The sequence below is a fragment of the Chlorocebus sabaeus genome, chromosome 21 (assembly GCF_047675955.1).
Source record: "Chlorocebus sabaeus isolate Y175 chromosome 21, mChlSab1.0.hap1, whole genome shotgun sequence".
In the NCBI taxonomy this organism is placed as follows: Eukaryota; Metazoa; Chordata; class Mammalia; order Primates; family Cercopithecidae; genus Chlorocebus; species Chlorocebus sabaeus.
The window spans coordinates 59,199,175-59,487,532 of NC_132924.1; the positions used below are offsets into that span (position 1 = coordinate 59,199,175).

The 288,358-nt window shown below is 35.8% G+C and overlaps 1 protein-coding gene and 1 long non-coding RNA gene across 2 annotated transcripts; one reads left to right on the plus strand and one right to left on the minus strand.

Moving 5' to 3' along the window:
• The first annotated feature begins 67,434 nt into the window (after positions 1 to 67,434).
• On the plus strand, positions 67,435 to 219,513 carry CALCR (calcitonin receptor). Its single transcript, XM_007982144.3, has 14 exons — positions 67,435 to 67,514; positions 67,700 to 67,916; positions 157,290 to 157,366; positions 164,656 to 164,809; positions 166,492 to 166,602; positions 171,541 to 171,653; positions 174,886 to 174,977; positions 182,749 to 182,875; positions 200,266 to 200,419; positions 205,767 to 205,827; positions 205,912 to 205,978; positions 207,813 to 208,031; positions 209,656 to 209,697; positions 217,414 to 219,513. The coding sequence occupies exons 2-14, from the start codon at positions 67,811 to 67,813 to the stop codon at positions 217,642 to 217,644; spliced, it is 1,554 nt and encodes a 517-aa protein (XP_007980335.3). The 5' UTR covers positions 67,435 to 67,514; positions 67,700 to 67,810; the 3' UTR covers positions 217,645 to 219,513.
• LOC103226546 (uncharacterized) lies at positions 94,970 to 121,203 on the minus strand. Its single transcript, XR_494894.3, has 3 exons — positions 121,074 to 121,203; positions 113,152 to 113,201; positions 94,970 to 96,797 (listed from the first exon to the last, which is right to left on the minus strand). It is a non-coding gene; the product is annotated as an uncharacterized lncRNA (long non-coding RNA).
• Positions 219,514 to 288,358: the final 68,845 nt, after the last annotated feature.

Sequence of the window (288,358 nt, forward strand, 5' to 3'; positions counted from 1 at the left end):
ACACTGAAACAAACATATAAATAATTACATTCTATGTAAATGGGATAACCATTCCAATTAAAAGAGCTTACTATACTGAATAACAAAACAATACCTAAATATATGCTATTTACAAAAAGCATCCTTGATAAAAAGACACAGATTAAATCAAATTAAAAGTGTAGAAAATATTCTCATGAAAACAGTAAGCATAAGAAAACTTGCATAGTTATACTAATGTCAGACAAAGAAGATTTCAAGACAAGAGTACTATTAGAAAGAAAAGAATATGTGTTATGGCAAAACAAACAAGTCATCAAGAAAACATAAAATCTCAAGCATGTATGGACTTAATTATTACACAGTTTCAAAAGACATCAATCAAATTTAACAAAACTAATGGAAAACAATAGATAAATCCATAATTGTAGTTGGAGATTTTATCAAACCTTTCTAAGTAACTATTAGAATAAGTAGACAAAAAGTCTGTGAAAATATAGATTTTAATTACACTATCAATCTGACCCAATTGATACACATAGGATATTACTTATAACTGCAGAATATACATGTTTTTGAAGTGACCTGAAACATTCGCTAAGACCACATCGTGGGTCTTAAACAAATTGCAATACATATCAAATAATTATAATCATTATAATCATACAGAATTATTCTTAGACTACAAAGATATCATGTAAGAAATTATATCTAGCAATATACTTCGCATATATAGAAATTATAGAAGCTTTAGTATATATAATAAATATATTTGAATAAATATAAAATAAATACATAAAACATAATAACTATATATGTATAAGTATAGAGAAATTATAAATATTTGGAAAATCTAGAAATTAAAGTATTCCCAAATAGCTCATAGTTCAAAGAAAATACACAGGAAAATTAGAGAATACATTGGGGTAAATAATAAAACCATAGTGCATAAAAATAAAGGATGCACTTATGCCAAAAGAAAAATTTTTATCTTGAAATGAAAGTTTTTTAAAAAGAATAAAAGTCTAAAATAATAACCTAAGAGTCCACTTGAACATATTAGAAAAAGAATAGCAAATTACATGCAAATAAGAAAAAATTAAAAATAAAAGTAGAAACCAGTGAAATAGACATTGAACAAAAATTTGATTTTTTTGACTTAGGATTGTCTTGGAGATGCGGGCTCTTTTTTGGTTCCATATGAACTTTAAAGCAGTTTTTTCCAATTCTGTGAAGAAGCTCATTGGTAGCTTGATGGGGATGGCATTGAATCTATAAATTACCTTGGGCAGTATGGCCATTTTCACGATATTGATTCTTACTGAAATAAATGTATATTCAAACTTCTGGCATTACTGAAAAAAAAGAAAAGTCCTACTTTTGCAGGATGCTTCTTGAAATATATCGATGCTGTCCTCAAAAAAAAAAAAAAAAAAAATTTGAGAAAATGCAGAGGTGAATAATTGATTTCTTGAAAAAGTTGATCTAGCTAAAATGATAAAAAATATAGAGGAAACACAAATTAACATCATAAATAAAGCATTTAAATGATAAGGTATGTTGTAACAAATAAATTTTATCATAAATGTTATTTTTGAACAATATAGATCTCCTAAAATTTAGATCATTATACAAGACCCGGCAAATGATCAATTTCAAAAATAATGTGTTAAATAAAAGAAGACAGACATGGAGGAATACTTATTCAATAATTCCATTTATAGGAAGTCCAAGAACAGATAAAATAAATAGTTACAGATATTAAAAAGTCATGGAAGCTATGATGGGGAGGAAAAGAAATTATTGAAAATGTGCATGAGGGAAATTTCTGGTGTGTTCGAAATGGTCTATATTTTGCTTTCTTTGGTGTTTAGACAGGGACTATACAATTGTTAACTGAACAATTAAGATGTGTATTTTATTTTATGTTACTTCTCAATTATTTTTTAAAAACTTGAAAACTTTCATTCTATACTTGGAAGAGAGGTTGAACCCTATCATTGTCTTATTTTGACATCTTCAATGACTTGATAGTCCTCTTTTTACTCAGCTTTCCCTCAGTCCACTGGCCCCATACATCTCTTGTGAGTGTTTTTCCCTCCTTGTAAACCTTTCTCAAGACTATTTGTACTTTCTAGAATAATACCCTCCTTAACCTATCCAAATTCTACTGATCCATCAAAGCCCGGTTCTAGTCTCCCCTGTCTCGCCCATCTACTCTTGTCATTATTAGTAGTAACATTAATATTATTATGAATAATAACTACCATTCATTGATGATAGTACATTCTGTACCCTGTATTGTTTCATATGTTTAATCACTTCTCATAAACACTCAATGAGATAGGTACTATCTCTTCTCTATTACAATAAACGAATACTCTAAAGCAATTTGCAAAACATTACAAAACTAAAAATAAACAGTTAACATTGACTATGAAAACTGTGCTTTTAAGCCCATATTACTACATTTAGTCTTATTCTTTCTTTTGGCCAGTACAACTAAACACTTTAATATATTCTTTTTTGTTGTTACTGCCTCTTAAAGATGAAAACCAGGTCTGTCATTTCTCCTACTCCTCCTAAAATTCTTAACATAATTGTACTCACACAGATAGGAAAATCGTTGTTGACTGACTGAAAATAAAGTTATTGTCTCCGTGTCTCTGCGTCTAGATCTTTGCCTAAGTAAATAAAGGAAACAGCCACATAAGTATGGCTAAAATAATGGGAGTTTTGTTAATTTATGACTAAATTGTTGCCAATACTATCACTTGTCTGACATGCCTGCATAGATTATACTGTAATAATGTTTACAGCAAATCTCTTAAACATTGGCATGAATACACATGTATGTTTATTGCAGCACTATTTACAATAGCAAAGACTTGGAACCAACCCAAATGCCCACCAATGACAGACTGGATAAAGATAATGTGGCACATATACACCATGGAATATTATGCAGCCATAAAAAAGGATGAGTTCATGTCCTTTGCAGGGACATGGATGAAGCTGGAAACCATCATTCTCAGCAAACTAACACAGGAACAGAAAACCAAACACTGCATGTTCTCACTCATAAGTGGGAGTTGAACAACGGACACAGGGAGGGAAACATTACACACCAGAACCTGTAGGCAGGTGAGGGGCTAGGGGAGAGACAGCATTAGGAGAAATACCTAATGTACATGACGGGTTGATGGGTGCAGTACAGCACCATGGCACATGTATACCTATGTAACAAACCGACACGTTCTATGTATCCCAGTTCATGTATCCCAGAACTTAAAGTGTAATAAATAAATAAATAATAAAAATAAAAATAAAACGTTGGCATGAATATAGAGACATAGCTATTATGTGTACAAATATTTAGTATTCAACAGATATATAATGAAAGCAATGTTAAGTCATTTGGATAAAAGCTTTTAATACAAAATTAAAGCTAGAAATGTTTTATTTTACCCCCTTGTATTTCTAAAAGACCAAATGACAAATGTTGCATGTTGTAATTTGAGTTGTCATTGTTAAATTTTGGAAATTTCCTGTCATCTTTTGTTTCTTTGATGAAAATATAAATATTATCCTTTTGAATATATCAAGATATTCTTATTTTATATCAGTGAATACTCATGTGAAAGTGTTCTCCACCCTTACCACTTCTCTTGCTCTTCTGAATATCACTGGTAATGACATTTATTTGTCTCCTTTGTCTTCTGACTTTTAACTAGAAATGACCATTAGTAGCTATGGCAAAATCTGGAGGGTAAGAACAGGGTAAAAAAATCAATGTATCTCTATCCTCCTCTTTCTACTTCTGGTGATTTCTCTGGCAGGGATCAGGTATCCTGCTGGTCCAAACTTACATCATACAGCTTCCCAACTGCCTCCACGATTGTAACTCCCATAGGAGGACCTACCTTCTGGTCTCTGTTAACACTACCTCTTTATCTCATCTCTCTAACTCTCATATACGGTGCTGTCCTGCTGTTGCTAAGCTGTAAGTTGTTTCACCTTCTGTTTTTTTTTATGCCTTAGCTGTTCTCTCTTTTAAAATAAAATAGACAGCAGTTTCCAGTAATTGCCCTCTGTATTAAATCTCCCCTCTTTGAAAGACCTGAAAAGGTATCTATTTTCTTCTTTGGACCTTGACTGATATACCCACTAACTATCCTCTTTTAAATTAATCAACTACTACAACCCAATGTTCATATGTTACAGTAATATACTTTCAAAAACTTCAAATCCAGGGGTAAAAACTTCTCAGAAAACAAATAAGAAACTTATGAAAATCCTTTTATTTTCTATCTTGCTCATTGAAGTTGTGTCATCAAGAAATGATGACAGCAATTAGTAGCACTATGGAAGTTTCATTGCTCCCTTTCTTATTGATAATATAAAACTGTAAGTCACACTGATGATCATGAACACTAATTTCTGCTTTGGTCAGTGCTTCCTCCTTATCTAAATTTCTAAGTCATGTTTCGATTTCTGATTGGATTTGTCAGGAAATCGAATTGGAATGCCTAGCATAAATTATCAATTAATTAGCAGTCAGTGGAAAACTTTCACTAAATAAAATGAAATAGACACATGTTCTCGCCTAAAGATGACAAGCATCTCAAGTAGCATTTCAAAAGAGGAGTAGTCATGCTTTTGAAAGATACAAAGACTAAGGCAACATATTTTATTCCTATGGATTTATTAGTGAATTAGCAAATTCTGCTAATTTATCTCATTTTTTTACATAATGAATATATAATATTAAAATTTAATGCCTCTCTAAAATACTGTGTAATTGTTCTGTCTTGAGATAAATCAGAACATACTCTGTTAAACCCATTGAAACTCAGGACTCAATAGGTTTACTCTAGAGCCTCACACCAAGATGAGCCCCCAAGCCCCTGACACAGTCATCTGAAACTGTATTAAGTGATGTAGACTGTGCCCCAGATATACATCTGGGAAACTCAAAATTAAAGCTTCCTATATCAGGAATAGCAAACTAAAATGTGTCCTTTGTTTCTACTGTCCTGATATGCATAAAGACAGGTATAACTTCATGCTCTACCTAAGCAGGCACATTCTTTGATAATCTGCCAATATTTTGCAGTGTTGTTAATCCAATATCAAATTAAATGTCTACAGAGTGGGTCAGTGGAAAAAAGGCCTGAATCCACTGCTGCTATCACTTACTGCCATCAATGTCCTCTACTAACACCACCAACAACAAAGAGTAGATAGTCTACTGTATATGTAAGTGATGATTTGGAAACAGGATTTAATGTCACTTAATGATGTGCAATCATGGGAGGCATGCTTCATCCTTTCAATTTTAACTTACTCATCTATAAAGCAAAGAGTCTATACAGCTGATCTCCAAGTCTCTTTTACCTCTAATATTCCTTGACTTGGAATCTCAATCTCCCTTCGTTTGGCAATATTGTCTCCTTCTTATCTTGGCTAGATGTGCAAGGGAACACAGGAAACAAGACTCCCAAAGAACTGTGATATGGATAAATAAAATTATAGAAAAGGTAGCACTCATATTATTTCATATTATTTTTTAAAAACCTATAGAAAAAATGCTAAACTATGTTAAAAAGCTACTGACCATCAACATGTAAGACTGAGTGATGTGAAAGTCAAAGTTGGATAGGTCAACTAGAGCAGAAATAAAAAGAAAGTACCAAGGAGAGAATAACCCATTAGAAGAAATCATAATTTTCTTGTGCATCCCCTAAAGTTCAAGGGACAGTAACCCCTAAGGTTCAAAGGACAGTAAAGTCACTCACTTCATATTCACTTTTCTGAGATAATTATAAATACATGCACATAAAACAATGATCTTTTAAACCAAAACTTAGAGTAGCACAGACAATGTGGGAACGCTCCCTTTCCAATTTGGTAAGTATATACCCTGAGCTAGGGAGCATTTTCTTTTTAGCCTAGAAGAAAGGAATTACTCGAGCATCTGACAGAGAGAATCTCTAAAAAAAAAAAAGTCTAACTTCTTTTTCTTGTTTTTCAATTTGCCTCACTCTCAGGTAACTGGAAGTCAACCAAAAGGAAAATCCATTCTGTGATGTCGTTTCATTTAAAAACAGAAAATAGTTTATGAAGTCAAGTAGGTATCTTTGTGCATTTTTACTCTATGAACAATTTATTCTTGAGTATTTGAGATGTAACCTGGGTGAAAGAAGACAATAGAATGTCTCTATTGTCACACAATAGAAACATATTTCTGCGTTTGGGGAAGAATTTGCTTTGCAGTAGTGAAGGAAAATTGAGTTGCTCAATATGGTTGTTAATGCATACGATCACAAGGAGTGTAATGAAAAAAATCAAATAGCTGCCCAATTTTCCAATATCACCTCACAGTTTAATTTGTAAAATCTTTTGTGTGTTTTCAGAACTGGTTGCCACAGAGTTTGAAGGTTTTATAACTCATCATAGGATAAGTTTTTTTGTGTACATAAAAGAACTCAGTGCTTTGATAATAAAATAGAGCTTCAAGGTTTCATTAGTAAACTGTGTGCCCTCACAGCATATGATCACAAAGACCATAGGAGCATTATATAGAATCATTTATGTTCTTCTCACCACAGACTCCCCTATCTCCTGACCAATCTGCCAACTCTGAATAAAGAAGGGAAAAAAACTCATCCTTTCAGAATCTGCTTCAGAAAGTTTAGACCACTAGATAGTCTTTTGGGATCAGGAATTATTAATTCTAGACACGATCATCAAAATAATAAAAATAGCAACAAAAGCATTAATAATAATAATGGTTGTTGTAATAGTGAATACTTATGTAAGGATTTATATACATTGCCTAATTTGATTTTCACAACCCTGCCAAAGTATGTGTTATTATGTTATGCATTTTATAAATGAAGAAGGCAACACTTGGAGAAGTTATATCAAACAGCTAATTAATGAAAGATTTGAGGTGTGTCTGCTCTATGATGGACCGCTTTCAGGAGCCAGCGGATTCTGCTTTTCTTCTTCCCATTTCTCACAACTGGACTCCCTCAATACCTATTCCTGGAGATCAAAAGTGGTAAAGCAGAAACTATCGTAAGCCATTTTTTAAATATAAAAAAATTATTTTAAAAAATAAACTTAATCAATTTATCACAGAGTGACCTGTCTTGAACTAGAAAGGAAAAAGTTCATTAAGAAATATCGAGGTATAGTTGCTAGTTTACTCCTTTCAGGTCTTATCCACTAGTATTGCTCGATATTTTATCAATTATATCTTCCTGAAAATTATTTCATATGCTTAATTTAATGTTGTCTCTTAGAGGAGAAGTTTCTAAGCCTATGCAGCAAATTCTTGATTGATGTTAGAATGGTTCACAGAGGATTTTGTGAGTGTTTGTGATGTTGAAACAATGCAGTATTTTCATTTTTTGTATAAGTAGTATTTAAACTTTAAGAGGTTGCAAGTTGTGTTGAGCACATATAAATAGAGATAAGCTGAATATATTAATAACTTAGTCAACACTTGTTTTAAAGTTCAACTGCAAGTTACCAACCCCCATAGTGATTGTTTTTTAAACAGCTTCATTGAGCTACGATTCACATATCACACAGTATACCCATTTGAAGTGTATAATTCAATGTTTTTAGTATATTCACTGGGCTGTGAAATGAGCATCTCAATTTATTTCCAAATGTTTTGTCTCTTCTAAAAGAAATGTCATGTCCCACAGTAAATATCCATTCCACTCCACCCCTCTCCTCAACCACCATCAGCCCTGAGAAACCACAAATCTGCTTCTGGTCTCTGAGTTTCCCTATACTAGGCATTTTATATAAATCTGACTATTTAGTCTATCCCTTTTTGTGACAAGCTTTTTTTTTCACTGAGAATATTGTTTTAAAGATCCAACCATCTTGTAACTTGTATCAGTATTTCATTTCTTTTCATTGCAGAATAATGTTCTATTTAATGCATATACAATACTGTATTTATCCATTCATCAGTTGATGAATATTTGGGTTGTTTTCACTCTTTGGCTATTATGAATAATGCTAATATGAACATTGTGCATTATGTGCAAGTGGACACAAAACTTTTATTTCTCTGAAGTAACTACCTAGGAGCAGAATTGCTGGGGTTTATGGTTTTTTATTTTTAACTTTTTGAGGAAGTGTCAAATTGATCTCCTCAGCAACTACCCCATTTTATATTCCACCAGCAATGGTTAAGGGTTGCAAATTATTCACATCCTGTCCAACAGTTATTATCTGTCTTTTTTATTGTAGATACCCTAGTGGGTGTAAGGTAGTATCACATTCTGTTTTTGATTTGCATTCCCCTAATGACTACTGATGCTGAGAATTTATTTTCATATGCTTAGTAGCCACTTCTTCTTCTTAGCAGCCACATCTTCTTTGGAGAAACGTCTATTCAAACCTTTTTTTTTTTTTTTTTTTTTTTTTTGAGACAGAGTTTCGCTTTTGTTGCTCAGGCTGGAGTGCAATGACGCGATCTCGGCTCACTGCAACCTCCGCCTCCTGGGTTCAAGTGATTCTCCTGCTTCAGCCTCCTGAGTAGCTGGGATTACAGGCGCCCGCCACCACGCCCAGCTAATTCTTTTATTTTTAGTAGAGACGGGGTTTCACTAGAGGCTGGTCTCGAAATTCTGACCTCAGGCAATCCACTCAACGTGGCCTCCCAAAGTGCTGGGATTATAGGCTTGAGTCAACGTACCCCGTCCCCTTTTCTGATTTTTAAAATTGTTACTGTTTTTTATTAAGGTAAAACTCATATAACATGAAATTAATCATTTTAAAGTGTACAACACAGTAAAATCATTTTAAAGCATTTAGTACATTCACAATGTAACACCACTATTTACCCTATCTAATTTCAAAATTACCTGTTGGTGCTCAATATAAATCATATAAATCATATAATCAATATAAATTATTTGTATGAAATCTAGACAAACTGTTAAAGTAGGTGCAAAGGCCCTAAGCACACAAAACACTCTTAACAGTCAGAGCAGTCCATGAGCTCAATTCCCAGTAGCTGGCCAAAAGCCTGTGATGAAAAGAGGCCCTTCTTGGGAATACACAAGATCTGAGCAACTCAAGGCTGCTGGGTTAACCCTTTCCCCTACAACCTGTATCGGGAATATATAAATAGCTCTTAAAACTCAATAATAAGGCAAACAAACCAATAGAAATGGTAGAAATATTTTTTTAAAAATTTCACTAAAGAAGATATATAAATGGCCAAAAAGCACTTAGAAAATATTCTCAACATCTTTCCTCATCAGGGAAATGAAAATTAAATAATGAGATACCATTAGACATAAGTATAATAGGATAGAATTAAGATTGCCAATACCACATGTTGGCTTCAATGTAGAGCAACTTGAAGTCTCATATATTGTTGGCAAGATTGAAATGGCACAGTCACTTTGGAAAATAAACATACACTTACCATAAAATTCAGCAATACCCAAGAAAATGAAAACACAGACTTATATTCAAATGTTCATAACAGCTTTACTTATAATAGCCCAAACTTGGAAACAATCCAAATTCCCTCAACAGGTGAATAGATTTACAAATTGTGGTGTATTTTTACAATGTAATACTACTTGGAAATGTAAAAGCATGAACTTCAAATACACACACTACTGATACATACGATCACATAAATATAGCTCAAAAATGTGATGCTAGCAAAAGAAGCCAGACATGACTGATGATTTATGGAATTCTGCAAAAAGAAAACTAGTTTGTAAAGTTGAAAGTCAGAGAAGTGACTGTCAAGGTCTACAGATGGGGGTAGGAGGAGGGTTGACTATAAAAATCACAGAAGAATTTGGGAGAGTGAAGAAAATGTTTGATCTTGATTAGGATAGTGGCTGCATATGTTTGTCAGAACTCATCAAACAGAACTATTAAAACAGGTGCATTTTTTATGTGAAAATTATCCCTCACAGAGGAAGATTTGTAAAAGGTGAAGCTGGGGGCACTGCATTAATACTCAACTGCATTTTATCACTTGTCTTCCAGTTATGTGAGTAAATAAAACTCCTTTCCCTTAAACCAATTTTCATTGATTTTTTTGTTACTTGCTTACAAAATCATCCATACTGATATAGCTCATAAATCATAAACCAGTTGATTATTTTATGTATAAAATTCATGTATTGTAAATAATTAGGTTATAAAACTAGTTTTCATATATTTTCATAGTTTCTACTATAGTTACCTTTTAATCTACATTTGAACATACATTTAGTTCCCTACCAAAAATCATACATGTCACTATTATGTTTTTCCCCAACAATGAAATTTAGACTAAACTAAAATCCATAGTTGACACATGATATATATGGAATTTGCTTTTAAGTAATTATTAAATTTTTCATCCAAATATACATACATACACAAATATATCATGAATTTTATGACATTTAGATCTGAAATTATTTAACATAGGTTAGATTAAAATATAAATATTTTAAAATATTTATTTTAAAAATTTCCAATATATAAGATATTTGGGGTAAATAAATGACAAATAGATGGACAGGCAGATATTTATAATAAGTTTATCCTATATTTGAGAAGTGCTGATTTATCATATTAGAAATTAGAAAAGTCATATTGATGGGTAACTAAATATCATTATAGTTATTTTTCCTTTCCTTGGCTGTTAGTAAGTGACAAAATGTAATTACTAAAGCTGTCTCACTTTTCATGCTTTTACGTATTCTTTTCTATCAATGGACAGCTTAAAGAAATATATAAAATGGACCATAAAACACAGATTGCATGACTATTCCAGAAATGATTAACACACAAAGGGTTTCCATTTATTTCTAAACTGTGCACTTTATCCTCCTGTCTTTCTCTGCATATTTTCCTAAAAAAAAAAAAAAAAAAAAAAAAAAAGTAGTCTGGGGGATAGTAAAAACGCTTCTGTTTTGTTATTTCTTTTGGATTGGATACCCACTTACATTTCAGCAATATGTTAAATCACTTTTCAGACTAATCTTAGAATCGCTTTCTGAAGTCACCCTATTTTTATCTGACCAATTTTGGGATCATTTTATGTCTTGAAACCAAAGTTGATTATTCTTTCTTTTTTATTAATGAATAAACTAAGCAGATACTCATGCCTGTCTAAACTAAGTTGCTGTATAGTCTTCTTGCATGATGCAATAATCATGATGTTGAGTTCTAATTCAGTTGATGAGGGTATTCGCATATTAATTTGCTTTTGCAGTACCTTTATGATAGTGCTGTCTACATAAATTCCATCTATGTAAAATAAATAAATGAATTGATTTTTCTCTGTGGCCTCATTCTTTCTTCAATAGGATAAGGAAGAAAATTTTGAAATATTCAGTAAAAACTTCTTCTGAAACATGCCAATCTTGCTAAATAAATATTTAATTAGTATTACAGAGAGACAATAGAAGACAGTGGTCAAAAGAATGGGTTCTGAATCAAACACTCTTGAGTTCAAAAAAATTTTTCAGTTAGTAGTAGTGCCACCACGGAGATATTTAATCCCTTTAAGCTTTAGTTTCCTAATCTATTAAACAAACAAATTAGGAAGGACAAAATTAAATTACAAATAAGAAAATAAAAATATACTTAGCAAAGTGAATGACACAAATAAATGTTCAATAACTTCTATTTTTAAAAATTGCTATTGTTATTTTTATCATTATTTTTGCCCGGTCCTAATAATAACAATTTTTTCATTATTTGCTAAACTATTGAAGTACAAAGATAAATGAAGGCATCAGAAATGGTCTTGTTCATTTCATAGTCTATCATTAGGAACAAGACATGCTAACAGATGGTTTAATACAGTGAGATGATCTCTATCATGATATGAAAAAATGTGCCGTGGTATTTCAAGGGAAGAAGACATTAAAGATTAGTTCTACCCCAGAGTGGGAGAAGGTAAAGGCTGACAGCTGCTGGAAAGATGACAAGAAAATCTTCACTTATGTTATGACATTTAGGCTTCCTCATAGACTACCTGTCTAGGTCTATTCAGTTGAGTCCTCCATTTTCCACAAGGACTATTTCAGACTTTATCCACCCCTCTTCACATTTATAATGCTCCCTCTCCTCCCCATATTCTTAACAGATGACAGTGTTTTTCAAACAAGTTTTGGAAGAAAAAGAAGTCATCAGACTGGAACTCTATTAATTTCATTTTTTCCTAATATGCAAACCTATTTGTACGAGATAGGTATACCCATTAATGTCCCTTTGTTCCTGTCATACTACAGGAACTTAAATCTCTGTGTGTACTTTGGATCTTATCTCCTTCACTTTCTCGGAAAACTTTGTTATTTCTTTCTCCTTCTCTCTTGTATATTTAACAACTTCTGAACTGATTCCTTCCAGTTGGCTTTTAAATATGTTGTCTCCCACAGAAAATAAAATAAAACAAACACTTTGATATGGTCTGGCTCTGTGTCCCCACCCAAATCTCATCTTGAATTGTAGTTCCCATAATCCCCATGTGTCATGAGAGCAACCTGGTAGGAGATAATTGAATCAAGATGGCAGTTTAGACCAGACTGTTCTCGTGATACTGAGTGAGTTCTCACAAGACGTGATGGTTTTATAAGGGCTTTCCCCTGTTGCTCCGCACTCATTCTCTCTCTTGCTGCCCTGCAAGGAGGTGCCTTTCACCATGATTATAAGTTTCCTGAGGCCTCCCCAGCTGTGCTGAACTGTGTCAATTAAACCTCTTTCCTTTATGAATTACCCAGTTTCAGGCAGTTCTTTACAGCAGTATGAGAACAGACTAATACACACCTCCAGCTACTTCCTTGTCTTCTCCTCTTGATAGGCAAACTTCTTTAGAGTTGTCTGTAGTTAAGTTCTTTGTTTTCATTTCCTCACCTTCACTCTTTATTTCATTCCAGTCTGGTTTCTGTCCACATCGCTTCAAGCAAACAACTTTTACTAAGGTAATCAGTAAACCCCATTTTACTAAGCCCCCTGCCAAAATATTTCTTACTTGACATCTCAGGAGCACCTGCTACATTGCTCATGTTCTTTTTCTTGAAATACTGTTCTCTTGACTCCCATGACACAACACAGTTTTTACCTATGCACTAATTGCTTGTTTCTCTTATGGGTTTCTTCGCTGCCACCTGGCTGTTAAAAATTAAGAATCTTAAAGTTCCGTTCTCGTCTCATGCCACATTCTTCATCAGTGATGTCATCTATGCTAAGGACTTTAATTATCACCAGCATGATATAAAATAAAAACAAAATTCTAAGCTCCCCAACCAAATTGAACAGGCCCCTCCTCTCAGCCAAAGGCATTCCTAAGTTAACCTGAAAAACTAGTTCAGGCCATGATGGGAAGAGAAGGTCAGACATGTCTCATTATATTCTACTGCCTTTGGAATTCAGGCACACTTGGCCATCATTTATCATGAAAACAGACTTTAAGGCTGACAAAGCAGACTCTTTACAGCATAACATACCAACATGACAGATAGCAGGCCCTAAATAGAAATGGTCCTTCAAAGCTGTATCTCCTGCTCCAGGAGAGAATTAACTAAGAGTCTGGCACCTTTTAAAGTCTGATAAGAACATTTACAATGTAGTCTCTCTGAAGCCTGCTACCTGGAGGACTCATCTGCATAATAAAAACCTTGGTCCCCACAAACCCTTATCTTAATTCAAGCATTTCCTCTTATTGATTTCAGGTCTTTCTATAAACTCTTTCAACTAATTGCCAATAAGGAAATCTTTGAATCCACCTATTACCTGGAAGCCTTCCACTTCAAGTTGTCCTGCCTTTATGGATTGAATCAGTATCCATCTTACATGTATTGACTGATGTCTTCTGTCTCCCTAAAACATATAAAATCAAGCTATAGCTCAGCCACCTTGGGGACGCATTCTCAGGATCTCCTGAGGCTGTGTCACAGGCAGGTCCCTAACCTTGGTGAAATGAACTTCTAAACTGATCGAGACTTCTCTCAGATATTTTTCGGTTTATAATACCAATGACTTATATCCAACTGCCAATTGATGGCTCCTAGTAAGTATCTCAAAGCACCTCAATCTCTACATATCTAAACCCAATTAATATTCTTCAACTCTTACAACTACCTAATAATTCACTTAGCTCAAGGTCTTCTGATGTGAAAAACTATGTATGGTGAAAAACCGAACACCTGTTTTAACTAATCTATCTCCTTTATCTGCCCATCTGTCACATAGTCATATCAATTTTAGCCCTGAATATCTCAGTTCTGTCTGTTTTTTTCTATTTCCATTTCCATAGCCATAGTCCAAGCTGCCACTGTCCCCCATTCCAATAACTGCAGTGTCCTCTGTATTAGTTTTCTACTACCAAGTAATAAATTGCCACAAACTTAGTGGCTTAAAACAACACCAATGTATTATATCACAGTTTTGAAAGTTAAAAGTCTTGCATGGAGCATCGCATAGCTAGATTCTCTACTCAGGGCATCACAAAGCTAAAACCAAGTTTTCATATAAACTGAGTTCTTATCAGTAGGCTCTGAAGAAAAATTCATTTGTAAGGTCAACCCTGCTGTTGGAAGAATTAATTTTCTTGCAGCTGTAGGACTGAGATCCCCATTTCCTTGCTGTCTGCCAGCCAGGAATTGCTCTCAGCTCCCAGAGGCTGCCTGCATTCCTTTCCATGTATCTCCCCTCATTTTCGAGCCATCATTGGTGCAACAAATCCTTCTTGTGCCTCAAATTTCTGACCTCCTCTTCTGTAATCTGCTAAAGTGGGGGTTCAACAATGAGAATATATGGGCACAGGGAGAGGAACATCACATACTGAGGTCTGTCGGTGGGTGGAGGGCAAGGAGAGGGATAGCATTAGGAGAAATACCTAATGAATGTAGATGATGGGTTGATGGGTGCAGCAAACCACTATGGCACATATATACCTATGTAACAAAGCTGCAAGTTCTGCACATGTGTCCCAGAACTTAAAGTATAGTTTAAAAAAAAAAGAAAAAATTCTCTACTGTTAAGTGGCTCACGTGATTAGATTAAATCGGGTCCACATACATTATCTGCCTATGTTTAATTAACAAAGTTACCACCTTAATCTCATCTGCAAATTATTTTCACAGAAGACCGAGATTAATATTTGATTGAACAACTGTGAAAAGGTGTGTGTACACCTGAGAAAAGGAGTGTTGGGGGCCATCTTAAAATTCTGCCTACCACAGTCTCTATGCTTATTCTTATCCCCTTCTACAGTTAATTCATGCTTCAGCCCAAGCAATCATCCCACACCCCATCCTGATACCGAACATACTCTCTGACTTTTTTGTGTCCGTATTAGACACAATGGAAAGTAAACATCTGAGTATTTGTATAATTTTGATCAAAGGAGCATAATACAATTTATATATATTTGGAAGATAATCATTTAGCATAAATGTTGTCAGTAAGGAAGAATGACATATCACCCAAATAAAACAGTCTCAAATACTCAAATATTAGGCTACTTTTATAATGACATAATAGTTCAATTATCTGAATTATTTGAGCATCTAATTTGAGCATCTAAACTGACAATTCTGGAGGTCACCTTGAAGCACAGTTTGTGTAGACAACCCGGTGAAAATTGAATCAAACCCTGGTGGAATAATGATAACAGTAAATCAAACAAAGAGAGGGTTGGGGTTTTGTAAAAATATGCAAGTTCAAATATGCATACTTAGAACTCTGTTATACTAAAGATCTATTTCTTCTCCCACTGACACAGTTGTCCATGTCAGTGTAAGTAAATTATGTTTTCATATTTTTATTGGTTAAACCACTAACCAATTGGTACACTACAAAGATAGCTTTCTAGAGGAGGAAGTTTCCTTCCTTGGGAGAAAAATGAATTGAAATGGGATGGTTGTGTTGTAGACAGCTAAAAACTCTACAGAACCATTCTATTTAATTATTATGATGACCAATGAGGATATAACTATTTAGCATATGGGCTAGAGAAGATATTGTCAAGAGAAGTCATGAAGGTACAGATGTGCAGAGGATGGGAGAAATAGCAAAAAGCTTGGGATACAATAGAAGAAAGCATGAAAATTGGGAGGCTAGAAAGCCAGACATAAAGTGTGTGGTGAAGAATCTTATTTTCCTGAAATACTGTAAAGGGTTTGGTACAAGCTGAAACTCATGGGCAGGAAGGTAATGACTTTAAGAATTGCCTGTCTTCCAGCATCCTATGGCATCCCTGGGGAGAGGGTACAGTCGGACATGCCATGTGGCTGTGCTTCAGCAGAGAAACCACACCACCCATTCCCTGCTCATTTTCAAAATGACCTTTATTTTTCATGAAGCAACCTTGAGCTAGTCTTCGTAGGGTTATGGGCTTAAATAAACTGCTTTGCTGTCAAAAAGTCTGAGCTTAAGTGGCAGCTGCTCAAAAGGGTACTAAGAAAGCCAGATGCCATTCACCTGAAGATATTGTCTGTCTCTCCTATTTAATGTAGGAGACCTTAGTTGGGCAACCTAGAAAAATTATCAGACATTATTTATTAGAGAAATTCTAACTGAATTTCTCTAGGCCATGCTAACAGGATTGCACTTTGTTCTCCATGGAGGGGGAACCATGGGAGGTTTCCAAACAGGAGACAGACATGATCAGTGTTTAAAATCATGACCAGCAACAATATGGGGGATAGAGTTGGTAAAAGAATACTCAGAAAAAGGTGGAAAGACCATTAATAAAGCTATATAATAGACCATGCTATGCAAAGTAGGCAAGTGTTCTGGAAGAAGAGGAATAGGTTTTAGCAACATTCTGGAAATCTGAGAAAACTTCAACTCAATCACCTTGATTTTCATTAAGCTATCACTCAGTCATTCAATAGGTATCTCATTATACACTCTTTTTGGAATTATATTTGAAGTTTTTTTCCTAGGATATTGTCATCATCAAAGACCCCAGTAATCTGGAATTCTTCCACTCTTAATTTATTAGATATCAGCCTCATCATGAAATATAAATACAGTAGAGGTTTGGTCTCATACAAAATCAACACCTAACCAAAATATATACAAGGTAAAGCATTCTGAAAACTATAAAGTATTAAAAAATTGTAACAAATTTCTGATGCTTAATATTCCCTAGGGGTGATTCAACTCCACTCCCATCTGGTCACTGGACCTTGCACATCCTAGGGAATAAGATTAGTCTACTCAGGGTCTTTTGACTTTCTTGAGTACCAAGATGGTTTTTGAGGTAGCTCAGTATTTTTATTTGAGTGATACTCTAATCAGAAGTCTTACCCTTTGTTCACTTCCGTTTTCTCAGTAACAAGGATCTTACCACTCTTTCAGATCTATTGGCAGTCTCTCGTGCACCTGGTAGAATTACAGAAACATTTGATTCAATTCAAATAATTTTTACTAAGATTCTATTACCTATGCAGCATGAGAGTTGACATCATAAGAGAAGTCAATACTGAGTAAGCAATTGTCACAATCTTCAAGTAATCCATAATCCAGTAGGTGGGATAAACATATAATCAATTAAAACATATTATTGAAACTGAAATATATGTTATCAGCAGTACATATAATATGGCATAGCATATGTGCCCCATAGGGCACAGAACTGGTATCAAATTGTTACTCTATAGTAATTTTCCAAGAAGCCTTGCTAAAAATTGATATCTGGATTTGTTTTCAAAGGCAACTTATATTGAAATGAAAGAAATGGAAGTAAACAGCTTAAGATTAGTTATTCCTAACATTATCAAAAGCCAAAATTTCCAAATATTTCTATTTAAGAGTACTTAGACTTTAATTATACATTGATTGGAAAACTCAGAATGACAAAATCTTTTCTGAACTTAAAAGCATTAAAAATTAATTATTTTAATTTTGCTGATCGTAGAAGCATTAACCTTTATTTGAAAAATTGAAGTGCATACATATGAACCACTTTTAGTCTCTAGAAAATATTTGATATTTATAAGAATTTACAGTGTCTTTATAACCGCAACAACTCTATGGGTTCTCAAAGGTTTGAAGTACATAATTTGAGAGTCACTGGGCAAAGTGACCCACAGCTCAGAAAAGAAATAAGCACAATTTGGATCTCTGGGGCATTGAGAAAGAATTAGAAAGTGTGTGGGCAGCTAGACTGGAACTGAGAAAAATGGTAAGTGTTTTAGGATCAGTAGGTCTGGGTAGGTGCTCAATACAATGTTAAAATTAGTTGAGATGCTAGTGATTTTCTATTTATATTAGTGATTCTTCTCTTTGCATGAGAAATCAAAACTCAGAGAAGTTAAAATAACAGTTATCGGGCCGGGCGCAGTGGCTCAAGTCTGTAATCCCAGCACTTTGGGAGGCCGAAACGGGTGGATCACGAGGTCAGGAGATCGAGACCATCCTGGCTAACACGGTGAAACCCCGTCTCTACTAAAAAATACAAAAAACTAACCGGGTGAGGTGGCAGGCGCCTGTAGTCCCAGCTACTCGGGAGGCTGAGGCAGGAGAATGGCGTGAACCCGGGAGGCGGAGCTTGCAGTGAGCTGAGATCCGGCCACTGCACTCCAGCCTGGGCCTCAGAGCGAGACTCTGTCTCAAATAAAATAAAATAAAATAAAATAAAATAAAATAAAATAAAATAAAAAAATAAGAGTTACCAAGCAATATAACCAAAAGTATGACCCAGGTATCTTAAAGTTTAATACATTGCTTTATCCAATCCATTAAATTAAAGGAACTCTCACTAAAAAGATTTTTTATAGTGCAGTTTTTTCTAATACATATATGAAAATTTTAATTGGTGATTTATTGAATAAACTAAAGGTAAGTTTTGAGGTTGATTGTACAGAAAAGAAGACAAATTATAAAAAACATAAAGCCTATATTGATTGTAATTTATATACAGATAAGTTCGATTTGAAACTTAAAAATACAAATTGAAATATTTTCCTTTCCAAGACTTGGAGCCCAAATAAAAAACAAGCAAATTAAAACTTGTTTTATTCAATACGTATTTATGTTTGTAACTCATTGATCATTCTAGGTCAGAATAATTATACAGAAGAAGAACTATTGGTCAATACAGGACAGGCACTTCATCCTTATTCCAACAATAATTACTTGGCTTCATTTCCTAAAGTCTTAGATGAGGAGTTAGTTTCCTTTCTTTTGTTCTGGCTATCAATGAGATTGTCATTTGCTTCTGCTAAACTCTGATTAAAACTAATAATCACTTAAGTATGATTATTTAGCCTAGATTTGATCAAAGCACCTGTCACTACCAGTAAAATAATGTAAAACATGTACTATATGTATATTATATTTATCCTCGAATGTATGTGTGGTTAAAACAAGGAAAGTCCTACTCTGCATCTCTTTAAGATTACTCACATTCTTTTACAAAAAGAACCGATGCTGCATTTTGTTACTAAGAGGCTTGTGGTTCAAAAACTCATGAGGGATAAGGCTTTTGCACCATGCAAAAATGGACATTGGAAATGAGGACCCTGCATACACAAGTCATGGGTCACAACAACATTGAGATAAGACCCTCCCTACCTAGTCCATCAGAAATTGTAACTGTTTAGTTGAGATTACAAAAATAAATATTTAAAGTATATTAAAGGTAGAACATATAATTGAAACAGGGAAACAGAAAAAAAGTAACAAAAGTTAAAAATATAATGTAAAGTTAAACCACCAATAGATACAACTGAAATAAGACTTACTAAATTGGAAGCTAAATAGTAAATTAGTCACAAAAATAGAAAGGAAGGATTAAGAAATATGGAATACATTTTTAAAACCATTATAAGTTAATAGGCATTCCAGAGAGAAGAAGACGTGAAGAAACAATACTGGAAAAGAGTAACTGAGAATTTCCAGAATTTATAAAAGCCATGAGTACTCAGAATCAGCTTCAGAAATCATGAACAGGTTCTGAACAGAATAAATTGTAGTTAATCTAAATATAGTAAATCTACAATATAGTTAATATTACAATATAGTAAAAAAAACACACACACACACACACACACATTATACAGAATGCTGAAGAAGAGATCTTAAAAGCAACCAGAGCCATACTGCCTAAAGAAAATAACAGTCAACCTAAAATCCTATATTGACCTAACTTACCATTCAATGTGACAAGAAAATAATAACAAAGTAAGAGATTATAATAATAATAAACCCTCACTGAAAGAACTACTAGAAGATACAACTCAGAAAAAAAAATACATGTAAATTCAAAGGAGGTAAGGATAAAAATGATTATATAAAATAATAAGAAAAATATTTAATAATTTGGGGATACAAAACACAAGTTTTAAAAAGTCGAGACCTAACTTCTAGTACCTATAAAGGGTAATTTTGGTTGCACACTAATTTCCCACAGTTAACAATGATAAAAATTGTACAATTGAAAAAATATTTAAAGACACTGGAAAGTATCCAAAAGTAGACAGAAGTTGGGGGAGCATTTAATCTAAAAAACCTGCAACTGGAAGACATAGAAATGTTGAGTTTGGAAATAGCTGACTCAAGACGTTGCCAGTGCCAGTGGCTAGAGCTATGGAAAATGGCAGTGGGAAAAATATTCACAGTCCTACCATCTAAAAGTTTCAAAAATTAGAGTTTGGATCTGAGAAAAAAGCTGGGAATATAAGGGAGAAGTTGTGGCAGTGCAAGAAACAAAAGGAAAAAAAAAAAAAGAGCTACCAAAATTCAGAGTATAAACTGCTCAACTCACTGCTGACAACTACATAGTAAATGTATGAGGGAGCTCCCAGTGAATAAAAAGAAAAGGCTAACAGAGACCACGAGGAAATCTACTTTTGAAAGATAGAGTAATATGGAACCAGATCTGTCAGTTGAATGCTTTTCTTGGCTGAGTGCCAGGTTCAAGAAACTCAACCAACTCCAAGCAAAACAAATATAAAAAATAACTCTTCTAGACACATCAAACTAAAATTGCTGAAAGTCAAAGATAAACAGAAAATGTGAAAAGCAGCTAGAGAAAAATGGCACGTGATATACAGAATAACAATGATTAAATAACAGATGACTTCTTATCAGAAATTCTGCAAGCCAGAAAGCAAGAAATGACATATTTATAAGGCTAAAAGAAAAAAAAATTGTCAACTAAGAATTCTACATCCAGTGAAGAAAACTCCAAAGATGAAAGTGAAATGAATAAATTTTTATATAAACAAAAACTGAGAAATTATATTGTCCAAAGATCTGCACTACAAGAAATGTTGAAAACAATACTCTAGAGGGAAATTTCAATCTACAGGAAGAAATACACAACAATAAAAAATGGCAGAGGTATAAATATATGTAAGTAAAGATATAGAAGATTGGACTGACATTAATTACATAAACCTAATTGCCAATTATACCAGCACTACATTCAACAACTGAAGAAGCATATGCTTTTCAAGTGATCATAAAAGGTACATGAAGATAGAACATAGGATGGAGAATGAAATAAATCTTAAAAATTTAGAAAGATTGAAATTTTACATATGTTATGTAATCAAAAGGGAATTTAATTACAAAGAGCAAAAATAATACATCTAGCAATGACCCATATATCTGGGAATTAAACAACTTACATTTAAATAACTCATGGGCCAAAGAAAAATCACCAAAGAAATATGGAAAATATTTTGAACTAATGATAATAAGCAAAAGACATCAACATTTTCTGTATGCAATTAAAGCAAAATTTAGAAGGAAATTTTAGTTTTTAAGTGCTAATATAGAAAAAGAATTTCTAAAATCAATGATCTAATTGTCTCCATTAGAAACTAGAAAAAGAACAGCTAATTACACTCAAAGCAAACAAAAAGAAGGAAATACTACATATAAAGGCAGAAATCAATGAAAATGGAATCCAACCACTAACAAATGTAAACCTATGAAACTAAAGTCTGTTTTTTTAAAAGACCAATAAAATAAAAAATCTTTAGTAAGACCGGTCAAAAAACAAACAAAAAAACCCCACAAATTATCAGTATGAGGCATGAAAAATGAAAATAATTACAGATCTTACAGAAATTATAAACAGCTTAATGCCATAATTTATAAAACTTAGATTAAATTAACAAATCCATTGAAAGGCCCAAATTACCAAGGCTCACTAAAAAATAATGCATAACCTGAACAAATCTCTACCTATAAGAGAATGGATCCACACTTGAAAATCTTCTTACAAAAATCCTTCAGGCCCAAATAGCTTCATTGGTTAATTATAGAATATACTTAAGAAAGAAAAAACAGTCTTGCATACAATCTACCAGAAACAAGCATCAACTTATTTTATGAGGCCGGCCTTGCTGTGATATCAAAAATCAGACAAACACATCACAGTAAAAGAGAACTAAAGAACAGTATTACTCAAAAATACACAAGTGAAAAAATAAACATGAGATATAAAGGTTCTTGAGAAAATATACCATCAGACACACAGCCAGTGTATTAGTCAGGGGTCTCCAGAGGGACAGAACTAATAGGATAGATGATTATATGAATTGGAGTTTATTAAGGAGTATTGAGTCACACAGTCACAAGGTGAAGTCTCACAGTAGACAGTCTGCAAGATGAGGAACAAGAAAACCAGTCCAAGACCCAAAACCTCAAAAGTAGGGAAGTGAACAGTGCAGCATTCAGTCTGTGGCCAAAGACCCAAGAGCCTCTGGCAAACCACTGATGGAAGTCTAAGAGTCCAAAAGCTGAAGAACTTGGAGTCTGATGTTTGAGGGCAGGACGCAGCCAGCATGGGAGAAAGATGAAAGCCAGAAGATTCAGCAAGTCCACTCTTTCCAACTTCTGCTGCTTTCCAACTTCTGCTGCTTTATTCTAGCTGTGCATATTAGATGGTGCCCACCCAGATTGAGGGTGGGTCTGCCTCTCCCAGTCCACTGACTCAAATGTTAATCTCCTTTGGCAACACCCAGGAATGATACGTTGCCTCCTTCAATCCAACCAAGTTGGCACTCAGTATTAACCAGCACAGTTAGCTTGGATTAAAAGGATCAGAGAGAAGGTGACAAAGAAGGTTGCTGGATGTACATTATACTTTTGAAAGCAAGCATGTTGATAAAATCACTCAAGCATATGCACATATTATCTTTCATGAAAAAAAAAAAAAAAAAAAAAAAAAGGAAAGATGACTAAAAGAGAATGAAACCAAGAGCAGAAAGATCATAGCCAAGACCTTCCAGGGCTCAGATGAGAGTTCAAGGACAGAGAAAAGAGCCATAAAAGATTATCCTCAAGCTTTGAAACCTAATCAAGAAATTCAGGTTAAATTCAGCCTGGCTAAATTTCAGAATTGCTTTGGACCAGTTATTCCTTTTTACCATTCATTGTTACCTTTTTTGAATTGAAATGCCTATAACTATTAGCCAATGCTTGTTCTACCCTTGTGTGAAGGAAGTACTGAGGTCATATAAATTGTCTCTTCAGTTTCACAGATCCATAGGTAAAGAGTAATTGTGCCCTAGAAGTTGCACTTAATGAATTATACCCAGGAACATTATCAGTATGTGATTTTGATGATTTAAATGTTTGGAATCCAAACTCTGGCTAATGAGATTTAAATGAGAACCTGGATTTGAGCCAATGCAGTAATGTGGTACATAAGACCCTGGAAATGCTTGGGAGGGAGAGAATGGGATGTCCATTTGGCAGACACTTGAATCTTTGAAGGCCAAATAGCAGACTGTGGTAGGAAGGCTTCTAAGATAGCCCCCAAGAATTACCATCTCCTTCATGCACACCCTGCATAATTCCTGGGACCTTTAGTATGTTATATTTTATTTCAGTGGTTAGGATCTGTTGTAGGCAGAGTTGACCATAAGAAGATTATCCAAGTGGGTCTTATCCAATTGCATGAGCCTTTAAAAGTAGAGAATTTTTCCCAGCTGGTCATAGATGCAATCAGATTTCTAGGGTATAAAAAGAATTTGACATGTTATTGCTAGCTTGAAGATTGAGGGGACTATGTGTAAAGAAATGAGTGTGGTTCCTAATTGCTGAAACCATCCCCACACTGACAGTCAGCAAGGAAAAAAGGATCTCAATCTTATAAATGTAAGGAACAAAATTCTTCTAACAACCTGAAAGAAATCTGAAGCAGATTTTTCTTCAGAGCCTTTCAACAAGAACTTAGATAGTTAATTTCTTACAAAAAGACAAAGAAAATTCAATGAAGGAAATATTTTCAAGAAATTGTATTAAGTTTCTATATATTAAACATAAACCTCAACTTTTAACTCACACTATGCTCAAGAGGTTAATTTAAAATTGTTAATTAACCTAAATGTAAAAGCTAATACTAAAATACTTTTAGAAGAAAACAAAGAAAAAAATATCCATGGCCTTGGGATGGATAAAGAATTCTTTTTTTTTTTTTTTTTTTTTTTTTTTGAGACGGAGTCTTGCTCTGTCGCCCGGGCTGGAGTGCAGTGGCCGGATCTCAGCTCACTGCAAGCTCCACCTCCCGGGTTTACGCCATTCTCCTGCCTCAGCCTCCCGAGTAGCGGGGACTACAGGCGCCCGCCACTTCGCCTGGCTAGTTTTTTGTGTTTTTAGTAGAGATGGGGTTTCACCGTGTTAGCCAGGATGGTCTCGATCTCCTGACCTCGTGATCCGCCCATCTCGGCCTCCCAAAGTGCTGGGATTACAGGCTTGAGCCACCGCGCCCGGATAAAGAATTCTTAGGTAGATTATGAAAAGCACAAACCACAAAGAAAAATGACAAACTGGATTTAACCAAAATTAACTTCTACTCCTGAAAGACACCATTAAGAAAATGAAAAGGCAGCCACAGACTAGAAGAAAACATTCTCAATATATATATTGAACAATAACTTGAATCCAGAAGATATAAAGAATTACTTAAACTCAATACTAAGAAAGCAAACCGGATGCCCAGTTTACCTTGATGTGATTCTTATACATTGTATACCTGTTATCTAAATATCCCATGCACCCTATAAATATATATACCTGCTAAGTACCCACAAAAGTTAAAAATGAAAAAAAAATAAAATAAAATAAAACAAAATAAAATTGGACAAAAGATTTAAACTGACACTTTACAAAGGAAAACATATAACTAGGAAGTACATAAAATATGTTCAATATCATTATTCATCAGGAGTTTGCAAATTAATACTAAAATGAGATACTTCTACTCATTAGCAGAATGGCTGAAAGGAGACACAGGAATATTTTGGGGTAAAGGAAATGTTCTGTATTATAATTCTGGTGATTGTTACACAGTATTTCTATATTGATCAAAACTCATCTAACTCTACTTTTAAAACGGATGCATTTACTATAGATATAATTCAATAATATAAATAAAAATAAAATATAACAAACAAAATAATTAGCATATAACATATAATAATTTAATACAGTAAAAGAATTAATAAAATTTAAAGACAAAAGGGCATACGGAATTATATTTAGTTCAGAGTCAAATATTTAAACACATTTGAGGTTATTAACATGCCTTACCTGAAGTGATACAAGATAGAAATGGAGGTGATGAGGAAGTAGGAGAAGAGGAAAATTGTCTATGATATGATACAATTATATGCAAAATTATTAATATGTGTATATGGGTGGGTGAATGCCCAAGAATTGCATTGAAAGATGAACTGAAACGATAGTGGCAGTTACTTAAGAATGGTGAAATTACAGGAGATCTTAATTTTAATATATGTTTATGTATCATTTAACTATTTTAATGGAGAGATGTATTATTTATTTAATACTGAATAAAATAAAGCTGTTTTCCTGTAAGAAAAATAAATTTTAATTACACTTGTTTAAAAAATAACATACAATAAAGCACACACAAATAAAATAACTTTGATATCAGAAATAACAAGGTAATATTGGAGAATTAGGGTGATTAAGGTTGGGGGAGACATATTCTTCAAATCAAAGAAAGAAGGTTGTGCAACCAAAGATAAAAAATTAGCAAATAATAGCAACAAAAAATTTTAAAAAAAAACCCAGTAGCAAATAAGCATAGGGAAACACACTGGTAATAATATAAATGTAAATTAAACCACAATAAAATACCATCTAATTCTCCTAGACTGCCAAATAAAATAAAGTCGAATAATACTAAGTGTCGATGATATTGTGGAATAATACAAACTGTCTTATAAATGAATAGAGGAAGTGTAAATTGAAGAATGACTTGGGGATATCTGATAAATTTGAAGACACTTTTAAAATCTACTGTTAGGGACTCTTTCACACATTGCACAAGAAGGCATGTACACAAATGTTCATTGCAGCACTATTTGTAATAGAAACAAATTATAAACAACCTAAATGCTCTTCACGACGAATAAATAATTTCCACTACACTCATCTATTTCATAGTTGTATCAACATAGATAGATCTCACATAGATAGATCTCACAAAATTTAAATTAAATGAAAATCAACTTGAAGGAAACAATGAGTATAAGACCATTTATTATAAAACAGGCAGGATAAAAACTTTCATGGCAAGTTAAATACCAAATTCTGGAGAATGATTGAAAAAGGATAAATAGAAATGTGGATCAGGATGACACATGTAGGGATTTCCAGCAATGATTTCGTCCGAAAACTAACAAGGATCAAAGCAATATGACAAAATGTTATGATCGACAAACCTGAGGGAAGAATGTATGTGGCGATAGATATATAGATGATAGATAGATAGATAGATAGATAGATAGATAGATAGATAATAGATGAATGTAGCACAAATTTTTCATAATGTAAAAATAAAGATGAATTTTTATGCAAATATATTTTCCTGACTTCTACTAATAATACTTTTTTAATAGAAAAGTATCTAAAATTATCTGGTACATATTGAGTAATAAAGCCTCACCTTATTTTACTGATTGAGAATAATCTACTACTAAGCTGTCAAAGTTCTATTTGGGGTAATTTGTTTGATCAAATTTTCATGAGGAACAGAAATTTTAGACTGGATCTATACCCAAGAATTGATCAAACGGTGGAACAAGTCATGCTAACTCTCTTAAAGATCAATACAGATCACTACAACATTGATTGGTTTACAAGGTCAGATATGGATTGTGACACTGTAGGAAATCATTGGCTGTACCTAATTCTATAGCCGGTATGTAGAAGTGCCCCAGGGAAAGTGAAACAGCAAAAGCTTTCCAATGTATCAGATGAATTAAATTAATTTAGAATCCTACCTTTCAACTTTGCTTTGGTTATTAGTTCTCAACTTTACTTCCTGGAAAAGGGCTCAGAAATGACTACATTATTTCTGAAGATTTCCTCTATCCATTTTCCGAAGAGCTGTTTTCAATATTTTGACAATACAATAGTGGGGCTAGGGCTCCCCCTATGTCAAATTAAAAGTCAGAATGTAAAATCCAGAGAAGGAAAACTGGTGAACTCAGATTGCTGCATGAGAAGAGACAAGATTGTAATATATTGAAATTTGTTGAAATTTTATAAATTGTAGTATTATCTAATATACATCTTCCTGAAATGTGAAATAATGAATGGATGCCTTTAAATACCCTGTGGCATATGAAGTGTTGATTTATTTTCATATGATTATGATTCGTTACTAGAGTTGGAACCCATCAAAAGTATAATTGTGTTATACTAACGGGAAGACTCTGCATTTGTGGGCATTTAAAATGCAGTAGGCAAATGTATTATTCAGGTGTCTTTTATTATCTTTAAGCCAGTTTCCACATTGACACATGGAATTGTGGGATGTAGTCATTGGTAGTCAGCTAAGAAGAGTGAAATAACATAATCTGGGTACTCAATGTAGCCGAATTCTGAATATTCAGCAAAGCAAATAACTCTAATCATCTGCTTACAAGTAATGCCATTGGACTCATGTAGAGTTATACATAATATCTGCTGCTAGATACAAAGTGTTGGAGGAAGCCCTCAGAATTAGGAAGGCAAAATTATATTTGAAAACTTTTTATTTTTCCCAAGTAAGGGAAAGATGCCAAATATCTCTATAGAACTCTCAGCATCTAAGCCACGACACAGCAGTGTGGGAGAGGCGATCTGATGACGCTTGCAAGGGAAAAGATATAGATCACATTATTCATGGGTACCACCTGCTGGTAGGCATGCGGCATTGCTACACAGAGAAGGGCACAGAGGGGAAATACACAAAGAAACAGAAAAGCCAGAGTACATGGAATAGAGAAATACCTTATTTAGAAATGAGTGAGTGAAAACGAGTAGACTCGAGAGCAAGCTGATGTCAACACCTCATTCTTTCAAGAACTTTGCTAACACATTTCTTATTTTGATTTTGAAATGTCTATGGTAGTAGTGATATGAAACAATTAGCTCCACTTTTTAAGTCTGAAGGAAAAATAATTGCACATAAATCCAACCTTTATAAGCAGAAGAGGTACAATTTTGCCCCCACCCAGGCGGAAATTTGGCATTGTCTGGAGACATTTTTAGTTGTCACAGCTGGGGAAGTGCTACTGACATCTAGTGGGTAGAGACCAGGGGTGCTGCTAAACACCCTACAGTGTACAGCACAGCCTTCATAATGAAGTATAGTACAGCCCAAAATGAAAACGGTGTCAAACCTGAGAAATCCTGACCTAAAGGAAACAATTCAAAGCTAAAAATACACAATACTAAAGTTAAGCCACAACACTTATACCTTCTGGCACTTATTTATTTGATAAAGGGTTATGCAATGCTTACTATATGTTCATCGCTCTACTAAGAGCTTTAAAAACATTAACACATTTGATTCTCATAACAGCCCTAAGAGGTCTATATTATTAATAGGCCCATTTTTAAAATGGAGAACAAAGAGGCTAAATAGCTTAGCCAAGATGTCACAACTAGCAAGTGTAGAAGCTATAATTTGAACCCGGGGAAACTAGCTCCATGGTTTATTCCGTAAACTATGAAACTATACAATTTGCCTTTTAGTAGCTATATTCTTTTAATCCAGGGAAATATCCAAAAGTAGGATTGAAATTTCAGTAATTTTCTTGACCACACTGGGGTCTTCTGCCAGAAATCCAGGAAGTCAACATATTGCCGGTCACTGCTTGCCTTGGCCTCCCTGTTTCAAGTGGCTAGATTAGTGTAGTGGGGAAAAATAAACCTCAGTTTTGGAACTCAAATGATTTGAGTACAAACTCTATCCTTCCCCTTCAACTCTGTGGTTTTCACCAACTTTTTGAGCTTCAGTTTGCTTCTTGTAAAATAGTTATTAGAACTTATAGACTTGTTACAAGGAATGAAAATAAGGCACGAGTCATGCCTAGCACATAGAAGGCATTAAAAGCCATAATAGCCAATAAAAATGGCCACCATTATTATTATATTTTATAGACTGGAATTTCTTACCAATATCCAACTGGGTCCACTTTCCCTTTTCCTTGTATTTCTCTACCTCACTGCCCACTGAAGTCTGAATAGCTAGCTCTAGAAAGATCCTTCCCCTTCCAGTCTGCCCCAGTAAATGAAATGCCTTCTTCCATTTGTCTATGAAATCAGTAAAATCACTAGACTAGTATATATAGAAATGCATCTTTTTGTGGTTGTGGTTTGGGCCTCTTGAAAAGATATTTTCCTATTCTTCTTGTTGCTATGTTGATGCCTTTATCTTATCAGTTCACATGTAAATTCCTGTCTTCCTGTCTCCTACATTAAGCTTTTATCTAAAGCAAGACAATTTCTTGGTCTCAGTTAGAATAACATTGTAAATGATTTGATTTGTGTTTTACAACATCAAATTTAGCTCATTAGATTGCCAATAGTAGAAGACCAACTCATGTTAGCTTGGAAAGAAAAGTGGATTATGTATTAATTCACACCAATGGGAAGTTTGGAAATACAGTCAGGCTCTGGGGTTTCAAGCATGGTTAGATAGAGGACATTGTCTTTCTAGTCACCTCTTAGAAACCTCTGTCCCCTGTGGCTTTCTTTTTGACTACTTCAGAATAGACAAGATGATCAGTGGTTACCCCAGCAAATCCAAACACCTGTGTCACCCTTACTCAGCTCTTCTTTATATATATATATATATATATATCATGGCACCTAAAATGGCTAGATTAATAAAGGAAAATCTACAATACAGAGACCAAGATTATAAAGAGGGTCTTCTGTAACGTAGCCCAGGATGGACTAGGAGCCATTCTTTTAACATAAGAGGACACAAGAGAACAGCTTCTTATAGGAACATAAATTTGTAAATGCTATATTACCAGCTCTAATACTCAACATAGCGAACTTATAAATATTATAGAATAAATTTAAAAATTAATAAAAATCATCTTTTGCAATAATAAAAGAACACTGGTTTTTCAGATTCTCTACTCCAAGATAATGCCATCCTTGGAGCTTCTGCTCCTCCCTATTTTACTTTCAAGATCCTACTCCTGTATTCAATAACAGAAGTGACTAACAATGGCTAACAACCCAGAAGAGAAGATTGACTTTCCTAGGGACTGGCAGAAAGAAAGGGTGGGATGAAGGGAGTATAGAACTAAGAATTGAAGCCCCAGGACAAAAAACATGAGAACAAGTGGAATGAATGAGAGAAACCAGTCATTTATCCATCACCTTGTGGACTATGTGTGTGTTGGAATATAACATTTGAACCTGAATTCAAAGACTACTTGGACATTCTAAGGATTCCTTGTGTGTGCTTAGCCAAGAGTAAGTAAAATGGTTTTGTGGTGGACTTGACCATACTGCCTTCTATAATTAGGGAACATAGAGCTAGGGTGACACATTCATTTGAAAAAGTTTATTGAAAACTTTCTATATGCTACAATCTGTGTCATTATCTCTAACATGTTCCCTGACAGAAGATAGTGATAGGTTCTGTTACAGTAAAATGAACAAAATTGTATGGGAATAAAGAAAGAGAGGATGAGACAGCAGAGAGAAATGTCTTAGTTACAGATCCTGGACAAGAAGAGAAAGGCAATTGGAAAGGAAAATACATGGGCCTTGTCTTTTAGGAGCTGGGAAACTGGGAAGACATTAAAGTAAGAACTTAAGCCATTGGAAATAAGAATTTGTTATAAACAGATGTTCAATATCTAAGAACAAAACAGAGGCCTGGATATTAGAACTATGGAACCAGAGTCAAATCAAATTGACTTGATCTTTAGTATTCCAGGCAAATATCTGTACTTCCTGAAATCTCTTTCCAGATAAGATTAGGCAGGTCTCAGAACCAAGAGGTGGGGAATGGGTTCATAGGGCATGATGGTACCAGATGCAGGAGGAATACAATTGTAGAATTACTAGGCAGATTTTTATGACTGAAGAGTAAATAAGTATATACTCATCTGGGTTCTTCTTCTCTGATCCTCTCTATCTAGGGTATCAGTAATTTTTCAATATTGGCACTAGTGAGCATAGGGCTGAAATGAATAAAATTTTTAAACAAATTCCTTTTTTCCTTAGAACATCACTTCTAAAGTGTTTCAATGGAATTAATACAAATGGCAGAGGATATATAGATGCCCTTTGTTGGTTCTGGTGGCCAAGCCCAAAGCAGCTCTTCTTAGCCATGAGAAATTTGTATCCCAGCTATTTGTTTGTTTATATTTTCCCTGTATCATTATTAAAATGTTTACCCCAAAACATCTTACTAACAGATAATACGAAATGTATGGTTTATTAAGCAGCTTTGGGTGCCAAGGAAACTGGCTCAATTTGAAAAGCTCCGTTTTAGAGCAAGAGAAAATCATGATTTGATCTCCAAGGAATTGGTGCAATGGCTAAAGCTGGATAAAATTACTCCATTATTCTCCCTCTCACCCCTCCTCCTCCACATCCTATGAGCATTCTGACTATTTTTTGGAAATTCACGTCATGTAAACATGTCCAATGGAGTGGACATTGATTCCACTACTTTAAACTGGTTGCTTCTCAACAGGCTTTTGAATCTATCCTGAAAAATTAGAAAACTTTTTCTCTTAGAGTCATTTTGCAAATTTAAAGTATAATTTCCAGTTTTTTTAAAAACAACTTTCTTATATTTTTTGAAAGACATGCAGTTCTCTTCAGATAAATTTGAGGAAGCTTTTGAGGGAAAAATGTCAAATTTGTTCTTGCCAATTATTAATTCACAGAATTGACTTCCATCTTGTACGCCAGACTATGTAAGAAGGACTGTGACACATACCGACTAATTAAGGAACCCTGCCTTCAAACTCTGAATACGCCAAAATGCTTGGCTTTTACTGTCATGTTTATAATCAAGATTCCTTAAAGTCAACAGATGAGAACCATTTTGACAGATGCCGGACTTTGTTGTAAATAATGTTGAATGGAACATTCTCTCAAGGTTTTCCTACCTTTTGCAAAATCTGACCTTCACTTTCTTGACTCTTCCAAATTGGAGACTAAGATATAACAATGGATCCTAAATAATTCCCATAAATGGAAGTTTTGAACAATTATGAAAATATGTTATGCATGTAGCCATACTCTTAGCAGCTTACTGATTTCACTTATGAAATTTCTTTCTCTGAGCAAAGATTAATGGAGTTGGTATGATGGACTCCTTTAATAATGCAATCATTTTATTACAAGCCCTGGTCATGAGAAACACTAGGGCATGAGATTCATAATATGACGAACTTCTCAAGGATAGTCGAGGCATTTCTCTTCTCATATTTGCTTTAGAAATATAGACCCTTCTGTTACAGAGCCACGAAAAGCAAGGATGAAAATTTTAATTTCAAATCTCAAAAAAAAAAAAAAAGAAAAAAAGATATTTGCATTGCCAATTGTTTTTCAATTCTTATTTTCTTAAAGAATTCTGTTAAGCTCAACACAAAATGGAGATGCAGGAGAAGTTGTAGCAGTAGAGGCTAAGGCCAGCTTTAACTCTGAAGTTTTACTTTAGCTATAAGTGTTCTGCCACCTACTCTTTCATTCCAGTGGTAGAAGCATATGGTGCTCCTGTGGCCTGGTACCAGATACTCAAGCCTGCTATCATTAAAGTGTTATTTCATAACTAACTTTGGCATTTTGTATATTTAATTAAACAACATTTTAAGAGGTATTGTATGACCTGTTAAGGAACTCTGGATTTATGTCATGTAGGTTTAAGTCTAGCTCTGTCACTTACTACCTGTATGTGTTCCAGTAAATTACTAAATAACTTCCCTTCTATTTCTTGACCTGTAGAGTAAGTATATTAACTTTTTTTACTAATAGAAAATTGTGATTATAAAATTAAATAATGCTTGTGGAGCATTGGTAATAGCAACTGCCATTTCATAAGAAAATATTAGTTTTACATAAATATCTCACATTTCATTGTAATTTATTCTTACTTTTATGTCACTTGAGTCTGGGGGAAATATTTTATTTTCCCGACTAAGTTTGTTTATTCTCTTTAACTTATATTGACAGTCCTTTTTACTTTTTATTAAAATAAGTTAATATGTTTGGCAGAATGACAAAATCAAGAATCGCGACTGCTAAGATTCTTATGAAAGCATAAAACACATTTAATAGGCAAAGGTCTCTTTATCCCTTTATCCCACACAGAGACATCTTTGTTTTTTGTTTTCATTTGCATTTGATTTTTTTGTTTTAATTAAATAGTACAACTGTAAATTGGGGTTAATCCAATAACTACAATTTGAATAGCTGTAATTGTCCTTTCTTTAGTGAGCCTACCTAAAATCTCAGTGGACCTTCATCAGCAGAGTCATTGTGTATTATTGTACCAGTTGTGCTGTACATTATGTCAAGGGAGTTATTCATATTGTAATCTAAGTGAATGGCACCCCTGGAATAGTGCAGTGCACAACCTGTGAAGCTGTACATGACAAGTTTAACACACCCATAAACATTTATACAACTTCTTGTCCTTCTGACATGGGGATGAAAGTAGTTTTGATAGAGAAGTCTTACTAACTGAATGTTCTTTTGTATACACCAGAGATATTTTCTTTTCCTTCTTTAAGTTAATAAGTAAAACAAAATATTTTATTTTAAAAAAATTTACAAATACATAATAGTTGTACATATTTATAGAGTACATGTGATATCTTGACACAGGTGTATAATGTGTAATGATAAAATCTGGGAAATTGGAATATCATTACCTCAAACATTTATCATACTTTGTGTTGGGAACATTGCAAATCTACTCTTCTAAGTACTTTGAAATATACAATAAATTATTGTTAACTATAGTTGCCTTATTGTGCTATGGAGCTTATAATAAGTAGGATGTTCTTAACAGACATTAACTTCTGTAGGAATGGCATGAGGAGACTCCTAGAAATTACAGTAAAGAGTTCCGACCCTCAGAAGCCACTTAAAGGCCTAATCATGTGACTCTTTGAAATAGCCATTTCTCTGTTTTGATTTAGGGAAAAAATACTTTGAAGGGTTGCAATTGCTGATGCTTTATTTTCTTTGCACCATTATAAGACTTATGAATACATGCTTTAGAATTAGATTTTTTCCAGAGTTTTTTTATTATGAAAAAATACACTTTGCAAATAGAAGAAAATATCAATAAACACATTGATTCAGGTTATTGAGCTTTCAGAAACATGAAATAAACTGTTCATACAAAGGAATAAGTATATGTTTGTGAATAACTTCCATTTTTATAGCCATCATACATCCAAATATTGTCAATTTGACTTTGTTAATCCTAAAAAATAAAGTTGATCTTTTTTTTTTACTTTTCAAAGGCAGAAATCAATAAGTTCTTTGAAACTAATAAGAACAAAGATAGACTGTACCAGAATCTCTGGAACACAGCTAAGGCTGTATTAAGAGGGAAATTTATAGCAGTAAATGCAGACATTAAAAAGATAGAAAAGTCTCAAGTTAACAACCTAACATCACATCTAGTTCTCTGAAAAAAAAAAACTGGGGAACCAAAAGCAAACAGCAAAGCCAGCAGAAGACAAGAAACAACGAAAATCAGAGCTGAACCAAAGGAGACAGACACAAAAAGGCTATTCAAAAGTTCAACGAATCCAGGAGCTTTTATTCGTTTTGTTTGAAATAAATAAAATAAAATAAAATAGATAGACCACTAACCAGACTAATAAAGAAAAAAGGGGGTTATTACCACTGACCTCACACTGGTCATTCAACTTCAGAAGTAGAAGATCAAGGGGATTGTTAAAGTAAAAAATAGTATTTTCTCAGTTACCTACAGTCCTATTACATGGCACAGTAGACTAGAAGTTAGAAGTCAGAAGACCCAGCTCTGGTCTTGGCACTGCCCATAGAGAGCTGTATTTGTTTAAATGAGCCACTTTCTCTTTAAAATAGTTTCTTCCTCTAATAAAATATTATTTTCTGAACAAAAATATAAGTTTTGCTCACCTCACTCATTTGTTCTATAGATAAATTAGATGTTTTGGGAGCACACTATAAATTGTTACATACAATGCCATTACAACATAAGTTATTATGGAATATGGTTAAGTGCAGGCTCTCATGTCTTTTTCATATAGCTACTTCCTAGCTATATGACCTAAGCCAAATTTTTTAACTTCTCTAACATTTAATTTCCTCCCTGTAAAAGGTTTTTTAAAAGTTTAATAATAGAACTGACTTTCTAGAATTTTTGTTCACTGTATATGAGATAGCACTTGTATTGTTTGAGTTTCCTCAAAGACAGACCTTGAGAGCATTCAAGTGCAAGTAACTCAATGGGAGGTAGGGAAGAGAGGCACAGAATGGAAAGAAGCAATAAAAGGTGCATTAACAGGCAAATTGCCACCCTGGGTTACTGGAGCATACTTCCGAGGAGCTCTAAGAAGTGCCATAGAAATTATATCTCAGGGGTGTGTGTATGTGTGTGTGTGTGTGTGTGTGTGTGTGTGTGTGAAAGAGAGAGAAAGTGTGTGTGTGTGTGTGTGTGTGCGCGCGCGCGCGCGCGTATTTGCTTCATTTGGACAATTTCTATTAACCATCTTCAAGTTCATTAATACTCTCATTTCTCATGTTCAGTCAAACCATCATTGAGTTCTTATTTCTGATATTACATTTTTCACTTCTAGAATTTCCACCTGATTCTTTCTTATAGTTTAAATTTTTTTGCTGAAATCCACCGTCTGTTCTCTACTTGTTCTGGTTACCATTGAGGCACAATAAATTACTCACATGCTTAGCAGTTGAAAATAGCCATTCTATTGCTCATGATTTTGTGGTAATTCAAGAAAGACTCAAATTTTGTTGTCTTTCATGTTGTTGCAATAAGGTGTCAACTGGGGCTGCAGTCATCTGAAGGCTTAACTTATCTGAACATCAAGTTGTCTCAACCTGTAGTAGACAATTGATGCTGGCTGTCACCTGGAAACTCAGCTAGGGCTATTGGTCCATGTATCTACATATGTCCTCTCCAGGATGGCAATCTGAAAGGAGTCAAACTTCTTATCTGACATCTGGCTTCACTCAGAGGAAACATCCCAACAAGACAAGAAAAAAAACCTACATCATCTCTTTAAATAAAGGCCCAGAAGTCATATAGGATCACAGATAAAAGTCATATTAGATTGCAGATAAAAGTCTGTCTATATTTAAGGGGAAGTAAAATAGATATCACCTCTCAACAAAGAGTGTCAAGGAATTGGAGGACTATGTTTCCAAATAACCATACCACATTTAACTTCAAATTATGTAATATATTTATGATAGTTCCTGTAAAGACCTTTTCAGCTAATTCCAACATCTGTGTTTTCTGTAAGTCTGCTTCCACTAACTCTTTCTTCTCTGAATATGGGTGATTTATCCTGCCTCTTTATATACTCTGCAATTACCTACAAAATGACAAATACTGTGTCTAAAAGAACAGCGGGGATTAAATTAATGTAGATAAAATTACCCTATGAAATAACATGCTTCTTCCTCAGACCACTAGGTTGGGCTGCTGAGTGAGTATTACCTAGAGTTGTATAATCTATCTTGGCTTTATTGAATCTTTGGTTGCATCCAATTCCTCACTGGATTTACTATTTTGGTGGTGAGAATAGGTCTTTCCTGAATACAGAAAGATGTCTGAGATCTCTTTCTACCAGTCAACTAGCAACTTTATGGATCAGTTTTCTTTGGAGGGCTTTCTTTGCTTTATAACTCTCTACCCTTCTTCCTAGGCCCTAGTTTTCCAAGTCTAAACTTGTTTTCCAAGATAAATTTGGTGAAGGTTGTATCCACATCAAGGTGATCTCTCTGAGCTCTCCTGCTTCACCCTCAGCCTACAGCTGCTGACTGCCTTGCACTTAATGAGGGCTCTGTACAGCTTGGGGGTGTTCCCCATAATTTTATTTACCTCTACCTATCCTTTACAAAGTGCTGCTGTACATTCAGTGGAATTTCCACAAAATAGAACTTTTTGGCTGCGTGTACTTGCTCTGTGACTAGGATTATCAGGAATCTAGTCATTCATTGTCCTCTAGGTATAGCCATTCAAAGTTTGTTAAAAGGTTGCAACTTTCTCCTTGTCCCCATCTATTGAAAGGTTTTTCCCTTCTTCCATCATGCCCCATGATGACAGTAGGAATAGGTATCTTCTCTCCTAAAAAGGGCTAATTCCTTTTAGGAATTTAGCTTGCTTGGATTCCTTTACATTGTCAGTTCTTTGAAGAGTTTCTGAAAGACTATAATTTTATAGTAGCTTATATGACCTATTTTTGTTGTTAGGATTGGAGATGGCCTTTTTCAATGCTCTATATCAGGAACTGATTTTGAATGAAAAACAGCTCCCTGCTAGTATAGCATGACCTTACTCCACAATGCTGAGAGTCTACAATGAAGTGGTTCTGTTGAGGTTCTCTAGAGACTTTATACATTACATAATTTGACAACATATCCCTGGCACAAGGCCATGAATGTCTACTTTTTGTCATCCTAAATGAATGTGAACTGCTTCTAATCTCCTTTTCAGATGAGAATTGAAAGAAACACTCATGTCATATCAATAGCCTCATGCCATGTGCCAGAAACTATATCATGTGTTCTAGTAAAGATATCATATATGACACAGAGGTTGTAACTGGAGCTACCACTTTTTAAAATTTTTAGAAGTGCACTATTACCCACTATAGTACATCTTGTTTTTGCAGGGGCAATATCAACATTCTTTAGTTTTTGAATGTAACCATTCAATCTCTACCATTCTACCTATGATGCTTCTGATGTGCTATCTTGCATGGTGTGATGAAGCTTAAGGGGCTTTCTGATGGCCTTTCCCACTATAATGGCTATTATTCCAAAGGTCAAGGAATCAATACGTGAGTTCCATCACTTGCTAAATACATCCAACCTTTTAAGCACGTAGGTATTAAAGAAATAAGTGCATTAATCCATAGACCCACTGAATCCACTGTCAGCTGGGCTTGACCATGTGACTTTATTTTGCACCTGGCTTCAGTACACCTTCATGCTAACAAGAAGGTTATCATATCATTGATGTGTCAGAGATAATCTCCAGACAATGTGAATTGGTTACCTACTTCAGTACAACAACTTATTCCAAAATATTAGCCATTTTAAATAATGAACATTTGTTATCTCACATAACTTCTGATAGTCAGAAATCCAGAAGCAGCTTCACTATTTGATTCTGAAATAGGGCCTCTTTGAGGTTTCAGCCAAAGTGTTGGTTGGGATAGAGTCATTTGAAGTTATGATTGAGGCAGGTAATCTGCTTCCATGGTGGCTGACTAACATCGCTGTTGGTAGGAGGCCACAGTTCCTTGCCACATAGACTTCTCTACAGAGTTACTTGAGCATTCACACAACATAGCAGCTAGCTTCCTATAGAACAAGTGACCCAAAGGAGACAGCAAGGAGTAACCCATGATGTCTGTTAATCCCAAACATAAATTATCATTTCCACCGTATTCTGTTGATTAGAAACAAGTTACTAAGACTCAGTGAATTAAAGCAGGAAATTTTTCCTGAAACAGAGGATAACTAATAATGGTGAACACAGTTAATGATGATTACAGCTCTTAAGAATTAAAGCCTAGCCCTGAAGGAAGCAGGGCCTAAGAGTTTTGCCACAACAATAGATTGGTGGATTAATGACAGAAAGTAAGAGTCCTGTGGGGCTGGTCTTGAGAGAAAAGGGGTGATACGGCGTAAACTTGGAGGTCACAGGGCCTGAGGGTAAAACATTAGACTTTGGGGTTTCCCTATCCCTTTGTCACCTTTACCAGTGAGTCGAGAAGGCCTGATCCAACACCTATAGATTGATCACCATGCTAGAACTCACTTCATATTTCCCGTATGATTAGCCACATTATCTATTCACATCACCAGTTTGTAGGGCCCTTCATCCACAGCTGCCTGCACTTTTCCTATAGAAGAAGCAATGCTTAAAACCCTGAAACCTCTTCTGAGATCTCCATGAATATATCCATTTTCTATCACCAAGTGTGAATCCTTGATACCTGTAAAGGAAGTGATAGTGAGGAAAGAAAGAGCTCCCAGCCATTGCTCTTGGAAAGGATCAGGCAGTGATTAAAAATCGTCCCTCTTATTCACTACCCTACCGTTTATTGGTTACCCTGCTGTTAACCAAAACTGGTTAACGAAATTATCCATTTCCCCTGTCACACTAGATATTTGAAAATGTATTATATTGAAGAAATAAGTGTGTTAAGCTTCTAATAACTCCATTCATTTTTATCAGTACCAGTAGAATATCTTTCAAATGAAATGTGAAGGGAAGATCCAGAACTTCTGTGATCATTAGAGATTTCATTACAATTTCCATGAGATTGACATTGCTAATCCTAGTGCCTTGTTCATTCAAATAAAAGTAATTATAATCCCATATTAATCACCTTTTTGAATTTATAATCTCAGAGGGAAAACTATTTTTTTCAACATATAGGGCTATAATTTTATGCATTTTTAGAGAATTTCTAAGTTAGTGAATCACTTCAAATTTTACATGGAAGTTTTGATTTTCAACCAAGATCCAAAAAAGACGGAAAATATTTTTTTCAAGAAATCATCATTAACAATGTTGCCAAATTACATCAACATACCTGGCACTGAGTTTCTGTGTGAATAGATGGATATTACCAGTCTGCACATTCCCATGGAAATAATCAAACTTCCGTGAAATATTGCAAGCTTCTTGGAATGTTATTTAAAGACCTGAAATGCCCAGGGAAGATATTCCTCTAATAAAAGCAGAGTAAACTTTTAAAGACAGAGTAATGGGACCAGGCAGAAAACTGACTCTATTTCTGAACTTACCTCAGAGTTTTCAGATTTTATCTAAACAAAAATTTCCTACTAAGAGAAAGTTTCTTTCTGAGAAAGTAAAATTCATATCAATCCCAACTCTCCCTGTTACTCTTCAGACTATTATTTGATTTTTCAATATTATTCATCACATTTAGAGGTGGTATTCTGTGTCTTAGTTCACGACATATGGCACAGAAAGAAGAGATATTGAAAGTATGGATATTAGATATTCACAACAGAAAATTTTCCCTCATATATCATTAAATTCACCTTGTATTTACATTTCATTAATAAGACCTCTCTTTTCTTTTTGTTTCCTGCAAGCCTTCCAGAGAGTATAAGTGTTTAGAAAGGTAATTCGGTGACATGTGTCTAAAATTGGCTTTAGAGCCCCTGCTGACAGTATAGTGAATATTCTCTGCATGAGTCAACATACTTTTCAAAAAGTGAGAGTGAAAGTATAAGAACAGAAGATGCTGAAAATATATGGTAAATAACATAGCCTCTGCTCCAACCAATCAGAATGGATATTATGACTAATAAGAACACTGTCCACAATTAGTGCATCTTTATCTGTGCCGAATGCAGACTATACAACCTGAAGATGAAGATCACCAGGACAGATTTTAGAATGTAGGAATAACGATGAAGACATGTTTGTATGTCTTTAAACATAACAGAAAAGTTGGCATAATGTAAAATTTTAAAGTATGGTAACTGATTTTACCATCCTCATCGACTCCTGCCCCCGACACACACACACACACACAAATGAAAATGAAAACAGAGAAACAATCTTAAACTATCAAGATATATGACTTTATTTGAATGTAGAAAGCTGTTATATAAATGCTAACATGGAAAATAGATGCCATTTTTATTTTTCTTTAAATTTATATTAAAATATTTTATTTTATATGCAGTGCATACATGAATGAATTCATGCCCCACATCAGTAATCATTTCTCTATCAGATAACAGAATTTGCATAAAGACGAGTTTCATGTGAAAACTGTTTTTGGTATATTGTTAGCAATAGATAATTTGGTGAAGTCTCCAACTATGCAAAGGAGCCACCCATGATGAAAGGGGCTGATTAATGCCCCCTGACAGTGCATGGGATGCTGAGCAATTCTAAGAAACTGTCCAAATTTCAAAAAAAAAAAAAAAACAAAAAAACATAGGGTGACCATGGAGGAGGAAGATATATTTTGAAGTTATTTCAGAAGGGTAAATGCCCTAAGCTTTCTTTTGTGTCCTCAAAATAAAAAGAATTCTATAGAATGTTTAAAGCTTTCATTACATAAAAACAAGATTGCAAAGGAAAAATGGACAAGACATGAAAATAATCACTCAGTGAACCACTGACAGTTTAAATTCTTGTTTGAGAAAGTAGAAAACTTTTTTGACTGTCTGTCACTCCTGGTCACTCTTTAGATGCCTACAAGAGAATGTGTTTCATCTAAAACAAACTTTCTCTTTCTGAGATCCTAAACAACACTTTTGTAACCAATAGGCTTTTAGGAGACTGAGGAGTATGTATTCTGAATAATGGCATATTTTCTTTTCCCCTTATTGTTAACTTTGACAACACTCTTTGGTGTATCAGACTCTAGATAGGAAATTAATATTTACAACTCTCTTGCTACGTAGATGTGCTCCTATCCATAAAGATGGCAATTTCCTTGAGTTGAGTCATTGAACCTTTTGTAAAGCATAACATTTATGAAATTATATTTTTATACATGACTACTTTTTTCAAGTATTTTTCATCAAAATTCATTTTTAAAAATATATTTTTTCCACCATGGCCCAGTAAACATATTCATATGCTTACATATATATGTAATTGAAATGAAGACCTTTACTATGCAATGAAGACTGATATCCTCTATTCTGATATAGTTGGGTCACTCTTAACCTGCTATATTTTGTGTTTTAATCATAATTGCTTGTCTAGACCTATTAAATCAGTATCACAACCCATTTATAAGTTGTATTTTTCAATCTGGGGAACACCACTGTAAATATCTCAAAATATTATTCTCTGATCCAAATGGGAAGAAATTCAAGAAATCGGGCTTTCTCTTAGAGATAATAAGTTCTCTACAAACAAACAAACTAACAAACAAATCCTCCTTCCTCTGGAAGACTAAGACAAGTGAGGTAGGAAACTGTTTCAGGCATAAGGATCTGTCTTACTAAATGCCTTTAAACAATTGCTAAAGCTTGATGGTAAAAGCCCAAAATCTCACAACATTGTGGGAAATCTACAGTAATATGTTTGAATTCACCCTGTAGTCCCCCCTTATTTCTTCCAGAGATGGAGTTATGCATTAAATGTGGAAGCACCAAAGGAGCCAGTTGTCTCTTTGTTTGGAATAAGGTCATGAGGGAGACCAACAGGGCATCTTAAGGACTGTGAGATGTCAGTGTGAACCTGATATTGCAACATTATTTTCAGCATAGTGATAGTATATCAATGTCAAATAGGGTGGATATTATGATAGATGGCTAATGAAGGCAAATGCCCCACAAAATGGTCCCGTAGTTCTATAAGCCTACCAGGATATATTTAGTATCTTTATTACAAAAAAAGTTTTGAGGCATTTTCCTAGTGCCTACAATTAGTTAGCATTTATTTCATTTAAATTTGCATTTGCTTTTTAAAAATATTCTGCAGTTTTCTTAAACCACAAGTTCCCAGGCATGCTTCTTCTATTTTAATCATATATATATGATATACATATATATATTCTTTTTAATTATACATTAAAGTGCATGGCCCCTCAAGCTTGTCAAAAGAAAAAACTTACACAGCAGACGATGTTATTGTTCTCTTACTAAACAAGGGCAACAAAACAGCATGACTAGAAGATTTTCCCTCATATAAAATATTTTTTCCAGGAAAATATTTGTAGAGTTAGTGTAAGAACCTAGTGGCATGCCTTACTTGATAAGAGTCCATTATCTGGCATTATTCATTATCTCTGACTATGGATTATATTCTAGCAAAAAGGTGGTAAAGAAATCACTTTTTAGGACCACATTATTTTATTCAGGCTTTTGAAGTGTCTATATATATTGAAGAGAGAGCTTAGGATCCCCAAAGGTTTAATGCACCCATATTAAATAAAGAAGAGAGTCTCTTTTTCCCAGTCAACCTAACATGGGAATAAAAAAGACCAAGAGACAAGAAAAAAAAAAAAAAAAAAAGCAGGCTACACTAAATTTAATACAAACATGTCCAGTTATTCCAAACAAGTACATTTGATACACCCTAAAATTCTAATCAACTGAAAACATTTACACAAACACCAGTCATCTTATTGCATGAAGTTTTATGTTCTCTTTGGCACAAAACAGGAAAGTATAAAAAAAAGACATACATAAAGATAGGGTATAAATGTACCCTCACTTCTCAACAAGATGCAAAAAAAAAAAAAAAAAGAAAAGCTCATTTTGCTGTTTTCTAAAGAATTGTAAAAGACTACTTCAGCTGGAAGTATGATTTATTTGTGACTAAAATTTTGTGTTCATGTGTTCAATAGAGTATAATTTGCTCAAATCTGCCCACAGCACATTTTCAATAATTACTTATTCAACAAGTAACATGATATTTATCTTATATCCTCTCATATTCAAATGTTTATTAGATATTTAAATAAAAGCTACTTGATAGTCTAATAATATTGGGTTTGTTTAGGTATATAAGTATTGCTTCTAGCAGCAAATACTTATGTAGAATTAATCTGAATAGGAAAAATATGTATTTGATGTTAATGGAACTCTAAATATGTATTCTATTGTAATGTGTGTATGTGTATGCTTATGGTGACACTATTATTTTTCTTTTTAGCATAAATAAGCAATATTTAGTTAAATATAGCATTAGCAATTATAATATTGCTGAAGTTAAATCTTCACAATAGTAATATTGAGAGTCTTAAAATTAGCTAGATATTGAAAAAAAAACTTAATTACTTTAGTCTTAAAAGAGACTCTACATAATTTCTCACAAAGACACTTCAAGTCATGTGTGACTTGGTTCCAAATACTATAGGTCTATATTATTAATCTTTGACTGCTAGACTAAAAATGAGGATTAAAAGCCTTCCAACTAAAAATCTTTATCTTTAATCATTAGCAAATATTTGCGTTACAAGTTTGTTAGAAAACCTGACTTTGCTCTTTGTTGTTACAACAGTTTTTTTTTTTTTTAATTTAACTATGGAATTTCTGCTCACTTTCATAGACTATATAAACCATACTGTTTTAGTGTCATGAGAAGACATCCACTGAGTGGACAGGAAGCATTAATAAAAACATGTCATTTGCTGGGAGAAAGTTTTTGCAAACTATGCATCTGACAAAGGTCTAATATCCAACATTTATAAGGAACTTAAACAAATATTCAAGTGAACAATAACCCCATTAAAAAGCAGGAAAAAGGACATGAATAGACACTTTTCAAAAGATGGCATACATGTGGCCAACAATCGTTTGAGAGAAAGCTCAACATCACTGATAATTAGAGAAATGCAAATCAAAACCACAATGAGATACGATCTCACCAGTCAGAATAGCTATTAATTAAAAAGTCATAAAGCAACAGATGCTGTTGAGGTTGCAGAGAAAAAGGAACGCTTAAACACAGTTGGTGGGAGTGTAAATTAGTTCAACCATTGTGGAAGACAGAAATACCATTTGACCCAGTAATCCTATTACTGAGTATATATGCAAAGCAATATAAATTGTTCTATCATAAAGTCACATGCACATGTATGTTCACTGCAGTGTTTTTTACAATACCAAACACATAGAATCAACCTAAATGTCCATCAATGACAGACTGGATAAAGAAAATGTGGTACATATATACCATGGGTTACTATGCAGTCATAAAAAAGGAAGAGGTTATGTCCTTTGCAGGAACATGGATGGAGCTGGAGGACATTATCGTTAGCAAACTAATACAGGAACAGAAAACCAAATACCACATGTTCTCACTTATGAGTAGAAGCTAAATGATGAGAACACATGGACACATAGAGGGGAACAACACATACTGGGACCCATCAGAGGGTTATGGCTCATTGGAATCATTAACATAATATGTCACAGTTGTGGTGAGAATAATTCCTTTGTAGTGATACCAAAAAAATCTATGTTCGTTCTGTACAAAATAGCGTGGGCTAAACACACATACGCACACACGTATGCAAAGGCACTCTGTTGCTGAGTGAAACTTTTTAGGCAGGGCCAAACAGAATAAGAAGAAATGTTAAAGAATAAACCTTTGAATTTTAATTCCACTATAAGGAAAAAAGAGTGATCCATTTGTGAGCCAATAATTAAGAAAAGTAAGTTGCCTTTTTCAGTGGAAATAAACATTTTCTTGATAATTAAAGGGGTTTAATTGCATTAATTGGTCTATAGTTCTATCCATTTCAGTGTATAATGCTGTTTGATGAGTGCAATTGGACAAAAAGAAGAAGTATTTAAGGTAGGGAATAAAAGAAATGGCAAATCATTGACTTGGTATGGCCTTAGATAGCATAAATTAATGTTTTCTCTGGACCATTTGTGGAAGCTCCTAGTGGGTTTATAAAAGATTTGAGGGTGGCACAGCTTTTAAATACATCCACAAATTCTTTGATACCCTTTCTTTGAAGTGGCAATGTTTTATTTCCTGCCTCTTAAGTATGGGCTGGATTTAACGACTCACTTCTAAAGAATAGTGTGTGGCAGAAGTGAGAGTTATGGCATACAAGATTAGGACATAAAAGATATTTCGCCTTTCTCCTTGGTTTGTCCTCTTGGATTGCAGTCTCCCAAGGAAGCAGCTGCAATGTCATAAGGACACTCAAGGAGCTCCACAGAGAAGTCCATTGGAAGAACTGGGGCTTCCAGACAACAACCTTGTGAGTGAGCCATCATGGAAGCAAATTCTCCAATCCAATCAAACCTTCCAACAATTGGAGCATCAGTTGACACCTTATGGACCACCTCATGAGAAACTCAGAACCAGAACCACCCAGAATAGCCATTTCTAGATAATAAACATTTGTTGTTTTAAGTTGCTAAGTTTTGGGGTAATGTGTTACCCTGTAATAGATAGTAAGAACACAGGAGCTTAACGGCTTGTAGCATTAATACCAGATGTACAAAACAGAGTGCTGAAAGTTCCCAAGAAAAGCACTCCAATGGTGCACGGAGGACTTAACTGATGTCTGCAGACATCTTCCCTCGAAAGGAACAGCCTCACCCTTAGCTGATCATAGACCTGACATTTCACTCCATTTAATCAAGAGAAGAAAGAACAAAATTAGTACAATTTTGGTCTATGGAGAAAGAAACTAAAACTCCTTCCTTCAACTCCTCTCCCTCTTACTATACCTCAAGGAGGAACAAGAATCTGGTGAAAAACATTCTAACACCAAGGAAGAGCATGTACTATATTGAATTTCTTGGGGAGGAGCTATGGGTTAACAAGTCTAGTCACATTTAGCAACTCTCATGAAACCTAGATGGTGAAGACTCTGAGGTTCCCACTATAAAGTAAGTCTATACAATCTTCTCTCTTTCTACTTTTTTCCTCTTCTATCCACAAGTCTGCTAGAAAAGTCCAGAATTTGTTTTTTTCTCAAAAAAACACTGGCTGTTTCTTTCTTCTCTTCTCCTTCCTGGGAGCTAGGACTAGACTTTTGGAGCATACAACTTAATACAGTTCCATTTTGGGCAATAGAGGCAAATTCTCTCTCTCTCTCTCTCTCTCTCTCTCTCTCTCTCTCTCTCTCTCTCTGTCTCTCAGGTAGATAGTTAGACAAATAGATAGATCTGTATCTATATCTGTATCTCTGTCTCTCTCTCAGATAGATAGAGATAGATACAGATAAATAGATCTCTCTCTCTCTCTCTCTCTCTCTCCCCCTCTCTCTCTCTCTCTCCCTCTCTCTCTCCCCCCCCCCCTTCTTTTACCACTTTTCTCAAACATCAGCACAGATGTCGCTATCCTGCCATGCATGGTTTAGATTCTAGATTCATATAGGGGTCTTGAAGGGAAGTAGCCTACCAAATATAGAGAAAGAGAGCCTTTCCTTGAAGACCAATCTACCTACTAGAGCTTTATACTGGGTTCCAGAGCAAAAATTCAACCCCAAAATGAAATGTCCTTTGCCTTCTTTGTGCTTCTTCGTGTGTGTGTGTGCATGTGTGTATGTATGTGTGTATGTGTGTGTGTATGTGTTTGGAGCGTTTAGGAAAAGAGGGCAACTGGGATAAAACAGTATTCAGATGTTAGTTCTGAGTGCCCACTGTTTATTTTTTGTTCTTTTTAATATTCAATTATTACATGAAATATGGGAATTGTCTGCTTGCATTAATTGGTTAACAAAACTATTAAATAGATACAATGGCATCAGCCTAGGCTATCTGACTGCCAAGTTGTCAGTCAAGCCAATGCTCTGTAAAATGCGAGGGAATGCAAAATTATTCCAAGCAATAGTTGGGTGCTCCAATAGCAGGCAAAATTCCATAGTATCAGGCTCAAAGTAAGGCACATTTGAAGTATCAATTTAACATCCTTTGCCCTGGTTTTGTAGTCTCTGTACCAAACTCCCATTATTTAAGAAGGCAGTTTTGCCTGAGTATGAACTGTGGAATTGAATCATAGCTGATATACTGTGAAATAATTTAACCACCATGAGAAGGAAGAACTAAAAATTTCCAAGAGTTATTGTCATAACAGATTAACAAAGTCTTCTATTTGGTGTGAAAAGAACCTTACAAAGCAAAACTTTAGTTAGTCTAAAAAGGTAAATATTATATATTAAAAACATGCATTGAGTTCTGGTATACACCAAATTTATCATATGATTATCTTAATTTTTCTTCAAAAATGCCTGTGAGGGCAGTGCTATTATCATCTCTATTTTACAGATAGAGAAACTGAGACTTAAGGAATTTAAATGTGTTGTTCATGATCATACAAAGAGTCAGGAGGCAAATACAGGTAGGCTGGCCTCACAATGTCTATTTGTAACCACCTCACTGTAGTATCCCTAACAGGAAAGGACCCTGAAAATACTGAAGTATTAACAAATACCATCATATTCTGATACAGGATTATGAGCTCTCTCACTCATATAAATATGTGAACCCTGATTATTGCAAAGGTGAAAAATGAAAAATATTTACCTGTTATGTCTTTTCCTGGCTATCACTGTCAGCCTAGTAATATTACAGTTTCTGTCTTTCTTCATAGCGTCCCCCCCCCGCCCCACCGCTTTCTTTCTCTTCATTATTTCTCTCTCTCTCTCTCTCTCTCTCTCTCTCTCTCTCTCATTTGAATATCCCAGGAATTTCCAATTCTATCTCTCTGACTTATATCTGGGTATCTAGAAGATATTCTTTGTGTAGCTCAAAATTGCCACCTTCTTCCACACTCTAAACACAGCCTAATCAGTTCCGGCTCACTGTACCAAACCGCGCCTAGCATCCTAAAGAAAAATCTATAGGCTGCTCCCTTGCTGTTGCCCAGTGAAGCCATTGTAAAATGTTCTTCTGTTACCTGCATCATTGAACAGATGGCTTTCCTATCCACTTCAACTCTCCTGATGCTGAATCCACAGAGAACACTGCTCTGAGTCCTCAGCTTTGTACAGGAATATTAGCGACACCTGCTGTTTGACTCTTTTATCTCCCCCTCACTTGAGAACTCTGGCATTGAGCCTAAGGGAGCTGAGCTGGACAATCTGAGTATTAGTTTACCATGACTAAACGAAAGTGTGCTCTCCTCATTACACAAATAAAATGTCATGAAGACATTTCTACCCCCGGTCCTTTTGCTAACCAGGGTGAATTGAGCAGGACTAGCTGTCAGCCCCAAAACCTGCCTTTGTTTTCTCTCCGTCAGGCTCCAATGGCTCCTCATAAAAATGGCCACCGGCAGCTCCACTAGTCAGCTTTCAAAACATGACCAGATGAATCTGAATCTACAAGATACAGGGTTTGGGCATCATTTTAGCATTCTGTATACATTGGCAGAAACCCATCATCACTTAGCATTAGGATATCCAACATATTAAAACCTACTCAAACAAGTATCTTTTTTTTTTTTTTTTTTTTTTTTTTAGATGGAGTCTTGCTCTTGTTGCCCAGGCTGGAGTGCAATGGCACGATCTCGGCTCACTGCATCACTGCAACCTCTGCCTCCAGGTTCAAGCGACTCTCCTGCCTTACCCTCCCAAGTAGCTGGGATTACAGGTGCTTGCCACCATACCCAACTAACTTTTGTATTTTTAGTAGAGACGGGGGTTTCACCACGTTGGCCAGGCTGGTCTCGAACTCCTGACCTCAGGTGATACACCCGCCTCAGCCTCCCACAGTTCTGGGATTACAGGGATGAGCCACTGAGCCCGGCCTAAGTATGAATTTTTGAAATTCATGCTCTAGCTGGAACTTAAATAGTTTGTGAAAACATTGGTAAGTACTTTATTTATGATTAAACTAGAAACTCAACAATTCTATGTAACTTTCCTTAGATTTTGGAAAACTTCCAATTTCAATGCACTATCAATATGTTATAAAAATATATTTAAGTATATCTGCATGTCAATTGAGGTATAAAAGCATGTCTAATAATAGAGGCAGAATTGATAAGGTCCTGATAAGTTCTTGGTTCAAAAAAAAAAAAAAAAAGCCACTAGAATAAACGTTTGTTATGAAAATTAAGGTAACAATTAGGCTTAATTTTGCAGGGCAAGCTCTTGTGACAATGGTGTAAAATAACCTTTTGTGAATCTCCAGGCTGTCTTTTCTGAGATCCATTGTAGGTAAAGCTCATCATAGAAGAATGGACAAAAAGCCTAAGAAACCTAACAACTTTTGGGAAAAAGCTTGAGAGTCTAACCTCTGCTTTCCAAAGCTCTAAATTAAGGAAACATTGTAGAACAGACTGATTTGCCCTCTCTAAGGTCTACTGGCAGGAGTGGATTCTAAGATTGGAACCATGATCTCTTGATGCCAGTGTCAGGTCTTGATCTACTAACTTAGACATGCCCCTAGGTACAAGCATGCACATTGCAATGAGATGTGACAGGCAATAGGAGTTTCCTTCATACATCATTTATGAAGACCCCACTCAGTTTCCAGAAAATCTCCCAGAGAGTCATTACATAGACATTTTACCTGCTCTGAAGACAATTATAGTGATAGTTGGGATAGGATAATATTGGACATCTAAATTTTCATGTGGTATCCTGGTTAACTTTCTCAGCAACCCAATGAAGTAGACATGTTCTTTATAATTTTTCAGATGAGGAAAACTAGGCTGAAAGAAATTAACCTACTTATCCATAGTCACAGGAGTAAATGATAAAGCTGAGATTTGGACCTGTATCTGCCTGATACGAAATTTCATACTTCTTCAGAGTTTGAGAGGTTGGAAATGAGATCACAAATTTTAAAACACATTCAGATGAACCTCTGTAGAGTGAAGACTGAGAACTTTGCAACTGAAGAGATCAGAAATTGATAATGGCAGGAGATTAGAAAATAGATAATGAAAATCCAGAGGAAAAAGGCAGCAGTTGTCATGAAAGTCAGCAGAGGTGGGTCAAGTACCAGTTATTAAAAGCACAGGGATGGGTCTGTGTGAGAGAAGGTGGAGTATGTAATCAGGAAAACTTCATCACTACACAATATATCATGTAATAAAAATGCACTTGTACCCCCTAAATCTATTTTAAAAATTAAATATTTAAAAAAGAAAAAATCAATAAAGGCAGTCAGACTTCACAGATGGTTTCATAAGTTAATAGTGAGATTTCAAAGAGGAATTAATTTTCTTGACGTCTGACATCAAAAGAGTTAGAGATTTCTTACCACATGACATTTAATAAATGCCCTATTTTCTGAATTAAATGGCTTTATAGATTATATTACAGTGAGTTTCTGCCATTGGGAAACCAGAATATATATTATTTTATAAATTTAAATCTAAAAGGATGAGTTGGAAAAGAGAATGTTATAAATTTCCATCACTGGACTTAGATATTAAACTAGTAAGTTTTAAAATATTTTCTATTAAAACAACATTGTGACATTGTACTGACCGTAATAGGATAGCTTACTGTCTTCCCCCAAATCTGTTCTCTTCATTCACCACCATAACAAAACCCAATTTTATTTGGGTGAAGGATACTAGCTAAAAGACTACATTTCACAGATTTTCTTGTGTAAAGGTACAGCTTCAGTCAATGAGATGTGAGTGGAAAACTTGTGTAAGATTTCTAAGAAAGCATAGGTTGCCTCTGAAAACTCTAAAGATGACAGAGCAGCAAGATAAAGGGAGATGGCATCTCTGATAACCCTGGAGCCAACAACACCGAGGACTGCCTATCTCTGGACTTCCCTAGGAGTGAGTAAAGACTTTCCTTGTGTGTTAACACATCACTTTGGATTTTCCCATTTTATTTGGTCAAATCTGACCCTACCTCTAGGAGTAAAGACTTTCCTTGTGTGTTAACCTTTTACTTTGGGTTTTCCCATTTTATTTAGTCAAATCTGATCCTAACCAATACAGGACTACTTGGATTGAATGATCATTGCTTTAAATGTTAGATAATCTTAAATTAAAATAGATGTAAATTTATCTATTTATCAAAAATAATCCAAATAATTCAAAATTTATACATGAAGTTTTAGCTAAGTTAGGTCCATAAGTATCAAATATGATAATTATTTGAACATTGATTTAGGAGGAATTAGTCAGAGTTAGATGGTAACAGGTAAAAATTGTCTTGAATTTTTCCCACATTTCTAGTATTTCACAGAGAGTAGGCAACTAAGACAACAAAGTTGTTGAACAATTTCCATACATAATTAATATTCTATAATAAAAAGGAAAATGTTAAAATGCAACAGAAAGGCAGAAATTGATTTTAATCTCCCATTTCACTGAAATATATATACTTTTCTACTGTTACATTATTAAAGAAAATGTGCTATTTAAAAGTAACATGATTCTTACGTATAAATCTTATGATAATCTAATACACATAAAATTAGTAATAAAAGAAATAACAGATTGTGGAAGGGTCATGCTAGAAGGTCTTCCCAAAATTTTGCTATAATTTGGCTTCCTTACCTACCCAGGTAACTATAGGCCAATAAAAGACATTGGGAAATTGATCACAGAACTGGGGGCTTCCAGAAGTAAGAAAGAAAGGAAGGGCCATGAAACAGTACTAAGTACGGTTAGTACCTTTAGTTACAATACTAAGAAACAGTACTAAGTACTGTTAGCACCACGCATCCTTTAAAAATCTTCTGTTAATTGAAAAATTTTTAGAAAAATAATAATTAATGAGAGATAAAATGTCAATAATCAAGCCAAATTTCTGTCAGGGAATGAAAAGAAAAACTTCAAAAAGCAATTTTCTAGCTTCAAAAAGAAAAATACATTTAAGGTATCATACTAATCAGAAAGTTTTACATATATGCTCATTTTATCTTGTTTTATGCTTTATTATTGAATAATTTAGCTAACTCCACAGCCTCAGTCATCACTTACTTACAAAGGAATCGCAAATGTCCATCTCTTGGCCTCACTTCTGCCCTGAATTCTAGACCTGAATGCTGTTATCCTCACATGAATGTCAAATCAGCATGAATAACCCAAAGACATCAAACATGAAAAATAAATAGCTGTATCTTCTCCTTACCTGTTCCTAATTCACATGCTCTCTACCTTGGTAATGTCATTACCTTTAATACCCATTCTCTCTCTCTCTCTCTCTCTCTCTCTCTCTCTCTCTCTGTCTGTCTTTCTCCTGGTCATCACCAAATGGACTTACTTCTGCAAGTTTCCTTTTATGTATACCCTCTTTTTCATTATCTTTGCTAATGATTTACATCAGCCATCCTGACTCCTGTCTCTCACCCTGACCATTGGATATCCTTATAAAGGTCTTCATCCTTTTCATCCTTCCCATTTACTTTCCCTTCTACTGATGATGATTTGTTTTAAAAAACCCAGATCTGACCATACTTAACTCCTTCCTTAAAAACCTTCGATGAAAATCTGTCCCTAACCACCTTTATATTTTCACCTCTGGTCATTTATTTCCCATAAAGTTGTATTCTGGCAAGATGAAGCAATTCACATTTCTTCAAACAAGGTATGCACTTTGTGCCTGGATGACTTTCCTGGTGCTCTTTCCTCTGCATGAAATGCCTTCTCTACTTCTCTCTCTGCCTGTTTACATTACCTGTATGTGTACATCTGTGTTACCTGCTGTGTCCTTCCTATCAGAATGAATTCTCTCTCTCCTTGGTGCTCTTAAAGCATTTGTAATACACCTCTATTAAAACGTGTATCTACTGTATGGTACTTACATTTCTAATCCTCATTCTATCACTAGTCTGTGAGTTCTTAGACCATATTTTATCCATTTTTATATCTTCAGCATATAACACTCTGCCTTGTACAAAGTAAATGCTTGCTTTTTGAGAATTGACGTAAAATGTACTGTCACATTATCCAAATAAAGGTTGTTTCTTGTTTTATGTATTTTTCTTTTTCCTTAAAAAGTTATCCATTGCTTTAGTTTTATTCTCAAAAGATAATGACTTAAAATGAGTAGGAAATCAAACTTGGAAGATATTCGCACTAGTGTTTACACAACACATTTTAAGTGCACCATAATGCTTAATAATCACCCTAATTATTTATTAAAATTTAATTTTTTTCCAGTTAATTAAACTTGCATTTGGTAAAGCTGTCCAATTTTGGCAGATGAGCAGCTTTCTTATGATTATGTATGTTGCTAGAGGCTGACTGGATACAATTTTACAGCGCTAAAGGTTTTGAAATTTCTCTTCTTACTTAAATACACGGCAACATTACTTCTTTAATATAGAAAGGTTCAATCTATTGTGAGATAACCTATTGTCTCTAAGGAGAAAATCTTAAATAATTTAGAGAGTTGTTTTTTTTTCTTATATATCTATATGCTTATAGGTTACAAATACCCGTTTTTAAAAAGCTTAAATATTAAAGGCTTTTGGTCTTCCTAAATAATTTATCTTACTATGAGTAAATGATCTAGATTTTATGCCAACAAAAAGTAGAAAGCTCTTAGTACTTCAAACTTTCTCATCTCAGAAATGTACCAATTCTCACACAGTCTGTTACTTTTCTAAGACACACTTGCCTTCTTTTCTGGTTTTGGATGCAGGTGCTCTTTCTGTAGTGCACAGGCAGAGGCAGACAAGTTTTACAGATATGCAGAGTCTCAGGAACTGCTGATATGATTCCGGAGGTTCAATCACAAAAAATATCACACCACAATAGGAGTCAACCTTCTCCACATACCATTCTGTAAGGAGCTTCCTCTGGACATCCAAATTGGAATGGCTTTGAAACTTGACTACAGTTCTTTTTTTATTTTTAAGGGAACCCATAATCATCTCTCTTTAAACTGTTTAAATTATTTAATTATGGAAGTTTTAAACATACCAAAGAAATAGAGAAATAACAGGCTTCCACATGTCCATCACTAATATTTAATAGGCACTAATATTTTGCCACAATTTACTTCAGAATTTTTAAAGAAATAAATCTGTGTCATTTTAAGTCTCACTCCCCATCCTTTCTTCCTCTTTCTTATCCAAGTAATAATATACAAAATAGTATTAAGTCTTATTTTTGATGCATCCAAATGTAATACAAATTCATAAAAACCATTTTGTTCAAACTAGCAACCTGACAATTACAAAAAAGAATGGATTAATTGAAAATTTGTGAAACCATAGTCTCAATTCCAGAGCATGAGTTGGCAAACTTTTTCTGTAAAAGATGAGATAGCGAATATTTGAGGTCTCTGTTGCAACTACTCAACACTGCTTTCACACTACGAAAGCAATGTGAAATTGCTTTCCTGCTGCTGGAAATGTGGTTTCAGTAACTGGAATTCTATCTTTGTTCATGAGGACATAGGCTTCACCCAAAAACTGGAGGACCAGTGAGCTGGAAGGAATCCAGGTTTTCAGGGACTCAGTAGAGATAGATCCTATTAGCCATATTATCCTTCAAATATCTACCTCCATCAACTTTTTGAAAAGAGAAATAAACTTCCATATTATTAAACTATGAGGGGCTTTTTAGTTCCTCTGTTACTGTCAATCATACCTAATTCATACTGACATAACTCTTAGGCCTCACTCAATAGGCAATAGGCAAATGGTCAGGTCCACCCAACATCAATATTCTGGTCTAGTGGAATCTCCTCCCTCCTCATCCACATTCTGCATTGCTCACTTGTGTTCATCATGAGATCTTTTGGGGAATTAACTATTATTTACTTACATTAGGAAGGTTATACAAAATGTAAAGAAGCATCAATCTTCTGTCTACAATTGTCCAAAGTATAAACCTAAAATACTATACAGAGACTTTATCTCATGCATTCCCCTAATTCTAGTTGAAAAGTTCAATGTGCTTTGTTCTAAATGCTGATGCCTATTACTCTGGAGAATGTATTCTCTTTAGCTATACTGCCAAAAGTTGTCTCTACACAGGTGCCACCACAATAGCAGTTTCAATTGTTATTTGTGCTGCTATAGTTGCAGCTAGAAGTAAATAGATTTCAGACTGGGAAATATCTGAAAAGAGTTACCCCAGTGCATGGAAACCAAGTATTCTATATTTCTTTGAATTTCTTATCTTATATGCCCTTAGATATAACATCTTGGGTTTGAAGTAATTTATTTCATACTATTTTTATGTATAGCACTTTTATTAATTAGATTCTAGATGATGAATAGAAAAGGTAAGTTGTAAAATAAATTACAATCTCAATTTAAATATTATTTAAAATAAGAGAAAGAGAAGCAGATATAAATAATGTTTCTAACATGAAAAAATTACCAGGAAGAGCCAGAATGTTGATGTTGCTTATCTCTAAGTTATGAGTGATTTCTTTCTTTCTTTTTATTTTCTAAATATTCTACAACAAACATTACTTTTGAGAGCAGAAAAAAAATGTATAACTCAAGTTCCTGAAACACTTGATTAAATAAAGAAAACACATATGAGAATAAAAAGTATTAGGAAAATCGACATGGTGTTGAAATTAAAAGTAAATTATAGACCAAAAGTTCTTATTTATCTGTGCTCAAAGAAGCCAACAAACGCATAGCTATTCCAAAGAGCAAATGACCCAATGATCCATTTTGCTTTGGTTGGTTCTGAAACACCTGTGTAATTAACCTTCCAGTAATTTCCTCTCTGAACCTTTAAACCTCATTTGCCTCCTCTGTAAAAGTGTACCCATCCCTCAGAGCTGCTGAGAAGACCGAAAATTGATGTGAAAGCACCTCAATTTCAATTTCTAGCAGATGAATAATCAGTTCATTTTATTGTAATAGCAGATGTTCAATCAATTCATGAAATGCTATGTGAGTGCACATTTGTGGGCATCAATATTGTGTGGAAAACAAAGATGAATGAAAAAGCCACCCTGCGTGTAAGGACCTCGCAATTGAGTTTGAGTGATAAGACACATACTCAAATAGTTACAATGCAATGTTCCTCGTGAGAGAGGAAAAAAGAACAAGAATGTTCAGAGGCAAGATAGAAAGGTTTTACAAGGCAGAGCAGTCTAGTGTAAAGATGTAAAGAAACATTCTGTTACAGAAAGTGATAATTCTGAATTCCAGAGTTGGCTGTCCCACCAACTATGTGACCCAGGACAGGTTTGCAAACCTTCTCTGAGTTTCAGATTTATCATTTTTCCAATTAAGAGGATTTTCCCAGATATCTAAGATAACTTCTGTTTTTATAACAAACACTGACATAATACTTGGTACACAAACTGTTCTAACTTCTTCATAGGTACAGCTATAAATAAAGATTGAATGTATATGTGTGTGTGTGTACACATATGCTTACATGTGTATAGCATCTATTATAAGAATCTGTGTATATTTATTCCTCATATCAACTATATGATACAAAACAATTATTATCATTTCTAACTTTTAGCCAAGAAATTGAAGCACATAGAGATAAAGTTCTCCAAAATCTCACAACTAGAATTCAGACCCAAGCAGTCAGTACTATTTGATTGGACCCTTGAAAGATTTTTAGTATTTCACAGAACAAATAGAGGAAAGAGTGCTTTCCATAACGGAAGCTCACCATGAGCAAAGGCACAGAAGTAGGTGAGCAAGAGAGCTTTAAAGAGACAGCACATGATCCTGGAAAGAGTAAACTCTAAATATAGGAGTTTGAATCCTTATTTATTTTGTGACTGTAATAAAATTACTTAAGTACTCTAAGCTTTAATTGTCTATAAAGTAAGGATAACAACATGATCCTTGCTAGGTTGAAAACCAAATAAGACACTGCATGAAAATGCTAAACACAGCATCTAGCACATGGTAGGCACCTCATAAAGTAAAGTAATTTCTACTAATGGGGGAAAAACCTAGTTTGGACAAAACATAAGTTAGGATAAAGAGAAAACTGGGCAGAAACTAGCTACAGAGATTGTTAGAATACATCTTGGGAAGGTCTTGAATGCCTGGCCAGCAAGTTTGGATTTTCTATGGAGTCACTGAAAGTTTTCAAGGATGGGATTTTGTATGGCTTTTTTTAATTTCCTGAGCACTCACTTGGTGAGCAGGAGGAAGATGGAACTGTGGGAGGATCACAGGCAATATAAAAATGTAGGGAAAGTCACCCACATTCATTTACAAAGACACTGTCTCTGACCTTCCAGTTTATGATTGCTGAAATTTCTGTATAGAAAAAATACATTATTAAATTCTAGAAGTATCAATTTCTAAAAGACTGAAATTACATAAAGAAATCTTAAAATAGGATAGTGATTGAACTGCCTTTATTCATTTTACCATCAAAGGTCAATATGAAATCTATGACTTCTCATTCTGAGCAAATGAGAATGTGTCCAGAAAAGAAAGAAAGAAAGCATAAACTAAATCAAAAGAAAAATGTCCAAATTCACGCTTGTTGGACACTTACAAGTTAAGAATGGTAAGCTGGGAGCAATGGCTCATGCCTGTAATTCTAGTAATCGGGGAGGCCAAGGCAGGTGGATCCCTTGGGATTACTTGTTCCAGATCAGTCTAGGCAAAATGGTGAAACCTCGTCTCTGCTAAAAAAACAAAACACACACACACACACACACAAATTATCCTGGCATAATGGCATGCTCCTGTAATCCCAGCTACTCCAGAGGCTGAGGTGGAAGGATCTCTTAAGCCCAGGAGGCTGAGGCTGCAGTGAGCTAAAATGGCACCACTGCACTCCAGCCTGGGTGACACAGTGAGACCCTATCTCCAAAAAAAAAAAGTGAATATGGAATTAGGCAATTTCACCAATAAATAATCATCATTTATTGATAGGACTTGTTTAAACTTTGCTTAGAGCTTCACATACTTTATTTCATTTAATCCCCATAGCATACTCGTGTGTGTGTGTGTGTGTGTGTGTGTGTGTGTTTAGATTGAGTCTCATTCTGTCACCCAGGCTTGAGTGCAGTGATATGAACATGACTCATTGCAGCCTTGACTTCCTGGGCTCAGGTGATACTCACAGCTGATAATTTTTCACCCCCTTGGAGACAGAGTCCCACTCTGCTGCCCAGGCTGGAGTGCCATGACACAATCTCAGCTCACTACAACCTCCGCCTTCCCAGGCTCAAGTGATCCTCCTGTCTCAGCCTCTTGAGTAGCTGGGATTACAGGCATGCTCCACTACACCCAGTTACTTTTTGTCTTTTTAGTAGAGACGGGGTTTCACCATTTTGGCCAGGCTGGTCTCGAACTCCTGACCCAGATCATCCACTCGCCTTGGGCACACAAAATGCTGGGATTACAGGCATAAGCCACCACACCCGGCCCTACCTCAGAATTTTTAGCAATATGTTTTTAGAGGAGAAAACTGAGGCTCAGAGACAAACAATTTGCCAAAGTATAGAAAGATGGGAGATGACTTAAAGCAGGATTGAAAACCCATCTGCTCTATTATTTAGTGGAAATTGGTAATACCACTATTACTACCACTAATGCCACAACTACCACTTCTACCCACATCTCAAGAATCACTGCCACCATCACAACCATTAGCACTACCACCATTAATTTATGATTAGTACAACCACCATCTCCAACACTATTACCCCTACCACGACCATCAACATGACCACCACCAGCACAATCAAATTACCACAAACATCAATACTACCACCTGCAGCTTCATCACTATCACTGTCACCACCATTGCTTCCATTATGTCTATTACCACCACTGTCATCATCCCACCAACAGCAATACCAGAACAACCGCACAACCACCACCGTCACTATCTTACTAGGAACAATCAACATCAAATCATCACTACTTCCATTACCGGTACTGCCAATGCTGCCACCACCACAACCATCTCCACTGCCACCATTGCACCACCACCATCACCATAACTAACACCACAACCACCATCACCACCACACCACTTCTTCCATTACTACTACCACCACCATCAGCATTACCACCTGTGCACCAGTACCGCCAATCTCACCACTAATGCCAGCCATCTCCACCACCAATACTCCCTTCTGTCTCTCAGGGATACTAGTTCTTTTAAAATCAAATCCCCTTCCAGGAAAAACAAAACACACCCATAAAATCCCCCACAAATTAATTTATTTCCCAACCTCCCCAATCACAAGGGGCATGTCCTCCTCAACAGCACCTCTCTCCTAGGGCAGCTGCCCTCCATATTCCCAGTACAGATAGTTGAGAAGATATTTTGGAGAGAAAGAAAACCAGAATTAGTCCTACTTTCCATGGTCATGCAGTAATGTATTTTATATACTAAAGTATATTTCCAAATTTTAAAAGAATAAAGTGTATAAGATGATATGCATATTTGTGGAAAATGATTCCAAAGCCTTGCTACTTAAAAGAAGACCAATGAACATTTCATCAGCATGACAGCTCATTAGAAATGCGGAATCTCAGGCCCCACTCTTGACCTGAAAGTCAGAATCTGCATTTTAGCAAGATCCCCAGGTCATTTGCAGCACATTAAAACATCACCCTAAATCCCTTAAACAAATCTATCACTCTGCACATCACAGTGGGTAATTTCGGTTTGGCCATTTTTATGAAGATTTCAACTCAAACTCATAATAAAGATAAAAATATTTCCTGTTAAATAATATTTTAATATAGAGCTGCTTTCAAAAAGCTGGAATCTAGGTGGCTCATCACTGAGTAATAAGAAAGAAACAGGTATTTTTTAGAAGGGTGAAGGCAGGCTGCGTCAAGTACAAGGAGAGATTTTGAGTATATGGGAAAAGAATACCAGAAAGGGTTAAATGACAAGGTAAAATATGAAGAGACATTTGAAAGAAACAATAACAGAGAGAAAACATTCTTTAAATAGAGCAGGAATACAGAGGACATGGGAAAATGCTGCCCCCCTTTGAAGTAGAAAAGAGAAAGCTGGTAAAAGCTGAAGCTAAAGTGATAGAGGCAGTTACTGAGCTTCTGAAGATGTGATTTTCACTTCCTTCCCCACAATATATATTGTAATCTGTAATCAATTTAGTACTTTGTAATCAACATTTAAGAATGACAACCTCAGTGACTAGGGGAGTTTAAGAATCACCCCAGAGATAAAATACTGCATCTCTTCCAGTTCCTTTCTCCTCTCCAGTCCTTCCCACGTTCCTGGTCATTTCTTTCTCTTTATGGTGAAAAATTCCTTTTCTCTTTTCAGTTTCTATCTTTGAAATATTTGTGCATCCTCATTGTCTTCTTTTCTGAGTAACATATGTAATTAAACTCAATTTCTGAATTATTTATAAATGCCTTTCATGGGCCTATTCTTCTATGATTCTAAATAAGATTTTTGAAAATTAGAGAAGCCTACAAAAAGTAGAGCAGCTCATCTGATTTTGTAACCTTTGAGGGTTTAAACTTAATCACTCTGTTCTCTCTTTCCTTCTTCTCCTGCCAGTCAGGACTGGTGTTGATGGGACAGCAGATCCCAAATTCTACAGTATTTTCATATGTTTTCAGCCTCCAATTTAGCAATTGGGTTGTTACACTTCCTGTTTTTATTTTGCCTTAAAGGTATCTTTTCTCAGTGTTTTGTACTGATTTCATTTTCTTTTCTATGCTTTAAACGCCCCAGCCATGCAAATTGTCACCCAAATAACATTTCTGTTTGAACTATGGAGTGGAAAGAATCTGTGATAAATGTTTAAATGTAATATCCAAAGAAAAGTTGAGTGGACAACATATTCCACTGTTACACAATTTCATTCACATATATTTACTATGTAATTTTAAATGTCACCTCTTAGAGTAAAAAAGGAAAAGTCCATTTCTGGAGCATGTATAGCTCTGTGTTCCTAACACTCACTCACACCAGAATCTGTTAGTGCTGGTGTATTAGATTTCAGAGAGACGATAACTAGTAAAAGCAAATATCTTCCCGGCAGAATTAATCCCCTCCGTTTTCAGCTCCCAGGGCACTGGGAAATACTTCTGCTGCAGATGTTTGAATTTTATTTATTAATTGTTTAAATGGCTTGCCTCCTTCATTAGCCTATACTCAGGTGAAAAGATAAAACTCTCTGTTATTCAGATGGCTAGGTGTTTAGTTTGTGACTGAATTGGAAATTACTTGTTTGAAAGATTTTTGTTTGGTTGTCATTTAAAAATATGTGTCTACGTATAGAATTGCCTAGTAAAATAATCTTATGCCTGGCTATTTTTTACCTATAAGTAGACTTACATCTGTGCTGAGTAATAACTGAACAAGGATTAGTTGGATATGTATTAATATATATGTTAGACTGCCTGTGTTAGAATATTGAATACTTTGTCAAATCATTTATTGTGTTGTCTTTGCATCTGTACAATGCAAATAATTGTGCGTACCTCATAGAAGTAAAATAAGAAAATGCATTAAGATGCTTAATAAAATGCTCAGCACATAGTAGAAGTTCAGTAAGGCAAAATTAATACAACTGTTGATTTTTAATCAGAAAACAGAAAAGTAAGAATTGTAGGCTTTAAAGACAAGTTTTGTTTTAGTTCTGAAGGAAGTTCCATATTTCTTTGCATTTTAGCACGTTGCAAACAAAACCTGAGACAATCTAAGCTAAAAAGTTAGTGCTATGTGAGGGTTCTTTCCTAATTTAACTTTATATAGCCCAACATGTAAGTACAGAAAATTATCATTACCTATCTCATGCCTCTCATCTCCTAGATCCCTGAGTGTCAACTAAATAGGAATAAATTACAAAGAGCCTTTTACAAAGACACACATGTGTGCGCGCGCACACACACACACACTATCACAATCCCAAAAGAGTAGATTCCTGACCCAAATGTTATTTATTTTTATTTAAAGGGAGGTGAAGCAACACGTTATGATAATTTTACTAGGGAACTCATGATGACTGGCTTCTCATTTACATCTCAGCTCAAAGAGAGCTTTTCCTGGCCATCCTAGAATAGCATTACCCCATGCCTGCCTCTCAGTCTTCTGTCAATGATCTTTTAACATTGTCAGTATCTGAAATTAACAATTTATTTCTTATTTTGTTTATTACCTATCTCCCTCTTCCCACTAGAATATAAGCTTTGGGGGCCTCAATTTTTCTTTATTTGTTGAATGAATGAATGAATGAATATCTGCATACATTTGCTTCTGCAGTATTTTTTCTGGCTCCTGGGTTTCCCTTTAGAATTTTCTTTAAAATATAGGAAATGGATATTTCTGAACTTCATCAGAGATGCATCTATTAGTTTCCACTGCTGCTTTATGGTGTTAAGTCCCCGCCATCTCCTCCCACTCTGAGTTATTTACACATTAAGTTAACAGTTAACCCAACTGAAGTTTATGTAAGTACGATCTGGAAAGACACTTCCTAGTTCAAGTGGAATTTGTTTTTTCCCTGCCAAAAGACATGGTCTGTAGAGAAACACAACTGTGTCGCACCTTTGGAAAGATGAAGACAGAAGAGAGACTTACAAGTACCCCAGCTCCTATTTCTGCAAGAGAGGTGGAAAATCGAAGCAGGACACTTCCTGCAAGAGAGCATGATTTATCAGATTGAAATTTAAATTGTTTTCCAAGGAAAACGTTTGTTTTTCACTAAGGCAAATTACTATTCGCCCTGTCATGGTGAGACCTGTAAATCTAGGTAGAGTAATTATATAAAGAATAATTACCAGCTGTTGTCTATTTGGAAGGAGGCTACAAGAGGAAGAAACAAATGTTCTTGAATAGACTGTGGGTTTCTTGAGGGTAGGAGCTGCATATTGTGCTTTTTGGGTCCCCTGTAAGTGGCTAGCCAAGTGTGTTCTGACATTATGTGGTGTTAAATATGTACTAAATTACCAACACATAAGCATAATGGATTGAGCTGGATTTCAACGTAAGGAAAACTTTGCTGATAGGGAGCTATTCAAGTTAACCACTGGGTTCCTGAGAGAGCCCAGAAATGTTTCTTCTAAATTCCTGTTAAAAAGAGAATAAACTCTATTTAATCTTATAACAATTTTTTTCCAAGAAGAACTAAATGACTTTCTTCAGTGTCTACAAAGTGTGACCTCCCTCACATTAACCATATTTAACAGGAACAGGTATTAATAGAGTTAGTCTTTAATAATGGGCAATCTTCCCTCCTTTTACTGAAATTCAAACTTTCATGATTTTTAAGGAAAGGTCGCCGAATTCTTGAACCGTAAGTGTCCAGAAAGTGGTATGTATGGTTCAAACTCTGGCAAACTTTGTCTGGAAAGACAGTTGGGAGGTCAGATAACCCTTTGTTAGTGGCAGGACTTCACACCCTCAGCAATGAGGATGGAGGGTTTCAGAATTGAAGTGGAGTTTGCATTGAAAAGTCTGTAGACAAGATACACAGAATACTTCTCCCTAAATTAGTAATTGTCCAGTGGGGAAATTTTCTAAAGAGGAAGAGGGACAGAGATAAAGGGGCAAAGTCTCATAAAGACAGGGAATTTTAAAATAAACAATCAAGAAAAGTACCAGGAATGTGTGACTGCCACATTTTAAGATGTTTATTTTCTGAATGCCCCTTTGATGGACTAATTTCATTTGAAAGCTTATTTGAAAATATAAGGTATTCTACTTGAAGAATAGCTTATTCTAACCAAGTGTCTTAAGGTATTTTTGTGATCCACAGAAAGAAATATATTTTACTTTGCAATTTAATATACACACACACACACACACACAGAGAGAGAGAGAGAGAGAGAGAGAGAGAGACTTAAGTTTCAAGAAACTACTCTTGTGCTTTAAAATGGCAATGAACTCTGATATTTTCTATCCTATTCCACTTCATTTTTTAAATGTTCCTTATGCCCACTAACTTGATTTCAAGATCCAGTAATGGGTCCCCTAACATTTTCAAAACAATGCCAATTTCTCTTATCAGACCACCCCATGTTAACATCCATCCTCCAAAAACTTACCACACTGTGTCCATGTAGAAAATATTGCAATAATATTAAGAAAGCAGTAGAGTTAAATTTCTGTGAAATCCAAGTGTTTCCAACAGGTACATAACCCCTTTGGTGTTCAATAAATATCTGTTACTGACAAAGTCAATTTAATCTTCTTAGGGGACCAGAGAGCTTCATCTTGCTTCTGCTGTGTCACCTTCCCTGAAATAGTCTGCCTACAGGTAACTCACATTGTTTCCCCCAATATTATATCAAACACAGTTTACACTTTAATCAGCTGAGGTTGCTTATGCTTAGACCACACACAGTTTAAAGTTTTATAATACACCATGCCATTTTTCTCAATAACTTTTAGATTTTGCTTTGTTTAGATTATGGTTAAGGGCTGGTATCCCACATATGTTCATTAGATTTATAGAATCAAGCCCATCCTGCTTTCAGAATACTGGCTGTCAATATCAGGCAGGCTGCCCTAGGATTTAACCTCCAGCAGAAAAATCTTCTTGTACTTGTTCTATCACACAATGCTGAGGGCGGCAACACTTTCTACTTGGCAATCGTCTCCCTGAATCATTGTTATTTCAGCGACTTGGGCTACAACCCGAGAAATTCTCAGTGTTTGGCCCCCAGCAATTGACCAAAGGAGACTCTCAAACAACTTTAGTATTTCTCTGCTGTTTGCACCAAAAGAAGGTAATTAATATTCCAAAAGAGAATTCTCACAGGAGGTCATGGTCAAGTGTTGACTGGTCAGGAGCAGCTGGAAAGCAGGGAGCTATTGAACCCAAGACAGATAGATAGTATAGAGTGAAGATTTGTATCTAAATTCTGAATTCAGAAGGGTTTCTTATACAGGCTTTGTTTAAGTTACTGTGTGTGTGTGTGTGTGTGTGTGTGTGTGTGTGTGTGTGTTCCTTTGAAAGCCTCCTTGTCTCCCAGTTGCCCAGCCTCCTTTCCTAGTCACATTTCTTACTGCTAACAACATCATTCCCACTTATCCTGGGAATGAAGGTACTGTACAATCTTCCTCTGCAGTGAGTCCGTGCCTTAGGGTTTGAATGCACAGTGAGTCACACACAGCCCTCTGGGTCACCAGACAGGAGATGGCAGGGAAGGGGGGAGCATATAGAGGAGGGAGCCTGGAAAAATAAAATCCCTGGAATGTTGGGTATGAGAGCTGATCTCATCCTGGAGTCTGTCCTCCACTGGATCTCCTGCCTCAACCACACAAATTAGGGGTCCCTGTTGTCTCTCTGGGGTGGGGCATGAGGATTCAAAATAAACAGGAGCATGCAAAATAAAACGGGCACATCTTTTGCCTACAGTCACTGATGTTTCCATGGAAGAGCTCCAAGGATGGTCGGGTGAGGGCTGCAGTTCCATTCACAGGACACCTCCTTCTCTGTCACCTGGTGGTGTCCCGTGTGCTTATGAGAACCTAAGACCACCAGGGAAAGTGTGCTGTTCCCGTCTGACTTCCTTCCCCTCCTATTAAATTATTGCTATTATTTATTTTGCCAAGGAGACAGTGTTTAGTAACCTCGACGGTGCACAGCCACCTTGTGGTCCCGGGACGCACCGGATGCTGCTTTCTTAGTCCAACACCGCCTAAACAGAGTTAGGAAAAAAGTGTTGACTCCTGCCTTGCTCCACCCAGTTGTGGGCTAAAAGAGGTTGAGGGTGACTCGTCCTTGGAATCAACTTGCCTGCCTCCCAGAGCGCTCCTGCCAGCCTCCGCTGCGCCCCGCCTGGAATTGGATTGTCCCGGACTCCTGCTGACATCGAGGGTTTTAGGGGGAAAGAAGAGGAGTCGCAGTGTCCGACACCAAGTCAGGCACCCCATATCCCCGTCTTCCCTCGCCGTCCTCTCTGTTTTCATTCACCCTAAAACACTGTGCCCACCAGTAGTCCCCTGCACGGAGAGCACTCTTTCTCCAAATCCAAGTTGTGCCCCCAACCTACAGTCGCCCAACTCCGGACGCTCTCCCAGGGTTTGCGTGACCCCCAAGGTGTCTCTTCTCATCTCCTTCCTCTCAGCTCTTTTTTCCTTTTAGCACCCCAGCTCTTAGCCAGCCGTCTTCCCACGCCCTCATCTCACTTTCACTACCTAGCCCACTACCGACCCTTCCTCCACAGGCTCCCCAGTGCTATCCCCGGAGTGGCGGCTGAAGAAGCCAGGGTCACACTGTCTCTGGGGTAAGGTTCTTGTGGAAACTCACATCCTCCGGGGAGGGGACAGGGCTCCCAGAAAGCTGTCTCCCAGCCCAGGCTGTCGCCCCCCTCTCCCTCCCTACTCAAGGTCTAACTCGGGTCCCTCGCCTGCTTCCTGTGTTTACGCGGCGCTTTAGTCTCCCGGACTCGCAGAGTGAGCTCCAGCCCCGACTGGAGCTAGGCAGCAGCTGCGAGCGCAACCCCACTCGCGGGCTGGGGCGACGGGGGCTGGCGGGAGGCGCACGGAGCTCACCAGCTCTCCCCTCCCTCTCCTGGGACTGGAGGGGGCTGACTGGGGCGGCGGGGTCCGGGAGTGGCGGGGCTGGCTCTCATCAATTCTGCTGCCACCTAGTCTGCCGCCTGTCGGGAGGCGGGCGGGGGTGGGGCGGGAGCGCAGGCGAGGATTGAGACTCTTAAGTCAGGAGAAGTTTGCGCACAGCTTCACAGCTGGGCGAGCGCAGGAAGGCGCTGACAAGGTGAGCCTCCCGGACTTTGGGAAGGGAGAAAGCAAGCCTGGGGAAAGAACAGTTGTCTTTTAGCTGATAATACAACCTAGACTTGGGTCTGAACCATCTAAGACAGATTTAAAGTGTCAAAAAACCAGGAGAGGGGCGGAGAGGGAGGACAGAGACTAACGCAGTTTACTCTCACGTCAAACTAGGAAAGCCAGCCCCCCAGTCTCTGGGTGGGCTGCGCCGCGCGACTGGCGGCCTTCCCGGGTTGGAGAGGTGGGCACGTCCGCACCTCACCCTGCGGCTGACATCTTCTGCCCATGAGACGGGCACTGAAGCTTGGACTCCTGAATCCCCGGAGCCACACCTGCGAACGCCCTTCGCTTCTATTGAGCTGTGCCTGGCCGCCCAGTGACAGAATTCCAGGTAAGGAGGGTCTGGAAATGAGCGGGACTTAAGGATCTGGGGTGTCCAAGGGATGTTTAACAGTGCAGGGGCGATAGGCACCTTGCTTTTTAATTATAGAACTGCGGTTTGATTGTGGTGCTTGAGGTTCTCATGTAGGGTCAGCTAGGTCTCAGACGCTTTACTTTACCCTTAATAAAGAAAAAAGAACAATAGGTGTCCTGGGAAGAGCCAACAACTTATAGTTTCGTATTGAAGAATCTTTTGATTTCTTGTGACTTTTACTATGTTGTTAATATCAATTTTCCCTCAAAAGTTTTATTCTCCAACTTACTGGGTAGGAAAACTACGGGGGATAAAGTTGTGAATTTTTCCAAAGGGTGTTTATTAACTGACAAACAGATAATACCGGCATCTATAAGATGTGTCGTGGTGGTTCTGGATACTGGAAGTGAGCACAGTAGTGAATGGAGTTGCTTGTTAGGTCATGTTTTACAGAGAATTATTTTCCAACAATCATTTATGCATAGCAGCCATTCTTCACACCTATTAGGAAAAATATGTTGTGTGCATAGTTTCCAAAAGAGTACTATTTTTCATGATACTCTTCCCAAGTCTGGGTGAAAGACATCAAGAAAAGCTGTGACAAATTAATTCCTTTTCTCAAAACATTCATTGTCCTTGAGGTCCAAGCCAAAAATCAACAATACAATTGAGATTAGTAAACTACCATACCGACTTTATTTAGCAAATCTACCTAAGCAAAGTTTTATATGAAAGCTTTAACCTAATATTATGTGATATTTGCAAGAAGAGAAGGCAGTGTTCCACTTGCTGATCTTCAGGAGACCCTATTTCCTGGCTGTGGTTAACCAGAATCAAGTTATCTGTGTAAGGCTATTTGTTTAAATTATTCGGTGATTGAAAGTGAAATGTTCAAAATAAGTCAAAGTTTTACAAAGTAGTTCTTAAAGCTAATCTTTAAATTATAGAGTGTCCGAGTTTAAGTCTGTATTAAATGATCATAGAAAGCAAATATTTTGTGTATTTTGACCAGTTGGCTTACCATTAAGGACAAAGTAGGAATGCTTTTAGTGTTATGGAATTTATAAAGTGTAATTTCTAATAGCATATTGCTAGCCTATGAGTTCAGTAGTAAAAGAACTCAGCTTTAAAAAGTTGAGATTGCTGGTTATACACTAGTATTATAAGAGAAACTAAGGTGATTAGATTTGTAAAACTTTTACAGTTTAAGTTGATATTCTCAGTGGGAACTCATTTCTACTCAATATTTCAACATAGCTCAAAACATCCATTAGCCGGGATTTGTTCTGGTTGAATGCCTCTAACCTGTAGCTTATTCTATGAACTATAGCCCAAGAATAATATCTGGTCGTATTATAAAATGTTCTAAGTTTATTCACTGACTACATCAACACAATAAGTAAACAAGTAATCTTCATTATAACTAGTTTATAAGAACATATAAATAATCTTGGAGTTGTTTTGTTTCATGATTCTCAAAGTTAAAAAGAAATAGCTGATATAAATACAGCTTCTGTTTCTCATTTTGAAACCGGAGGTAATGATTGATGGTGGATGGAGAGCATTTGCTCTAATCAGTTAAAGAAAGGGAGCTAACTATTAGTTTAGTTGTGCCATGGCAATTCTGTTCTTGATGAACCTCTCAGACTCTGTCAATGTTAACATGAATGAAAATAATATCTATTGTCAGTTTTTATTAGAGTCCAAGTGAGATGGAAATAGGAGACGGGTAACGTTTTCAATGATAATCTAAACCAGTATTCTCAACTCAGGCTGCAAATTAGGGTTAATAGGAGAACTTTCAAAAAATACGGATGCCCAACCTTACCCCAATTCAATTAAATCAGAGTATCTGTGGAAAGGGTCTGCAATTTGATGTATTTCTTTAGGTGATTGTAGTACGCAACCAGGACTGAGAGCCTCTGACCAAGAGGATTTCCACCAGACTTGGTAGAACTCACTGATGTTGGAGGCTCTTGATAAAAATAAATGCTGTTTGTTATATTGCTGGTTAAATAGTTTTTTCTTTTTAAAAAAGAAACATGTATGTATAAACATATATATATATGTATAACTTGATCTTACAATTAGAAGAAAAATATTTTAATATTTGATGTTAGATATTTAGACCATAACAGCTTCTCGGAAAAACATTTTTTATCCAGAAAACAAGCTATTGAGTTTGAAGTTGATCTGCCCAACCAGAAAATGCTTTAGTAAATGAACTCTAGCTTTGAGAGATGTTGAAAATAATACTTGATGAAACATACAATTTCATCTCCTTTTGCTTAAGACCTGTATGATGTGTAAGGTACAAATACATACCCTTTCAAAAGGGAAGAAAGAGAAAAATAGCATCATTCCCCTTGGCACACTAACTACCATATACCCGGTGCTAATGATAATCTAGTACTTTTATAAAAATTATGTTTTAAACTAAGAGTAGCCTTGTGAGTTACAAGCTATTATTATGATTTTATGTTTGAGGAAACTGAGGACCCATTAGGTTAATGAACTTGCTCAAAGCCACGAACCAAGTAAATTAAAAATATATTTGAACCCAGGTCTTTTTAAGTTCAATGATGGATTACATTACATATTTATATACATATTTGTATTTTTTACAACTTAACAGCAGCATTTATTTAAAGATAATATAAGTTAAGAGTACAAATTCTGTCACAGCTCTGCTTGAGTTTGACTTCTGGCTCCATAACTTTCTATCTGTGTGATTTGGGCACATAATGTAACATCTCCGTGCCTCAATTTTCTTTGTAGAATAAGAATTAAATAAGTTATTATTTGTGAAGTATTTGGGTAGGTGTCTGGTGCATGGTAAGTTCTATGTAAGTGTTATATTTTTTATAATGTCATTCATTCAAAAAAATTTTGATTGTTATATGCCGAGCATTGCACTGAGTCTGAAGAGACATAGACAAATAAGTCATATCCCCATCCTCAAGGATGTCGTGTCTGGTAGAGAATGAGAAATACATAAGTAATCATCCCAATCAGGTATGGATCTTTCACTTAATTAAAAGCATCATTTATGTGACAATTATGTGCTTTTCAATGTGAATGTGATCTTCTAGAGCTTCATATAATGAGTGTTATAAAACCAAGTGATAAGATTTTGTGTTTTCATAATGATACTAACTTGTTTTCAATTCTAGTATCAAAACACAGAAAATCATATTAACATATGTTTCTGGCTTCCCTTATATGTTTAGAAAACCAGCAATATGGAGAGGTTTGAGGTCTTTAAATTTTTATGTTAAAAGTGAATCATGAAGATAGAACACTGGAGAAGAATCAGTAGAAAAAATGTTATCAGTATCTGTTGCTCAATACTTCTAACAGTAATTTTCTTGAATTGGCTTTTCAAAAACAGTGTTGTCTGATTAGAATGTAGTTTTGTTTTGGTTTTTAAGAAAAAAAATGTTTCAGGGAAGAAAGAGTGGATCACAGAATACAGAAAAATATCCCTAATACAAGTTGGCAAGGCAACATGTATCTCAGTGAAGCTGGCGGCACTTCCTAGCCTATGCCTGCAGCTCTGCACAGCTGCCTGGTACCTCCGGGGTACCAGGGGATACCTGAGGTATAAGATTCTGTCTTTGTTAAAAATTAAAGTCTTGCTTTATTTGAAAAAATAGCATATAAATTGGTATTCTTTGTACCAGAATAACACATATAATCTAAACCCAAGGAGTTATTTCTCAAAGAAATAAAGTACCTGATTCAGTGAAATATTTGACTATTCCATTTCACTAAAATTTAAACTATGTTTAACTATTTCAGTAAAATTTATGTCTTTCCTCTCTCTTATCAAGTCTCAGGCTACTTCCAGATTTTCCCATGGATGCTACCTATTTCTTCCTCTAAGTATCACTGTCACACCTCTAGTTTAAGTTTTTGTTATCATTAATAAAATACTTATTCTCCTGATATTCAGTCACATTTTCTTTTTGCTGAATTCAGTATTATACAACATGGTTAGACTTGCTTTCTAATCTCTAATTTTGTCCCCTTCTGTCCATAATTGTTCAGTGATTGTCCAAGGACGGCAAGACTTAGAACTCCTCTTCAGCCCAGTATTTAAGATGTTTCATGGTATAATCCTAGCTTAGCTTTCCTATCCAAGTCAGGTAGAAAACCTCAACAGCTCCTTAATTTTAGTTCTGAAGCTGTAGTTACACTAGAAAAACTGATTCCTGATTTGGAGTCCATTCTTCACTTTCAACCCTGTGCCCTTGCGTGTCAACCTCAGTCTATATTCTTCTGCCTCAAAATTGATGTGTGTGTGTGTGTGTGTGTGTGTCCCTTTACATCAATGGTTCCATTGCAGAGCTGCTTTTCTTTGGTTTTCATGTCTCGCTGCAACCCTAGTCTCACTCCCTGCCCTTTATTTGTCCGGTAGTTCAGAATTCATCATTTCAAATCTTACCTTCTTCCATCCTTAAAATGTATTAATCATTCTCCCGTAACACATCTAACAAATTTCCATCTGAATAGCTTTGCTCATATTTTAAAACTCAATACATATGCACTAAGTGCCTATTATGTCCTAGTCAGGAGATATTGTGACAGATTACAGATCCTGCTTTCATGGGGACTGGAAGAGACAGACAAACCAACAAACATTATACAGCCCTGTAGTATGTATTCCAGTAGAGAAATGCCATGAGGGTGTCTAACCGGACACCTAACCCGAGCATCAGGGAAATTTTATAGGGAGGTTACCCTAAAGGGGATATGATTCAGCATTGAAATGACAGAACAGAATGAGCTAGATAAGGAGGGGAAAAAATGAAGTGTTACAGCCAGGACACTAGATTGTGGCTTCAAACAACATGGTGACTTGGGGAAACCACAGGTATTTTGGTTGCCCCAGCAGGGTCTAAAGGACACAGATTATACACAAGGAAGCTTGCATGCCTACCATACTAAAGGGTTTGCATTTTATCGGGAAGATAGTAGATAGGGGTCCTTGAAGGAGTTAATATAGGTTTCTGAAATAATCAGATTTGCCATTTTGGTAGATCACTCTGGTGGAAAAATAAGAGGCATATTAGATTGAAAAAAGGAAGGATACAGATTAACTGGACACCTGCAGTCTTGCTGCAGTGACAGAGGGAAGAATCAATTAGGCCTCCTTGTTGGAGATAGAAAAGGGGAAAAAAATCAGGAAATTATTTTAAAGGTAGATTTTGTAGGATTTGGTGAACTATGGAAATTAGAGGTGAGATGAAAGAGAAAAATTGTATAATGAATTCCAGGCCTCTTTCATAGATAATAAGAGAGATGTAATGTCATTCACCAAGTCGGGACGAGGAGTATTTTGGAGAGGGAAGATAAATAGTTGAATTTGGAGGAAAAGAAATAATGTCTTTGGCTTATCCATGTGATAATGTTAAGTAGAAGTAGATATAGAAATTAGTGCCTCAAGAGAGAATTTCATTCTAGAAATATAAATTTAAGAGACATAGTGAATCTACTTCAGCTGACAGCATAGGAATAAAGCATATTATCTCTGGAGAAGTAAAAACAGGGAATAAGGAAAGAAAATATACAGGAAAAAAAAAGGTAGAAAATTAAAAGAAAAGTAAAACATCCTGGAAAACACAAATATTCAAAGGGAAATGGGAAACAATCCTGTAAAGAAAGACAGAGGTGAAAGACTACAGGAGAGAGAGAGAGAGACAGGAGGGAGAGAGAGAGAGAGAGAGAGAGAGAGAGAGAGAGAGAGAGAGAGAGAGAGAGAGAGAGAGAGAGAATGTAATTTTATGGAAGTCAGGGAGGAGAAAGCGAGCACTCATGCAGGATGTTACCAGTAGATCATCAAGTGGGACAAGGACTGAGAGCTCACAATTGGATTTAATTGAGAGCAATTTTAATCGTGAGTTGGGTGGGGGTCGAGAAATAAATGTGAAGTGAGGAAATGGAGACACTGATTGTACACAATAATTTCAATCAGTTTGAGACGCCTGCCTTACTTTACTTTCCCTTTTTGAAAGGTGCAGTCTCCTAAAGCTTAACTTACATGCTGCTTCCTTCTTTTTAGCCTTTCCTGGACAGCGTTTAATTTCCCCAACCAAGATGTCATGTTATATCATGATTGATATCTCTTGTTTTAGAGTTTCCAGAGGTCCTGTGCATGTGAGCTGTGTGTTTGTGTATGTATGAATATATAGGTATATATTAAATACTTATGTATTATGTAAAGTATTCTTCTCTGTTGCTATGCATTCATTGAAATAATTTTCTCTATCTCTATTGGGGAAAAAAATGAGTTTCTAAGCCCCTGCCCTCAAGAATAATGATCTGGAAATTCTAGCATTTATGCATATACCAAATATTTCCCAGACTGTTTGTGTATTTAAAAGTTGCATAGAGCAGTCATAAAAAAAGGATGAGTTCATATCCTTTGCAGGGACATGGATGAAGCTGGAAACCTTCATTCTCAGCAAACTATCACAAGGACAGAAAACCAAACACGGCAAGTTCTCACTCATAGGTGGGAATTGAACAATGAGAACACTTGGACACAGAGCGGGGAACATCACACACCTGGGCCTGCCCGGGGACTGAGGGTTGAGGGAGGAATAGCATCAGAAGACATACCTCATGTAAATGATGAGTTGATGGGTGCAGGAAACCAGCACGGCAAATGTATACCTATGTAACAAACCTGCATGTTGTGCACATGTACCCTAGAACTTAAAGTATAATTAAAAAAGAAAAACCTTTTTATAAAAAAAAGTTGCATCGATAAATTTTTTAGGACAAATATAGCAATTTTTGAATCACAAATTATACCATTTTATACTTGTTTTATGGTGGTTTAATCTCCCTTTTGTATTGTAGATAGCTACCTGCTAATTTTTCTTATTTCTCTACCAGATTACAAAGGACAGAGTTATCATTTATTTCTTTGTCCCAGCACATCCAGGAGACTGTCTCTTCTCTTAGAGAAATGAATTAAAACTTCCCTAAATGTGTCCAGAAATAGAGTTTTTTTTTTCTCCTGCAGTGATTCTTGCCACACTGAGGCTTAAAGTTTTCTTGTTTTAAGGTATCAACTAGCTGTTTCCCCAGAGCTTTAAGCTATTTTTCTGTAGTACTTCCTCCAAACCAATAATTCATTCATATTCTTAACATCCATTCTTCTATTTTGGGTTTGAGTTGGTTTTCTTTAGTGAGCATTTAAAACATAGCACGCATATTCAGAACATAGCATTCAGTTTAATCATGCAGAACTGTTACAGCCCTCTGCTCTCTTAATCATGAAGTCATGCCTCTATTTCTCCTCTGCTTCTAGGACTAGGCTGGAGCTACTTAGGTGGTATTTATGCCTCTTATAGGCAAGAAAAAAAAAACCCAAAAAACATTTTTCCTTCTCATTTTCCCAATGTGGATCCAAGACCTGAAAGCAATTAATCCTAAATTGTTTGAGTAGCTAATTTCTTCTCTAGTGAGGTGTTCATAAAGTCAACACAGGTAACAAGGGAAAAAGAAGGAATCAAGTTTACAAATAATAGTAATTTTTAAAGAAAGCATTGCTTTTTAAGATTTCTTCTCTAGTGAGGTGTTCATAAAGTCAACACAGGCAACAAGGGAAAAAGAAAGGAAAATTGTACTGCTGTCAAATTTAAATTTTAAATTGACTTGACTCATCCATTAATTAATCCAACTTCCAGCTTAATTATTTGTTTCTAACCTTAAGTCTGACTGACAGAATTCTTTCAAGTATAAGGATGTATCATAGAAAACATTGGTGTTTATGGACATTGGAATGGAATCTCTTTAGCCCAAGATTCACAGAAGTTCATGGCACAGGGTACATAGCAATGCAAATTGCTTTAGCACCTTCTTCCCTGGGCCTACTACAGGACTGAAAGGACAGAATGATATTAGACCACTTTTTCATTACTAACATCACATAGACTGCAAAGGTGGCACTAAAGCAAAATCCCAGCAAAGTGGTGAATGATCCTTGCTCGAGGGCCAATTTAGAAAAAATTAAGAATTTAATGGGTTGCTTCTTTTCCCATTCAAAATGAAAACGATTGTATTGCATCCCATGAGGAAAATACATATTCTTCAAATTAGATGTGTTATTTTAGTGAATACAAGGTCAATGAGAAACTTAGCATTTCTTCTCAGCTACTGAAATATTAATATCTGGGCATATTTGAAGAGTAGCAACGTGGAGTCCACAAATATCAAAACTGGAAGCTATGGTCTGCATTTTAATTTGTTAAAGAGGCATTTCTAGCATTTGAAGTAATGCCATATATCTTCTTGATAACTAATATTTTACCCTTATTATTATTCAGGAGCCCAATGCATTCATTAAAGAGGAGACCATGGCAGAGATGACGTATTTTCCAACCAGGAGGTAATACTTCTGCCATGAGAACTCCAGCCTTCTGACTCCACATCTAGTGGTCTCCTTAAAGGAACTACAAAGCTGCAGGGAGCCATAAGTGAATGCAGAAAAATATGTGCATTAATGTACTTATAGATGACCTCAAAGACAGTTAAACATATGAATAAGAGTGGCTCTGCATTACATTGTATAAGAGGCAGAACTTGTCTCTCGTGTCCCCTCCCCTTCTCCTAGTTTGTCCCGCACCTACCATTTTATATAGCATTCTCATTTATTCTAGAAGTTGGCCTTCCCAAGGAAAAGCCTCATTGTTTGAATCGTTCCACAATATCTCTCTCAACCCCCCATTGCCCCTACTTCAAAATTAATTACTTTTATTTTGCCCTATTCCTACAACGCCTGCTTTCTGCAAAGTAGGACATAGTGAAGTAAACACTGACTACCTTCAGAAAAAAAAAAAAAAATGGCTGTGCAGTGGCCCACTCCTGTAATCCCAGCACTTTGGGAGGCTGAGGCAGGTGGATTGCCTGAGGTCAGGAGTTCGAGACCAGCCTGGCCAACATAGTGAAACCCCGTCTCTACTAAAAATACAAAAAATTAGCTAGGGGTGGTGGTGTGTGCCTGTAATCCCAGCTACTTGGGAGGCTGAGGCAGGATAATTGCTTGAACCTGGGAGGTGGAAGTTGCAGTGAGCCAAGATAGTGCCATTGCACTCCAGCCTGGGCAACAAGAGCAAATCTCCATCTCAAAAAAAAAAAAAAAAGTGTATTAGCAATATTAATGATATGTTCTTTGATCAAATGTGTTTGAGTCTTTATTCCTAAACTTGAAGAAGCTTTATACTAAACTTTAGCATGTTAAAAGTTTAATATCCACTGCCTCTAAGGTAGGCAGACCACTGTCATCTATCACTTGGACTACTCCAGCAACCTTCCATCTGACCTGCTCGCCAGCATTGTGCCCTCCCCACACATTCACCACTTAGTACCTAAAGTACTCTCTTTCTGGTAGATTCTCGGAAATTAAATGATAGTGTTGACACTGATTGGAATATAATCTAAACAGACACCTGTGTGAAACTTTGATCAATCCCTGATTCCCAGAAATGCATAATTTCTACTTTCTAAAAAAAAGTAAGTTGTGAAAACTTTCTAGAAAACTCAGATATGAAATAGACATTGAAATATTTCAATAATAGCAATAATGGTAATAATAGCTAACACAGAGTACTTACTATGAGCCAGTAATTTTCTATGCCTTTTATCGATTTTAATGTATTTTAATTTCACAGCCACCCTCTGAGGTAGGTACTATTGCATGCTTTTACTCATAAGGAAACTGAAGAACAGAGAGGTAAGTAACCTACGGAAGAACACACAACTAATAAGATGGATTCGGAAATGAACCAAGGAGGTCTGACTCCAGTATGTAAGTAGATCAGAAAAGGGAAGTGTGCTCATTATAAATGCATGACAGCCAAAGCTCTGTTGTTAGGATATAAAATGTTTTTCACTTTTGCATTTTGTGTGCCTTTGAGCAGCAGATCCATGGATAGAAAGTCAAGAGAATTAAATAGTGATTTTTCTTATTTATTCTAAATATTAACCTCTGCAGCTGTCATGGGATATACTCAGGCTTATAATATTCCACTCTGCATTGTGGTTTACACAAAAGGGAAATTGTGCTTTGCCAGGTTGGCATCCCATTCATAAAAATTAGAGTCAAATGCAAAAACCTAATCTGCTTTACTGTTTTAAAGGTGCAATTTCTACTAACAAAATACAAAATACAACTCTTAGCAAAACATGGCTTTAAATAGAATTTCAAAACTATACTTTGATTACTTACATGAAAATTAGTCAGAAACCCATGGTATGTGTGGTTTTAATGATGTGAAGAGAAAAAGAGTGGTCTAAAAATGGCAAGAAAAAAATACATTGAATTTTAATTAGGCTAAAAATAGTCAAGTTTCCTATTCACTCACTTGGAAATGATAAACTTTCCAAGATCTATTTTGGAGCATGGCGACTCTTTTCCATGTGTTCGAAATGGTCTCATTTCCCTATATGATGACTACCTTGGCAGTCTGTGTACTTGTGCAATGGGAGGGATCTGTTCTGATACTCAAAGGAAACTTTGTGTGTACTTCCATGTTCAGGCTACACAGCCTTTTGCAAGTGACTTTTATTTACTATCTCTGGTATTTTTAAATTTATTTACCATATTTGAGGTTATTTTCTTTTCTAATTTAATTTTAGCTCTTTTGTTTACTGTTTTTAAATTTTTCATACGTTCTATATTTGCACATGCTTTAGTCTAAAGCTCTTTCCCTTTCATTGCTCCAGCTCATTTTAAGAATAATAAAAGAAAGAATATTGATCTCAAACCTTAACTGCTTACATTAGATTATCCAATTTCCCCATGAATTAGAAAATTGTTAGGATATTCTTTATTGAAGAACCAAGATTAGAGTAATACAGGCTGATTTTATCTGTTTGTTTTATTCCATTACTGTCCAGAATCTTCCAACAGGCCAGATTTTGCCCCACATTAAATAAAAGGGAGGTTTGGGTTCCAGATATAACCGCAGTGATGACTAGTGGGCAATAGGTGTGGGAGATAAATGCACCATGGTTGACTCCTAGAATTGTCCAGGACACCTGAAAATATTAGCTTATGCAGGAGAGAAAGCAAGTATATCTGGTCTTACCATCATTCATATCCAAGCTGAAGGTGTTTTTAAAATTATAATGTCTTCATTTTTTTTTTGTTGCTGTTGTTCCTTTTTATAATACTTGTAAGTAGAGCTTCAGAATAGATATTGGTCAGTCTTTAAGTGAAAATCATGTGTATGTTTTGCTTTTAACACTATTATCAGGCTTTTAATACATGCCAAGTTATGTACAAACATGCATTACCTCATTTAGGCTCCACAGCAACTCTGAAAACTAGGTACTTTATCTCAATTTTACAGAATATGAAGACTGAAAATCAAAGAAGCTAAATAAATTAATAATCGTATGAAATAAGAATAAAAATAATAATTACTAATAATAGTGTTAAGTTAAATTTAAAACTAACATTTATCGAGGGCTTAATATAAAGATTCTTGGATGAATCATTCCATTTAATTTTCATAATAATCATATTATTATGAGACTTACCTGATTTATTGCTATATCCATTTTAACTCCAGGAGATGATGAGGCTTAGAGACATAAAGATCATACAAGCAGAAGCAGAGGTAGGATTTAAACCTAAAATACCTAACTACAGAGCTCACGGTCTGAATCGCAGTCCTATACTCCTACTAAAGACAGAGCACACATTCTTACTCAGGGCCTGTTTGCTGAACAGCCTGTGATTTTTCAGGGTCTCACACAGTTTTTAATCTAAAACAGTGGTTCTCAAATGTGGTCTAATGATCCATGCTGATCCATGACAGGGTTTCGAGATTTCACTGTCTGGCAGCAAAATAAAAAGATAGAAGATAATTTTAAGAGATTTTCTTACCATTAAGTATGTTCAATTTAAAGAATCACACTTGGTTCTGGGATTATATCCTTTCTTTTCTGGATCAAAAATATCCCTTCCTTTTATCTAATGACGGTGATAGTTGATGATAGTATAGTTTTAAACTTTTTTAATTAAAAATTATAACTTTCTTAACCATATGTCCCCTGCCTCACACTGTGGACAACAGAGAAGGAATTGTATTTATTTATTTGGCAAATTTAAAAATCTAGGCTCTTTTGAAAAAGCAAAAGTGCTATTAAGGAATGAAGGGTGGTACCCAAAGCAACCTCTGTAAGAGTGTCCAAGATTAAGCCTTATGCTAGTCAGTACCATTTTATGGTTTTTAAGGAATTTTCAGTGATGCAGGTTACACTTGAAAGAAAATGATGTTATTAGTGTATAAACATATTTTTACAGAATAGCACTGTTCAAATACAAAACACTTAAGTTTTGGCTGAGTCATGTGCCTGCAACCTACTAAGTGCTTTCACATTCAGCATTTCATTGGAGCTGCACCCAACATTCCGTGACACAGTGCTACTGTAACAGAAAGGAAATGCAACAGGACATACTTCTTATTAGTATTATTCAACCTCTCTTAGCCTCAGTTTCCTTTTAGGAATGAATTGTTTCTATCTTAAAGGATTATTTCATGGATTTTAAATAATGTAGGAAAACTTTGGTCATGGCACAAGGCTTATAGCAGTCAATAACTGCTATCTATTGTTGCAACTATTATGATCCTCATTTTACAAGTGAGAAAACTACAACTCAGATTAAAGCATGAGTTAAAGTAGTTCATCTGGTTAAGTGATGAAGTTGGAGCTTGAGACAAATTCTATCTGCATCCCCCAAGTTTCTTTTGGTTATCACTCACCCACAGTTCTATATGAATCCCAAACGTTCTCTTCACTATCCCACACAACAATTTTAGTAATGGTTAGAAGCTGAGAAATGCCACTGATCTAAATGTGCCTCCACCATTCTGTAGATATGTGTCTTTGATGTCTTTGTCCACTTGGTCACAGCAAATAAACTTTTCAGTAGAAAAATCAAATAAAATTTAAAATGATTCATTGTACATATCAATACAATAAAAGTTGCATTAGAACAAATAGAGGTATAAATTAAAATTGTAAAGCTTTTCAGATGATCTGAAAAGTAGGATCCTACAGTGCATAAAGGAGGCTGTGGCTGAAGGTCACCAGTTTAAGGGAAGATAAAATTTGAAGGTGGACCAATAATTTTTATATCTATAAAAGATACCTTAATGTATAATAGGTACATACCAGCAGATATATTTTTCAAAATTGTTAGATACCAATAGTCAGTGTGCTTATTTATGTTTATTTTGTTTTTGGTTTAAATTACCTGGAGAGTGACATCATCTCTCTAGGGTAGAACATTGTTTTAATTGTCAATGGAAAATTAGAAAAAGTGGACATGTCACTGATTCCTTAGTTAAAAACTTTATTTTCATCATAATTCTAAAGAATAAAGAGTTTCTGTCTTTTTAAAGAGAAAGCAGAAGTATGACATAGTTCAGTTCTCAGAGGGAGAAAATGAGGAAGGAAAAACAATCTCTTTTCCTTTCTTTCAGAGGGCTTTTTTTTATCTTACTGTAACATACTTATTAGGGTCCCATCTCTTGTTTTGAGCTCATCAGAGATTTGGATTTAAATAGTTGTTTCTAATATATTCAGAGACAAGTAAATACTGAATATACGTGGTGTTGTGAGAATGAGCATCATAAACTTAAAGGATTTAACAGTTATTAAGTTTCATACCTTACTGTTATTTAGGGTGCAAATTTGCAGCAGAGAGATTGTTACATGTTTTGTCAGCCACCAGACAGAAAGGATAACAAAGCCCCGATCTCCAAAGGGAAGTTGAGTTATAAGAGACTGGAATACCAGTGAGAAGTATGAGAGAGTGGGTGGGAGATAATGTTTGAGAATCTCTTTTGCTGCCCCCAATTTATGAAAATGGCTTGAAAATATTTACAGTAAAAGACCGAAATATTTCCTCAAAGATTAGCTTTGCTCCATTAAAAGTAATGAGTAGAAATATTAAAAAAAAAAAAAAAGTTTTAAGTACCTGAGTATCTTGCCAGCAAATTAACACCACTGTTAAAAGTGAGGAGAGACACAGCTTTCATCATTGGGACTGCAGGTTTATTTCAGGTAATGGAAATATTTTGGATGAAATAAGAGATTGACTAATGACACAAATAAATCATTCTGCTAAGCTACAAAAGGTCAAAGGTCTTTGTACATAACCCAGGAGGGTGTGAAAGGCACTTTTTAATAGGCAAGCTGTAGAAAACCAGATTGGCCTGGTTCTGCCCAACAGCAATCATGTAAACTGATTTGTTGCATCTTAGGGACTGATGGAAGGGAGTGGAAAAGTTTTGATTCCTCAGTATCTAATTAAGCAGGGCTGTCCTTTGGACAGCCTGGTTTCTGTGCATGAATCTGGGTAAGAAAGAGGTGTGGTAGAAGCTTGCCTAATGTGCCTACTAATTTTTAAAGTTACAATTTGCTGCCAGTCTTACCATATTTTCTCAAATAATTTTTCCCACTTCCCTTTTATCCTCATGACATGGAAGTTGATGACAGAGACAAGGATTTTTTGTTATTTGACAGATTTTTAAACCTTCCATGTCATCCCAACACACTGCTCTCCTTGCTGCACTCAAGTGGTGGTTTTCTCACTTTAATCAGCAATGGAATCACCCGAAGAGCTTCTCAAAACAGATTGCTGGCCCCACTCCCAGAGTTTCTGATTCAGTCTAAGGTGAGGCCCAAGGATTTGCATTTCTAGTAAGTTCTCAGGTCATTTTGATGCTGTTGGTCAACATATCAAACTCACATTCCTTCCTAGGGATTTCATTTGACATACTCTCTTCCCCATCCTTTCCACAGTTCAAGGGGTTTTGAGTGAAGCATTTCAAATTCTTTGCTTCATCACTACCCATGTTTCTAGTATTTTCTTTTCTTCCAGTAATTTCTTTCCAATATTCCAAATTTATATGAGAAAGAACTGTATAAATAAGGGAAAAAAAGTTGCTTTTTTTCATTCCAGTTAAATGATGATAAATACAATAAAAAGAGTCTTTATTTAAACGACTATCAAGAACAGCAAGACATGTGAAACCTACCTTTTTCCTCTCAATATCTCTACTGATTCTTTGAGAGATACAGAGAAATAATGAAGCTCTATTTTCTTCAAATGGCATTCTTCTAACTCACTAAAGGTACAAGTTCCAGGAAATATTTTTTTCTTTCTAAAACAAATAGCAGAGTAAATAATGTCATTTTAAATAGTATAAATAAATAAACATTATCAAACCATGGTATACAAAGAAATAAGGATTCTACCAATATGACTGCTTTGAAAGCTACTACTACTGGAAAAATAATTTTATAAAGCACAAGAATTATTGTATTTCTTTCTGAAAATTGGATACAGGGCAGTAGGTAGAAGGGTATTTATATTTTTGTTTTATATTGTTTTCTGTATTCGTGATTAATTTCATCAATAAGAATTTTTAAGAAACAGCAAAAAAATAGGTGTTAAAAAAGACTATGAGATTTAAGTTTGTTTATTCAACTCACCTAAATTGAGTGCCTAGTCTGAGCTAAGTATTATTTTAGGCAATTATAATAAAGACAAGGTGACATTTCCCTGAAAGCCTCTAAAGCACAAACTAGGTAATAAGCAAATAAACAAATATAACTAAAAGATTAAAAGGAGTTAGGGTCTTGCTTTTTCAAGGGTCAAAACATACCATGAAGCTGAAATAGCTAAAGTACTACAGTACTGACACAGAAACGGATAAATAGATTAAGGAAACAAAATAAAGAGTCTAGGAACATATCAGAATTCAGTATATGATAACATTGGCATTTTAAATCAGTGTCAAAATGACAGAAAATTCAAAATATCTACCTTCTATCATACTCAGAAACAAATATTGATATACTAGGAGAAATACAAGATGATATATTTGTTATAATCTAGGTGTTATAATCATAAACATAACACAAAACTCAAAAGCCAAAAGATAAAGAGAGAATGAAAGACTTGACTATATCTAAATATAAAATTTCTATATGGTGATAATTTCTGAAAATAGTAATACGCCAACTAACAGCATAGAAAAAGTATTCACAATGTATAGAACAAATAATATTCATTGAACACATATTCTGTACCAAGCACCATTCTAAAAATTTACAATCACCGTGTTATTTTTAAGACTTAAGAAAAAAACTACCATTTTTTCTTGCATATGTTAATTAGCTTGATTTAGCCATTCCACAATGTATACATGTATCAAAACATAAAGTTGCATACCATAAATATATATATAATATTAATTTGTCAATTTAAAAATTTTTTTAAAGAGATAAAAACTATCAGATGTGTACTCTTATTATCCTCGTTTTATACATAAGCAGTCTGAGAATTGGAGACATTTGGTAAAGTGCCAGTCATCTAGCAAGAAAGAGGCAAAACTGGGATTCAAATTCAGATCTCTCTGATTCCAAAGTTATTAAACACAGAGGTAAACAGAGTTTCTATAAGTTCAAAATAAAAAGGACAAAAAGTAGGAAGTCATAGAAGTTAAATCAAATGGCCAAGGTAGTTATGATAAGACATTTAGCCTCACTAATAATCAAAGAGAAGCTGAAAATTTAGTATTGCTTGTGAAAATTACAAATCTTAAATGCTTCGGCCCAGCATTTCTACATATTTTCTACCCTACAGAAATGCGAGTCTTTCTGTACTTATCTTTAGGTGCATCTAGAATGTTCTTTGCAGTATCATTTGTAGTATTTCAAAAATGGATATTGCCTAAATGCCAATCAATAGGGAAATACTCAAATGTATTATGTCATATACCTATTTTTAAAGAATGAGGCAGATCTATATGTACTGACATGAAAATATGGTCATCATATATAAGTAAAAAGAAAGTTTCAGGACAATATATAGAGAGAGACAAAAAAGATCCTGTTGTATAAAATTATACATTCTACACATGCCTATGTGCACAGAAAAATATTTAGAATGGTAAACCTCAAATTGTTAACTGTTTCTGTTTCTGAGGAGTTATGTGGGAGATGTAGAATGGGTATGAGGGAAAACTTTTACACATAAAATAAATTACAAAACAAAAGTTATCTCCAGTTCAGATTTCATAATTTAAAATACATATTTTGTTAAAGGTAATCAGAAAAAAATATATAATGGAAAATATTTTAAAACAAATTTTAATGAAAAAGTGAAAGACATTTAAAGACATTTGAACTCAAACACTGTAGACCAGTTGTTCTTGAACAGGATCTCAGAATATTGGGAAAATACTTCTCACTTATATCTGACTCAAGAGTATCAGTGCCCTTTAGTGTCAGGCTTTGCTTTCATGCCAATATCAGGCCACTGACAATAAGGTCCATCCAAATTCCATTTGTTTTCTTTCTGCATCCCTACTCTACTGTTTTTAAGCAAACACTTGCCCCGGGGAAAAAAATTCAAGTATCCCCAAGTATCTTGATGACTTAAAGATAACCTTAATGGATTCAGAAATAATTCCATGGCCATGTTCATTTAGGAACTCTTTGCAGGATGCCGTGTTTGGTTAAGGGAAGCCACACAGTGTGAAATATCTGTCCCGAGCAATTGCTATTTGAGTCACCTCGGTATTACAGAAGAGCTTTACTCTTTTCATTATTGTTCTAAAAGACCTCAGTTAACATGAATGTTTTCATTACAATAAAAATAGAGCAGAAAAACTTGTTCATTCATAAATGCAATAAATATCTGTCCACTGATTATCCCAAGTATAGTTTCCTTCCTATCAAGTTCTTGTTTATTAAGACCTGTTTTTAAAAATATGATTTCAGAATATATGTTAACTTTATGTTTCCACGTGTTTTAATAAACATATGATAAACTCAGTGCTGTGCTTAATCTATGCCACTTTGAATAATTGCTGGACTGTACCAATAAACTATTTACCAAGTTTGGAATTCAATGTTTCCTATTTGATAAATGTTTGAAAGGGTAAATCCTTTCAAAACAACTGGAAGGTAGACATCATTCAAAATGCTTAGTTTTTTTTGTTGTTGTTGTGTTGTTTTGTTTTGTTTTGTTTTGTTTCCTTCTCCATAAGTGACTTTTTGCAGTTTAATCCACTATCAAATTCATTTGGGCTGCTAACCCTAGTCCTTTCCTGTCTATTCCAGATGACCCCAGGAGTATGCAGGCTTGTTATTTCTTCCCTATAGCTAGTTTGAAAGTAATAAGTCAGCCTTTTTCTAGCATACCCATAGTCCCTCAGGACTCTGCATTAACTGTACCCACACTGTTTCAAGCACAGAAATGATAGGGCATTGCTGAAGCATGATCAGATAAAAGTCCCCTTTCAGCTACCAAACCCTGACCTCCTTTTATTCATCCAAGGAGTTCTCCAGTGCTGTGCAGAGGACTGACACATGAGTAGTATGTCTATTTGACATCCCCTGTCATCTGGCTGGGACCTGCCTACGCAGAAGTTCCCAGCAGCCCTCAAACCCAAGGGAGATGGAACCTAACAATTCCCTGTAACCAGCACCGCCAGTCCCCTCAGTGTAGCAGTTCAGTACACAGACTCTGGAGTCAGAGATTCTAAGATCAAGTCTTGGTCTTGCTAGTTACTGCAAACATGGCCTGCAAAAAAAACAATTTGATTTTCTCATGCTTTAATTTTCTCACATAATCAATAGGGACAATCCTAGCTCTCAGAGTTACTGTGTCAATAAAGACTGAATGAGTAAGGTTCTCAGCACATGATTAGTGCAGAATAAGTGCTCATATAATGATATTGTGTACTTTCTAAAATGACATGTACATATAATATATATATGGCCTGGCAATTTGAACATCTATCATCTTTACCTTCAGAATTCTGCATTTATCCTATCCTGGAAAATGGGACTTCCCTTTGGAACACAGTGCTTAGATTAAACTGGAAATAAGCCTGCTAATGGGTCTTAAACTTTCTGCTCTTCCTAGTGTGCTATTGCTGGACTCTGTATTGCTATAGTCCTTTCTCATCCCTCCCTTCCGTAGGTTTAGCTACCTTGTTCTCACAACCAGAAAGGGTTGTGATCAGTATAAATCCCTTGTTGGAAATGAATTATGACAGTGTTAACTTTGAGGTGTTAATCATTGAGGTGTTAATCATTGAGTGTTAATCATTGAGGTCACTCATGCTGTCTAGCTTCTATCTTCTTTGATCTCTTTCCTTTCTTCAAAGAAAGTTTGCATATGTAAGATGATTCTTATTCTATAAGAAATAGAAACAGATATATTCTAGTAACTGTTGAAAACCTTACTTGCCAAATTCTAGGAAACAGAATTTCATGAGAAATAAATATATTGTCTAACACATGACTTGTAATAGAAATGATGTTTCCAGCAAAACATATTTTATACACTAATTTTCATGATAACAACTTCTCATATAAAAAAATAAAGACAAAAGCAGTCTTGTAGTAATTTGACAAACCCATGTGAAATGTCACAGCAAAGCAAAAAGTGGAGTACATATAGCAATGGAAGGTTTAATCTCTGACCCTGACAAGTTTAACAGTTAAAGTTTAAATCCAAATTTCTTAAACAAACTTACAAAAGCAGAAATGACAAGTAGGTTTCTTTTCATTGTCTACTCTAGATCTCTGCTTTGAGAAGGATGCTGAGGTCACATTTAAGTGCAGTGGGATTTAGTGGCATGTTAGAAGACAGTATCTATCATGGCAATAGAGTGGGATGTGATAGGATTTGTATCATGTAGTTACCATCCCTGCTTGCTTTTGGTACTCAAATACGATATAAATTTGTGGAGAGGGAGAAGACACTAACATTTGGTGGAAGAGTACAGAAGATTAGTCTGAACCAAGTGCTTTTCAAAGCACTTCAAATGTACTAACTCATGGAATCATCATAATAAACACTATAAATATATGCTGTTATTAGCCCCATTTTCCAAATGAGGACATTGAGGCACAGAAAACATCAGTAGCTTGCCCAAGTGATACAGTTAATAATGATAATGAGCAGAGCTTATTGACAGAGCTATCAGGAAATCTGACCCCACTCTGTGTCTTTACCACTTGTATTAATCTGCCTCCAAAGTTTGTTGTGCCAAAAAAAAAAAAAGGGTAAGTTTTCATTAACATATTTCTACGGCATGCGTTTTGTAAACCTAGCACCACAGAATGCTCATGTAACAGGGATCTTGCTCATTATCTGGACCAAACTTCCGTCTGTTAAGGGATCCTATCCTTAATACCCAGTACCTCCTCAGGATCTCCCGGCTCTTCCCTTGTTGAGCAGCTCTGGAAACTCTTTGACATATTGAACCAAAATCTCCCTCCCTCTGGTTCGCACCTTTGATGGAGCAACACAAACCAATCTACACTGTCTTCCACAGGATGACAATCTACATCTTGTCAGTAAAATATCTCCACCATGGGTGAAATTTGATGAGAAAGGAAGTAGCAGATTTTTTAAATAGCCCATAATTAAATAAAAGCTCATTTTATTTGAAAACTTTTTCCCTCTAAAATAACATGATGTATTTCGAAAGGAGAAGGTGTGAGTTCAGGTGTCCATTATGTAGCCAGACAGATGGATATGTTGTTGTTTTACCATTGCCATAGAAACAAGTGCTAGGTTTATCTCATCCAGTGAGGAAGAATTTATTGGGTCTTTCCCAAAAGCTGTGACATGTGCTACACTGAATATGGTCCACCATGTCCATCTGGACAAAATAAATCCCCTTTTTACTGGGGAGGAGTGCTACATAGGGAAGAGGGGAACTCTACTTGAGCATTTCTTCCTATGAGCTCTGTCAATTTCTTGTTATTTGAGATTCACAAATTATCTTTAATATAACAATCTATTAATGTGCTATACTCATGTTTGGAGATAATGCTAATTATCAAAGAAATTAGGCATCTAGTTCTATCCTCTAGAGAACATTGGAAAAGGCCGAAGAGGAATAATTAGAGAGATGTGGTTTAATATAAAGGTTTTATATCAAACCTGATTCAGCCATACTCCTGGCCGTGAAAGTGGCTTTGTAAAGATGGTGCTGAATAAAATATAGCCAATCAATGGGTTCATAAAGATCAGTCCTTGACCTTAGTTTTAGTTGAAATCATATTCGTAGGCCCATTCATTTGTATACCAATGAAGCTGAATCTTAGCTTTAAATGACTTAACATAAGACCTGAAACAGTGTGGCCTGGGAAAGGGCATCACATAAACTATCAGGACACCCAAGTTCCATCTCCAGCTCTGCCAACAGGTTTTGTGACTTTGCTAAGCTCATAATATTTACTGAGCAACTGTTTGGCTTTGAGAACTTTAGTTGGGCATTTTACCTTATTTAATTTTCATAGCCACTTTGTAAGTTAGGTAACCCATTTACCTTGTACAGATGAGAAAATTTAGTCTGAGGGGCTAATTAACAATGCCCAAGATCACTCAACTGATAAATGGCAACGCTAGAATGTGATGACTCAAGCTTTTCTGTGCATTAAACTATTTCTATCCCTTCACTTCCTGAGTTTTAGTGTACATCTTCATAGCCACAAGGTCGACATGCTCTGCACATTCTTTGCCACTTTGACATTCTTTGATTTCAGGGTAAATATTTCAATATAATGTCCTGTTCTTTTTATTATGGTTATCCATTTCACTGCTGACAGACCTTTTTCTTAAGTTGTGTCATCTATATTGAAAATTTATCTCAATCATATTTACCAAACTATGAAATCTCTACTTAGATAGACTTAACACACTATATCATCAGGATGTAATTTCACATTTGTGAGATCTGTAAAATAAAGCAAAATACTGCAGAATTTGACTCCTACAGTCCAAAACTACAGATACCTTTGCTGGCAGTAGAGGTCACTGGCACCTTCCATTCTCTCCACGCAGGAGATGTTCCCCACAAAGGTCAGAGGGTGGTAGACCAGAAGCTCCTACAAGATTTTACCGAACTCCTCTTTACTTTTGCTGTCACTTTTGACTTAGTGCCTACAAATAAAGTTATTACCGTATTTGTGGAAATGGAACCCAAAACAACTGGCACTAAAAAACCCATGAAGAAGTTGTTGTTATGGTTGTTTGAACATTTAGGAATTGATAATGAGCATATGAATCATGTCAGCAAAAAGTCCTCAGTAATAAATAGGGGCATCGCTTGTTAAATGAGTTGGGAAAGTTTTACCTGCGTACATCCAGAGCTTCATCCCTAACAAAGGCTCTTAGAACCCTCCCTGATGAAGTACTCATTTCAAGGTCTTGAGCGCATTTCTTAGGAGTTGACAAGTTCTCCATTAGGTGGCGCAGTGTTAACACTCTGTTAATGACTTTTTGCCTTTTTAAAAAAGAATTTTCTTTAACTTGTTTGAAAATCTCAGGACAGACATGCTTTTATACATGGTGTTTTCACATACACTCAGCATATTTACTCCATTTGTAGAAATATATTTTGAAATTAAGTAATTTGCAAGTTTTTATATCTTGTTTTGTGTTGGTTTGCTAATTTTAGACTCATTCATAATGCCTTCTTCCTTCAAATATTTAAATTATACATGTCTAATTATTTTTTCTTTCTCAGAGATAAGTAGAAGCACATATAAATTTAAAATATACCTTTAAATATTACAGATGTTTTTAGTAAACTTCTTGGAAGTGAAAATTTGTAGAAACAAGAATATCTGTGTTGGATTGCTAGAAGCTGGTATCACAGGTGCACTATTTGCAGTTGAACCATAGTAGTAGCTAAGTAAACAACAAGAAGGTCACATGTACAAATTATGCAGATGATTCAGACAAAAACATCAATGCATTTTAGTTATTCGAATATATCAAGTAGGCGTTTTGTCATTGCATTCAGATATTGTTCTTGTCTGATACCCTTTAGCAATTGTCACAAAACTCACTCACTCTCTCGTGTGTGTGTGTGTGTGTGTGTGTGTGTGTGTTTCGCCCAAATGGAAATGCTTGGTTGTAATTATCGTGAATTCTAAAAATACTAAAGCAGCCAACATTGACCAAATTGACAAGACAATTTTCTTTCCCTTTTTTTTTCCCCCCCGAGACGGAGTTTTACTCTTGTTGCCCAGGCTGGAGTGCAATGGCATGATCTCTGCTCACTGCAACCTCTGCTTCCTGGGTTCAAGCGATTGTCCTGCCTCAGCCTCCTGAGTAGCTGGGATTACAGGCATGTGCCACCACACCTGGCTAATTTTTTGTATTTTTAGTAGAGACGGGGTTTCACCATGTTTACCAGGCAGGTCTCGAACTCCTGACCTCAGGTGATCTACCTGCCTCGGCCTCCCAACTTGCTGGGATTACAGGAGTGAGCCACCATGCCCAGCCTAAATTGACAATTTTCTTCACTAATTTTTCTTTAAAGGGAAAACAAAACGATATACATAGAATATGTAGTAAATGCCATCTAACCAAGTCATTATTTTAAAAAATAAAGCTGATTAAATATTCTATTCTAAATTTAAAAAGATTCCACCTCATATTTTGACATATTGTTGTATTTAGTTAAGGTGCAACAAATGATGAACTCTATCATTTATGTTCTGAAGCAAATTATTGCATTTAATTATATTGCCAGTCTGATCTCTTCAGAAGATGAGATTTTTAGTGATTGAAACTGAATTGCCTATTTGTGCTGTTTAAAGCACTACTCTATCGGCAGCATGCGGTCATTTTGGATAGGTTAGCTCCTGGATAGCATCTCTTGAATGCACTTATTATGGTAATGTTTTAACACTGTTCATGGTGTTTACGTTTCAGTTAGGTTACAAAGACACACAGCTGCCCCGTTGGCTTTGCATTTTCCATTAATTTTATTTAATAAGGTCTTCGTCAAGCCCTAACCCCTAATAGAGGAGGCTTATCTAGTTGGACTGCTTGAATGAATTTTAAAATCAAGGTCTCAATGTTTTTAATTTGATGTTTTCATTTTTGATACCTTAACCACAAATCCTAACCTAAAATTATTCTCCTAGGAAACTTTCTGTGGAAAATCATGATTAACTTCCTCTCTTAGTCTCCAGGGCAATTGTCTTTATGTTATTTAACAACAACTTCCTAAGCTGGGTATTTTAAATGGTTTACAAATTTAGAATGCTCAGGAAACTGGAAAATTCAGTAGTTGAGAGGACCTCATTCTCCCTTTTCTATCAGATATCCCTTTTTTTCTCTCTACCTTCCCTAGTTGAGAAAAGGGAATAGACTTGAGAACTAAGATAATCATTTGAAAAATATGTTGTTGCCCTTAGTTATTAAAAAAAAAAAAAAACAGGTCTAAGAATACTTCCTCGTCATTCAGATTTTAAGATTCCATCTGAATAAAGAGTTCAGCAGCTAAAATAATAAATGGTGATTATCCAACCCCTCCACTGTAAACATGAGAACATGAAGTCACAAAAAGCTAAATGATCAACTAGACATCCTTCTTTGAATAATTGGCAGAAACTTAACAGTTAGAAATTCTATATCTTTTTTTGTCATGTTGTAACTATATTTCCATTTCCCTTCCCAAAAATAAAGAAATAACTTAAATCCAACATAATACCTTTTTCCTTGAAAATTTTTATAATCACAGCATTACAATTCTCGGGGAAAAAAAGAAAAAAAAAACTGTATAAAAATTTAAACCTTAATAAAAGTCCCAGGGAATAAAACTTTAAATTCATAAACACACACACACACACAATTCTTCTGGATTGAATTATTACAAATATTATCAACTCACAATTGGCCAAGACAACGTAACTACATTATGAATTCTAATAATTCCTAAATATTTAAAGTAAAACTTTTTTACAAATGCTTCTCTTAATGAGATCAGTGAAGTATTTTGTTTTGGGTTTTTCTTTTCCTGTTTTTCTTTATTTTAACTAGTTCATGTATTCATGCTCAAATATTATATTTTGCTAGAAGTACATAAACATTACCCTCACTTCTATTCATAATTTTGTTTTTTCTGACCTCAGTGCTGAAAAACATGTTTATATTAAAAGTAGGTGAAATTGGAGTTGTATTATAGTTATTTCCCTCGGTTCTATAAATTCCTCCCTAGTTATATGTCAGAAATCACATGATGATTGATCATTAAGAATTATGTGTAATCATTTTTCAGCTTAACAACTTATTTAGATCCTCCTATAATTTTGTTGAAAGCAAAGAACTGGAAACCACCAGACTTGCAAAAAGCTTTGTTAACCGGTCATTAGAGTCGTTCACTTTGCCAACAAGCCCTAGTGTTTGGAGCCAAGAGGTTCTTTATCTCCCAAAAAGATGCTCTATCCAAGATGACTGAGAGGTGGGCTTTTGTGTTTTGTTTGTTCTTTTGTAAAGTGGGAGAAGGGTGTTTATGAACAGGAGTTAGAGAAAAGAGAGCTCCTCATACCTCAGACAAGTTGTAAGACAGATCAGTCTTAGGAAAGATAATATACAGAGATTGAGAACCCAATAACTGAAACTCAAAACTACTCATATGCCCTCCCCCTTAGAAAGAATTTCCATAGACAGGGTTATGTGTGTGCCTATTTGAAAACCACTGTCTTAGGGAAGTCTCATGGAAGCAATGTTCTGAAGCATGAGCAGTGTGGCCTTGAAATAAACATCTGTTCTCATGCTTAAGCAATCAGGACAGTCCCATAAGCTCCTTTTTTAGGGGCAAACTACCCCCCGTACAATGTTCTGAGGCCTTTGATGAGATGGCACACCTGAAAGTCCATGATAGCGAGGTCAAGTGGATTCAGAAACAGCCCATTAAGTTACTGGGACCAATTACTTGCTTTGAATACTCCGGTGTGACTTTCCAAGTGTGAGGAAACATAATTGCATGGGATTATCTATTGCTGTGATTGAGCTGGGAGCACCTGCATTCTAATTCAAACTCCACATGGTTGACCTGTGTGGACTTCTAGTAGATCACCCATATCTCTGCTTTCCTGACCATAAAACAGAGGAGCAAATTAAGTATGGCCTGCTTCAAATTCTTTGTTGAATGAGTATTAGGACAAATGTGGTTTTCATGGACAAAGCCACCTACAAAAATTATTCGAATTAAATAGTATGCTTCTAATTTTTAAGGCATTGGAAATTTTAAGTAACAAAAAAGTAAATTTGTTAGCGGGATAATAAATGATATTTTGAATGCAATTTACTTAGCACTTTTCATGTATTTGTTTATATATCCCCCAATGTTTTCTGCATTCAGAAATTAGAAATCAATAAACTGCAGTGCTATCTATAGCATTATGTATAACATAAACTATAAAGGGGACTGCGATCTATAAATTAACATAATGTTTTTTGTGACCCTAACTACCAGCTAAAATATGCAATCTCTAGCTTTCATCCAGATCTGCCAAGAGTAGAGTTCCCATAAGTCAGATAACAGGTTCTAAGAGGTCTGTACCATGAGATCAAGCGTCTTTTCCCTTGTTTTTTGGAATTTGCTAGAGTCAGGTGAGAGAATTTCTATCTCCATTCTGCACTTTCATCTCAGGTGCCTTCTGAGAGCTTGTCCCTTCATATACTCACATATCTCCTTTACCCAACTATGGGAGGATATAGATGAGAATGAAGGCATACATAGCAGTTTATCTTGAGGAAGAGAACCCAAGTCTGCATCCAGTTTCTCCTCCAATCTAATAATATTCTTTGAATTAGAAGTCATGCAGGGTGTGGTGGCTCACGCCTGTAATCCCAACACTTTGGGAGGCCAAGGCAGGTGGATCACCTGAGCCTAGGAGTTCAAGACCAGCCTGGGCAACATGGCAAAACCCCATCTCTACCAAAAAAAAAAAAAAATACGAAAATTATCCAAGTGTGGTCATGCATGCCTGTTATCCCAAGCTACTCAGGAGGCTGAGGTGGGAGGATCACTTGAGCCAAAAGGTCAAGGCTGCAGTGAGCTGTGATCGCACCACTGCACTCCACCTTATCTCGAAAAAAAAAAAAAAAAATTGACACTCACTTATGGGCCCAGCTTCAGGACAAATGTTGGGAAGCCACCATTTCAGGCTCTGAGGCCAGACAGTCTGGGTTTGACTTCCAGCTACTGCCACTTAAATACTGTGTGGCTTTAAATAAATTATTTACCCTTTATGTAAATCAGTTCCTCAGTGAGGATCATAATAATAGCATCTTTGTCACAGTTCTCTTTAAGATAAAGGATAATCAGTCACATAAAAATAGTATAACCATATAAATTGTCATTCAAACTGGTACACTTTTGTGAGTGAACAGGGATGTTATTAAAAATTACCTCAGGACAACAGGTGTGAGCCACTACTTTATTGGGAAATACAGGGTGTAGGGGTTTGCTCTGTAATAAAACACCTGGCATGATACCTGGACCTTGCATGATACCTGGACCTTGTTAGAGTTAATGGGCTACTCACATCCTATTAATAAAATATTGATATTGCCTATGGGATTACGGAAAAAAAATTCTTAGAATATGGCATTCTCTTTCATATCAGCATTTTCTGAATTTGTTAATTTGCAGCAGTATTTTGTGTGTGTGTGTGTGTGTGTGTTTTTTTAGTAAGGGGAGAGAGTGTGCTCAAATGTATACATGTAGGGGAGCTTCTTATGACTGTTTCATTTGTTTTGCCCCTACTCTAATCCCTAATTAGGCTTAGTTGCTAGAGAAAAGCTCACTTTGTCCAAGAGAAACCCAAGCATGGAGTGTAGTAGTAAGGATATTCCTTGCTTTTGCTCCAATCTCCACCCTTGTCAGATGATGAAAAAGGGGTGATATGAGGTCAATCCCGTGGTAGTTGCAGGACTAAAGTTTAACTTCAGGAAGTTGACAGCTATTTTTTGTTTAGATTTTAAAAATTTTAATACTGTGTCAAAAATCCAGCAAAAATAATCGGTAATTCAGAAGTCCCATGAAGTAATCTCTATACTTCTTGCCAGCATAGGGTCTTTTTAAAACATGTTCTCAGGGTCCTGGCTAGCCTAGCATCAGCTGCCCCAAAGATGGGACTTCCATCATTTTTTGGCAAAACATCATCAAAGTCTAGCAGGCAAGGTCGTTTGACCTGGATCTTTTAATTCAACATAATCCTAATATGAGGACATACCACGTTAAATTTCTGTTAAATGCAACTTCTTAACCAAAATTCACTTTGTTTGATTCTGTCTATCTACAGGCAGAAATTACATTGGATAGTTTAAATTCTTTTAATATTTATTTCCCTTCTAAGTCTAAATTTAACAAAACCAGCACTCTACAGCCAGAGGACAGGATTTTTAATCTATGTAACCTGAAAAGCAACAGCATACATGAAAGTCATATTTTATCCAGGAGCCAACTAAGTTCCTTTATTCCTGATAATAATATCAACTGGAACAGCATTTGTGTAAGGCCTCTGTGTTTACAAGGTAGGCTGAGAGACATATCACATGAGTACCTTATCCTTTCCATCCCACCAACTTAACCTGCAGCAGGCCCAACCTTATCCGTGAAGCAGCCTGAAGAAAAAGTCCAAGCAATAGTACCACAGAGCATGTTTTCTGCCCTTCTCCGCAGTCTAGGGAAAGTGTGGGACAGCTCCAGAAAAGATGAGTTCATATTCAGCCTGGGAAAGCTGCACAACGGCCTTTCCTGCTGCTCAGCATGAAATGAGCCATGAGCAGCATGAAATCACTGACCACAGGTGTAGAGATTCGCAGTGACATAAATATCTTTGCTGTTGAGCAGTTGGAGGAAAGCTGTGGGAAGATTTGCCACAAGCTCCTCCTGGCCAAATCTGCCTTTATAAAGGAATCGTCATTTAGGTCACACTGTTGCTGAGAAGCTTGTTGAGTCCCATTCCAACTTCCAATTAAAAGACCTACGAAGAATTAGAAAAACATGTAGATGAGTCTATATCTCAGACTATTCAAAGGAGAAAAGCAAAATACCATACAGTGCAAAACTAAAATATTTTATGTGTGAAAAAAACCTTCATAAACAAAATTTACAAAGAAAAATAAAGGCAAAATCCCAATCTATATAATAGACAAGTTATTAAAAATACATCCATGATGTTTTAAAATTCTTTCAAAAATGACAAACTAATATGAAAATATGCAAAGAAAATAGAAAGCAAATACCAAAGGGAGAAAGTCTTAACAAAATACATGAAAAATGTTCAAATTTACTAACGATGAGAGATGTAAACGAATGTAGCTAGTACAATATTTGCCTACAAACTGGAAGACTTCTTAAAAAATTGTGAACACCCAGCCTTAGCTAGCATATGGAGACTCTAGCCCACCTGATTTTTAATTTTTTAACCCTTCTTCCATTTTATTAATATTTGGTATCAGAAGAAATTTCATTTTTATTTTATTCATTAATTTTTTCATTATTTGTTTTAGTTTCTTATCAATGTAAGCAAGATATAGTTTTTTTAAACAAAATTAGAAATTACTATATTTTAATGGAAGAGTGTATTCCAACTACGTTTATTGTCATAATTGTCATGATTGGTCTTAAGTTATGCTGTAAATTTTTCAATTTCTATTCTGCTTTTTTATTTTGTTTGTATGTTAAGCAGTTTATGTCTTGTTTACTTTTAATTTCTACTAAAATATAAAAAACAGAAGTACCGTAGCAATTATTATCACATATAAATATACCCTAACTACTAATTATAATAATTACTGAGACCAGTAATGGAAGAAACAATACAACTAAGCAATAATTTAAAATATTAAATATGATAGTTTTAACAATTTGATAGACTAATGTGTCATTGTTAAAATTTTGGTTTTAAAAAAATTGGGCCTGGAAAAAAATCTAATTGGAAAAAAATCTTAGCCAAAAAAACTAGTTATAGTATGATCCCAAATGCACAATAACTGTACGTTCTCAGGTGTGTGTGTATATATGTATAATCATTGGCCGCACAATGACATTTAAGTCAAATATAGACTGCATAAACAACAGTGGTCCCATAAGATTATAATGGAGCTGAAGAATTCTTATCATCTAGTGATGCCATTGCCATGCTCACATTGTAGCCTTACTTTCCATGCTTGTGGTGATGCTGGTGTAAATGAACCTACTGCACTACCAGTTGTATAAAAGTGTAACATACAGGCCAGGCACAGTGACTCATGCTTGTAATCCCAGCACTTTGGGAGGCCGAGGTGGGCAGATCACTTGAGATCAGGAGATTGAGACCAGCCTGACCAGCACGGTGAAACCCGGTCTCTACTAAAAATACAAAAATTAGCCAGTTGCCATAGTGGGCACCTGTAATCCCAGCTGCTCAGGAGGCTGAGGCATGCAAATCACTTGAATCTGGGAGGTGGAGGTTGCACTGAGCAGAGACCGTGCGACTGCACACCAGCCTGGTGTGTCTAACTATAGCCCTATATACAACTATAATACAACTATAACTGTAGCCCCAGAGCAAGACCCTATCTTAAAACAAAAAACAAAAACAAAAAACAAACAAAAAGTATAGCATATACAATTATGTGCATTACATAATATATAATAATAAACGAATATGTTGATGGTTTATATATTAATATACCATACCTTTTACCATTATTTTAGAATGTACTCCTTCTACTTACTTTAAAAAAAAAAAAGTCAGTGAACTGCAAAACCATCTCAGGCAGGTCCTCTAGGAGGTATTCCAGAGACAACATTGTTGTCACTGGAGATGACAACTCCATGTGTCTTATTGCCCCGACGACTTTCTAGTGGTATAAGATACGAAGGTAGAAAACAGTGTATTGATGATCCTGACCCTGTGGGTTTAGGCTAATGTGTGTGTTTGTGTCTTAGTTTTTAACAAAAATGTTTAAAAAGAAAAAAATTAATTAAAAATATTATAAAATAAAGAAATAAAACATTTTTGTACATATGTACAATTTGTGTTTTAAGCCGTGTTGTTACAAAAGAGCCAAAAACTTCAAAAGATTTAAAAGTTCATAAATTTTAAAAGTTACAGTAAGTTAAATATAAATTATTGGAGAAAGAAAAATATTTTTTCATAAGTTTTGTGTAGGCTAAGTGTACAGTGTTTATAAAGTCTACATCGTGTGCAGTAATGTCCTAGGCTTTCACATTCACTCACCACTCACTCATTGACTCACCCAGAGCAACTTCCTGTCCTGTAAGCTCCGTTTATAAGTGCCCTGCACAGGTACGCCATTTTAAAAATCTTTCAGACTGTGTTTCCGCTGTATTTTTTCTACACTGTGATATGTTTAGATACACAAACACTTGCGATCATCTTACAGTTGTCTAGAGTACCCATTATAGTAACATGCTATACAGGTTTGTATCCTAGGAGCAATAGGCTATCCTGTCCAACCAAGGTGTATAGTAAGCTATACCACCTAGGTTTGTGTAAGTACACTGTATGATATTTGCACAATGACAAAATCGCCCAAGGATGCATTTCTCAGAACTTGTCTTTGTCGTTAAGCAACATATCACTGTATAGATTTGCATTCGTAGAAAAACAGACTGACAGGTAAACATCAAAATGGCAGCAAAGATTATCACTCATTTATTAGTTTTTGGTGATTTTTTTCTCTATGTATTTTTTTCTGATTTTCCAAATTTTATGTAATCAGCCATACTGTGTTTATGTCCAAAAAATACCAGCTACTAATGTGAATTTTAACATAATGCTCATCAAAGAGTTTCTCAGAAAGTAAAAACATCACAAATTTGTCTAATGCCCTATAGCAGACTATAGGGATTATTTAGAAGTCTGGAGATCCAGTTTACTGTGGATAACCATAGACCAAACTCTTTAAGAAGGGTGAATACTTCCAGCCATATAGCTCTTGAAATCTGCATGTGGACAAACGGATAGGATGGAACTTGAATTGCACTCAGCAGCTTTCTTTGTATGTTAGCACATAAGTCACAATCTTGTGCTGTCCTCTAGCCCTATCATATACCAAAAGAACATAAAACACCTCAGCAGCTGATTTTTTTCAATAATAAAAGTATTCAATATATTTTTCTGAAGTCAATATTTATTGTAAATACAGAAGTGAATGTATCTTTCCCCAGTTTCTAGCACTTAACTTCAATTATGTTGCTCTTTTACCGTAAAAATAAAGGCCGGCGCCGTGGCTCACTCCTGGAATCCCAGCGCTTTGGGAGGCCGAGCCAGGCGGATCACCAGGTCAAGAGAGAGAGACCAACATAGTGAAACCGCATCTCTACTAAAAATACAAAAAAAAAAAAATAGCCGGGTGTGATAGTGGGCACCTGTAATCCCAGCTACTCGGGAGGTTGAAGCGGGAGAATCGTTTGAACCCAGGAGGCGGAGGTTGCAGTGAGCCGAAATCGCGCCACTGCACTCCAGCCTGGCGACAGAACGAGACTCCGTCTCAAATAATAATAAGTTTGGTGTTTCATTTACAAAGTCATAATTTGACTTTGACACTTTGAGATTTATAATCCAATTTGTATGTCTTGTTCAGCCCAGTGGAGTGAATTTGCATGGCAATCATATTTTACAAAGTATAAACCAAAACATATCTGAATTTGTTCAGTCTTTATAAGGCTGTAGTTAGTTCTAATGCCAAATCACTCGTTTGTCATTTTTCTTAATGAAATTGAATTTTTTGCTATTAATATTGAACTGTTTTCTACTGAATCCTGATTATGAGTGGGCAAAGAAAGATGCTGAATTAACTTGATTTATAGAGAAATGTTTATATACTCCCATTCTCTGTTTATACCACTTAAATATAATAAAGATGTATATATTTTTCCTTAGAGCTATCATAAAGTTTGAGCATATTTTAAAATTAGGACAGTTAGAGATAAAACAAATACAAATTATTAAAAGGAATAAGAAAAGATAAAGTTTGTTAGCCATTTAAAATATCCTGATTACCATGGGGCATTAAATTTGTCTTGATTTTTGCTGTAAGTAAATGCAAATAAAGAAACACAGGGAGTTACATAAAGATCAAAATAGTTGGAAATTTTATCAATAAATGTAAACATTTTATTGGATCTCAATTCAAACAGAATTTTATTACATGGTACCATGTATTTAAAATGTTGAACATCAGCACAAAATAGTTTCAACTGCAATTTTAACAAAAACAGAAAGACTGTATTCAAATGGGCCAATGTATTTACCTGCCATCCATACAAAAGAGTAGTATCCTACCCATTGACTGCTGTCTTCCTACTTAGTATACCCATGCAACCCTTTCACAGGCACTGAAAACTCACCAGGTCCAATATTGAATTACCTGCTTTTCAAGTCCTGCTGAATTAATCGGAGTTTTTGATTGCACATAAAAATTAATTCGCAGTCATCAGGGCAACAAGTATTTTGTTGGAAGAATCCTAGGGTTGCGGACTTTCCGAATCTGAAAGCAGCTACTCTCTTTCTTCTCTCCATAGTTCCCTCAAGGGAATGGAACTAGGCATTGAAAGCCTAGTAGGAAACCAGGAAGCACTTTCTTATTCTCATCTCTGCTGCTGTATGCTCCTCTGCCTCATTTCATTGTAGACCTGGAATGTCTTCAGCAGTGGACAGCGGCCCCACAAATCCTTACTTTGACGTGGGTTCTTCAGTTCAGGTCATACAAAGGTGTGAACTGCTTCTCTTTCCTACTCTCTAGAATTACATCAGAGGGAAGTTTCTTTTACTTCTTGGAGCACACCATGCTCTTTCCATCACAGCCTTTGCCATAGAATGTTCTGCCTTTCCCCATTCAGCAACCACCTTTTACATATGGAAAAACCAAGCCTTTCAGAGGTGTTAAGTAACTTGCACAAGAACACACAATAAATATTCGAGCTGGGATATAACCCTAGGTGATATATGCCTGATTCCAGGGATGTATACCATCTAGAAACGACTCTTTGGCTGTAATTGACCAAAGAATACATTGTCAGAGACTCATAAGGAGAGTCACTGATTTCAGAGGAACACTTCTTTACAGAGCCATGCATTCATCAACCAAGAATGATTTAGGTTTCTCAGTATTACTAGAACACTGGGCTGAGTAATTGGTAACTAAATAGATATATAATACTAGATCCTAAAAGTCCGTGATTGAAATGGCAGAACTGAGATAATCATAATACACCTACTCTAAATGGCAACCAAGATTTTGAATACATAAAACATGATATATTTGCCAAACAAGTGATATAGTCAATAAATGTAGATCATCATAGGCTACGAAATTCACAAGACACTTCAGAGGAGAGATGGGCCTTTGATTTAGTGATTGGGATTTCATAAATCCATACCCCAGGGATTTTAATGGACTTTATATATAGAAAGAACGACAATGAGAAGAAAACTGCCTGGGGAGCTATTGTAACATATCAACATGTTACAACGTCACATACTGAATAAAGCATATAAGATCTCTGAGTTTAGATTCTTCTAAGAGTTGAGAAATACAAAATCTGGAAGAAGAATAGAGTGAAAATGTTTCATCTGAGACTCTTAAACTCTAGAGGAGTCTGTTTCAGAATATAACACCATCTGCATACATCAGTGTCACCTAGAGTTTGTTAAAATATGGATTCTAGATCCTCCTCAGTTGTATTCAACTAATATCTCAGGGGATTGGTCTCAGGAATCCACTGTTTAAATAATCATCTAAGCAGATTATTTTATTTTGACAACCTCTATTCCAAAGGGTGCATGTACAATCTCTAGGAGGCACAGCACACATGAAAAGGTTCGTGAAGTCTTGAGCATGTACACCTATCTGTCTAGAGAAAGGTCAGTGACTCTCATCAGATGCACAAAAGGGATCTGCAATCCAAAAAAACAAAAAACAACAACAACAACAACAAAAACAACAGGTTAAGTATCACCAGAATATAGGAAAGAAGGCCAAGGTATTTTAAATATTGAGAAACAGAATGGTTTCAATATTAAGGGAATAAACATTACCTAGCCCAGGATAGAAGCCCTAAACTGAGGGAAGATCTCAGCATACAATGATGTTAAAAAGATGTTAATTCCAAAAACTAAAAATAAGTATTTACTATCTCCACTGAAAGTGGAAGAAGAATAACTTTCATAAAACTATAGCAGAAGAAACTGAGACAGGAAATAAATACTTCTTCACACTAAAAATGCTGGGAATACCCCAGAGGGTAGGAATAAACTAGACAATCATCTATCCAGGAAGTCAGACACACGAAAAGATATGTTATCCAGGCCTGTTTGCTTTTTCAGTAGAACCATACTATGCATTTCTTGGCTATTTTTGTAATTGTAATAACCACAAAGGTCCCAATAAAGAAAAAGACCTTATGATATTTAAGGTATTTTGAGTGCATAACTTTATTAACAATTTAAGTTAGTCCCTTATTATATTTTCTATGTTCTTCATTAATTTTCCATTATTATAGCAAAATGATCACTAAAATGAAATTTAGTGATTTCTTTTAAAATGCACATGTTGAGCACATGATTTGGCTAATTTTCTACTAGAAAAATATGATAAATGTTTTATTTAATAATACCCATTTTAATAAACTAAGTTTACATTTATGAATGGGATACCATAAAATACATTGTCTTGGGACCCGAATAAAATGATCTCATATAAAATAGTCAATTTCATTGATTTGGTCAGGAAAATACAAACCTCTCAAATATGTTGTTTTACTTTTCATAAGAGATTAAAATGTTGACTTTTCATCCAGATGGTTTATATATATGTATGTATGTGTGTGTGTGTATGCACATATATAATCAAAACAAGGATAAGAAGTTTGTAAAATGTGTTTCATGGAAAGCACTGTAACAAGCTGGTTAAGTAATTGACATAAAATTATTTTTGTTATTTTTTGAAATAAAATTGCAAGAAATGATTAAATAAGCTAATTGCTAAAGGCTAAATTTAAAATAATCATAGCTATAAAAAAACTGTAAATTGAAGAGTTGAAAATGTATACTATAGAACTAAACTAATAAAAGCATTATCTAATGCAACATAGTGAAAGAAAAATAACATCAGGAGACATCAGTTCTGTTCCCATTTCAGCCACCAATATTTGTCTTAATCTGTTCTGATATACTGCAGTTCCATGAGGTAACCTAGCAAATGATACCTTCATTACCCAAAATATTAAACTATATTCTTCTCATCTGAAGTACTAAATTCACATTAGAAGATGGTGGCAATGAGAGAATTTCACTATAACCTAAAACTTGGAACACTATGTAAGATAAAACAACTTTATTACTTCACTAAACAATTTAATAAATGTTTATGAATGCTTATTTAAAATGAGGAAAGTTGTCTCACAACTTTTTCTTAACATTAGTTTTTTTTTTCTTTTTTACTTTTTGATTGCATCGAATTTCAAGCTTAGAAAAAAGTCACGAGAATAGTAACAAAAAATCCTATATGTTCTTTATCCAGATTTTCCAATCCATTTTCTTTATAATCTTTAACATTTATATTTTTTCTAAATCACTTAATGGTAAGTTGGAAATATTGTGCTACTTTACCCTAAAATATTTTGTGTATATTTTCTAAGAACAAGTGTATTCTCTTAGATAACTGCAGCTGAGTTCTCAAAATCAGGAAATTTAACAGTGATATAATACCATAATTTAATTCACAATTCATACTTAAATTCCACCACGAATGTCTTATGTCAAGAATGATCCAAAAGAAAAAAAAGTCAAGAATAGTAAAAATAAACTCCATGAGAATATACAAAAAAATTCAGAAGTTACTAAACATATAAGAGAAACAAAATGGTTTACTCTTGGGGGGAAAAGAAAAAGATGATGCAGTCCACTTTTCTCTATAATTCTTAGAGATTTTATTCTTTACATAAAATCAAAATAATTCAGAGTTTTCTGCAGAGTCTCTGTTTTTTCTTTCCAAAATTAGTCAATAGGACACATTAACGTTTCTTAAACAGAAGTGAATGGCACTATGAGACAGATTTCTCTAAGCGGATCATTAGAGCACAAACACAATTAATGGCTAGGGCTACTGGCAAAGTATGCCACTCACTTCCATGAAATAGTGTGTGTCTGTCTAGGGGCAAGAGGCATTTAGCACAGAAAACAGCTATCAGGATTTATTTCCCACTTTAAAAAGTGCTCTTACACTTGCTGCACACACAACTTAAAATCAATGACTGGAAGCAAGAAAGAACTGGACAGCTTCACCAGTTAAGTTACTCCTTTTCCTCAAAGGCAGTAGCAAAATATTAACCTGAATGCATTATCTACACTAGCATGGACATACATACAGATAGCAGCATTAAATAAATACATAAAATTATTCAATGTGATACAGGTTAAGAAGGCTGAGATTTGAGTGGATGCAAAAAACTATTTCAAATATATTTTTAAACTGAAAATTCTGTTTTTAACCAGAGAACTTTACATATTATAGCATTAGCAAGAGAGTTCGGCTTTGTTTGGTAATTCCAAAGGTCCCAAAATATGGCTTAGTCTGCATCTAACTTCATAATGTGGTCACAGAAGTCGTCACCGTCTCTTAGGCCAAGGACACATCCATAAAGAGCATACACAGCCCTTGGTGAATAAGTTGAGGTTATTTGTTTCTGGTTTTAAATATGAAATTATTTCAGTTTTGACAGTCTGTTGTAATTTTCTGTATAACTCAAGTGAAAACTACTGGACCAAGGAGAGATGCCCTGTGGTCTCTATGAAAACATTATTTACTCATACATTCAAAAACTGTGAGTTTATTCATAGAAGTAGTAGTGTCATAACAATCACTATGTGTGTCCATTTTCAGTTCATAAGACTTTAGCATACATAATGTTATGTCATCCTCATACTTAACTGATGAAAGGTGTGCTTAAGTGCTAAAGAATAAAAAGTTAAGACGGGCCCATGTACTTAAGAAATTTAAACTTCCATGGAGAAATACCCAGCTAGGTGTAATTATTTTAGTGGGAAGAATAATATTTGCCCTTCAGCTTGTTTAGGATATATTATCCCATAGATTTCAGTTGTGTAATTACCTATGTCTCATATAAGCTATGTCTTATTATTACAGGAAATGTTGATTGGACTTGGAGAACTAGAGCATAAGTATAAAACGAAAAATCGTAGGTCAGCAAGATTCAATAATAGTGAGTTTTACTTTCATTTCTGAGTATTCAAGTGAAAAATTATGGAAAGATTACAAACAGCCATGAAACAATTTGTAAATAATGTTGAGAGGCACTATAGTTTACTGAGCTGGGAAGATTAGCATCACAGCTTAATTACTGACTGATTTAATGATCTTGGGCAAGTTTTTAATTCTCTAAACCTTAGTTTTCTCATCTGTAAGATGAAGGCAAGAATCAGTCTCTCTACTGGATTCTATATAGATTGAACGCTCTATATAAAACACCTAGTATAATTCAATAAATGTTCTCTTTTGTATTTGAATAATTCCATACTGGATTTTCTATGTATTTCTAAACACTGTAGGCTCTCTGGACTTGTATTAGAATAAATATTTCTTGTAACAGCTGTGTGTTTCTTCAGTAAAGCCTTGTGCTGCAATGATTTGACTGGAAAATGAAGGAGGAAGAGAAAAATGTAATGAAACTCCAGTTTCAGAAGAATATTTTGTCTTCAGTTCTATAATCCTGTTATGTATGAGTTTAATACTCCCTCATTATCACTATTAGATAATGAAAACCCTTCCTAAGCATGGCCTCTTTTGAAATTGTAATTAGTAAAAGTGGAATTTTGTTGGAAAGGGTACTAACATAGTTGAGATAATGTCTACTTGCGTTGATATCTTTATTCAAAAGAGTGACAATTATTTTTGAAGGAGTCAAGCTTAACATCTTGAGCAATTCTGTGCACTTGTGACCAGAGAGACCACATCTTAAGAGGCAGCATTGTGTACAGGGAAATGAGTGAGCTCTGGAGCAGGCTCTCCTACTTTATAAATCTCAGCTCATCCATTTACTTTCTGTGTGATTTTGGATTTACTCCTTAATCATACTCAGCTTTACTTTCTACTCTTTAAACTGGAGATAAAAATATGTACTTGTTAGGGCTATTGTAAATATCAGACCGTTATGCAGTCGTCAAACACTTGATACATGGATACTAAATCATGTTTCTTAGCTTTATATTTAGCTATTTGTATTCAGAACTTTATGACATTGACAAAACCTTTATAGTCATATTTCTACTTTAGATCATTCTTTTTATAGTGGTATTTTCAAAATTATGCTTATGTTAGATAAACACATTGATCCTTTATTAACCAATGGTGGTCTATTTGTTTTCTACTTTAAAATGTGGGATGGAGAGATGGTCTCTAGAGCAATGAGAGTGTCTGTACTACTGCTAAACATTACGAAGGTAAAAGCAGGCTACTACCAAACCCGTGAGCAGTGACCTCCAGATTTATTTCCCAAAGATAAAATATTTATAGTAGAAGAAAATGGAGTAATTTTTTAATTTTATTTTTTTAATTTACTGGGAAAGGAAAAAAAAAAGTCTCTAAAACATTGATACTTTATAGGTTTTAGATCTACTTACCTACAAAGTTTTATGAGCTAAGAACCCCATCTGTATACTTCCTTCGAATCAGAGCAAATCCAGCCTTTCAGAGTGCTTCCACACCTAAACCTTCCAGTACCTGTCTAAGCATCTAACAATGCCCCCACTTTTTTAAAAAAAAAAATATTTCCTTCAACCTCTTCTCCCATTGGAACCTTATCTCAATGCTTCATTAACACAGAAACCAATAGCAGTTTAGTGCTTCATCCCTCCTATTGGTCTTTGCACTTCAACAGAAGTCAAAGGCTGATAATTACGTTGAAAGTACGAAGCGTAATTTGTAAAAAAGTGTCAGGCTTCTGGAGGAAAGAGTTCTAGAACATTTTGCGAAAATAAAATCATACTGGACGATTGGTACCAAGCCATTTTTGGGGCATTTTAGCCAATACAGAAAAAAATGAAAGTGTCTATCAGACATGTTTTTGGCTTATTCAAAATAAAAACCACATTGAGTCCCAAGAAAAAGGGAGTACAGTTAGTCCTCGCCTAATATTGTCAATAGGTTCTTGGTAACTGTGACTTTAAGCAAAATGATGTATAACGAAGCCATTATTACGTATTTCAAATGTAATAATAAAATGAAGTTGAACAAAACTATGTTATTAGAGTACTTTTCAATTTAGGTTACCAATTTCATTGAATAAACAAGGATAAAAATGAGGAAATTGGCTTCACTTTTATCCTCTAAAATGTTAGTCCCCAGGTTATTTTTAGGGAATTACCCTCTTTAATCCCTCAGATGTGTTTCTAGGTATTTTCCCACTTCATACTTGTCACAATCCTGGAAGGCAAATACTATTATCACCTTCATTTTGTGAAAGCTCATGAAAGAAAAGTAGTTAGGGTTGAGTAAGTAATTTTTTTTTTTTTTTTTTTTTTTTTTTTTGCTTTGGACATGAGGAATCAAGGCTATTGTATGATGTAGATTTGTATTGAATTCCTGTGGAAGTGCTCTTAGGTCTTTTGGCAAAGGATCACACCTGCCATTTGTATTGTAAAGAATTGCATCCATAGGCCACAATCTGTCCACTCTTCCAAAACCTAACCAGATGGGCTGTTAGTAAGTCTGTCCCAGTTTAGGGAACCATTCCAGTGTCTGATATAAAGTGCTTTAATAATTTTGTTTCATGTATATCAGCCGTTGACTGAGCTTTTGGCACACTATGAAGAGCAATTATGTAGCTTTCTCATCACTCTCATTATCTATCTGTAAAGAACGCCGTCAATAAATTACATTCCCTGCTGGTTGGGGTCTTTTTTAACCTAACCTCCTGAACTTTACTCTACTCTGCCTAAGGCAAAAAGAGGAGCAGCAAACATCAGCACAAATATCAGGAGGACTTATAAAGTAGTGATAGAAGAGAGTAGAAAAGACTGAATGACTGGCAAGAGTTCCCTCCCTGTCTTCAGCACTGTTACACTCTTGGAGCTAAACCTTTCAACACCAGATATACTCTCCTTGAGGCTTGTGAAGATAGATTTTTATCATAGAGGTTGCACTTGCCTTTAGACAGACTTCATCATCTTTTGCAGTCTCTCTCCCAAAATTAAAAAGGAGGGAACTTTTGAAGCAGTGAAAACTGATTTATTTTACCACTACTTTCTTTTATTCATGTCATATAGTTATGACAATTATTTCTTCATGGCTATCAAGAGATAGTACTTTAGGGTATTTGATAGTGTTTATACTACCAAAACACATATTAATCTTGCATTATAGTTGTTTTTTAAAATATTAGAAAGAATGACATTTTTAACTTTGAGTATATGTTAATCATATTAATGATCATTGTTAATTTATTTATCCAGTTATATGTACTAAGTATTCTTCAGATCAATGAATTTATAAAAACCTTTATGATAATTCATTGAGGATGACTTCATCATATTAAAATTTTAGTCGCTGCACATTGAATTTTGATTAAGATTTAGTTAACCCAATCTTTGGGTTGTTTCAAGTATTCTAAGCTAGAGGACTTTTCTTTTGCTTGTTTTTTAAGCTTCCATTACAAGTTGTGTTCACAGTTGGCATTGTTGACATGAAAACTAGTATAAGGATGAACACAGTTAAAGAAATCAAGAGAAATCAAGGGTTAGAGAATGTAAATATAATTGTAAGATCACATATATCCATATTCCCATGGAATTGTGAAATTGCTTTGAGGAGTATATAAAAATAAATTCAAGCAAAAGAAACTTATTCCATGTTAGCACTCTAGATTGACAATTTGCTGATTTCTCCATCTTCCAGTATGGCGTGTGATTTTCTGCTCTGTTTCATAATATGTAAAGTTAATGTGTGATGGAAGGGTACGTTTCTGAAGTCACAGGGCATGGAGGATGGACATATGAGAAACCAAAGGTAGTAATTTAGTATCTCAAATCCCTGCCAATATGCAGACTTTAGTAACAACTCAGCCCAGGTTCCTACTCAATAATTTCCATTCCTCCATTGCCTAAAGCAAATTCTTCTCCACAGAGTGAAGGCACATGTAGTATCCATATAGTGTTATGTTGAGAAATTCTTAATTAAATTACATTAATTCTAATGAATTCAAAATAAAGACATAAAAAAAGAATTTAACATCCTGTTTATGGTCAAATAATGTTTTATAATTTAAATATAATGTAAACTATAATAATAATTTAACTTGTACATTCCATTATAATCTCTGTGGAGAGCCTTTTCCCCAGGCACCTCCCAAATAACTTACAACAAAGATTCTCAAATTTTTGTTTACATGGGAAACATCTGGAAGGCTTATCAAAATGCTGATTGCTAGGCCTCACTACTAAAGTTTCTGGTTCAGTGGGTCTGGAGTGAGGCGAAAGAATTTGCATTTCTGACAAGCTCTCCAGTGATGTCTGTGCTGCTAGTCCAGGGACTACACTTGAAGAACCAGTAGCTTAAAGGGCCCTCCATCCTGCTAGGATTGGATTTTCCAACAACCAGCCATTCTGAAAGTTTAAAAATGAGCAGAGAATTTATATAAGGATGTAATGAGACTGGAGTGTTGACAGGAAATGCTTTGAATGGCATTTAATATTACTGTTTGTTTCCAGAGACTTGAAAGTTCTTTTCATGGATAGTGCTGCTCTCCTCACTCAAAGGATTTAACCACCAGCATCTGTGTGACTAATTGCCATCTGTGCTCTCTGAAATCTTGCTAATAGAAGAGCATGTCAAAGATCTCTAATGAATTTTAAAATGTACCACTTGTAGATGATTTGAGATTATTTTTGTGTAAAGGAAATTATAGGCCTCCTGTCTAATATATTAATCAAAAAAATTGAGTGTTATGATTGAGTGATGTGGCATTAAAGTTAGATTAAAGGTGGAAATAGTCACATAATCAATGTGACTTGTAGCATGTAAAACAAAACAAGATAAACAAACAACAAAAACTGGTCCGCCTGCTCAGTACCCAAATAATCTATTAATGGTAGTTGAGAAAGGACTAGGCAGTCTGAATATTTTGATTTATAAATCAAATAAATTGTGATCTATAAATAAAAAAAAAAATCACAACTTCTTTTTTTTTTTTTATTTTGAGACAGAGTCTTGCTCTGTCGCCCAGGCTGGAGTGCAGTGGCCAGATCTCAGCTCACTGCAAGCTCCGCCTCCCGGGTTCACACCATTCTCCTGCCTCAGCCTCCCGAGTAGCTGGGACTACAGGCGTCCGCCACGTCGCCCTGCTAGCTTTTTGTATTTTTTAGTAGAGACGGGGTTTCGCCGTGTTAGCCAGGATGGTCTCGATCTCCTGACCTCGTGATCCACCCGTCTCGGCCTCCCAAAGTGCTGAGATTACAGGCTTGAGCCACCGCGCCTGGCCAAATCACAACTTCTGACACTGACTTTCTGTGATGATCACTTAACTTCTAAAACACACTTTTCTCATTTCCACAATAAGGGATAATCATGTTGACCTGCCCCATAATTAAGTGAGAATAGGAATAATTGAAAGGAGCTCTTTTTAGAACTTGATTTTTAAAAATAATAGTGGAAATACCTTTTAGTATATATTTGTTCAATTTGTTTAACCAATTTACCTGAGAGATCATGCTATGAAACTGGAGTACAACAAAGAGCAATGAAAACAAGAGCTGTGCTTTATGTATAGAAATGTAGAAATAGTGGTATTTGTAAGGCTTTTGCTATTACAGAGAGAATGTAAATTGGATTGTTACTCTAAACACAGACTTAAATTTTGCCTTCACATATATTAACATTCGTTTGATTTTCCAATGACTGTTCTAAGTATTTTAGAGTGGTAACCACTGACTTCATCCAAACGTTTGTCATCTTTTCCTTTATTTATTTCTTCATTGAGCAAATGCTAGTATCTGGTGTTCTTTTAAACTGTGCCTTGACTCAATATTTTAATCAAAGTTGTATATCTCAGATACAAGATGTCCAAATATGAAATTAGAAGAAATAAAGACACATGAAAAGTTACCTGACGTCTATAGGATGCGTGATTTAAAAATAAATGAAAAATAATAATAATAAATATGTAGTTCTTGTGGTTCTTCAAATGGTTGCTTTGCAACTACATGAAGTGTATATGTATTAGTCTATTCTTACATTGCAGTAAAGAAATAACTGAGATTGAGTAATTCATAAAGAAAAGAGGTTTAATTAACTCATGGTTCTGCAGGCTATACAAGAAGCATGGTGACTCCTGCTTCTGGGAAAGCCTCAGGAAGTTTCCAAGCATGGCAGAAAGCAAAGGGGGAGCAGGTATCTTACATGGTGGGAGCAGGAACAAGAGGGAGAGAGTGGGGAGGTGCTGCACACTTTTAAACAACCAGATCTCACGAGAACTCATCACTATCACTAGAACAGCACCAAGAGGATGGTGCTAAGCCAGTCATGAGAAATCTACACCCATGATCCAATCATCTCCCACTAGGCCTCACCTTCAGCATTGGGGATTACAGTTCAACATAAGATTTGAGTGCAGACAAATATACAAACTATATCAACATCTTTATTATATCTTTATCATATGTCCAGATGTCATTCATTCATCCATGCATGCATGCAATATGCATTCATATAAACTCATTTTCAAAAAATCATATGCCTACAGTTGTACAGCACAGCATTACTACAGAAGAAATTGAAGACCAAGATTTCTTACAGAAATAAGCTAAATTCCTTTCTCACAAAATTTTTGATAAAGTTGGTTAAATACTATCAGTATCAGGCTAAATTAGCAACTTGAATGGGAGTAAATCAGATGCCTTAATCAGGTCAAGTATCTTGTGGTCAAATAGAATATTAGTATTATGGAACTTAAACTTTAGGAAATTATAGTATGACTTTTCTTTTGTGTTTAACTTATTCTTTAAAGGCTACATGATGAATAACATATACTGCCAATTATCTGTCAAAGTCCTTTAAGATTATATTACATTTTTAAATAAAATCTATTTTGATAATTAGACAATGATGATTTAGGGCTTATTTATACTATACCATAAAATTTTAAATTTCTCAGAAATATTCCAAGAACTTATTGAGCATATACTTTGTGCAGACATTGTTCTTGGTGCTGGTAATGCATAAGTGAGTGTAGTACAGCAATGGGCCTGAAAGTGTTCAGGCAGCAACAATCTTTGTTAGAAGTGTACGAAATTTATTGAAACCTGGACTTACCTTTTGAACTAATCAAAGGTACCAGAACATTTTCTGAGCAGTTTTAGACTCTGAGGAAAAGATACGAATATTTCAGAGCTGTAGATAATGATATCTTATATTCTGAAACCTCAAATAAACCATTAGATTACTATGCTTCTTGAATATACTTACCAATTAAATTTTTTGAGGCAAAAAATAACAAAAGTGTTCATCCTTGTTATTAAAACTGAACAAGTCTGTGTCTTCCAAACATGCTACGGCTTTAATCATTTTAACTCTGAAGATAACATTTTCTTTCCCACTAAATCAAACTTACATAATGGAGCACAGAATTCTGCCCTGATGAAATGGGCCTCCATTGAATAAAGTGCTTCTGTAGTTTATGTTAATCTTTTATAATAGATGTGGACTACTGTTTTGTTTTAGAAGCTTATATGCAGGGCTATCCCTAGACAGCATTTTGAAGTGGGCAAAATTTATGTTGATTGTGCTCTTTCTAGAACCAGTCAGTTATTTGCTAAAGACGGCTGCTAATTTTTAATTTGTCATCTTTACTCAGAGGTCCTAAAGCAAACTGAAATTTAAAAATTATTACTCAAAAATCACAAAACTAGTACAAAATAATTTAAGCAATTAAATTTCAAGCATTATTTTTATAAGTTTGTAGCATTTATAGTATGGAAGTGATTAAAGTTTAAAACTGTACTAAGCCTTTTGGGACAACTTGCATATAGAAATATAGTCGACATTCAGATATACCATTTAAATATAAATTTGTGCTTTTCAGTGAATAACATATAATATGTATTAACACATAAAAAGTTATATGTCATATATACATTTGTATAAATATGTTTACATGTTTATTTTAGTATAATGATATGTACATATTTCATAAACATAAATATACTATATATATGCAATTCCCTGAAATTCTTCCATTTGCCAAGACACCTATTAGAAAGATGAGAGAAAAAAGTAGATATGTTATTGGGTGAATCTGAAGTTCTATTAAAAACTTTAAAGTTACTTTTCATATATAAACATACCTTATAAAGAAAAATACATTTCATAATACAAATCCAAATTTGAGAGAAAGAGATCAGGTATGAAGAAAAAAATAGACTTTTCCCCAAAAACTGTTTTACTTTATAGTTTTATGTTCTTTGGAACAATTTGGTTCACTTTATATTATGATATAACTAACTTAATGCCATGTATTCATGGAATGGAGTGACTCAAAGCTAGAATTTTGTTATTTTTAATTGGTCACAATCTTATGTTGTCACACATAGAGTCTTTCTCCTTTAAAAGAAATTGTTGAAGTCATAAGTAACTATGTTGTTGAATAAACTTCTAAAATTTTTGTAGTTAAAGGAATGAATTAACATATTGGACTATCTATTGAATAAACACAGGATGTCTTTTATCTCTTCTTGCAACAATTTACTGTTTAAATGTTTTGACTTGCCTTAATGGAATAAAATTTCATAAATTATTACTTTACATTATTTCATATTCTCTAGAATATCTCAAAAGTCTTATTAACATTCTTTAAGACCACACTTAAATAAGTAATCCATATACAATTCTATATGAATCATAATATACATTATAAATTGCAATCTATATTTTTTCCTTTATCTTATCTCTGAGTCAGTATTGGTAATTCTCTGCCTTTTTCCCCTTCTTTGCTATACTGTTTGAGTCAGTATGGGTAATTCTCTGCCTTTTCCCCCTTCTTTGATATACTGAGTCAGTATTGGTAATTCTCTGCCTTTTACCCCCTTCTTTGCTATCCTGTTCTAGAGAGAATGTTGGCCACTTATCTCCAAAGGACAAGTAACAGTGTGATGTATTGGTGAGACAAAAGAATAAATGCCAAAGGAAACGGTATCTCATCCATGCTGTGTTACTGTTCAGTAGTGTCATCTTGGAGAAAATCACTTTATCACTTAGGGTCCAAGTTTCCTCACTTAAACAAACATACGAACAAACAAAAGTGATCCAGTTCACAAAGATGGACTCTAAAGCCCCTTTCTGTATCTTACTGCCCATGAATCATTTTGAAATAGTGGTTTCTAATCTTTATGTTGACTTCCCATTAGAACAGTTTATTGAGAAGTCTTGCAATATCCATTGATTCCAATCACATCTCATCTGTTCCTATTTACTATTTTGCATCTCATGACTTTATAAAAATTAAATGTCTACAAGTGACAGTGAAAGCAAAAAGGTTAATAGCAAAGGCTAATAGTGCTCATGTGTTCCACTAGAATTAAACACTGATTCCCATGCCTCCTCCCCACAAAAGAGATTTTTTTTCCAAGGTCAGTAACTTTTAAATTAACTTAATGTAAAACAAATCTCTTAACTGCATAAAGAACATTAACTGAAGAAAAATATTTGAAGCCGTTATTGAAATATGTTACATTCAAGGCAATCACAATTTAAGAATTAATTCTGCCTGACTATTGTCAATCTGGCTTCTAACTGACTGTCAAACTTTTAAATTGACAAATTTACTGACTTAAATCTCTAGACTAACTCTCCATCCTTGATCTCAGTAAATGTATGAACTGTAGTACTGTTAGCCAGACAGAATACATTGTCCTCTGACAAAGTAGGTTTGAATTGAGTTCAAGGCCCCTTTGCTATGTTCAACATACACACCATGACCTGCTCTGCTTCATATTCTGCTCTATTCCTTAACCTCAACAGTTCTCTGCCATGATGAGATAAGTATTTCATGCTGTTAGTTTGAACATTGTACTGAGAAATCCAACCAGGTCACTTCTGAGATAGCCTTCAAGCCCCTAGTAGCCTAGCAAGTTCTGTTACACAAAAGCCAGACTCTGCTAAAAAAAATTCTTTTTAATAATTGGATAAAAGTATAGCAGGGATCTAGTATTAAAAGGTAATGTTTCCTAACTTTTTTTTGCATTTGTCAAGTGGAAAGATAGGAATGTATAGAACTGAGGGGAGATAGGAATGTTTAAGTGACTTCTAAAATATTATTATGAAAAAGAAACTATTATCATTTTTTATTTCCCTGAGTCTAGGAAAAGAAAAAATTTTAAACCTCAAAATTTGGAATTAATGTTTTGACCATAAGACTTTCCCTGCAAGAATAATTCTAATTATGAAGTATTTTGTATGAATTAGATATTTTCTAAGCATATTGCAGGCATAGATTCTTTAATATTCCAAACAACACAATAAGGTAAGTATTTATATAAGCCCTTTATTTTTAAAGATGAAGATACTGATGCTTAGAGGTTATGTGACTTGCCCTAAAATCTTTAGTTTTGTATTAGAAACCAATAGGGACACAACATTTACTTTATAGTGTGCTTTGTGATAAGTATCTTTGGGATTAATTTTCTGGGAAAGGTTGTGGAGTCTCATTATCTACTTGAGACAAAGGATTATAGATACAGATATTTATAAAAATTACACACATATACACATATGTACATTATTTTCATTTTTATCTGTGAGAATGATTACATATGTGAGCCCTCTGTGGGAAGAGAACATAATAAGCATGGAACAACTTGGAATTATATTTGCTTAGTTACTATTAGAAAGCGTTTTTCTCCTCAAGCAGAAATTAAGCTAATAAATAAAATATATGAGATATAAGAATACTGTTACAATTTGAATATAACTTGGAAAAGAAAATCAGAAATGTGTGTTTTAAAAAACCAAATAGTAAATAAATTGACCAAAACATTGGAGGCATTTGGGGGTGGTGAGACTCTAGCCAACTTTTTATTTCTTTATATATTTTTCATTTTACTTAATGAGTAACATTACTACTAGTGTGATGAAACATATTCAAGGATGAAAGTAGGAAATGTAATTATATAGTGTTATAGTCAGAGTCTTAGAGTTATAAATACATTATCTGTAATAATTTCTATGAAGTATGAGCATCCATTAGAGAAACTATTAGGCAGTAATAAGCACATTTGTTAGATTTTGGATCTTAGAAAATCAATGAATTCGAAAGGAAACTTACCTCATTATCAAAATATTAGATATTGGAATTAGATATCAAATGAATAATATAAAAATATTAGAAGTTTCTTTATATTGACCTGAATTTTATTTCAATAGCATGGTTTGTGCTTATAAAAATAGAAAAAAAGTCCTGGACTTAAAAAAGCAATCTAAGGTGATATTTGGCTTATTTACTAGTACTTCTGAAGTGCTACTTTATTCATAGCATAATAAGAACTTATTTGAAGCTTACAGAGATCAATAGAATATGAGTTCTTTTCTCAAAGAACTCTCAGACTAGGTAAAGACATTAGACATATACCTAAATAAAAGTCAGAAGAAATCATTGATTCATTCTGCAAGCAGTACTGAATAGCTAGTAGATGACAGGAATACACTAGCAAATAAGACACAGTCTCTGCCTGCAATAACCTCACAGTCCAGGAGAGGAACTAAATAAGAAATGTAGTGATTACAAGAACAATGTATATATGGATTCATTCTTTTATCCCTAGTCTATTTCAAGGCTTTTATTAAGCACCTTCTGTGTTTCTACCAAAAAACAGGGAGGAGACCGTGAGGGGTACAGAAGCATGTCAAAATCAAGTCCTTATGGAAAGGTATAATATGCAATCCAGAATGAAGTAGGCAACTGTTTATACTTGAAACTATTGGAGAGAAAATTCAAAGCAATTTTTCTAGGTTCTAAGTGGTAAAGAGGGAAACAAATTAGCACCCTGATTAATCCAGGAACACATTCATAGATGAAGTGTTCTTGAGTATTCATTTTAACAAATAAATTTTAATTTACCATATTCTATTCTATTTCAAAGTGATCAGTATTGCTTCAAATGCTAATTTAAAACATTAACTTTAATAATGTAGTAGTAGAATCATCTCAATTTTCTTCACCTATTTTCAACAAACTGAAAAAAGCAGAAAGTAATAAGCTAACTAAAAATAAATTGATTGTGCTTCATTCCTTGATTTTTTTTCCAAAAGGTTTGCCGGTGGCATATCAGAACATGACTTTAAAAAATCATTAACTTAAATACTTGTCTTTTTTCTTAATCATATATATCTTCATACTAACATGAGAGGAACTGTACAAAACAAGAGAGCATGATGGAATTGAAGGAAGCCTGGAGCACAGATGGCATGCTGGGCTTTTCCTGACTATGCCTTGAACTGGCTTTGTGATCTCGTAAAGACTACTCAGCTCTGTTTGACTCAATTCACTTAGATTCAAAATGGGAAGATTTGAAGGAAATTGTAGAAATAATTTTACCCTGCAAGTCTGAAATACTTCATTTTTATAAGGCAAATTCTTGACACCTAAAAATTTACATGAAAAGGATATGGTAGGTAGATGGATAGACAGGTAAGTAGGTGAACATACCTATGTGCAAGTACACTCAGCCCCCAGTTCTGAAAGCCCTTGAAGGACCCAGAGGGCCAAAAACGAAGGAGAGAGAGATATGCTTCCTGTCCACGGAGTATCCAAAGCAAACAATCACATAATATTCAATTCAGTTAATGATGATAAATCTTGACTAGAAAAGAGAAATAGTTTCAAATATCTTACAAATTGATAAGTCGGTATCAGCGTTGAGATATTTAAAGCTATTTTCTTTATATCTTTGCTAGATATATCACCTAAAAAATTGGATAGTTTTTAAGTTGATAAACTTAAAAATGGCTTTTTCCATGATATGAGTGATGTGCCTCATGCTGTGTTTAAAAAAATAAATAAATAAATCCCTGCTCAGACACACATGCAAACATACACAAATTGTTTCATTTACATATTTATAATTATGGAAGTTATCTTTGAACTATTGTTCAAAAAATAAAACAAAATATTGGGGAAAGGGAAACAATTCACTGAAGTTAAGAGCATTCAGAAATTTGTTGATAATTTTTTGATTTCTCCAAAATGATACTATAAAGCAAGAGTTTGACCACATAACAAAAGTTAGCAATCAAAATGTTGTATCTCTTGGGATTTTGATAAAGAGAAAGAATTATTTAATTCTTAATGCAGATTTGAATTATTTAATAAAGTATTTAATAGATATGTAATGGAATAGAATAGTATTAATAGATATGTAATAGGTATCGCAATATCTGTGCATCTTCATATCATGATTCTGCACAGTTCTGAATGAGAAAGAGTCCCCAGGAATGAATTATATGGATTCAAAAAGAGTGGTTTGGAATTATGTGGCTATGAAAAGAATACTTTAGAAAAATAAAATCTAGAATATAGGATGAAAATTAAAGGGATCTTATAGCCCTGTAATGTTTATCAGCAGCAGATTCTCCCCCTAGCTTCCTGAATTAGAAGATGTACTTTCTTGGTACATTTATTTTTTGTGGTTAAGGAAAAATATATATTTGGGAAATATGAATGTACTCACTTTAATATATGGCTAATTCCTTTGTATCTATAAAAATGAGGTTGTTCCTACTTGCCAGTAGGATCTGGACAGTATACTATTTCTCGTGCATAGAAGAGGTGGCCAATTGCTACTATACCAGACATATCTTCCTACCAAGTGCCTTTGTATCCACTGACTTCTGTGGCCTGGGCCACTGAACAGAGGTACGGTTCACCTAGGCTGGCCCCAACTTTAGCCTTACTGGCAACAAATCAATCAATTGGAATTCAGACGTACTAGAACTTATAGTCCCTAGAGCTATTTACTAAATAAGATCTTAATGTGACAAATTGTTGAAATTTTTTTTTTTTAAATAACATTAGATGTACCTGGTGAAGGGTTTGGACCTTTCACTGGCTGTGAAACATAGGGAAGGAAATGTGTCACCTACACAGGAAGCCAACACCAAATATTTTATAGCCATGGTTTCCTAATAAAACCCCTAATTTGCAGGAAGTCATGGTGACCTTTCTCGAATTGCACGTATTTGTTGCTAATGGTCTCCAACACCATTTAAAGTGTCCCTATAAAAAGTATAAATCTAAAAATACGCACCAAAATTTTGTCCTTGTTTCTTTACGTTCAATAGAACTCAAAGTAAAAGAGTTCATCAAAAAATTGGCCCCACTTTCAGGTAGGAAGTGCATCACATAGCATTTAAAATAAATAAAAATCAGGCAATTTCTATAGAAGAAACCTGCATTTTTTGTCAGAATATTTGTAGCTATAGTTAGCTCTCTCCAAGGTAAATAAGCTAATTTTTGTAGAGTTGATGTTTTTCTCTTTTTTATAGCTATACATGGAATTATTATGAATTAAGTAGGGTGGGAGGAATGCTATATCTTTGCAAGAAATAAAATAAATTTTCTAAATTCAGCAACATTTACTTATACAAATAAAAACAGCACAATAAGGAACAATGAGGACTGTAAAAAATAGTCAACAATGCTTCTTCTGATGCAACAAATGGAAAATATTCCATTTACTCTCTCAATGATTAAATCATGGTATAAGTGAAATGTAGGGAAAATAGTTAAGTAAAATGCTACACATATTGTTTACATATTTCCTGTCAAGAAAGTAAAAACTAACTAATTGAACGAAGTCCTCATACACCAGTAATCTCGTTCCCCACCATCAGGTTGAATGGCATTTACTTCCTCCTTGTGAACTCATTTGGCAATTCCGATTCAGGGTCTATCTTCATCTCACTTTCCTTTATTAATATCTACCAGCTATTTTCCATCTTTTTTTGCATATTCCATTATTTCTGCTTGAGAAACTGAAAGTAATATTTGCAACTCTGATATTTTTCAACAAATGAGACATAGTTGCTTCTTCTTCAAAAATAACAGTAATTTATTCTGTATTTATGAACACAGTTTGAAAAATGTTTATATTTGAAGATAAACTGTATCAGTTTATTTTCATACTGCCATAAAGAACTTCCCAAGACTAGGTAATTTATAAAGGAAAGAGGTTTAATTGACTCACCATTCCACATGGCTAGGGAGGCTGCAGGAAACCTACAATCATAGTCAAAGGTAAAGGGGAAGCAAGGAACTTCTTCACGTGGCAGCAGGAGAGAGAAGGGTGAGCGAGTCCAGGGGAACTGCCCTTTAAACGTCAGCTCTCATGAGACTTATTCACTGTCACGAGTATAGCATGTGAAAAATCGCCCCCATGATTTAATCACCTCCCACCAGGTCTCTCCCTTAACCTGGGGATAATAACTCAAAATGAGATTTGGGTGGGACACAGAGCCTAACCATATCACAGACTATATTGTAACAGAATGGAATTTGAAAATGTCTTTCAAAAGTATTTTAATAATAATATAAATAATGATAATGCTCAACATATTTATTAAATACTGTGTGCTGAGGACTGTTAAACATTTTATATGTATTAATCTACCTAATTCCCCAACTTCCCTATAATATAAAGACGGACTATCATTTACCTCATTGTACAAATGAGTAAATTGAGGCTAAGAGTGGTTAAGTAACTTTCCTAGGGTCACCCTACTAATAAATGAGAGAGCCTGTATGTAAATTTAGATAGTTGAATCCTAGAATCACTACTCTATAAAATTATTTTAATTAAACTATCATATTGATGCTACATATCAGTTTTCATTTAAGTTATGTTAAGCTAACTAGATAATTACGGCAATATAAGGAATTCTAGATATATGACAAACAAATTTATAGAATTTAAATTCACACAACAAAAAAAAAAAAACAGGAGAAAACATTAGTATGTATGAGTGAAGACTGAACATCTTTAAAGTCTATAAGTTTAAAAAAGCCTTCATGTAAAAACTCTTAAAAAATAGAAGATTATATACAGTGGTGTTAATAAGCATAATTCACAACTCAGCATGGCTTAAGCTTTTTATTACATAATTAACATGATCATTATGTAAGAGTTGAATAATACAAAAGATTTAGATAAAAATTTTTTTCTCTCAATCGTACAACTCAACTCCTCAGAGGAACACACATTAAATTGTTTCTTTTTTATCATTACAGATATATTTTGGTAAATATAAATGTATGTCTATTAGAAACACAAATTGCATAAAACTATAAATGTTAATATATACTTTATTTTTAACTTAACAATGCCCCTTGAAGGTCTTTCCGTATTATCCCATAGAGATTGATCTCATTCTTAATAGTTATATAATATTCTATTTCATTTATGAAAAAATCAGTATTCTAGATTGTTTCTAGTTTTTTGCTGTTTATGAAACTGCTGCAATAAACATCTCTGTATACTCTCCACATCCTGGTATAGTTCTAGTAAATTTATAGGAATGGTTGGGTTTCATTATTTTGTAGATATTGCCCTTCAAAAAGATTGTATCTCTATGTTCCCACCAGTAATACAGAAGTGCATTTTTCTTCATATAAACACCAATGTTGGACAGTAGAAGACAGTTTAGTCTTTGCTAAGCTAACAGGTGGGAAAACTCATGACATTAATTTGCACATATGTAAATATGAATAGAATTATTTATGATAAAGTATTTGTGAGTAGAGTTTTCTCATATTTGAATAGGTCATTTGTATTTTTTGTTGTTCATTTTTATTGAGTTTTCATCTTATTGATTTGTTACTTGTTTTTATACGGACTTTAGACCTACTTTCTGTCACATATGTTGTAAATGTTTTTCCCAGTTCTTGAATTTTTTTATGTTTTGGAGCGTGTGTGTGTGTGTGTGTGGTGGGTGGGAGGGGGGGTCTTGTAAATAAATTTTAAATTCCTATCTTGCCCGAATTATCAATTTTGGCTTTTATGCCTTCTAAATGTGATGTCACCCGTGGAAGTTCTTTTTCTATTCTGTGATTACAAAAATACATATATTTTTATCTACTATTCTGAATGTTTCATGTTTTTACATTTACTTGTTTTATCCATCTGAAATTTATTTAGAAGTAGGGACTGAAGAAGAAACCCATTTTTTCCCCAAAGGCTTTGCTGTTGTTCCAGGACCATTTATTAAATAACCCATCTTGTCCCTACCAATATAAAATGTCACCTTTCCCTATAATAAATTCCTAAGGGGAGTTGTACTTATTTCTGGATTTTCTATTTAGTTATATTGAACTAATCTCTTTCAAAGTTCTCCTTCCGTCAATGTTTCACTCAATGAGATTTCTTTATCTTGGATTGAAAAGGTATCCTCATTACAACCATGAGATAGAAAGAAATCCTAAGAGGTCACTGTCTTCACAGTAACTAAACACAAAGAAGTTCAGTGTGTTTTGTTTCATTTTTAATATTTCAGATCCTTAAAGTTTTGATAGCTTGAATGTAAGAATAATTAAAGTTTTGTTTTTCTTTCCATATAGTTCGCCTGCTTTTAGTTTTCAGTTATGTAATCTTCAAGAACTCTAAGCAGATAGCAGCACTGTTATGGATTGTAATGCTATATTTAAAAGGCCTTTTGCAAAAATAGGCATAGTAATAATTTATGGAAACAAATCATTGCTAGTTTATAATGTATGATTATTTAATCTTTCCAACTATGTGAAGAAGCATTATTAATATCATCTACATTTATAGGGAGAAATTCTGTCTCAGAAATGCAAGTCATTAGCACAAGGCCATATGGCTAGCAAATTAGAAAGAAAAAAAATCTCAAATCAAACTCTGATTTTTTTATAGTAATCCAAAGTTCTTTCCACTACTTCAGATTTCCTGAGGTTAGAAGCATTTTTAAAGTTTGGGCTTTGTGCCTGGCACTGTGATAGGTATTGAGTGGTAAAAACATCTTCTGTTCTCACTCCCTATGTTAAGATGGAATTACTTCTGAAGTCCATAATAGACTAGGCAGAAGCAAAACTGTGAAATTAGTGGTTAATGATGACATCCTCCTTGCAACCTTATGAACCCTGCTTTTCAATGCCCAGCCATTTTATACTCTCATGGTTCTAATGTGCAAAAAGCCACTCCAATGTCCTAACCAAGTCTGTCTTCCTTCGACTTACTCTTATGCGCTAAACCATAATTTCTTTTCACTTTTAACACTATAAATTTACAGCTCTGGATCTTAAAGTGGTCTCCTAAAAACCCATGATAATTTAAGAGTGATGCAACATCATCCTCTCTTCTGGGCCATTTATACTTTATGGAGGACTTTTGATACTCTATTATTACTTTCTAATTATTAAAGAAATATATAGATCATTTTGGAAAATAAGTAGCATTATGGGAAAACTTCATCCATCATCTTATATTTAGAGATAATCTTTATGTATGTACATGTAACATACTTTTTGACTCTCTTTGACGTGCATGTATTTATTCTTTGAAGGGTTCTACTGACCATAATGGCTGATAGTCTCCTTTTTGTTTTTTATTTTAGGATATGTTTACAATATCTTTCCATGATACTGAATTCTCTTCCAACATAATTGCTGCATAGCAATCCACAATGTGTCCATCTCCTTGTTGTGAGACATTAGGCTGTTTTCATTGTTTGGTGTAATGATACTAGCCCCAAGGTTAGTATCCTTGCAGCAAAATCTTTATCCATATATGATTATTTCCTTAGAATAAATTCTGAACAGTGAATTCATGAATCAATGTGAACACAAAATTTTGAAGCTTTGTGAAATAACTTAGCCTAAAGAAACAACTTCCTAGTGGGGCATTCTAGGACATTCTAGTGGGTGCACCATAGTTTCTTGGATCACATCACAACAATCATCCAACTATGCCATCTATTTATGCCAACTATTTGCTTACAAGTTTGGAATTATCATGGTTTTGAAGAGCCAAATTAAAACCATTTTATATGTGTAATAGAGGGTGATGCTCAACCTTTTACATTTTTCGAAGAAAATTTTAAGGTGAGACTTGTAAAAGAAAGGATAGGACTCTGGGATATGGTCACACTGATTTTGAATAATAATGGAAATTATACACACACATTATTTTATGTATCACTATAAAGAAAATAAAGTTCAATTATACTATGACTCAATGCTTTCTTATTTTTTTAATTTTTATTTTATTATTATTGAAAGAATTATTTTAGATCCATTTATAGATAGATTTTTATAATATATCAGTCTTGTGGAAACATTGAAATAAAAATAAAGAGATAAAAGCAAAATTGCTTAATGCACCCTAAAACTTCACATTCAGATATTGACATTTCTTAAATCACTTTTTGACTCAAAATTGTCCATGTCCAAATTTTTCTACTCAGCTTTGAATTCTGAAGCTCATTCTACAAATTTGAATGTACATTGGTAAGAAAGGACAGACAGCTTTGTCGTGACTGCCTTCTGACTGACAGCAATTATAAGATCCAAATCTACTTTTGAGATACTCAGTTGTGAAAAATGTGCAAATGGTGTATATGTACATATTTCATTAGAATCAATCAAACAAGAGTGTAGCAAAGAAAACATATATATAAGCAGATATATTTGAGAAACATAAACACCAAAATAATAACAGCTAAAGTAATACTATTCATAATAATCACAATGATATATTTTATTTGTGCCACTGATCGTTACTAATCAGATGAGATTTTCCAAGCATGCATGCATTTTTGGTCAAAATAGAAGGTCCCTGCTTTGACACACCTCCTTTGCTATAAACACACCGAGTCAGGGAGATAGTAACAGATGATGGCTAGCAATTCATCTCCCAAAGGGTAATAACTTCATGCTGTTTGCTTCAGAACTCCTACAAATTTTCTGCTAATAAGTATTTTTTCCAAGCACAAGAATTCATATGTTAGAAGTTTTTTTAGTCTTCCTTATAGCCATTCTTGAGAATGGCTTGAAAGAAAGTGATTTACCATTATAAAAATCATGAATTGATCAGTGTAATTCAATTTGTCAAAATGTATTTATCCAGAAGGTATGAAGAAAAAGGATTTTCTACTGATGTCAGAAACACTTGAAGATGTGTTTGAATCCAGAAGAAAAACATGTTCATGTTTTTAGAAAGGACATAGGTGTTGCTGGAATCCACATGGCCTTGGAATATAATTGAGTGGTACAGTTTTAAGTTGCATGCGCATGAGATTACCTTTTCCATTAGATTTCTAAAAGTATTTCTGAATAACCTAGATTCACTACTTATTTGCTCTGCTACCATTCTTAATGGCTCATAATGCAGTGGCAAGCTATTGTCTCTGAATAATAGAACTTTTAGGATTATCTATTGGTTAATTGGCTGCATTCTTAGAGAAAGAGAAAATAAAATTTATTGGGAAACTGATGCAGTACCTTTAAAATATGCACATGAAATCAAGTACCGCAAATCAGAACATTCTTAATGTTTTCAATAAGTAATTATTTTGAGCACATTAGTACATTCACAGACATGATGCTGAATATAAGAAATTAAATTACTTTAGATTTGGTATCAGTAATAGAGTGGTGTCAACTTTAGTGAGCTGCCATAATTCAGATTAGATTCTTATGTTAATAATATTGTATTATTATATTGAAAGTTTTAATAGTTTCTGATAATTTTATATTATATTCATAACAACAAATTATTTATCTTGAAGTATTGAAGCACTAACTGGAATTCCTCAGCATGGATCCTCTTCATACTTAGAGCTCAATATGAGCCCTTTACAAAAGTATTATAGCTACAAATGTTTAAAAGACTGTAAATATGTGGCCAACCTCAGATTCAAAGGTGTCAATTATTACACATTATATGGTATTTTTTTCTTTTCTGCTATAGCATATAGTAACCAAAATTGCACATGCAAAAATAAATTATTTTATATTTCTTTGATGGTAAGGTTACCTCTTAATTGAGAATAGGAGTTATATTCAGGCTATTTCAGTACGTAGACTAAAAATTCACCATCTTAGCCCACCTTGTCCTTTGCTTTGTGCAGAGTATAGTAAGTGCTCTGAGGGTGAATGAAATTGTGATAAGCAAAGTTCTAATGACTGATTCAAACATAGAATGTCACCCCCTGTGTCCAGCCTGTGATTTGAGGGAAAATGCTGCACTACAAGTGTTTGTCTATCAGATCTCCAAAGCACATTGACCAAAAGATTTGAAGCATTCTTCATGGTTGTTCAATGCGGCGACCGTGACATGAAAGAGTTTTGGAATATTGTAGCATGAGAAGGGAGGAGAGGGGATTTTAATTTCCTTCCTCCACTTCTGTGTGGGTGAAAACCATTCCATAATTACCTTTTGTTTTGAATGTTTATGGTTATCTTCTGTGTCTTTTCCTGCTCTAAGCCCTTATGTCAGCAAAGAAAAGGGAAGAGAGGAATAAGCCATTCTACTTTCTGGTTACCCTCATAACACCAAGTGTAAGTCTATTTCTTACTAAAGTTGCAAAAGACAGAAAACCAAACACCGCATGTTTTCACTCATAGGTGGGAACTGAACAATGAGATCACTTGGACTCGGGAAGGGGAACATCACACACCAGGGCCTATCATGGGGAGGGGGGAGGGGGGAGGGATTGCGTTGGGAGTTATATCTGATGTAAATGACGAGTTAATGGGTGCTGACGAGTTGATGGGTGCAGCACACCAACATGGCACAAGTATACATATGTAACAAACCTGCACGTTATGCACATGTACCCTAGAACTCAAAGTATAATAATAATTTAAAAAAAAAAAGTTGCAAAAGAAAATTGTAGCCACAAACTTCCAGAAACGGCCCTCAGGATGTCAAAAAATGGAGAAACATCTATAAATTCCTCTAGGCCTATATTTGGTTTTAAATTACGACTTTTACAAATAAGGAAAGGCTAATTTGCTATGTTTATTTCCTTTGTTGGTAAATACGGAGTATGTTAAAGATATCTGGTGAGACCTAATGACTTCAAAATTAGACTTGAAGGGGGTCTCAAGCACATCATAGAGGCTGCACAATGAGGCAAAGAAAATGGTTTTCAACTGGCAAGATTTGGGTTGTAGTTTTTACTTTAGCACTTATTAATTGGATAAAAATGCAGATTCCTTGGTCTCCTTGTCTTATATCTAGCCTGTATAGATGGTAAACCACGAGCAAGTTCTTTCTATTTTCTTGAGAAGGAGTCTCACTCTGTTGCCCAGGCTGGAGAGCAGTGGCACGATCTCGGCTCACTAAAACCTCCGCCTCCTGGGTTCAAGATATTCTCCTGCCTCAACCTTCCCAGTAACTGGGATTACAAGTGCGTGCCACCACGCCAGGTGAATTTTTTGTATTTTTAGTAGAAATAGGGTTTCACCATGTTGTCCAGGCTGCTGTTGAACTCCTGACCTCAAGTGATCCATCTGCCTCGGCCTCCCAAAGTGCTGGATTAGAGGCATGAGCCATTTGCTGCCTCTATTAAGGGTTGTTGTGAAGTATAAGATCATGTATGTGGAAGTCAACTGCAAATTATGACATGGTATAAGATTCAAAGATTCAGAACGATGCACTCACAAGGATACTAATCTTCATACAAATTCTGCTCAGACCTTTCTGGTCTCTTGGCTTGGTCCATCTACTCTTGCTATGTAAGGAGACTGACACTGATACAAACAAACAGGCTACTAACTCTGCAGAAATATTAGGCCTTTAAAGTTAAAATTTCATTGTAACATATAATAACCAAGAAGATTTTCACCCTTCCTCTTACATAAAGTGTTAACAGTTTATGCTCATTATGTGGAAGGTGGACGTAACTCCTATAAAATAGGTCCCCTTTGTCTCGCCACAACTGGAACTTACTAAACTTACTAATTCTTTTATTAGGTGAGTATCACAGCATAAACAAATAATCCAGTCAGCAAACTGGAGAAGATTAGATCTATAGGAAGTCAATCTCATTTTCTCTGTTTTCAAGGCAAATGAAATCTCTTGTACTTTATTTTCAATGACTAAGACAGTAAGCTAGTTTTGTGGGTAGAGGTCAAGTGCAATTTGATAAGGATCTTAGTCTCAAAACATATTAAAGATCAGGATATCATATAAAAGATTAGGATGAAGTTTCTTGAGCTGTTATAAAAACTAGAGGATGTCAAGTTTCAAAGGACCTTAGATATCAGCTAATAAAACTTTTTCATTTTATGGATGGGAAACTAGAGTGATATATTGATTGGCCTAAGATGATATGGATACAGTGAGCAGTAAAAGCAGGACAAGATTGTGGGTCAATGTGACTTGAATATTATTTGCAATTGCAGTAATTGTATACAGTCTTTAAGTTTCATTCTAATTTTAGTTATAAATGTTGTTTCATAGGTGCTTAGGGCATTCCCTAAAACTCTTTCCCCATCTCCTCAGGATGCAGAGCTGGTTCCATATATGGATGATATACTCAAAGGAAGCTTTCAATAGAGAGGGTAAAGAAGAGAGATGGGATTTCATCATTTCTTTAATCTGAAAGCTGTTTGTTCATTTGCATTCAGGATATCTAGGGCAACATGCCTTAATGTGATGCTCCCAGGACATAGCACATCAATTACTCCTTCTTCTCTTCTTAATATCTTTGTGCCTCATTTTTTATCTGTAACATGGGGTGACAACAGTACCTACCCTATCCATTATGGTGAGAATTAAATGAGATGACATATGTAAAGCATTTTGAAAATTATTGATACATAGTGCTAATAATATTAGCTCTTATTATTGCTATTGTTATTTTTATTTACTAAACCCTATCATCAGTGTTGGTGAGATGCAGTTTTTAATCTATGAAGGCTAGTAACAGGGCACAGGAAAAAAAATCTGGCCAAATAGCCTCAATATAATAGTCAAGATTACTCAAAAAGACCAGTTTCAGAGCTGAATAATTTTAAGATTCTATTGAAGATTATTCCTTATAATTATAATGAGAAAAGGTGGTGTAGAGGATAGTACATGTATGAACAGAACAATTTTTTTTTTAATTTTAGAGGTTAAAATTTGGTCATGAAAGAAAAAATGTTCACCAGGTATGTGCAAAAACAACCCCGTAAATGTTTGACTCTCTCCTAAGAATCTTGTTGTACAAGAAGATAAAGGTTATTATCTTCATTCTATAAGCTTTTAAAGACTTTCTACCTGTCTGATTCTTGACTCTCCCTCTGGCTTATTAGGCCTTCTCGAGGCTACTTTCTTAAACTACAGTTTATGCTGAAGGAGAAAAGGAGCAGGCCTAGGTCACAATAAAATAAATATCTATATTTTTTTGGAAATGAAATAAATATTTATATATTTATTTGTAAGTGAAGTAAATATCTATATATTTATTTGTAAATGAAATAAATATGTTTATTTGTAAGTAAAAACAAGTATCTATTTATTTGTAAATTAAAACAAATAACTACATATTAAATACTTACTGCATGTCAACTGTTTTATGGACCTAACCTCCTTGAAGATCACATTAACACTGCAAGAGAGGCATTAAAATCTCCATTTTTCAAATGAGAAAATGGAGTCTCAAAACATTCACTTTCCCAGGGTCACACAACTTGTAAAGACCATAGCAGGAACTCAGCGGTAGCTTACTTGCTCGACGATGCCATCTGCAAAGTTTAAGTGGTTTTATTGAAAAACCAACCTTCTAGAAAACATTACCTTTTATAATACATACAGAAACATTAAGAATGAAACATGGGACCACAACTCAAATAAATGAAAATATAAAAAGGGAAGAAATCGCTTTTTAAACCAGCTATTCTATGAGAAAGCAGTGGTTCTATACTGTAGTATTTAATAAGGTATCCTAGTAAATAAACCTATATATACTTCTTTTAATAGCAGATGTTATTAGAAAGATGTTTTTCATTTAAAACATTTATTACGTAAATGATCTTCCTTTAAAATAATTTTTTTCACATTCTATGTGGAACATTTGGGGCTGCCAATTGTCATTTGGGATTACTCATAGGTACCCCCAATTTCCTTTGAAGCCAGTATTACGTTAAGACCATGATAGAAGTGCACTGAGAGACAAAGCAGTCAGGATTCACACGGAAGTGGCATTTCCAGGCTTTCTAGAGTGTAGAACAGTGTGGAGACAGCAGCTCTGTGTCTGTATTTGGGCAATGGACATGTATTAGGAGAATGTTAACAGTTATTCCTAGCCTTCATGGGGTCTCTGGTTTACCTTAAATATTTTGTTTTGTTATATAACAGGCTTTACTGTCTTACTAATCAGATGCCAGCTCCTAAATACAATAATCATTTGTTAGAAGGAAAACAGTTATCATAAGTTATGTCAGTATTGCTGCTTATCAAGGAAAAAATTTTCTGAGTGCTATTTAGAAGCATAAAATTTTCCTTGGAATTGTATGATACCCTTGCATGTGTAAGGGGCAGATGCAGCCAAATTGCACGGCGCTCTTCAAGAACTGCTGAAGAGCATCTTCCACTCTGCAAGAGAAATTGCTTTTTAATTAGCCTTTTCAGATTGTCTGTACAAGCCATAATAATTCATTTCATCAAAAAAATATAATTATCTTAAATATTTTAGGATACTCAGCTGGATTTAATTAAGCAAGAGGGTGTCCCCGTGTTTATACTCTTCAAATGGTTGCTGATTCCATGTAAACTTTATAAAAGTCTCTTCTTATGTGTATTTTTAAGGCCCTGAATTACTTTTATTACAAATTGTGATGTCATAAAAGAAAAGAAAGCCTTTTCTAAAAGAAGAGGCCAGTCTAAGGCACTGGGAAAATGAAACCATGAGCTGTACAGTCAGAAAGACTTGGGTTTGAATTTAGATTCTACCTCTTGCTCAATGAAAGACCATGGGTAAGTCTCTTAATCTCTCTGGGATGCACTTGAGTTGCTTCCTCAATAAAATGAAGATACGATGTACCATATAGGGCTGCTATGTAAAGTAAATAGCATGATGATGCCTGGTCACACCAGGTCTCAAACGTTTTGAGGTCCTTTCTGTAATAGTCACAAAGCATACTCTGCCAGACATGTAGTAAGAAGATTGAACATTATTCTGCCTACCTTTCAACCACCACTGAAGAGGCCGTAGTTAATGGGAACTGCATTTTAGCTGGGACTTAGTTGGCTCCTAAGGAAAAGCATTAAGCTTGGCTGGTTCTAAGTGAAAACAGTATTCCAGCTGGAGGACATTAAAACAGGGCAGATTTATGGCTGGATTTAACTGTAGGATCTGATAGTGACCTCCACCTCTCTACATTTACTTGTATGCCAGTAGTGCATGCCTACCCAGAAAACAAGATTCTTTCTTTTGCTGGGTCCAATCTGCTGTTAAGCCCATCCAATGCATTATTATTTCAGATATAGGACTTTTTTATTCCTAGAATTTCCATTTGTTTTTTTATTAAATTTTTAAAATCTCTCCTGAAATTCCCTGCCACCTCATCCACAATGGCCATCATTCACCAAGGTTTAATCCACTGTATTCATCATTTTCTATAATTATTTAATGTATGTTTAATAACTGTTTTAAAGTGTTGGTCTGAAAAGTCCAACAACTGCATTGTCTATGAATATACTATTTTTTTTCCTCTTCAAAAGGAATTACGTTTTCCTACTTTTCACATATCTAGTAATTTTTTACTGTGGATGAGTCTCACCTCTGAGCATAAACCAAAATGTTCAATAAATTGTTGATAAAGTGATTGTTATAAAACTCCATGTAAGCCTAGATTTAGAACTCTCAACAATAGGAGGTTTGTCTTAAACTCTCCCACATATTAATTTACTAAATTATATATTACTTAATTGTTTTTAAGGAATTTAGATTAAATCTTGAGTAGTTATAAAAATATATATAGGACATAAAAATAATTGTATAATGAACACCCATATACTAGTTTAGGAAGATCTTTAGCAGTACCCGTGATTCCTTCTCCAACCTCATCCACCATCCACTCCTTCCCACTCAGAGGTAACTTACTTGTTATTCTAGAATTTTTAGTTACTGTGTTTATGATTTATTTTCTTAATTACATATGTTTATGTCCCTGTGCTATATAGATATGGCATATGTGTGTGTATGTGTGTGTGTGTGTGTATAGAGAGAGAGAAAGACAGAAGTTTTTTTCACTGTGCAAGTTTTTACACTTCTCTTTCTGCTCTCAATTCAAGGTCACCTTCTCTATGAAGTCTTCCCAAATCACCCAGGCCCCATTCCCTAACTAGCTTTCCTTCCAGGCTTGCTGTTCCCCAACCCATTCTTCAAATAGAATCTCATCACTCTCCTAAATAATTTTTGTTTGTTTGTTTGTGTTTGTTTGTGTCTGTAGAGACAGGGTCTCGCTCTGTTGTCCAAGCTGGATGGAGTGGCAGTGGTGCTATCATAGCTCACTGCAGCTTTGAACTCCTGGGCTCAAGAAATCCTCCCGCCTTGGCCTCTCCAGTAGCTGGGACTACAGACACGTGCCATTACACCTAGCTAATTTTTAAAAGCTTTTATTTTATAGAGACAGTGTCTCTTTATGTTGCCCAGACTGGTCTCCAACTCCTAGCCTCAAGCAATTCTCCCACTTTAGCCTCCCAAAGCATTGGGATTATAAGCTTGAGCCACCTCACCCCACCCTCTTTAGAGACCCCTCATCTCTTTTTGTCCAGGCTTAGAAGCAAAGAATTTGGGGGATATACATGTGCAAGCTGTAGTGCTATTTGTAGTTTTAAATGTTCTCAAGTAACTAAAACTCCTTTGGGAAAGCTTTGCTACTCACTGATGGGTGCCTCCCTGGCCCACCAGATCAGATAGAAGTCTTCACGGGGCTGCCACAGAGAGACTTGGAGACTTTCTGACCTCCAGTGAAAGATGAACCCAGCCTCAACATTAATGAGGGACCTTTCCCCCATGGACATTGGACGGGTCCTAAGGAGCTCCTGATGTTACTCTGAACCAGAAAAACATGGAGTGGAGAAATGCCGGCCTACTCTGATTTTTAATAACAGCTTTTAGGAGGAGAAGTCATAGTTTTATATAATCAATGTAAATAATTATTGAGTACCCACCACCCTACTCTGAGTTCCGCTTTGATCAATGAAATAATAAATAAATGTCCTTGCTCATGACAAAGAAATTTATACAAGAAAAAAAATCTCAAAAGTCTTTAGTAAGAGTTGTTTATTCTTTATAAAGATATAGATCACTCCAAATCGTCTCTGAAAAATTAAAAAAATATTAAAAGCGTTATAAATATAATGCCCAAATAACTTGATTGGAGGGAAGCTTTAAGTCAAACAAATGATGTAAGTAAACGATATTTTATGTGTTAATCCTATACATATCCACTTTTTGGGATTCAACTTAAATATTACTAATTTTACTATAGGAATTTTTCAGTGCAGTATTTAGACTTTCATGATATAATATTGTCATATATATATAATTTATTTGATTCTAAGTTTGTAGTCAGGGACACAGTCTACAAATGCAACATTATTCCTGGAATAAATAAGATTAACTTGAGTGAATGATTTTATTGAGTAAATAAACTGGAAACTTCTATATTTGGCAGAAAGTTAATCTCCACATATGTGAGTATTCTAAACCTCGCTTTGCCCAAAGATTTTGAAAGAAAATAAAGCTAGTTTCTGCTTTGAAAGCAGTTGACCTCTAGAGTGTTAGATTGATTCTAAATTGGATTTTTTTTTGCTGAGTTGTCTTAAAAGTTTTTTCATTTTGTTTTGTTTTTGTCCTATGTACTAAAGGGTCCAAAAGGATTTCAGGCTTCTCTTCATTTATATCATTTGACTTAGGAAGCCTGTTAGTTCTTAAATGTCCTATTAGGATGTTCTCCTTTCCAGATAATGTATTTCTAATACTTGAATTTTAGAGTTGCCTGCAACTCTAGGAGAAGATGGCTCCTTAAATTAGATTTTCAGTAGTGTGAAAGGTAAGACTTCATCATTTCCTGTCTAAAACCCAGTATTGTTGGGGGCAATTTAAAGAAATTTAGAGAAAAGAATTTTGCCTGGGAATCTTATGGGATTCCTCTCTGCTATGCTTTTATCTGAGCCAATATGGCACCACGGTGTCTTGCTCTACTCAAATTCAAGAGGAGGGAACATACACCCCACCTCTCAATGAAAGAGTATCCACTTCCTCTTATAGGCAAATCACATGAGATGAGATAGAATAGCTGGGAATTTAGTTTTAGTGAGGGAGTAGGAAAGAGAAACCCAAATTCTCAATTTTTAACACAGTGCTGTAGAAATTACTCCTCTGAAATCAGGGAGACATTATTGCAGGGGTACATTACTGCATGTACCTAGGGTTACGAGGTACATGGACAGTAAGATCTTACAGACCAGGTACTAAGTTCCAAATCTTCCACTTTCTTGTCTGCAAACCTGCTTTTCTTTGAGGGTTGTTGAGAGTTAATTTAGGTAACGAAAGTAAAGGCCTTAGGCACCACTCTAGGCACACAGCTATTATAACAAACAGATCACTACATGGATTTGCTGGAAAATTAGCTCTCTACCTGTAATGCCTTGACTAATCTTCATTTCAAACAGGGTTAGTTAAAAATAATTCAATGACCCTACCCACTAGACCATTCAAATACTTTTTAAATTCGTAACTATGCTTATTTATTTGCTACATGAGAGTTCAACAATGTTAATAGAAGCAGAATTAGAATTAAGGCTTAAAATCACTAAAACTGCATATAAAAGTAATTCTATTTAATGGTTTGATTGAATTTTGCTAAAATTTAAAAAAAAGATTGTTTAAAAAAAAAAAGGTCCATCTTCCTTTGTGAGTCCACATGATCTCTGATAGCCACAGTTTTGAGAGTGTAGTATGCCTAACTGGAAAATGTACTACTTTCTGCTTTGATTCTTTTTCCCCTTCTCCTGACTAAGCACATTGAGCATTTTGTTTGTTTGTTTGTTTGTTTTTTCTTTTTGGCAAAATATCCAATATATACATTAGAATTATCTTATGTCAACATTTGTGAGGTAAGTGTACATTTATTTTTCTTTGGCAAATGGCAATATACTTGTGAATTGTATTTAGTGCATATGCTTTCATAAGATTCTCCGAGTATATCTTATGAAATATCATAAAATGGTTCTGGAACTTGTATGTTAATCAGAGATTCTAGGTTTCAGCAAATTGGGTATATTAATTCTTAAAATGAAAATCCAAGAAAGGTTGTCTTCTTCATCTTGGTCCATGTGAACAATTTTTTCTTGTTTTTTTTGGTTTTGTTTTGTTTTTTGTTTTTTGTTTTTTTTGAGATGGAGTCTTGCTCTGTTGCCCAGGCTGGAATGGAATGGCACCATCTCAGCTCACTGCAAGCTCTGCCTCCCGGATTCATGCCATTCTCCTGCCTCAGCCTCCCAAGTAGTTGGGACTACAGGCACCCGCCACCATGCCCGGCTAAATTTTTTTTTTTTTTTTTTTAGTAGAGACGGGATTTCACCGTGTTAGCCAGGATGGTCTCAATCTCCTGACCTCGATCTGCCTACCTCAGCCTCCCAAAGTGCTGGGATTACAAGCGTGAGCCACCGCGCCCAACCTTCTTTTTTTTTTTTTTTTTAAACGCAGACTTCATCAGCTTGATTTTAGTTCTGCACAAACAATGGTGGAGGGAAAGGTTTCTTTGGTTTCTTCTGCTTTTCTTAGTCACTTTCTTTCCCTGGGACCTGATTCAACATCTAGGCTGTCTTGAAAACCCTACACTGAGGGCCCCTCGTGGCAGCACCCCTGTTCTTTTCAGTCCTGGCTCTTTACCCTCCTCGCTGCTCATTGCCCTAACAGCTGGCTCTCCCTTTGAAGTACTTTTCCTAACCTAATGTTTTCTCCATCGGGTATTAACTGACATATAACACTTGACTTGTCCCCCCTACCCCACCTCTTTTTAACCACTTTCTCATCTTATTAGTCTATTTACTTGTGTGTGTGTGTGTGTGTGTGTGTGTGTGTGTGTGTGTGTTCAACAAGGAAGTATTCTGTGCCTCCTTATTACATTAAGCCTGCTTACACTTCACTGACCCTAAATTAATTCTAATTTGGCCCTTTGGGACTTTATTCTTTCCTGATGTATTAGTCCATTCTCACACTGCTAATGAAGACATACCTGAGACTGGGTAATTTATAAGGAAAAAGATGTTTAATGGACTCACAGTTCCACATGTCTGGGAAGGCCTCACAATCATGGTGAAGCAGGAGCAAAGGCACGTCTTACATGGTGGCAGGCAAGAGAGCATGTGCAGGGTAACTGCCCTTTATAAAACCATCAGATCTCATGTGACTTATTCACTATTATGAGAACAGCATGAGAAAAACCCACCCACATGATTCAGTTACCTTTCACTGGCTCCTTCTCATAACAGGTGAGGATTGTGGGAACTACAATTCAAGATGAGATTTAGGTGGGGACACAATCAAACCATATCACCTGATAATTAGTCAGCTTCTTGGAGGAGAAGCTCATGCACAGGAGAATAAGCGAGGAAGCAGAGAATCTCCTGGTCTTATGCCCCACAACCACCAAGTGAAGCCAAAAAAAAAAAAAAAATCACAATCAACAACTGTTTGACCAAATAATTCAACAAACGATTGAGCCATCTAGATATTTGGTAGCGTGTTGTAACAGCAACAGAATCCTGTTTGTTTTCTACAGGGCCATTTAGCAATTTTCTTCTGTAGTGAGGAAATTGTTGCTTTTGTTTGTTTGAAGGACATTAAGGAAATACACTAAGTAACATTAAACACTACCTCTGTGACTGCTCTTAAAGTCACTGTGAGTTGGTTATGAGGCCTTAAGTGTGTAACTGAGAAACACACCTGCAGGAGAATATGGATGAGAAACCGTGAAATTTGTCTTTAATGAAAACAATTTCAAGTCCTAAACTTATGAACCTCCCCCAAAATCCTAATCCTCCTTCCATGTACCCTATCTCAGCCAATCCCATCTGCATCAGTCATATTATAAAAGCCAGAAACCTGATGAAGCAGCACAATTTTCTGGAGTAAATAACTGGGGTTTGTCATCTCATACTAAGAAAACTAAGGACGCAGACACACACACAGAGTGAGTTTAGGAGTGGTAGTTTAATAGGCAAAAGAAAGAGAAGGAACAACTTTCTGTGTTCTGAGAGACAGGGGCACCTGAGTAGGACATTTGGCCTGAGGCAGAGTGCGCCGGATTTTAGAGACAGACTTGAGAAGGCAATGTCTGATTTACATAGGGCCAAAAGATGGGTTGGACCAGGTGTGATGTTTACATAATGTGTGGGGCCCCTAATCTTATTATGCAAATAGGGTCTTTGCCTAGCTGGGTCCTTGTTACCTGACCCTTTCTGTACATGGGGCTGGCAAAGAGAAGGGAAGGTGGATCCGCCATTTTGAACATACTTAGTCCCAGGTGACCTTTTAACCTGTACAAACTTCTAACTAGAATGGATGGTAAAAAGAAGTGTGTGCGCATTATTTTGCCTCCTATTTTGCATGAGAGAGGTTCTCTTTTTATCCTATTTTATAGACATGGCTTATCTACTTCTCTCTTGATTTAGTCTTTATAATGGATTATAGTGAAGATAAGAAGTTTGGCAAAGTTCCCTGAAGGAAGGAGACAAGGGAGAAGACGGAGGAGAAGGACATAGTGAAATGTTCACAGAAGACCATCCAGCACATACCTGATTCCCATTGCTGTGTACACACTTTGTAAATTTGGACAAGTTCTTTCTCCTCCCTGAGCCTTGGTTTCTTCATTTTCAGATGAGGGTTTCATATTAGATAATCTCTAATGTCTGATTGTCTGACTCAAACATCTTTCATGTCTAAACTTTCCTGAATCTATCACACTAATTCAGAGCCTCCTAAATGTCCCAAATTAAAGTACAACTATTTTCACAACCAGTGTATCAAACTCTTCCTGCTTTGACAAAAACAGATGCAACTAGATGTGCCAACTGATTCTTTGAAAAGGAAACTCAAACTATTTTTGGGGGGGAGTTCTGCAAAGAACACTGTGGTGACTGACTTTTTGTAGGTTTTTGTTTTTTCACTTAGCTATATCTAGTCTTATCTAGACATCATTGAAAATATGCCTGAATTACAGGCCTTTTTCAGGTGTTCTTGAAATTACTAAGAACTGGTACCTTCCTTGACACTTCTTTTTATTAAATAGTGTGGGTGGTGGGACTATATCAGGAGTGGCAGATATAAATTTCCATAGGGGCCCCACTGTTTATACTATAAAAGCTCTTTTTGCAGCAGCATCTTCAGAGAGGAGGTGAGATACCTCATGGAAATATTGCTGCACCCGTAAGATTCTTACATAAGTCTTGTGTGGATGCCTTTGCTTTAGAAGGAACTTGGAATTGTCAGTCACAATTATTACCAGAGTGAGTAGATAACACTAACTCAGAGTGTTATATAACTCAGAGAGAATACCAGAAAAGATTAACTGGACAGATTTTACCTCATTCTTATGGCATGAAGTTATTTCATTTCAGGAAACTTAAATTCTTTGTTGTACTAAATTAAAAAACAATACAGTTTTGCCTAGGGGGAAAAGGAAAGAAAAGGAATAGCAGTTGAGGATATTGAACGTTTTGAACACTTATCTCTCTTAGGTCTTAAAAACTTATGGATCGTGGTGGACATATTTACCAGTACTATTTGAGTGTCTGCCCAAGATGGCAGATCACAGGTTTTACATACGGTGGGAGAAAGAAAAAGACGCTGTTGCGCAGAGGAAATAATACATGGTTAAAGAATTTCTACTGGAATGCATTCAGCACCAAATATTGCTGAAGTTAGATATTGAAACTACCTCATGGTCTATTACTTTGCAGTCAGGGGTTTCCTTATTTCCAGCACAGAAATAACTATTTTTAGCTACACTTAAACAATATTACAATGATAGTGTTTTTAGGGAAGGCAAGTGTGAAATGTAAGATAGAATTTGTTGTTGTTGTTGTCGTTCCTGTTCGGGGGGAATTTCCAAATAAGTCAAACAACAATAAGAATTAAAATGGGAAATGTGGGCAGTTTTCTATAATATCGTTGAATGCTTTCTGCCTTTGTTTGTATGTTGTTGGAAGCTGTTTTTATGGGTGTATTATGACTATTCTTCATTGGCCACTGAGATTAATTTCCCTTTATAGTTTTGTAATTACATTTGTGAAATACATTTTTTAACACCTAATCACCACCAGGGCACTCTTAAGAGATGTAATTAGAAAGTCCATCAGACATTCTGTCTTCAGTGTATTGCTAATTAGTGCTAATTCATTTTTTTTATTGCAACTTGCTGTTGGTATCATGAATGAAACCTTCATTATAGAGAATAGTTCTCATTGAAATGGCGTTCCCATTGGTTTAAGAGCCTTCTTTTAATTTGAGGATTGTTCCTTATTGGGGATTATTGTCAAACGTTTTTAAAAAGTATATTTCCAGTTATCTAAAGACAGATTGAAAGCAGACCCAAGCAATTAGGTGAGACAAGTATAACTTCCCGCCTTCTCCTACTATTTTCTTACTCTGTACTCCAAAGCTACACCACTGGGAACATTCCTATCAGCAACAGTGCATAAAACACAGAACAAGAACAAGATAGCTCATTTCCTTTGTTCATTTTTTTCAAAAGCAATTCCTGTATATTGCAAAAATTAGAAAATGCAGACAAGCAAAATCAAATCAAATCAAATAAATCACTTTCAATCCCACCATCTGGAGAGGTTCCAGTACCATCTTTGTCACCTTGCTATGGAAACTTGTGCAGTTTTCCTCTGTGTTGTGTGTGTGTGTGCGTGTGTGTATGTTTCTAATTATTTGCTTTCTCCTTCCTCAGAAAAAGCATATATATTCATGATATGTTAACTTTGGCCTTAATGTTGTAACTTGCTTAGGGCAATAGGGTGTGAGTAGTTGTGTCTTGCCTCATCTGAGCAAAGTGCCGCTCCCCTGGCAGGACCATCTTCTGCCCTGAGAACAGCATATTCCAGGCGAGTGCTGCTCCATCAGCCCTGCTCACAGAGAGAAAATCATGTGGAGCAGTTCCACAGCGGGTGCTTCAGCTGCCCCACTGTTACCATGTAATTTGAGGAAAAGAAAAAATCAGTTCTTTTTAAAAACTGAGATTTGGAGGTTATTTGTTACATAGCAAATCTAGTATTTTACCTAGTCTCTCTAAGACTCAGTTTCATGGCTGCAAAATTACAGTAACAATAAGAGTATCTACATGTGAAGGCTATTGAAAATATTAAAGGAGGTAATGCATGTATACTCATAGTGGCTGCTGCATAATATTATATTCTTCAAGCCTTTTTCTGTTCACATATAAAATATAATTATAAAAATAAGATTACATCGTACATTCAGTTTGTAGTCCCTTTTTAAAGTAATAACATACCAAAAACATCTATCTAGATAATTAAATATTCTAGTACACAATTTTTAATGGCTGCAGAGTATTCCATTAGTATAGGTGTGCCAAAGATTAACAAATTCATTATTTTGGACATTTAGATTATTTTCATATTCCACCACAGTAGACAAAGTTATGATGGACATTCCTACAATCAAATCTGGACCAATTTATAATATCAAGAGGAAAAAAACCTTAGTCAAAGAGTCTGGATGTTTTAAGAATTTTGGCATGTAGAGTTGTTTATAGCTTACAAACTTACAATGTTAATACAGCAAACCTTAGCTAGAAGATAGTTACATAATCTTTGAGGGTAGATCAATTAAAGAGAAAAATCATGGACAACTTATTTTCAAACTTCATTATTTTCAATGTGCGTGTTTATTTAAATACGTATGTTTCTAGAATCAGTGTGAAATACGGAAAGAAAATAGATTTTTGAAGTAAGAACTATTTTCAAGTTCTGTCTCTGACGCTTATTGACTGTGAGATCTTAATCAAGTTACTTAACCTCTGTGAACCTCTATTTCCTTATTTATAAAGTGGAGATTTAAATTCCAATTTGCATTTCATATGAGGATAATGTAATGTGTATACATTGTCTAGCTCCTATATGCATTCAGCTCATTTTAGTTCCTTCCTTCCTTTCCCACTAGTTATCCCCTACTCCTAACCCCTCCTCAAAAAAGGAGTCCATTTTAATGTTTTAATTTGACCAAAGACTACCATATATTCTTGTGTATCAGCCAACAAGGATAACAGATAGAGTTTCTTGATAAACATTAGGTTTCATCTATATCTCTCCAAAGAATATCAGAACTTTCTCTGAGAACAGAGACCAAGGGAGGAGCCCTGTTGCCTGTCACCCATCCGGCAGCAGTTAGTTCAGGACCCAGAACCTGCACATTAGCAACAGCAGAGAAGCAGTGAACTTCATTTAGAGTCTACTGGCACTTGGAGAAGCTATGCTAGTCAGGGTTCCTTTAGGGAAAGCCACAGATCCTGTTCAGATTAATTTAGTCAACTCAGTTATTCCAGTTCAGCTCACTGACTTTGCATAAGTTCTGGTTTAGTTCTACACTGCTTCCTTTAACTCCCATTACTGAATGTGTACCACCACCAGAGAGAGGTGAGGAGATACAAGATGTCATAGAAATATGAGTCAGCTATCAGCAAAATATGAATCATATTACCTATGGATCTAAGTCAAGTAGACATCTCTAGACACATTCTGAAATAACTGAACTTCTCAGTTATTATTCTGTCTGCATCCCCAAACAAAATCACATTAGTTAAGATTAATTCTTTGGTATTCCTCATTAAGTTTGTGGAGTTGATTAAACCTTGTTTTATAGGCTGTAATTTTTTATATACTTAATTTTTAAAAAGTGAACTGGTGATTTGATCATTGTACCTCATAAATTTATAAAATTTAATGTGTCAATTTTTTAAAAGTGAACTGTCAAGGTGAGTCATATGCAAGTTTCTCACAAGGACTACGCTTTCTTGAATAAAGCCGGATGTTCAGTTCACCTGAAAAATTAAATTGTCACATTGAAGTTGACTTTAACATCATCATTTTAGATAAAGGCAGTCAGATCAGATCACTGACTATAAGATCTTAGGGTCATGGTGTGAAACAACTGCTATGATGAAAACTATTTGTATATCGTTGTTGACATTTAGAGATCCAACTTGGTTGGCCATCGCTTGTATCATTAATCTCACTTAATTGCTCTGTTTTTCAAGGGAATCTAGCTAATTTTATAGAACCTTTTGAACTACTTACACAGCCGTGAAGAAAGGATAATTTCCAAAGGCACTCAAATTTCAGGGAAATGGATTCTTAAATAATTCAATAGGAAGAAAAGGAAAGTTTGTAATGATTAAATTACATTTGATGATGCTTTTCTTTATTAGTAAATATATGCACTGAAATTGGAAATGCAGGAGCAAGCTTGTCTCTTATAAGGTTCTAGATGAAATATCTTTGTATGAAATCCCATAAGTGGTGAGAGGATTGGGACACATGTGCGTTAAGGGGGTGCATGAGGGTAGCTCCCATTCAAGCTTTCTCTGCAATACAGAAAGACTCCGTAAGAGCAAGTACTGGATCTGGATTCAGTAAATATTTGATAAGTGAATCTATAAACACAATAAGTGCTCTGCTTCATTCTACCCCACCTCCACTTCTACAAGCACAAACATACAAAGATAAATGTATGTACAATGCATAGCAAGGTTATGGGGGAGAGGCAGAAAATCAAGAACCCCAGATTGGTTTATAGCTAGTGAGTATTGGTACAATAGGGCCTGTGGCTAACAGCCTGCAATTGTTCTAATTGGTGGATGTTGCAGAGGCAACAATTGTTAAATACGTTGAGTAACACCCCAGATATCCTTTTATTTAACCTCATTTTATTCAAGTCTAAGCACATTCTTTCTTAAAACAGTCTTGATATCAGAACCAAACAGAATTTCTAAAGGTGATTAAGAGAAATTAAACCGGGCAAGTGGATGAACTATTGTTATGGCTATTTCCACCCCAACTAGACTAAGCTTTAGAACTTCACTGCAGAATATTGAAGCCAACTAGGAAAAATCTTTGATGCGAGACAGAGTAGTAATTTAGAACATGAACTAGGTTGGACTCCGTGACAGAGTTTTAATTAGAGCTCTTCCACTAACTTTCAAACAGATTTAAAATAAATGATTCACTAGGTTTTCTTTTGCTCATCTATAGTGTGAGAAGTTTGGGATATTTGAATTCTAAGATCCCTTCCAATTTCATCATTTAATAAAATCAGGTGTACTTTATTCTGATAGAGGATTTTTTCAACTGTGTGTATGTAAGGACAAAATGATATTTTGTATAAGGACTATATCTTAATCCCACCATTTTAAATTCCTGTTCATATTTATAGAATGGTTTCATATGTGTGTGGCATTGACTTCTACATAAATATTTTAAAACTTGGCTTAAAAGAGTTTATAACTTGTGCCAACCAATTTAGTTCCATTCAGGAAGCCTCCTGTGTAAGATATAATAGAAGCGTAATCCATCAGAATTTGTGAAAGTGGACTTTCAAAACGAAGCACCAACATATTTAACCAATCATATATTTACCAGAGTTTCAATTAACCAAACAAGTCGTGGCAAAGTCCTGCAATTTCTTTTCCAATATAATAAAGAAATGCTGATAAGTCTGCAACATTTACCTTTTACTGCAACTTTTTCTGCTAATCAAGATTTTTATTCAGGAAAATACTTTTCATTCAGGAAATCAGTGGAAGTCAATTATTACCCAGACTTGGTCATCCATTCTTTGAACGTTCATTGCACATTAATGTTGGTAAATGTAATTAGAAATAGCAGCTAATTTAAATGAATTTATTTAGAGGATCCATGGTTGCAGGATTTTGCAGAACTTTTAATATCCTAACATACTTGCGAATTTCCAGAGAAAAGCACATGGTATTTCACATTTCACACCTTTCACAAACTTTGTTCCAGTGGACTACTCATTCCTCTTTTTGTTATTAATGAGTGTTTGCAGAGATCATATTTTGTAAAACCAATGTGAAAATGCTGTTTTAGTGTATGTTCTATTACAGTGTCAAGTAGAGTCAATATTTATCTACACATTGCTACGTTGTCTCTGTCTTCCAAATACATGTTTTGTATTTTAATGATGGTTGCATTAGAGCCTATCCTGGAGTGAAAAAGACCTTTAATTATAATTCAGTGTTATAAGTAGTGAAATGCATGCCCAGAAAGATATAGTAACATGCTTAAGAGTCATGTGGTGAGTTTGAAATTGTTCTGGGATTACAATATGTATCTCTTATTCCTTTACCCACTATTTTTTTTCCATTATGCCATATTGACTTTTCTTCTAATATTTGCCATAGTTGATCTTAACAGAAGTTGAAAAGTTACAAAGAAACCATGAACATGCTAATTACAATCAGTTTCTCCAAGTAGAAGACCCTTCTGATAATTCAATTTCCATTTGTCCAAAACTGAGTTTACTTTATTCTCTCATATATGACAGTCTATATGTAGTGACTAAGAACACAAATTTTGGAATAAAGCCACTCAGGGTTTCTTCAGTATGCTTAGTGATTCCAGTATCTTCATGCTGATCCTTTAGATTAGATTATTTTTCTCCCAATCTCTCACATATTGAAGTTCAGCTTTACCTTAAGAAAGCATTGAAACACATCTAATAAGTACATGATGTATTTTTAGTTAAATTGATTTGAACCAAACAGTTTCTATCTTGCCTTTATCATGGCTGTTATTGAGTTCCGATACTAGCAAGTATACATGAGGTTATAATGTCCTTTTCTTAAATTAGTTTTAATTAGACAAATCGTATCTAATTATCCATTAATAATAGCCATTCGAGTAACGGCACAATTCTGAACTGCACATAATTCTGAACCATTTCTCTAAGATCTCCTTGTTTATTAATGTTGCCTGACCAACTACTTAGATGTCATGTATCTGTTCATTCAATAAATACTTATTGAGCACTTACTATGTGCAAGGCTTTGTGTAGAGTCTTGTATTAACTACTCTGTTACACAGGATGTGGTACTCAAATTCAAAGTAAACTAATTATTTTTGAAAACTTCCACCAAACCAGTATACATCATTGCTTCATTTTACATCTTATATCATTGTTATGTTTCCCACTAGCAAGTATAATTAAAGTTACTTAAGGAGATGGGTCTTAGAGTAGAAATGCCGACAAAAATGTGACCAGTAACTTTTCAAAATTTGTCAAGTAGTTTATACCATTTCCACCAGGATTAGGTTAGCATCTTGGAGTAGAAATGTGCTTTCTAGCCATTTCCCCTTAATAGCTAGAAATATATATCCATGCTGGATTATTCCTACCAGGGATTTCTGGACTGTGGGCTTTTTGTCTTTGAACTTCTGGCAGTGATAATAAAAACATTATCTATGTGCTTAAAAATAACAGTGAAAATAACATATGAGTTGATAAACAGATATAACAGAGATCAAGAGTAATTTGAGACTGGGTTCTCCATGGAAACTTTGAAAAGATATGAAGGGCATGGCTATTAGATCTTCTTTTCATTTATACCCTCAAAAAACATGTATTAAACAAGTATGATATGGAAAGCCCTGGGCTGGTTGAAGTCAGGGATATTGTTAAGACAGAAATAGCTTGGTGGTTGGAGAGACCACTCTGAGGGCACAGGACTAGGAGTCAGAACACCTGATTTGTCCACTCAATAACTTCATGACTGGAAACTAACCTAATCTGCTAATCTCCTTGAGCTTTGAGTTGCTCATCCATAAGCTAAGTGTAAAAGGAGAATCTACAACGTTTTGTCTTAAGAACTAAATCAAAGAACATGTATGTAATAATATAGCCTGGTACTGAAAACACAGTAACTATTAAATGCCAATTAGATGATGTATACACAAAATGCAAGATACAAAGTTGTTAAGTTTATAAGAGCTCAGTATGCTCAATAAGAGCTAAATTAGCATGACTGATGTAAAAATACATAGCTGAGTCAGGTCATTGACATGAGTAAAAGAAAAAGTCTTATTTCTTTCAATATGACATCATTTTTATTCTATTTCCCCTATCATCTGAATTATTTCTCTGACATTGTGTGTCATGCTGTTTACCCAAAACAGTTCGCCAATGCAGAAAGTGCCAAGTCTTTCTACCAGCTATACTTGGAGCCTGAATTTAGATAGACATTTTAAACTCATGAGGAGGAGTAGGAAGGCACTCTGTTTTGCTTAATGTGGCAACATAAATTGGGTTTATGGCCATATTATGCCTTGGCAAGTTAGTTCCTGTAATGATGAAGAATGATTTTCAAGTAGGTTATATAATCAAGGAGTCGTCCAACAGAAGGCTTTGCTATGACAACAAACCAGCCTATCCTGTGGTTTCACAAAGTTCATTTACTTATTCACTTAGACTGCAGCTACAGAAACATATTAAATAGAATTATCTAGAAAGAAATGCCAAATTTTATATTTGAAAAAGATTCTAGGCCTTGGGTTTCAACAACTCATAGCTGTTTTGAGACAAGCCATGTTCCTTTTCACTACTCTTTGCCCACATTCCTCATCCTACTCCTTGTTCTCATAGTCAAGATATTGGTGGAAAGGTTCTTGACAAATACTGCTCCAAGGGAGTAATCGCCTATGAGATGCCCGTTATAGTACTGGGCGTACCAAGGCTAGAGAATGTTGAAGACCTCAGGAATTCCTCTTTTGCTTCATGAATGGGAAAGAGAGAAAATTATAAGTAAAAGGGCAGCTTGTTCTCATGATTTGCAGGCTTAATCAACTAGAGTGGTTTAGAAATTGCCATTGAGCTAAAAGAGCATTTTCCAAAGTATACTCTATAGATGGGTTATTAATTGTTATCACACCATAAAAGTGTTTCATGGTCAATCAGGTTTGGGAAATGAAGAGTTAACATCAAAGGGGTCTTTTTTGTACAGAAAAATTAGAGTCTTTAAAGTGCTAATGTCTGCAGTAAATCTCTGAGAGAAGAATAGGAAAGACTTAATTTCCTAAACTTATTCGGCCTTGGAAAGTTTATTTTGTGCTGCTTCTCATGGGATTGCTGCTCTTCTATGGAACATGCTTTTGGAAATGTCAATCTATGAGAATACACACATTATTTTCAGACATTGACATTTTGTACTCTTCCCACAAAAAATAAAGATAATTTCACTTTACTTTTCAAGTAAATTTGTTCCCCGTACATGAAGACATTCTGTTCAATCATATTATCATTGATTTACTGATTTTGATTTTATTTATTCACAGAAGAAATGATTTCCACTGATCCACCCACTTTTGCCATCCTAGGATGAAATTTTCTGGAGAGAAGATTAGTGGCAAGTGTCGATTTATGGATACAAACCAGTGTGGATTCGGTTGTCCCACCAGTAACTGAACCTCTGACAATAGCTTTTTCATTTGCACGTTCTAAATCAGCCATGACAATGAGATGTTTAGGCTCCACATTGACCTGGTTTAGGCTTCACATTGACTCTACCAGGATGGGGCTCCTGTCAGGGTTTTTGTTTGAAAAAAAGTGGTTAAAAGACATGTTGGAAATCATTACTCTAAGGAGCCAGATTACTGAGACAGGTCTTGTATACTTCTCCTATTCAAGGAGGGCATGGCTAAGTAGTCATTCTATAGATAAGAAACTGGCATAAAAGTGAAGTTCTTTGTTCAAAAATAACAATAATAATAATAAAGGGAGAAGCAGAAATTAGAATTTTTTTGGCTCCACGATTAGGGCACTTTAAGTAAAGGTCAATGCTTCCTGTCTTACTAAATTATCAGATTGACATTCCTTAGGTTCTGTCCCTAAATTATCCCTTAAACCAAGCAGCCAACATCTACTGAGCATTTACTATGTTCCAGGCTCTTCTCTAGGTTCTTGGGTTGCAAGAGTGAACAAAATCCTTGCTATGGAGATGGTAATTCATCAAGAAGCAAGTAAATAAATAATCTTATGTCAAAGTTAAACTTTGTTCTGATTTTCTTTGAGTGATCTTCCTGGTGTACCAGATGATTTTCTGGTTGCAGGTCTTCTGTATCACCTGTTTCCATTCCAATTTGAAAGTTCTCAAGGTGCATTTCATACCAACTAACTGCTGTTTGGTAATATTGTCCTTTCTAGCTGGGTCCAGTTTCACTCTCTAAGGCTCAGGTCAGGGCTATTTTCCTGAAGGTCACTGAACTGTGAACACAACCAATATCACCGTGAATCTTGCCTGTTTTAAATCGCACACTAAATCAATCTCTAGATTCCACCCTCCAGTCTATCCATCCTTTCATTCTGTCTTTTAATCATCTCTTCAACTAAGCCATCGGCCTCTGTCAGTTCATCCTGGATTCCCCACGGTCGTCACTCTCATTAACACTCTCTCCCATTCTTTTCTTCCTTCTAATAATCTCAGGAAAGGGAAATTATCTCATTCTTCAGCCTGATTCTACTCTTCTTTCCCTGCTTTTCTCTCTGAAACTGATAAAGCACCTCCTTTCTTCACAACTCTACCTGTATATGTTTTTTTCTCCCCTCCTCAGGAATCACCATAATGTGCTTTTTTTCAAAAAACTATATGTACAAGGCATTGTTTAACCCAGGACAACTGCAGTGCAAGTTTTCCGACTAGAGGCAGGCTTGGTGAGCAGAGATCTACTATAATTTGTGCATGAGGCATTTGTTATAGTTCCAAATAATGCAAGTCTTTAAAATTAAGACCTCTTCAATTAATAGGCAAAACAAAAGACATTGTTTCTTATCTAAATCTCCTCTGTTGTTTCTGAATATTCACTCTCAGATCTGTTTTCATGCTATTTTTGTTCTTATAAGCTGCTTGTGATACATTTGTAAATGTCGCATGTGGGGCTTTAAGACCATGGGGGTCCCCTTTCCTACAACAAGATGACTGTGCAGCTCATTCACCTTAAAGTGATAAGTCTCCCATTGCCTCCAGTGCTCCTCATTTTAATAACACTGTTGAGTCAAACAGCAACTTCTACATTACAAAATATCAAATACATGACATGGATAGTACCATGTACTATCAATTAGCCATCTAATCACCCATATTCACCTTCATAAAGAAGCTGGCTTCTCACCATATTAGCTCTCACGTTTGGAATTAATGAGGAGGATCATGTCAAGAGAAGATTTGGTTTTTCATTCTGGCACCACCCATGGTGTTCTAAGTATCCTTCTTCTCTCAGAGGCTAAATTACAGGACAATCATGCCTTTAGGAATTTAATGTGTGTCAATGATTTCTTTGTACTTTGTAAGATGCAGGATATAGACAAGGAAAACTGTGTCAGTTTCACAAGTATGTATACATCTCAAAAGCTCTACTTTTCACACCAGGAAATAAGCCTCACCCAATATATGGAAGTAGTAATTTTCCCAATCAACAAGAAAGACACAAATCAAAAGTTTGCCTCCTCCACCTACTTTCCTCTCCTGAATTTCTTATCTGGCCTTTTATTTTCCTCTCCTGAATTTCTTATCTGTCCTTTTACCAAGCCACAAATCTAAGAGACAATTTTAATTTTTCTCTATTTCTCTTCATGATCACACTGGTGCTTGTTACTATAACGGGGTCCTGTATTGTACTCCTCGCCAATGGTTCTTTGCACTTACTTAAAGTTTGTAGGGAATTGCTAAAGAAGAGTAAAATTGCACTCATTTTAATATGGAATACCAGTTGGAGTGATTACGACTTGAAGCAGGGAAACTGGGCTAGAGGCTGTTGCCAGGGAACTGAAGAGAAAGATGGTGACCTGCACTAAAGCAGTAGATAGGATGGACATGTTTGAAAAGATCCCAAAATGCAGATGGAATCAGAGAGTCCTAGAGATTAGAAGCTTGGAATGAAGAAGTGAGTAGAATTGAGAAGGATCGCTACTTTCTTATTCATACAATTCATGGATAATTGTGTAAGACACTGATATGAGAAATGCAAGAAAATGGACAGAGAAATTAATAAATTTAGATTTGCCAATGTGGTGGTGTGGTGAGGATACAGTTGTAAAAAATCAGAATTCCATGTTTTAGTTAACTCATTAGATCACAAGCCACCATCATTATCAGTAATAATAAACATCAATAATAATAAACCTAAACAAAAATAAACAATTTTGTGATGTGCCAGAGATGCATAGCTATCTAAAAAATAATTCTTATCTGAAAGGGTTTAGCATTAGGTAAGGTTGTTAAGATGTGTATATATGTAGATGAAAATACATAGAAATACACAGAATGCCAAATGGGTAGTTTGGGTAATACATTTCCTAAGCACTCAAAACCTACCTTTTCAGCCGTATTTCCACTCCCTAAGAGGCTTTATGCTCCAGCTAACTTAAACTATTATATTCATTATTCTTTAGTTATCCTAAGTTTTCCTAGATCCATATGTTGTTTTTATTTGCTTTCTCTGACTAGGAGGTCTTTGCTTTTCAAGACCCTATTCAAGTTTTCAAATTTTATCTCAAAATATAATACCCTCCCTGATCTCCCAATCAAAAATTATGTAACCCTCTTATAAGGCCCTACATTTTTGCAATTTCATTGAACATTTTATCCAGTCTGCATTTGAGTTATTTTGCAACATCTTATATCGTGTATGCCCTTCCCCACTCAGATGCTCAACTTCTTATACTGGAACCATATCTCATCCAGCTCATATTTAAATTTCATGTAGTGCCTCAGCACTTAATGCATGTGTGTATATGCTTCTAATTTATTGAGTGAACTTGAAATAAATCAGAAACAATGAATAATGATCAACATATAAAATGACATTTGAAAATTATAATTTACATTCTCAATTTCCTGTTATACCAATATGTAAATTGAATAGAATTTACTCTTTTGGTGATAAGTATAATAGGCATACATTGTAGACAGTAATTTATATCTGGTAAAATCTGTAAATACATTTTTAACTATTCTTTGATTTTTTTAAATATGTGAGTATATATTTCATTTATTTTAATTTTTTTCTTTTTAAAAAATAAGATTTTTACACCTATTGACCTGTCCTCTAAGTTTCCTCCCTTCACACCACCCACCAACAGGGCTTGCTGTGTGTTGTTCCCCTCTCTGTGTTCATGTGTTCTCATTGTTCAACTCCCACTTATGAACGAGAATATGTGGTGTTTGGTTTTCTGTTCCTGTGTTAGTTTGCTGAGGATGATGACTTTCAGCTTCATCCTTTGCAGGGATATGAGCTCATTCCTTTTTATGGCTGCATAGTATTCCATGGTATATATGTACCACATTTTCTTTATACAGTTTGTCTTTGATGGGCATTTTGGTTGGTTCCATGACATTGTTATTGTAAATAGTGCTGCAGTAAACATACATGTGCATGTGTCTTCATAGTTGAATGATTTGTATTCCTTTGGATATATACCCAGTAATGGGATTGCTGGGTCAAATGGTATTTCTGGTTCTAGATCCTTGAGGAATCACCATGCTATCTTCTACAATGGTTGAGCTAATTTACATTCCCACCAACAGTGTAAAAGCATTCCTATTTCTCCACAGCCTCTAGCATCTATGGTTTCTTGACTTTTTAATAATCACCATTCTGACTGGTGTGACATGCATGGTATCTTATTGTGGTTTTGATTTGCATTTCCATAAGGATCAGCGATGTTGAGCTTTTTTTCATATGTTTGTTGACTGTGTAAATGTCTTCTTTTGAGAAGTGTCCAGATCTTTTGCCCACTTTTTGATGGGGTGGTTTGTTTTCTTCTTGTAAATTTGTTTAAATTCCTTGTAAATTTTGGATATTAGACCTTTGTCAGGTAGATTGCAAAAATTTTCTCCCATTCTGTAGATTGCTGGTTCACTCTGATGATAGTTTCTTTTGCTGTGTGGAAGTTCTTTAGTTTAATTAGCTCCCATTTATCTATTTTGGCTTTTGTTGCAATTGCTTTTGGCATTTTTGTCATGAAGTCTTTGCCAGTGCCTATGTCCTGAATGGTATTACCTAGATTTTCTTCTAGAGTTTTTATGGTTTGGGGTTTTTATTTAAGAATTTAATCTATCTTGAGTTAATTTTTGTATAAGGTGTAAGGAAGAGGTTCATTTTTAGTTTTCTGCATATGGCTACTACTTTTCCCAACACTATTTATTGAATAGGAAATCCTTTCCCCATTGCTTGTTTTTGTCAAGTTTGCTGAAGATCAGATAGTTGTAGATGTGTGGTGTTATTTTTGGTCTCTGTTTATTTAGGTCTCTGTTCTGTTCCATTCCATTGGTCTATATGTCTGTTTTGGTACCAGTGCCATGCTGTTTTGGTTACTGTAGCTTTGTAGTATAGTTTGAAGTCAGGTAGTGTGATGCCTCCAGCTTTGTTCTTTTTGCTTAGGATTATCTTGGCTATATGGGTTCTTTCTTGATTCCATATGAAATTTAAAGTAGTTTTTTCTAATTCTATGAAAAATGTCAGTGGTAGTTTGATGGGAATAGCATAGAATCTATAAATTACTTTGAGCAGTATGGCCATTTTCATGATATTGATTCTTCCTATCCATGAGGATGGAATATTTTTCCATTTGTTTGTGTAATCTCTTATTTCCTTGAGCAGTGATTTGTAGTTCTCCTTGAAGAGGTCCTTCATATCCCTCATTAGCTGTATTCCTGGGTGTTTTATTCTCTTTGTAATGATTGTGAATTGGCTCTCTGCTTGTCTATTGTTGGATTAAAGGAATGCTTGCAATTTTCGCACATTGGTTATGTATCCTGAGACTTTGCTGAAGTTACTTATCAGCTTAAGGAGTTTTGGGGCTGAGATGATGGGGTATTCTAAATATAAAATGTCTGCAAACACAGACAATTTGACTTCCTCTATTCCTATTTGAATACCCTTCATTTATTTATCTTGCCTGATTTTTGCCCTGGCCAGAACTTCCAATACCATGTTGAACAGGAGCAGTGAGAGAGGGTATTCTTGTCTATGTTGGTTTTCAAAGGGAATGCTTTCAGTTTTCCCCATTCAATATGATATTGGCTGTGGGTTTGTCATAAATAACTTATTTTGAGATATGTTCCATCAGTACCTAGTCTATTGAGAGTTTTTAACATGAAGGTATGTTGACTTTTATCAAAGGCCTTTTCTGCATCTATTGAGATAATCATGTGGTTTTTGTCTTTGGTTCTGTTTATGTGATGGATTACATTTATTAATTTGCATATGTTGAACCAGACTTGCATCTCAGGATGAAGCCAACTTGATCATGGTAGATATGTTTTTTGATGTCCTGCTGGGTTCAGTTTGCCAATATTTTATTGAGGATTTTCACATCAATGCTCTTCAGGGATATTGGTCTGAAGTTTTCTTCTTTTGTTGTGTCTCTGCCCGGATTTGGTATCAGGATGATGCTGGCTTCATAAAATGAGCTAGAAAGGAGTCCCTCATTTTCAATTCTTTGGAATAGTTTCAGAAGAAATGGTACCAACTCTTCTTTGTATCTCTTGTAGAATTCAGCTGTGGATCCATTTGGTCCTGGGCATTTTTTGGTTCATAGGCCATTAATTACTGCCTCAATTTCAGAACTTGCTACTGTACTATTCAGGGCTTCAGCTTCTTCCTAGTTTAGTCTTGGGAGGGTACCAGGAATTTTTCCATTTCTTCTAGATTTTCTAGTTTATTTGTGTAGAGGTTTTTATAGTATTCTCTGATGGTAGTTTGTATTTCTGTGGCGTCAGTGGTGATACTCCCTTTTTCATATTTTATTGTATCTATTTGAATCTTCTCTCTTTCCTTCTTTATTAGTCTAGCTAGTGGTCTATCTATTTTGTTAATTTTTTCAAAAAACCAGCTCCTGGTTTCATTGATTTTTTGGAGGGTTGTTTGAGTTTCTATGTCCATCAATTCTGCTCTGCTCTTCATTATTTCTTGTTTTCTGCTAGCTTTTGGATTAGTTTGCTTTTGCCTCTCTAGCTCTTTTAATTGTGATGTTAGGGTGTCGATTTGAGATCTTTGCAACTTTGTGATGTGTGCATTTAGTACTATAAATTTCCCTCTTAACACTGCTTTAGCTGTGTCACAGAGATTCTGGTACATTGTCTCTTTATTCTCATCGGTTTCCAAGAACTTCTTGATTTCTGCCTGAATTCCTTTATTTACCCAGGAGTCACTTGGAAGCAGGTTGTTCAATTTCCATGTAATTGTGTGGTTTTGAATGTGTTTCTTAATCCTGAGGTCTAATTTGATTGCATTGTGGTCTGAGAGACTGTTTGTTATGATTTTAGTTCTTTTGCATTTGCTGAGGAGTATTTTACTTCCAATTATGTGGTTGATTTTAGAACTAGTTCCATGTGGCACTGAGAAGAATGTATATTCTGTTGATTTGGGTTGGAGAATTCTGTAGATGTCTATTAGGTCCACTTGATACAGAGGTGAATTAAAGCCTTGAATATCCTTGCTAATTTTCTGTCTCATTGATCTCTCTAATATTGATAGTAGAGTGTTAAAGTCTCCCACTATTATTGTGTGAGAGTCTAAGTGTCTTTGTAGGTCTCTGATAACTTGTTTTATGAATCTGGGTGTTCCTGTATTGGGTGAATATATTTATTTGGAGGAGTTAGCTCTTGTTGAATTATTCCCTTTACCGTTATGTAAGGCCCTTCCTTCTTTGTCTCTTTTTTTTTTTTCTTTTTCTTTTTTTTTTTTTTATCTTGTTGGTTTAAAGTCTGTTTTTCAGAGACTAGGATTGTAACCCCTGCTTTTTTTGTTTGTTTGTTTGTTTTGTTTTGTTTTGTTTTCCATTTGCTGGGTAGATTTTCCTCCATCCCTTTACTTTGAACCTATGTGTGTCTTTGCACATGAAATGGATCTCCTGAATATAGCACATCAATGGGTCTTGATTTTTTACCCAATTTGCCAGTCTGTGTCTTTTAATTGGGGCATTTAGCCCATTTACATTTAAGGTTAGCATTCTTATGTGTGAATTTGATCCATCATCATGATGCTATCTGGTTATTTTGCACAACAGTTGATGCAGTTTCTTCATAGTGCCGTTGGTCTTTATATTTTGGTGTGTTTTTGCAGTGGCTGGTACTGGTTTTTCCTTTCCATATTTAGTGCTTCTTTCAGGAGCTTTTGCAAGGCAAGACTAGTGGTAATAAAATCTCTCAGCATTTGCTTGCCTGGAAACGATTTTATATCTCCTTCGCTTATGAAGCTTAGTTTGACCGAATGTTAAATTCTGAGTTGAAAATTCTTTTATTTAAGAATGTTGAAATTGGCCCCCAATCTCCTCTGGCTTGCAGAGTTTCTGTGGAGAGGTCTGCTGTTAGTCTGATGGGCTTTGCTTTGTAGGTTACTTTGCCTTTCTCTCTGGCTGCCCTTAATATTTTTTCATTCATTTCGACCTTGGAGAATCTGATGATTATGTGTCTTGGAGTTGATCTTCTCATGAAATATCTTAGTGGTGTTCTCTGTATTTCCTGAATTTGCATGTTGGCCAGTCTTGCTAGGTTGAGGAAGTTCTCCTGGATAAAGGATAGGTAAATTCTATAGGTAATACAATGGATGTAGTACCAGAGGAAATTATCAGTTAAGATGCAATCATAACCACTCACCCCTAGTCGGAATGTAGATTTCACACAAATCCCACTGATGAAAAGAAATATATGTATATTTCAAATATTTAACCCTTTGTTATCTTTTCTTGCATAAAATTATCTGCAGAGCCATGAAAAACTGTTTGATATTTGTGACTAAGCAGACTGTTTGGGTGATTATGCTCTTGAGTATGAATGGTGAGTTGTTAAATGAAATACTCAATCATTGCTATGGAAGAAATTTGTTCTTACTAGCAACTTGAAGCTTAAAGAAACATTTATAGGAAAGAAAATTACTCAAAGCTTTAAATAAGGCTACTTTTAGAGTTGACCTTAGACTACCTAGAGGGCATGATGATTAATCTTTCGCAAATTATAGATTTTATTTGTTTATGTCCAGTGAGGTGACTTCTTGGTAGATGTCTTCATTGCAATTTTCAGCAGCTGTATTGATGACACTTGTTAATTGAAGTTGACGTGATTTGCTCTTGCTCTCTTGGAATGTCTTTATTTCTGTCCTAATATGCAAAGGCAGTTCCAGAATTTCTTAATAGGAGGGTCTCAAGTATAACAATCTGGTTGACAGGAAAAGCAATGGAATCTTCACTGCATTTGCATCACAAGCATACTGTTCTTTCCTACATGTGTTTTTTAGGGTGTCTTGGGACTTCGATCCTCTTTAAGTAGAAAAAAATGAAAATGAAATGCCATAGCCAATATTAGAGATATATTAATTTTAGTCTTTGTTGCTTTTATATTTTTCTAGGACAAAGAGATCTTCAAAAACCAAAAATGAGGTTCGCATTTACATGCCGGTGCTTCGCACTGTTTCTGCTTCTAAATGTAAGTAAAACAAAATTATTCAAAGCCATGCTAATGAAGAATGTTGAATAAGGAGGAATGTTCTGAGTGTGATTGAATAAGTATTTGCAAGGGTAGGCATTGGTCTCCAGAAGCCAAAACTAAGTTCCTCAAAAACATTATTTTGCTTAATATTTTGTTAACAAATCTCTCCTCTGAACGGTCTCTAATTTAAATTAGTGTTTATAGTCTACCCAGAAATTTGAGCTTTGTTTATAAGACTTTAGCATTAATTTGAGACATCTCCATATTATCTTAGAAATTAACCTAGATGGTAAATAATATTCTCAGGTAAAATGTTTTCATGTTGATAAAACTATGTTTTGAATCATAGTTCAAAACTATGATTTGAATGATAGTTTCTGGGCTGTTCAATCCTTTTAAAACATCTGGGCTGTTCAATCCTTTTAAAACATCTGAACTCTTTCAGTCTGGCATTTGATTTCAAATGTATTTTTCATCAAAAACTGACTACAGAATCTTCAAGTCTTTATATACCACTATTATTCTATAATTCTTTCTCCAACCTTTTAAATTATGTTTATGTAATTGTATTTTGTTTTATTCCTAAAAGATTTAGCAAGTAATCGGAAATACAATCATCTTAGAAAATACTATCAATGCCTATTATTTGTGTCAACATTGTTAACCCACCATCACATCAGCTTCAATAGCACATGAAAGGGAGATGAGTAAATTTTACATAAATCAATGTGGAGCTGCCTTGCTTCTTATCCTTTCTATCACATCAGAGTAACATTTGCTAATGAATTACAGCTGGCTACAAAGATCACTCAATATCTCATACTGTCATACTGACCCACAAAAAGCTTGCATAGGGTTCCAGGATTTCCATTGTTTATTAATGTGTAGTATAGGCCTACAAGTCTGTCTAAACTGTTTGTCTTTATATTATTCAAGAAAAAATATTACTACTATTTCATAAATGTTAATTTAGTTTGTAAGGCAATTTTTATTTTGTAATACTGTACATCAAATAAATGGTTTAGGGGAATGACTATTAATGCAACCCTTTTGCACCTATTTGGACAATGAGTATAACTTATTTTATTATCAGGTTGTCTTATCATTTTATCCTATTAAATATTTCTTTAGATAAATTACAGTATAGTTTTCTAAAAGTAATTAGCATTTGGAAATGCAGGTTTCTTTATGTCATTGGAAATATAATAAAAACACTAAACAACACTACTGTGGAAACTAATAGAATATTTTAATTTGTCTGTAAATATCCAGGCCTTATGTGGTCTTCTATGGATACAAAAATATTGCTATATATTATTGATACTGTTATTTTTCATAGCTCAAATGAAATCCTAAGTGATCTAGTATATGTGAATGTTTTTGAATAATCATGTTTCATAAATCAAATAATTATATTGAACATGACAGAAGAAAAACTAAAGAACTAAATACTAACAAAATTGTTTGAAGATTATCTAATTGCCTTTTTTATTACAAAGACTTTAGAAAATTTGTAGTGTGTTAAAAAAGTAAAGCAGGTCATTTTTATTCAAAACTTTTAGCTAATGTAGTCTATAATTTAAATATTGAAAAAAATGCACATCTTTGCATGAGCCATGGACAGAAACATTTTATGGCTTGTGGGCACCTCTTGACCAGCAAGCATAACTGAACAGGGCATTTAAATGGGTTTGTGCTCTCTTTGCTGTGACAGAGAGAAATTTGCTTCTCTCTCTGTATTTGGATTATATATTTGATTTGGAGGATTTGTCCATAAAACAAAATTTGATATGTCCATTTTCTTCAAAACATTTATTATGTGCACATTGACACTTCCCAGAGAAAAAAAAATTTAATGACAATGTTCCTAACTCATCCAAAATATTACTTTTTAGACAATAGATTGTTGTGAAAATACACTAACTATCAAACTCTATCGATTTGATTTCCATATAGTTTTTAAAGTATCAGTTTGAGTCACCACCTTCAACTAACCTCTTTCCATTAGCCATAACCACCCACTCAATTCCTCTCCCTCCTGTGAGGTATATAGTAAGCTTAGAACAGTGGTTGGTATACAGTGAACTCTCAGAAAAAGATGCTAGTGATGATGCGGATGACCACAATGCCAATGGCAATAATGAAGACATAAAAAATTAGGTTCTTCAGAGCAGGTGTTATTGTTATGTGTTTACTTAGCTATGTTCACCTATTTGCTTTGAATTTATGATATATGCAGTTTTGTTGTTTATATAATGTAAGTAGAATTACACAGTACACCAGCCAGGCGTCTGATCCTACCCAGGAAAACCAGGACTAACACTTTTACAACAGTGTGCTTTGTCCTTTCTTATTTTGAAACGTATAAGTAACTGAAAAGCAAAAATAATTATATACATTATCAACATTAAGGATGGTGACATGAAAATCCCATTGGTTACATCAGTTTGTAGATTCTAGGTTTATATTCTTTTTAGAGCAGTTATGCCTGTGGCAATCAACAGGAAGCTCTCCCTTCAGCACAGTAGCTTGGGTCCATACACTCAGTGGGCTTGAACTATTGCAGAGATGGACCATTTCTCAAGGTTCCATGAAGAACAGCTCTGTAACTGTCTCTCTACTACTAGAAACTGTAACCCAAAAGCAACCTGACTGTCCTACATCACAGTAGGAATTGCATAAGCATATGACCATTTCAAATCAGATAGCTTTCTTGTGGACTCCATGATTAGTGTGGATAAAATCTAGAATGTAAGCTCCATGAGAGCAGGTGACTTGCCAGTTTTGTTCACTGCTGAATTTGCAGAACCTAGAAGAGTGCCTGACATGTGAGAGGCACTCAAAGTATTTGTTGACTGAAAAAAACAATGATGCTTGGGCTGCTGACTACTGCTGTTGGTGGCAGCTTGGTGGTCGTATTTGTGGCGCCATTTACTTGAACCTTTAGGAGTGACATCACATATACGGCAGCTAAACTGTTACATGGGACAACAAGAGGTTTGTTTGTTTGTTTGTTGAAAAATAATGTAAGATGGTTTATATGCAAAACTTTGAAAACTGATGTTTTTTTTTCAGAAAAACAATATGCCCTTAATATTTCATTTATATCTGGATGTGATCATATAATCATATATTTATTTAACCCCCTGAAATAAGTAGTACAGACTTAACACTTATAATAAGTAGGATATTTTAAGTCTCTTACATTGCTTGGTAGTTTCATCCAATCATTACTGGTTTTATTTTGTCTCTGTATTGCTGAAAATAATACCACCTTCCCAGCAATTCTTATTTGTATAAAATTATCAGCAAAAGTTTAACATTTAATAAACTTCATGAAATTTGTATATGTGTTATTTTTAAGCTTATATGTATATGTATTATATATATATAATCATACATATGCATATATTTATATGTTTATATCTATCTATCTATCTATCTATCTATCTATCTATCCAGTCAGCCCTCTGTATCCATGAGTTGTACATCCATAGATTGAACCAATCTCAGATAGAAAATATTCAGGAAAAAAATGTATTGAAAACATACAGACTATTTTTCTTTTTATTGTTTCCTAAATAATACAGTATACCAACTATTTACATCACATTTATATTGTACTAGGTATAAATAATCTAGAGATGATTTAAATAATACAGGAGGATGTACATAGGTTATATGCAAATACTACACCATTTTATATGAAGGACCTAAGCATCCTCAGATTTTGGTGTCCACAGGAGGTCCTGCAACCAATCCCCTGAGTATACAAAGGGATGACTGTATACATAAACAGAATGTGCCAATGAGTATGTTATTTTAGGAAGAAGACCACTGAGACATTCATCTACTGCTGGGAAAATTCCATCTTCAGCGCTCAAATATGAACCAGACCAGGAACTGATGCCGATTATTACCGCTCATCTGACAACAGAGGTTCTAATTTTTCATTCCTTCAGTGTTGAAACAATCTCTACTGAACCAGCTTCAAACAAATTCACTGGAGTTTGTTTCAATATTGCAAGAATGATAAGATGGAAGCTACCTTCATCAGCATGAATTATAACTACTCATATACAGATTGTCATATTTCCACTGTTACTGATGTTAAAACTGCATTAAAGCAAATAAAAATGTAATTGAAAATACAAGCGTAGGGTTTTCTACTTGATATCCTTGGACATACTATTTGCCTATGGTTTCCATGAATTTCCAACTAAAGCAGGAAAATCTCTTACTTGGTTGTCAGCCATTTAAAAAGAGAATTCAGAATGTTACTTTTGGGAAGAAAGCCAGCTTTAAACAAAATAGTTCTTAGTGTTTAGCATATCTAATACAAGTGACAGATAAGATTTATATATGACATAATATTCCATCTTTGAATTCAATTTGAAGATGGTGAGAAAATGGTCCAGAAATTAATAATATATCAAATGATCATTCTCATATTAACTGAAGATTTCAGGGCCACAAAAGAAGAATCTAAAACACATGTATAAACTGAACCAATAATTAATATCTCTATTGTGAAGGCATCATGATCCATCCTTGCTTTGATGGTTACTGATATGTAATTTAATTTTTAAAACGTATATATTCATACAAATGTTCAGTAATAGACTAAAAAAGAAACCTCAACATAGAATCCCTTCAAATTACCTTTTTTAAAAAAAAAATTTTGCAAATCATGTTCCAATTCCATTAGGAATATCTAAGAATTTTATGACTGATGATTCTTTATTGTTCATAACTTAAGGTATCAGAAATGCATTTTATAGTGTTGGTCTGTCTTGCCAGACAGTAAGCTCTATGAGAGCATGATCCACACTTATTTTATTCAACACTGTATCCTCAGTATCTGGCACAATGTTGGGCTCATCAAGTTTGATCAATATTTGCTGACTGATCTGAAGGCCAGTGGGGAAAGTGCCATATATCAAAAGGAATTGTGTTCAGCTGCATTGGTAAAGGATTTGCACAGTTTTAATCATTTTTGTGGGTTCATTACTTTCTCTTGTGACATAAATTCAAGAGACATTAAAATTAGAAATAAACAAAATGTTTAAATAGTAGTGTCAACTTTATTCACAATTGGTGTCCATTTGAAGTTATCACATAATGTTATAATAATATTAAGTATTCACCATCTTCTCTTTGCAAGCTATTTCCACTGGGATGGCTTGCTACCATCTCCAAATCTAACCCAAAATAGGACTTACTTACTAAGGGGAAGAAGCCCCCCTAAAAATGTTTTTCTTTCCCAGCGTCTCCCCTTTCTTGGGAACTATATTTTTCCCCAAATATCTAGGCTAAATACCTGGACTATTTGACTATTACTGTTTCCCATTCCTTGTATTCAAATATGCCTTCATGTTTTTATTCTTGAGAAAGTGCTAAGAGTGGTACTTTCTTGTTCCAGCCAGGCCTTCAACTTCCTGCTGCCCCCACCCCATCCTGCACCTGTAACCTGTGGACATCTGATGCCTGCTGCATGAATTTTACTAAAAATTCTCCTTTCACAACCTTCACTGATCAAAAATCTATAAAACATCTTTATCATATTACATTATGTTATATACCATGTTTTAACAATATTAGCTAAAATGTTTTGAACCTTTCGTGTCCCTCACACTTTGTGTTTATTTTCTTGTTCATCCTCACAACATCATAGATGATAAATATTATTCTTTCTGCTCTTCTTATTTTACATTTCCTAGGTTGAGGAAACAGATCTAGTGAGAGGTTGCTAATCTGCTCAAAGTGACAAAACAAGTCTTAACTTTTTTTGCTATCTGAAGATTCAGATAATGCAGAGTCTTGAAAGCAAAGTCCTGACCTTCTTACCCTCAAATATACTCCCCTTCAGGCAAGATGATTTTCTCACAGTGGTTCATGCATGTCATTTCCAACCTCCTGACTTTTGTGGGAAAGGTCCCTCCATCCCAAAAAGCTTCTCAGCCCACCTTGTGCCTATGCAGAAACTACATACACTCAAGGTTCAATTCAAATTCTACCTTGTATCTGTAGCCATCCTGAATGTTTGTGCTCCCTACTCTCTCCAAACTCTGAATTTTGATTGGATTGTGTGCTGGACAGCTTAGCAGTTAGTGATGTGCTGTCATGTAGGACATACACACCGACATGCATGGAAAACAGTGAGGATTCACCATGAAGAGCCAGGAATATACATGTCAACTTAATAAGGATGAGTTTTGTTTAGAAACTAGCACATATAGAAGAGTACATAACACCACTTCTGCCATCAGTACAACTGGAGAAACTTCATTCTTACAACTGAAGTTTCAACAGGTATGATAGAAATTAAACAGCATTCCTAAATTCAGAAAAAGGAAAGTCAGTGCAGGCTGATGTTTTTAGGTTTCTCAAAAAAAAAAAAAGAAAAAAGAAAAAAGAAAAAATCTCTATGTAGAACATGGATATTAAAAAGTCGCAGATTCCAACACCACTAAAAACATTGGTCATAGCCACAAAAGAAATTGAAATCTGTATAAACACAAGTTAGAAAGAGCAATGTGACAGAGTGATCTTTTCAAACACCCACATTACCTTTGAAAAAGAGAGACTTGTGATAGTGATGATTAACTGAAACTGAAAAAAAACTATTGTCAATCTGTACCAAAATGCAAATGTGCTGAGATAAATATCTAAGAAATACATCGATTTTTCATTAGTGAAAATAAATTGCCCTGTACAGGTCATCTGCTGTTGAAACCAATTTAAGGAAATTATGGTCAATTATGAGGAGCATAAAACATATTTTGTTTGTTCCATGGAATAGATGGGATAAATTTCTAGCAGTGTACACAGCACCAATAAAATTTAGCTGAAATAATCAAATAAAAAAGCTTATTTATTGAACTATGTCTATTTTTTAATAACATGATTCATGATTCTTTAGAGTAAGGCAAAGTTGATTTAATATTTTATTTTTTGGAAATTAGATTATTTGTTTTGTTTACTTCTAAACTTTAGAATCATAATACAGTTAAAACAATCCTAGCTGATAAAGAGGTGTATGAGTGTGTGTAGGTGTTATCCATTTTCAATAGTAAATGCAAATATAAAATGTGCAGGTAGAATTTGTAGATGAAATGTAAAAACATTTTTAGTTATATATAGGAAAAAAAATTGTACGTAGAGACCATGAATAAATATTGCTTAGAGAGCAAAAACAAATATTTTCAAATTTTTTCGCTGTCTCATTTGTTTGTGCTCACCCATTCCTCCTGTCTATAAGTAACTGATTTTTCTTTTTAATACAGCACCCAATCCCAATTCTTCCTGCCTTTTCAAATCAAACCTATCCAACAATAGAGCCCGAGCCATTTCTTTACATCGTAGGACGAAAGAAGATGATGGATGCACAGTACAAATGCTATGACCGGATGCAGCAGTTACCCCCATACCAAGGAGAAGGTAAAGAGAAGGATATATATGAACGTATGTTTGAAACAACATTAAAGACATTTTCTTTTGTGGTTAAATATGTGTTGAATAACTTTAATTTAATATGCCAGCAGTTTTCACACTGTGGTATGTTTGTGTATTTCACGCAATGCATATGCCTAATTTCTTTGCCCAAGTTCATCTGACTGCAATTTGACTAACATCTGCCCTCATGATAAAATGACTGCAATAATTCCGTATTCACACCTGGCGAGCAGGAACAATACAGGACCGAGTGGGGAAGGGGATGTAGAAAATGACAGGAAAGGGATTTGGAAAATAATGGGCAGAGAATTTGACTGAGGTGGATGCTATCAAACCCTATCTTGCTTGGATTCAGTAGGTAGTATCTTCCCTTTAACTGTCAACTGGTTGGCAACCCATACTATTCTCCCACACTTTCTGGCCCCACTTTCCAGGAGAATTACAAGATGATACCTGCTAGCCAGACATTGCTTATCTACCAGCTTCTCCAGAATGGTTGTATGTGACTGCCCAGATATTTTCCGGTCTAAATATATTCTATTAGCTGTAGAGGATCCATAGAAAGCAAAAGGGGAGATGTGATGGGCAAGCTCATTGCAACATCCCTTTAAATTTTCCTATTTGTCCCCTGAGGCATTTGAAAAGATTTAATAAGATCTTTTACAATCTCATATATATTTGAGACAGGGTCTCCCTCTCTCACCCAGAACGATCCTCCCACTTTAGCCTCCTGAGCAATTGGGACTACAGGTGCATACCACCATGCCTGGCAAATTTTTGTATTTTTTTGTAGAGCATGTATTTTTTTTGTAGAGCATGTTGTCCATGCTGGTCTCCAACTCCTGGGCTCAAGAAAGCCTCCCAAAGTGCTAGGATTACAGGTGTGAGACACTGTGTCTGGTCTACTACCAGGTACATTTTAAGACAAGCCAACTTGGTAGGAAAAAAATGGTTAAATATACTCTGTTACTGCACATTCTTTGCTTTCAAATAGTTCAAGTTTTAGTTTGTAGTTCTTATTTTTAGCATTTTCCTTTAAACAAAAACATCAAGTCAACTGAAAGGCAGATACATGTTATTCTTCTGTCTGCAGTAATTTCAGTGTTTATCAAGAACTGAACAGGCATTAGATATAACTCTGACCGAAGGAGAAACAATTTCATTGAAGCCAATGAGACAATAAAAACACAGTACTGATATTTTCGGGGGTTTTCTGAGAACTCTTTTCATTTTTTAAATAATTTTTGAGAGCTTTCTTGAAAGCCTGAATCTGATTCTTTTGAATACATACCTTTATAGACGTAAATCTTCATGGTTTTGGGTAGGTTTTTGTTTGTTTGTTTGTTTTGTTTTGTTTTGTTTTGTTTTTGAGAGAGAGAGGGTCTTGCAGTCTTTGGGGCATTTGCTTTTTTGATAAGCTCAACTTTGGAACCTTTTACAAAGTAGAAATAGAGCCCTGCTTGTCATCCAATGAGATAATTTAGTCACACATATGCTAAGGCTATTTGAAACTGTATTTCCAAAATCAATGACTTTGGCTCGTTTGAAAAGTATGTGGTTATGACTGGTGTAGTGAGCCCAGCTACATGTAATACTGTCTTGAGATCAATCTTCTCATTTAGTTAAATCCACAAGGCTTCAATATTAATTTCCTTCTAAATGGCCAGGTCCATATTGCAATCGCACCTGGGATGGATGGCTGTGCTGGGATGACACACCGGCTGGAGTACTGTCCTATCAGTTCTGCCCAGATTATTTTCCAGATTTTGACCCATCAGGTAGAGTGCTTATTTTCATTTTATGCTCTTGCTATGAAGCTTTTAGAGTTTTCATGGTTTTGAGAAGAAAATCCGATACAAAATGTACCTACCTAATCATACTCCACATTTCAGCAGCTTCTGAAGCGTTTCCTTAATTGAAATACTGCTTAGTTGTACAAATATTACAAGCTATCCTTTTTTTAAGGCATATTGCTGGTCAGTTATATGTGTTGGTATTAAATTCTGGTTTATAAACATAGCTTTTCTAAAACTCTGTGAATAGTTTTATTTAAATGTGAGTTTTAACATTTTTCAATTGTCTCACTGAAAAGGGGGTAGAAATCTTAATTATGAAGCAGACCCAGATGCTGAAACTAAATGGATTAGCTATGGGCACAACATATAGGTTGTTAATGGGTGAAATTTGTTCCTGAGAGTAAAGTGAGCCTGAGCCTACAGAGGTTAAGTGGCTTTAGAATCCCAATTAAAGAAGAAAAATGAATCTACCCCTGAAACAATGTTTGAAAAATGCTTTTTGTGCTTCCTTCAAGAGTAAAAGATCTAATTTGTCCCTGAAAACAAAATTTCACCTCAGTAAGGCAGAGATAATGGAAGTGGGATTGCAGAGGACCTCTTTTAAAACCAGTGCAGGCTAGCCACTTCTGGGAATTCCCATTGTGATGGAAAAGTTGGGATGTGAAGAAAGAAAGGGCTTTGTGCTGTGCGCTAAATCGGCTACATTCCTGGAATCGCTAACTAAATGCTATTTGATGATAATCCTTCAGGACCTTATTGACTCTTCCCAATGAATGATGCTTCATTATCTTTATTTGACAACTACATTAGAAGTAACTTGATTGGCACAAAGAGCTGTTGTGCAGTTGAGGATACTAGGCCAGTTCCAAAGTAACAATGCGGCTCTTGCCAAAGTAGATATAAATATTGACTACAAGGCAAGATTTTGATCAACAAATCAGAGATTTCCAGGCATCGATCCATCTTTTCAGCCTGGTTCTTATACAGAAACCTCTCAGCTGCAGGACAAATTCACTTTAAAATGTGTCTGAAATATATACATGTATTCCAAACTTAAATTATAAATACACACACACACACACACAACACATTAATGAAATGCCAGAGGTTTCACTTTGGAAAAAGTCCTTGGTAAAAGACAGATAGTGAAAGAACTGTATTGAAATTCAAAAGAGGCTGACATTCTGAAGGAATATGCTGGAATGTAAAAAGCAAAATTTAACAAGAAAGCATTTACAGCCCCACACTTGAAGCCAAACAAACAACTTTAATGGCACAGAGCCAAGATGGTCCAAATATGGTTTGGGACAGTGATTCTCAACCCAGATACCCTTTCACAAAATGAAAAAAAAATGGTGAGCTTTTAAAAAATGCAGATGCCTGACCCTGTCCAGATCAATAGAATTTGAATCTCTAGGGACAGGACCTCAGAATCTTCAAGTAGTTCCCCCATGTGAATCTGGAGTAAGAGAAGCACATTGTACTTTTCACAGGTCAGTCCACACATAGAGTATTTTAGAGAGAAATATCAATCATCAAAGCACATGTGGAGAGTCTCCAGGCTGTGAGTGGACAAGCTGTGGGGAGTGAGTAATGGAGGATGTTTGGTTTGTAAAGGGAAGACCCAGAGTAAACATAATCCTTTCTTCAAATATTGAAAGACTCATCAGGTGAAGGAGAACAAATTCTTGATAGTTGTAACAGTTAAAACCAAGAAATGACTCGATCCAGACTTAAATTAAAACAAAACAAGAAATACCGTTTCCTATAGCCTCGTTCATGAGTGGAATGACCTTTAAGAGTAGCATCTCTCTGCACACAATATATTTTCCCATATCCGGCTACATAACTTCATTGAAACCAAATTATATTCATTTTATTTAAAAAAAACTACTTTCGGCAATCTGATAAATATAAAATGTGGCCACTTTTAAAAATCGCAAGTAAACTTGGAAGGGTTGGTCATTGACAAATAGCGTTAGCAAAATAATTGACAAATTTTCAACATCAATTTTTTGTGCTGATCAGTGCTAATCCTTTTTCACATGTTGTTAATGTCCAATAGAGATGCTTTAAATAGGGTTTGTCTGCTGGCTATCTCAGTAAATTTACAGTTTTAAGTTTTCTTATTTAACTTTGTAACGGATTTACATGAAGCAGTAATGATTCTAATAGGTTGCTTGAAAACATCTTTTGCTTGAAAAAATATTTTTTCATACATTTTAAATAAAAATTAAACATACAAATAACTCTATAACCTGCAGTTTAAATCTTGCATTTAGTAAAATAATACCTGTTTCAGTCATACAATAAAAAATGATGCATTACACCTAAAAACTGCCATGGAAAAAGGATTTTTGCACTAGTTCTTAGCATATTGAGTAACCAAACCTACTAGTAGAAAATTGTTTTAAATATTATCAGATCTCAGTGATTTTTCAGCCAAATAGGGTTCCCTTTTTTTCAGTATGTTTTTTCCTTAGCCTTTAAAACAATAGCAATATTCTTCAAATATTACCATATGATTCTGACTTCCACATCCTGTGCTAAAAAAGAAAATAACCATCTATAAAAGCATTATCTATAGGTACAGCAATGCTATGCCTCTGTTAACATAGGAAAATGCTTCAAAAATATTTTCCCTGAGAAATTATCAAAGATTAAAATTTTGTGAAGATTCCAAATACACTTGCAAAATCTCCCGGCATATTATACCAATCTAGGCTTGCTATTTGATCTCTCAGACAATAAACACATCACATAGGTGCTTTGAAGAACTAGAGAATATCTGAATAATTGAGATTAAATTTGGCAAGTACATTCATTTTAATATTTGCTTGTTCATTATTTCTATGTTAATTAATTCAACCTGATTTTTTCTTTCAGTTGCTTGGCCAATTCAGAGGTTAGAATTTAAATATTATCTTGTAGCCAACAACATTATCTAAAATTCTTTAGGTCACTGGAATGGAATATAGATAACCTTGATCATTTATGAGATTTCACCTTCTAGAGTCCCAGTACCAAATTAAAATATTGTTGACCTGTATTATAATACAATCCAGCTAAATTCTAATTTTAGTTAAGTGCCACTTTAGTTGTTTGCTAACAATATACTAGTTTCACAGTGTGTTTATCCTGCTGATAATAATGTCTTGATAAATATTATCTCACCATTCTGACCACTCTTTACTCCCAATATATATTGTGATTTCCCAGCCTCATGCACTTAACCCAGAGTCTCAGATATATACTCAGTTAATAATTTAAGCAACATACAGAACAAAGAAGTTTTCTTATTTATTTCTAAGATAGAGCACTTGATATAGGGTCTGGTAATGGTAAGTTATCAAATATTATTTTAAAAAATTATGAAAATTGCTATCATGGCCTAATATTTTAGTATGAATTTCAGCAAAGATATTATGAGTCATCCCCATGGGAACTTATCATTTCTATCAAATTTGGAACTTTACTTTGTACTGATACATATACACTGGCTAAAAAATTAAAATTCAAAAAGCACCAAGGCTTTATCATATTGTAACCAGCACTGAATATATCACACAAAAATAATTGAAAAAATAATAAGCCTGATGGGAACCAGCAGACACCACAAAGCAAGCACTTGGAAGGTTCTTTCTCAGGCCCCAAACAAAATCTTCTTGTCCTTTTCCTCCAAAATATTTTAGTGTAAGCGGAACTCTTAACCTCAGTGAGCAACCCCAGAATCATTGACCTGCTGGTTGGAGGGACAGTAAGATGCCAGGCTTTCCTCCTCTTTGCTAAGCATCAATTTAAAAAAAAAAAAGTGGGGGGCCAAACCAGTGTTATCTTTTATTTCTATGCCAAATCCAATTTCCAGGTGCCATTTACATCGTCTTATTTTCTCACCTACATCTGCATCTTAACAATAAGGGCTTGCCTGTTTTGTTTCCTCTGATCAGTTGGCACATTGCCACAGAAATAAGTGGCTTAATTAGTGCTTAATAGCTCTGCAATAGATTTGGAATGAAGTAGACTCGGATTTGATGCCTGACCTTACTAGATGCTAGTTATGGAAGGGAAATTTATTTATATATAAAATAGGGAGAACAATATTCACTTCAAAGACTCATTATTAACGTTAAAGAAGATAATTCTACAAAGCGCTGAGCGGTGCCTGGCCCCCACATAGCGAAGGTGGAGATCTTTAATATGTCAGTCCAGCTGAGTTAGGAATTTCATTAACTAGCATCTATGAGATACTTTAAAAAGTAAACAGTAAAGGCTAAAGCCTGGATCCCTATATATTTTCTGTGGGGTGAAGAGAGATGATTCAAATGAAATCTCTTGAGAGGCAGAAAAATGACCTCTTGATATATCCCTTAGTTTTGGACTTCTTTGTTCTATTGGATTTAACCATATGGGACTGGGAAGATTTGACCATTTGATCCAAAAATTACTGTTTCATACAGTTAATCTAATGAAAAAACATTGCAAGTAAATAAAGAAAGGTATGTTCTTGTTCTTCTCCAATAGTTTCCATCTACAATCAAAAGTTTAATGTCTGTTAAAAAATTACGAGGGAGAGGATAGGTAGCACTTTGGAGTCTGACCCATATCCATGTCTTTGGGTCTAAGTCCTGGTTCAGTCTCAGTGGCTTTTCAAGCCCATGACTCCTCTCACTGTCGGCTTTGAATTTGTAAAATGAAGATGACAATGCCTACTTCACATGGCTTTGCTAAAGTTAAAACGAGACAATGCATATTAATACACTTTGTATAATACATGATTTGTGATAGTCTCTATTGACATATTCACATTCAAGTTCTATAAAGTGATTAATATGTTGGAATGGCTTTTAAGCTTTAATTTATTATTTTTCCTTCTTGGGATTTTGAGATATTTGTGTAATAATTGTTATGTTTCATTAACAGAAAAGGTTACAAAATATTGTGATGAAAACGGCGTTTGGTTTAAACATCCTGAAAACAATCGAACCTGGTCCAACTATACTATGTGCAATGCTTTCACTCCTGAGAAGCTGAAGGTAGGGTCTTTTTCACATTTCAGTATTGAGTGAGAATGTCATTATTTGTACAAGGAAATGGACATATAACTGTAAAATATCTGCTACCGAGAAACCAACAGATTTTGTGGAAAGAAATCATATGATAACTGGTAAGTTCTAGGAATCTCTAGAGCAGCATTAGAGAAAATGACATTTCACTTCTTGGTTGGCACTCAGAGTCAAGAGTCAATTGAAGTTCCATGAGCATACAGAATCAGTCCATTTATGGCAGGGGGATAAGTGTCCATAGAGCAGATGAACGGATTCCCAATGATGCCAAAATTAGGCAACATTTCAAGGGACTCTCTAACATCTCACTTTTCCTGGAAGAGTTTCAGAACTACAGATTTTTCCACAAGTCACAAGATAGCATGCTTTCCCTGTGTTGGCCATGACCTTAGTTTTACAATAAGGCACAGAAAGAACTCCTAAAGTGGGGCATCTCATCAGTCCGCTAATACGGGTATGGCTGCTTAGATTATTTTCATTGGAAGTTCATTCTTATTTGTTAGTATTTGCATTTTACTGTCTGTTAAATATTTTGAATATTATCTCTGCTTAGAAATATTCATCTAAGCAAATGGTGGGGGAACAGATGCTCTTTCTTCCTCAGATGCATCAAAAATCTGAAAAGTTCATTAAGCCTACAACCAGCCTCCTCACCACACAGAACTGGGAGTTACAGTTGGTCAATGTTTAGCTGTGCAGGGCGTCTCTAAGCAACCCTGCTAACTCTAACATAAACCTATCATTTCCGTCAAAGATAGGCCTGAATACTAAATAATTATTCAGTTGAAAGCTAAAAGCACACTAATGCCGTTGTTTGTTGTTGAGATGCTTTCAGGGTGTAGAAAAGTTTTCTTTTATTAAAAACAAAACAAATAACAACAACAAACAAGATGAACATATAGCTTAGAGACCAATTGAATAGGAGGGACACCTCATCACAAGCACAGGCTAAGGCACCACGGTCAGTTGTCTCTTTACAAATGGTTTAGTCACCCTGAGAATCAGATGCATGTCTACACCCTAATAGAGAGCTGTTAATAAAGTCTGATTAATAAGCTATGTCACGGAGTAGTGAATTTTCTGAATGAGTGCTGATTATGATGCTACAGAAACAAATTTTACTGACGTTAACTGGATTGTTGTAAGTGTGCAAGTCCAAATCATTCTTAGTGTTGTCTTTGGACTTCTCACGTACACTGGCCACATCTGAAAAGGAAATAATTTAAAGAAGAAATGCTCCTCTCTAGGCACCTAGTATAATGATTAAAATGCTTTCCACAAATCTTCCATATAAATATCGTCACATTAAAATTTGAAGGAACCAACCTAGAATTCATTTAAAAAAAAAAAAAAACTCAACCTTGAGAATGACACAAGGATGGCAACTAAATTATGAGTTGTTGATTTAATCTTACGTATTTAGACAACTCTATTTCAGAAGAACAAATGTTTTTAAAAGGAGTATTCTGGAAGCAACTGAAAAGAATATGAATTAAGTTATATAAATTTTTCTTAGAAATAAAGTATGCAAAGATTTCTTAAAAGACTGACAGAAGAGGAGGTGCAGATATATATCCAAATTAATTAAGGGGCAAGAGTGTTCTACGTAGTAAACTATTTAGAAGGAAAAACTTTTAGAAAATGCCTCTCCTGATACTGTCTACAAGTGAAGTTAGAAAAATAGCTAGAAAATGAATTCCTGGGAGAAAAGATAGGAGGTGAATGTTTGTGTGTGTGTGTGTGTGTGTGTGTGTAAGATTCCTAAATCCCTCCCAAGAAAGCTATCTGAAGATTTTATCAGCTCCAATTATAAACCTACTATTCTAACTTTATTAACATTTCCTGTAAGAGTAAAATGTGCTATTAAGAGAGTGGTATCAACAATGAAAATGCCCCAAAAATATGGAATGCCTAGTCAAATGATGCAACAGGCACAACTTAGGAGAAGCTAATTAGTCCATTTTGAAATTCTAAGGTCTAGAAAAGGAATGTTCATTTCAGGACAGCAATAATGCACATAACCAAGAAAGGGCTCTGAACAGTTTGGGTGCATTTTAGCTGAATTAGTGCTTCAATCCCAGACTCTTCCTGAGGAAATTGACAAAAATCAAAATGTTCAAGGCTATATAAATCCCACATTTATTCCAGGAAATCAAAGAACTTCATAGAGGTTATTAATTCTATCTACACTACATTTGCATTCATACCAAGACCCAACAAACTGTAGAAGGAACTTAAAACCAAAAGTCAAGAGATTAAGGTACAACTACAAAATAATATACAAATTATGCTCCACCAAGAAAAACAAGTGAAAACAAAATCCCTAGTTACAATAGATTCAAGTCTACTTCAATTACAGTTGATGAAACTGGCTGAATAGTACAAAATGCAAAAGCTAGTGTCAAAATAGAGTGAATGAGAGAGAGAGAGACCAGAAACATAGAAACAGACAAAGAGAAACAGAGAGACAGAGAAGACAGAGAGAGAATGGGTGACTAGATCAATTGCTGTTTTCTCTGTGATAAAATTATATTATAAGGAAAGGAAAGATTGTGATGACTAGGAAAAAAAAGATGCTATGACATTATGCATTTCATGAGAGGGACATTCTTCCAAGTCAACATAACATTATGGGAGAATAAATAAAATTAACCATGATTATGAAAAAAACAATTATCAAATGGCTGCCAAGGGGAAAGTTTGCAGCTTCAACCAACTAAATACTAATGATATCATTTTAAACAAAGGCATAGCAACCCGCCACCATACTCTCCTCACCCTCTGTATATGCTGAGAGTCAGGACAGCTTGGAAAGTTGATTGCTATTTTGCCAGGTCTGTGGTATAGAATTACGTATCCACTGTCTAAAAGATTCCAGAAGTTTAAAACTACTGGGATTGCTTACTGGGCTTAGGGATGATAATTTTTAATGAATTTAAAGCTACTTCTGAAATATATTTTTTGAATGAGGAACTTCATCTCAAGGAACTTTATTCTTTGAAATTGACAATTTATTTTCATACCATGAGTAAAGATAAAAAAATAATTTCATTGTCTGAAATATTTGTTATAATTGTAGCAGTTTTTTAAAAGGAGGAAAACATTTGTTGATTTACATATATTTAGAAAAAGGAATGATTTTCTCTCCGATGAATCATTCATTCATTTTGTGTTTGTTTGTTTTTACTTTTTGTTGTTCCAGAATGCGTATGTTCTGTACTATTTGGCTATCGTGGGTCATTCTTTGTCAATTTTCACCTTAGTGATTTCCCTGGGGATTTTCGTGTTTTTCAAGTAAGTACACTTACAGCATCTGCTCTTTATTTCCTCCTTTAAGTTATTGAAATAAATGGTGAATTCTGCAAGAGTGGAGGTGTGGAAGGGTCTTCAGCAAATTACAAGCGACATGCAATGTTAGGAGTCATGAAGTAGCAAGAAAAATGAAATTAATTTAAATATGCTTTTAATCCTATCTTTGGGGAGAAGGGGATAAATTTATATTATTTTCAAAAGCACTATGACTTGAGGCTTCCTAAAGTAAGACAGTCCTGTGAGCCCATAAGTACACTGTTGTAACGTGATAAAGGTTCCATTTACCATGGGTAAGTTACCATTAAGGGTAAAGGAGAGGATTCTCCACCTTCTTTTACTCCCACTCTAATTTTCGGCGACCATAGCCACAAATCCACATATACCCTGCCTAATTATTTCTTGCTAGCATATGTAAGACTAAGGAATAAACAAGCACATCAGAGCATGTTTCTACAAAACCTAATTTAATATGCTTGTCTTTAGGTTTTATGGTGCACAATTATGCTAGAAAGCAAAATATGAGAAAACACACAAGGAAAACTTGAATACTTTAAATTATCTTGTCAACTTACATGAATATAAAATAGGATCTTTACAGGTAATGGTACATTTAAGTTAGAAACTGTTATGTATGCTTTCATCACAACAAACTTTAGTGAAAATAAAGCACTCATAACATTGTCCTAGGCTGGCTTTCTGAAGTATATTCTCAAATGTAGATTCAGAGTAAGCCACATGTGTATTTTTCTCTAGACACACCACGGTTCAGTAAATATGTTCGAAACTGAAGTAAATTAGATAAAAATGAAATAATATATGTAAGGTGTCTGGATTCATGTCTGACACATAAGTGAAATATGTGTTTGATATCGTTATTATTATTATTGGTCATAATAGTCATGGTGGTATCATAGAAATCATAAAGAAGAGCCCTTTTGCAGACTCAGATGACAATCATCCACACTTTAAAAATGTGGTATGTGATTAAATGTACAGTGATTCACATATAGAATGAGGGGGGAGAAGAATATATATGTATTTATCACCCCTGAACTATATACTTAAAATGGCAAAGATGGTAAATTATACATCTATACTTTACCTCAAAAATAAATTTAAAACATAGAACAATAGAATCTTGATTTGATTTTTGTTAAAACATTGTCAGGATAGTACTAAGGAAAATTAAACCAAGGGGAAAATAATCACCTGTAAATACATCCTTAGTACAATTACTATTTTTTCCTTCATCATTTTTCAATCTTTGTCTGTATCTTAGTCAAGATTCTTATATTGACTAAGCAATAGAAGTGAATAGCAATTTTTAACTGGATAGCAAATGATAACATAAGCAAACAGACAATGAGCTCCTTCCATAAATGGTTTAACAGGAGAAAGACTGATAAACAAAGCAAAATGACATGAATTATTAATTACTCAAATTAGAATGGAAGAATATTTTCGATGATCAGAATACAGTATTCACACAACGTGATTAATCTTGGAATGTCTTCATTTTTCAATTGCACTTCATTATGGCAAATAAACATATCATCATGGTTCTCAAACAAATTTTATTTTAAAATATGCCACTAAAGCATATTTTTTAAGTTTTTTAAATATAATCATAAAAAAATTGAAAGAAAAATTTCCCAAATTTGTAATCATGCAACTAATTGTAGTTAGGACTTTAAAGGTAATAATGTCAAAGGCATTATAGATCTTAATTCCTTTTTTCTCCAGTAACTTAAATAAGTGAGGAGACGTGAAAGCCAAATCAGCAAATAAATTAAGAATTTTTTTTCAATGATCATTTCTATATTAAGCTACTGGAGATGAGTATGTTAAAGTGCAGCACATGGGCAAAGTAGAATATTTCTCAACTCCAGTTAGTCCCAAAGCAAAATGATGCTGATCAAACCCTTGCGAGAGTGTGAGGACAGATTGTCTAGAAAGCACCCAACTTTGCCCTACTGTCTCTCAGTTCTAAGAACCAACTAAACAGCAACTTAAATCTGAGGAAGAAAAACAAGTCTTATTGATGTATCATCTGAGCCTAATAATGAGAAGAAATGAACTGAAATAGCTAGTTCTTCAGAGCAGACACAACAAGAAACAAATGACATACCAAAAGCACATATGTTGAGATGCCAAATATTCAAACCAAAAAAAGCTATATAAAATTTTTATACTTGTTTTCAACCATATCTTAAACCTTACCCAAACTAAAAATATAAAGGACTTCTGTTTTCTTAAAATTTAAGTTCGATCCTGACCCTTTAATATTTTTTATATTTGAATTTCAGAAACATTAAAAGTGATTGTGGAAGTGAAAATAATACTGATATATCACTGGAATTTATTTGTGGATTAGCAAACTTTTTCCAGAATTTATTTTCAAATACTCTACATCATCTTTAAGATCTTCACTGCACATTACAATAGAAAGTTTCATAATTTATGCACTTAAATGGCATCATCTGTGTGCAACCTGAGCAAAAAATATCATCACTCCCTTGCTTAATTCTATATTCCCAGGGTTGAGTAATTTTGCAGACTCCAAACAGTTTTATAAAACTTTCAGGAAACCAGAGTGAAAAGTTACCCAGCTCCAATTCTGAGAGCTGATGCCCCATTCATAATCATTCCATTGAAATCTCACTGTAAAGCCCTCAGAACTCCTCAAATGCACCTTATGAAAAGGAGGAACCCTGCAGCTGTCCTCCTCAAATGAGCAGGCCTAGGAGGCCTGCAGAGAAATTTAAAGTCGCTGACCATACAAGAGGCTTTGGAACTGCCAATACCTCACTAAAATCTTGGGATATTACTCAGAATTAGTTTATTAAAGTATGCCTTTAATCTTAATGTAATTTTATTCTGAGCATGCAGGGGAAGGTAAAAGGCAGAACTACGTAAACTTAAAGCAAATAGAAATCATGCTCCTTGTGCTGTTGGAAAATTAATGTATAAATGTATATAAAGCCTTCATTTTAATAGAAGAAAATTGATCTTTTATACCTTCTTCCTAGAGAAAGAGAAAATGTAGAAAAAAACGGTTTCTCGGGTTTAATTCATAGAAAAGTCAGCATTAAAAATCTTAACTGTTCAAAGGTTTAAATAATATTCAAGATGATATGCAGGTCATTTCTGGTACACCAGTTAAAGATAGAAGACAGGATTATTAGGATGGTATTTAGTTTAAAATCTTCACAGAAAAAATTGGAATGATAATATGGAAAGGGATTAAATATAAACATCCAATTAGTTCAGCAAGATCTCTTACTGCTGGATTCCAATAGTAAGTGTCAACAAGAGAGCTAAAATGAAGATGCCCTTAGGGAAGACTGGTTTGGGAAAGACACATAAATGGACATTTATTTGAGATTGGTTCTTGACCATTTTCAGCAAATTTCCAATAAATTCACTTATCTATAAATTTCAATTACAATTTATCAATTTGCTTTTCTGTGGAATAATCCTAAATATGTAAGCCTCTCATTGTATTACCTCATGAAAAGCATAACAGGCCATTCATTAGCATTTATTTTGACTGATTGTTATCCATGTCTTTCTGATTGGTATTTTAAATATTATTCTTGCCTGAAAGTTGATAGAAATATAGGTTGGAAAACAGGCAGTCTCTTCATTTTATTGTCTACATGACATTACATTGGCCACATTAACCAAAAGCATATATAGGTAATCATGGAGGTCAACAAAAGTGGCTTCCAGTGGGACATACTGAGGGAAGACTGATTCCTCTGCTACTTACTATTCCCTTTGTTCTATGTCACCTCTACATATTGGGTGAGTATATGAATCTTTATCTTGTGTAGTATTCACCATTATACATCTCTGGCAGCCTTCCTGTTGCTCCAAGGAAACCATGAAATCTATGGTATCAAAGATGGCCTCCTTTCTTCCAACTCACCACTGGCAGGACAGACAACAAAGATAACTGTTGATCATACCACGGCATATTCTTCACCCATAGAATAGTGGTAATAGGAAAAGCAAGAATTTTGATTGAAATAATTTATTAACGATAAGGATTTTGTGCTAAATCAAAAAGCATAAAGTCTCTTGTCAAATAGTGAAGATATATAATATATTGTATTTGAATTTTCCCAGGAGTTTTAATGCAATCCACTTCACTTCATTTTCTCTTTTCTTTTCAGTTCTCATGTTATCATGAATAACATATGATCCTTAGGTAAATGAAAATGAAAAGTTACACTAGAAGATATGACTTTGGCTTGTACCAGTTACAGAAATTATCCCTAATTCATATTTTCCCATGCACCAGGAACTTCACAACAACTTTTACTTGTTTTTTTTTTTTTTGCTACTTTCTTCGTTTGCTTTGAATGTGACTATAATCACACGGTCTTATATATGAGATATATAAGAGAAAATACTGCTGTTCCTCACACTGTGATAGCAAACTCATTTACACAATCGGCAAAACTCAAGACCAATATCAAATGCCATCTCATACAACTACAAGCTCCCAAAAAGTACACACTCACACACACGGGGTACTAATAGCTTGAAACAAATGTGAAAGATTTACACCAGATAAACTATAACTATGCAAATGACTTTTTGCTTTAGCCTTAAAATGTGACATCTTGAGATTCATACTCAAGTAAATCATTATCTCTTCCTCACATTTGAATGACACCTTGATTGGTAGATTATGTTGTAGAAGTAGATTATGTTGTCTCAACCTCCTACTACTGGAGAATTTGTGGTACTTATGGTTTCCCGTCACTCAAATAATAAGCAATGTTCTGTCCATCTAAATGTCTGGATTTTTTTAATCAAGGGAATAGAATATAGTAAGTGTCAAGTTGGTGCTATTTCTACCTAAGACATCTCAGATCTGACCAAAAAATGTTGTCAGCTTCTCTCATCTTCATTTAAGTGACATATTTGTACTGAGGATTTTTAATGTTAAGTTTAATTAATTCTCTCTAGCATCCCACCCCTCTTCTTCAGAACAATTATCACAATAAAAGTAAATAAAAAATGGCATAGTATATAAGGGCCCTAAAGGCAAGAGTGCCTGTTTGTCCTCCATTATATTCCTGATATCTACCAGGTCTGGATCATAATGAGTGCACAATCATATATTTTGGATTATTGAATGAATTTTGAAAAATTTGCAGTACCTTCGACTCACTTCAAAAAGATGACTGTAAATGTTTTCAAGTTAGTATCATAAAAATTTTAAAACTCCATGAGCAAAAATTATATTAAAACTTTCAAAAAACAGAAACTCAAGTATTAGTCATACTTCTCCTTTGGAGACTAGCAGTTTATCTAGTTTTAAACTATCATTTTCTCTGTGTTTCCAATGAAAAAAAATGTATGTTTTTATATAGAGAGATACAGTACTCTTTATATATACTGTACCTATCTATATACAATATACTGTTTGTATGTATATATGCTATATGATATATTTATTTTTAACTAGTGTTGAACAACAGGATAATGTTCCATATTAGCTAGTTAATATGAAACTGAAGAATCTGGCAAATATTCAGTATGGTATGAAGTATAAAGTAGGAAATCATCTAACATTTAATGGAATTCATTGGTGTACTAGAAAATTGCTTAGTGGTCACAGCTCAAAACAGAACATATTTCTTAAATATATTTTTAAATTTTAAAAAAATGAAGCTTAAGCCCAGTGATGTGTCAGACAGTGTTCTAGGTGTATAAAATAAATTCCTTTAGCACTTTCATTTTAGTGGGAGGAAAGGAGAGAATAACAGGCAATAAATAAACATATACTGCGTCAGGAGGTGATAAGTGTTAAGAAGAAATGTAAAGCAGGCACACAAGAGAGTAAGCTGGAGGTGGAGGAAGTATATTTTATTCAGGGTGGCTTGAGTTTATACAGGAGAATGAAGTTAATGAAGTCATTTAAGGTAATGTACAACAGCTGATTATTGAGCTCTCCCCAGTCAAAAGAAAACCAGGTGTAAGAATATCATCGCTGTATGATACATTCGTTCATACTCCTTAGTTCTAGATAATGTCAATTATCATTGGCCTAAGCCAGGCTGAATTAAACAATGAATTCCATAATTAACCGCCAGTGAGAATTATAAATTGCTCTTGTGACTATGAAAGATGGCAGGTCACAGATTCGACTGTGCTGATTGCAGCAGTCACAAGATGGAAGTTTATGCAGTATAAACGATCATGAGGTTTCACATAAGTGATATTTTTGTTTAAATTTAATTTTGCAACCTACTTTTAGTGCTTTATAAAACCAGTTGGGTTTGATTTATTTAACAGACTTCCATACTGCTGAATAGAGTAGTCCATAGAAGTGTGTGTGTAAGAGAATGCTCTTTCCTAAATCCTGTCTTTATCAGAGCCTGCCTCATGGATGTAAATTCTACATCCTATCCCTGTTCAACAAGTTAAATTTTTTAAAATATTATTTATTAATGAGTTATTGTTTATCCTTCCCAAAAAGTTGAAAACTGTAGCTATAATAGTTAAAATATGCTCTAACAGCTGCCTTTATTACTTAAATTTGCTTTTTGCTACGGATAATTGACAACTATTTTTCCTTTGAATTGGAAATATAGGAAGGCATTGTAAGTAAACCCAGACCATTTTTGTATTTCATTTTTCCTCAGAATTTTCTTTTCAAAATTCTTCATTTCTAACTTTATTCCATAAAGATATTTTTAGGAATAGTTAGTGTTATGAGTCATTGGCATCATTAACTGCATGTTTTAAGCTTTCACATGGCAAATGATGTTATGCTAATATTTTTTGCCTTATCAAATATGATAAATATAAGATTTTCATTTGTCTAGGATAATCACTGCAATTCTGTTATAGTCATGATGTAGGCTCTCTTCATTACATCAAAAAAAAAATGAAAATAGGGTATTCAAATTAATGTTTGTTTATGTGAACATTCACACCAACACATATGTACAAGTTTATGAACTGGAGGAGAAAAGAATAAAAGCCCAACAAATGGCTTAATACCCAAAAGGTGGGGAATGACTCTGCCAAGAAACAGCAGCACTTAGACAGCTTTCATTGGATCCAAATCACAATATGCCTCATAATGACATTTCATTTGCACCTATTAAGAATTCTCTGCCTGTGTCTGAGCTCCACCATCAGGAGGGTTGGAAAAGAGGAACTACAGTGATGATTCTAGTCGGAATATAAGATATAAGAAGATAGCAACAGAAATAATGGAAGAGGAGGATGCCAGGAGATGTGAAGTGTGTGTATGCAGTGACTCAAGGACATAGATTCGGTACCTTGTCACAGGCAGCCTTGGTTCTGACTTCATGCTCTGTGACCCCACTGGCCACATATTTTCTTCCTGGTTGCAACAATGAATAGTAGGCTTTTCATTTGAAGCACACTGCAAACCCTAATAGTTTCTAATCTAAGAGTCCTTCTGTTAACTAATTTTACAGCATTTGTTATAATTAAAAGAGATTTTATCACTCATTCTTTCAGTTATTGTATGAAGTCACTCTGAGGACTGAAAACTATGAGCTGCTATGATTGAAAACATCTTTTTAAAAATCAGGCAGAAAAGTAGTAATACATCTGAAAAAGGAGACCAGCCTTACTTTTTTCTCTATGCTCTTTCATCTTTTTTTTAAAGAAAATATGAAAAATATTACCAAAATGTTTTTTTCCCAGGTACTCTAACATTTTGGCACTGGTCAATGCTTTATGTTACTTTTTCTTCCAGGAGCCTTGGCTGCCAAAGGGTAACCCTGCACAAGAACATGTTTCTTACTTACATTCTGAATTCTATGATTATCATCATCCACCTGGTTGAAGTAGTACCCAATGGAGAGCTCGTGCGAAGGGACCCGGTAAGTACTGCATAGTTTTGTTTTTACTTTTATTTTAAAGGATATAGTACCTGTAAATAGTGAACGCGGTGTTCATGTTGGACTTAAGCAGTTGTGTACATATGTAATCATATTTGCTTCCACAGTTGAGTTTTGCATTTTGTGAGGCATGTCATTTCTATGTAGTTTCTGGAAGAAATTATTACAAGCTATACTAAAGAACTGAAAATAACTGAATCATAAGCAGATAAGAATCATACAACAAACCATAAATTTTTTTTTTTTTTTTTTTTTTTTTTTTTTTTAGACAGAGTCTCACTCTGTCACCTAGGCTGGAGTGCAGTGGTGGGATCTTGGCTCACTGCAAACTCTGCCTCCCAGGTTCAAGCAATTCTTCTGCCTCAGCCTCCTGAGTGGCTGGGATTACAGGCATGCGACACCATGCCGGCTAATTTTTTTGTATTTTTAGTAGAGACGGGGTTTCACCATATTGGCCAGGCTGGTCTTGAACTCCTGACCTCGTGATCTTCCCGCCTTGGCCTCCCAAAGTGCTGGGATTACAGGCATGAGCCACTGCACCCAGCCCAAACCATGCATTTCTAAGACTGACCAATAATTTATTAATATCTATGACAAATATATTGAGCACGTCTTGTGAACATAGATGATACTAGGTACACTCAGGCAGTGCTTCCCAGTCATCCTAGTGTGCCACAAGTGATTACAGGTTTGCCTAGATATTGATCCCCTCTTCATTCTCATGCTAAGCTGGGCTTGGCCCAGTCATCTCCACTATGAGTAGCTATTCCCTTATGCTAATGAACCATACAAATATGATCACGTTTTGTGTCATTATGCTCTGAAAAAGGTTTATAATGACACAAGAAATCCAAAAGTTAGGGCAATAGGACATAACATCTCTGAAACTCATGCCCACATGCACAATTGCAACAAGCAAATATGGTGACTGTCCTCTTTCTATTTGAGTACTACAGAGAACAGGAGAGCTGAAATCATTTAGCTCCATTACTCAGAACCATTCTGGATTTCTTCTACCAGAATTGTCCTGAGAGTTGTTCAGAATAACTGGTATTTGTCATCAGTCTTCTCTCTTTATACCCAAGATAGTGTTTTTCACAGTGATTTCCAATCCTGGCTGCACTTCAGAATCAATGGGGGAGATTTCGTAAATATGAAATAGCTACTGTCCCCGTGATACTAGAGAGTCAGTAGGTATGAGGTGGAGCCGAGGAATATACCCTGGATATTTCTTCTGTGCTGCCAAGTTGGGAAATCATCAGCTAACTACTGAATGAAGCAAATAAACTGTCAGGGAAGGACAGAGGAGGAGCACCTTGAGGCTCTGCTTTTTCACTGATATCAGTCCCTGGTATTACAAATTAACAAAAACCAGAACTAAAAGGGATTTTGGAGGTTGTTTATCCCTGACTCCTCATTTTACAGATCAGAAACTTGATGACAAAAAGGCAAAGCGATTTTCCTCAAATCATATAACTGATTGGAGTGGGGAGCGGGCACTCAAATTAAGGTCTCCTTACTCTCAGTTTTTGTTCTTTCCTTTGCATCATCAGATGTATCTCTGTAAATCAGTGAGGGCTTATTTATACCAAACTGCTTGATTAGGTTTCCAAATATACCAGATTAATTTTTAAAAAATCAAATCACTTTGGTGCTGTGATACCAAGTAACCATTTACTTTACAGAAATTTTTGTTTATCAATCCAGTGTTTAAATAATTTACAATTACAGCTTCTATTATTTAATAGCTATTTTGCCCTCAGTAAATATTTTCATCCCAAAAAATCTCCAAGTGCTTCTCTGCTGTCTCCTTTGCAAACCTGCTTTCCTTAATTTTAACAACAAATATTTTCCTTACTTGTTAATGAACTGCACTTTAATTGAATGATTCAAAACAGTTTAATGATGTAACTGTTTATTAGATTGAGTATGAAATTACCAATATTTGATAATTTTTGTTCTGCAAAATTGATGAATCCATATGTTTTATCCTAATGCAAATGGGGAGACAATACGCTGGAATCTAGTGACAGTGGGGACTATTACCACCCCAGGCCCGAATGGACAAATGGAGGGAAAGGTATATGAACCTGAAGATAGAAAGGTGGTGTGGTAAAGGAGGCCCTACAGAAACTGAGGACTTCTGTCTTAGGACACAGCCAGCCTGTGGCAACTCCACAAAAGGAAGTGGAGAAATAAATATCCCTTGTTCACTCACTCTCATCTTCCAGTCTCTACTGAGGGTCCCCATAGCTGAGCTCATCCAGAAACCAGAGGGCAAGGCAGCCCTGCTGGAGATGTACAGATTTATTTCTGTGGGCCCAGGGTAGTGGGAGCAGGATAGAAAGTGCATCTGGAAGCACAGATAGAAGCTACCTAGCTCGCAGTGAAGGGCCAAGGGATATTTTCATTTTTGTTTCTCTGCTTAACTGTGTTATGCAAGCATCTGTAGATAGCCTCATCTTTCAAAACTGGCATTTGACAATTCTGCCAACCCAATAACTAAAATGTGTGAAATCTGCCCAGAGCATGTATCCTGTGTAACAGTGGCATGGCATGGGAAAGCAGCTTAATTTAGCTTCTAATGGCTCCACAGTGTTAATAATTTTTGCAGTATGAATATATGCAGAGAGACATTATAATCTATCTTTCAAAACCATGGCATCTGTTATCAGAGACAAAGTCCCATCTTACCTGCAGAATAATGTGACCAAATGTGTTTATCTTGATGAATTTTCCTTTTTAATGTCAATTGATTTAATCTGTGCAATATCCCAGCAACGGGTGGAATTATCCCCATTTTTAAAGCTGAGGAAACTGAGGCTTGGTGAGAGCAAGTGTCCCTCGAACCATGAGTACTTAAGGATGGGATTCAAACCCAGACCTATCTCACACAGGAGCCAACCTCTCTCTTCTTTACCACTTGGTGCTCTTGATTGTCTTTATTTATTGCCCTAGAAAGATATGTTCTTAATGAAATGGGCTCAGCCATTCCAAAATGATGGCTGCCTGTAACTAGACATGCCCGCTACAGTTAATTAGGGAAGCGGACCCCCACTGAGATGAAAACAGAGGTAGAAGCAATTAACTAAGAATCTCTCTGCAGAGAACAGTCACATCGTGGCTCTCCATTTCCCATTAAGAGTGGAAACTGTAGGAAAGTTACTCTCTGTAGGGAGTAGGCCAAGAAATGAGGCTTCAGTTTTTGAATAATCAACCACATTGATCTGGGAGCATGCTCAGTCACATTGCGAAGTATCATAAATTCTTGAATAGACTCTTTCTCCTCTTCTTTTGGGAGTCTCACACCCATGTCTCCCTGTCTCCCACCTATAAATGTAAAAGAGACTTCCTATCCACTGCAAGATCTTGTTCAACCTATCTTCCTGTAATAGTCAAAATTCAGGATTTTTCTGAGCTTGCTACTAAATTATAGAAACCATGTAGCTTTATGCATCAAGTGAGAATAATAAAAACTGCTCTAGTCACTTCCCAGTGGTTGTCCTGGAGCCTAAAGAAGCATAAAGCTTTTCAAAACCCCCAAGGGCCTAATATTGCAAGTGATTGCTCACAAGGTTGCTGTCAACTCTCTCCTTATGACTAACTCCCTAGGTCTCTGTCCTTGACTTTTCCAACAAATCTGTTACTCTATTAATTGCTCTTGGCAGTCTCATTCATTGTCATTGCTAGATGTTTCCACTTTCATAGGCCTTTTAGGGGTGGACCTGCCCAGGGACTCTGCCAGCCACAGCACATAGGCTGTCCCCCAGCCACCACTAAGTCAAACCACATATGCCCTGCAACTCCTCTGTTGTCTAGTAACCTTTAATAAACCCCATAAGCAGGTGTCTAGGGACCTGGCTCTGCCACTATGCACCTGATTTCCTAGGAGAATATGAGTGTGAGATTCAGGAAGCCAGAGAAATTAACAGGAAACTTTCCTCTGAGTATGGAGGAGTGAGATTGATTCACCCAAACACATTAGGCATTCTTAAAGTAAGTTTGAAAGAAAGGAAAGCAGCTTATCTTTATGGCATGAGTAGCACCTGGTTCTTCCAATCAGTGTATTTTTAACCTAACAGACTTGATGTTTTTAGCTATGCAAGAATGAACTTCCTAAGAAAAAATGATAAAACATTTTAAAAATAGAATTTTATCCAATCAGTCAAATACTTATTGACCACCAAAAATGTAATCCCTCGCAATGAGCCAAGTCTAACATGGAAATAGCTTTGTGAGTTTTGCAACCACACATATGGGGTTTGGTCACATTTTTATCTATTTCAAACTGTATTTTTTCCACAGAAAACAAAGAGGCAAAAAATTTAGACATTTTTCTCTATATGCCTAAAAGAGTCCATTTCCCTCTGAAGTTAGACAAAATGAAAACAAGCCACCAATAACAAGCCATTTACAATGATCAATGGGACAATATCATATGTGAGAACACACTGTGCCTCTTGCATATTTTCAAATGTCTGTTTCTTCCGTAAGAGAAAATCTGGAAACATACATCCCTCCTCAAATACATATAAATAGCATAGACTAAAACAAGATAACTACAATGACAAAACTTAATTCATGTCTGTAAATTGTGAAGCATACACTTCACCCAGAGGAAATAAAGTAGGCTATTTGTTTTTAGTACTTTCTCAGTGTTAAAATAACACAGTCATTGTTTTCCAATGAGAGTGCTGTTAGATCTCTTATCTAACCCTCCCTATACAAGCAACATGGGGTTGCTGTCTCTAGGCATGGGAAAGTCAGTTTAAGAAAGGGAAGGAGGCCGGGCGCGGTGGCTCAAGCCTGTAATCCCAGCACTTTGGGAGGCCGAGACGGGTGGATTACGAGGTCAGGAGATCGAGACCATCCTGGCTAACACGGTGAAACCCCGTCTCTACTAAAAAATACAAAAAACTAGCCGGGCGAGGTGGCGGGCAACTGTAGTCCCAGCTACTCGGGAGGCTGAGGCAGGAGAATGGCCTAAACCTGGGAGGCGGAGCTTGCAGTGAGCTGAGATCTGGCCACTGCACTCCAACCTGGGCGACACAGCGAGACTCCGTCTCAAAAAAAAAAAAAAAAAAAAAGAAAGGGAAGGAAATAATTCTCAAGGAGACATGTTTTATACATTATTCATCCTAAAAACTGGTTATGTGCCACCACCAAGAGAGACACACATGGTGAAATTTGTATTGTATTTCACCTTGAAAATGCACATTCTGCCATAAATGCATTCATAGAAGTCCAATTTCTTGAGTATCTTTTCCCATCCAAAAGATTATTAAAGTAGATTACAGTTGAAACTGTAAATTCAGGTATCATGAAAGCAGTTTTCCCCATTGTAATAGATTTCATTATAAAGGGGATAAAAAAGAACTAGAAAAGATTTCACTGCTATTTTCAAGACCCATCTTTTCTAGGAATAGAATTCTTCACTTCTAAAGATATAGGAAAAAGAGTATCCAAAGGCTGAGAATCATGTCATGAACATTACTAAGTCATGTGCAGAATCATATATTTAAAATTACTTGAAATAAATTATTTTAAATACTGATTTTTTCTTGAAAAACTGACACTCCAGAATACACTAGATTAAGGTCCTCCCTAGCCAAGAAAAGTAGAGACAAGGAGGAGAAGAAGAAGAAGAAGAAGAAGAAGAAGAAGAAGAAGAAGAAGAAGAAGAAGAAGAAGAAGAAGAAGAAGAAGAGAGAAGGGAGAAGGGAGAAGGGAGAAGGGAGAAGGGAGGAAGGAGAAGGGAGGAAGGAAGAAAGAAAAGCAGCCAAAAAAATTGGGGAAAGAGAAGTTATTGGACATTGTCAATCTACAAATATTTATTGAAATTGAAACTAACATGAGAATGACAACCACAGTCATAAATTTAAAAAAAGTGTATCTATCAGCATGTCATCTGTCAGTATTCAGGCATATGTTTTCTTCAAAAAAAAAAAAAAATACGAAATTTTTAAAGACACTTTGTTCTTAAGCAAACTGAAGACAGACAGAGGGGTGGGTTTTTTGTGTGTGTTTATTGTTGTTGTTGTTGTTTGCTTGTTTTCATTTTGGACCAATTCAAGGTCACTGAATCAGCAATCATTTTCCTCGCCAATGCCCATGGGAATATATTAAAAAGTTATTTTTTGAAGAGGAAGGCTGCCTCATCCCAAATATTGTCACACTATTTCTATGAGTTTTTTGTTGTTGTTGTTGTTGTTATTTTGTTGAGGGTAAGGAAAACACACACACACACACACACACGCACACACAATGCCCTGTCCTCACTGTCAGTGGAGAATCCCTGTGGATCTGTGGTCCTTTTCCCATTTAATAGTTTCTTCCCTGGGTAGTTTTTGGGAAGTTATATTATCTCCTGAACGGCCAAGGGTGAGAATCTTATTCCTTCCACGTTCTTTTTTTTAAAAAAGTTAAACTCAGAATAACTCATGGCATAAAGAAGGGCTGAATACATCCTCAGTTTATTGAGTGATGTGAAAATTGCCCATTGTTATTTGTGTCATTTGAGCATTTCATTTCCATAATATCTGAAATGTTATTTTATTTTTTTGTTCTATGTGCTCATTCGATGATCTTCATGTAGAAAGTCAGGAGGCAGAATTAAAAGCATTGTTCTTGCTGCATCTAAAGGAAGCTAGCAGGATATTTGTCATTTTTTTAGAAATAAATTTCTCTCTGATTTTTTTATCTGGGTCTGAAAGGCACAATGCAGAGAGATTAGTTTTTATTGGAAACCTGAGCACTTTGCACCTCAGAAACTGAAACAATCTAGTCGTATTTTCTATAGCCACTTATATAAGTAAAGTCAAATGAATTCCAAGTTCTGGAAAGCAACATGAATGTCTTCTAAACTTTATTTTTTCAGGACAATTGAGCCACCAGGCTATGTCAGAGCTTCTTCTTAGGTAGGCACAGGAAGATTAGCTTAGAATGGATGCTCAGAGCCAAGACACTAGAGAAGACAAAACCCAGGGTGGAAACTGGACTCCTGCCCAGTCCAAGGGAGGCTGGTGCAAGGGAGAATATATAAATATGAGAGAGGTAATCGCGATAGCAGAGTTTTTGAGATGAGTGGTCAATGGTAAATAAAACCAGATTGAAATGATCCATTTCAGTAGCTTATGAAAAAAAACTAGATTGGGAACGAAAGTGTATGATGCATTTGAAGGACAATGCAGAAAGAGTAATGCCAAGATGTGGTAATGGAATGAAGTATCCTCCCCTAGCCATTTATGCTACTTCACTTTACTTGCATGTCAAAACCCATAAATGATGTTTTAACCAAGGTCACATGGTGCAGAAAAGTATAGAGGATTTCTTTATTCCTTTTTAAAGTTATTATTTATAATTGGATGCTTTCTCATACAGATTTCAAGGAGAATCTCTTCCTAAAGTGGATATAAACATATACCCATTCTCCAGTTTCCTTCATTTGGCCGATTTTGGTAGTACCACTACATATGAAATCAGTGACTTACAAATGGTATCTTGTGACATGTTTTACATAGCAAGTCTTCATCTCAAAATTTGCGGTTAGCTTCCCCTGCTTTGAGAAGGCTGTCATGAATTTAGTGCAGAATTTGTTATATATTTGTTTTTATTGTCAAAGAGCTTCCAATTGAGATGCTAGAGGTTTTGCACACTCTGTTAGGGTATGTTGGATCATTGCTGGAAAGTTGTGAAGTGACACTCGAATTTGATATTTGTTGTGCTTAGCTGGATTAGTCCAAATTACATTATTGTTCTTGCTGAACTGCAGGATCTAAATCCTCGCTCTTCTACTTAACAGATTAATCTTTAATATTAGGTAAGTTACTTAAGCTCACCGTACCTTTCTTTCCTAATGGAGATCATAATAGTACCTTTCTCATAAAGCTGTCTATGAAAAATAAGCCAGTATTCCTAAAGTCCACAAAACATCGTCTGGCACACAACTCTCAAAATCAGCTATCATTATTTGTATTATCATTGTTAGCTTTATCATTAGGGCTTTATCACCTGTCAATTACTAACCGTGGCACCTTGTTCATTTCTGTGTGATACAGCACAGGAGGTGTGAAACTCAGAGCATTTGTAAAACACTGCTTGATTCTAAAAGGGACTAAGTATAAAAGTAGAATACACGTATGTAGAGGCTTGTAAATCACAAATAACCTCAAGAGCTGTGGTCTGAAAACATACAGCTAAATCAATGGTGGCTTGAGAATCCCCAGTGAAGGGTGATATAAGACTCTCACTATACCATATAGAGAACAAACCCTGAGAGTAGTAAGTGGTTAACTTTTATTCCCCTACCACATTTCTTTGTTGTTGTTGTTGTTTTGTTTTTTAATCAGAATTGTGTATAGCCTACCCTTCTGTTTGCTCTGGCATTGTCTTCCTAACACTTCCAAATTGGCTTCCTTTGCCAATTTCAGGATCATCTCCCACTGTATTTATCTCAGATGAGACTTTGTTCTCCAGTGTTTGTTTTTAATTCTTTTCCTAAACACACCAAATCACAACTACGCAGTTCCACAAAGTCAAACTCATTTTCTCTGAGACTTTATCAGGAATCATCTCAAGATTGCACAACAGACTCACTTTTAATTGAAAATGTTACATCCTTAAATTCCTCTGAGGAAAGATTGCAGCACTTTCCTACATAGCTGCTTACTGCTAGACTTTCTGATGAGGTTTCTACTTCATTCAGCTGGCTTTAAAGACTGTACAAGTTGACAGTTTTCCAGGTGAGATGAGGGTCTTTTTGTCCCTTAGTTTATCAACTGAACTGGCATTTTGACAAAGAGGTCTGTAATTCCTCCTTATGAGGTTTTAAAATATATGTGAATCAAAGTCAGGGTGTTTCTCATTGCACTGAGTTTACTGCAACAGGAGTTTACAACAGGAGTTGCAGTAAATTCACTGCAACAAGTACTGAGGAGGCCCTCTCTGAACCCTAAATTCTTCCAAGACATGGTCTGCATCAGCATCACCTGGGCTTTGGTTAGAGATGCAGAATCTCATGTAGGCTTTTACATGGGCATCTTGCATGGAGTTGAGGTTTGGGGTACAGGTCCTGTCACCTGGGTAGTGAGCATAGTACCCAATAGTTGGTTTCTCAACCCACATCGTCCGCTCTCCCTCTTGCCTCTACTAGTCCCCAGTCTCTGTTGTTTCCATGTTTATGTTCTCGTGTGATCAATGTTTAACTCTCACTTATAAAAGACAACATCTGATACTTGGTTTCCTGTTCTTGCATTAATTAAGATAATGGCCTCCAGAAGCATTTATGTTGCTGCAGAGAACATTATCTCATTCTTTCTTATGTCTACATGGTATTCCATGGTGTATATATATCTTCTGTATCTATAATAAAAGGAGAACTTTAAAAAACTAAAAAATAAAATTAAAATATTATTACGTTTAAATAAATAAATAAGAAATGCAGAATCTCAAGCCCCACACCACACCTTATGAATCAGAATCTCAAATTCTTTCTCATGGACAAGGGCAGACTGGTGGAAAACAAAACTTATGTGATGACCCCAGGAAGTGGGACCCTTTCCATCTTTTGTTGTTGTTGTTGTTGTTTTAAGTTTGTTTGCTCTGTAATTGCTCTTTTTCTGAGGAAACACAGTTTGGGATGGAGGGATGGAGAGAATGGACTCTGAGTATATTTGATTCAGACAAAGCTTATTTTCTTTTAATTGAAATGATAAGGGGAGCAGAAAAGGACAAGCTTTTAAATGAGCCCCATGTAAAAATGGTCATTGTAGAAAAAATATTCAATTGCATGCATAAATAGTATTTCAATGGCAAGCATCCTTCTTAGTGTCACATGTAATTGAATTCGGCTGATAAATAAGCCTTGCATGTCTTCTTTATGAGAAAAAGTGCTTATGGGTTTTACATGTAATAAGTTCAAGGGCTTTGAAAAGTTCTGGATGATTTGCATGCAGTGTAAATAATTTAAAAATGTGAACTATTGTTACGAAGTAAAAGCAAGTATACTATCAAAATTTAACCACAATGTTTACAGGCAACTATATTTTTAAATATTTTATTTGAGCATTATCTCAAGACCAGAAAGGCATTAACATAAACTACAAATCATGAAGGCAGGAATTGTCTCAGAAAAAAAAAGTGTTACAACTAAATAGATAAACTGGGGGAAAAAGATTACTCCTGAAATGTAGATGGACTGTTATTGAGCTACATATCCTGTAATATCTGAATAATATAAGACCTACTTTTTGAAGGAAATTGTTTTATTTAAAATTTCCCATATGATTACCCTACTACCATAATTTTCATGTGATGTTACAGAGTATATATTACAGTGGTTCATTATCTAAAATTGATTAAAAATAAAATGGTGATGGCTGAATAGCTCCTGTCTGGCAAAAACCTCTCACAGATAACAACTACAAACCCTGAACAAAATATAAAAAGAAATTATCTGAAGATCCTGGAGAGAGACCAAGACAGGGAGATGCTAGAAAGAAGATGAGACTTTAAAATGGAAATAGTTGTGAGTAGAGTTCCCATGGTTTTATCCCTTTCCAGGACAGGTAAAACTCTGATAGAAAACTCTCGATTTTACTGACTTGAACAATAGAAGACAGAATTTAGGCCAACTACAGCTCCCCAAAAGTGAAGGAAATAAATCTCAAAAAGAAGAGAGTCAGAGAAGACGGTCCTCAGATTCTGTGTATACACTTGTGTGTGGTCTTTTACTGACCCCATAACCATGTGAATGTGAAGGAGCCCATGAGCATGTCACACTTGTTCAATATGTATTTTTTAGTGTATGAATGAAAGGATGATCTAGTAGCCACACCCTACATAGAACATTCCAACAAGCTAGAATACCCCATATCAAATTTATTTACTTTAAGAGGTCTGACAGAGAAAAACAGAACATCTCAAGGTAGGATTAGGGCACCTTTACTAATCTTTAAAGGAGCTTTTTCCATTGTCCCATTGTTTGACATTTGAAAGTTTTTTAACACTTGAGTAATGAACCACAGTAAACTTTGTTTCAGATGAAAAGTGTTCTTTTATGTTGTAAAGCGAAAGGATAGATGGAAAAGGATAAAGAATGCTACGAAACGATGCAAATGGCCATTGAATATTCACATGCCCCTTGGACAGTCTTTGTGTATACCCAAAGGCACATATGCATGCCCAGTCTGAAGACCATAGTTCAAAGGGAAATACCTGTTCGACCAAGACTGCAGGGGATAAATGACAGGGTATAGCAGACCTTAGGGACTGCTATCCTCTAAAGAACCCACACTGGAAACCTAGAAAAACTTGACAAAAATTTAAGATGCCCCCACAGGAATTCACCCAGCATTTTAAGTTTTCTATTGATGTCAGCAGCCTGACCCCTGCAGGTATGTACTGATCTTTGCAGACATTTGTAAGAATTAATGTGCTGTTAGGTTAAAAGTTCCCTGGAATTTATTTGTCAGATCATAGATAAGCAGCTGTTGTTTGGATACTTGATAAAATAATATTGAATTAGGAGTTAAAATATTTTCAATCGAACAACATTATAAACACTACCAAAAGCCATATTCATTTTGATTTAATAAGCAACTGCTGCTCACTCTCTATATAAATATTATTGGGTTTAAGTCCTGAGGGTGGAGATGGAAGAGGCAGCAGAGATTAAAATGGATCAGGTAGAAACATATTTAACAGCAATTACAAGTTCACTCAATATGTAATCTAGATATACATTAAATAAAACTTAATAAAAAAAATTAACCTGACCAATTTAACCAACATAGACCATAAATCTTTACTATTCAGTCTCTCTTAAAATGTCTATTTCTTCAGGTAAAATATTTATAAATTGACTTATTGATTTGTCTTCACCTGCTCAGGTAAACATCACTTCACACTCTTCCTTCTGTGCTAAAGCGAACTGATGAGAAAACGTTTTTAGAAGCTTCAGGGAAATGTAAATAATTATCTTTAATCATTAGAGATCATGCTGAACATATAGCAAAGTTTATTTCTGTTTTGAAACAAAACTTGGCAGAAATAAAATTGGCAGCTTTGATTCAGTGCAAAGTATTTTGGAGTTGGTACTCTTTAGACCATTTCAAAATAATTTTTAAATATTTTATTTATTAATATGTTTGTATAGTGGGGTATGTGGTTTTAGTTGTTTGCTGTAAGTTTCCAAACATATTTATTTGGCCCCCTAATAACTAAAGAAACGGGGAAGAAACTCTTCAGGATCTTCATTTTGCCTCAGTTTTGTCCATGTGAATTTGAAAAGTAAATTAATAGTCACTTCTTTTACTATAAAGTAACCTATATTGCATCCCCAAAAATAGAAAATAGAAAAGTTGGAAGAAGAGTAGAATGTGTGTGACTTTGGCAAAATCTGCTAATCTGTTCCTTGTAAATTTTCACACAAACTGGATAGATTATTTAATATTAATAACACAAGCCCTACTAGTTTGATCCATTTTTTCTCCTCTGACTTAACTGAGAAGAAAATTTTTAACTGTCTTAAAGTAGGCTACAAAAATTACCTTTTCTAGAAATCATTGTACATTGTGGCACTTATTTGTTTATGTATGTGTCTCCCCAACTGAAGGTAACTTCCTTGATTGCAAGCATTGAACTTTATTTTTGCAGCCCTAGCCCAGGATTGGACACAAAAATGCAAGCACAGTTACTGCATCAAACTTAGCCACCGTTTTGAAAAACCAAAAGATCTTATCTAAACTGTGCATTTTAATCAAATCCTGGCAGAATATAGGAAACATATGGCTATTCTTTTAAATTATCCTTTGCCAAATGTGTTTTACAGCAAAACAAAACTAAAACATCTCACAAAATTTTCCTTAATGTATTATTATACCTAACCATATGAAATCAACACAGAAGTTGAATCTAATATCCCAATTTTACCAATGAGAGGGAGAAGTTGCAGTTGTGTGTGTGTGTGTGTGTCTGTGTGTGTGTGTGTGTGAAAGCTAAGAGTTTTTGTGCACATGAAATGTATCATGAGAATTAAGTATACCCTGATAATGAAATATGCACAAGCTTGGCCCTTGCCAAAGTTTTCAGAGTGCTTACTTTTCGCAGCAATTCCCTGGATCTTATCTTTGTGAACCTGTCAAGATGGTAAATTTCTTAGGAATAGGGACTCTGACAACTTTGGATCTTCCAGCCAAATACAAATACAATACAAGCTCAATAAATATTTGATAAATCACATTCCAAATCTGCATTCTTTATGATCAGTTTTCCTACTGTATGATTTCAGAGAGTGATAGGGTAAAATGTGTGTGTAATCCCTTCCTGAGGTGTTGGCATTTTAGTAAGGAAAACAGCTTTAAGCTAAAGAAATGAAACCATATGGCATTTCAGGCATTCTGAAGATGATGGAAGACATTCTGAGAGGTGAGATAGTATTCCTTAGCTCCCTGTTATACCTGGTAATAGGTCTGTGGTGCAAATGGTGCCAAGAATAGTTCATGGTGGATTTTCAATTGCTTAAAAGTAGGACATAGGCCATGATTATTGCTTTTTGTTGTTTTCACAGATCAGCTCTGGTCTCCTCTCTATTTCTCATACTGAAGCTCTTCCTCTACCCCCACCACAACAGAAAAACACCTCAAAACTTTGATTATCTATTATAAGGTTGCTCTTTTCTTAAAAAACAAAAATTCCAAAACAGTTTACATTTGGAAGCACTCTTTGCCCCCTTATCAATGGTTCTTGAACATATTGCCACACAAGATTTCCTATGTTATGTAGATCAGAGGAATTTTCTTAAGTGTCCTTGAAAAATATAATAGGAAATAAATTAACTGCTGAGCATCTATCTTGTATAAAGTTTTGAGGTTGACTTGATTTATTAGATTAAGGAAAAACTGTTCTGTAATTCTGATTCCATTTTAATCAAATTATTATAAGCGCCCTTTGGGGCATTTTGTGGAAAAGATAGATGAAATAGTGTACCCAGTCAAAAAACTGAAGGATCCCTTCCACCTGAAAGTTACATACTGCTCAACAAACCGTATATTTTTATTAAAACATGAACTACTAGTAAGGGCACTGAATAGTGTTACGACTCACTGAAGCCAAAGTGGATAGCATGGCTTTTACTTACATATCATTCACAGTGGCAATTATCTCTTTTTATGTTAATGAAGAAAATAAAATAGAGTATAACTCTCAAATTTTATCTACTTTTGACTTCAAGTATTTCTTGTTTAACTTGGGAGTGATGCATTTATATTATTTGAATATAGATTTTTGTCTTGCAATTTGGGAGATCATACTACTTTAAACAAAATTACACTGGTGTGACTTACCTTTAGAAAGCTAGTGAAAAGTTGCTTAGCTTATTTGATCTGAGAGTGACTTCCTTAATACCCCATGCTGCTAATTAGGAAACCATCTCAGAATGGCGGTTGGGACTAACCCTAATCAAGAGACCCCATCATTTTGTTTAATGCCTAGTTTACTCCACCCTTGATGGAAAGGTTATAGTTAAGTCAGGGGCTATATGACAATATCTTATTCATGTTGATACTCCCAGAGCTGGCTTAGTTCCTGGCTCATAGCAGGTGTTCCATAAATGTTTGTTCAATACAACTGAATTACCTTGAATACCTTGGGTACAGGATTCTTAACCAGGGGCCTAAATTAGAAATACTGGAAAATAGTTTGAAAACAAAAAGAGAGATGAGGTATGGTTATGTGTATTTGTTAAAAAATTCTCAAGTGACACTGATAAACCACCTTAGTTATGAAACATTGATCTAAGTGCTAAACTATTTTTGTGAAAAATTCTAATAGCTTGATCACCTGGATATTTCTAATTATTTTCATGAGGTGTTTATTTCTAAAATGAATAGACTGGTGATTTTCAAAATTTGTGTGAGCTTTTGAGGCCTTTAGCCTCCAAACAATATCTTACGTCAAACCCAAATATGGTCAATTGTCATTTTTATTCATGAATTTCACCTTTGAAAATTTGTTTTTTCCTATAAATTATTTGTAACCCCCAAATCAATACTAGCAAATTCACTATCATTCACAGACACTCACAGAGTGTCCAGAAATTGGAGTCACCTGATGTGCAGCTCCCAGCTGAGGTTAAACAAGGCAATGCTCTGTGCCTTCTTGTTTCAGTTCTCATACTATAAACAAATGTCCTTTTTGTGATCTATTTATTGCCAAGATTTTTACATTTTTATGAATTTTGTTGGTGATTTTACTGTTTTAAATAGCCACCCAAGTATAATATTGAAGTGCTGTATGGTGTTCCTAAGTACAAAAAAGCGGTGATGTGACTTACAGAGAATATGTGTGTGTCAGTGAAGTTTTCTTCAGGTAGAAGTTATAGTGCTATTGACAGATTTCAGTGTGAATGAAGCAACAACATACGTTAAATAAGGTGTCTTTAAACAAAACACATAAAACAAAGTTAGCTATCGTTTGCTGGATGAAAATGTTGTGACCAGAGGCTTATAGGAACCTAACCATGTGTTTCCCCTAGGAGCAATGGCTCACTATTTGCTATTTCAGTTTTTGAAGCAACTTTATAGACCATAACTACTGAAAATAACAATAATTAACTGTATATAAAATTTGAAGCCAAAAATTGCTCTGGGTGACAAAGGCATAAGACCATCATCTTTGTTCTCTTCCCATCTCCTTCTCCCCACGTGACAGCCTCCAAACCGTATGCTTAATTTCTGGATCCAGAAGGAATAGGACTTTTAAATAAGAATAGTCTTCCAAATGAATCCAGAGTAACAACTGAATTTCATATTTTAGTTATATATTTGGATGTTAGGTAAATATAGCAAGTACTTGCTTAGAAAATACAAAACTAGCATTATATTAAATCAAATAATCCCAGTTAGGAAGGTAATCAGGTGGGGGGAAGGGAAGCCAGTGCTTTTCTGAGCCAAATATAAATTACTTTTAGATTAGCTGGTGTTTTTAATTATCTGCACCACTGTACCACTTTGGTCAGAATCAGAGGTTGATTCTACCTCTGACAATGCCATATCTGCCTTCTCCTGGGCCCAGGGGGCTTTTCCTTATGTTCAATAAACCCTGATAGAAAAGGAAACACAATATAATGTCTGTTGGCTCAGCACAACAGGTTCTGAGTAAATGAATTACTATTCTTATGCATTAAATAAAATGCATGGTTTGGAAAAGGTTGCTACAGTACTGAAAGTCACTTCATGGCTATCTTGCTTTTTAAGGAAAAGGCCTAAAATGCAGTCAAATTCAAAATAAGAAGCAACATAATGTAAAACAGAGTATTTGGTAAAATAATAGTAAAGCAAATAACTACTCCCTAATACCTAAGATTTTGAATGCTAAATTCTGTTGTCATTATTGTTGTTGTTATAGTTGTTAAGAGATCAGCACAGCTAAGTACCCTCAGTCAGGCATCCTCAACTGGGGGCATTTTGCTCCCCAGGGGAGATTGGGCAACATCTGGAGACACTTTTGATTGTCAAGAGTGTGTGGGAGATGCTACTAATATCTAATGGATAGAAATTAGTTATACTGCTAAACTCCCAACAATATACAAGGCAGCCCCCACAACAGCAACAAAAAACTACTCCAAAATGCTAATGTACCAAGATGAAAAATCCTATTCCGGGAGTGACTAGTGAATAAAAGTATTCCGTTATGCAGTATAAGCAATGGTTATTTCTATACAGACAACAATATTGATCTGACCCTTCCAAGGGTATAGCTCCTATATCTGCATTGAGTTCTCAGCAAGGATGCCATCCTAATCTCTGTGCCCAGAGAGGGCTTGATCCCAATATGTAAACCAAGGCTCCCATATGAAAACAAAAGCATAAACAGCAGCTAGGCTCAGCATACCTCCTGGGTTTAGACGTGAAATTTATCACTTGACTCTCTCCTCTTTACTGCTAAAGGGACATCATCAACAAATCAGAGAATTTCAGGAGAAGCATTAAAAATATCTGGGTTATTTGCTTCATTGACCATAGAAAAGGGGCCATAAAAGTCATGCATCAAATCCCTAGATAGTGCCTAAGATTATGAGTCTGACTAATTGAAGGAAAATGATCCCATCTGTGTAAGTCTCCAGAATGTAACAAGGAAGAACATTTTGTGGACTAGTTTTCCACTGGCTTATTTGGCTATTTACATGTAATACCAGTGATCTGTGCATTCACTCTGATTTGTGGGTATAGCGGGTGGCACATGTTTACAGATGCTTGGGAAACTGCCTTGCAAGCTGAATGTAGATACTTTGGCTTCTTTTCACATTTACTCTGTGTTCACTGCCAGATCTTCACCTGTGTCTTCCTCTGAGTATCTTCCTTTCTTTCTGACAGGTGAGCTGCAAGATTTTGCATTTTTTCCACCAGTACATGATGGCCTGCAACTATTTCTGGATGCTCTGTGAAGGGATCTATCTTCATACACTCATCGTCATGGCCGTGTTTACTGAGAAGCAACGCTTGCGGTGGTATTATCTCTTGGGCTGGGGTATGTATTTTCTGCAGCTAAGTTTTGAGCCACTTTCACCTCTGTCTGTATGCTTTCAGTCTTCTTCTAGTCTTGGTCTCAGAGAATAGAGTAAAGTCCCAGGTCCTTCAAGGAATGATGGAACACAGGTACTGGCAGGAGTTCAGTCTCCAAAAGACTTGTAGAAGCCCTTTAACAATCTCAATCCAACTGTGCTGAACATGAGGGTCTGCACAGAGAAGGAAAGTATGACTATAAGGGTGACTGCCAAAGGGTGGCTTCAGGGAACAAACTTAGCTAATAATGGACACAAAACATTCCCTTATTGAGAGAAGATCTGATTAGGCCTCCTTCTGCTTTATTCATCACGTTTGTAGAGCAAAGGAGAATTTCACCTTTTGAATTATGTACCTCCCCTATCCTGGCTTCATTTTCCTTCCTCAAGAACATTTCTTCCTGTCAATCCATCAGCAGGATTCCTCCAGTGAAAGCTCAGGAAGCGGAGTCCAGCTGAGAGGCAGATACAACCACATGGGCTTCCAAGTAGAGCCAGTGTGACATCACAGCACATGGCAATGGCTCGAGAAAGCTTAAGGCTGGATTGTTTAAGCTGTGGCTGCTTCTGTACAAACTAAGGGAGGGTGCTGAAATCCTTCAGGGATGCTCTAGAGTTACTCACTTTCCCCCAGGGCTGCTGAAAGTCCAGATCCCCCCGGTGGAAGGGAACTGAACAGAAGGTGAGGCAATGAAAGAAAATTAAATGCTGCGATAAAAACACCTACTGCCTTATCAAAAAAAAGTTTCAGCCTTACCTTGAAACTTCTATACCAGAGGAGGAACTCGCGGGCCATCCCTCACTGACTATAGAGCCAAAGGCTTCTCTCACCACATCCACACCACATGATGGGTGACTGTGACTCTGAGAGCAGAGGCTGTGGATGGCCTTCAACTAAGCTTGCCCTTTAATGCAGCAGGCTGGGGAGTCCCTCCAAATACTGGTAAGAGAGGAGAGATGAAGTGAGGAGGGAGGATAATCCAAGGGATTTTTAAAAACATCACCCTTTGTATTTAAAGCCCTGCCCAACAGGCATTGTCACCAACTTTATAGAAATGTGCTTGGGAAGTCATATAAGCAGCCTGGAGTCTTTTGTGCAGTCTGCAAACTGCAGAAAGGGGCTGGTGTTATGCCATACTGGTTTCCGTAACACCCTTACATGACAGGAGTACATGGTTTTAACCAAATGCATTCCCCAAACCCAATGGGATAATCCGATAATGGTGGGTCAGTGGGGCAGATAGGCGGGATGCCTCAAAATTGAATTGATGATGCCACAATTATCTGGTTGCAAGCAACAGAGTAAGATGTTCTAACTTAAGCAAATGCAGAGAAGTTGTCAGAATCTAATGTATCTCATGGAATCCAAGGGCAGAAATACAGCCAGGCAACTAAAAGGGCTGTAGCCTGGGACCGGATAAACCAGGAGCTCTCTCCCTCTGCCTTTTGTCTTTGTTTTTCCTCTGCGTATCTGTTTTTACCCTTCTCTTTCTTTACAGACCATAGACCACAGGGTCTCTGTTCCATCCAGTTCATAGTAAATATATCCTGCCCCATCGTTTCCTGAGTACACATGTTTCTGTTCTAGGCACTCACAGAAACTAAATGCTTATCTTTAAGTTCCAGTTCTGAATAGCAGGACAAGAGAATCTGATTGATCCAACTGTAGGCAAATAGCCTACCCTGGTTCAATAAACTGTGGCCAAGAAAATTGAGGGGGATGTTGTCACATAGTGTGAACATGTCTAGGGATGGTGAACCCTCCAGAAAAGGACTGAGAAATGGGTCTTTGTGAACTGTACAGGCTGTCTAGGATATGCACCAGATCACCTCATCTGCATGGCTGCTCCCTTACATGGAGCAGCTGTTAAGGAAGCAGCTGCACCCTGTTTCCTTAACCATCCAGTGAGGTTAGAAATGAGGCTATCACTATCCTGCTGGTTCCACATCAGGTAACAAGTTCTCCTGCTCTTTCCTGTCCTAAAATGACAAAATTTTCTCAAAATGGCCTTTTACTATTTATTTTTTGGCTTTTAGCCCCAGCCTTCCAAAGAGACTAATTTTTCCTTTCCCTGGCCTTCTCATCTGTATGTACACCCTCTCAACAATTTCTAGACTTCCAAATCTGGTCATGCCAAGAATAGACTCAATACAATTTAATCACTCCAATGGCAGTTCTGATAATCACAATCATAATAATTTGTGCTGATCAAATGCCTTCCAAAGACCTGATAATAACATTCCACCCCAAACACACACACAAACACACACTTTCTACCAGATTTATTTCCTTTGAAATAAAATCTATGGTATATTTCTTCTACTGGTTTTGATTGTTCAAAACATCTATCTGCCACACTCAGAAAATTTTTCATGGGAAAAAAAGGCTGTAAATTTATTATTGTCTGTGACATTCAGCAGAGACAAGGGCACCCTGGAAGGAACAATTTATACTGTTCTTGAAGTATCCTGATGCATTGTGAATTAGTTATAAAACTTTTTGGCATCATCATGGACAGCACAATGAAGATATCTGCTTAAAACACATAAACAATTCAAAGGAAAAAAGGAACAAGCTGCTCAGCTGTATCAAAAACAAAGGCAATCATAATAAGTAAATTCTTTATGTGATACCTTAAGCTTCTGTAATCAACAACTATTTAAAACTTCATTAGAGTGATTCAAGTAGAATCCCAAAGAACACTACACTTAGTAAGGTAAGCACAGAATGGAAGTTGCTAATCAATGGTTATACAGATTAAGTAACGCAAGATGAGTAAATTTTAGGTTTCTGCTGTACAACATTGTGCCTATAGGTAACAATATTGTACTATGCACTTAAAAATCTGTTTAGAGGGCAGACCTCATGTTAATTGTTCTTGCCACAATAATATAAAAATTTAAATTAAAAAAAGAATTAGAAGGATTTGCACTTCTGTAGATAGATTTTTGGAAAGATAGTCAACCAAATAGTTCTAAAATGTAATGTTTTTAGCATGCCAAAGCTAAGACTATCTTTCTACATGCACACACACACACACACCCCAAAATTCCACCAAACTTGTTACCACTGAAAAATCACATTGCCAAATCTGAACTCTGAGAACAAAATTAACCTATTTTAAAGCAATGGCTCCTTTCTTAGAACTTTAAGCAAGCATTATCTTTGGATGAGAGGACAATGGGTAAAATTAATACCAATTAATTTCTCAAGAAAAAACAGCTTCACAGAAACTTTATAAAGTTTAATGGATCAAGAGAATAAATCTCTTCTGGATAATATTTTTATAGTCCTTTGAAAATTTTTTTCACATGAAGACAGTATGATAGGTTCTAAATTTTACAATGCCAGAAAAAAAGCAAAACCTACCTACTTTTAAAAGAGCCTTGAAAGTTAGACTGCAGAAAATTTGGCCCAAAAACGCCCAGTTGTATTATAGCACCTAATTTGTTTGCAGGTGATATAAAGCCCATTCATTTAATTCAGCTGTGAATAATGTTACCAACTCTAGGATTTGAAACCAATCTCAAAGAATTATAAGAGACATTGTAAACATCAGCCACTGGGTGAACAAGTATCTGATGGTGAAATTCTGCCCAACAGAAAATCAAAGAACGGTTCTTTCAGTAGTTACTCCCTTCCAAGTCTACATGGCACCACTTAGTTGTTTATTTCTCTCCAATCGAAGTAACTTCAAAACTGAAGTTTAGCTCTCAGGAAAATCATTTATTTTGCAACCCTCTTCAAACTGTTTCTTCGCCTTGCCTTGCTGGTTTTCCCCTTGTTAAAAATCAAAGGAAGGAAATTTCCCCCATGGATTTCTACATTGAACAAATAGAATTTATTAAATCCCTCTAAAAAATGAACCCTACAGAGACAGGATTATTCTGAATCTCATCATCTTTGGTGAGAAGAATGGGTTGTTATGGATCTTGGGACCTTGAAAAGAATAGAAAGAAAAAAGAAAAAAGAAAAAAACAGAAAAAGAAACTACCTAAAAGGAGGTATCATAGCCAGAGGAAGGCAAAGAGCCCCGGATGTTAAAAAGTGTGGGGTCTATACTCCTCTCCAGATGAAGTAGAAAGCACTTTCCTTTCTACAAAATGGTGAGGTGGGATTCAGTTTTCCATATGCCTCTCTTTCTGTCTAATTCTAAAATATGCATCTCAAAATAAATTCAGAGACTTTTGTTTCTTTTTCTGAGCCCAAGTGGGAAAATGGCATGTTAGAACTGCAGCGAATAACACAATCATGTTTTGTGTAAAGAAACTCAAAATTATTTCAGGCCAAACATTAAATCTATGGTCCTATTAAATATATGCTTCCTGGGTTTAAAAGCTGAGGTTGTTCTCAGGTGAAAATTCAATAGTTTGAGACCTCTTTTTGTATATAACTCACGGAAAATAAAAATGCATTGATTTCATTCTTTCCTAAGACATTTCTTAATCTGATGACAATAACAAAATTTCTTTCTATAGATGTCTCAATCAAATCAAGCAATATTCTATTGTACATCTGAGTAAAAAGACTTATTTTTTCTTTTTTAATGAAAATTACAACTTTAGGTTATACTTATAGAATACAAATTGATTTAAAAATTATAATCTAGAAGGACGTATTCCAATAACTGTCTCCCTTTTCCCGTTTATAAATTTAAAAGTTTGGTTTTTTTTTTTTTTACTAGCACTTTGAGTTTAGTCAGGGAGGTACAGTAAGCTGCCTTCATAAAGTTTCTCTAGCCAGAACCTACAGAAAGTAGGGAATGTACTGGCTTCTCTGAAATATTCATATTAAAAGGAAACAGAATCACTGCATGAGATATAAACAGACAGAAAAACAAAAAAGCCTAGAAGAAAGAATGTGAACATCAGCTAAGGCTTTAGGAGCAATCAGACTATTGCTTTCATACACAGTCCCAGGTCACATCCCTCTGGGGTGACCCAGCTCCTCTCCATGAGAGAGCCCAGGTCACCTACAATGAAAGGCTTTCTGGTCTCAGTTAATAGTCACCATTACGAACATAACAATGGTAATAATAGTCATCGTGTACCTACTACACTCAGCAATTTGTAAAAGGCTTTTAATTATTTGGATGCTCTTAACCAAACTCTCCGGGAGTACATGATGTTCTAACTGGGAACATTTTGACTGACTTGACCAAAGACGATTTTTGTGAAAATATCAGGGGAACATCTTGACAGATACACTCAATTTGCCAGTATTTTTGCAAGTACACTACCATTTTCCATGCAGCTGTACTTAAAGGTTATGACCAAGAAACCAAGTGTAATTTGTACTTTTCACATTTGTAGGGTTTCCGCTGGTGCCAACCACTATCCATGCTATTACCAGGGCCGTGTACTTCAATGACAAGTAAGTATTATGGTAATGTTTAAGTTAATATATTCATGAATAAAATGTATTTGTGTATTAATGTGTCCCCTCGCCCTTTTTCAGCTGCTGGCTGAGTGTGGAAACCCATTTGCTTTACATAATCCATGGCCCTGTCATGGCGGCACTTGTGGTGAGAATTAGTTTTTTACTGCAATGTTAGTAGTGTTATCTCTTAGTTGAGATTTCTGTGTATATGGTTCTGTGTATCATGTTTTATAACTTCAAAATGAAGCTAATTTGATGGTATTCTATAGTAAAAAGAAAAAACAATTTGATTTTAGAATCTTCAAAAAAATGCCTTTTACTTACACGTGGAGGGGTTATCATGAGCTCATTTTCATTACAGACTCACACTATAACAGCAATGTAGCTCATATTTTAAGACTTTTATAACTAGTCTCCCTAGGTAAAGGTGAGAGGCCAAGGGGCTGCAAGAAGTTTGCTCGTGTTATGAACATCTAGGATCTTTGAAAACTTTGACTTTCCAGAGCTCTAAAAGTCTTTGGTTCTGTGAACTTAAGGTCCAGAAATTCAAATATTCAACACAAGCTCAATTAGTGAGATAGTAATAAATAGTGGACTCCAGCCAAATGTCAGATTCTTCCTGAGGATGCTACGGTTCTTACTTACCTAGGATTCAGTAGACTTGGCCTCATGTCTTAGCTCTATCATCTACCAGCTCTGAAAATTTAGATAAATCAATTAACCTAAAAATGTCCCCTGATTTTTTTAAGGAAAAAGTTAGATTAAATAGTCTTTCAGGTACTTTTGGAAGATAATCTCTAACTCTAGGTCATTAAAACTTAGTACTGCTCCATATCTTTATCTGTTAAAAATAACAAAAGTAATAATAGCTACTCATAAATTCGTGGTTATAAAATATCTCCTAATAAAATAATAAATGAAGTAAAATATTTAGCAATTATTCTTATATTTAAAATTCTAAAACACACATTTCTTGCCTTAATTATCTAGAAATTTTTAAGGAAATGCAGATTCCAGGATCCAAATTAAAAATGTGTATCTGAGATAATTATATGCATACTTCACTGTGAATGACTATAAATTAACAGAAATTGATACATTTGGAATTCCTAATTTCATGACTAAAGGAAATGCACATTAGTGCATTTCAAAACTAAAAAAAAAGATTTATCAATTAATTATCATTTTGAGAGCTGTCCATGCAAATGTGGGCACTTAATTTATGACAGCAACACTTTTGAGCAGAGGAAGGAGATGGTCAATTAGATATACATACAGAAAAAATATCAAACATGTATTTAGCAATTGCATATGTGTGAAGAAAAAAGTAATTCTGATTCCTTCCACAACCAGGCACAAAAAAAAAAATATGTTTTCAGTTAACTGTAGGTTTAAATGTGAAAGACCAAACAATAGAGGCCCCCCAAAAAAGACACATTAGGTGACTATCTTCATGAGCTTCAGATACAGAAAGATTTCTAAAGCAGGATAAAAAAAGCACTTAAGGAAGAGATTGATAAATCAGCTACATTAAAATGAAGACAACATTTAAAGACTGAAAAGACAAACCTTAGAGTCCAAGAAGGTATCTGCAATGTTCCAAATAAAGACTAATAAATGTATGAAAAAGTGTTCAGCTCATGTATCATCAGGAAAATGCAGATTAAAACAAGAATGAGATAATACTACCCTCCACCACCCCCGCCGTGGAAAGGCTCATATTAAAAAGAGTGTTCATACCAAGTGTTGGCAAGGATGATAAGCAACTGTTTTATATACTGCTGGAGGGAACATAAAATTAAACCACTTCTCCAGAGCCCTAGAAATGCTGAGCAAATTGTGCTACCTCCCAGGTAGACTCTCTAGTTCTACATAGGTAACATTTGTTGCTCACACTGGATAAACAAAAACTGAGGACGGTGCACATTCTTAAGTGATACTTTTCTGTATGATTTGCTCATAACACCATATATTTGCAGGTCAATTTCTTCTTTTTGCTCAACATTGTCCGCGTGCTTGTGACCAAAATGAGGGAAACCCATGAGGCGGAATCCCACATGTACCTGAAGGCTGTGAAGGCCACCATGATCCTTGTGCCCCTGCTGGGAATCCAGTTTGTCGTCTTTCCCTGGAGACCTTCCAACAAGATACTTGGGAAGATATATGATTACGTGATGCACTCTCTGATTCATTTCCAGGTAAGGAAGCCAATGGTGTATTTATTCAACTACTGTGTTTATTCAGCTAGCTGATTTTAACTCTAAAGCCCATGATCTTTTATTATTATTTATTTATTTATTTATTATTTTTAGACAGAGTCTCACTCTGTCCACCAGGCTGGAGTGCAGTGCCACACTCTCAGTTCACTGCAACCTCCATCTCCCGGGCTCAAGCAATTCTCCTGCCTCAGCCTCCCGAGTAGCTGGGATTACAGGTGTGTGCCACCCTGCCCGGCTAATTTTTGTATTTTTAATAGATGGGGTTTCACCATGTTGGCCAGGCTGGTATCGAACTCCTGACCTCAGGTAATCTGCCCGCCTCGGCCTCCCAAAGTGCTGGGATTACGGATGTGAGCCACTGCGCACGCCTGAAGAACCCATGATCTTAAATGTCATAACATTTAAGCCTCCAATTCAATGAGCCCAGACAAAATTCTTAAGGACATCAGTTTTTTTGAGTTCTTTCTTCCTGTATCGTTCTGTACCTGCTTTCCTGTCATTCCCAGGGCCCTCAGCTGGTCCCATCCAGGCATGTTCTCCCTGGTCATAGATACAGAAATTGTCAGATTTTCCTTTATAAATAAATGCTGGCTCTAGGGTAATGAGGAATTTTGCACAAAGCTGTCCATGCCTCCTGCTCTACCACCCTTCACTTGTCAGGCAAATGTCAGGAATCCATTCATGACGGTTCAGTGCTATAAAGGGAAGTTGTATCCAGGCCTCTCCTCATGTAGGAAAGAATGCATCAGACTCTCAGGGGCTGTTCTGGGCTGTCCAGTGTCTGCCACACTGGATAGAAGAATGGCTGCCCTAGTTCTATTCACTTTTCCCCAGATCTAAAGCCCCACTGAAAGCATACTGCTGTATTTGGATAGCAAGATAGGATGTGGGAGTCCTCAGCAGGAGTAATTCTATCACAGGCTCTTAGGCAGAGTTTTGCTGTCTCTATTACAAATTTCAAAATAGTTTTATTTTCTATATTAGTTTAATGTGAGGAGGAGGCCAAAATTAATAGGGCTAGAAAGTTAGTTTAGGGATTGTTTGAATAGTTCAAGCTGTGCTTTTGGCCATAGTCAAACCTTGGGCACAAGAAATCTTCAAGCAGTGACCAGGACTCAGGCTGTTTCTTAGTCCATGTCCTTATCTGAGAGGTGAACTTAGCAGTGGGTACGGTACTGCACTAGTTCACCGTGACAACACAGGACACAGACCCACAGCCATCCACTGTGACACTTGTCCTTGTAAAAGATCCCTCTACTGAATTCTACAAGGTCTCCATTTTTAAATTTTCTAAGCGTAGTGTTTTTTTCAAATTCACCATAATCAGCATATGCTGCTATAAATCTCCATGTTAAAGGGAGCAAAATATTAATTAGATTTACTAGAGCTGTCCTTTTAGCCAAACAGTGGAATCCTAACAAGAAAAAATATATTTCTAATGGAATATTCTTATAGTGCAGCACTGACTATGAATGGTAGATAATTCTTTTTCTTGCTTTTTCTCCTTCATCAAGCCTTCTCTGGGCAGTCTATCATATTGTTTACTAAACAACAAAATGAGCACAAAAATAACTTGAACTGTATTTTTTCCTTCCCTTTTTAGGGCTTCTTTGTTGCGACCATCTACTGCTTCTGCAACAATGAGGTAAGCATGCATTTCTTGTAATACTATCACTTATTTATGTAAAGGCAGCATTTTTTCCAAAGGGCCTCCATGCACATTTCATTTCATCTCACTTCTACAGTTGACCTCATAGGGTTTTGTGATTAGCAACATTATGTTTTTTCCACTACTCCAAGCTCAATCTTTTCTATGGATGTGTAGTACAATGGTAACTATGATTTAGACAGTCAGCTAATTTCCTCGGGTTGTATCTTGAACAGATCAGCACCCTTAGCAGCAATAGTGAAAGCTATTCTGGATGCCATTAGAAAGAGAAGTCATATGCCTATTCCCTTTGGAAGACCCAAGCCCTAATTAGGGCAGACAATCTCCATTCGGTTTGTACTAGTTCCTACCTTCTTTTCCAGTTGCTTGGTGCTAGCGCCCTACTACTTATTCAGAGTTTGTAAATCACCCTGAAGTTAAGATTCAAAAAGGTTTCTCAAATAATCTACAATGCGAATATTTAGATCAGTAAAATCTAGAGAGCCATAAGGCTGATCCATTCTGTTCTCAGGGCGTTTTTAGCCAGAGTTACCCTTTCTTCCAACCAAATCTTTCCTGGGAGCCAAATCTATAAAACATAAAAGTGGAGCTTCTATAGCTCCAGACGTCCTTCCAAAGAACTTCCAGAGTTCTAGGGAACATGATTCAAAATCTTCCTCATTTTTCAGGGAAGAAATCTAAACTCCAGAAAGATCATGTGATTTGCCCAATGTCACAAATGCAGTTATGGTTATAACCCAGACTGGAACACAGATTTCCTGATTTTGAATTAAATTGACTAAGTCCCAATTAACTTACCTATATCTATAATTCCTTCCTGGAGCTATGTTAGTATACTTTTTCTAGAACCACACAACTTTTAATGCCCATGCATATTCGAACATTTTAAATCAATTCCTATTAAGAATAATTCCATACAAGGCAAATCACATTTTGCCAAGACATCAATATATTACTTTCCTATTAGTAATTAGAAATGTTTCTAACCATTGTCAGTTGATAATTTTTCCCTATTCCTTTTTCTAAGTTAAATAATATTTAGTGAGCACCTACAATATTTTGCTGTTCTGTGACCTGTTCATACCTGTTTCCAACCCCAACATGACAAAGTTTTCATTGTTCCTATTCATTTTAATTATTACATTTTATTCCTTCCTTTCTTCATCAATTCATCTACCAACTCATTCTTTCCTTCAACAAAAATACATTGTGCATTTACTATTGCTAAGGGCTAGACTAAGGGCCTAGAATATAAATGAAAAGACATCCTTCCATTGCCAGCTATTAGAGTGGCAATATTTTTAGAATTTTAATATTTTTTAGAATGATAAAAGCTAATAAATGAGAAGGGCATAAGTCACCCCATGTTTATATCAATTTCTGTAAATGTATATCCATGCCTTTTGGGTTGTTTCAGGTGGCATGCAAAATAAACTTTTTCATCTAAAATAATATCAAAATAGAGCTGATATAAGAAATCAAGCTCTGTGGGGCATACCTGGAAAAACACAAGAGGATTGCATGCATTTGTAAAAATATCACAATATTTATTGCGTCTTAGCTATGATACTGTCATTGGAAGTGTCGGACATAGAAAGAAAACCCAGGGGTACCCTAGCAATTGAATGTCTCAAGTTCATTTGAGTGTATGTTATCTCTGATTTTGAAGTAAAGAAACCATTTCCATTTTCATTAAGATCCCGTTACTGGGGGAAGGTACAAGTGTGACATTTCTAATAATGTAGAAATTGTGTGCTGTGCCAAATGTAATATCACAGGTCCATGGATTTTAGGCATCTGAGTCTCAGCTGGGCATTCTGTGAATGCGTCACCTTACAACATTGAACACAGGCAGGGCACTCACACATGCGGGAAGTTATTTCCAGCTGCATCTAAGATAGGGCTGTGATGGGACGATGCCTGACTGAATACTGAGTTTTAGCAGAAATCTAGGGGGCTAACTCAATGTGATAATGAGATCACATCACATTGTGTTATGTGCAATTTAATGTTGATTATGATTGGTATGTTATCAATGAAATGATTATTTCATTTTTGAATTTTGATTCATGATTGGTATGTTATCGGTGAAATGATCATTATGAAAATGAATCATATAGAGAGTCAGTGGGTAGACTAGAAGCAGGAAAGGAATGTGAAGAATTAAAGTAACAGGAATCAGGAGGTGACCATAGAGCATGCATATGTATCAAGCATTTCCTACAATGACTCTTCCAAGTGAGTAGACATTGATTATCCAAACATATCAATAAATTATTAGGTATCTAAAAGACCTGAAAGAGATGATTGCAGCTATAAAAAAATGCACAATTTGTTTCCAAGAAGTAGCTTAGAAATGAAAGTTCTAACAACACACTGGATTTTCTCCCTTTTCTTGTGTCTTGCTATTCTCTGTACATCGTGGATAAAATAGTTTATAGATGAAAGTAGCATGATGAGAAACATCTCCATTTAACTGTCACAAATTGGAGTGTGCAAAAGCTAAAATTTTGTTTATTTCCTGTAGCTTATCCTGCTTTCAAGAGGCTATTCCACCAGTTTCTAGTGGTTTACAGCAGTCTCTTTGCAGAAAATATTCAGTAAATTCAAAAAGCCTTTGTCCAAAAGAGCAACTGGCTGCCAAGTTATAATGCCGGCACCCACTGTTGAAGTTCACACTGGTTCCCCTTACTACTAAGCACTCAAGAGGTCTTTTCACTCTGTGGCCTCCTTGATGAAGCCACAGCCCTATTCTGATTCACGAGTTCTTTCCACCAAGCCACCTGAGGAGCCTGGAACTCCAGCTCCTTTCTTCACACCATATAGAGCCTGTGAATCTATCTTCCTTACATGCCATAGCCGTTGCTGCTCTGCTGTTGGACATAGTGCCAGCGGCAAATGTGGAGTTTCTTTTCAGGGCTAGCTATTTTCAAGACTCTGCTTTCGAATCGAAAAGAAAAACTTGATACAATGGAGTGTTCCTAAGAAAGCAAATTATCTCTTGCTTGATTTCTTCTCCCCATTTTCCCAGGTACTCCCACCATGAAGGAGAAATGTAAGGCCATTTGTGCAACTGTCTTTCTCTCCTCTTCCTCTCAGGCCTCTTAGGGCTGTGCACTCACCACTTCCCCTTCCTGTCTGTGAGGGTCTCTACCTATATCATATTCTACATGTTTTCTACCCTGTAGCTTTTAGTAAAATACTATCTGCAGACCAGTAAGATTTTCACAAGATATGCAAAGAGAAGTTTTTTTCTGTTTAGAAATTCTCCACTCAATAAAGCCTGATTTTCAATACAATATCTTTCTAGAGATATAAGAAAGTCAGCTTTGAGACTCATAGTCTCAAAGCTAAGCAATAATTTTCTTTGGTCTAGACCAGTATTCTCAAACTTGAGTGTACATCAGAATCACCTGGAAGATTTGTGAAACCAGAGATTGCTTGACCCTAGCAGCAGAGTTTCCTATTCAGTAGGTCTGGGGTGGGGTTTGAGAATCTGCATTTCTAACCAAGTTCCTAGGTGATACTGATGCTGCTGACCCAGAGACTACACTTCAAGAACCACAATTCTAGACACAATCATACTTGTGTTTCAAGCAGTGGATGACCTTGACTTAATGAATTGGGGAGATGTGGGAAATTTTATTTAAGAAAATTAAGAAATACAAAGGTTAAATGTTTTCAAAAAGTTTACCCTTATTATAAATGATACTTATGTATTGTTATCTTTTAGAACAAGGAATCTTCCCCAAACATAGGAAAACAGATAATGAATGGGAATCAAAAAGCCCTGATCATGTACTTAATTATAAATTATAGATAAATTAATAATTTAATTATAGAGCATATAGACTTTGTAAGATAAAATCAGAGACCAGTAGAGATATTGCCACTATGGCCTCCAAAAGGCTGAAAAGAATGTTGGCAACAACTTTGTAAATAATATTCACAAGTATCCCTTAGCATCTAATTAATAGGACTTAATAGGAATCTGGCTTTCAGAAGTCATATAAAATCATCTAGGCCAGGCGTGGTGGCTCACGCCTATAAGCCCAGCACTTTAGGAGGCCGAGGTGGGTAGATCACAAGGTCAAGAGATTGAGACCCTCCTGGCTAACATGGTGAAACGCCATCTCTACTAAAAAAAAAAAAAATACAAAAAAAATTATCTGGGCGTGGTGGCAGGCGCCTGTAGTCCCAGCTACTTGGGAGGCTGAGGCAGGAGAATCGCTTGAATCCAGGATGCGGAGCTTGCAGTGAGCTGAGCTCGTGCCACTGCACTCCAGCCTGGGAGACAGAGTGAGACTCCATCTCAAAAAAAAAGAAAAAAACACCAAACAAACAAACAAAAAAAAGGTGTGCAATTACTTTTTAACTTCCAGGGAATTTAAATTTTTTTTTTTTTTTTTAAATCATGATTTCTAAATCTTAAGCTCAGATTGCAGCAGGTCTGTTAGATTGTGGTGACAGTGTGAAGGAGTAGGCATTACAATCTTTGCATTCATTGGATGAAAACTCCTAGGGTAAACCTCACCTTCCATTCTGCAGCACGTAACTATAGTAGGTGCTTATAATGAACTCAGGAAAAGAAAGGTGAAAGACAAAAACGTTCAAATCCAACCATGAAGACTCTAACCTTATTTTGTTTTGTACAAATGTAGGAACTGAGACCTAAACATACCAACTTTGCAAAGCTTACTAATAGAGCCAGATGTAATAGTTATGTCTTCAAACTGTAAGACCAGGACTCTACTTCTTTAAGTTGGCAATACATAAATGGATATAATTAGGAAAAAATGTAAAATGTGTGTTGCTTTTTTAGTGAGTGATGAATTTATATAATTCAAATCTTTTTGTTGTTGTTACATTTATCCCATTTACAACTAATAACATTTCTTTTATTTTCAGGAGCAACAAAACTCTCCCTGTTTTGTTTTATTTTGTTTTTCAGATTAAATGCCCTTATTCTTGTCATCGGAGCAGCATCAGGCTCAACCTGTGATATTGTAGGAGATAATTGCCCTTATTAGTCTATAATTCTTTAGGTGTCTTTTATATGCTGCTAAGGGCCTGTTATTACATGAATAGTTTACAAATCAAAACTGGTTGCCGTCTCCACACAAAAGGATAGGTTATAATTTTAGATGCGATTAGAGAAGGCCGTGATCCTTTCTGTAATAATAACTTTAAAAAATTAAAATAGAAATCAAACCGTTTGGCCCCATGCTGGGCTGTGTACTTTATTAATATAAATGGATACTCTGATGGGAGTTATTTTAAAAGGACAGGTGAGAAATAAAAGACCTGTTTTTCATGCTGGATCCTTTTGCAAACTAACTCTAAACTCGTAACTGCCTGCTTGGATACTTGTAAATATATGTGTAAGTTTCAGCTACAAGGAAAATCTTGGTATTTAAGAGATACTGAATTAGTGGAAATTATCAGCTTCCCTTTTTTTTTTTTTTTTTTTTTTTTGAGACGGAGTCTCGCTCTTTCCCCCAGGCTGGAGTGCAGTGGCGCAATCTGGGCTCACTGCAAGCTCCGCCTCCCAGGTTCACGCCATTCTCCTGCCCCAGCCTCTTGAGTAGCTGGGACAGCAGGCACCCGCCCCCACGCCCGGCTAATTTTTTGTATTATTAGTAGAGACGGGGTTTCGCTGTGTTAGCCAGCATGGTCTAGATCTCCTGACCTCGTGATCCACCCACCTCGGCTTCCCAAAGTGCTGGGATTACAGGTGTGAGCCACCACGCCCGGCCTCTCAGCTTCCTTTGACTGGAGACATTGTTTCTCCAAAAACGTGCTAAACCTGTATATTTCCCAGTTTCTCAGTGGGGCATTTGATGGTTCCTAGATTATAACCCTGGCATTTGAAGCTACGGTAATGGTACCATCCAAATAAAGCCAGGCTCTGCTTGGTACTGTGGCTTTGCCACATTCTAGCTATATGATTTTGGACACATTGAGTAACCTCAGTGCCCCATCCGTAAAGTGAAGATAATAGTGCCCTTCCCATAGGGCTGTTGTGAGGATTAAATAAGTTAATACAGATCACATACTTATGTACATAGTAAACACTCAATGAACAGCTGAAACTTGTTATTCTATCTTTTGTTCCTGTGTGGCTTTTTTCAATACAACTTTTAGCTGCATGGCCCACCTTATTCCTTAGCACTTAAAGTTTTTGTCTTTGTCTGTTTTAAATCACTTTAGATATAAAGTACCCTGCATGCAAGCACTCATTACCTCCAAAACAAAGCAAAACAAAACTCAGGATGTGTTGCCTCCATAATCTGAAAAGTCTACTATTCCAAACTATCAGCTTGCTAAATAATTCTGATTGCCATTTGTCACCTCAAACCTTACGGTTGCTGTGCTATGTGAAGATAAACTTCTCCAGCTACAACTTCTGTACTCCGTTTAGTTGCTTTTTGAGGAATCATTTGACTTTGTCTTTCCCTGAGTAAAATCTTTAAAAATATCTGAACAATATAATTCTCAGAGGAGACTGTTACTCTACTAGATACAGAAAAAAAGTATATTTGCCACAGAACCATTCAGCCTTATATTATACATACAATTTTATAACAGTAATCGGTTTTGCTGTCATTTTTCTCATCTTTCAGATTTGTACAAATGTAAAGTAGATAAAATGATTCTCCATGATCAAGTAGTTTTCATGATTTATTTCACATTATATATTCCCCAGTTTCTCTCTCATGTGTCTAGCTGTCATATGTGAGTTTGGCAGCAGAATGAACTAAGGATGTATTAATAAATTGATGCAAATATTTTTAGGTAAGCTTGTCATATGTACAAAGCAATAGAAACTCAGAAACACAAAATAGAGATTATTGCAATAATCTCTTTTTTAGTTTTGTTCAGCTATAGAGAAAAGCAAGAATTTTGGAGACAACAGGAAGGAGGAACTTATCTACTAAGTTGAATTTGGTTCTATAAAAAGCAGAGCTAGACAAGCAAATTCACTGTCTGTGATACTGTTTTCAGTTGTGGTTATTATATTTTTCATATTTAGAGCTTTCTGATGTTAACATTCACCTCTTGTGTTCAATATATAATTTATTGTATTTATAAAACAAGTCCGGAAAGTTTATTTACGTTTTAGAAGTCTTTCAAAAGAAAGAGATTGAAATCTTATTCTTAAGAAGTTGTCATGGCATTAACCAGAGGTGTGTCTGGCATACCCGCTCTCAAGTCATGTCGGACAAGGAAAAGTTCACGGTATGAGGCTGTTATCATAAAATCCAGAACTGTGCTATGGTTTACATATATATTTTTCATGTGCACACTTAAATAAAAACTTCTGCCTTATCAGGGATGGTAGCATATAAAAAGTTTTATCAACCTTTCTCCCTATTATGACATGCATACCACATTACCTGGTAAACCAAATCAACTTTTATTCACTAGATATGAAAGCGAAAGAAACCTGTTCTTAAAACTAGCAAACAACCTTGTCAGGGGTAATTTAGGCAAGTAACTCAGTTCTTCCATTTGCAAATTCTTCTTCCAAGTATATTCTGTGGCCACAGCATACACAGCCCAGCCCTTTAGATCAGAATTACAATTTAAACTTTCTTTAACATCTGATAAGCTCTAAGAATGAGGTTCATAAACTTTGCATGGATCGTTTCTGACTATCATATAAAAACCAGGCTGCTTTTTCTCTTCCAGGTCCAGACCACCGTGAAGCGCCAATGGGTCCAATTCAAAATTCAATGGAACCAGCGCTGGGGGAGGCGCCCCTCCAACCGCTCGGCTCGCGCTGCAGCTGCGGCGGAGGCCGGCGACATCCCGGTTTACATCTGCCATCAGGAGCCGAGGAATGAACCAGCCAACAACCAAGGCGAGGAGAGTATTGAGATCATCCCTTTGAATATCATAGAGCAAGAAACATCCGCTTGAATGTGAAGCAAACACTGCATCGTGATCACTGAGCCATCATTTCCTGGGAGAAACACCATGTGTTTAAAGTGTTCTCCATCCTCCCAGGAACCGAACATATCATTTGTGAAGAATTATTCAGTGAATTTGTCCATAGTAAATTTGAAGAAAGTTAATCTTGGTACTATTGCTTTGGGAGACAGTCTAGGAATGGAATCTCCCACTGCAACTTGTGAACTCCATCATTCATCCAGGACTGAGATGCAAATGTCACAGTAGTGCAAGCAAAGTATCAAAGAAAAAACAATGAAATTGACCTAGTTCAGATACAGGGTGCTCCTTGTCAATTTTGAGCCATTTATAACTTTGAAAAATTAAAATCATTGTCAATATTTTTCTTTTTAACTCTGGATTTTGAATTAGAATATTTCTGTATTTGGCTATGGATCTGATTTTTATTTTTTTTAATTTCAGTCAATTCTGATGTTACTGAGATGTTTTACCATCCTTACAATGTAAACCACATGAACTACGTGACCTCTGCAAGACAAAGTGGCTTTCTAATAGAGAGATTACTAAATATGTGAAGAAAAATACCTGCATTTGGCAGGAAGATGTATGCTTTGAATGCAAAAGAAATTTAGAGTCAATTTGCTGGAAACATTACATGCTCAACTTGGTTTTGGATAATCCTGTCCATTGGGCAGGCCCTAGCTGTTGTAAAGAATTGGTCTTAATGTTGAATGTACTTTAGTTGCTGACATTTATAAACTGAGAGGTCACAAAAAAATCTATCACTAAAAATTTTTACAAAACTGCCAAAAATATAATTCTTAGTGGAAGACAATACTCTCTTTAAAGAGAGTTTTCCACTTTCCTAAACTCCAGGATTTATAAAGCAAATTACTCCAAGGTTTATAAAGCAGATTACCTCTTGCCCTTGGGTGCTATCTAACAGTAAGAGATAAATTTGTTGAAAATTGGTAATTAAAAGACTCCACATAAGTCCATTAACTGCTTTCTACCCAGCTTCAAAGCTTAACAAGATCTCAGTTTTTTTCCAGGAAGATTCAGGAGGGCTAATTATAAATCATTTTGTGGTTGACCTCTTGTTTCTTGTTATTACCAAAATAGGAGGGGGAAAAAAATTAGCTGCTACAAATTTAACCATAAATTAATTCATGTTTAACGGTTCTCATTAAAATCCAGTATTGTATTCCCATATCTCTCTTTACTTCCCAGTATAAGATTTTTGACAATCCTGAATAAACTAGTATCATTAATGGCACCTGAAATTAGTTTGTGAATTTGCAACAGTAATCAGAGTTACCATTATTTAATTTGTACACTAAATGAGGAAGTACATTGAAACCCTCCAAATCTCCAGTCTCATCTGTGTCATATTTTGCCACTGCCTTTCAGAAGTGATTTAGTTGTGGAAAGATAATAAATTGATTTGTTATGGTTACATATTTAGTGCACCCAGAGAAAATTATATTTCTACAGAGAAAGTGAATTTTGGATACTAAAGTAGTTTAAGTCTCCTTTACTGAGTGTAAGGGGGGAATTGAAAAGAAGGTATTTTTCCAATCACAGTGTTATGTAATGTTGTTCTATTTTTGTTTACAAGCATGGAAAACAGAGTATTTCTGGCAGCTCTAGTACAAATGTGATAATATATTGCTAAAACATTTTAGATGTTATTATGCTAATATAGTAGTGGCTGAAGAAAACAAAATAGCTTATTATAGAATTGTGCACAGTTCTGCCCAAATTATGTGAAATGTTTATGCTATGTATATGTATAAATTAATACAGAGCATGTTAAAAGCAAAAAGATGTATATTTGCATATTTTTCTAAAGAAATATATTACTCATCTTTTCATTCATTCATCTCGTCTCCTGTTCATTCCATGCTGTTTTTCATTTCAGCCATGGGCTGCTAACATCCCATCTCGTTTGTACTGTAGGAGTGGGAAAGATAATCTAAAAGCATAGGTTAAAAACCATACGCAAACATATCAAATTTATTATCTTTATTAGTACAACCATCTTTAGTCTCAATTTGATTGTAAATTCAGTGACACTGTTCTCATGCCCTTGATAACCCAACACCACACACCAGTGTCAATCAATATTGCATAAGTTTAGGAAGCACAGCGAAGAAATCAAGTGTAAGAAAGTATTATATCCTTTTATTCTTGTTTTTTTATTCATTATTCTGGGACCAGACTTGATCTGTCCAATATCACATCAGATCATTAGAATTGTTACAATCATTGGCTTTTAATATAGTTTGGGAGAGAAACTAAGGCTAGATGAAAGACAACTAATTAACTATCATTAGAATGCATAAAGGCCACCACTGGAAAGGTTTTCAGATCTGGAAAGCATGAAATGGAAAAAATGACGATTAAATGAGAACTCTGATGGACTAATAAAGGGGAACAGGAGCAATTTGTAGATTCTTCTCATTATGGGAGAGCATCCAAAATTGTGGCCTCATGAGATCTGGGAAACTTCTTCTGAAAAGATATGTAAGGATTACATCTTTCCCTTACATTCCAGGGGTGAATATAAATAAATATTATTATCATTGTGATCTTAAAGAACAAAACAATTTCGCATCATACCATAAAACATGATTTCTCAAGAGATAAATTTGTACTCAGATGGTCAGCTTCCCTTTAGCTTTGGCTCATATTTTTTGACCCAAAATAGGCTTTTAGGTGCAAATGAATATTACAGTTACTGCAGGGGAAAATGTTGGAAAAAACATGATAAAAATGCTATCATCATTGAGCTACAATCATTCTCATTCATCACTTCGCTCATTAGACATCGATTCAACAGATATTTCATATGCCTTCCATCCTGCTATATAACAAATACTTATTAATAGCAGTTATCAAGGCAAACCTTCTTTACAGTAGGGACTGCTTCTTTTCGGTGCAGGGGTAAAAATATAAACCTTCTAAGTGAACTATTAGCCTAAAACCATAACCATTGATATCTTTGGGGTGGAAGAGCAAAGTGAAACATGTGGCTGGAGGTGGTAGCTGAGTGTGATCTTCCCTCCTCATTAATACTGGACATAAGAGCTCTAGTTGTAAGAAACATTCTCAGAACAAGATCTCAGGACAAAGGCTCAAGCGGGAGTCACTTTCTTGACAAGGTCTAAAATGGTGGTTCTTTCATTGGTTAAATTACAGCTTAACTAGTTATCACAGGAGTTAACACTTTTGGGTTTAAAATGAAATTATTTATGAAGAGGGTAGATCAGAATCCATATTTAGAAGAGTAATCAGGTAAACGCAGAAGGAAATTCTATTTGCTATTTTGACAGAGTAAACAAGATGACATTCCTAACTTAAGCTTATGAAAGTTGATTTACTGAACTAATAACTTGTATCAAGCAGGAGGTTACAGGAAACAATAACTGGAAACATGCAAAAAAGGATGATAATATGTGCATGTGAGGGCAAAAGAAGACAGAGAAGCAACGTTTGCAAATTAAGAACTAACTGTATTTCTGATTTTTTTCTTCTGGACATGAAATTAACATTTTTTAATATCTCTGAATAATATGAAGCATTGAAGGAAAGAAAACACAGTCACTGAAACTGTAACCAACAAAGGACAGGAAGATTTTCTAATATTATGTCTTCCTCCATTCAGATTAGCAAGCATCTCTGACAATTTTCAGAGATTTTTCATTATCTTAAGCATTGGCCAGCCAGTCTCTTAAGTCACTGATCAATGCCATTTTCCATTTACAGAAATTCAATGCCTTCTATCTAGCTTTCCCAGAAATCCTCCACTGAGACACAAACTGTGCCATGCCTCTTCACCTATTGACCAGCAATGTCACCTCATGCCACTACAGTCTCTTTTGCTTAAGAGAACTGTTATTTTAATTTGAAGAATTTTGCCTCCAATAAAATCTCAGAGTCTTGCAGGTGAAGTGCCTAGCAGAAATTCAATACAACCAGTTGAGATGTCTTTAATGAAAACAAAAAAAAAAATCAGAAAAGATTGAGAAATCTGTCTCCATCCAAACCTGCCAGACTGGCTTATTAAAGCTAGCACACTGGTCTCTCATACAGAGGCCATACAACTAAACATAGAACCAGCTGTAAACTCCTGAAATTTCTGCACAGCAGAATTGGTGGCTAGTCTCTGTGCAGCAAGCATTTCTCAGGATGTAGTCTCTTCTTCACTGCACTCATGCATTGCAGCTTCTGTATGCTCTCATCAGGAGAGGAATATTGTGAGTTTAAAGATGTTCAGAGCATCCCTTTAACAGAGATGATTTAAGAAGAGAGAGATATAAACACTAATCATTAAAACACAGTACTCAATATAATAGACCAACAGACATTAGCTCACCTACTCTTTATAACATTATGAATCCTCTCTTTATGCCCATTTTAGTGATGAGAAAATTACATGGAAGAGAAATTGAGTAAATTTTCTACCACAATCACACAGTTAGTAAGTAGTTGAGCTAGGATTTGAATCAAGGCTGCCCAATGCCTCTGTTTTTTAAATTGCCATCTTGGTGGGTCCTACTATACCAGCCAGCCTCTCGAGGTAAGGCTGTTCCCCTTTTTTAGCTCTAAAAAATATTACATATTAAATTCCCATTGGTTAAGAGAAGAGAGATCATTCACAACATGTATCTTTTTGGTCCAAAATTAACTTAATTCATTGTCCATAGATTCCTTCAACCAAAAAGGGTCTTCAGATAAAATTTATTTTTCTATAGTTTTAAGGGTTTCTTTCCATAGTGGTGATTTCTATTTTTAGCCAGCGAGTTTTTCACACACAACACTAGTTTGCAGCTTCTTCACTTTGAATGTTGTCTTTGTGCAGATATTTGAGAGACAAAACATGTTTTGGGAAACTTTTCATGGTTTCTCAATGGACACACTAGTCCTAATTTGAGGCCTGCAAAAAAGCTACCTATAAGTAGTCAGGGCTGCACTTAATACTGTTTATAGCAGGATTTCCACTTATTAGTTTCGAGAATTGGGGTCTGAATAGACAGGATGATGAAGATTATGAATATCATTCACCATTCAACTATGCAACAGATGATGAAAAAAGGTAGAGAGTCAAGAAAGAAGAGACACTGAGGAACGGGAGGGACAGCCAAGACAGCAAACTGGTTAGGGTGCTAGTTCCTCTCTGGACACCAACCCTGGACAAATTATAGAAGCAGAGAGGACACACGCATGTCAATAATTAGTAATTAATTTTAAAAGAAACAACAGAAAAAAAGGAAGCCAGTGGGATTACTGGTTATAAAAATGCAATATCTGAAGTAACACTATACAGAATAGTTGAAATAAATAACACGTGATAATTTAGACACTACTTAAAAATTAATTAGTGAGCTAAAAACTAGATTGGAAATCTCAGAGGAAGCAGGAAATAATAAAGAGATAGAAAGCAGAAAAGAAAAACCAAGAGATATAGAAATTGAATTGCCAATATCAACAGTAGGAGTACCAGAAAGACACAAAAAATGAAAATGGAGAAGGGGACATATTCACAGAAATATGTTTTAAAACTCTCTATGGTTAAAGACAAAAGACCTCAACTAGCAATAACTCCAAAATTGCCAAATAAATGCCCCAAGCTAAAAGTTTTGTTAATATTGACAAGATTAGGACAAGAAGAAATCATGACCTGAGAGCAGGATAAAGATTCTCTCTTTTAGGAGAAAGAGAGAGATTTGGTAATTTAAAAAGCAGTGTGGGTAACTTAAAGAGTATGGGTCTTAAGATGTGTGAAATAAGTCTTCATATAACATTTATAATAAGGTGATCATAGTTGCCAATTAGAAACAGAGATTCTCTTATTGGAAAAAAAACAACCCACAGACAACAAGAGATGCACATAAGACACAAAGCACAACAGGCAATAAGAGATATACATAAGAAAATAAGAAAACAAAAGATCAAAAATGAATGGGAAAAGTTATGCTGGGGAAATATGAACCAAAATAAATTGGAAGTTCTCTCTTAATATCTGACTAAATAGAATTTTGTTGTTGTTGAGATGGAGTTTCGCTCTTATCGCCCAGGCTGAAGTGCAGCGGCACGATTTCGGTCCACGGCAACCTCCACCTCCCGGGTTCAAGTGATTCTCCTGCCTCAGCCTCCCAAGTAACTGGGATTACAGGCAGGCACCACCACACCTGGCTAATTTTTTTGTATTTTTAGTAGAGATGGGGTTTCTCCATGTTAGTCAGGCTGGTCTCGAACTCCCAACCGCAGGTGATCCACCCTCCTCAACCTCCCAAAGTGCTGGGATTACAGGAGTGAGCCACTGGGCCTGGCCCTAAATAGAATTTAGAACAAAAAAAATATCATAAAGGGCAGCATCTTGATACATTCAGGTTGCTGTAACAGCACACCTTAGACTGGGTTATTTAGACAGAAGTTGATTGCCCACAGTTCCAGAGGCTGACATGTCTAAGACAAAGGCACTAACAGATTTGGTGTCCGGTGAGGGCCTGTTCCTCAAAGAAGTTATCTCCTATTTGTCTTCCCATGGTGGAAGAAGGTAAAGAAGCTTCATCAGGCCTAATTTATGTATTTATTTATTTGTTTATTTATTTATTTATTTATTGAGATGAAGTCTCGCTGAGTCGCCCAAGCTGGAGTGCAGTGGTATGATCTCTGCTCCTGCAACCTCCGCCTCCTGGGTTCAAGTGATTCTCCTGCTGCAGGCTCCTGAGTAACTGGGATCTCAGGCCTCTTTTATAAGAGCACTCATTCCATTCATGAGGTAGGCACACTTATGACTTTATCACTCCCAGAAAGGCTCCACCTCCTAATACTGCCACATTGGGGATTAAGTTTTAACATACGAATTTTCAGAGAACACAAACGTTCAGATCCTATGGATGATTTATCAGTTGTAATTGAGGATTTTAACACATCTGTCTTAGAATATGCTAGATCAAACAAATAAAATATTAGCAGTATGGTAAAATACCTGAAAAAATACAACTGTCAATCTCAAGCAATTAAAAATATACCAAACGCTATACTCAACAAACAGGAAATGTGCATTCTTTTAAATATCCAGAGAAAGTTTACTAAACAGCCATATTTAAGATCCTAAAGACAACCTCCATTAATTCTAAAGAATGTATACCATGCCAAAGATCTCTGACCATAATGCAAAAAAATGAGAAATTAATAGCAAAATTGTAGCCTAAGTAATCTGATGTTGGAGACAATAAACATATCTAAATAATCCTTGCCTTTAAAAGGATAGTAAGAATTAAAGAATGGTACCAATCTTATATCAGTCAAAACATATTAGTTTTACCTACAGTTGTTCCTGGATGTCCACCAGGAGATTGGTTCTAGAATCCCTCCCCCATACCAAAATCCAAGGATGCTAAATTTCCTTATATAAAATGGTGTTGTATTTGCATACAATCTACATACATCCTTTCATATACTTTGAATTATCTCTGGATTACTTACAATACCTAACACAATGTAAATAATACATAGTTACTATAACATATTTTCCATTTGCATTTTTTTCAGTCGTTGTATTGTTAATTGAACTGTTTCTTAAATATAGTTTTTATCCATAGTTGGCTCAATCTGCAGGTGTGGAATCCACAACTATGTAGGGCCAACTGTATTAATACTACTTCGATAAAGAAACCATTACATCTCTAAATTTATGGAACATGCCTAGAGCAGTTCCTAGAAGGAAGCTTAAAATTTAGATGCCTTTAAGAACAAATCAGAAAGTCAGCAACAGAGTAAAAGCAAAAACACAAGAAGGGCAATGTCATATGAGACATTACCTTCATGTAACAATAACCTCCAAGTATATTTGCATGCAAGCTATCCCAGGAAGGCTCACAGACTAAGTTAAGATGCTCAAATCATGCAGTTTACTTAAGCAATTAGTGGAAAGCTTTAGGAAGGAGATGAGGTAGGTTAGCACACCTAGGATAGAGCATTAGCATGGTAGTATAGCCACACTACGTGAATCCTTTGGTACAGTGTTCACATGTCCTCTCTAATCACATATTCCCTGCTGAAGATGTGGATGTGAGAAACCAGAGTTGAGGCTTAGCAATGGGATACAGGATATGAAAAGTGACTAGAGCCAACATATAGTACATACTCTATCAAGGAGTTGCAGGGACAAGTACTTGTGACTACTGTTGAGCTTTCTAATTATTATCAGCTATGAGTTTTATATGCACTTCTTGGGCAGAGGACACAAGAAGTAGAATAGGTGTCACCATGGGTAGAAGATTTAAGTCTATGTTAAACACACATCTGCTCTATTCAACTCATTCTTTGTCTACTATATCTCACAGTTTACTAACTACTTGTTATTCATACTTCTTTTTCACTTTCCTCATTCTGTAGTAGAATCGAATGTTCTAAAATAACTCATCAAACACATATTGCAAAGGGACAAGTGTTTCAAACAGAAATCAGTGAAATAAGGAATGAGAGAGAGAAAGAGTAAGAGAGAAGATCAAAAAAACCAAAACTAACAAAATTAACCATATTAGTTAAAACTAACCTGACACTGAGGCAACATTCTACAATTCTTAATATTCTATAAAAAGTAAGAGTTATTTAGAAATATTTCTTGTTTCCAACACAAGATTGTTTAACAGTAATGTCAATTTGGTGTCAGAAAATATAGTATATTTTAAAAAAGATCTCTAGTGAGACTGATCAGAGTAAAGAGGCTTCTTATTTCAAATATATGTAATAAAAGGGTGGATAATAAAGGTACCACAGAGATTATAAAAACAGTAATATAATTATGATGTCCACATAAATATGTTCAGTATGCAAGCATACATGAGTAAATTTGAAAACTTAGATGAAACAAATTTCTAAAGATACATATATATGAACAAAATAGGCACAAAAAGAGAACTTGAGTAAAACATGTAGTCAAAAACTACAGGCTGAGATCATTTTACGGTTAAGTTCTATGAAATGTATTGAGGAGGGGGTGGAGCAAGATGGCCGAATAGGAACAGCTCCAGTCCCCAGCTCCCAGCGTGAGCGACACAGAAGACAGGTGATTTCTGCATTATCAGCTGAGGTACTGGGTTCATCTCACTGGGGAGTGCCGGACAATCAGTGCTGGTCAGCTGTTGCAGCCCGACCAGCCAGAGTTGAAGCAGGGCGAGGCATCGCCTCACCTGGGAAGTGCAAGGGGGAAGGGAATCCCTTTTCCTAGCCAGAGGAACTGAGACACACAACACCTGGAAAATCAATACTGCGCTTTAAGCAAACGGGCACACCAGGAGATTATATCCCACACCTGGCCGGAAGGGTCCCACGCCCACGGAGCCTTCCTCATTGCTAGCACACCAGTCTGCGATCTAACGGAAAGGCAGCAGCGAGGCTGCGGGAGGGGCGCCCGCCATTGCTGAGGCTTAAGAAGGTAAAGAAAGCCCTGGGAAGATCAAACTGGGTGGAGCTCACAGCAGCTCAAGGAGGCCTGCCAGTCTCTGTAGACTCCACCTCTGGGGACAGGGCACAAACACATTCAAAAGCTAGCAGAAGGCAAGAAATAACTAAGATCAGAGCAGAACTGAAGGAGATAGAGACACAAAAAACCCTCCAAAAAATCAATGAATCCAGGAGTTGGTTTTTTGAAAAGATCAACAAAATTGATAGACTGATAGCAAGACTAATAAAGAAGAAAAGAGAGAAGAATCAAATAGATGCAATAAAAAAATGATAAAGGGGATATCACCACCGACCCCACAGAAATACAAACTACCATAAGAGAATACTATAAACACCTCTATGCAAATAAACTAGAAAATCTAGAAGAAATGGATAATTTCCTGGACACTTACACTCTCCCAAGACTAAACCAGGAAGAAGCTGAATCCCTGAATAGACCAATAGCAGGCTCTGAAATTGAGGCAATAATTAATAGCATACCAACCAAAAAAAGTCCAGGACCAGATGGATTCACAGCTGAATTCTACCAGAGGTACAAGGGGGAGCTGGTACCATTCCTTCTGAAAGTATTCCAATCAATAGAAAAAGAGGGAATCCTCCCTAACTCATTTTATGAGGCCAACATCATCCTGATACCAAAGCCTGGCAGAGACACAACAAAAAAACAGAATTTTAGACCAATATCCCTGATGAACATCGATGCAAAAATCCTCAATAAAATACTGGCAAACCGGATCCAGCAGCACATCAAAAAGCTTATCCACCATGATCAAGTGGGCTTCATCCCTGAGATGCAAGGCTGGTTCAACATATGCAAATCAATAAACGTAATCCAGCATATAAACAGAACCAAAGACAAAAACCACATGATTATCACAATAGATGCAGAAAAGGCTTTTGACAAAATTTAACAGCCCTTCATGCTAAAAACTCTCAATAAATTCGGTATTGATGGAACGTATCTCAAAATCATAAGAGCTATTTATAACAAACACACAGCCAATATCATACTGAATGGGCAAAAACTGGAAAAATTCCCTTTGAAAACTGGCACAAGACAGGGATGCCCTCTCTCACTATTCCTATTCAACATAGTGTTGGAAGTTCTGGCTAGGGCAATCAGGCAAGAGAAAGAAATCAAGGGGATTCGGTTAGGAAAAGAAGAAGTCAAATTGGCCCTGTTTGCAGATGACATGATTGTATATTTAGAAAACCCCATTGTCTCAGCTCAAAATCTCCTTAAGCTGATAAGAAACTTCAGCAAAGTCTCAGGATACAAAATTAATGTGCAAAAATCACAAGCATTCTTATACACCAGTAACAGACAGAGAGCCAAATCATGAATGAACTTCCATTCACAATTGCTTCAAAGAGAATAAAATACCTAGGAATCCAACTTACAAGGGATGTAAAGGACCTCTTCAAGGAGAACGACAAACCACTGCTCAGTGAAATAAAAGAGGACATAAACAAATGGAAGAATATACCATGCTCATGGAAAGGAAGAATCAATATCGTGAAAATGGCCATACTGCCCAAGGTAATTTATAGATTCAATGCCATCCCCATCAAGCTACCAATGAGTTTCTTCACAGAATTGGAAAAAACTGCTTTAAAGTTCATACGGAACCAAAAAAGAGCCCGCATCTCCAAGACTATCCTAAGTCAAAAGAACGAAGCTGGAGGCATCACGCTACCTGACTTCAAACTATACTACAAGGCTACAGTAACCAAAACAGCATGGTACTGGTACCAAAACAGAGATATAGACCAATGGAACAGAATAGAGTCCTCAGAAATAATACCACACATCTACAGCCATCTGTTCTTTGACAAACCTGAGAAAAACAAGAAATGGGGAAGGACTCCCTATTTAATAAATGGTGCTGAGAAAATTGGCTAGCCATAAGTAGAAAGCTGAAACTGGATCCTTTCCTTACTCCTTATACGAAAATTAATTCAAGATGGATTAGAGACTTAAATGTTAGACCTAATACCATAAAAACCCTAGAAGAAAACCTAGGTAATACCAGTCAGGACATAGGCATGGGCAAGGACTTCATGTCTAAAACACCAAAAGCAATGGCAACAAAAGTCAAAATTGACAAATGGGATCTAATTAAACTAAAGAGCTTCTGCACAGCAAAAGAAAATACCATCAGAGTGAACAGGCAACCTACAGAATGGGAAAAAATTTTTGCAATCTACTCATCAGACAAAGGGCTAATATCCAGAACCTACAAAGAACTCAAACAAATTTATAGGAAAAAAAAACAAACAACCCCATCAAAAAGTGAGCAAAGGATATGAACAGACATTTTTCAAAAGAGGACGTTCATACAGCCAACAGACACATGAAAAAATTCTCATCATCACTGGCCATCAGAGAAATGCAAATCAAAACCACAATGAGATACCATCTCACACCGGTTAGAATGGCAATCATTAAAAAGTCAGGAAACAACAGGTGCTGGAGAGGATGTGGAGAAATAGGAACACTTTTACACTGTGGGTGGGATTGTAAACCAGTTCAACCATTATGGAAAACAGTATGGCGATTCCTCAAGGATCTAGAACTAGATGTACCATATGACCCAGCCATCCCATTACTGGGTATATACCCAAAGGATTATAAATCATGCTGCTATAAAGACACATGCACATGTATGTTTATTGCGGCACTACTCACAATAGCAAAGACTTGGAATCAACCCAAATGTCCATCAGTGACAGACTGGATTAAGAAAATGTGGCACATATACACCATGGAATACTATGCAGCCATAAAAAAGGATGAGTTTGTGTCCTTTGTAGGGACATGGATGCAGCTGGAAACCATCATTCTCAGCAAACTATCGCAAGAACAGAAAACCAAACACCGCATGTTCTCACTCATAGGTGGGAACTGAACAATGAGATCACTTGAACTCGGGAAGGGGAACATCACACACCGGGGCCTATCACAGGGAGGGGGGAGGGGGGAGGGATTGCATTGGGAGTTATACCTGATGTAAATGATGAGTTGATGGGTGCTGACGAGTTGATAGGTGCAGCACACCAACATGGCCCAAGTATACATATGTAACAAACCTGCATGTTATGCACATGTACCCTAGAACTTAAAGTATAATTTAAAAAAAAAAAGAAAGAAATGTATTGAGGAAGTATTAATTTTTATCTTGAAATAATTTTCCAATATATAAGATTTTCCAGAATATATAATGAAGGTGGCACTACAAATCAGGGAAAAATAATTAGTTACTTAATAGATGATGATAGAAAAGCAGGTTCACAACATGGAGAAAAATAAAACTGAACTCTGAAAAATCTCACATAAAAAGGTAGATTCCTAGGAGAAAATGTATCTAATTCTAAAAGATCAATCTATACATTTTTAAAAAGAATATGTATGAAAATATTTTAGAGTAAGAAAAAATTTATCAAACAGTGTAAATCAAAAGGCAGAAAGAAATATTTGTTTACATTAAAATACAAATATTTGTTCAACAAGAAATAGTGTCCCTTATTAAACAGATAACTTGAATTGACAAATGATAGCATTAAGGACAAATGTGACAATGAATTGATATCTAGAACATAAAAAGAACTTCAGCAAATCAACAAGAAAGTATGGATAAGGGATATGCACAGGCAGTTTACAGAAGAGGCAACAGAGGTAATCCAAAAGGTTAACAAGTATGTGAAGATAGGCACAGACTCATTAATTAGCAGACAAGTTCTTACTCAAATGATGCCTCTATTACACATAGGAACAGAGTATTTAGTATTTCTCGGGAGAACCACCAGAGTTTCTACTCAATGTTGTGACAGAGGGGAACCTGAAAAGTAGCCGTTATGTTTGTCTGACTCAAAAGTTGTCACAGATGTTATGTACTTTAGGAACAAACAGGTATTCCTAATTGGGGGAAACCAACCCTCCTCCAGTTTATTGGAAGACTATAAAGAATAGAAGAAAGTAATTCTGAAATATCAGAAAGGAAATGAAGTCAAAGTTTGAAACTTAGTGAATAGAAAAACACACCTAGAAAAGATAACTTTATGTGATTTGTGAGATAGCTAAGTGATCATAGAGAGTAAAATTGGAGTGTTTAGTCAACAGCAAGAATAATAACAGAGAAAACCCACCAGCCTACAAGATGGTTAATAATAAGAAATAACATGTCTACTGCCTACTCTCAGTATATGTTTTGAAATGATTGAATCAAAGAAGGCAACTCATGTACTTAAAAAATGGATAAATCTCTACCCATTCTAGAACAGTGAGTGTGTTGATGTACTAATAAGCCACTCACCACTTCTTCGTACACACCACTATCTAAAAGACTGTCCCCTACCCATGGCTTTGGCAGACCTGTCTAGACCAGGTGACCTTGCTGTCATTGCCATAGAACATTGGATGTTGACAGTCACCTAACTTGAGCTGGGTTAATCAAATTGTCTCTCGGAAATTTTAAATAAGAGATATAAAAACTATTAACCATGGTGATGGACCTTAGAGATATAAGTCCAAATAGTTGCTTGATTATTCATACACACACACACACACACACACACACACACACACACTCGAAGTTCTGGGGTACATGTACAGAACGTGCAGATTTGTTACATAGGTATACATGTGCCATGGTGGTTTGCTGCACCCATCAACCCATCATCTACATTAGGTATTTCTCCTAATGCTATCTTAAGAGACATGGCTGTATTTCTCACCACAGAATTCTATAATATTTCCCTGTATTCTCACAATTAATCCATTTTTGTCTTAAAATACTTTGAGTGGGTTTCTTTCCTAAAAACACAACTTGGCCTGGCTAGAATAATTAGCTTCTAAGACCATATATCTAGGCCCTGAACAAAAGCTTACAAAGGTTCATTACATGGAACAGATATACTCTTCTTATTCCCGTGAGAATATATAGTAATGTCAAAAATATGTTTCCTTTCACAGAGGGTTATAGGTAAGAAGCTGAAGATCATGAAAGCACAGATAGTTTTCATTTCTTCTTCCAAATGAAGTAGCAGCTTTGCCAGAAAAGAAGATAAAATAACAATAATCCATCTGAGGATATCAGTGAAAAAAGGAATTTGATTTTCTGAGTCTTATTGCAACAGCACATTGAGTAACTGCTGAGGGCCTGTTTGTCCACCCTAAAGGTTGAAAGGATTCCATTGGACAGAAAACCTATGGTAAAATGAAGACATTTTTTAATTGAAACATTAGACAGAAAGGGATAATGGTTTCCACATATAACTCTAAAATCTTTTCTGGAGGAGCCCAGCAGACAGATAAAATAGAATCACAGGAGAAGAATAGGATACATTTCATGGGAAATTATCTAGGGAAAAAGTCAGAAATAATTTGTACGTCCTACAATCATTATATAACAGGGCAGCTTGGGAACACCACGGTGAATTAGAAATTTGAAAACCAGTAGAAAAGTAACGTAACATGGATATTACAGAGTTACAGAGACAGCAGCAATTTAAAAAATATGACAGCTTTCTGTTTTTTTGGGTTTTTTTTTTGTTTTGTTTTGTTTTGTTTTGTTTTTTTTGTTTTTAAGGACTCACCTATTGAAGGGGTGGAAGACCAGAATAGTATTTTACAAATGTATAGAAAAATCACTGTTTTGCTTGTACAACCAAAAGTGGACTTGATGAGGAGAGGGGGAAAGAGCATCTAAAGTAATCAGTATGTTATTCAGAAAACTCTGTAAGCAGCATGAAGCACATTATGAAGAAAAATGCATACCTGAAGCTCTTATTTCTATTAGTGCTTGATCAGGTAATTCAGATAATTTTGTCTCAGAAAACAACTAAAATTTCTGATTAAATATTAAAATCATCTTGCTAAAACATAGAAGTGAAAAGAGGAAGGAAAAGAAGCCTAAAATTGAAAAGCAAAGAGAAAACAATAGGAAGAAGCCACTTGCACACTGAGGGTATTTGCCAATGTAAATCTTAATTTTGATGAAAAAGGAGAACAGGCAAATAACAGACAAAAAAATTCTCCCCATGTTAAGCTGGCATCCCCTTCAAGATAAGGATGAATTAGAAAGAAACAACTCTTATGGAGTTATAAGCTCACTTCACTCCCTAGTATAAACTCTTGAACTTATTTTAAGTTCTCCAGAAATACTTATGCTCCCAACTGCTTGGCAAAAGTGTAAGCTTTTTTAATAATCAAACAAGAAAAAGTTAAATATGTTATCCAGCACACAGTCAAAGATAATTCAGCGCATAAGAAAGTAGGCTATATGAAGACAATTGAGAAAAAAATATGAGAAGATATCAAGTATTGAAATTGCTATATACAGACTATAAAACAACTTTGCTGACTATGTTTAAACATACTAAAATGTTAAGATATATGCAAATGATAAAACAATTATACAGTGTGATGCAATGGTACAAGAATGGAACATAATTTCTACAACAAAAAATATAATATTTGAGATAGAGTTGATGGGATAGTTTTATTGGAGATTAGGCAGAGATATAGCAAATTCATGAACTGGAAGAAGAATGACAAGAAATTAACCAGTGCTTACATATAAAGGGAAGGAGCAGGGAAATATGGCCCAATCAAAAAATAAAATAAGTAAGCTAACTTCAAAGATATGGAAGTATATGAATTGCCTGATAAATAATTCAAAATAACTGTCATAAAGATGGTCAATGAGCTCAGGAAAATAAAGCATGAACAAAATAAAAATCTCAAACAAAGATAAATATTTAAAAAACGAAACAGAAATGTTTGATCTGAAAAATACAATAACTGAATTGAACATTTTACTATAAGGGTTCAACAGAAGACTTGATTAAGCAGAAAAAAAGGAATCAGTTCATTCAAATACAGATTATTTGAAATTATCCAGTCAGAGAAACAAACAAGCAAACAAACAAACAAACAGAAAAAAAGGAAGAAAGCCTAGGGGACTTATGAGATACTATCAAGCAAACCAATATATGCATTGTGAGAGTTCCAGAAGAGGAAGAGAAAGAGAAAGGAACAGAAAGTTGATTTGAAGATATGTGACCAAAAAATCCCCAAATATGGGGAAGATAATGGACATCCAGACTCAAGAAGCTTGAAGGACAAATTGATTGAAGCCAAAAATACACAAAAAAATGAGGAAGAAATCAAAGTCACTACGAAAAATTAACAAAACACAAAGGAAGGCAGCAGGAGAGGAAAAGAAGGGGGGAAAACTACAAAACAGAGAGAAAACAATTAAGAACAAAGCAATAATAAGTTATTTCCTATCAGTGATTGCTTTAAATCTAAAATGTCCCTAATCAAAAGACATAAAGTGACTGAATGGACAAAAAAACAAGATCCAACTATATGCTGCCTATAAGTGATTCACTTTAAATTTAAAAACACATATAGAGCAGAACTGAGGAGATAGAAAAAGATACTCCACACAAATTGTAACCAAAAGAGAATAGAGATGGCCATATTTATATCAGACAAAATAGATTTTAAGTGTCAAAACCATCACAAGAGAAATCAAAACATTTTATAATGCTAAAAGGATCTATTCACCCAGAAGTTATCACAATTATATAGATATATGCAACCAAATATATAAAGCAAACATTGAGACACCTGGAGGAAGAAATACACAGCAATACAACAATTGTAGTTTATTTCAATACACAACTTTCAATAATGTCTAGAACATTCAGACAGAAGATCAATAAAGAAAAAGTGGACTTGAACAACACTGTAGAACAAATGAACATAAAAAAAATTCAGAATATTGCACCCAACAGGAGCAGAATACACATCCTTCTCAAGTGCATACAGAACATTGTGCAAAATAATTCACATATCGGGTCACAAGACAAGTCTTAACAAAATTAAGATTAAAATCATACCAAGTATCTTTTCTAACAAATTGGAATGGAACAACCAGTAGCAGGAAAAATATTGGAAAATTTAAAAAGTTGTGGAAATTAAACTACACACTCTTTGAGCAAACACTAGGTCAAAGAAAAATATCAAAAGAGCAATTTGAAAATATGTTGAGACAAAAATGAAAACACCGCATACAAAAACTTATGTGATGCTGCAAAAGCAGTAATAAAAGAGAAGTTTATAGCACTAAATGCCCACAATAAAAAGAAGAAAAAATCTTTTAAAAAATCTAAATTGGCCGGGCGCGGTGGCTCAAGCCTGTAATCCCAGCACTTTGGGAGGCCGAGACGGGTGGATCACGAGGTCAGAAGATCGAGACCATCCTGGTTAACACGGTGAAACCCCGTCTCTACTAAAAAATACAAAAAACTAGCTGGGCGAGGTGGCGGGCGCCTGTAGTCCCAGCTACTCGGGAGGCTGAGGCAGGAGAATGGCGTGAACCCGGGAGGCGGAGCTTGCGGTGAGCTGAGATCCGGCCACTGCACTCCAGCCTGGGCGACAGAGCGAGACTCCGTTTCAAAAAAAAAAAAAATTTAAATTAAGAGGTAAATTGTCCCAGTTTGCAGAAAATATGATAATCTACACAGAAAACCTGAAAAAAAAAAAAATGAAGAGGCAAATTGTCCCAGTTTGTAGAAGACATAATCTTATACACAGAAAACTCACTGACAAGGAAATTAAGAAAATAATTTGGTTTATAATAACATAACACCAAAAAGAAAATCTTAGAAATAACCTTAACTAAAGAGGGGAAATACTTTAACACTAATAATGAGAAAATATTGATAAAATATATTTTAAAATACACACAAAAATGGAAAGAAATTCTGTGTTCATGAATTGGAAGATTTAATATTGTTAAAATTTCTATACTACCCAGAGTTATAGACAGATTCAATGCAATTGCTACCAAAATCTCAATGGAATTTTCTAGCAGAAATAGAAAAAGCAATTCTGAAGTTCCTGTGGAACTACAAAAGACTCTGAATAGCCAAATTAACCTTGAGAAAAAAGAATAAAGCTGGAGGCATCACACTTTCTGATTTTGAAATGTATTACAAAACTAAAATAATTAAACCAGAATAGTGCCAGCATAAAGACAAGTAGATAGACAAATGAAACAGAATAGGGAGCCCAGAAATAAATCCATGCATATATGACCAACTGAATCTCAACAAGGGTGTGAAGAATACACAATATGGAAAGGATAGCCTCTTCAACAAATGGTGTTGGAAACACTGAGTATCCACCTACAAAAGACTGAAATTGGACCCTTATCTTATGCCATAAACAAAAATCAACTCAAAATGGATTACTAATCCAGTTTAAAAATGGGCTAAAAACTTCAATAGACATTTCTCCAAAGAAGGCATACAAATGGGCAACACAGGTATATGAAAAAACATTCATCACGAATCATCAGGTAAATGCAAATCAAAACCATAATGAGATGTCACCTCGCATCTCTTAGGATGACTATTATCAAAAAAAAAAAAAAAGAAGAAGAAAAATCCATCAGCAGTCCTCCTATGTGACCTTACGATTGACAGAGACCATTTCTGAGTTTGGGTCTATAAACAAGAAAACAAAGGTTAAAACAAGTTTTAATTTCTGCACGTGAGAGCAGTTACTAGCTTCATTATATCCAGTTATTCTCTCTGTCATGGGCACATGGGAAGGTTTCCCAGCTTCCTTGCACGTAACGGCACTATGTGCTTATTCTGGCCAATGGCCTGAGTATAGAAAATGATGTGTGCAGAGAGTAAGAAAAGTGTGCTTTATTCATTGCTCTCTCTGCTGCAGCAACTATAGAAGTCACAGCAACGTAAGATGGCAAAAGAACCTCGGACAACCTGGCTTCCCTGCAGCAGAGCCCTCACCTAGCCAGCATCAGCCATGTGCGACATGCAAGAAAATAACTTTGTTGTGTTAAATCCAAATTTTGTAAGCTAATTTGTTACAACAATATAACCTAGCCTACTCAGACTCATAACTGGATTTTTTGAAGCAACTTACACTGGAATGGAGATGTAATAAAGGGATCATGGCATGAAAGACAGTCTCAGTTATGCTCCTAACTTGTTATCCAACCTTAGTCAAGCCACTTCACCTTTCTGAACATCACTTTCCGAATCTGTAAAGTGAAGATTTTTGGCTTACATTCAATTCAACAAGTGTTGATGGAACATTTAATATTGTAAGATGTGGAGCAGTGTGCTGGGTGCTAGATAGTCAATGATCATAAAAATTTCTTCCAGATCTCTAATTCCACACCAGGAAACCTCAATCACCTGACCTCTAACATCGCCTACAACCTGGTGAGTGTGAATGAGGACCAGTGGCAAGTCCACACTTTGGATGATAATCGTAAAGCAGGTGTGTGAATGATCTCACCTCTTGAGGGAGAAATCAAAAGCACTTTCATTCATTCTCATCATTTCCTTTAAACTCATTTTGTAAACTGGTTCTTCCACACTTCCTGATAATGTCTGGGAAAGGCACCTTTGCATTCAGAAGAACAATCTCATGTCTGGAATTAAAATGTTTAAGAGAGTGCAATAAGCACATAACTTCAAAATTATTTCAACCTAAAACCTTTTCCCCCCTTAGGCTCAAGCAGAGAAAACTACAGTGGAGGTAGGGGAGATAGTGCCGATCAGTTTTTCTACCCCACACTCTACCTGATGTTTCTGACTCCTCCAGAGTTAGGCATAGGGATGGCAGTCTTAGGAGAGAAAAAAGTTGTCTTACATGGTAGTTATATCTGTGATCTATCTTTATTCATTCTGGATGTGTAGGACCTAGAGTTTCTGGCTGTTTCTAGTGCAGGGTCCTCAGACATCGTTGCCCAGAGGTTACTACCCTCTGACCCTCTGACGGAGGCTTTATTTGTGGGGGCAAAGGGTAAGGGAAGACACTACTCTCTTATAAGCTGACTTTCTCTCAGCCTGGGACTCCACAATATACCCCCTCTGGTAATTTCACCTCTTCATTCCAGGCTGGCTCTCCTTCACTAAGTTCACATTTGATCCCTGGAGAGCATTCATCTTTACCCCACTGAATGCAAGCCCAGAAACCCTCTCTACCTGCCATTAAGGCAGGGCAGCTTCAATCTGTCTCACAATTACGGGCTCTGTGGTGGACATCTAACCTCTGCCTTTTTCTTACACTCGTTTCAGTATATCAACTTCTTTCCTCTCAATGCGCCTCTTTTCAGCACTTCTACTCTGGTTTATGATGGAGAGGAAGACATTGCCTTCCTTATGCCATCGGTGGAGAAAAGGGGAAGTTGGGGATTGTTGCATATTTACGACTCTCCAAGGAAATCCTTTCTCTTCAGGCCTCTTTACTTCAATCCTTTAAGTGCCTCAAAGTGCATGATAGAACAATATTGGGAAAACATACTTACGATACCTTGGGACTTCCAGTGTGGGCTAACACGTTGCTTTCAGGCATTCTGTAGGGATATTAGACATCTAACAAATTGTTCTTGGCCATTCTAGTCTCAGTTAAAAATGGGACACATTTTGACATTCTATTTATAATACTAACATATATGTATATGAGTTTCACAAACTTCTTATTTGTAGTCAGGTTGGTATAATGAAATGAACACAGCTTCTATTATTGAATAGAATTTGGTTCAAATTTACCTCTGCCATTAGTAACTGCATATCATATTCTCCATCTATTAAATGAAGATAATGCCTAATTTTCTCAGCATTTTGAGAATTAAATTAGTCATATGTAAATATAACACCATTATTGACTCATTGTAAGAAATCAACAAATCAACTTCCTTTTTCCTTCCCAAGCTTCCAGCAGATAATATGGTCATTACCAATTTCCTAATGACATTAAGTCAGGAAATAAATGACAGAGGCCAGCCTTAAATACAGGTTTTCATGCTCCAAATCTCACTTCTTTGGCCAAATCAGCTTGTCTTTATGTGCCAAAGCTTGAGATATACGTAGGTGCTTCAGAAAAAAAACATTTCTTTTTATTGACTGTTTCTAGTTTGTAAAATTTAATAGAAGTGGTGGAAGACATATTACTAAGCCCACTCAGATACTTCCCTGGTGGCTTAGTATGCATCATGTATGCCCATTTGTGTTCAGAATTTTGATTAGTTAGCAAAAGCACAATAATTTGAAAAGTAGGAACTAATTCACAGCTCTGGGGATGACCGTTGATGATTATATTTACAGAGATTGCTGTGCAGAGAGCATAATTGATTGTTTGCCAAGTTCCAAGCACCATCATTAAAATTTATAAATTATTTTTGCACCCAGGATGTTCAAAGTCTTTGCATTGGCAGCAGTTTTCATCCAACAAAGTAAGTGAGACATTGGTCTCCTAGGCTTATTTATTTATACCAAGCTTGTATCCACAGCTTTACATATTTAAAAGAACACAGATTGGGGTTTTGACAGACATGGAGAGTGTCATTTGGTTACCCCTCTCAGAAAGTACTGGCTAACCAGTACCCATTTTTTAAGCTGAGTGTACACTCTTCTCAAGGTGGCACCAGCCAATGATTAAATGTTATTAAATTTCTTTAAGGTAAAGTCCAGAAGCAAAACATGCAAGAGAAGAATTAAAGAGTAATATTTGTATATAGTTTTAGCATTTTCCAATCTTTACAGTTGTCTCACTCATCCTTAGTTCAACAATAATTTTTGTAACTCACTCATTGTTGTTGTTCCAAAGAATCTAACTTAATTTTCTCAGAAAAAAAACAACTCTCTTTTCACACTCTTATTAGCTTTATGTGATATTTAGTTAAATTATTTAATTACAAAAGCAAGAGTAACTAGTAGCAAATGACTTGGGAACAAGTACTTGTTATGCAGATATTCTTGTAATAGTGACTATGAATCACTTAAACTTTAGCGATGATGAATCATCTGGGGATTGTTAAAACGCAGACTTCTCTTTAGCAGGTCTGAGGTTGGGTTACTAACATCAGATAATCATGCAGGTGATGCCAACTGCTGTTCGTCCTTGACCACACCACATGCATAACATGTGTTATGCACCACACCTGCATAACAAGTACTTGTTCCCAAGTCATTTGATACTAGTTACTCTTATTTTTGTAATTACATAATTTAACTAAATATCACATTCAGCATGCCCTGGGCACCCACTAGTATGTTTTAAAAAGGGAAGAAACAACATGGCTTCACCTGACAAATCAGGAGAGTTTCTTCAATGAGGATAAATGAGGTTTTACTTTGGTTATATGCTATGCTGAGCACTTTACTTACATCATCTCATTTAATTGCCTGAAACATTGTATCCACAAAGGTAATATTCTTACTGTATGGATCACAAAACTAAGGCTCAGCCAGCTAACCTGCTCAATGTCACACAACCATTAAGTGACAGGAGACACTCAACTAGGAGAGAACAGCCATACATTTTTCCAGTTAAGATTTTTAAAATCAGCTAAATCCAGGAAATCTAAACCAGGTCTGTAGCCTAAAAAGACAAGCCCACCTCTCACTTTTTAAAAATTATAGTTCAGGGAATGTTTCCCAAAATGAATGTGAAGAAAATGAAAGACTAAACAAAGTATTCAAATTCTTAGACTTCTGGAACAGACCTTGGGTGAGGTAAGCCCATGCCATACCTCATTTACTGAAGAAAAAAAAAAAAAAAAACTTATTCTTATCAATGGAAACACCTTTTATGATTGAAATTCTGATTGATTTACTAATTCATAATATCTATGGATTTACATGAATCAAACCTTTATATCACATTAGTCTTATAAGGGATACAGAATATTCTGGAGTGATATCAACAAGGTGGCCTACTAAAGGTGCCTAACATTCATTCCCCTACACAAAAAGCACCCAAAACCATTAATAAACAATCATATTTCGACTAGAGTGTCTGAAGGAGAGGGTTGGAGTACAACAGGGGAATGGCAGACACTCTGGGAAGCAGAGATTCAGGATGCCCACGTTAAAAAGGGGGGAAAAAAAGCCCACTCTGCCTATGCCACTCTGTCTTCCCAGTTGGGATCAGCCTGGGACCAGGAGTGACTCTCCCTGTGAGAAAAGGGTAAGCAGGGGACCTCCAATTGTCCCCATTAAAGCTGCAGACATCTACAATCTTCATTGCTCGAGAACCCTGTAGTCCTCATAGGCCCTGAAACCAGTCCAGTAAGCCGTCTGGAGTTCATATTGGATGCATGACTAAAAGATATTCATGTTGTTCCCCTTCTCCTCTCTCCCATGATTCAAGCCCCATTGTGAAACCAGAGTCACTTCTAAAGCAGGTTCTGCTCTAGGGGCCAGTAGGTACTGCATCTTTCCATCTCTGAGGCTCTGTTGCCACTACATGGCACATATACATGCTAACACTCTTCCCCAGCAGAGTAGTTACAGCTTCATACACACTGGGAATAAACTACATAGGAGGCACTCCATCTTCCCCATCCTAATGGCTGCACTACCCCAAATCCAACTACTCAGAGCCTAAGTCCAGCTAAACAGCCATAATTCTGGCATCTAAACTCATGTAATGTCCTGTCCCCTAGAGAACAAGCAGTTCTGCACAGTATGGAGACTTGTGCCTAATCCAGCGAAGCAGCTCCCACGTGCCCTTGGCATGAGGAATAACCTGGCACTCCTGTCCCCAGTTGGGAGACCACACCTGACCAAGCAGAGCATCCCCTGCACACTCTCAGCACACAGAACAGCCAGCACCCCCAATCCCAACGGGGGAGCCAGATTTGACTCAACAGAGCACCTGCAAAAACTCCTCCAGCCTAGGCCACTGTGTGTGGCACTCACAGGCATCACTGACATTTAGTGCGGCTAAAGAAACTGCACAGAGATTACACTATACACACTGGGAACCAAAGACAATGCACCTTACCCAACCAATACCCTAGGACAAGACTGCAAGCGAAAAATTTTTTCTATGATAGCTACCCTATAAAATTTTAAAAGGTAATTGCTCCACCAGACACACAGATATTAATCAATGCCAGAATACAAGAAACATGAAAAATCAATGAGAGATGATTTCATCAAAGAAACACAGTAACTCTCCAGTAACTGACCCCAAAGAAATCATAATTTATGAATTGCCTTTAAAGGAATTAAAAATAATGAACTTAAGGAAACTCAGCAAGATACAAGAGGATACAGATAGATAATTCAACAAATCAGAAAAACAATTTATTATCTGAATGAGACATTTAACAGAGATAAATACCATTTTAAAAAAACAAATCTTGGTACTGAAGACTTCAATAAAAAATTAAAAATACAGTTGGAAACTTCAACAGCATATTAAATCAAACCAAAGAAAGAATTTTTTAACTTAAAACAAGCTTTTTGAAATAAGTCAGTGGAATAAAAAGAAAAAAGAATGGAAAATGACCAAAAAAAGACCTACAAGACCTATGAGAAACCATTAAGCAAACAAAAATTTACATTATGGAGTTTTCATAAAGAAAAGAGATAGAGAAAGGCACAGAAAGCTTATGTAACAAAATAATAGCTGGAAACATCCCATGTCTTTAGAGAAATATGGATATCCAGATCTATAAAGCCCAAGGGATCCCAATTATATTCAACCCAAATAGGTCCCCTCTGAGGCATATTGTAATCAACTGTCAGAATCAAACACAACAAGAGTTTTCAAAGCATCAAAAGAAAGTGTCAACTCACATATAAGGGAATTCTCATTGGATTATTAGCAGATTTCTCAGCAGAAACCTTGCAGACCAAGAAAAAATGAATGGAATAATACATTAAAAGTGCAGAAGGAGAAAAAAAAACTTCCATCCTAGAATACTATACCCAGAAAAGCTATCTTTTTGAGATGAAAGAGGAAAAAAGTCTTTCCCAGACAAACCAAAGCTGAGAAAATTCATCACCACTATGCTAGCCCTACAAGAAATGCTTAAGGGAGTGCTTCAGTTAGAAACAAAAAGATGTTAATTTCTACCATGAAATCACACAAAAGTGTAAAACTCACTGAGGTAAACTCATAATCAAATTCAGAATACTCTGTTACTTTAATGGTGGAATATAATCTTTCAAATGTCTAGTATGAAGGTGAAAGTCAAAATGGTCTACAATAACCATAGTTAAAATTAGTTTTTAAGGATTACACAATATAAAAATATGTAAATTAAAGCAAAAAAATTAACTGTGTGACCAGGAGGGTAAAAGTCTAGAATATTTATGTGCTACCAAAATTAAGTTGCTATTAGATTAAAATAGTCATCTATAACTGTAGTATTTATTAATGTAAGCCTCAAGGTAATCATGAAAAAAATGCAGCAGAGTCACAAATGAGAAAGAGAAAGGAAACAAAGCTCAACACTATAAAAATCCACAAAACTGCAAAAGTAAATGAGAGAAAAAAAGAGGGAAAAATGTCTACCAAATAACCAGAAAACAATTAACAGAATGGCAAGAGTTAATATCCTTGAATGAAAATGGATTAAATTATCCAATTAAAAGATATAGAGTGGGAGAATTTAAAATTTAAAAAGACCCAACCATATGCTGTCTATAAGATAGTCAGTTAACCTGTAGAAACACACATAGACTTAAAGGAAGAGAAAATGACATAACATGCAAATGGAAACCAAAATAGAACAGGAATAACTATATGTATATCAGATAAAATAGACTTTAAATCGTAAACAGTAAAAAGAGACAAAGACAATTATTATATAACGATAAAGATGTCAATTTAGCAAGAGGATATAACTGTAAATATAAGTGTACCCAAAACCAGAGCACCCAAAAATATAAAGCAAATATTATTAGATCTAAAAAGAGATACAATAATCATAGGGAATTTAAACACTCACTTTTAGCAATTCACAGATCATCATGACAGAAAATCAACAAAGAAACATCAGATTTAAACTACACTCTAAATCAAATGGACCTAACAGACATATAGAGAACATTCCACATTCTTCTCATCAGCACATGGAAATTTCTCCAGGATAGATTGCATATTAGGCCACAAAATAAGTTTCAACACATTTTTAACATGTAAATAATATCAAGTATCCTTTCTGACCACAATGGGATGAAACTAAAAATCAGTAATAAGAGGAAGTTTTGAAACTGTATAAATAAAAGGAAATTTAAAAACATATTCCTGAATGACCAATAGGTCAATAAAGAAATTAAGGAGGATATCAAAAATTTCTGGAAATACACGAAAATGCGAATACAACATACAAAAATCTATGGGATACAGCAAAATTAGTACAAAAGAGAATTTCATAGCAATAAATGCCTATATCGAAAAAGTAAAAAGATTTCAAATAAACAACCTAATGAAGCACCTCAAGGATCTAGAAAAGGAAAAACTAACCAAACCCAAAATTAGTAGAAGGAAAGAAATAATAAAGAATTAATAATAAAGAACAGAGCAGAAATTTATGAAATTTGACTAAAAAAATACAGAAAATTAACAACATGAAAAGTTGATTTTTTAAAAAGATATACAAAATCAACAACCTTCTAGTTAAATGAACTTTAAAAAGAAAATATTCAAATAATTAAAATAAGGAATTTAAAAGGAGACATTACAACCAATATCACAAAAATGCAAAGGATCATAAAAGACTATTATAAACAACTCTCCACTAACATATTGGAAAACCTGGGAAAAAATGAATAAATTTCTGGACACATACAACCTGCCATAATTAAATCATGAGGAAAAGGAAAATCTGAACAGACCGTTGACTAGTAACAAGATTGGATGCGTTATAAAAAGTCTCCCATCAGAGAAAGGCTCAGGACCTGATGGCTTCACTACTGAATTCTAGCAAGCATTTAAAGAATTAATACCAATCCTATGCAAACTATTAGAAAAAAAATTAAAGAAAAGAGAATTATTCCAAACCCATTCTATGATGCCAGCATTATCATGGTACCAAAACCCAACAAGGATCCAACAACGAAAAAAAAATATAGGTCAACATTCCTGTTGGACATAGATGAAAAATTTCTCAACAGAAAACCAGCATACAAACTCAGCAGCTCATTAAAATGCTCATTCACAGTGATCAAATGGGATTCATCTTGGGGATGAAAGAATGTTTCAATATATGCAAATCAATAAATATGATTTGTCCCATTAACAGAATCAAAGACAAAACCCATATGATCATTTCAATAAGCACAGAAAAATCATTTGAGAAAACATCCCTTCGTGATTAAAAACTCAACAAATGGGACATAAAAGAAGCATAAAGGCCATATATAACAAACTCACAGCCAACATCATACTGAAATGGGAAAAGTTGAAAACTTTTCCTCTAAAATCTGGAAGAAGATAAGGATGCCAACTTCCACCACTTTTATTTAACATAGTATTGAAAGTCTTAGCCAGAGAAACTAGTTTAAAGAAAGAAAGGGAATCTAAATCGGAGAGGAGGAAGTCCAATTGCTAATCTTTGCAGATTACATGATCTTATATATAGAAAACCCTAAAGACTCCACACATACAAAAAAAAGAAAAAAAAACCTGTTAGAACTAATAAACAAATTCAGTAAAGTTGCAGAATACAAAATCAGCTCACACAATTCAGTAGTTTTTCTATATGCCAATAGCAAACTATCCAGGAAAAAAATCAGACAAGCAATTCTGTTTACGATAGGTGCAAAAATAATAAAACACCTATGAATAAATGTAACCAAGGAGGTGAAAGAACACTACAATTAAAATTATAAACATTGATGAACAAAATGGAAGAAGACACAATGAAATGGAAATATATTCTACATTCATGGATTAGAAGAATTAATATTGTTAAAATTTCCATACTACCCAGAGCAAGCTACAGATTTGATAGAAACACTATCAAAATACCAATGGCATTCTTCACAGAAATAGAAAACACAATCCTAAAATTCTTATTGAACCACAAAAGACCCCAAATAGCTACAGTTACCTTAGGCATAAAGAACAAATCTGAAGGCATCACTACCTGACTTCAAAATACACAACAAAGCTATATAACCTAAACAGCATGGTAGTGGCATAAAAACAGACACATAGACCAATGAAACACAATAGAGAGTACAGAAATAAACCCACACAGAGCAAATTGATTTTCAACAAAGACACCAAGAACATACACTGGGGAAAGAGTATTTTCAATAAGTTGTGCTGGGAAAACTGAGTATTCTTATGCAAAAGAATGAAACTAGAACAGTATCTTTCATATTATGAAAAAACAACTCAAAATGGATTAAGACTGAAATGTATGACCTGAAATGATAAAACTACTAGAAGATAAGACAGCATAAATACTTCATGGTATACAGAAGGATTTTTTCTTGCACAGGCAATGAAATAAAAAATCAACAAATGAGATTACATCAAAATAAAAAGCTTCTGCACAGCAAAGGAAACAATCAACAGAGTGGAGACACAAACTACTGAGTAGGAGAAAATACATGCAAGCCATGCATCTGACACGGGGTTAATATCCAAATGATGTAAGGACCTCAAACAATAGCAAAAAACAATCTGATTTTAAAGTGGACAAAAGACCTAAATAGGAATTTCTCAAAAGACTTACTAATGGCCAACAATTATATGAAAAAAAAATGCTCAATGTCACTAATCATCACACAAATGCAAATCAAAGCCACAATGAGATATCATCTCACCCCAACTACAATGGTTATTATCAAAACGACCAAAAGTAACAAATGCTGGCATGGAGGTGGAGAAATGGAAACCCTTATACACTGTTGACGGCATGTAAATTAGTACAACTACTGTGGAAAACAGTATGGAGATTTCTCAAAAAATTAAAAATAGAACTACCATATTATCCAGCAATCCCACTGCTGGGTAAATATTAAGTTATTATTTTGGTTTAGGGACCATTTTTGACCATGCTACTATGAATCCTAAGAATCTGATTCTATTCTACCAAGGTTCTCATCATCTTTACCTTATTAGTCAGTTTACTATTTGAAGAATGATATTTAAAGTAATTATTCCAACAGACACTGGGGCCTGCCGGAGGGTAGAAGGTGGGAGGAGGGAGAGGAATAGAAAAAATAACTCTTGAGTATTAGGCTTAATACCTGGGAGACTAAATAATCTGTATCTCAAACCACCGTGACTCGAGTTTACCTGTATAACAAGCCTGCACATGTACTCCTGAACCTAAAATATAAGTTATATTAAAAATTTTAAAAAATAAAGTAGCTGTTCCTGAGGCTGCATGTCATATACTACACAATTTTGGGGGTGGCAGGCAATATTCATATCAACTGCAATGGAACAAATGCCTCTCAAAAATGTTCACTGTCCCTTGTTCATTCCACTACTTCCTGAATGATGAAACCATCAGGAAAGCAAGACAAGAACTCCTCAGCAGAATAAACTTCCTTTAGCAGAATAAGCCTTATAGAAGGTACTCTCAGATTTGAGGTTCACCACGTTGCTCTAAATTGCCTCTGAAGGAAAGATGATAGAATGCTACAGTGGATCTCCAGCCTAATTTTAACTTGACTTCACTGCTCGATCTGTGACTGGGAATTTTACTTTTATAAATGCTCCTAACCATAGTTCTCTCATCTGTAAAATGGGAATTACATCTAACGGTTGACATGGGGTCAACATAAGACAATATATGTGAAAGTGCTTGAGACAGATCCTCACACAGTCGTGCTGTGGTGAGTGAATGGAGATAGTCCTCCACTGCTCAGCCCCACACTCCGCCCCCACCACAACCTCTAGCTTGATGATTTGTTGCATAAGCATATGATAGTTAAACTTGATTTCCTTCTGTCCCAACACAAATGCTCCCTGTTTGGCATTGTCCTTATATCCAGTGCTACTCTCTACTCATTCTTGTAGATCAGTTTCTTTTTAACGAGATCTATTCTTCTATCACTGTTTTCCCATCAAATGTCTCAGTACTCCCAGCTGTGGTGATACTTTTGAGTCATTACTTCAGAGTCTTCCCTCTACTGCCAAATCTCAGTACATGCTATATATCTGAGGCCAGAAGTGCTGTCCCTAACTCTTTCTTCTTATCAATTTTTGTTCTCCTAAAAATAACTGACAACCCCCTTTTTCCTTTTCTGGTTGGTCAGAAAAATTTTCAAGGTAGGTGGAGCTCCATAATAGGGTGGTGATCATTGTGGCATGGATTGATAAATTGATGGTTTTTGTAAATGAAGAGAGATGCTCTGCTCAGAGAAGGTCTGGTGGAAAAACACTTCCGTGTTTGCAATGTAGTTGCACTTCTGGGCAGTGAGGAAAGTGTAATCCACATGTAATTTCTCCTGCATTTCATTGCTGTGTAGATTACATTGGTTGCTTTAAGACATATTGAAATATTGCATCTCTAGGATAAACATCACTTTACCATGGTTTATAATTCATTTTATATATCACCGAATTGTATTTTTAATATTTTAATTAGATTAGAATATAGATTTTTGTATCTACATTCATGAGGAATATTGGTTTGTAGTTTTCTTTTCTGAATGGTCTTTGTAGGGTTTTGGTGTTAGAGTAATAACAGCTTTATAAAAGGAATTGGGATATGTTTCCTCTTTTGATGTTTTATGGAAAAGATTGTTTAGAATTGGTGTTAATTCTTCTTTAACCATTTGATAAAATTCTTCAGTGAAACAATCTGGACCTGGAGATTTCTTCTTTGGAAATTTTAAATTACAATTACAGTTTCTTTAGTAGATACAGAGCTAATCAAATGCTTGTAATAGTTCCTTATTATCCTTTTTGTGTCTGCAGTGTCTATAGTGACATCCTTGTTTAATTCCTGATATTGGTAATCTGTGTCTTTTCTTTTTTAGTATTTGTAAATCTTGCTAGAGGTTTGACAATCTTACTGGCCTTTGCAAAGAACCACCTTTTGTTTCACTGACTTTTCTCTATTGCTTTTCTGTTTCCAATTTTATTGACTTCTGTTCTTTTTTTTGTTTAATTTCTTTCTTTGGGTTCCTTTGTATAATGAATTATAATTTTATGTTGCCTCAGTATTCATTTTTAATACAAATTTAACTTTCTCAAGCCAGAAGCAGAGCCCAGTCACCCTTGACTTTGGGAATTTTACTTTCATAAACTTGAAAGTCACTCTTGACACAGCTTCCAGATGTACAACACATCCAGATGGCTCAAGCTGGTGGCCAGAGATAGGAATTCAGAGGAATCTCTCCTCATTTTCTTTCCACTTTTTTTGAACAAACCATTCAAGTTCTTGCCTGGGAACTTACAGTGACCCACATCCTCATCCCTTATATGTACTGCCAGTTGCCCTGTGCTCATCTCTCCCTACCTGACTCTGCATTCCTGCCTCATGTGACCCAAACAAGGCCTGCCCTCCCAACTCATTGCACCCTCCTTGCCCAGAATCTGTAAGCAAAAATCTTTGAACTTGTTCTCTATTGTAGTAGCATGTTGAATTTGCATCTTCCATCTGAAGGACTAAGTAAGGGCTGCCCCAGGTTGAATTTTCCCCAAATGACAGGGAGAGCACAAAATTGGGCTCCCAGTACCAGAGTAAAGACCAGGCAGGTATAAAGAAAAGAACCACAAAGGTATTTACCACTATAAACAAGGATCCGGCATAAAGGATCCCTGTGTCTCCAGTCAAACAACTAGGCTTTAGGCCATCTTCCGGGGTTAAAGAAAAGAAAAGAAAGGAAAAAAGGATCTCCCATGAAAGGCGTGCTGTAAACACTCACACCCAGCTCCTCTTCAATTTCTATTAGGGCAAGATTGCCAGCCACTCTGGTACTGAAACCCCAATTTACTTGGAGGTTCTCAAAACACTTTGATCTTCTTTTTTGGTAGGTACTTATATTATTGATTTGAGACTTTTTTCTAATGTAAGCATTTGGTACAATTTCACTCTCAGCAGTGATTTAGCTCCTTCCCACAAGTTTTAATATGTTGTATTTTTACTTTCATTTAGTTCAATTTATGTTTTGACTTCCTCAAGGCTTTCTCTTTGACCTATAGTTTATTTAGAAGTGTGTTGCTTAGTTTCCAAGTGTTTGGAGATTTTTCTATTAGCTTTTTGCTATTGATTCCAGTTTGGTTCCGTTGGAATAAATTCAATGGCGAAAGGATAGTACACAAAAAGCAATTTAGAGAAAAATAAGTATTTATTCATAATAAAAACTCTCAAGGAAAGGAATAACAGGGAACCTACTCCTCTTGCTAACGAGTACCTACCAAAACACTACAGCCAGCATTGTAGTTAACAGTGAGAAACTAAATTATTTCCCTTCAAGATTGGGAACAAAACAAGGATGTCTGCTCTCAACACTCTTACCTGCTTTTACTCCAAGATTTATTATAAAGATGCAGTAATCAAGATGGTTTGGTAGTGCTGTCATGATGGACATATAGACAAATGGAACATAGTTGAAAGTCCAGAAATAGAGCCACATATATGTCAATTGAGGTTCAACAAAATACAAAGATAATTTGCTTGGGAAAGAATGTCTTTTCCAGAGGTGCCAGAGCAATTGGATATCTGTAAGAAAAAAGCACTCTCAAAAATCTCCCAAAATAAAAAAAAAAAAAAAAAGATTCATAGTTTGCATCAGATACAAAAATTAGCTCAAAATGAATTCTAAACCTAAATATAAAACCTAAAACTATTAAACTTCTAGAAAGAAACAGAAATAATTCTTTCTGACTTTGGATTAAAGATTTCTTAAACTCGGCCGGGCGCAGTGGCTCATGCCTGTAATCCCAGCAACTTTGGGAGGCTGAGGCGGCTGGATCACGAGGTCAGAGGATCGAGACCATCCTAGCTAACATGGTGAAACCCCATCTCTACGAAAAATGTAAAAAATTAGCCGGGCATAGTGGCGGGCGCCTGTAGTCCCAGCTACTAGGGAGGCTGAGGCAGGAGAATGGCATAAACCCAGGAGGTGGAGCTTGCAGTGAGCCGAGATCGCGACACTGCACTCCAGCCTGGGTGACAGAGCAAGACTCCACCTCAAAAAAAAAAAAAAAAAGAAAAAGAAAAAAAGATTTCTCAGACTCATCATCCAAAGCATGTTCCATAAAAGCAATATTTATAAATTGGACTGCATAAAAAATAAGAACTTCTGCACTTTAGTAGAGGCATGCACTGCATGTTGAAAGACATTATTAAAAGAAAAAAGACAAGTAGTAAACTGAGAGAAAATACTCGCAAATCATATATCTGATGAAACTATTACATCTAGAGTATCTAAAATTCCCTCAAAACTCAAACATTAGGGAACAAAAGCCCAATTAAAAATGAGCAAAATATACAATAGATAGTTCAACCTAAAAGATATATTGGCTACAATAAGACTATGGAAAGATGCTCGACATCATTAGCTATTATTAAGGGATCTTAAGTGCAGTTTATAGTATGTCAATTTTACCTCAATAAAACTGCTGAAAAAATACACTTATGTATTATTTTACACTTGCTACAATGTTAAGAAGTTCAATTTCAGTCATGTTTAGGGGCCCTTCCCTCCACTAAGACCATATAAGAATTACAGAGTCTCCCATGGTTACTGGAAAATGGGTGTGGAACCTGGTCTTCCCCATTCCCATTGACCTTTGCTGCTACTGATGCTGCTGTGGGGTCTGGTTCTACCTCTGCTCTTGGGTCATCATACATGGGTTTAACTCAGAGACAACCTACTCCCTGTTATTTACAAGTCAAAGGCTCAGACCCAGAGGCCCCCGCAGCATCATAGGACTCTGCAACTACCCTCCGCAACATTCCTTGCCTTCCTAGCCCCATCTGGAGTCCTGCACAGAAGCGAGATGTAAAAGGAAGCAGTACCCAACAAGCTCTGTGTCAGTGAGGAAGCACAAAATCTTGAAGAGTCTCCTTGGGAAAGGGGGCCCACACTAAAAACACATTTAGGTTCCTCCAGCAGTGAGAACAAAACACAAAGCCCCTTCTGAAACTTGTTCTACTCCCATACGTCATTATACTTGTTATCATTGAGGCCTGCCTGACTCTAAAACTCAAGCAGAACCTTCAAACCCTTTTGGGCCTAATATTTATTGACATAATGTTTCTAAAATATCTCAGTCTGGTAAATGCACACTATTGATAAATAGCTGAGGGTTAATTGAGACATTTTTTGTTTTGTTTTTGTTTCGACAATGATTAAATACCTTATAGTAACTGAGAGTCATCAATCTCAGAATTAATTCTTAAAATTCAAACATTTCAATATACATGAAAGAGATCAACTGTATCTGTCCTTTTTGGGGGGTTAGTATTTTCACTAAATCTTGTGATTTGTGCTTCTTTAACTGTATTCTGTTTTCGCAAAAGGAATGCTACTGAATCAAAAATGATATTGAATCAAACTTGTGGTTGAGATTTTATCTTTATTCTGAAGCTAGTCAGTGGATATCTAGACAATTTGAAGGAAGTTTATGAGTTGTTTAATGACAGGGACAATAGACAGAGAATCTGTATCTTTAAATAACTTCAGTAAGTCTTGAATGCAAAAAATTTAATGAGGTATAATTCAGATTGCACACAAAAATTATAGCATAAAAATTACAGTATTTCATATTGGCACCCTTAACCTGAAAGTATTCTGAGTGGAGCATTAATTTTTGGATGAGAAAAGGCAAGTCTTTGCCTCTTATTGGAGTAACCCACCCCCAATATTTCAACATACATTCTTTCTATTTTCCCTAAGTGTCAGCCAACTGAGAAATAAAGAGAAAGAGTACCAAGAGAGGAATTTTACAGTTGGACCTCCGGGGGTGACGTTACATATCGGTAGGACCGTGATGACCACCTGAACTGGAAAACCAGCAGGTTTTTATTAAGGACTTTAAAAGGGGAGGGGGTGTATGAACAGAGAGTAGGTCACGAAGATCACATGGTTCAAAGGACAAAAAGGAGAACAAAGATCACATGCTTCTGAGGCCAATAAAGATCATATGGCATAGGGCAAAGCAAAGATCACAAGACAAAGGGCGAAATCAAAAACTCCCGATAAGGGTCTATGTTCAGTTGTGCATGTATTGCCTTGATAAACATCTTAAACAACAGAAAACAGGGTTCAGGAGCAGAGAACCAGTCTGACCTCAAATTCACCAGGGTGAGATTTCTTCCCCACCCTAATAAGCCTGTACTGCAGGAGACCGGGGCATATTTCAGTACTTATCTCAACCGCATAAGACAGACACTCACAGAGCGGCCATTTATAGACCTCCCCTCAGGAATGCATTCCTTTCCCAGGGTCTTAATTATTAATATTCTTTGTTAGGAAAATAATTCAGCAATATCTTCCCTACTTGCACATCCATTTATAGACTCTCCGCAAGAAGAAAAATATGGCTCTATTCTGCCCAACTGCACAGGCAGTCAGACCTTATGGTTGTCTTCCCTCCTTCCCTGAAAATTGCTGTTATTCTGTTCTTTTTCAAGGTGCACTGATTTCATATTGTTCAAACACACATGTTTTGCAATCAATTTGTATAGTAGTGGTCCTGAGGTTACGAACATTCTCAGCCTACAAAGATAATAGGATTAAGAGATTAAAGTAAAGACATAAGGAATTATAAAAGTATTAATTTTGGGAACTGATAAATGCCCATATTAAAATGAAATCTTCACAATTTATGTTCAGAGATTGAAGTAAATACAGGCATAAGAAATTATAAAAGTATTATTTGGGAACAGATAAATATCCATAAAATCTTCACAATTTATGTTCCTCTGCCACAGCTCCAACCAGTCCCTCCATTCGGGGTCCCTGACTTCCCACAACAGCCTCTATAACCTCCATCAAAAAATTAATTGTAATGTTTGGCATAAGGTATACTTTTATTTGGAAGTGTAATGGTTAATTTTGTGTGTCAACTTGACTGGGCCATAGGGTGCCCAGGAATTTGGTCAAACAGTATTCTAGGTGTGTCTGTGAGGTTATTCTTGGATGAGACTAGCATTGAAATCAGTAGACTGAGGAAAGTAGATTGTCATCCCTAATGTGGGTGGGTCTCATCTAATCAGTTAAAGGTCTAAATCACACAAGAGCATGCACACACACACACACACACACACACACACACGTCTCCTATTGGTTTAGTTTTTCTGGGGAATCCTAATCCAATAAGTTTCCCTAGTTTGAATGCATCCTCCTGGGCCCTGCAGAGATATGAGTATTGGCTAGTTTCTCTGGTCTCATTTATCTTACTGAGCTCAACAGCTTTAACACATATGAAATATGCCATTTCAGAAAAGATGGGTGATTTCAGAAAGTCATTGCTTTGACCAGAGTCTCTCCTTCTGTGTCAGCTACAGAAAAACATTCCCATTGAGAGTAAAACCAAAACTTCATTTGAGTGAACATGTGCATGTCTGTTTAAACCATTTCTGCTTTTGGCAGTGAGCAGTCTTCTGTCTAGTGAGTTTATAAGTGAAAAATACAATCTTTAGCATTGTTTGGAGTTCCTGAATTGACCAACCAACCAGGTCTAGTTGGGCTGCACCAGATGTGGGACGAATTCTAAAACAGGGTTGCAGGTTTTGGGAGAAGAACACTCTATGCTGTGTTCCTAAACATTCTAAAAGGATTCCTTGTAGATTTCTGGTTAGTGGATGTCTTGAATGGGTGGGAAGAAAAGGAATTAAAGAGGGAAAGTAAAGGGAAAGAGAAACCACAACAGTGCCTGAAAGTACATCCTTTGTAAAGTCGCCATGTGAGCATGAGAAATTCATTGAAAGCTTAGAGTTAGTGTATCATGTCCTTTTTCAGATATGCTATTCAGGATTTCCTTTGTGTCTCTCAGATTGTGAAACCTAAAGTGTTCAGAAGAGTACATATAAAGAAGTTCCATTATGCTAAATCCCAGGAGAGGACTGTGGTGAGGCTTTCTTCCCCCAGCTTTAGTTTCTATTTCAGTTGGTGTTCAGTTTACCCACATTATGCGAGGCATGCATCTAAATTAAAGACCATACACTGCTAAGTAGAGGGTGCCTATTTCCCCAGCAGATTTCCCCTGGCTGACTTTTTTTTTTTTTCATAACTTAGGGCTCAGTGCAAATCTAAATTGCTCAAAGATGCCCTTTGTGATGGTTAATTTCATATGTCAACTTGACTGGGCCATGGGGTGTCCAGACATTTGGTCAGACATTGTTCTGAGTATTTCCATGAGGATTTTTCTCATGAGATTACAATTTAAATCAACAGACTGAGTAAAGCAGATTGTTCTCCCCAGAGTGGGTAGGTCTCATTCAATCAGTTGAAGGCCTGAATAGAACAAATGGCTGAACCTCCCCTGAGTAAGATAATTATCTTACCTGACAACTTTTAAACTGGGACATCAGCTCTTCCAGGTTCTACAGCATCTTTGATCATTGGATTTGAACTGGGACCTCAGCTGTGCAGAAATTGGACTTTCCAGTCTCCATTGTGCCATAAGCCAAATCCTTATTTTATATATCTTACACACAAACACACACACACATTTCTCTGGAAAACTTTGACTTATTCAACTGGTAACTCTATCTAAAGTATCATTCTAGCTGCAGTCACCTAGTTTCTCTGTATTATGTCACCCTGACTCATTTTCTTTTTTCATAGTATTTATCAGTATTGGTGAAATTTTATTTATTTTTATTCTTGTTTACTTTTTGTTTTACTCCACTTGAATACAAGTTTCCCGAGACCAGGGATTCTGTTCCTCTCATCCACTGCTGCATCCCCAGTGCTTAGTATTCAATAAATACATTTTGGATTAATTACAGTGGACATATTTAAAAATAAATGTTAAATGAATTGGTGACTCCAAAGCACTGTACTAGGAAATTAGAATACATGAACATGAGGAAGGTGTAAATTTGGCCCTTGATGAATACATACATACACACACACACACACACACACACACACACACACAACTTTTCTAACTGGAAAAAAAGTTTCATAGTGCTTCTTAGCTAATAGCCACAGGATATGTTCTTCCAGTTATCTTGTCCCAGCAATGGATAAGGCTTTACATTTACCTAAGTACAAGTTCTCACCCACATCTTTTTTGGAATGAATTTGCCATATTGCTAAGTGAGTCAATTATAAGGAGATGCACAGGTGCTGGTTATATAGCATCATGGAAAGAGTTTTGCTGTGTTTCCAATCATGTTGTTATAACTGACCAACAAACTGAGCATGTCAGCCACAGAGGTTCTCATTAACAACTAGGAAGTGAGGGAGTGTCTCTGATATGCTGATATGCTGAAGGCCATCCTGATGAACATTTCAAATGGTGTGCCGCTCAGAACATTGAGTCTCAGGATGTTAACTGATATTAAGTGAATAAAATAATGTGTGGTTGCACACATTTTGGAAATGCTAGGTTAAAAGAAAATCAGATGATTCATTGACTTCAAAACCTTTAATGTGCTAATACACATTTGCAAAGAGGATTGTATAATGTGCAATATTTCTCAACCTTATTTGACCAGTGTATGGGTGGAATTGTTTCCCCCAAAAAAATATGTGTTGAAGCCTAACTCCCAGTACCTCAGAATGTAATCTTATTTGGAAATGGTGTCACTGTAGAAGTAATTTGGTAAGATAAGGTCATATGGAGTAGGACAGGTTCCTAATCCAATATGACTGGTGTCCTTATAAGAAGAAAGAGACACATACAGAGAGGACAGCCATGGAAAGAAGGAGGCAGAGATTGGAATGATGCACCTCAAAGCCAAGGAGTATCAAAGATTGCTGGCTGTCACTGGTAGATAGGAGAGGACAGGCATGAAACAGATTGTCACGTAGAACCCTCAGAAAGAACCAACACTGCCAATACCTTAACTTCAGAATTCTGACCCCCAGAACTGTGAGAGAATAAATTTCTGTTGTTTTAAGTTACCCAGTTTCTGGTAATTTGTTACACAGCTGCCATATAAAACTAATAAAACCATGGGTATATTTTGCTCAGGGAATATCTTGGGAGAACAGTCTTGGAAAAACACTTTTCTAGGTGACTTTATATGTTGAAATGTGATTTTCCAGTCCTCGCTATACTTTAATAAATAGTATAGGGAGGTTTAGCTGAAAGAACCTTTTTCATGGCCTTTGTAAAAACCAACACTTTGAAGATTTTACTGTTGCAATAAGCACTTGTGTTTACTTGGCAGAGAACTTTTAGCATTAGAAAAAGTCATGATTTATGAGAATCTCTTCATGAAGATAATGACAAATCTCAGACAAAGAGCACAGTCTTCCCAGGGCACTGGGGGAGCCCCTCAGAGCCTGTTCGAGGAATGCTGAGTGTGGTGGTGGAAGGAGCTCTCGGGTCAGACAGAGCATGGGTCTAAAACCAGGGTTTCTGGCCTTAGATGAATCACTGGGCCTCTCTACACTTTGTTTTTTGCTGGTGACAATAAGAGATACTAATGGCAACAGCCCTGACACTGACAGCCTCACCAAGTTACTTTGCAAACTGTGAAGTGTAACTGTAAATTTAAGGTTTTCATTAGGTAAAAAATCACTTTTCCATTCTTTTTACCGTTTGTTGAACAGAGTTTGGTTGTAAAGTTTTATATATCAAAATTTGACACCTATGTATTCTCGAGGCAAAGTGACTTACAATGAGCCATGGATTTATATCTTAAGCTTCTCTGATTAATAATAATTAATAATCCCAGACATTTCTAGCTTCTCTCTTCCCCAGCTACAATTAAAATTGAGAATAAGTCTCATTAGCCATGCCTGGATTATATATCCATGCTTGCAGCCAGAAGCAGGTATATAAGAGTCTGTGTGATCCAATTTACCAGAATAAGGAGGGGTGGTTCACAAAAAGCAAATCAAAGTGCTGTCACTAGAAACAGAAGAAAAAGATGATGGGCTAGTAAAACCTACAAATACCTATCAAAAGTAGTCAGGACCCTTTGACCACATGCAACGACACCACCAACTGTAACTTAGACAATGAAAAGAAATTTTTAGTTCACAAAATCAAACTACTGGGAATGCACAAGAGTAGCTGGGCTTCAGGAACTTCAGACACTGCCAGGACAGTCTCTCTCTTCAAGTCTGTGCTAGTCCTGTGTGCCAGGCTCATTCTCTTAGCCTGGACTCTACCATGCTGGAAACATGGGTATCTACAGCTTCTAATATCTCCAGTCTCAGCTTCACCCATGAAAGGGTACTATGATTATACTCTCTGGACTCAGTTTTTTAAATCCCGGGGAAGGGTTATGACTGGCTCAGCTTGAAGTAGTGCCATCCTTGGATTAATTTTTCTCTCCAGGAGATGACAACTTTGGATAAAACCATGAGAGTTCTGTTATGGCTGCAATGGTGGAAAGAAAGGTTCCCAGAAGATGAAAGATACAATTCCCAAAAGAAGGCAGGGCAAACTGAACAGTATAAGATGAGAATAAGTTGATTTGCATCGCAGTACACTATATGGGTCTTTTCTATTTTAGTCCCTATAGATATACCGACTATATATCTGAAAGCAGATATAGGAGATAGATAGATAGATAGATAGTTAGATAGATAGATAGATAGATAGATAGATAGATAGATAGATAGATAGAAAGATAGATAGATAGATAGATAGATGATAGATGACAGAATAGATAGATTAGATCCATAGAAAGATAGACAGACAGATAAGATAAATAGATTAGACAGACAGATAAACAGACAGGCTGACTGAGAGAGAGACGCATGGATATCTTGTGATGACTGTATTTTAATAAAGAATTCTTATAAGTTTTTCCAGGGCCTCTTCCTTTGTGTTCTGTCTGCAAGCGGAGTTATCCTCCAACACAAAGCTGTCTTGTAAAAAAAAGTTTCATAAGAAGGTACAAGCTTCAGTTCAATTCTGATCCCTATAAATATACCTGGAACTGCCTTTAAGTAGACTTGATTTCTACATAACATGCCCTATTTTCCTTTTCTCTTCAGCTGCCATGAAGATTAGACAAATGCTTTTGTATTATATCAGTAATTCCCTGGGAAATGAAACCTGGTACAGTGTTTTTCCCTCTTCATATATGTCTGATTTATTTTTTAAATATGTACGTATGGTTTACTAAAAATTGCTTCAAGTTACTTTTGAAGTACAATATTAAGGTATTTTGGATATTTATGTCAGTCCAAAAAATCTTCCTTTTCTGGATCCTACATCTGATTCCTCATAGTCCCAGTTCTATTACAACACAAGTTAAATCTTTCAGGGCCAACTAAGACCCCCGGTTTATAACAATGTCTGAAGTCAAGCTTACATTAAGTATTAGTTTACTGGGGAGGGAAGCCCCAAAGCGTGTTTCCTCCACATGTAAATTTAGGAATTTCCTAATTCTGGCTAAGGATCAAGTCAAGATGCGTCACCAAAAGGTGGAAAATCCCATTTACATACATTGCAGTTAGCAACATGGAATATTTTGGTTGATGTTTTCCCAGAAATATTTTCAAACTCTAATGAAACTCTTTCTAAGGAAAGAGTGCCAACAATAACCACTTAAAATCACATTTTGCTATTTACACCATACGTGAGGAGAATAAACTAATTACCATATGTGTCTTTTGTGTGAAAGGAATAAGAATCCCATTACTTTCTACTCAAGTCTTTCCTAGGAGGATGGTTGGTGTCTATTTTTATTACACCTGACTTACCATTTGGTAATAAACATAGAATATTCTGAAAACTTTCAGGTGAAAACAAATCAATGCTTCAGTTACGTGAAATGATTCAGTGTTGCTCTTTGGCAGGGCTGGACCTATGATTTATCTTTTTAAAAAGAGGAAAACCTTTCCTGTCAAATACAACTAGACAACATTTGTTTAGTGTATTCTCTCTTTTATGAACAATTTTTGTCCTTATTCAAGGTTGATAAATATCATGTTAAATATCCTAAAATGCACAATTTACAAATATTTTAAGACCCAGCAGTTTTTCGTCACATCACAGCTTCTTATTTGTTTTTTTAACAATTCCAAAGGATTATTTCCTTAAGCTGATATCATGCAATATAATGCAAAAGGCAGAAAAATCACACAAAATTAATTTTATAATAGATGAAGGATCCAAAACTATCTCCTGGAGAACATACAACCAGGAGGCAGCATTAGTGAGTCTGGGGCAGTCAGAATCTGTTCCAGACACACACACGCACACACACACACGCACACACACACACACACACCCCCTACATACACACAACATGGCATAATCCTCACCATGTTGCCCAGGCTGCCCTTGAACTCCTCAGCTCTAGTTATCTGCCCACGTTGGCTTCCCAAAATGCTAGGATTACAGGCACACATGGCCATGACAGCTTCTTGTTTGTGGTAGTTCTTTTGGTGGTCACAAGACATTTTTTTTTTTTTTTTGAAACGGAGTCTCGCTCTGTCGCCCAGGCTGGAGTACAGTGGCCGGATCTCAGCTCACTGCAAGCTCCGCCTCCCGGGTTTACGCCTTTCTCCTGCCTCAGCCTCCCAAGTAGCTGGGACTACAGGCGCTCGCCACCTCGCCTGGCTAGTTTTTTTGTATTTTTTAAGTAGAGACGGGGTTTCACCGTGTTAGCCAGGATGGTCTTGATCTCCTGACCTCGTGATCCGCCCGTCTCGGCCTCCCAAAGTGCTGGGATTACAGGCTTGAGCCACCGCACCCGACTTTTTCTAAATAAATGGTTCTTTACTTTTGGTAAAGCATTTGGATTTTCAGTGAACTGACCTTACCTGCTTTCCTGCCTTCCTCAGCTGCCTGGATGGACAAGAAGAGTTTTGTTTTGGTTGGTTTTATTTTCTTCTTTGACAAAACCAGTAAATTTTGTTTGTTTTGGTATTTACTACCCCACAGAGTGATGTCTTATTCTTGAAAAAAATCGCTATGAATATATACATTCGAATTAATATTATTTGAAGATTCTTTTTATTGCTTACTTCACATTTCCTAAAAATTCTAAAATTATTTGTATTTCTATAATTCAAATAGTCAGGAATGATCATTCTTATATAAAACACACTTGAGAACATTTTTCCCCTGACAAACTAGAAAATTACATAATTTGCAAAGTACTTTGTTATTTTGATGCTGTGTTAAAGCAGAAGGTTAATTATAATGCACCTTAATCCTGCTTTTAAAAAGCAATTTGTAGGAATTTGTTATGTAAATAGATTTAGTTTGGCACTCTCTAAACAGATTTCTAATAGGGTACTTGAAAGATTTTGCATTTTAAAGAGTACTTTTTAATTTTCATTTATGCAAAATTTTTGGTCAGATTCAGGTTGAAAAATACATCTTTTTAAAGATGTATTTTTACATCTTTACATGTTTTTACAAAAAAAAAATTGTAAATTGTTCATTTTAGGATATTGAACATGACATTTATCAACCTTGAATAAGGACAAAAATTACCTTTAAAAGATAATTTTTAAAAATTTTAATTTTACAGGCACGGTGGCTCTTGCCTGTAATCCTAGCACTTTGGGACACCCAGGCAAGCGGACCACTTGAGCTCAGGAATTCGGGACCAGCCTGGGCAACATGGCAAAACTTCATCTCTACCAAAAATACAAAAATTAGCCAGGTGTGATGGCATGCACCTGTATTCCCAGCCACTCAGGAGGCTGAGTGGGGAGGATGGCTGGAGCCTAAGAGGTGGAGGTTGCAATAAGCCAAGATTGCATCACTGCACTCCAGCCTGGGTGACAGAGTGAGACTCTGCCTCAAAAAAAAAAAAAAAAAAAAAGTAAATGATACAAAAATATGACACTTTCTAAAAACCAAAACTAATCCATTTGGAGAAATACTTTCACAAATAACTTTTGAACTAAAAAGATAAATCCAGGGAGAAGAAATATAACTAAAGTTATTAGTAGACGTAAAATTATATTCAAATCTTAAATGGGAAATTAATTTTTTTAAATTACCAAATAGCATACCCCAAGGAATTCCATCATAATCTTGGGAGGCTGTGTGTTCCTTCTGTTATACTGTGGTGAGCAGCTCACTACCTGAGAAGTGTAGGCAAAATGGAAGGAGTTCAGAGATAAGTAGCAGACATGACCAATAGCCTTGAAAATCTAACCCACAGGGAAAGATACAGAAAAGTCCAATAGTCCACCTAGAAATACTGGCCAAGCTGAGCACACAGTGAGGGGATAACATCACATGAAGAAGTAGCACCATGGTAGGTGTAGTAGAACTACAGTAAGTGTGGTAGAACTATTTTGGAAGGGGGGTGTGGTGGAAAGGACCAAAATGAGCACGTAAAACTGGATAGAGAAACCAACAAGGACATTTTTCAGGATGCTGATATGTGATGCTGGGTGAGCAACTTCAAAGTGTACTGGACCAGAATCTTTAAGAGTCTAGCATATGTGACTTTTTTCACAAGAAGTAGTGATAGATTTGCTGTATCCTACTATGCACTCAGCCCTCAAAAATGGAAAATCTTCCTTTCCTCCAAGACCAACCCCTGCAAGTTACTTCCAGCTTCAAGAGGCCGTGCAGAGGAAGGGGCCTCTGTGTGTGTAATTTTTATGTCAAGATAGGCCATCTGTATGTTTCTAGTTTGCATTTAGAGTCTTGTATGTGTTGATGCACTCCTGGCAATTTGGACCAAGTAAGCTATGTTCCAAAAACCATGCTGTGCTTCAGATTTTTCTGTTCAATCTCTTCAACCAAATGCAAAGGTGAACAAAGCCATTATGACCTTTCAGGGTGTATTTATTTCGTACTGTGTTTAATTTACAAAAGCATTTAAAGTGAGTCCATTCTAAGCTCAAACTTTTTAAAGTCTTGAAGTGTTAAAATATGTAAAGATATAAGAAAATGTAAACAACTCTGATTTTAAAGCACAGTATAGAGAAAAACATTCTAATAATAAAAACTACACAATTTTTTGGAGATATAATATTAACCCCTTTTTTGACAATGCTATTCAATTAGACTGGCCTCTCTGGCTTAGATCATGGATCTTTAAAATGTCTTATGAGTTAAAAGAGAAGCTTGGGCTTTGGGGGTGAACCAGAGAGAGGAAAATTAGCAGAGAATAAGAGAAATTTATGAATCAAACCATCATACCCAGGTGACCTATGTGACAAATTGTGGCATGCGAGAATACACCTAAAATATTTATAGAAGAGAAAATAAAATGGAGTTATCCCACGGATGGCTTGAGAGAACTTCAGATAGTTTAGAAAACAGCCAGTCATCTTGCAGCAGAGTTATTGAGTTACTTTTTCTGCTAGTGTTAAAGAAGCATGGAAGTATAGGATGCCTTGCCTGATGGTTATAACTATCTTTTCCCACCAGGTGAGTCATGGTTTTTTTCCTAGTTTTTAAAACTTGACTTGCTTGAATGCATGCACACACACACACACCACACACAACTCCTTAAAATAAATCTATCTCTGTCTATGTACACATCCTGCTGGTTTTGTGGGAAACCCTGACTAATACACTGAGCATATAGCAAATGGCAATTGACCATAACCCAACCACCTAACCTTCCATGTCAGGCTCAACTGTCAGCTTTACCGAGTCATAAGAAGGAAATCTCGTCTTACTTCTTAGTTTCTTCTTTGTTTCTAATTCCTTAGCCAGGATTGAGTGGGCTCTTGCTTTCTTATTTTCTGGGCCCCCATGTAGTTTCTCCAGTCTCCTTAGGTAGAGAAACAGCACACTTTTTGTTTTGACTTTTTAATTAAATTTTCTATTTTGAGATAATTGTAGATTAGCACGAAGTTGTAGGAAATAATACAGAGAGATCATCTTTAGTCTTTACCCAATTTTCCCCAATGGCAACATCTTGCAAAACTATAGTTCCACAGGCATGAGGTTGACATTGATATAGTCAAGATACAGGATGTCTTCATCACCACAAGGATCCCTCCTGTTGCTCTTTTAAAGACATGCTTACTTCCCTCTCACTCTCACCTCCTCCTTACCTCCGGGCAATCACTAATTTGTTCTCATGTCTCTAATTTTATCCTGTCAAAAATCCTATATAAATGAAATTATACTGATTATAACCTTAGAATTGGCTTTTTCATTCAGCAGAATTATATAGAAATTTATTCAGGTTGTTGCATGTATCTGAATAGTTTTCCTTGGTATGAGTATACCACAGTTTTTCAACCATTCTTTTCTTGAAGGACATCTGGATTGCTTCCAGTTTGGGCTATCATGGATACAGCTGTTATGAATGTTCATGTGTGTGTTTTCACGTGAACATAAATTTTTATTTATCTGGAATAAATGCTTAGAAGTGAAATTACTGGATCGTACGAAAATTACATTTTTAGGTTTTAGAAACTACAAAACCGTTTTCTAGATGATTGTACCGCTTTACATTCCTGCTAGCAATGAGTCATTCAAGTTCTCTATCTTTTCCAGAATTTTGTGTTGTCACTATTTTTTATTTTAGCCATTCTGATAGTTATGTAATGATATTTCAGTGCAATTTTAATTTCCTTAAAGGCTAATGGTTTGACATCTTTTCATGTGCTTATTTGTATCTACGTATCCTTTCTGGTCAAATCTCTTGTGTCTTTTGCCCAATTTTTAATGGATTTTTTTTTTTTTTTTTACTATTGAGATTTGAGAAATCTTTATCTATTCTAGATATTAGTATTTTGCTAGATATGTGTTTGCAATTTTTCTTTCAGCTTGAAGCTTGTTTTTTAATCATCTTAAGAGAGTTTTTTGCAGAAAAGTTTTTCATTTTGATGAAGTACAGTTTTTCAGTTTTTTTTTAACGGACCATGCTTTTGGTGTTAAATCTAAATACTCTTTGCCTAGCCCTAGATCTCAAAGATTTTCTCCTGTGTTTTTCTAACATTTTTATAGTTTTACATTTAAGTCTGTGATTCATTGTGTGTGTGTGTGTGTGTGTGTGTGTGTGTGTGTGTGTGTGTGTTTGTATTAAGTCTGATTTTTATATTCTTATCTTGTATCCTGGGCCTCTGCTGAACTCACTTTATTAGTTCTAAAAGTATTTTTATACATTCCTTGGAATTTTCATGCAAATATTCATGTCACCTGCAAATAGGGGCAGGTGAACTTCTTCCTTTCCTATCTGTATGACTTTTATTTCTACTCCTTTTATTTGTTCTTTCTTTTCTTGCTAGAACTTCCAGTGCTATACTGAATAAGAAGAGAGTGGACATCTTAGCTTTGTTCCTGATTTTAGAATGAAAGCAGTCAGTATAATGTCAGTTGTAGGTTGTTTGAAGATACTCTTTATCAAGTTTAGAAAGTTCTCCTCTACTACAGTTTTTCTGTTTTTTTTCTCATGAATGTGTGCTGAAATTTGTTAAATAATTTTTCTGTATTTCTTGACACAAACATGTGATTTCCTTTAACCTGTTAAGATAGTGATTACTTTGATTTTCAACTAGTGAGCCAACTTTGCATTCCTGGAATAAACCTCCTGGTCATGGTATATAATTCTTACCATATAGGGCCAAAATCCATTTGGTAATATTTTCCTAATAATTTTTGCATCAATATTTATGAGGAATATTGGTCAGTAGTTTTCTCTCTTTTTTAATGTTTTTGTCTGATTTTGGTATCAGGGTAATACCAGCTTCATAAAATGAATTAGGAAGCATTTTCTTTTCTTCCCTTTTCTGGGAGAGATTACACAGATTTGGTTTTATTTTTTCTTTTGGAATTATTTATTTATTTATTTATTTAGTTTTTGAGATGAAGTCTCACTCTGTTGTCCAGGCTGAAGTTCAATGGTGCGATCTCGGCTCACTGCAACATCTGCCTCCCAGCTAGTCTACTGCCTCAGTCTCCCGAGTAGCTGGGATTACAGATGCCTGATACCACACCCAGCTGATTTTTGTATTTTTAGTAGAGATGGGGTTTCACCATGATGGCCAGGCTAGTCGCGAACTCCTGGCCTCAAGTGATCCATCTGCCTTGGCCTCCCAAAGTGCTGGGATTACAGGTGTGAGCCACTGCTCTCGGCCCCTCTGGAAAATTTTAACTTACAAATTTAAATTATTTAATAACTATAGAACTACTCAAATTATCTGTTTCATGCTAGGTGAGATGTAGTAGTTTCTGTTTTTTGAGGAATTGTTCATTTTATCTAAGCTTTCAAATGTATGTGTGTAGAGTCATCTGTAGTATGCCCTTCTAACCCTTTTGTTGCCTGTATAGTCTATAGTGACATCCTCTGTTTCATTCATGGTATTGGTAATTTGTATCTACTCTCTTTATTCCTTGTAATGCTGCTGAGAAGAGGTGGACATTTAGGTTTCCCTGCTGGTTGCTGCCCCTCATCAGGAGGAAAGTACAGAGAGTAGGGTGAGGTGGGGAGTGAGCAGGTGTGATGATGGGGAGTGAACCTTGGCACTGCCTTGTGGGGATAAAAGTTCTGCCTCTTTATTCAGCTCTCCCTGACAACACCCTGATGAAAGTCAAGGTAGACTGGGATGCTTCCTTATAGCTTGGTTATGGTGGAAGCCTATGCTCCTCATTTAGCCTTTGCTAGCCTAGATGAGGGTGGGTCCACCATTTTATTTGGGGTGTTTGAGCAGTGGGGTAATTTTTTCTAAAATATTTTCTTTTTGCTAGTCTTCTGTATTAGTCAGTATATATATATATATATGTATGTATGTATGTATACACACACACACACATATTTATTAAGTATTCATTAAGTATGAACTTACATGATCACAAGGTCCCACAATAGGCTGTCTGCAAAACAAGGAGCAAGGAGAGCCAGTCCAAGACCCAAAACTGAAGAATTTGGAGTCCAATGTTCGAGAGCAGGAAGCATCCACCACGGGAGAAACATATGGATTGGGAGGCTAGGATTTTATCGTCACTTCACGTTTTTCTACCTGCTTTGTATTCACTGGTGGCTGATTAGATGTGCCCACCTGATTAAGAGTGGATCTGCCTTTCCCAGCTCACTGACTCAAGTGTTAATCTCCTTTGGCAATGCCCTCACAGACACACCCAGGATCAACATTGCATCCTTCAATCTAATCAAGTTGACACTCAGTGTTAACCATCACAGCTTCTTTCCTGGTCCTTTGCTTAGAGAGAGTAGGCTTTTCTTGGGGCTCATTCTGATCTGTGCCCATTGGTTTTCCTGTGTTGCTGGCTTCTTCAACTTCTACTCTGGGATATATGAGGCAAAAAGAAAACTAAAGGGATTTACCACCGTTTTTTTGCCAGGGAGTCCTGAGGTCTCTAGCTTGTCTGTCTTCTTCCTCGCATCTTTCAGAGTTCTTCTCTATCTATCATCTGTCCGTGTATTATCTCCAGGATTTTATTCCAGGGAGGAATAGAGAAAATAGAGAAATTTACATATACTTCATTTTCCTGGGAGTGCAAGTTCTCAGCATGTTTTTTAAAAAATAAAATAATCATCAAATAAAAAATAAAATACCAGAATCCTTACAATATCTTTGTTGTAGGCAAGGCTACCTACAGCTTGCTTTTCAATGTATGTGGGCTGAATAGATGTCAGTTTCCTATCTTCTCAGCCAGCTTGGAGTCAACGCTGCACATTTGATTTGTGTTTGCAATTATACATGATTCTGACCTTCACATTCTTTTTGACAGCTCAGTGGCTATGTTTGGTGCCTTTTCAATTACAAAGAAAAACTGAAGCCCAAGCTTTGCCTTTTGGCTTTTGCTCACTGGAATGGCTTCCTTCTAATTTGAGGGGATCAAAACTGTCAAGCGTTTTCTGCTCCCTCCCTGGGAAGGGGAAGATTTAACATGAGGAGAAATTATGAGTTGGTCCACTTCTCCCTTTTCTTCTCTTGAAGGCTGCTCTATTCCTCACCCACCTGTAGCCACAACCTTGCCAAGAATCTAGCATCTGTTGAGCCCCTATAGCTGTACCCCCACTGGGATCTGCCCTTCATAGAATTCTGTGGGATTTTGACTCTTCTTGCTCCCTGCTGCCAAATATCTTTATTTGGAATCCCTTTTCTTCATCTAGCCCATGGCTGAGAAATAGATGAAGAATATCTGTAAATATATGGATGGTTGTTTACTCCTGTGTTAACCTTTCTAGTTAAAGAATTTTCATCTGACAATGGTCTTCCTCAGGCAGGGTCTTAATATAAAATGACTTACAAGGTGGCATGTTAGTAGGGATTATGTTTATAAGGAAGGACATTTAGGGTCTTTTCAGTCATAGCATTTGGCGTCTTTGTATTTTATTCAAGCATAGTTGTTAAAGAGACAGGGGCTGTATTCATCCTTCAAGACTCACCTGAGGCTTAGCCTTTTTGAAAGTTTTCTCTGACTTCCTCCATTGTGGTATAGATCATCTTCCATCCTCTGTGTTTCCACATCACCTGGTAAGTCATTCCATTATTGCTGTGATCATTCAGTATTTGTAATTGTTAGTTTATGTGTCTACATCTCTTACTAAACTTTAAGAGAGGGCCTATGTTGGTCAACTTTGTAACTGCAATTATCTATCACAGTAATTGTACATGGAGATACTCAATAATACTTGCTACACGAATACATAGACGAATAAATGAATGATGGATTGATCTAGGTTATTAGATAAAAAGGCCTTTTATAGGTCTTTTACCTTTCTCTCTTTTGGCTTTGGGTGAATGGTGATTTTTGCCTTTAGGCTCACAAAAAAATATTATCACTTGGAAGAAGCAAAAACCCTATAACTCAGAGAGCAGAAATCGTGCATGAAAGGTTAAATGAGTGTAACTTGTCATATAACTGAAATTTAAATATAACATACTAGTTTTATAGGGAAGAACCTTCCATAAACCTTTCGTGGGAATTAAACGTGAAGTTTAAAGAGGAGCACTTAAACTGTCACTTTAGTTTATTAGGAAAATACTTACTTGCTTTATCCAAAAGCAGAATAATCATTGCTGCAAAAGTCTGAAATTGACTATGGCTTCAGATCACTGAAATATGCTGGATTATACTTTTAAAGATTATACAATCTTGTAAAGTTATATATTTTGAGTATAGTAAGTTTGTAAAGGAAATTTAAATTGAGCATGATATAAGGAATATTCTTCCTTCTCCAACTGTGTCTGCCCTAATCTTTTGGACATTTTATTGTTATGAAAATGGTGAACATAATTATTCTAATGGTTTATCATTACAAGTTTATTTAATAACATGGAAAATTATACATACTCACTTATTTGCTTAAAATTAGAGGCTACTAGAGAAGTGTGAATCTATAGCCTGCTTCAAAGAAGCAGTGATTTGTTTATGAATTACTCATAGTAATGAACTATTTGATTACAGGTTTCTTGATTCATGGTCATAATTTGCTAGTTGTTATCTCCCACAGAGAGGAACAGAGTTTTAGAGAAAGAAAGTTTAATATATATTTAGTCATTAATCTCCCAATAAGAACTGGGTTTGGGTAAGACTATAAATTTCAGCAAGAAAAAGATTAAAATGTCAATCTTTAAGTTTCTTGACAAACTTGGACGATATTGTTCATTTGTTCATGCTTTTATTTATATTTGAAACATATTATAAATCCAACCCAACATTTTCTCCACCTACAATATTCTTTCTTCACATCTTTTCCTTCTCACCAAGCTCCTCTCTTAGTTAATGCCGTAAACATCCTTCTAGTCTCCTGACTGGAAATCTTGAAGCCATTTCCAACTCTTCATTTTCCTTCATCTCCCACAACCTATGAAATACTAATTCTAGTTGGTTCTGCTCACAAATTTGCTCTCATACTTGCTATTTCCTTTTCATTGACACTACCATTGGCTGATCCCAAGTTCTTAGTATGTCCTGCTTGAATTAATAACATACTCTCTATCTTGAGTACATGTTTCTGATATTTACCACTTTTCATCCATTGTGCCATTGTTCTTCTTTAATGCTGTGAAATTCTTTGCATTGCATTCGAGTCTCTTGTATTGATCCTTCAATACTACCATGGCAGCCCACAGTTTCCCAAGCATGCCATTTTTAAACCTCTGTTTGGTTTATGCTAGAAATGGCAAAATAGACCTTAATGCTGAGGCTCAAATCAGAAGCAACTTTTGACAGTTTCCATGCAATTCCTACCCTTCTGAACTATGTGGCAGGAAAGAGTATATGGTAAAAGAGAAGGAAGAATGTACTAGAAACATGTTATACTCCTTTTCCCCTCATCAGCCTCCTCATACTTCCAGTATCATTATTATTTTTTCTAATACCCTCTAAATGACCCCTGCATGTCCTATATCCTGACCTGGGGCAGGGCTGATTGGGAGGGTCTAGTTGGGAGCTGAAGAAAAGGAGAAAAGCTAAACCTCAATACACATGCCACTTTTGAGTGAACCTAGGGTCTGAAGCATTCCTTGAGGAACAGTAGAATCATGGGCTTGGTGTTGACCCAGACCAATCATTCATTTATTTAATTCAGCTTTATTGCTCACCAGTTTCCCAAACTTAGGGGCAATGCATTTAATGCCATTTGCACCTTGATTCTCTCCTATGTGAAAAGGTGATGATAGATTTAAAACCACCCACCTTTTTCTGCTGATGGTACATTCCTTATCATATCAAAAAAATAGAGCAGAAGAAGCACAGATGTGGAGAGAAGCTGTGCAAGTGTCATGTGGACATGCTTTTGAAGTACATTCCTCATGCTCTCTTCTGCCCAAACTTTCTTTCTGACGTGTGAAGTAGAAGTAAGGGAAAGGTGGAAAGTGGGTCAGGGATTTTCCCACTACTATAATGCAGCTACTACTCATGTGCTCTGTAACGGCAAATGTAAGGAGGAGACAGACAGCTCTCAGTAGCTCCACAGGCTGCTGTTTCATGCTTTCTACACAGCATGGTTCAGACTGGAGCCCTGCTAGGAGAGAGGAGACAGACGCAGTCCTCATTGAGAAGAGGTTGTGGACTGGCCTCTAAATGGAAATGGAAGAATTTAGATCATAGAATTGGAGAGATGAATAAGGTTCTCAGCTCTTCAGAATTAGCACCAGAGTCTTATGCTGTAAAACATATGCAGAACCCAGAAAAAAGTAAACTGGCAATGGTAAAGCCTATGGATCATGGAAAGGCCCCATTCTACAAGGGCAGGTGATTGCTCAAACCAGTAAACTTGTTACTTGTTTAGAGGGAATGGTTAAAGAGGGAATATATTTTTCTAAAATGAGAAGCCATAGCCCATAAATATTAAGTGGCAAGTTGTGAGCCACTGAAAAGTCAATCTAGAAACATGTTAATTAGAGTAAGAGCCAGAGAAATGGCTAAATAAATACCTCGGAAATGAAATTTGGTCTCGGTAGTACTTGATTGATCACACTGTGGATAAAGGGCTGTAAATCATGTGGTGGAAGCTAGAACCTTGTGAGAATGGAAATGGGGCTACAAATTATGACAATTTATTTTTTTTTCTTTTCATAAATTAGCAATAATGCAAAGACAGGTCAGTAGTGTATTCATTCTTTACATACTAACATCTTCTTTGGAAGGATGATGTTAGTCTACCTAATCATTCCTCTTCAGCGCTGGTAAAATAATTCTGTTTAACTTTAGTCTCTATGTGTTTATTTCTACAGTGTTTATCACTGGCAAACCTTCAAAATAATAACCATATTTAGATCAAATACAAAGTTGATTTAAGCTATGATAAAATTATTTAGAAATTACTCCGGGTGCTTGCTGGAGTGTAAATGTGTACATCTGAATAGGATGTTGGAAGAAGATAATCTCAAGCCATTGTCCTTGTCTACACCATCAATTACAAGGGATTTAGCAACATGTTCTGAAGAGTTATTTTCTTCATGTTCAGTTATTTTGTACTTTTTCAGTTTCTCCGAAAATAAGAAGGTGGGATTTTAGAACAGGTCATCTGAACCCTGGGACATGTATACATTCAGAGAAGGGTTTTCACATTCGTAGAAGATTGTCATTAAAATGCTGTAATCAAAAGCAAGTAGAGCATAGAGCATAAGATTCCGTTTATGGGGAGCTAGAGTTGGGCTAGCCTGTAAGGGTCTTTTAGGTGCCTGAAATGAGGGACTCAATTAGCTTGGAATGAAAATTTGTTAGCTCCTTAAGGATTTTTTTCTCTGTAGCTGTAGAGAGTATAATGCCACTGTTGACTAACACTTGTAGAATGTGAGAAACCGTGCTGTGAAATTATTTCCTAAAATAACATCTCTAACTGTGATGTTCTATAAAGTAAGAGTGTAACTATAAATTGAAGTTACCAATCCAAATGATGGTAGGTAAGAGGGAGGATCTCCGAGCTGAGATAATGTTTGAATTAAAAATGAAAAGTTACAGGCAATTACAGTCATTTTATGATATGTATTTTATTTTCTATTTTTTGAGGGAAAAGTGTAGCCCTTTATCAATCCAAAATAAAACAAAGCAGTTGTTTCAATTTTGGAAAGTGTTGACTGCTGATATATAAGCAGTTCACAGTTCTTGCTTGCTCTTGGCAAAGAACATTCTGTAACTTGAAATATTCTACTGTTTGCTAGGCCCTAGAAATGTCAACAGTAGTAAAGTGAGGATGAGATTTGGTGAGCTTAAGAGTGGTTTGGCTAGAAAACCAGAGAAAGTACTCAGGAACACCATCCTAGCTGACAGAGTGGTGTATTTCCAAGGTACTAGAATGGGGTAGACATGGCTTGCCTTCTCTGGCGGTCTTCTAATGAAAGATGTGGGGTTTTTCTTACTGAGATGGCTCAGATAACATCCTCTTTGGGTTAAGTATATAGTCCTTCTGTCCCTGAGGTTTAATGAATTTCCTTGCAGACCCCAGGGACACATTCTGTCATCTGGAGTAATTTTAATAGAGGATTGCATTTAAATTACCTGTTCTTGGGCCTGCATTACTTACTATACCATAGTGTCACCCCCACGTTCTCCCAGAGCCACATCCCCACTTTTCTGAATGCTGGGGGAAGTTCTGCACATCAACAGGAAAAGTAAGGTCAATGGAACCCCAAGCCCAGCCAGGCAGAAATAAAGAAGATACAATAGTCATTCTGGAAAGAGGTAAGATTAAGTTCCCTTCCAGAACTTAAGGGAAAGTTCATCTTAGCACTTTCTTTTCTAGGTCATGGCAGAGGTCTGCCTTTAATCCACTATCAAAAACAGTTTCTCTTTCTCCTTTCCCAGACTACATATCAGCCACGTCCGTTTGTGGAGAAAGAGTTGGTCTATCAAATTCTGCTGAGCCTTTGTACTTTTGCCAAAACATTTAATCATCTCTATGGACAGCTGAAAGCCAAATAGAACCAACTATGCAATCACCTTTTTTGTTTTGATTAATTAATTAAAATTGTTAACATTTAACTTGTCAGGCTTTCCTCTGAAATTAGTGGGAAATATAAAGACAACTTCTTGCTGAAAAATAAGACATGATTCTAAAGGTAAATTAAATTTTTTTAAAAAGTGGTTGTGTCTCACAAGCTCAGAGTTTCCATTATAATGGTCCAGCTGCTTGGCAGTAAACCACGTTAGTGCAGCAGTGACACATTTTTAGATTTCACCATCAAAATGCACACAGCAAAACCCAGCAGAAAAGCAGAAAAGCCCAACTGGAGTAAATGCACAATTCATCAAGATACAAAGTGCCAGAGGACATCTAAAATGTTTCTTTAGAGGTCCTTCTTCCTGCATTTGCTTATTTCTTTTAATAGAGGTAGAATAGAAACTGTGATTAACCAGAAGTTCCTATTCAAATATGCTTTCTTGTGATATAGAAAACATTTTTATTTTTACTTTCAGACATATCCAGAACTGAAATGTAATGGTAAATAGGGTAATGATTTGGATAGAAAAATAGAAGATGTTTGATTTTAGTCATTGCAAAGGAAAATGGTTTTTAACTGGAGTCTTAGTTTGATGGCATTGGAAAACCACGAAGATGAGAAGACTGAATTAAAGACACTTAACTAGATATCTCAAGAACAATGGTCTTGACGAAACAATGAAAACTATGGCTTTTAGATTGGAAAATACTTTGCAAGTCAAACATTTGATAACTTCATTTTAGACACATATGAGGTTTAACATATGATGGTAATATAAAGTTAAATATGTAAGTAAGGTGTAATCTGAAATTGTCCACTTTCAGTCAGTCTGTGGGTATATATTTGGTAACCTTCATGTGTCTAACTGGAAAGGACCAGCTCCCAGCACACTTGTCCCCCAGGAGTGACTCACACCCCTAAGCAGGGTGCTGCTCCTCTTTCAGCTTGGGTCATGCTGCCTTGTCCTCTGGTCATTCACCAAGCTATGTAGTCATTCCCTGTGTTTGGTCACATCCCCATGGTGGATCCTCCTGGATATTGTCCTAAGAAGCAGCCCAAAGTATAATCACCTTCAATTGCTAAAATGGCAAAACCCTAAGGTTTTGCCACGAAACAGTGCTTTATGCCTTCAATCCTTACTGTACCTGAGCTACTCTGTGGTTTGTGTCAAGGTGATTGTCTGCCCACACTGAGCATAACTTTGTACCTGGACATGAGCATTACCTCTTGTGCTCTGAGTCTCACCAAGTCTCTTGTGAAAATGTTTTTTTCACTTTCTGCTTGAAAACTACCTCCTCTTAAAGACTCAAAACTTAGCTGGTCCAGGATCAGATGCCACCACAATTTCTTTTCACAGCCCTCCTCTGGTTTCCAGGTAGTCAATTAACTCCTGCAATTAGACTCTGTTGTGTTGCCCCAGCAATAGCACCTCATCCTACACACCTCGAAAGGACTGCATTTCCTTTAGGGCCTGCCAGGACCACTCACGCTGTGTTGAGAGAACTGTCTCTATCACAAATGAAGGAGAAGCCTTAAGCTCTGCAGAATTTACACATCTAAAGTTGTTTCCAGACAGACCTCAAAGCTTTTCAGACCATCCCCTTCTCCCTTCACTCCAAACAACTCCTCCCAGGAACCTCAAGCAGTAGGAGAGAAAAGTAAAGGGAGACAAATCAATCCATCATACATTTAAATGAGCATGACAAGGCAATCCTGAAACTTCCGTGTGACAAAGAAACTCAACACTTGTGAAACTGCTGGAGCACATGTAGTCAATATGGAAGTTGGGAAAACTCATTTTTGTTTCATCCAGGTACTCCTTCTGATTTAAAGTGATCAAAGTGGAAAAAGAGACTAAAACTTCATGTTCTCTAAAATTGATCCACAGAAGCACAGGACTCAGAGGACAATCTAGATCCAGTTATCCTCCTTCTATACACCTTAGAATTTAGGAAATTTCACAAAATGACTTCATCCATCAAAAGCCTATATTGACTAATAACAAACTTATGGGTTGATGGGATTTCTTTTACTTGTTGATTATTGAATCTGTCAGGAAATGCTAGAAATACGTTGTATTTTTTTTCTTACCTAGAGAGAGAAGTTGTATATGTCATGTATATATCACATCAGTGATAATGTCTTGTCACAACTAAAGTTGAATGTATGAATAAAAAGACTTAGTACTTTGAGCATTATCTTGGAGGGAGTACCTACTGACTGAAAAAATTTTAAGGGACTCTAGGGAACTTTAAAGTAGAGGTCTTTTTTAAAATAACAATTTGTATTACTATAGTTTATTTGCTTCCCTACCTCCACCCAAAAGAAAAAAAATGGAATGAAGGTGTAAGGAGTCAAAAGTGAGTGATTTGGGGGAAAGACTAAAATTTTATTTGGGGAAATAAACTGGAAACTTACCTGCTTAGGACGTGGAACTTCCTGGGGCTAAATTGCCTTTACAGAGGATAAAGGAATTTTCAGACTTTGAAATACTCTTTGCAGATGTACAGATGTAGTCAGGTTTATTGACTGATCTTTTATTAACAGTTTTAAGAAGTACAATAGATCCATGACATGGTCAACTTTAAAAAACACCATTTGGACAACTCATAAGCAACCCAAAGGGTCGAAAATATGTGTTTTGCTGTGGCACAAATTTGATACAAAACCACTGCAAGGATAAATGAAGAAAGGGGTTTCTTAGTTATATGGTTAGACTAGTAGGCATTCACATTGGGTAAAAGAAGGGCACAATTAAATTGTTAGAACCCAGGGGATCAAAGAAGAGACCCCCCTCCTCCATTTCCAGAGCTGATGCTTGATGGTGCTTGGGTTTTTGAGGGAGAACATAGAGCAGGAGATGAGCAGTGTGGCTGATGCTGATACCTCTCGGGCCCACACTGTGGAGTGCTTGGACCAATTGATGCAGAACAGCTAGCTGCTATTCTGAACTTAGTGCAGCTGGGACTGAGAGCGCTTAGAGAAACTGGAAACTGGAGCTGGCGCTGGAGTTGTCATCTGCAACTAGGCAGATGCTGAGAGAATCTAGAAACCTGTCAATCACCAGCCAATGGCTCACATCGATGAAACCATACTGGAATCCAGCTGGCAAGGAAACCTAGGATATGAAGTTTCCAGAGCCTCAGACTTGCCACCCCAGAATGGAATACAGAAGAGAGTGTTAGCACTATGTTCAAGAGACAGTTTGTCAGTAATCCCATACAGAAACCCTACTCATCTTCAGAAATGTTGGCCAACTTGCCCAAAGTCACAGCTGGGAAGCAGAAGGGATGGGATTCTTGGCTAGACATACGGGGATGGAAAAACCCATTCTCTTCCTATTATATCAAGATGCTTCGAAATGGAAAAAAAAGTTCCATTTTTAATTTATTATTATTAAAAGAAACACCCATCAGCCACATTAAAAATGCAACATAGCTCTGTGATGGCCTAAATGACTATTACTAGTATATGTTCTTTATTGCTGGGATTGAATGGGGAGGAAAATTTTCATGGATGCCATGTAACTTATACTACTGAAAGAACTATTGTTCACTTATTTCTTTTTCGAATTTGAAAAAGAAACCCATTTTATGAATGTAAGAGTAATCTATGCTAATTACGAAAATTCAGAACAAAACCAAGAATTTAAAGAAGAAAATAAAAATAATTGAGTCCATCAATGAGGGTAACCTCTGTTAACTTTTGTTAGCTATAATTTCAGTTATAAAATGCTGTAAAATGAAAACAATCACTTTATTTATATTTTTGAAAGTTTAATCTTTACTGAGGAAATTTTTCTATGGTCATAATTGTAAAGCCAGAAAAAGCCTCATTTTAGATGTGGAAACCAACACATAGAATGTGACAGTATTAGGCTGAGAACACTGGTGTTTGGTCTCCATATCCACGGTCCTTTCAGCATACTCCAGCTCACTTCACATTTACCTGTCATTGTTTCTTGCAGAAAGGAAGCTTTGTTTTCAAGAAAATGGAAATGGTATTTGTAGGTTGTATTTTTTAAAATAACTTCTACTAAATTTTATTTTCCTATTTCCCCCAAGTGATTCAGTTTTTTAAAAACAGAAAACAGAGTTGGTTGGTTATTGTAGACTCTAAATCAACTACACAGGACCCTTCAATTTCCGCAGCTTTAGAACAGATGAGGCTTTATGGTGCAGTACCACTTCTGAACCATTAGTAGGCACTCAAATATTTACCAAGCTGGGTAAGACTTGTGGTAAACACCTAACAGACTGAAATTACCGTTTGCAAACTGTTTTTCTGCTTGAGGGTATTATTAAGTTAAATGCATTCCTTAAAATCCTGTCAACTGGTAATTAACGTAACTAAAGTTGCAAATGTTCGTGAAATCAGAAATTGCTTTTAGTTGTACCATTGTTCTGGAAGAACAATTTTCAAACATCTGATTTCTTTTTTCATGGTTCATGGTCCTAGTTTATTATGTTGCTTTTTTCTCTTGTAGGTGGTAAATAGTGATTCAAAGAATAAGATAAAATATAAATGTGACTTTCCTTCCTTTTAGATTCTTACCAGTAAAGAAGAAAAACTATTCTAGATTTTTTAAAGGCTGAATCATTTGACAACTTTGTAAATACTTAGGACTCAGTAACCTAACTCAATCTGAGTTTATATACTTATCTTTGTAAGTTTTGACATTGCACCTCCCTTTTTATTTTATTTTTGTAAGTTTATTTTCTTTTTAATTGACACAATTATTGTACATAATTTTGAGGTACAATATATTGTTTCCATACATGTATCCATTGTATAATGACCAAATAAGGTTATTTAGCATATCCATCACATCATTTATCATCTCTTTGTGATGAGAACTTTCAGAATCCTCTCTTCTAGTTATTTGTTCTAGTTTTAACAGCATTGTCAACCCTACTGTGCCACAGAACAGCAGAAATTATTTCTCCTATCTAACTGTAATTTTGTACCTATTGCATAATCTCTCCCTATCCGCCTTCCCATTACCCTCCTCAGCCTCTGGTAACTACTATTCTACTTCTGTAATATCATCTTTTTAAGATTCCACAAATGAATGACATCATGTCATATGGTTTGGCTCTGTGTTCCCATCCAAATCTCATCTTGAATAGTACTCTCATAATTCCCATCTATTGTGGAAGGGACCCAGTGGGAGATAATTGAATCATGGGGGCATTTTCCACCATACTCTTCTCACGGTAATGAATAAGTCTCACTAGATCTGATGGTTTTATCAGGGGTTTCCACTTTTGCATCTTCTTCATTCTTTTTGCTTGCTGCCAACCATGTAAGATGTGACTTTCTCTTCCTTGATTTCCGCCATTATTGTGAGGCTTCCCCAGCCATGTGGAACTCTAAAGTCCATTATAAACCTTTTTCTTTTGTAAATTGCCCAGTCTCAGGTATGTCTTTATCAGCAGTATGAAAATGGACTAATACAGTAAATTGGTACCAGTAGAGTGGGTTGTTGCTGAAAAAATACCTGAAAATGTGGAAGCGACTTTGGAACTGGGTAACAGGCAGAGATTGCAACAGTTTGGAGGGTTCGGAAGAATACAGGAAAATGTGGGAAAGTGTGGAACTCCCTAGAGACTTGTTGAATGGCTTTGCCAAAAATGCTAATAATGATATGGACAATGAAACCCAGGCTGAGGTGGTCTCAGATGGTGATGGGGAACTTATTGGGAACTGGAGCAAAGGTGAATCTTGTTATGTTTTAGCAAAGAGACTGGTGGCATTTTGTCCCTGACCTAGAGATTCGTGGAACTTTGAACTTGAGAGAGATTATTTAGGGTATCTGGTAGAAGACATTTCTAAGCAGCAAAACATTCAGGAGGTGATTCAAGTACTGTTAAAGGCATTCAGTTTTAAAAGGAAAATAGTGCATAAAATTTGGAAAAATTTGCAGCCTGACAATGCGATAGAAAAGAAAATCCCATTTTCTGAGAAGAAATTCAAGCTGGCTGTAGAGGTTTGCATAAGTAATGAGGTGCTGAATGTTAATGCCCAAAACAATGAGGAAAATGTCTCCAGGGCATGTCAGAGATCTTCATGGCAGCCCCTCCCATCACAGGCCTGGTGGCCTACGAGGAAAAAGTGGTTTCATGGGCCAGGCCCAGGGTCCCCGAGCTGTGTGCAGCCGAGGGACTTGGTGCTTTGTGTCCCAACCACTCTAGCCATGGTTGAAAGGAGCCAACATAGACCTCAGATGGTGGCTTCAGATGGTGCAAGCCCCAAGCCTTGGCAGCTTCCACATAGTGTTGAGCCTGTAGGTGCACAGAAGTCAAAAACTGAGGTTTGGGAAACTCCACCTAGATTTTAGAAGATATATGGAAATACCTGGATGCCCAGGCAGAAGTTTGCTGCAGCAGCAGGACTCTCATGGAGAACCTCTGCTAGGGCAATACAGAAGGGAAATGTGGGGTCAGAGCCCCTACACAGAGTCCCTACTGGGGCACCACCTAGTGGAGCTGTGAGAAGAGGGTCACATCCCCCAGACTACAGAATGGTAGATCCACCAACAGCTCACATTATGCACCTGGAAAAGCTGCAGACACTCAACAGCAGCCCAAGAAAGCAGCCAGGAGGGAGCCTGTACCCTGTAGAGCCACAGGAGCAGAGCTGCCCAAGACTGTGGGAACCTACCTCTTGCATCAGCATGACCTGTATGTGAGACATGGAGTCAAAGGACATCATCCTGGAGTTTTAAGATTTGACCACTGCACTGGATTTTGGACTTGCATGGGCCCTGTGGCCCCTTTGTTTTGTTCAATTTCTCCCATTTGGAATGGTTGTATCTACCCAATGTCTGTATCCCCATTGTATCTAGGAAATAATTAGCTTGTTTTTGATTTTATAGGCTGATAGGTGGAAAGGACTTGCCTTGTCTCAGATGAGACTTTGGACTGTGGACTTTTGAGTTAATGCTGAAATGAGTTAAGACTTTTGGGGGAACTGCATGATTGGTTTCAAAATGTGAAAATGTGAGATTTGATGGGAGCCAGGGGTGGAACGATATGGTTTGGCTGTGCCCCCATCCAGATCTCATCTTGAATTTTACTCCCGTAATTTCCACATGTCCTGAGAGGGACCCAATGGGAGATATTTGAATCATGGAAGTGGTTTCCCCCATAAGTTCTAATAATAGTGGATAAGTCTCACAAGATCTGAAGGTTTTTTTAGGGGTTTTCACTTTTGTGTCTTCCTCATTCTCTTTTTGCTTGCTGCCATCCATGTAAGATGTGACTTGCTCCTCCTTGCCTTCCGCCATGACTGTGAGGCTTCCCCAGTCTTTCTTTTGTAAATTGCCCCATCTCAGACATGTCTTTAACAGGAGCATGAAAATGGACTAATACATCATGTAATATTTCTCTTTCTGGGCCTCGTTTGTTCAACCTAACATAATGTCCTCTAGGTCATCTATGTTGCCGCAAATTATAGGATTTCATTCTTTTTAAATGGCTGAATAATATTGCATTGTGTATATAAACCACATTTTATTCACTCATTCATCTGTTGATGGGCACTTAGTTTGATTCTCTATGCTGGCTATTGTGAATAGTGCTGCAATATTAATGGGAGTGCAAATATCTCTTCAACATACTGATTTTGTGGTCTTTGGATAAATACAGGCATACCTCAGAGATATCATGGGTATAATTTCAGACCACCATAATAAAGCAAATATTGCAATAAAGTGAGTCACAAAAATGTTTTGGTTTCCCAGTGCATATAAAAGTTATGTTTACACTGCACTGTAGTCTATTAAATGTGTAATAGCATTATGTCTGAAAAAATGTACATGCCTTAATTTAAAATACTTTATTGCTGGAAAATACTAGTGATCATCCAAGTCTTAAGCAAATTATAATCTTTTTGCTGGTGAAGGGTCTTGGCTTGATGTTGATGGCTGTCGACTAATCAGAATAGTGATTGCTGAAGGTTGGGGTGGCTTTTATAGCATGTACATTTTTATATACAATTTATTAAAATAAGACAACAATAAAAGTGTGCCACATCAAATTACTCTTTCACGAAAGATTTCTCTGTAGAAATGTGATGCTGTTTGGTAGCATTTTACCACAGTAGAATTTCTTTCAAGACTGCAGTCAATCTTCTCAAATGCTGATGCCACTTCATCAAGTTAGTTCTTTGCTGTCATTTTAACAATGTGCAAAGCATCTTCCCCAGCATTAGATTCCACCTCAATAAATCATTTTGTTCGCTCATCCATGAGAAGCAACTCCTCATCTGTTCAAGTTTTATTGTGAGATTGCAGCAACTCAGTCACATTTTTAGGCTTCACTTCTAATTCTAGTTATCTTGCTATATTCACCATCTCTGCAGTGACTTCCTCCACGAAGTTTTGAACACCTGAAAGTCATCTCTTATGGTTGAAACCAACTTCTTCTATACTCCTGTCAATTATATTTTAAACTTCTCTCATGATTCATGAATGTTTTGATGGCATCTAGAACTGGTAGATGCCTTTTTAGAAGGTTTTCATTTACTTTGCTCAGTCATAAGAGAAATCATTATCTGTGGCAGTTATAGCCTTATGAATTTTTTTTTCATTTATAAAGAAAATAGGTCTATTTGGCTGAGAGTTCTACAGACTGTTAAAAAAACATGGTGCCAGCATCTGTTTCTGGTGAGGGCCTCAATAAGCTTCCATTCACAGCAGAAGACAAAGGGGGAGCAGGTGTATCACATGGTGAGAAAGGGGACAAGAGAGAGAGGTGACAATGCCAGCCTCTTTTAAAAAAAACAAATCGCACATGAACTCATTACCATGGGAAGGGCACCAAGCCATTCATGAGGGATCTGCCCCCATGACCCGAAACTTCTCACCAGGCCCCACGTCCAACATTGAGGATTACATTTCAACATAAACTTTTGAGGGAACAAACATCCAAACTATATTATTCCACTCCTGGATCCCCAAAACTCATGCTCTTCTCACATTGTAAAATACAATTGTACCTTCCCAATAGTCTCCCAGGATTAACTAAAAGTCCAAAGTCTCGTTTGATACTCAAGGTAAGTTTCTTTCACCTATGAGCCTGTAAAATCAAAAACATGATTTTGATCATGTTTATGTGAAACATGCAATATTTGCAATAAAGTGAGTCACAAAAATGTTTTGGTTTCCCAGTGCATATAAAAGTTACGTTTGCACTGCACTGTGGCAACATGCCCCATGCAAGTCTGAAACCCAGCAAGGCAGGCATTAAAATTTAAAGCTCCAGAATAATTTCATTTGACTCCATGTCCTGCAACCAGGGCACACTGATACAAGAAGTGGGTTCCCAAGGCCTTGGGCACCTTTGCTCCTGTGGCTTCTCTCACAGGTTGGAGTTGAGTGCTCACAACTTTTCCAGGTGCAGGGTGCTGGTGGTTCTACTACTCTGCAGTCTGGAGGGCAGTGGCCCCATTCCCACGGCTCCACTAGGCAGTGCCTGGTGGCGACTCTGTGTAAGGTCTCCAACTCCACATTTCCCCTTGGCACTGCTAGTAGAGTCTCTCTACAGGGCCTTTTCCCCTGCAGCAGGCTTTTGTCTGGGTACCCAGGCTTTCCTATATATCCTCTGGGAATCTAGATGGAAGCTATCACTTTCTTCACTCTTGCATTCTGTAATGCTTGCAGGCTTAACACCACATGGAAATCATCAAAGCTCATGGCTTGAGCCCACTGAAGTGGTGGCCTGACCAGTATCTGAACTAAGGCTGGAGCTAGAGCTGCTGGGATGCAGGAAAGCAGTCTCCTAAGGTGTTGCACAGCAGTGGCACCCTGGGCCTGGTCTCCAAAACTATTCTTTCTATAGGTGTCTGGCCTTGTGATGGGAAGGGTGGCCTGAAAGACTTCTGAAAAGCTTTTGTGGCCTTCCCCTACCTTGTATTGAATATGAACACTTGGCTCCCTTTTAGTCATGCAAATCTCTCTAGCAAGTGGTTGCTCCCCAGTCCTCTTATATTCCTCTCCCGAAAATGCTTTCTTTCTCCACCACATGGATGGGCTGCAAATTATCCAAACTTTTACACTTTGTTTCTCTTTTAAATACAAGTTGCAACTATAATTTTATTTATTTGCTCCTGTATCTGATCACAGGTTGTTAGAAGCAGCCATGCCATATCTTGACCACTTTACTGCTTAGAAATTTCTTCTACCAGATACCCCAGGTCACCACTCTTAGGTTTGACCCTCCACAAAGCCCCAGGGAATGGACACAATGCCATCCAATTCTTTGCTAAAGCATAACAAGGGTGACCATTGTTCCAGTTCCCCCAAAATTTCTCATTATCATCTGAGATGTCATCAGCCTTCCCTTCACTGTCCGTATCTCTATCTGCATTTTGGTCACAGCAATTTAACCAGTCTCTAACAAATTCCAAACGTTCCCTCATCTTCCTGTCTTCTTCTGAGACCTCCAAACTCTTCCAACCTCTCCCCATTACCCAGTTCTAAAACTGCTTCCACATCTTTGGTATCTTTATAACAATGCCTCATTCCTTGGTACAAGTTTTCAGTGTCAGCCTGTTAGCATTGCTATAAAGGAATACCCGAGGCTGGGTAATTTATAAACAAAAAAGGTTTACTTGGCTCATGGTTCTGCAGACTGTACAAGAAATGTAATGTCAGAATCCACTTCTGGTAATGGTATCAGGAAGCTTCCTCTTGTGGCAGAAGGCAAAGAGGATGCAGGCGTATCACATGGCAAGAGAAGGAGTAAGAGGATGAAATGTATTCCTTAAAGAAAAAGACTTGAAAGTTAGAATTACTCCTTGATTCAATGGGCTGCAGGCATGAAAATGACATTCTTTTCCTTGTACATCTCCATCAGAGCTCTTGGATGACTAGGTGCATTGTCAATGTGCAGTAATATTTTGAAAAGAATCTGTTTTTCTGAGCAGTAGGTCTCAACAGTGGGCTTAAGATATTCAGGCTGTAAACAAATGTGCTATCATCCAGGCTTTGTGTTTCCACTTACAGAACACAAGCAGAATTAACATAATTTCTTAAGGGCTCTAGTTTTTTGAAATGGTAAATGAGCATTGGCTTTAACTCAAAGTCACCTAATATCAGCCCCTAAAAAGAGAGTCAGCTTGTCCTTTGATGCTTTGAAGCCAAGCATTGACTTCTCTTTAGATATGAAAGTCCTGGATGGCATCTTCTTTCACTATAAAGCTATTTTGTCTACATTGAACATCTGCTTGGTGTAGCCAGCTTCATCAATTCCCTTAGCCAGGTCTTCTAGTTTACTTGCTGTAGCTTCTACATCAGCACTTGCTGCTTCACCATGCACTTTTATATTATGGGGACAGCTTCTTTACTTGAACCTCAATTAATGAAACTTTACTAACTTTAGAGTTTTCTTCTGTAGTTTTTCATCTCTCTCAGCCTTCATAAAATTGAAGAGAATTAGGGTCTTCCTCTGGATGAGGATTTGGCTTAAGGGAATGTTGTGACTGATTTGATCATCTGTCCAAATCACTCAAACTTTCCCCATATCAGCAATAAAGTTATTTTACTTTCTTATCATTTGTGTGTTTATTAGATTAACATTTTTAATTTCCTTGTAGAACTTTTCCATTCCATTGCATTCACAATTTGGCTGCTTAGTACAAAAGGCCTAGCTCTTGGCCTGTCTCTGCTGTTGGCATGCCTTCCTCACTGAGCTTAATAGTCTGTAACTTTTGATTTAAGGTGACAGACATGGGACTCTTCCTTTCAACTGAATACTTAGAGGATTATTAATTGGCCTAATTTCAACATTTTTGTATCTCGGGGAATAGAATGGCCCAAAGAGAGGGAGAGAGTTGGGGGAAGGGCTGGTTTGTGGAGCAGTCAGAACACACAACATTTATCCATTAAATTTGTTGTCTTATATGGGTGCAGTTTGTGGCACCCCAGGACAGCTACAATAGTAACATCAAAGATCACTGATCACAGTTCACCATAATAAATGTAATAATAATGGAAATGTTTAATATGAGAATTACCAAACTGTGACAGAGACATGAAGTGAGCACTTGTTGCTGGAAAAATGTATAGACTTGCTTGATGCAGGGTTAACACAGACTTTCAGTTTGTAAAAAATGAAAATCTGTGAAGCACAATAAAGCAAAATGCAATAAAAGGAGGTATGCCTATATTGTATGTGCTTTACTTTACTCTGTATTTTACACATTTTAGCTAATTTAATCCCATGACATGTTATTCTATTATTCCAGTTTTACAGATGAGAAACCAAGGCACATGGAGGTTAAGTAAGTTGCCCAAGTTCTCTTAGCATGTTAGAATCTGGAACTGAGTTGCTTAAGCACTATGCTTTATACTGTCTCTCCCAAAATGAAGCAGATTATTAAAAAATGATCAGGAAAAGGTATCACAGTATTGTGTGCAGAAACTGGAAGGGAATTTAGCTCTAGGGGAAGAACACTTTAAAAATAAAAAAAAAGACTAAAAACAAAGAAATTGTAACTATGGAGTTCAAAACAATCATTCTGAGGAAGGAGAAAGTCATCTAAAGAAGCCAGGGTGCCTGAGTGAAGTATATTATGCTCACCCCACTGTAAATAGTACAAGAGATAAGAAGAGCAGTGCATAACCAAAATCACACACCAAAGAGTGGCGAGACCTTCCAGGAGGTTAACGTGTAGCATGGCCTGCAATATAAGGTGACTTAGGACAACTCTAAGGGTTTTTACATATGTGTTCTAAGAGGGAAGAAGGATGAAAACATGTTCCTGCTTGAAGCATATAGAATAATATTTATTAGGTTTAAAGGAAAAAAAGAAGTTATTTATAATTAGACAGAAAAGAACAAACACAGTTAATAAAAATGATAACCAGATATCAATGATACCTCATTGGGTAAAGAAACAACTAGAAATTTTACATGAATTCAAGCCTTTTTTTGTGGTTATAAAGGAACTAGAAGTGAGAACTAGAAAAAATTTCTGCACAGTTATATGAGTGGAGAAGTGTCTGAAATCTGGAATTAAGTGAATAACATTCTAATTTGAGAGGAATTAGCTCTCACAATTATCCAGTGAGCTTACCATGGAATATTTACCAGACTTCAAAAATGGAATATTAAAAAATAGGTTATGAATACTTAGAAAAATAAAAGATCATCACTAAAAGCCATTATAGTTTCAAGTGAGGACAAGAATATCAAAATATTTCCACTTTTCATTTTGAGGGTGTTGTTGGTATTTTATTTTTAGCAAAGAATTTCACAAAATTTCATATTACCTTTGTGGTCAAACTGGAAAAGCATGAAAAAAATGATAAAAGGTAGTACATCGTGGCTTGAATACATCTGTTCAAAGAGGTCTGATTACTGGAGTTGCCTTGTGCTGGGCCCAAGAGCTCTGCCCTTGGTTCTATCCCACTCACATTTGTATCCACTTGGATGATGACCTGTAAGAAATACTTTATCACGTGAGTAGCAAAGTGGGACATGCTGGATATTCTGAAGGACAGAATATGGAACCAAAACATTCCAGACAGACTGCAACAAAGCCAGAAGTAATAAAATAATATTTGGAAGAAAATTTCTCAAAATCTTGAATTTACATTTATTTACATTTCAAACAACCCATCATATGCATGTTGATGGGGATGGACTTTAACAGTAGTGAATGAACAAGAGTTTCAGTTGACAACATGCCCAAAATGAATTAACATTCTGTATATGATTTGGCTGTTGTCAGTCAATGCAGCTGCAGACAGCATTAATGGAAGGGAGATACACAGGTTTCTGTATTCTCCCTGGTCAGAGGGGCAGAACACGAGACAATGACTGTAGACTCTGTGAAGTGCAATATCAGATCTACGAAGATCTCTGATGATCAAAGCTGTCTTCAGAAGGAAACAAAATTCCTATCACTGGAAATTCTTAGGAATAGCTAAGAGTGCTGTAGAATACAGACCTGTGGATAATAAATATCCATAACCTTCCTAGTGGAAGATGTACTAGGTGATGTCTAAGCTTCCTACTAGCTTCAAAACTGTTATATTTTACTCTGAAAGCTTCTCAGTCGTGTTATCCCCTGCAGCTACATGTTCTGAGACGCCTGCTGCCAGGCGCATGTGCTGACTCCCACACAGATTTACTGGATCCTAGGTAAGCATTATGTTCCTGGACTTCAGGCTCACAAAAGACTGCTGACACCACCTGCCAAATCACCACTCCTCACTTCCCTGCCATTCCACTGTGGACCTCCTAAATCATGGCAGAGATAATTTCGTGTCTTTCTTCTGCACGATCAGTGTATGTTTTTACTAAAAAAATTTTTTGCTTTCCTATACCATCTTGCCAGGTGGACAATTCTAGTGTGATACTGTCATTGCTAAATCTTCCTGTTTCAAATGCCACAATTATATCATTTATACATTGTCCCTGAAGCTTGAAGAGTAACAGCTCATAGCACCACCTGGTCAATCCCTGCCACCCTATCCTGGCACAAAGTCTTCTATGCCACCATTAGTTTAATCAAATCATAATCTCTTCCCAAAGTTCATATTCTCTTGAAGATGAAATCTAAGAGCCGAAAGAGGAAAAAAAAAAATAGCCAAAGGAAAAGAGGATATTTGACCGCTTACAAGAAAAGACCAAGTTTATTTTAGCTAAAAGCCAAACCAAACAAAAAAGCATCAGAATGGTTTAACTATCTTCACAAAAGCCAAGTTCCTCTCATCATGGTTAATTCCAGCCAAACAAGATTTCAAATTGCCAATATATTGAAAATTCCACTAATACGCTGAAAGTGATCAAGTGGCTCATCTCTCCAAGATGGTTTAAAAAGTATTTGAACCAGCTTCCAACAAGTGAGCTTTTAAAGACAAAGTACTTACAAGTTATCAAGCACTGACAAATCTCAGTCCCTGGATGTGCACTAATTACAATCTCACTTAGAATTTTATTATTGACACACACTTAACTCTCAGGGACAAAACTGCAATTAGTTTGCTTGCAGCAAGCCTTGTCTCAAAGATTAATGACTCAGCAGTGGTAAC

Bases quoted from the DNA above. Each gene is read 5' to 3' on its own strand.
- CALCR (XM_007982144.3), top strand. From the start codon at position 67,811: ATGAGACGGGCACTGAAGCTTGGACTCCTGAATCCCCGGAGCCACACC. The intron at 67,917-157,289 runs GTAAGGAGGGTC...ATATTTTTCTAG, and splicing joins GCCCAGTGACAGAATTCCAG to GACAAAGAGATCTTCAAAAA. The intron at 209,698-217,413 runs GTAAGCATGCAT...TTTCTCTTCCAG, and splicing joins ACTGCTTCTGCAACAATGAG to GTCCAGACCACCGTGAAGCG.